We start from the raw sequence: 288,358 nt of genomic DNA on the forward strand, positions 1-288,358 counted from the left end.
ATCTCTTAGGGTCGATGGTCTTATTTAACTAGCCAGCACAGTGCCTGGTTTGCTGTTCCTGCTATTGTAAAATAAGTCTGATTACTATTGTGATCATTATCATTACTCAGTTATTATTACTAAAAATAACAGTAATTAACAGGCCTTTCCCATTGCCATAAGAATGATTCTTGTTCTTTTGTATCAAAGAGTACTGATTTTAATTGAACATCAGCTTAACCTTCTAGCCTGATATCAAGTACAATAACATAAATTAGAGAATTAGGGCTAATGAAAAAGCATTTTTACTGACCCATATATGATCTCTAAGTAGTAAAAGAAATTCAGGGGGTTAGCAAGATGGTTCAGCAGGTAAAGATGCTTGCTGCTAAGCCTGGACACCAAAGTTGATCTCAGAATGAATACACATGGTGGAAGAAGTGACTAGGTTCCAGCAAGTTGTCCTCTGACCTCTACATGTGTGCTGTGGCACATTAATGCACATAGCACATGCACAACACAATAAATAAACATGTACTGAACATTTTTCAGGAGATCCAGCTCTCAAACAGTTCATTTTTGGAGGTAGCCACAGATACATAGAATATTTAAGTGCTTTCATAAGAGTCCAGCACAAGAAGCCAATGAGGAAAATTAACATAGATATGATTTCCTACTCCTGTCTGCACTTGGCCCAACGTGAAAAGCATTTAGTGTTAATCAACTGAGTTGTGAGAATTATGGACTTTGGAAAGCAAATGTTTTCATTTTAATTCAATTGTTCACAAAGAGATTAGGCTTTCATCCTCCTAAGGACAAGATTGATTTCCCACTGTCCTGGATAGAAACATAAGTGACGCAGAGTAAGATGATTTTAAATTTTCAGAAATAGTCTCATCGAAGCTCTTCATACACAAGAGAATTTGTGTTCTAATCTAAGGGAACTGTTCTTTGCTGTGGAGTAATCCTTCTGTACACTGTGAAGATGTGTTGCTCTCATTGTTGGTAAAAGCTGATTGACTGATAGGTAGGCAGGATTTTTAGGGCAGAGAGAATTCTGGGAAGAAGAAAGGGTAGAGTCAGGGAGTCACAAGAGTCAAGTCAGACAAGGAAGAAGCGACATGGGAAGTTCATAGACAAGGTAAATGAGCCTCAGGGCAGCACATAGATTAATAGAAATGGTTTCATTTAAGTTGTAAGAGCTGGCTGGAGACAAGCCTAAGCTATTGACCAAGCATTTATAATTACTAATAAGTTTCTGTATGGTTATTTGGGGAGCAGTTGGCGGGACAGAGTTGATAGGTGGTCTAGACGAAAAACTCCACCTGCAGTTCTTCTAACTGTTCCCTCACAGAGATCCACCTGCCCCTGCCTCTTGAATGCTGGGGTTAAACATGTGCGCCACCACCACCACCACCAGGCTTTCCCAAGGGCTTCCAAAGATTTGGAATTTCACTCAGCAGTGTTGTTCTTTCCTTTGACATCAGAAAGTGAGAGCTGTTTCCCAGAAAAGTGGTTACTTTTTGTTACCAGAATGATTCTTACAACTACCTGTAGGAAGTTCTTACCCAACAACAGTGAAATGCTTTGTGTGTCTCAGATCCTCTCAGCACAGGTCACTTCCATGGTCCTTAGTGAGAACAGCTCAAGGTTCACCATGCTTCTTTGTTAATTTTGCCACTCCCTGTCCAGCAGAAGACGTTCCCACTTTCACTATTCCTTATCCCTTTGACTTCAGACGTTCACCAATGGGGCCTGGGGGATGAAGAAACACTTTCTGAGAATTCTTGGGAATTCCTGAATTTGTCTGTTATTCTATGGTCTTTCTTTGTAATACATGTTTTTGAAAAGGAATAAATGATCAAAACAATAGGCAAGGAATCCTGTAAGAGGATTATATGAAAAGTCCTGGTGTTTTTGTTGTTATTTTAAAAATTGTTAAAAAAAGATGTAATAACAAATGTATAATTTACTATGTTGTTATCATATTGAATACATCAAAAAATTTATAAAATCCAATAACCTGTAAAAATATCTATGTCATCCAAACATAAGACAATACAAAACATTGAAAGAGAAATGAAACATTTGCACAATGAAAGTGTTAAATGAACATTAAAGCATGTCAGGGGCCTAGAAAAATGACTCAGTGGTTAAGAGCACCGGCTGCTTTTCCAGAGGACCTGGGTTTGATTCCCAGCACCCACATAGCAGCTCACAAGCATCTGTAACCATGGTTCCAGGGAATCTGGGACCTTTTTGTGGTCTCTGCTGGCACCGGGCATGCAAGTGGTACACAGACACATGTGGAGGCAAAGCACCCATAATATATATGTTTAAATATTTCTGTGTACTTCTGAACTTCTTGGAAATCAATGGATGAATCCTGCTATGATGGCAAATACAGCTCCTATTGATAAGACGTAGTGGAAGTGGGCTACAACATAGTATGTGTCATGAAGTACGATATCAAGAGAAGAGTTTGATAATACAATTCCAATTAGACCTCTTACTGTGAATAGGAAAATGAAGCCTAGGGCTCATAGTATAGCTGGGGATCATTTAATATTTCCTCCATGAAGCGTAGCTAGTCAGCTGAATACTTTTACCCCTGTTGGAATAGCAATAATTATAGTAGCGGATGTGAAATAAGCTTGTGTATCTACGTCTAGTCCTACTGTGAATATATGGTGAGCTCATACAATGAATCCTAGAAATATGATAGATATTATAGCTCAGACTATTCCTATATAACCAAATGGTTCTTTTTTGCCTGAGTAGTATGATACAATATGGGAAATAATTCCAAATCCTAGTAAAATAAGAATATAAACTTCAGAGTGGCCAAAAAATCAAAATAGGTGTTGATATAGGATTGGGTCTTCTTTGACCTAAGTTTCTCTTAGCAGCCAACAGGGCTATGGACACACAGCCACAGCTATCACCTAGGAGTGAACCCCTGCCTCCTGATCCTCCTGCCTCTGTCCACGATTACAAGCATGCAGAACCATAGCTACATTCTGTTTTTCACCTGGCAGGTTTTTTTTTTTCCAGAGCTGAGGACCAAACCCAGGGCCTTGTGCTTGCTAGGCAAGTGCTCTACCATTGAGCTAAATCCCCAATCCCTCACCTGGCAGTTTTACATGCTGCCTTTCCTATATTCTGACAAGTTCCTAATTGGAATACAGATAAAAATTAATGTCACCGGGTGGTGGTGCACGCCTTTAATCCCAGCACTCGGGAGGCAGAGCCAGGCAGATCTCTGTAGGTTCAAGGCCAGCCTGGTCTGCAAAGCGAGATCCAGATCTAGGACAGGCACCAAAACACCACAGAGAAACCCTGTCTCGAAAAACAAAAAAACAAACAAACAAACAAAAATTAATGTCTTAATGCTTCAGAAAAGAAAAAGGAAAGAAAGAAAGAAATCAGAATGATGTAATTGGGAGAGATCTGGAGGTGTAAAGTGTCTTGTGAAACACTCTTGTCTTTGATCTGTTCATTGGTGTTTTAGAAAAGGACATCATGGTTAAATAACAGTGGAAGTTAAAGCAGTCTCTTTTCTGCCGTTTCCCATGTCTTCAACACACTAACACGCTCTACAGACCTATGAGAATGGGATGAGGATGAAGGCTTTCAACATTTTCTTACCCCAGGTTCTTACTGGGGAAGTAAGTGCAGGTCTTGCTGAGTGAGTGTATGCTGTGTGTGAAGATGGTGGTCCGCGCTGTCTTGAGAGCAAGGAAATCCTGAGGAAGAAAGGTGACAGTAGGTACTCCAGTTTCACACCAAGTCTTTTGGGTGGTGCTACTCACTTGGGACTCAGAGAAGGCTGAGAGACATCTCTAGGCTGGGAGCCTCCAGTTCATTGTGGCTCACCTTGAGGAGAAGCTCTGAGCTCAGCGTAGAGGAGTACCAGCCCCCGGAAGTAGGATCAGGTTTTATCCCTGTCCACCTAGGACATGGGAGGAGCTGTCACCAGCTCTGGTCACAATGCTAGTCTGGCTTCTTTTCCCTCCTCTCCCACGTGGTGCAGTAGATCTTAGAAAAGACATTTGTCCCGTGTAGCTGAAGCTTTCTATGCTTCGACCTCTACCTCTCCACCCACTCTAGAACGGGCCCGTTCCTTTCTGCTTAAGAAGTGGAGAGCAGGTCTTTGCAGGTTTCAGTTGAAAGCTCCATGGGTTTCTCCATCACAGCTCAAGGATACTAATGAAAAGGAGAGGCAATAGGAGAATTTGAGCTGGCTGCTGAGGGGCGTCTTGGCTGTTTCTTGGACTTCACAAAAGATTCTCTTTTCCTCATCCATACGATGGGCCAGTATGAATGTCATCCCTATTCCTTTTGGTTGTTTTTAGCCTCGGGGGTGGGGTGGAGTAGATACAAAGCTTTTAGGTTGTGTGCAAATGACTACTTAGTTATGTCACTAAAATCCAACACTATGTACCCCCGGCAACAAGTCAACTGTACTCCCAGAAAGTGGCTAATATTTTGGAAAGGAGAGCGGTGGCTGAGGCTGGCCTTGGCTCTGTCGTCTCCACCGCCCATGTTCTGGGGTTACAGCTGTGCTGCCGAGCTCAGGCTTTTTCTCTCTTTTAATTCCCTCCTTCTTCACTCTTCTCTGTAGGAAGATTTTCCTGGTTTGGGGTTTGAGGTGGATTTTATGGAGAGAAGGCAAAAACCCCCTAGGCCCTGCAGAAGGCAAGAAGTCAGGCAGAAGTGCTTCGCAGAGTAGGTTGTAGCTCACTTCTGCTGCAGTTGGCGTTGCTCATCCGTTTCTGGTAGACATTACACACGCTTTAATCTCCCATTGAAGGCGCTCTATCCAGAGGCGAGTTCAACAGTGTGGACAGATGTGGTGTGAAGGGAGCACGTTTCCAAGCAGATGTGTAGGAAGGACAAACAAGACAAGAGTAAGAAAATCATGTGTTTGTTGCAATTACAACAATGGAAAAAGAAAAGAAAAAAAAAAGCTCCCATCCTGAGAAATGCTCCCAAAGTGGATGCCGGGGTAGGTCCCGGAGACTGAAGGGCCTGACAGGGTGTGATTCCTCACAACAAATGTTCCTGCTGAGTACACACACACACACACACACACACACACACACACACACACACACACACACACAGTGCCCAGCCTCTAGTTTCACCTCTGGCAGAGCCTAACAATTCTCGGCTCTCCTTTCCAGGGTTATTTTTGGCTAGGACTGTTCTCTGAAGGCAGAAGGTTTTAGCCCCCTCCCACCTCTCTCCCTGTCCTTACTAGGGAGAGAAACTTGTGCTGGAGCTAAGCTGACTCCCAGGGTGTGGGGAGAGAGGGCTGCCAGCAGGAGAGGACCCGGGCTAGCTCAGACTCCAGTCCTAGGCTCTCTTCTAGTGCAGCGGGGCGCTGGACGGAAGGTGTAGTTGGGGACGCAGTAGCTGGCCCTGGAGTCTGGCTTTTGGGACACTCGGAAAGTCAGGCCAGCTGGGGGAAAGAAACCGAGGACAGCTGAGCGACCATCTGGGAAGAAGCTGGGCCGCAGAAAACTTTATCTGAAGGTGGAGGCAGACTCCACTCCCGGGCGTTGAGGGGACCCGCAGGGAGCAGCGGCGGGAGGGCGGGGAGGGGCGGGGAGGGCCCGAGGCGGAGCCGGGAGCCGGGCCAGGCCGCGGGGGCCCGGGCGGGCGGCAGATCCCCGAGGCTCCCGCAGCCGCGGCAGGACCGGCCAGCGGCGCCATGGAGGGGAGCCCCATCCCGGTGCTGACGGTGCCCACGGCGCCCTACGAGGACCAGCGGCCGGCCGGCGGGGGCGGGCTGCGGCGGCCCACGGGGCTCTTCGAGGGTCAGCGCAACTACCTGCCCAACTTCATCCAGAGCGTGCTGTCGTCCATCGACCTGCGCGACCGCCAGGGTTGCACCATGGTGGTGGGCAGCGACGGCAGGTACTTCAGCAGGACGGCCACCGAGATCGTGGTGCAGATGGCTGCGGCCAACGGGGTGAGTGACTCTCACGCCCGGTATGCGGGTCCCGCGCCCCGGCCACCTCCCTAGTGTTCTCTTCAGGGTCCGACACCAGCGCACTGGCAGCCACTAGGCACACTTGAGACACTGGCCTTGAAGGGGGCTGTTCTTCTCAAAACCCTGGGTCTGGAACCTTAGATTTCTCCAGCACCTGTTCCACTTTCTTCTGTATTCGCTTCCACATCCATTTTCCAGTCCATCCCACCTCTGGGTTTCCCACATTCTCCAAACTGGTTTGTTGCCCACCTCCCCACACAGATTTTTTTTTTGAGTCTGCCGACATGATTTCCCACCCCGGTGTCCTTTTATTATTATTATTGTTATTGTTATTATTATTATTATTATTTTGCCACCATCCTCTCTCTTCCAAATCTTAGCTGTCAAACTTAACAATTACCTGCACGCACACACCAACATTGAGCCGGTGAGCTATTTGCCAAGAGCGGGCCCCTGCGAATCGCTTTAGCCCAGTAGTCCCTTAGTGACTACTTTGATTGGGACAAGGATGAGGTGGACGGCTTTAGGGGCATTGCAGCCTGGCCTCTCAGTTCCCAGGAGGCGTATCTCCAAAGGCTATAGCAATTCCCAACTTCCCTCCAAGATGCTTTGGGCATTTGACAAGCCAGGCCTCCTCCTCCTCATCCTACAACTTCGTTTCATCTCCCTCCTCCCAAGACCTCTGCAGTTTTCTACTGTAACTTGATTTCTCAGACTTTGAGTTCCTTGCCTTCTGAGCCCTCTTCCTTACCCTACAGACAGAAGCACGTTCTGGTAAACCCACCCCGCTCTCCCCACTTCACTCCCCTCACCCCCAGATCTAGCTGCCAAAACTCGTGACTACCAAACTTTAGGGGTCTCTGAATTATCTGTAGGAAACATGGTTTAAAAATGTTATCTGAGCCTGATTAAACAGGACCAGATTCACACCAACGAAACTTTCCCTGGAGTGAAATCTCTTGCACATCTACAGACGTAAACAACTTTAAAAGTGAAACTAGATTATTACCTGTCGTGTGGATTCTGGCCATCCCATACTTCTGTCTATGCTCTTGTTTCATAGTGTTTCTTCTTAAGGGATGCCTGTGCTTCACGTTGCCTACCATGATCTTTTCCTTCTCACCATTTTAGGAATGGAATAGGGAAGAAAAGATGTTTTGTGAGATTTTTGTTGTTGTTGCTTTTTTTTTTTTTTTAAATGTCCAAAAAATGTTTTTGGGGAAATGGGACCAGGGGTTTCAGAGTGGATTCCAGACTGGCATTTATCTTTGGCTCTTCAGCTAGGATTGATGAATGTTGGCCGGAGTCTGAGGTTGGTGAGAGGTTGACAAATGCTCATTCTCTCTTGTCTGACAAAGCTATTCCTGGGAATGATGGGAGGATAATGAGCCCCGGGAGAGCTGTGACAGCATCCACCCTCCTCCACGCTCTGGTTTGTCAGGGGGCAAGAGAAACGTAGCCTCTCCAGTATTTATTGTGGGTCAGAATATTGGTGGAAGATAGTTGTTGATTTGCATTTCAAGCAGTGACTTGGACCAGTCTCCTCTTCATTTTTCTTCATCTTCTGGGAGACTTGTTCTGAAGTGAAGAGTCAGAGGTTGGCTCTAGAAGAAATGTAGTTTGGCAGGACTGGAAAATAATGAGCCGTATAGGTCCTTGCGTGATTGAACACGGATGGGAACTCACTTGCCTTTTTTTTTTTATATTTTTATTTTATAATTAATTTAATTTTACATATCAGCCACGGATTCCCCTGTCCTCCTTCCTCCCACCCCCCAGCCTTCCCCCCCAATCCACCCCCCATTCCCACCTCCTCCAAGGCAACACTTGCCTTTTAATCTGCATGCTGTGTTAGGCTGAGGGGCGACCAACCTAGATTCCTAAAGCCTTTAAATAAATTTCTGACTGGACATTCATAAACAGGATACAAAAATAACAAAAATTAGAGTTTATTCTTTCTGAATGGGAAAATCTGATTGTCAAGTGGTCTGCCATTTCTCCATCTGAAAAAGTGTGGGTTTGATTGAAAAGTTAATGTGGTGGTTTGAATAAGAGTGGGCCCCCATAGGCTCATATATTTGAATGCTTAGTCACCAAGGAGTGGCACTATTTGAGAAGGATTAGAAGGTGTGGCCTTGTTGGAGTAGGTGTGGTCTTGTTGGAGGAAGTGAGTCACTGGGGATGGGTTTTGATTTCAGAAGTCTATGCCAGGTCCAGTCTCTTTCTCCCTGCTCCCTGTGGATTAGGATGTAGAACTCTCACTACTTTTCCAGGGCCATATTGCACATATTTTACTAGTTTGTCAAGCTTCAAACTGGCATCTTTCACACTAGTAAGTGTATAACTTGGGATTTGAACATTTCTTGGATAAAATTATGAGTATGGACCCAGAAAGATGGCTCAGAAGTAAAGGTTCTTGCCTCTAAACCTGATAATCTGAGTTTGATTTCTGGAACCTATGTGGTAGGAAAGAACTGACTCCTACAAATTGTCCTCTGACTTCCACATGTGCATTGTGATATATGTGTGCACATGTGCGCACACACACATATATAATAAATAAGGGTAAAAAGTTAAAAGTTATGGTTGGGATAGTGTATACCTACACTCTCACAATCCACACCACATACATATGCATATTTACACAAAAATAAAAAACTAAAAAAATTTTAAAATTATGAAAATTTCCAGTTTTCAGAAAAGTCAAGATAGGATTTATTGACAGCCATAGGGCCATTTTATGTTTGTGCCATTCTTTGTGGCTTAAATATTTTAAATTTTCTTAAGAAAAATAGCATTTGTTCATAAATTCTTCAGTATAGTGCTCTTAAAAAAATAAGGACCCTTCCCCACATAGTTATAATTCTACATTTTGGTTCACTCAGTTGTTTTGAAATTCTTTTATGGGTGATTTATTCAAGACAAGTTCTCCTAATCAAGAAATAAACATTGCATTTGGTAATTTAGGTCAATTTTTAATATAAAATACTCTCTCCTGTCTGTCTGTGTGTGCATCTGTCTATGAAACTGATTTGTCAAAGAATCAGACCAGTTGCCTTGTAGACTGTTTCTTCTGGGCTTTTCAAATGTATTTTTATGGCACAGTTTCACTTTTCATTCTACCCCTTGCTTTTCTTGTTGACTAGAAATTGGTTCTGAAGACCTGTCTCAGTCCATTTACATTGCTGTAACAAAATGCTACGAACTGTAGCTTACACAACAGAAACTCATTTCAAAGCAGTTCTAGAGACTGTAAGCCCAAGGTCAGGGCTCTGGTCATTTTGGAGTTATGAATTTTGGGGGATATAAGCATTCAGTTCTTTAACAAAGCCCAATCCATTCAGTTTTGACTTATTTTTTAGTAAGAGTATTTCAAAGCCTGGTGTGGTGGTACATGCCTCTGATGCCATCACTTGTGAGGTTGATAGGAGGATTATGAGTTTGATGTCCATTTGGGAAACAAAGAAGCAAGAAAAATCATAGTTAATTCAGAATATCCATTTTTCCAGACTTTAGATGTTTCTTCTGCTCCTTCTTCCCTGTCCTACAGGTAGGATCACCTTTTGGTGTATCTACTCAGTCTCCCCACTCTCAGCCCTCACCCCAATCCAGCAGCACATCAAGTGTACCAATCAACACTTTGGGGGGCTCTGAATTAGCTGCATTTTGTGAAGTGCAAGCTGTACAGTCTCTGCATCAGTGACAACAGAAGGGCTGCAGCGTCCTGGCGGTCACTGTTTCCATGCCCCACCATTCCTTCCTTGGTTCTAGTCAGCTGTGAGCTCAACTTCCTACTATGTGCATGTTCGGTCTCTGATCGACATTTACTCAGTGGCTTAAAATCCACCAATGATCATCTCTTAAACTAGTTCATTGGAGGTTTCAAAATAGTGTTAGCTGGCATGGTGTGTGTGTGTGTGTGTGTGTGTGTGTGTGTGTGTGTGTACGAGAGAGAGAGAGAGAGAGAGAGAGAGAGAGAGAGAGAGAGAGAGAGAGAGGGAGAGAGAGTCCTGGTGATGGAATTCAGCTTCTCAGCCTTGGCAGTGGATGCCTTTACCTGTTCAGCCGTTTCCTCAGCCCCGAACCTTGCTTCTTACACGGGGGTCCTGGGGGTTGAACTCAGGCATTCATGTTCGCAATGCAAGTGCTTTACTTGCGTCATTGTCCCAGCCTTTAGGGACATTCTTTTATGAACTGGACATTGTCCTTACAGCTGGGCTACTTAGTTATTCCTCCTGGAAAGAAGACACCCTGTTCTTTCTTTTCACACTGCCAACTTTGGAGTAGACATTTGAGAAAAAAGCCGTCTCCACAACTGAACTTTATGACAACGGAATCTGTTTCACTTTTGGCTTTTGGCAATGCTCCAGGAATACTTGGATTTTTATGCATTCAATTTCAGTGGACTAGTGAATAAATAAGAAGATACTTTTAGCTTTCCAACTTCTACTCAGCGCTGGGGGAACTCAGGCCTTTGGAAATGCTGGGCAAGTGTTCAACTGATCACCAATAACCGCAGCTCTCTCATTTTTTAAAAATAGTTTCTATGTTGTTATATAAACTTACCTAAAACCTCCTGAGAAAAATTTTAATTTTTTTTTAAAGACACAAACCATGCCAGGAGGTGGTGGCACACGCCTTTAATCCCAGCACTTGGGAGCCAGAGGCAGGCGGATCTCTGTGAGTTTGAGGCCAGCCTGGGCTACCAAGTGAGTTCCAGGAAAGGCGCAAAGCTACACAGAGAAACCCTGTCTCGAAAAACAAAACAAAACAAAACAAAACAAAAAGACACAAACCATGATATACCCTAGAGTGATATATATAAACAGTGGCTATGTATAAAAAGTCAATAGGACTGAACTGAAAAGCAAATAGCATTTAATCTTACGAACAAAATTAGTCTGGAACTAATTGATCTTTGCATCTATTTCTATTTTCATCTGGTTCAGAACCTCTTTAGTATTGACACAGACAGAGACACAGACAGACAGACACACACTTTAAAGAGTTTCAGAGCTAAATGCAGCACAGTTGCTGTAAAGATTTCCTTGTCTGTTTCTGAGTGAGTTCACCTGCAGTTAGGATCAATCACACAGTTTCTCTTCAGCAGGAATCTTCTTAGTTAGCTCTAACTGCCTTTAATATTGGGCACTGGGTTTTCCTCAAGATGTTTCTAGATTTTTCTAAAATTTTCTTTCTCTGCACTCGACCTTAGTAAGCAGACCAAGAAGTGACTGAAATCTTCCTTCTCTGGAGATGATGTTCTATAGCATGGTTCTCTGATGATGGAGATGTTTCAGAATCAGCACTGTCCTGGGCTCTATCTATGACAATTGAGCACGTGAAACGCTAGTGGAACTGGTGAACTATATATATATATTTTAAATTTTCTTTCATTTTAATTAAATAAAATAGAAATAGAAATAGAAATAGTCACAAGTAGTTAATGGGTAACCGGATATCAGTCATTTTCTTCTCTTGAACAACAACAACAAAAACCTGTGTGTTTAACAATTCTGGTTCCTCCAGTGCTTTTTAAAACTGGTTCCTCTAGTGCTTTCTCTAAGCCATGCCTCCTGCATCATCAAATATTACAAGCACACACTCGAAAAGTCCATACAAGATTTCTGAGTGTGATAACCTTGCCGGTAATGGGATGGTAGAATTAGCCTTGGGTCAGCAGCTGGAAGGCTGACTGCTTTTCCTTGCTCTGCCACTCAAGTTCACAGCAGACACACTAACTGGGTATGCCTAGAAGCCACTGTCCAGATTCAAATTTGGTATAATACCACTGAACTACCCTGGGAGTCTAGTCAAGCCTTGTTCTGGAATGCACTTTGTAACATTTAAGCTGAAGTTTTCTGTTCCACCAGCCAATTCCCAAATAACCACACAGAGACTTATTAATTATAAATGCTCAGCCGACAGCTTAGACTTATTTTTAACTACCTCTTATAACTTAAATTAACCCATTTCTATTAATCTATGTGCTGCCCTGAGGCTCATTTACCTCATCTATGAACTTCCCATGTTGTTTCTTCCATGTCTGGTCGCGACTCTTGTGACTCCCTGACTCTGCCCCTTCTTCTTCCCAGCATTCTCTCTGCCCCAAAATCCTGCCTAGCTACTGGCCAATCAGCTTTTTTTTTTTTTTTAACAATGAGTGCAACACATCTTCACAGTGTACAGAAGGATTATTCCACAGCATGTGTTAGTCATTTTTCATCGTTGTGACGAATGCCTACAGTCTTAGGGATAAAAGTTTAATTTATCCCACCATTTCTGGGGTGTCGATCTGTGGTCCATCTGCCATGAGGCCATGATGATGCAGAAGACCATGGTGACAGGAACATGTGGCTAAGCAAAGTTGCTCCCCACCATGGTGGTCAAAAAATGTAGTGATATAGGAGGAGGCCAGGGACAAGTTATGTGTTTCCAGGGCATGCTCCCAGTTACTCACTCCCCCCAAATAGGTTCGACCTACCAATATTGCCATTATATTGTGACCCCAATCAAGGGCTTAATCCTGAGTAGATGGGAACCCCCAGGACTCAATCATTTTTCTCAAAGTCCATCAACCCACTACTGATTTTCTCAGCACGTGAGCCTTTGGGAGACATCTCAGCTTCAAACTGGAACATGTTTTAGGAAAAAAGGAAGAAGTATTGTTGTGGTCAACTGAATGTAGGTAATTATAACTTATTAACCATATGCATTGAACAAAGCCTATCCTGGGTCCTTTGACAAAAACTTCACAGCTTTGTTGTACATTTTAGCCAAGAGAAATGCATTTGCTGCTGTTGTATGAACTGTACTGACAACATGATGACCAGCAGTGATAACCAAAGGGTACAGTACGTTCAAGAGATTGCAAGCGTTAGTCAATGTCGGTGAAATCGTTTGGAGGTGGACGCTGAACTGCAGTCACCTGAGACAAGGTGGGTCAGCTGGAGATTTGAGACTGTCCCTCAGATCCCAATTGTCCATGAAAAGCTGGTTGTTCCCCAAAATGAAAACATACTTGTTTCGGAGTTTGTTACAATTCTCTGGGGAGCAGATCTCAGCACAGTTCCAAACAGGAATAACACAGACCAGCAGTTGAAACAAAGTAGGCTGTACTGGTAGTGGGTGGGCATGCAGAGAAGGAAGCAAGTGCTCCAGCACCTAGGGCCTCTTTCCTGAATTAGATCTGAAGAGCCAGGCTTGGGTGGTCCCGGATCTTGCCTCTAGTGGAAGAGTGATTGCTTCATGTTTTTAACTGGTGTTCATTGCAGAACTGGTAGACAGAATAAGCTACTACAGTTCAGACAGTAGGGAAAACAGGCTCGTGGTGCACTCAGGAGGAACCTGAAGGGGCCTTCTATAACTTTGTCCCACTGCCCTTTCTGGATTTTCATACCTGAGTGTGGAACAGGCAAGTTTCCTGGGAGCAACTGCATACTTCAGGAGCCCTTGGCTGCCTCCATTACCCTGTATGACCAGTATTCGGCTGACATTTTTAGCCTCTGGTCCTCATTCACTCTTTTTATGGGGACGTTGAAGGAGTGGGAGAGTCTTGAGAACAGCTGGGTCCTCCCAGCTGCTGGGTGGTTATTTTAAGCTTTGGTTAATGTATCCAGAGACCCAGATGGCATTTTGAACTAAGCTGCTTTGTGAAATCTTGTGATAAAATACAATGATGTTTATTGAAAAGGCAGACACACATCCTCAACATTATGTGTGAAACTTGCCCTAAGAATCATTTTTGATAAAAAATCTGCTTTGATGGACCCTTTGCGAACTCTGGAAGGTTGTTAGTTTCTTCATAGACTTGAGGACTGGGTCTTAGGGTCCACTTCTGGAGCAGCCCAAACAGAAGTGTTAAATCCATCAACATTAATTTTCATTTTAGGCTCCTGCCCATTGTTAGAGAACAGTAATATAACTAAGCATTAAAATAGAATTTTAGCAAGATTACTTGAGACTACTACACAGGAGGAAAGGGGTCTGATTAGCCTAGGACTGTAACAATGAAGATAGAGAGGGTCAGGGCTTCAGTGTCGGGCATCGGCCACTGGCCTGTGAGTAGATCTAAAACACTCACTGCTTTCCCTGCTTATGCTCACACAGCCACAGGGGCATTTGAAATCCTCTCCTCTGATTTCACCCTGCTAGTTATGAGTAAAATCATATCTGTAAAATATGCAAGACTTTTAAAAGGGAAGACCCACGTTTTCTGAGTCCTTAGATGTCATGTGCCTTGTATGGTTTTAGTGACATCAACTTTTGGAGCAATGTCTGTATTTGTATGAAGAGAAAAGAATTCAGGGACACTCAACCATCAGGAAGATCTTTTTCTTGGCCTGGAGTCATGGGAGTTTTTGACTTTTCTTTTCCCATTCCAAGTCTTTACTGAGAAGCATTTTGTGTAAACATAATATTAAGTTATATACCTTTCTATTGTTTTCCTTTAATAAGATTTCTGGTTTCTAGCTAGTGCTATCTAGTTTTATATTTAGGATCCCCAAAGTGGGGGCATGGCTGAAATTGGAGGTTCAGAGTTTGGCTTATTCAATAAAACATCTCAAAAACTACTGAGAGGAGGGCTTCAAAACTAATGGTTCATATCTCCAACACAGAACACATTCTTCCAAGTCAAGAAGAAAACCCGAACAATTTAATACAAAAGTTGTCACCAACAAACACACACAAAAAGATAATCAACCTCATTGTAACCAGATACATCTAAATAAGAATAATCGGTATGTTAAAAAAATTGAAAATATGAAAGAGTTGGTGTGGCTGTTGGAAAGGCATCATATTTACATTACATATTGTTGATGATATAAGTTCTATGTCATATTGCATATATTATAATACATATTGGTAACAGACACACATTGGGGTCAGTCAGCTTGTCAGTTTATAGCTTAACTAATACAGTCTTTATAGAATAGGCCAGGAGTGTGTTAACCTAAGAATCAGTTCTATAGATGTTTATGTACAAGTGTGCAAGCCAAGCCTGTATTCAACAATGCTCGCTGTAGCACTTGACCAAAAGAACATTAGAAAGCAATCTATATACTCCACAGTGGAGAAGAGGCACATGGCTTCTGACACGGCTACACAGCGACACTATTAAAATCTGAAAATGGAGGGAGTGGGACTGTATGGTATGAGAAAGATATGAATGGTCACTCCCCAACTGGAAAAGCAATCACTGGGGACGCATGATCCCGTTTTTTTTGTATGTAAGGTCAGCAAATAGGGTTGGACTCCAAACAGTTATAGTGGGCATATCTGTGTGTGTCTGTGGTGGGATGGGAGGAGAACCCCTTTCCTTCTGTATTACACACTTTTCTAATTAAAACAGTTATACATACACATATTCATTGATTTCATAATTAAAGACATTAATAGCCAGGTGCAGAGGAGTTGGGTAGAGGATTATCTAAGCTTATAGGGCTGGTCTGGGCAACCCAAGCTGCCCTCCATCTCAATAACCAACCAGCCAAACACACAAACAACTAACACACCACCACCACCAAATAGATTTAAGAAACAAAGTAAAGGCAGAAAAAGGTCTGGAGTATTGTTGCTTGCAACCTGCATGATGGGGGACATCACATAGCCTTGGGGTTGGTTTATAAAAACGGAGAGAGCAGTGATACTTGCCTCCACATTTTGTAGGTTGCTCAGTGGCTTAATATAATGAATTATTAAGAATTATTTTTGTATACTCATATGACACAATTATTACAAAAATACTTTGCTTTGATGAAAAGGAGGCAGAGTGTGTTTGCCTTTTCTAACCAGAGGCTCCTGTTGGTCTGGGGACCACAGTTGCTTCCTATGGCTTCCTCTTGACTTTTGGCATTTCTCCACGCTGCCGGCAAGCTGGGTGGTGGCAGCTGCTGAAGATACCATCCATCCCCTTTCTTCCCAGCTGTGCCCGCACACACACACATGCACTCCTCTCAAGGGTCCTTGAGGTGGCGGCAGCTGCTTCCACAAAGACTGACTCAACCCAAAGGACTTTCCTGGGACAGTCTGTGTGTTGTCTCCTGAAGGGAGCTGGTTGGGTCAACACCATACTTTTCCATATTTACCCTTTCTGCTCCTCAGTGGAGACACCAATCCCGGCCTTCAGGCTTACCCCACTGCCCTTTCCCGAAGCCAGATCTTAATCGGCTTATTTCATGAAGCTTTTCTGACCTAATGGGCTGGGCCATGTGAGAGATCATCGAGAGGAACAGGCCCAGCAGAAGCTGAGAGACTCCGTGCTAATCTCACTAATCGGCTGAGGAGTCTGAAAACGCACAGCTGTGGGAGCTTGCCTTGCTTTCAAGCGCTTTGTTAGGATGTTTGTCAGGGGCTTGTGCCTGCAGCTCTGCTCAGTGTTTGGTTAGGAGGCGTGCTATTTTTTTGGGAGGATCTCTCAAATGTACAGTGACAGATGCAGACACGGAAGGCCTAGAATGGCTGTCATAAATAATAGTAAACTGTTTAATCTCACTGGGTTGTAAATCTGATGGCAGGGGTCTTTAGGTCACCAGTTCACATAGGATAAAGGGTGGGTCCACTTAGAAAATGAGCAGTTATTATTTCCCAGTCAGGCAGAAATTGGTCTGAGGAGATTCATTTGAAAAAACACACATAAATGAATTTTAATTGATTGTGATAACTACTCAGAGAAAATATGTAACTTTAAAGAGAGTTTAAAAATCTTATGTGCAATCTCTAATGTAGAAGCTACCCACATAGTGTGAGTTGATATATATGTGTGCATTCTGACTACTTTATCAAGTAGCATATGCCCAGGGCCCCATTCTCCTTACCCCCTACATGTGGGAGCCCACAGAGGCTCTCTAGTGAGACCTTACTCAGGGTCAGAGAATCAGGGTTTGCTTTACCAGGCAGGGCTGCATGAGGAGGTGATTTGGCCACAGGTGTGTTTACCAGGTGTTTGGAAGGGTTTACATTTGGCTGTAAGGTGGTGCTTTGATCTTGCAAGGGGGAGATCTTTTGCCTCTTCCCTTGGCATGTTATAAAAAGCCCTTTTCAATAAAGGATGAGGCTGTTGGGTATCAACCCAGGCCCTCCCAAAGCTATCCTGTGTTTCTGTCTTTCTTCTCATCGGCTAGCTCTCTTTCTACCTGATATTTTCTTATCCCTCTCTTCTCAACCTCAAAAGGTGGGAGCTGGACTCCCACACCCACAGAGCTGTATTTTTTCCTTGAATATGTCTAAGAGGAGTCTTTATTTCTTTTTCTGTTGCCATGACTAAAACAATCCAAAGGAGAAAGGGTTCATTGTGTCTCAGAGTTCAAGGTCCAGCCCATCATGCAGGGAAGTCACGGCAGGAGCTTGAAGTATTGGTCACATTGCATTTCACTCAGGCAACAGACAGGAATGAATGCAAACAAGGTAGTGCTTTGCATCTCTCTCCATTTTATACAGGTCAGGATTCCCTGCCCAAGGAATGGCCTGGTCCGCAATTAAGGTGGATCTTACTGTAAACAAGTCAATCTCCCTTCCCAAGCGAGCCCAGAGGCCCCTCTCCAAATGATTCTAGAGTCTGTCAACTTGACAAATAACACTATCACTGAGGACAGAAGATCCCAAATGTCAGAAATGTTTGATCATATCATAGAGCCAAAATAGATAGCCAAATCTTCCTACTCACCTGTGTTTCTAGAGTAGTCAGTAGATCTGGTGATGGAGTGAGAGAAGAATATAATGTGTATGAGTCTGATGGTTCTAGGCAGGCCCCTCTCTCTCTCTCTCTCTCTCTCTCTCTCTCTCTCTCTCTCTCTCTCTCTCTCTCTCTCTCAAGGATGGCTTTGTGAGCTGAGCTCAATGACATTGTTGAATCAGTAGCCAGTCTGGAACATGCAAGTGGACAGAGTCAGTGAGCTTAGACAGAACAGTATAAGAAGATGTGGTTGATGTGGGTTGTCATTCCCTCCCATAGACTTTGGCAGCTTCTTAGTGGGCAGATTTGGTGGCTAAAAAGACACTGTAGCTATGGACTGAAGTGCTTCTTAACTATTGGCAAATAATATCCAGTTTAAGTTACACCTTGAGATGGCTTCAGTCTTCAAACATGTAATCAATCGTCTTACAAATAGAAAGTTGAGCAGTCAATAATAGTCCATTTAAATAATGGAAGATTATATACCCATTAAAATCATGTTGAGAAAATTATTCAGTGCCATGAAAAGATAGACTTGCCCAGAAAGGACACATGCCACATGTCCTCTCCTATATATATATGCCCTCATTTGAGTCTTTAGATTTGAGAGGTTGACTTGGAGTACTTGTAGAAGTTGGGAAACTAAAAAGGCTAGGGGAATGGGAGAAAAATTTTTAAGGAAGCAGTGGTATGAAGTGGGAAAAGGGAATAATGGGTGGTGATTAAGTGAGGATGGGGAGGGGAGGACCAAAGAGCAGATGGGGGAGGGATGCTTAACACTAACGATGTTTGACAAAGTTGTATGGAAACCAACTTGTAAACTGTAAGCTTACACACAGACACAGACAGACACACACACACACACACACAAACACGAGAGAGAGAGAGAGAGAGAGAGAGAGAGAGAGAGAGAGAGAGAGAGAGACTAAGTGAATAATGTAGGCTACATAACAATCTCTTTTGTAACCATGTGTGAAGACAACCGAAACAGACAGAGGCCTGGGAATGTTGACAATGGTTGTTGTAGGTGGTGGGATTCCAGATGATTTTTATTTTGTTACTATGTACTTCATAGATGTTTGACAAAAATAAACATGGGAGAAAACCATTTCAAGTTAGTACCTGGTGACGATGACACATTCATTCATTCATTGTTAGGAAATGTCACCAGCTAGAGAAAGGCCTGGGCTGTGCTGAAGGCTGGCTGGGGGCGGGGCACCGTGACCTGGAGTGTTGCTGTTTTGCTCCCCTGGCTCCCATCATGTGATCTTTTAGATCCTTTAGATAACAAAACTGAGGTGCAGAGGGGCCAAGGGTCTTGTCCAGAGTCCCAGAGGCAGGGGAGCAAAGTCTGTTTTAGTAGAACTTTCTGCTGGGTACCAGCTTGTGTCAGCTTGACGACTCCCTTCCCTCCTTCACTCAGGGAGATGCAGTGGACACTGGCGATTTTTATCCTTGGTCTACTGGGGTGATTATACCTCACAGAATGTTAGCAGTTTACTGAGTCAGGCTCAAGGACAAGGCTGCAGAGCAAGGACAAGGCTGCAGAGCACTCTCCAAGCACTGAACTACCTGATTGCTAGAAGGGATGCAACTTCCAGGTTTTACTCTGTTTTGCAGCTGAAGGCAATTAGATTTCCCGATCTCAGTGAGATTTTTCATAATGGGCTGATTGAACAACGTAACTTGGCCCAAACTTCTATCTGCCTGTGAGCTTTCTTCACATGCTCAGACACTAGGAATTGCATGAGAAATCTGTGCTGCTTTGGTTCAAATGCACCCCCACTCCTCTCTCCAGCTCCAGAGCGTATAGAATGCTTTCCAAGGGTCCAGGAAGCTGAGGATGTATCCGGTTGTTCCCATCTGGTCCCCATGTAAGAGAGCACATAGCTGACAATTATCCATGTGCAAATGGAGAAGTCCCTTGATGTTTGGGTAACCACATCCATGCCTTGCCTCGAGTCTGTTATTTCTCTAAATTCCACTGAGCCATCCATCTCCTTACTCACGCAGCACTCCTTAAGGGTTGGCATCTCTCTCTGACAGCTGGGACTTAGAGACCGGAGGCTTAGTATTCATGTTCATGGCAGCCGGGCTTTGGGCTCCGTGTGTGTGTGTGTGTGTGTGTGTGTGTGTGTGTGTGTGTGTGAACAAAGAGGACAGGAAACAGGTCCTTTATATATTACTAGCCATAGCACTTCATAGGTGGACATGGTGGCATCTGTGTGGTCCTGTAGAATACTCGGTGAAGTATGAAGGAAGTGTCTGTTTAGTGTTCTCTTGACTGTTCTTGATTCACTCTGGGATGTGATCCCATTAAAGGGATGTGATTCCATTTTAGGGCCGTGACCCAGGTTGTGGGAGACACCGAGGAGTGTCATACTTACCTTTCTTTTCCCTTTTAATAAATGACTTGCTGAAAGCTAAAAGGGAGTTACAGCAGGGCATTTTTCTTGAGAGAGTTCACACATGAGACCAATCTGCTTTTATTAGTGTTATGTTACCGGAGAACTCACTCAGCACCGAGGTTTTGTATCTGCTTTGGGATTTCAGCCTTAGGGTTGCAATTGTACATCTCTGCTCTCAAGGACTTTAATTGGAACTAATGAGAAAGTGAACTCATACTAAATCTAATTTCGAAGAACAGTTGTTAGCATTCCGAAAGAAAAAAGAGAAAGCATGAATAAAATAATAGATTAGTTGTGTGCACATGATACAAAGAAATGGGAGTGATGAGAAGCCTCTGTGCCATACTGTTTCCATCTTAGACACTGGTCTGTGACCCATGGAGGGGCATTTTACTCCCTCAGCACTAGCCATGTCCCTGCTTGGGTGAAGACAATACAAGCATTAAGCAGGTGAAGTGTAAGAGTTGGTGGGAGGCCTTGGCATTGTTAGAACAAACAGGAAGCAGAGGAGTCGCTGCCATGTCGGTTTTTCTCCAAGCGTTTAAAAAGTTCCTGCTGAGTAGGGGCCTGCTGACCCATCTCTCTACTTAGCCCTGAATCTGGGAAGGCATGTGCCCCACTTGCATATCTGCAGAGTCCTGCGTGATAATGTCTCTCTCCCATGGGATTGTCTCTAGCTGGCTGCTTCCTGTGCTCAGAGAACTAGGGCTTGTCTCACTGTCTTTCCAAGCTGGAGCTGAAATGTTCTGTAGTGGCCATACGAACCCTCCAGGGGAGTCTGGTTGTGCATGGCTGGGTGGGGTCACTCTTAGATGCAGCCAAAGCCAGGCAGTGGGAGGTTGCGTAGGCACTTCAGAATACCATACTTGGCCCTCCCCAGCTGAGCCTGGGTTTTACTCAGAAACACAAGGCAGGTGCTGCCCTTCAGTGCTGTACTCAGAACCTAAGCCAGTTAGGTGAGTAGACCATGGTTTCTTCGCAAGGCAGCTGTCTGCTGCTTTGGTAGAGGTTGGCATTTTTAGGACTTTCCCAGAAAGTGAAACAATGGATTAAAGAAGAATCTGCTATCTAGAAAAAAAATAATTTTTAAGAAGTGCAGGGTTTGAGGAAGACATTAGTATTATATTGGGTCATATCTAATTTTAAAAGAGTTCTTTAGAGAACCTTAGGTAAACACTTTTGGCTTTGCAGATAAGGACATTAAGCTCAGAGGAGTTAAATGGTACAACCTGGATTTTTTTCTCACCCCCAACTTGACATAAATTAGAAGTATTTGGGAAGTGGGAACCTCAGTGGAGAAGATGCCTCCATCGTATTTACCCCTGGACACATCTGAGAGGGTCCACCCCACTGTGGGCGGGACCAGCTCCAGGCAGGTGGTCCTGGGAGATATAAGAAAGCAGGTTGAACAAGTCATGGGGAGAAAGACAGTAAGCAACATTCCTTCATGGCTTCTACTTCAGCTCCTGCATCTGCAGAGGCATTTCCCTGATTGCTAGTCGATGTAGGAGGGCCTAGCCTGCTCAGGACAGTGCCACCCCCTGGCAGGTGGGCCTGGGCTCTATAATAAAGTTAGCGGAGCAAATGAAGGGGAATAGCCCCAAAGCATCACTTCTCCAAGGCCTCTGCTTCAGCTCCTGCATCCAGGATCCTGCCTTGAGTCCCTGCCCTGACTTCCCTCAGTAATGGACTATGAATTATAAGCTGACGTAAATACACCTACCCCAAGTTGCTTTTGTTCACGGGTGTTTTATCATAGCAATAGAAACAGAATTAGGACATGGTACAAGACTCATATGTAACTTCAAATTGGGTGTCTTCCTTTATTCGTTAAGTCTCAAATGTGCATTTATCCTCACAATTGCTAGATGTTGGACACTGTGACTTTTCTGGTGACATTTGTCTTGGGTTAATTGGGAAAGGTTGACAGAAGAGGGAGCAATGTTGACATGCAGAGGAGAAGAAGATGGGGGGGACTGAGACCAGAGTAACGGGTACACACCAGAAACCAAATCTGTGCTGGAGGCCCCTCTCCTGGGACCATCTGAGGACGTGTGGTCTTGCTTGCAGTTCAGGTCTTCAGAACTACAAGAAGCCGACACGCTCTTGTTTTAGCCACTTGGTTGTTGACAGTTGGCTGTGGAAGCCCTAGGAAAGGGTACTTACTGGTTTTTATATTAGTTTGCAGATTTTGTATTAATTTGTTAAGTCTACCATAACAAATGACCCACTTAGCTTAAAACAACAGCAATTTATTTTCTCACAGATCTGGAGCCCAGAAGTTGAAATGAAGCATTGGCAGGGCCATGCTCCCTGGAGACTCTCTGGAAGGATCTGTTCCATGGCTCTTCTAGCTTCTGGTGGCATTCCCTGGCTTCCTGGGCTTGTGGCCACATTGCTCAGCCACAGCCATCTTGGCCTCGGTCTTCACCTTCTCTCTGGGTGTCTTCCCTTCTCTGTGTCCATGTTAGTATAAAGTGCTGACCTCTCATGATGGAACTGGATCAAATGAGTCAGCCTGCTATCTGTCTGACCACCACAGGGGAATGCAGCCATATTGGAGCTTGGGGTTGATCTCTACTATTGGCAAATGGAAGAGTCAGCAGAGGAGGAGGGCAGGTCAGCCTAGCTGAACAGAAATCCATGTTTGTAAGCTCTTCCATACATCTTCACCATGGTGGTCACTTTCCTCATGAGCTCTTGGATAATGACAGGAATGGGTAGGGAAAGAGGCTGATGGGAACTCATAGAATGGGCTCTCATATCTCGATCATTGTATTGGTTAGTTTTGGTCAACTTGACACAAACCAGGCTCACCTAGGAAGAGGAAATGTCAATAGAAGAATTGCCTCCATCAGACTGACCTGTGGGGCATCTGCGGAGGCATTTCCCTGATTGCTAATTGACATAGGAGGACCTCGCCCACTATGGGCAGTGCCAACCCCCTGGCAGGTGGGCCTGGGCTCTATAGTAAAGGTAGTGGAGCAGGAGAAGAGGAACAGACAGTAAGCAGCACTTCTCCAAGGCCTCTGCTTCAGCTCCTGCATCCAGGATCCTGCCTTGAGTCCCTGCCCTGACCTCCTTCAGTGAAGGAGAGTTCCTAGGCATTGAAAGCTGAAATAAACCCTTCTCCCCTTCGGTTGATTTTGGTCATGGTTTCATCCCAGCAACAGAAACCTACCTAGGTCAGAAGCCCATCACTTACTCTGCTTACTTCTGGTGCCCGTCATGCCCCTATGGCTCTACTGAATTTTTGTGGGCTGCTATATTTGCCTCACCTGGGCAGTTAAGAACTAATTACTTTTAAATGGCTAAGTAGTATTCCATAATTTGTTTTTTTGCATTACTTTGTCTAACTGGTTCTTAATTCCTGGATAAGATTGTTTTAAAATTTCCATTTTAGTAAGTGTAAATGTACCAGAAGACAAATCTCCATGTATACATCTTTTCCAGTTTTATTAACTTGTTCATTAACTAGTTAATTCCTTGTGCCGGGATGGAATCCATGGCTTCATGAAGTATACTAGGCAAATTCTCGCCACTGAGCTATGCTTCAGCCTTCTGTGTGCCAGTTACAAACTTATTTCTTTAAGGAGAAGCACAAATAATGGGGCGGAGAAACCATTGTGAATGGACGCCGTCAGCACTTCCCAGATACTTTCGAGGGCAGTGTTTGTGTGTGTTCCTGTTTGCACATGGCTTGTTTCATGGTAGGTGCTCACCATGAATTGAATGACAGGGGGAATTTCAATGGAAGTGTATGGGAGATGCTTTGTCGTGGCCCTGGATAATAATGGGATGTCTCTACCATCCTCTGTCTTCCCTGTCTTGGTCAGTAGTTACTACTGAGCACGGAGTTATTAAGGGTAGAAAACTGGCATTATTCCTGACTGCTTTCTCAGAGCTCCAGCCTTACCTACTGGTTAAAAACTGAGCGCAGCCTTACACAGTAGGGTGCACTCACTCTCTCTTGCTTTGTTTGGTCAGACTGGATGGGTCACTTCTGCCTGGGGATTCTCATGAGGTCACTGTCAGCTATTGGTAGAAGTTCTGTCATATGAAGAATCGATAGAGGCCCGAGGATCTGCTGCAGGTGACTTACTTACTCATGAGGCTGCCACGTGGTGTGGGCTGTTGGTGGGAGGCGGTGGTTCCTCCACACAGAGGCCTCTCCACGGGGGCCTTCGAAGGGCTTAGAACATATGCTGCCAGAGTCTTCATGAGTAAGCAGTCCAAGAGAGCTAGGCGAAGAGTGTCAGTGCCATTCTCAGCCCCTCTGTGGAAGTGGATGGCGGGATTGTGTTGATCACCTTGATTGGCACTGTTTGGGAACTGCACAGGGGCCCCACTGCCAGAAGGCAAGCCCCGCAGCGGGCTGTGTGGAGACTGGCTACCACAACACCTCCCTCCGTGCTTCATCCCAATGGCATGTTTTGTCTCTGTTTCTACAGCCTCTACCTAGTTTAGGAAGCTATTAGCTAACAGCCCCGATAGATTTTCACATGCTCTGTAGCCTCTGCTCTGCTCACTACTCAATGTATTTCCCCTCCTTTTTCTCTCCCTGCTTCCCTCCCCTCTCCCCTCCCTCCTGCACTGGCTCTTAGTCATTGTGCAGTCCTAGTTTTACAAAGACAGTTTCTTTCAAGTATATTGTGTACTTTGACCTTATTGCCCCCACATCTCCCCTCCCCCATCTTGTCAGTCTCCTTCTTTCATACACACACACACACACACACACACAAACACACATTCACACACTTACACACAGTCACACTTTTCTCTCTCTCACACACATACACACACACACACAGTCATACATACATGTACACATATCCTCACACACACACACACACACTCATTCACACTCACACACAGACTCTCACACTCACCAAACACACAAATGGTTTTATGTATTGTGGGAGACCCACTCCCACACTCCCCCCCCAGGGTACTCTTGAGGGTGGTGAAATGAGAAATATTTAGATAGAAGGATAGAGGGGAGAGAAACAGAAATACAAGATAGCCTCGGGAAGGCCTGGATCATTATCCACCAGCCCCTCCTGTTCCTTCTAAAGGGCTATTTATTGGAATGCCAGGAGGTGGAACAAAGTCTCCCCGTAGCTCAGCCAAGTGCAGACCCTTTCAATCACTTAGTAACCATGCACACGGTCAAGCAATCCTCTAATGCAGCCCTGCTGGGTAAAGCAAGCTCAGATATCACTAGGAAACCTTTGTGGGCCCCCACAATGTATCTCTTTAAGATCTAGCATCCACAAATGCAAATAAAGTGTGATACTATTTTACAGAATTTGGCTTATTTTGCTTAACAATTATCTCCAGTTGCATCTATTTTTCAGCAAATAACATAATTTTTCATTCTCCATTATGTTAACCCCCAGGGTGACCCCATACTTGATTAATCATTTCCTTTGCTGTGAAGAAGTTTTTACTTCCATACAACCCATTTGTGAGTTCTTGAGATTGTTTCCTGAACTATTGGAGTCCTGTGCATGAAGTTCTCCCCTTGCCTTGGTCCTGACATGTTTTCTCTATGCTTTCCTTTAACAGTTTTGGAGTTTCAGGTCTCACATTAAGGCTGTGATCCATTTTGAGTGGATTTCTGTACAGGGTTAGAGGTAGGGATCTAGTTTCTTGTTTCTGCACACATTGATATCCAGTGATATTCCCCAGCACTATTTATTGAAACTTTTCTCAGAACTCCGGTGGCTGTAGTTGTGTGGAGGTGTATGTCTGGGTCTCGCGTGTGCTCCATTGAGCACATGGCTCTTTTTGTACCAGTGCCGTTTCTGTGACTATGGTTCTGTGGTGTAACTGAAGTTAAGTGTGGTGATACCTCCAACATTGTTCTTTTTCTCAGGCTGTTCGAGGCTCTCTGTGCTTCCACAGGAATTTTAGGATTGTTTTTCTATTTCTGTGAAGAATGTCATTGGAACTTTAGTGGGGATTGCACCAAATAGCTTTTAATAACAGAGCCATTGTCAATTATCAATGCTAATTCATTTTATCTTCTAATGTCTTCCTCAAAATATTTCTTCAGTGTTTTAAAATTTTCATCATAGCAATCTTTTTTCCTTAGTTAGGTTTATTCCTATCCTTTTAACTCAGGTTTTTGAAGCTCTTGCATTGGATGGATTACGGATTTCTTTCTCAGCATACATGTTTCTGAGATTAAAAAAAAATGCTGCTGGTTTATTTGTGTCCTGCAGCTTTGCTGAAATTGTCTACCAGTCCTGAGAGTTTTCCTGTGGCATCTTTAGAATTTCCCATGTGCAGAATTATGTCATCTACAAATAGGGATTAGGATCACTTACTTCTTTTCCTACCTGCATACATTCTCTTCTCTCATCTTATTGCGCTGGTGAAGACTTCGAGGACTGTATTGAGTAAGAGGGGAGAAAGTGGACACCTTTGGCTCCTTTCTGACTTTATAAAAGACAATATCAGCCCTTACCGCAAGTTCAGAATAAATGCGGGGTGAACGTCACATACATCCTTCCCTATGCTGAGGTGTGCTCCCTCTGTTTTTAGTTTCTTCAGGACTTCATCATGAAAGGGTGTTGGACACTGTCCAAGGCCTTTTCTGCATCTGTTGAGATGATCATATAATTTCAATCCTTGAGTCTGTTGATGTAATTTAAATGCATTCTATTTATTGATTTGCATGCTTTAAAACCTTCCTGTAACCTGGAATGACTCCAACTCAGTTGTGGTGAATAATGTGTAGTTGAATTCAGTTTGTAAGTATTTTACCGAGAATTTTTTACATGTGTATTCATCAGGGAGGTTGGCTTGTAATTTTATATTTTTTTGTGTGTGTGTACTTAATTGGTTCAGTAGTAGAGTGATTCTGACTTTGGAAAATGGGTAACAGTGTTCCTTCCTTTTTATTTTATGAACTAGTTTGAGGAGCACTTGTATTAATTCTTTAAAGGTGTGGGTGACTAAGCCTGGGCTTTTAGAGTTGACAGACATTTTGTTATTGCTTCAATCTCATTTTTTTTTTTTTTGCTATAGATCTAGTTAAGTTGTTTATATCCTCTTGTTTTAATTTGGGTAGATCATATATGTCTGGAAATGTATCAGGTTCTTTTAGATCTTCCAATTTACTATAATATGTTGCAGACATATTCTCAAATGATCTGGATTTTGTTGGTGTTTGCTGTAATGTCCCCTTAACACCAATAATTTTATTAATTTGACTTTTTGCCTCTGTCTCTGTTGGTCTGTTTATCTGTCTCTCTCAGTTTATCTAGGTGTTTGACAATCACATTTATCTCATCAGAGAACCAAATCTTTGTTTCATTGATTCTTTGTATATTCTGTTAGTCATTTATTTTTTACTGTTATCTTATAATTTCTTTTCATCTACTGATTTTGTCTTGTTTTTGTTTTTCTAGGACTTTGGAGTTCATCATTACGTTACTTTTCTGTTATTTTGCTGATCACTTTACTGATTTTTTTTAAAAGTAGATATTTATAGCTATCAACTTTCATCTTAAAAGATCTTTTATCATATTCTATAGACTCTGGTATGTTGTGTTCTTTTGGTCTTAGGAATTTAAAAAAATCTCATAATTTCCTTGATGACCTATTCATCATTCAGCACCCTGTTGTTGGGTCTCCATGGGTTTGTACATTCTATAATCTCTTATTTTTGAGACCTAGTATATTTCATTGTGATCAGGTAGAGGAAATTACTTCAGATTTCTTGTGTTTGTTAAGACTTTCTTTGTGTCCTAAAATATGGTCTTCTCTGAAGAAGTTTCCATGGCCTGCTGAGAGGAATGTGAATTCTGCTGTATTTGGGTGGAATCATCTATAGATGTCTATTAAGTTCTTCTGACCTCTGTTACTTAACTGATTTTTTTTTTGGAGGTCTGGGAGACCTGTCAATTGGTGAGAGTGACATATTAAGATCACTCAGCATAATTGTATTTAGGTCAGTTTGTGCTATTACATCAAGTATTATTTGTCTTTGTGTTATAAAATTGGGTATGCCAATGTTTTGTGCATATCGTTTTTTATAATGGTAATTTGTTCTTGATTGATGGTTCCATTCATCATTATGCAGTAAATACAAGTTTGTTGTTTCTGCAGTCTTTTGTATGTTCCTGGTCCTCGTTCACTTACTGCTTTACTGTGGTTTATTCTCTCCTGGGGCCTCCTGGATATGTTTATCTGTCTCTTTAGTGTGTAAGGTTCCTTCACGTGTCCTGTGCTTCCCTGAATTCCCAGAGAGAGCACCAGGAATGGACCTTTGCCTGCAGAACTGCTTGGCTCTTGACTCAGTGAGGGTCTTTGAATTTTCATTTTAAAGTTGATTAGTATATATTAATTACCTATTATGTATTTAATTACATTCATGCATATAATATATTTTTTATTATACACACCCCTATTACCCTCATCATGACTTCTCGCCACTGCTCTGGTCCAGTGTGGGGAAGAGAAGATTTCCCAACACCACCCCATCCTCGGCCAGTGCAGCTGCCTTGGGTGTGGTTTTTGTCATCCTTCCTCAATGCTCCTAAATGCTCTGTTGCTGAAAATACAGTGTGAGCTTTATGAGATTCTCTTCTTCTCCTAGACTATGATTTAAACACTGCTGTGCCCTCACTGGCACTGGGAAGAGGAGAGCACACACAGTTGGGGCTGAGCCCTTGAGAGTGCACTCTGGACTTTTTCACCTGTTCTGCTTTCCAAAGTTTTCTTTCTTTCTTTACTACTTAGATTAGCAGTTTTCTTCTTTCACCCTTCTGTTAGGATAGCTGATGTCCAAGTCCCTGCCCCTCTGCTCCCACGGGGACAGTCTAGGAGTTAATGTCTTCTGGTTTCATTTCTGTTGCTGTGATAAAATACCCCAACAAAAGCAGCGTACCATTCCTGGCTATGGTCCTTCATTGTGAGGAAGTCAAGCCAGAAACTTCAAACAGATAGTCATATCATACCCACAGTCAAGAACAGAGAGAAGTGAATGCAAACATGCTTGCTTGCTTCTGCTCACCTTGGCTTCTCCACTCTTATGCAGTTCAGGATCTTACCTAGGGAATGGTGCTGCCCATAGTGGGCTGAGCCTTCCTATATCAGTTCATTAAGACAGTCCCCCATAAGCATGCCCACAGCTCAGTTCAATGAAGATAATATCCTGTTGAGACTTTCTAGGTGCTTCTAGATTGTGTCAAGTTGACAAAGGTAACTATCACAGCATCATGGGTATCATCTGCCATCTTCCCCTTTCCCAATGTATTTTTCATACAGAACTTGTTCATTAATTTTAATATTACCAAATTCACAGATATTGTCTTACACACTTGCTGATTGGCAGGTTTGTGCTAGGTTATTTAGAAACAGTGAAATAAATAGTTCTTGAGGGTTATACACAGTGGGTAAATAGATAATATGGGAAGTATTAGGTGATAATATACAACACAGGAAATGTTATCAGGATAAATAGAAAACCATTCAAGGTAGGGATTGTGAGTACTGCATTTCATAGGGCTGTCATGGTTTCTATCTCTCACACTGGAGTAGAAACCCAAAGGCGTGACATCAAGAGTGGGATGTGACTGGTCACATCGAATGTGCAGTCAGGAGGCAGACAGCTATGCATTATTCTGCTCGGTTGGCTTTCTTCTTTTTATCTGGCTAAAGACCATGACCCATAGAATAGTACAGACATTTAAGGCAGGTCTTCCTCCCTCAGCTCACCTAATTTAGATCATCCCTCAAGACATGCCTGGAGATTTGTTTCCATGGTGATTCTAAATCCCATCAATGTGGCAATCAAGGTTAAGGTACCACACAGAAGAAGCAGAAGTAGGAAGGAGTCCCTTTCTTCTTCCTTGTCATTTCTAACACCTTCGTCATTACAGTTTCTGAGTCAGAACCAAACTAAGAATTAATGTGAGCTCAGCAAACCTGTTGGTCATCAAAAGTAGATATTTCAAACACCAGAGATCAGTACTCCTTAGGAACTTAACAATTACTGGTGGAAAACAAGATATGAGCAGCCCGAATGGGCTTGGAGACTTTGGGTAGGGAACACAATGCTAGAATTCCTTTTATTTGGCTTTCCTAACATAAAACCTGCTCAGTTTCTTTGGATAGAAGATGGGGTACCTCTTAGCAAAGCATGGCGTACTTTCCTGCTGGAATGCCTTCAGTTCTGTGTAGCTTGCATTGATTTTTTTTTTTTTTCTGGACGGTTTAGATCGGACGACTGATTATCGGGCAGAATGGCATCTTGTCGACACCTGCAGTCTCCTGCATTATCAGGAAGATCAAGGCAGCTGGTGGAATCATCCTCACGGCCAGCCACTGTCCTGGAGGGCCAGGGGGAGAGTTTGGAGTGAAGTTTAATGTTGCTAATGGAGGTATGTGGTTCCAAATACGCCTTACCTGATTTTTTTCCTCATGCATTATTGTACTCTATGATGATAAGTGGGCAAAGTGGAGAGGAATCAGCTCAGAAAATTTGGTGAGGAGCCCAAGGTGATGTGATCCCAAGGAAGTAACAGATGGTCCCTCAGATGCTCAGGACTGGTCTATTGATCTCCTGCATGCTTCAGCCAAGTGAAAGACTGGATAGTTGATACTTAACTGATACAAGAGGACTCTGGATTTTAAAGTTAGAACTTACCCCAAAGGCCATTTAAAATCTCTCTCTTATTTTGTGAAGAAACAAATGGAAGCTCCAGGAGACTGAGTTACTCTGGAAGTAACTTCCAAAAGTGACCTTCCAAAAGTAACTTAGAGACAGACAAATGTAGCCTAAGTCTGATCTCAGTGTAGAATTTCTCTCGCTACATATATATTTACTTTGTTCTTAAATGTATAGAAATGTACAGTCTGGAGTCCTAGTGAACAGTGAGATGAATTTCTTTAAAAAACAGAATGTACAGAAAAGTAGGGAGATAATAAATACACTCCAGGTATCCATTACTGTGTTTTCCCCATTTTGGTAATCATTTTAACCCCTGGGGTATTTTAAGGCACAATTCAGCATGAAGACATTCCATACCTAGATATTTTTGTGCTCATTTTTAAAGAAAGACATATTCCCACACAACTAGAGTAACATGCCACCGGGCTACTTGCTTTTCTTCTGGTGATGAACTCCTGATGTGAAGCAACTTGAGGGAGGGTGGGCTTGTGTTGGCTCACAGTTTGAGGGGACACAGTCCACCATGGAAGGGAAGGTGTGCAGGGGAGAGAAAAAGCAGGGGAAGGGAGGAAAAGCTGGTGCCTAGTTGGCTTCAATCTCCGTTTTTATGCAGCCCACAGAATGGTGCCACCCACACTCGGGGTGAGCCTTCCCTCCTCAACTAAACCTCTGTAGAAACAACCTCAAGAGGTGTGTCTCCGCCGGGCGGTGGTGGCGCACGCCTTTAATCCCAGCACTCGGGAGGCAGAGCCAGGCGGATCTCTGTGAGTTCGAGGCCAGCCTGGGCTACCAAGTGAGTTCCAGGAAAGGCACAAAGCTACACAGAGAAACCCTGTCTCGAAAAACCAAAAAAAAAAAAAAAAAAAAAGGTGTGTCTCCTAGGTCAAGCTGACAATAGTGATTAATCATCACACAGATCTAACGAAAATAACACTAATCCTCTAACACCATTTGAAACTTAATCTCTAGTCACCTTTCTTCCCAATGATTGTCAAAGTGTTATTTACAGCTATTTCATTAAGAAAAAAAGATGCATCTCAGAACTGTACATTTGTTTGCTAAGACCCTTCAGTATCTTTTAATCTAGAATATCAAATATGTTTGCTTATGAGATCACAAGCTGAATTTTAGTAAAAGCCAGTTATTATTGTGAGTTATTCCTGACCCCAGGCAAAACAGTATAACAGAACATTATGAAGAAGACTTTATTATTGTTCTTTTTCTGTAGCCATTCTGCACATTATTTAAAAAATAAACCATTCATAAACAATTCATGTTGAATGTTAAACACACACACACACACACACACACACACACACACATACACACACACACTAATTACAAGGAAAAGCTAGAGCATGTCTACACCTGAAGAAGTAATCAAAGCTTAATAGTACAGGAAATAACCAAGCCACAAAAGTAGACCCAAAAAGTGAAAGACAGTAACAAAGAGCCTAGCAAACAACAGAGGACAGTCAGCTAAGTGGCAGGGGTGAGTAATTATGAGTAATGCCCCAGAATGTAAATGGACTGATATCTTTAATTAAACTATGTAGAGTGGCTGAATGGGTACAGACAGATAAGAGCCATCTCCTTGCTGCCTGTAATTGACTCTGAAGCTTTATGAGAACACATAAGTGGAACGGGAAGGGGCAGGAGAAGATATTTCTGGAAGATAGACACTAAAGGAGATCAGGGCTGGCACACTTAGGTAAAATGGAACTCCAGTTAAATAAGTATTATAAGGTCAAAAGAAGGTCGTTGTGTAATGATAAAGGGATCAGTTCACTCAGAGGCCATAGAGTTATATATCTATGTACTCAGTGCTGAGGCTCCTGAATCTGTAAAGCAAATCTTAATGGATAGGAAGGAAGAAATGGACATCAGGAGAACAATAGCAGGGAACTCCAATGTCCCATTTTCAACCATGGGTAGATCAACAAGACAGAAAGTTTTCAAGGAAATCTGGGATTTGAACTGCACTTTGCACCAAATGGACTTTGCAGGCATGGGTAGAACTTGTTCTCTCACGGCAGCAGGGTGTATGTCCTTCCCCAGGACATGTGGAACATTCTTTAGGGAGAACACATTAGACAATACAATAACAAATTCAAGAAATATATGGGCTATCACCTGATACTTGATAGGATGGCGACTATGAAATAGCAAGAGATGAATGTTTGAGAGGATACGGAGAAAGAGAAGCCTAGCACAGTCGACTAGGACATAGACTGGTACAACCACTAAGGAAAAACGTTATGGAGGAAAAACGGAAATTCATATGAGCAAGCCATGCCTCTTCTGCCTCTAAACACCACAATGTTGGGTCACTATATTGTGAAGAAATCTGCACTTCCATTTTCTTTGTAGCATTGTCCACAGTAGCTAAGATGTAGAAACAACCCGGCTATCTGTTAATAGATGAACAGATGAAGAAAGTGATACTCACATGATGGGATATCACTTAGCCTTAGAAAAGGATGTCATTTGTCGCAACATGGGTGGACCTAGAGGACATTCTGCTAAGTGAAATAAGTGTGAGTTTACTTACAGGTGGAATCAACGATCATCAGCTATACAGAGAAGGAGAGTAAAACGACACTTGTCATTGTTGGTGAGGCCAAGGGGAGGGAAATGGGGAAATAGAGGTCAGAGGATACAACGAAGCAGACATGTTGGATGAACAACTCTAGGGATACAATGTACAGGATGAGTGTTATGGATGATTGAATTGCAGTATATTCATGACTTCGTTCAGTTTTACCTTACTTGCTTTGCTACAAAAAACTGCTTGTGTTATGATAAATAAGTTAATTTGTTCTATCATAGTAACCATTTTATTCTGTATGTGTGTGTGCATGTGTGTGCATGTAGAGGCCAGAGGTCAACCTTTAGGGTCATTTCTTTTTTAAAAGACAGGGTTGTTTTACTGACTTGAAATTTGCCATGTAGGCTAGACTGGCTGACCAGTGAGCCCCAGGGATCCCCCTGTCTCTGTCTGCTGGGATTACAAATTCATGTCACAACATCCCATCCCTCCCTCCCTCCCTCCCTCCCTCCCTCCTTTCCTTCCTTCATTTCTTTTTTTTTTTTTTGCTCTGGGGTCCTTATGCTTAGATGGTGAGCCCTTTACCAGCTGAGCTATCTACCCAGACCTTACTTTATTTCTCTATATATTCCACAAAATTATGTTGTAAACTTCAAATATACATAATGAAATTTATTTAAAAAAAAAACAAAGCAAAAACTAAATTACCTAAGTTCCCCATCTCGCCACCCCCTCCATTATGAGACAGGATCTCACTATGTACTCTGGCTGGCCTGGAACTCACTGTGTAGACCAGGTTGACCTCTGCCGCCTAAGTGCTGAGATTAAACATGTGTGTTACCACATCCAACAAATGCCCTGTCTCTGAAAGCTAGCTTAAAGCTGTGCTGTCTCACTCAGAAAAGCTCCCCCACAGCCTACGTCCAGTTCTGCAGCAGCTTTGGAAGATTTCAGATGAAATATGAAGTTTCTGAGATTTTTGTACACTGATAACACCAGAAATCAGAGTTTTCTATTTTGTAAAGAAATAGGATATATAAGCTGTCAAGTGAATAATGAATTTCAAACAGGCATTCTAAATCAGCATCTAATTTCATATCTTAAAAATGTATTTACATTGATTTGTTTATTTTATGTATGTGTGTGTGTGTATGTATTTGTGTGTGTGTATTTGTGGTGTGTGTGTAAGTATATTTGTGGTGTGTGTATGTGTATTTGTGGTGTGTGTATATGTGTATTTGTGGTGTGTGTGTATGTATATTTGTGGTGTGGGTGTATGTGTATTTGTGGTGTGTGTGTATTTGTGGTGTGTGTGTATTTGTGGTGTGTGTGAGTGTATTTGTGGTGTCTATGTGTATTTGTGATGTGTGTGTATTTGTGTATTTGTGGTGTGTGTGTATGTATATTTGTGGTGTGTGTGTATGTGTATTTGTGGTGTGTGTGTATTTGTGGGGTGTGTGTGTGTGTATTTGTGGTGTGTGTGTATGTGTATTTGTGGTGTGTTTGTGTGTAGTGGGGGCATCGTGTTTGGAAGTCAGAGAACAATGTGTGGAAGTCAGTTTTTTCATTCTATCATGTGGGTTCCAGGAATCAAACAGATTGTCTGGCTTGGCAGCAAGCACTTTACCTGCTGAACCACCACACCAACCCTACTTCATATCTTATGAGTGTCTCAGTTGCCTTTGTGATGTTCTGTGAGGCATGAGGGGAGAAAAATATGATTTTTGTAATCGTTTAATTATGTTACCATTACAGAACACCTAAGACCGAGTGGTATATAAAGAGAGGAGTTTCATTTAACTCACAGATTTGAAGGCTAAAAGTTTAGATCAGTTAGCCCCATATATTTAATCTCTGGTGGGACATTTCTGGCATATCACAAGATGATGGGTGACATCATTGTGGAAGTACATATAAGAGGAAGGGAACTGTTGTTTGTTTTTTGGCTTGTTTTTCTTTGGGGGGGCTCACCACCTAGCTCCCAAATAAATCATACATGGAGGCTTATTCTTAATTATACATGTCCAGCCTTAGCTTGGCTTGTTGCTTGCCAGCTTTTCTTAACTTAAATTATCCTGTCTACCTTTTGCTTCTGGGCTTTTTCCTTTTTTTTTTTTTTTTTTTAACATTTCACTCTTACTCCATGGCTTGCTGTGTAGCTGGGTGGCTGGCCCCTGATGTCCTCCTCCTTCTCTGGCTCTTTTCTTCCTCTTCCCAGATTTCTCCTTCTCTTTATTTTCTCTGCCTGCCAGCCCCACCTGTTTTTCTCTCCTGCCTCGCTATTGGCCGTTCAACTCTTTTTAGACCATCAGGTGTTTTAGACAGGCACAGTAACACAGCTTCACAGAGTTAAACAAATGCAACATAAACGAAAGTAACACACCTACAACAGAGAACAGTCACATGATGAGACAGGAAGCCAAAAGGTCTCAGGGGCCAGAATTACTCTTTTAATAACAACATGCCTCTCCGAGGAACTCACCAGAGTCCCATAAGAACTACATTAATCTTATCTGAGGATGGTACTTCCATCGGCTTAACCACTTTTCTCTAGGCGAAAGGTCCTGCCACATCAGCACCAACACAGAGGGGACCAATGTGAACCATTGGTGTACATTAGCTATAGCCAAGCCAAAGCAATTTATGTACTCACTCTGTAGATGAAAATGCAGGGGGTTGTGCTTTACTGAGAGGGTTTGGGGTGACCCTATCACTGAGCCTTCACTACATTGAAAATCCTTCTATCATTCTAACTAACTCCTAGCTTCTAACATGCTTGCATGTCTTGGCTGCACTTGTGAAATGAACATTCCTAATGGCCTGGGGGAGATTCAGCTTCTTCATCCTCAGAGTGTATTTTATCATGGCATCCATCTTCCAAAGTTACGGCATCTGCCTCTTCTGACTGTGCATTAAACTTATGTGTCTTGTGGTTAGAACTTGTCTCTAGACTTAGTAGGCTCAGGGAAGTGGGGGAATATTTGGAATCAAGTTGCCTTTTAAGTATGTTTTGAGTACAATAAAAGTGCTGGTGTTCAGTCCTCACTTTAGGCTGGTAACCTGCTCAGCCCCCTCCGGGACATTATCTGTTGAATTCTTATAGCTAAGTGGCCAAATAACAGAGGCGTGAGATGAGAAGAGCTTGACTGTGTCACAGGATTAGTCTGCTGTGGAGCGAATATTCTGCCTAGAGTCCAGGAAGTGGGAAGACTTCTGAAGAAGGCAGAAGTGGCTGTGGAGGAAGCTTTGTAGGGTGCAGAATGGAAATGGTAGGAGATAGTTTCCCTTGTGTGTTTGTTAATTTATTTAAGGTACGATGAAAAGTTTCTTGCTAAGACAGTGGGGGGTAGAAATAGAGAGGGAACTTGAGATAAATGAAATTATTTTGTGGAAGGTATTCTGGGTAAATTGTTGAGTGATCTTGAGAAACTGTGAAGATCAAAGTGAGCACTTTTGTTCTTTGGGAACCCAGGTTACAATTTCATGCTGTCTCCCATCGGTGCATGGGAGTCTGGGCGTGGCGGTAGGGAGAGCAGGTGTTGCTGATGCTCTGAGATGGGAAATGGCCGTGTGAGAGAGGCAGGGCATCACAAACATAGGGTGGTGTGAGGTGTTGGCAAGCTGGCATAGACTGTGGCATCTTTGAGATGCTGCCTTGGTTAAGACATGCTATCCTGCCCCTGGAAAGAGGGCTGACTTCTCTGTCCTAGGACTAGGGTTTGATTCCCAGAACCCACATGGCAGCTAACAATGGTCTGGGCTCTAACCTAGTTCCAGGGGGATCTGATGCCCTCTTCTGGCCTCTGTGGGCACTGCACTTAGGTGGTGCATAGATATACATGAAGGTAAAATATCCACACACATAAAATAAAAAAATCTTAAAACAAACAAACAGACAGACAAACAAAGACACATCATGCTTTCTGACTTCAGCTTCTCCATTTGAGGAGGGTGATAATACTTTATTTGTCTCTTTGAGTATAAAGCTCCATGTAACATATCTAATGTGTTATATATAAGTTTTCATATACATTGGCTCACATGAAGACCCCAGAGTTCTGTCTGTGACAAGAAACCAATACAGCTAGAATTGGGCTGATATTCTGGGATTAATCAGGTGATGAAAGGTGCCAAGTAAGAGCACAGGGTGGGTTCAGATCAGGCAGATGGATGATAAGGACTTCGTGAACTGCAGGAGCTCGAGTGTAACATTTTCCAAAGGATTTAAAGGAGCAGTAACAGTGGTGACACTGCTAGGCAGTGATGATAATAATGAAGAGGTGAGTCATGGGGATGGAGCGTTTGTAAACATTGGGATGGTTTCAGCTAGTCTGTGAAATAAGGGGTTTTATGTTTTTGGGTTTTTTTTTTTCCCCAGACAGGGTTTCTCTGTGTAGCTTTGGAGCCTTTCCAGGAACTCTCTCTGTAACCCAGGCTGGCCTCAAACTCACAGAGATCTGCCTGGCTCTGCCTCCCGAGAGCTGGGATTAAAGGCGTGCGCCACCACCGCCTGGCGAAATGAGGAGGTTTAGTATGACATCTCTCTACATATGTGTTGTTGTACTTGGCTAAGTTCTGCCCGATTCTGAGGGTATCAGCATGGGTGCTATTATGTAACCTGCTACTTTACTTTAGTTTTAGAAACCAGTGTGCTTTGGTGTTAGACTTCAGACTTCATAAAAGCGATAGACACTGTAATGATTGTCTAAATTATTCTATTATTAATTAAAACTCGGGAGTCAGATAGTAGGCTATGAACGTGGTAGATCCAAAAAGAGATGGAGAAAAGCCTAGTAGACCCTCCTCTCTGCTTTCTCAAGATCCAAAAAGGTCTACGAAACTCCTAAGCCCCACCTCCTTCCTTCCTGTGTCCCTCTCTCCCCATCTGAGTCCCCCAAAAAACTCCATGGTTTATTATGGTCAGCTGAGCATGGACTCGGTCCTCTAACTCAAAGTTCAGTTTATCGGCAGTTTCAGGGGACAGAGTGAACAAATCTCCCACAACAATACATAACCAAATAATGTAATATGGCACCTAAATGTGCGTGTACGCATGTGTGCGTGCGTGCATGCGTGTGTGTGTGTGTGTGTGTGTGTGTGTGTGTGTGTAAAACTCTCTTTAATCTGGCAAACCTAAAATGCAAATACAAAACAAGATTCTTTATTTTTTTAAGTTTTGTGAAGGGCAAAAAATGGTAAGGAGGGCTAGGAAGATGGTTCAATGGTTAAGGACGTCATGCATTGCCCTTCTACAGGAGCCAAGTTTGATTCCCAGCACCCACATCACATGATTTACAATTGCCTGTAACTCCAGCTCCAGTGTATCTAATCCCCCTGGCCTCTGTGGACACCTGCACTCATATGCTTATACACACACACACACACACACACACACACACACACACACACACACTTAAAAATAACAATAAAAATAAATAATTTAAAAATATTTTAAAATGTCAAGGAGTAAAGGAAAAAGGCTCTATGCATTTCTGTGTGTGTGTGTGTGTGTGTGTGTGTGTGTGTGTGTGTGTACATAGTTACATATGTATGTACGTGTAGTTATGTGCATGCATGAAGGCCAGAGATGGACATCAGGTGGCTTCCTCTGTCACTGCCCACCTTTTCTTTTGAGACAAGGTCTCTCTCACTCCTTGGCTAGACTAGCTGGCCAGTGAACTGCCAGAATTCTATTTTCCTGCCCATGTCATCTAGCACCAGGGTTATAGGCATGAATTGCCATGTCTGGCTTTTTATATTATGTGAGTGCTGAGGATCCAAGCGCAGGTCCTCATGGTTGTATGGCAAAGCACATTACTGACTAACCTATCACCCAGGCCCTTCTGTGTGTTGATGTAACCAGTCAGGCTGTCTTCTGCCCTACTGCTGGAGTGGGGCTATTGCCATTCCTTCTTATAAACATTGCTTCTTATTCTAAGAAGGTAGCTTTGTTCAATACAAATGTGTTATGACCCATATATATAATGTAAAATTTTTCTAATAGCGGTATTAAAAATGTAAAAGAGAATGTCTAGGTAATATAATTTATTTAGCATACTATATTCAAATATTTCAATATATAAATATAAAGTGTTAATATAACTTGTTACATGGTTGTTTGTACCATGTACATTAAATTTGTACTATGTACATTAAAATTTTGGTATGCATTTTATAATTGTAGCAATTCATAATTTCAGTTTGACTAGTGACATTTCAGGTACTCAGTAGCTAAATATGGTGGATGGTCATTGTATTGGATAGTGCATCTCTATGGAGTGGGGGATGAGACAAATCTAGAAACAATTTCTGTTCAGTAGGAAGTTATAATATAGTCAGCCACTGGGATTCTCACTCAGAACTATCTAGCTGTTTTTTATATTTAAGGCCATGAAGTATACTTATTCAATTCCTACCTTCTCCAAGACCAAACAAAAACCACCTAAGCCTTGTGTGAAGATACATGTGTTTAAAAAGAGGAGGAAACCAAGTACTGATTTCATACTCAACTCATTTAAAATCTCTTTCTCCATCACTGTTGCCAATTTGATCTTCTGAGGAAATGTATCGAGCATTTTTAGTTATCCGTCATTTTAAAACTTAGCTGTGCTAGAGAGTGTAAACTGGAAAAAATAATTTACCTGGAAAAGCTCACATATCAATGAGGCAATAGTGAGAAGGAGAAATCATTTTTTTTAAGGTGCACTTGGGGAACTGTGGTTTAAATCTGGAAGCCCTCACTTCTGTCAAATGCATATCCTGTTTGTGTGTCATATCCCGAATAAAGCTAATTGCATAACCGGGTCTCCCCAGCAGGTGTAAAACTATTTTTAGAGTATATGTATCATTACTTAGAAGTAGATTAAAACAAACATGTGGGTTGTTAGTCTACACAGAGCAGGCAGGGCTGATCAAATATCCTCTGCAGTGAGTGACTCCAAGCTGGGAATGTCTGGTCCGTGGGACTGTGCATCTTTGTTCATTGTGTAGAGACCTGATGAATCCTCCTCTCTAGTACAGGAGGTCAGTCCTGTTTCTCTGATTGACATTCAGAGAACATTGGCTTTAAAATAAACACATTTTGGCTGTCACATTTTAGGTCCTGCACCAGATGCTGTCTCAGATAAAATCTACCAGATCAGCAAAACAATTGAGGAGTATGCCATATGTCCTGATCTTCGAATCGACCTATCTCGACTAGGAAGACAAGAATTTGACCTGGAGAACAAGTTCAAACCATTCAGAGGTAACGGATGATGAAGAAGTGTCCCATGAGTGGGACAGCTTTCCAAGAGGGGTGTGTATGGTGGAGTGTAGGATGCATGAGGCTGCAGCAGTCCTTGTTGGTGATCAGTGGTTTCTGTAGGGAAGGATTGTCATGGGAAATCCTCAATTAGTCAGATCTGAGGAGTGGCTCTGGATGAATGGTTAGAAAGTATACGCAGTGCAGGAAGAAACCGAAGAAATCTCTGTATTTAGATCTTGACATTTTCAAACGCCGCTATCCAAACTATTGTTTTTCACATAGAAAGAGGTTGACTCCATCATAGCATACATGGAATAAACTGTGGGTCGCCAAAACTTGTCACTGAATAATTTCTAAGTAATTAAAGTGAAGATGTGGGAAAATGTAAGAGATCTAAAAAGCCAATGGGTTGTTAAACTTCTTGTGGGACGGAAGAGTTTCTTGGCCAGGCCTGAGCCATGCAGTTCTGCTTAACTTGACACACCATGGTTGACCGCCTGCTCTACACCAAGCACTGTGTTCAGAGATTTTACAAAGGAATTTGGTAATTACTGAGTGTATTTAGGCAAGTGGTTCAAGAATTAAACAGCCAAGCCTGGCACAGTGGCATCCAATATATATATATATATATATATATATAGGAAAGAAAGAAAGAAAGAAAAGAAGAAAGAAAAACAACCAGAATGAGTTTGACAAGTATTATCTTACATGGTTAAGTAAATAAACTTTGGAAGAACTAAGAACACAATTTGTTGTTTTACCATTTTCTTATGAGTACTCTAGCAACGTTCATGCCATGAATATTCACCTTACCATTTTATACAACTAAAATTGTATAGAAGGCATAGAGGGAGCAATAGAACCAACCTGTTTTATTCTTCTAGTGCCTCTACAAGCTTGGGTACAGTTTGCATCAATGGTGTCCTGATGTTACAAGTAATTCAACTAGACTAAAAAGATGAACTATCATGGGCATGTGATTTTTAAAAACATAATACTATTAATTCTTTAAGAATTTTATAATCATACAATGCACTTGGGTCATATTCATCCCCCACTCCTCCTCATAAGTTCTTCTAGATTCACCCTCCCAACTGAGGCACATGATTTTTAAAGTCAGAGAAAGCTTAAAATAGACTGTGTGATGGGCTACTGATAGCAGGTCTTTCTTGAAAAGTTTTGAGTTGATCATTTGCTCAGGTAGTGAGAATTTATGGAAAGCTGCATGATATTCACTAGAAGCAACAGTGCCCACTTTAAAAAAATGCAGTATCATTTATTTACTCTTCAGTATCTTCATACATGTAAACAATGGATCTTGATCATATCACCCCTGACTACTCCCACACACTCCATTCTTTACCCCATCATACCAGCCCTCTCTCATCTTTATGTTCTCTTCTGTTTTGATTTTGTTTTGTTGGCCTTGTTTGTTTTTGACCCACTGAGTCTAATTGGTGCTCCCCCATTGGAACACTGGTGGATCTTCTTTGTTTAATCTTGAGTGGGTACCCATAGTTGCAATGAGTTCCTAAGCACCATGGCCGTGCTACATATAGAAGACGGTATTTAACAATGCTCCCCCCATCCTCTAGCTCTTCTATCCTTATATCTCCTCTTCTGTGATGATCTCTGTACCTTGAGAGGGGAGAAGATTGATAAAGATGTCCTACTTAGGGCTGAGCACTCAATAATCACCTGTCAGCACTTGGACCAATTATGAGTTCTATATTAGCATTAACTATTTTCCATGGCAGAAGAAGCTACTGGGGACAACACTGAAAGCAGCACTAATCTGTGCGCATAAATATAAACATAAACAGAAATATTTATTTGGCAGCTTGGTAACATTTCAATTTAGCAAGGTAATGGTAGAAGATTTCCCCCTAGAGCCTCTGACCTCTTGGATTATGGGGTTTTGACCAATTTATAGTAGCAGATATTAATTCCCTCCTGCAGAGCAGGCCTCAAATCCAATGCAAAAGCAACTGGTTACCCATATAACCTTCATACCACTATTGCATCAGTGAAAAGTGTCTACTTGTTTTTTCAAGACAGGGTTTCTCTGTGTAACAGTCCTGGCCATCCTGGAACCCACTCTGTAGATCAGGATGGCCTTGAACTCACAGAGATCCACCTGCCTCTGCCTCCTGAGTGCTGGGATTAAAGGTGTCCACTACTACTGCCTGGCTGAAAAGTGTCAATTGTTGTTGATCTAGTTAGAGGTGCACACATGCAAAAATGTACTCATGTGGATTATCTAGACAACTGCAATTGTGTTATAGCTAACAAAGTAATTAAAATATGTCTGATTATATATGATTAGAAAGACTTGGGCTATAAGAGGGATGAGAACCATCAGGCATTACTATCTGGAAGAAGTCATATTTATTTTAATTGTTTTGGGCACATTTATGATTTTATAGTTTCTGAGAGACTTGAGTCTTTGGGGAACTCATTGCTGTAGCCACATTGTTCCTTGGGTGACTTCCCTAAAGTGCTGTGATAGTCTGGATGTAGGTGAAGGTTTTTCTGGTTCCTGAAAATAATTTGGAGATAATCCTTTGAAGTAATTTATGTGCTATATTCCTACTGTTTTAAGTGATGAGCAATGCTTGAATTAATTGAAAGCAAATAGTCCGTGGTGTCTCATCTTAAGGTGTCGAGAGCATGTATTAGACAATGGGAGTGTTCGATTTTCCTGAATGCCTTACTTCCTTGAACTGTCCCTTGTGAATATTAAATATTTTTAGGCAAATGATTCAAGACTTGAAGAACCAGAATGAACTTTCCAAAATTATCCTATGTTAGAGAGTAAGTAAAATGTCTAAAGCATTCGAGGCTTAAAATCAAGCATTTTCAGATGTATAGTTCACAGATAGTGGTTTTTAATTATTTTCTGAATTAATAGTCTCCTCATTTCAGAGGATGATTAAATATAGGATGTGCTCCTTAAAATGTAATTAAATTGGAGTGGATACTCATATGCCAATTTAAATGTAAGGGAAATATTTGGAGAAATGTATTTGACCAGATGAAGGGGTAATTTATATTCCATATTAAATATTGGACCTGGATGTACTGAAAAAATTATTGATTGATAACATCTTTAATGAGGCCTAAGTATTTCAGCTCCAAAGTAGTAGGACATTGAAAAGTAATAGATGTATAACTTTAAAAATGTAATTATAGGGGGCTGGAAAAATGGCTTACTAGTTATGAGCACTTACTCCTCTTCCAGTGTACCAAGTTTGGTTTCCAGCACCCAGGCAGCTCATAACTACCCACAACTCCAGCTTCAGGGGATCCAATACCTATGGCATCTGCAAGCACTTGCACTCATGTGCATATACCCACACACGTGTACACACACACACACACACACACACACACACACATGCACGCACACAATTAAAGAGATAAATAGATGTAATTATAAATTTAAAAAAGCAACACTTTTTTTCCTAGAAAAAATTTTAACTTCTCCCAAACTCAAGCATTTACTTCTCCTAGGAAAAATACCTTCTGAGCACTAATTACATGCTGCTAGATGTTTGGAAATGGTGCCACATTCTGCGTGCTGGTTTTCATGAGTTAACTAGGAAGGTTTGCTTGGGATTCTCAGTGACACACTGGAGAGCTCTTGTGTTTACTGAGGAGCTGCAGATGTTTGGCGTTCCCCTGGAAATTGGGTAGTAGGTTGAGTGTGAAAGAGGGTTTATGTCAAATCAGAATCCAGCCCCACATCACCAGTTCTGTGCTTGGATCCAGTGTGTATAATAGCATTTGGAAAGTAAGGGCCACAGCTGAGGTCACTCCTTTCTGTGTTTGCCACCAGCTGAGTCATCCTTTGGCTCACCCCCAGGAGAGACCACTGCATATGTGGGATGCTTGTTCATGTGTGTGCAGCTGGGGGAGGGAGGTGTTGGGGAGGTGTGGGCAGAGATGACAGAGCATTTGTATCCTGAATTCTGCTAGTGGCTAATTTTCCCTTGCAAAAGGAGTGTAGAAGATTATTTGTACCACTGCTCATCTGAAGAGTTTGTTGAATTTTGGTTGTACTGTGATTTAAGTTTTCGTTTGCAAATGGACCCTTCCTTGCCCATGTAGCATGCAGGTTAGATGGGATTTAATCAGAATTTTGCGTCATTAGGGTAGTAATTTTTTTGTGTGCCTCTAAAGATGATTTCCAGGTATGCTCATTGATATTCCTCCCCCTCTCTGTCTTCCCATCATCAGTGGAGATTGTGGACCCCGTTGACATCTATCTCAACCTTCTTCGGACCATCTTTGACTTCAATGCCATCAAGAGTTTGCTGACTGGGCCTAGCCAGCTGAAGATCCGAGTTGATGCCATGCATGGAGGTGAGCTTGTGTCTTTCTAAAAGCAGTGGCTGAGAACAGTTAAAGAGACCTCTACATTTTCAGGTCTATGGAATGTTCTAGAAAATTTCAGGACTCCACTTGCTTTCTTTTGATGTAAATGAAAACAAAAATTGAACAAGTAAATTTGGGACTGTACCATGTGAGTGTGAGGCAGATCAAGACTACCTGTTTATTGACTTCTTTAAAAAAAAATCATGCTACATTCTATAATTTAAACAGCTGAATTAAATGATCATGGAAAACATGAATGCCCAATTCTTTTCTGCAGTCAGTGTCCTACTTTCCAGCGTCAACATTCTTCTAGTGATTTTTTAAAGTATTTATTTGCCTTGTTATGAATATCACAAATACACAACTCTTCATTAACTCTTCATGTTTGAGGACTATGGGCTTCTTGCCGGACTTTGTAGTCAACTCTCCACCTCTCTCCGCAGCCCCTGGCAGCCATTTATCTTTCTTTTGTTTTCGTTGTTTTGCCTTTTCTAGAAAGTCATATAAATAGAAGAATGAACTCAGTAGTCTTTTGCTTCACATTTCATGCAGCCAACTGTTTTTTTTAAAATGATGTTCAGGGTACATGTGTCCCTTTTTGTTCTTTGTTACTGTTGCGTAGTATTCCACTTTACTGATGTACCACAGTTTATCTATTTGCTAGTTGATAAAAATTAGCCTTCCCCACCCCTGGTGTTTAGCTACTACAATTAGAGGTGTTATGAATATTCACAAACAAGTTTTTATGGAAATGTATGTTGCCATTTGTTTTGGGTAAATTTCTAGAAGCAGGATTGTGGAGTCTGATGGTAAATATCTGCTGAACTATATAAGAACTCAGCTGTTGGCCTAGAGAGTGGGTTGAGATCACTTGCTCTTCTAAAAAACCTGGGTTCAATTCCCAGCACCCACATGGCAGCTCACAACTGTCTGTAACTTCAGTTCTAGAAGACCTGACGCCCTCACATAAACATACATGCAGATAAAACACCAATGCATACAAAATAAATAAATTATTTTAAAAAGAACTCAGCTGTTGTGAAAAGTAGCCATTCCCTTTACATACACACCCGCAATACCGAGGGCTTTGGCGTGTGCATTCCTACCAACACTCAGTAGCATCTTCTCCATTTCAGCCATCTTGCTCTATCTTGTTCATCTCTCTTAAAGCATTCTCCTTGTGTGAATAGGCTCCTCTTTGCTGTTTGTTTCAGTCATGTTTAGAGTATACCTCAAGATTTTGGTGACCCCTGTATTATTGTTTTTGGTGTTCTACTCTTTTTGGGGGACATGCCACCCAGCTCCCAAATAAATTACCTATAGAGGCATATTTTTAATTATGAATACCCGGCCTTAGCTTGGCTTATTTCTTGCCTGCTTTTCTTAAATTATCCCATCTACCTTTTGCCTCTGGGATTTTCCTGTTCTCTTACTTCTGTAAATTTTACTCTTACTCTGTGGCTTGCTGTGTAGCTGGGTGGCTGGCCCCTGTGGTCCTCCTCCTTCTCTGGCTGCTAGATCTCTGTCTCCCAGATTTCTCCTTCTTTATAGTCTCTCTGCCTGCCAGCCCCATCTATTCTTTCTCCTGCCTTGGTATTGGTCGTTCAGTTCTTTATTAGATCATCAGGTGTTTTAGTCAGGCACAGTAACACAGCTTCACAAAGTTAAACAAATGCAACATAAACAAAAGTAACACACCCTAAAATAATATTCTACTGCACCCTTGGCTGCCTGGTGTGTTGACTATCTGTTGGGACCTCTGAGCACACTCAGGTCTCACCTTCCTGGGGCTTTGCTCTGAGGGTATGTGGTTGGGATGCTTTGTTCCTTCTTCCTGGGCTGATGCTATTCTCCAGGAAAAGCTCTCTCAAGTTCTTGCCCTGATCTGGCCCATAGAAAAGACAGCTCCCTCTTCTTCAAGTTCTGTGTTTGCAGCTCATTGCTTGGCTTGTACTTTATGTCCATTGTAGCTAGAGTTTTCCTGCCTGGCCCACAGTCAGGACAAATCTCTCTCACCTGACAGTCCCACAGCTGCTCAGACCCAACCAAGTAAACACAGAGACTTATATTGCTTACAAACTGTATGACTGTGGCAGGCTTCTTGCTAACTGTTCTTATATCTTAAATTAATCCATTTCTATAAATCTATACCTTGCCACGTGGCTTGTGGCTTACGGGCATCTTCACATGCTGCTTGTCATGGAGGCGGCTGGCAGTGTCTCCCCCTGTCTTCCTGTTCCCTCAATTCTCCTCTCTGTTAGTCCCGCCTATACTTCCTGCCTGGCCACTGGCCAATCAGTGTTTTATTTGTTGACCAATCAGAGCAATTTAACATACAGACCATCTCACAGCAGTCCATCCTCAAATTAGGCACTTGGGTTGATGACTGGGGATCAGAGTGGTCAGATGTAGGTCACTTCCCTACCCGAGGAGACAGTGTGATTTAGCAATACCCTAGTTGTGTGAGTGGATTTGGAGAAAGATGTGGTTTTCCAAAGGAAACCTGATGCTTCCTCTAGAGGAAGGGACAAGGGGATTGGGTCATAAGAGATGTTCGTGGTGTGAGAACTGTATCGTGTTGGGAGGAAACAAAAGAAAGTGATCTCAGCCACATTTCAGCTGTCAGGAGTGCATGGTGGCCCTCTCACAGGCTCTCCTTTCTTGCTTTAATGGCTTCCACTTGTGTGGTCCCCCTACTATCACCCTTCTCAAACTTTTATTCTTCCTTCAAGTCCTACTCAAAACACTGCTCTCTCTGGGAAGTCTCACCTATGGGTATCGTTTTTTCACAAGTCATGGAGTCCCACTAGGTATCTCCCTTTCGTCTCCCCTCTCCACTCATCTGTAGATTTGACTTGTCTCACTATTAGATAAGAGCCCAGGAATGTAGAGTCATGCACCTCACCCTCTGTAATCTGATCCTTTCGGTTCTTAACACAGGGGTTCAACGTTAGGTTTCCCGGTCCACACAACAGCTATCATTGCACAGCATCCATTGTTTTACAAGAGGTGCTTTGTTTTATATGAAGCTTCTGGGATTTGGATGCTTAACTTGGCAATGTTACAACAATTATGAAAGGAGAATTACCAGTGCCCTTTAATGCTTTTGATATACTCAGTTGAAGTACTTAATACATGAAAAACAGAAGGTAATAAATCATTATTATAGAGTTGATTTCCTAAAGGCAGTGTTTTAGGAAACCACAAGGAAAAAAAATTTCATCTCACTGGATGATTGACATCTGTTTTATCTGCTTAACGGAGTCCCTGACACATGGTAGATGCTCAATAAGTAGTAATTGATATGATTATTGCTTTATATTATAGCCTAAAAATAAAATTATGTGATTTTATATTATAGCCTAAAAAATGATGGTAGAATTTCTATTAAGTGAGTTGTTTTTGTCTTTTTCTAACCAGAAGAAAGTACCTAGGGAAGAATATTCTTCAAGTGTTTTTACATTCTCATCCATCTTTTTTTAGTTATGGGACCCTATGTGAGAAAAGTTCTGTGTGATGAGCTGGGGGCCCCAGCCAACTCTGCTATAAACTGTGTCCCACTAGAAGACTTCGGAGGGCAGCACCCAGACCCAAACCTGACCTATGCAACCACCCTTCTGGAAGCCATGAAAGGGGGAGAATATGGATTTGGAGCTGCATTTGATGCTGATGGGGTAAGCTGGAGGGCTCCCAGTCGGTGACCCGCTCACCACGTGATGGAAGGAGCATCAGAAGCCAGAGAATCTGGAGTGCACATGCGTGGGGCATGCCTCTACTCTGCTGTTCAGTGCCAGATAGCACCACGAGACAGCTACAGCTTCTCTAGTTTCAGGACTGATGTATGTTCTTGAGAAATTATTTCTTTAAAAAACAGTCAGGCAATCAGTTTTCATTTATCGCTGGCTCTGTTGAAAGCCCAACATTAAAAAACCCAGCTATTTCCCAGTTACTACAGCTCTCCGGTCTGTGCGGGGGAGGAAGGCCATGGATGCATGAAGTAGCTGGGCACACATCTCAGCAGGTGGAGCACATTCCAGCTGTGTCAAGATTCTGGGCCCCCGAGGAATTTATATGGTTTCCCATGCTTCCTTTGGCCTAGTCAAATGGTTTTAGGTTGTGTAAAGGGCAGGAAAGTGGCTTGTGCTGATGGTGGGAACTGGGTATGAAGACCAGATGCTTCTCCCTGATAATTTTCACACATTCCTTCCCACAGGACCGTTATATGATCCTTGGCCAAAATGGCTTCTTTGTGAGTCCCTCGGACTCCCTGGCCATCATCGCCGCCAACCTCTCTTGCATTCCGTATTTCCGTCAGATGGGGGTTCGAGGGTTCGGGAGGAGTATGCCAACCAGCATGGCTCTGGACAGGTAAGGATGTTACTGTGACTCACCATGTGGTAGACCTCTGATACCAAGGCCCCTTTGTTGGTAGCTGGCACTCATTCTCCCTGTCCCACTGCAAGCGGGGTGACAGCCTGGGGACTTAGAGATCTGCTGTGGTGTAGCCTGTCAGAATCAGGTGGCCTGAGCTGGAGTCTTCTTTCTTATTTGATCTCTAAGTCTTACTTCTCTTGTCTGTAATATGGGGGTGCTAATATGTCAGTATCATCCTTACATAGACTGTGGTGAGGTATGGATGAGGTCCTGCTTTCTATCGCCTCAGGTGCTTGCTTGTTCCAAAAGTCACATACGTAGAATCCTCTACTCTGGGCTTCTTTGTTGTTGGCTTGTTACATTTAATTTTTTTTTTTGTTCATCCATATGCATTTCATTGAAACATAGTAATATCTCATGTGTGTAGTCCTCCCGAATCTGAAGGTTATATATAAGTAAAATGAACAGAACATGGAGTTTGAGGTCAGATTCTGTTATACACAGGGCTCGGCTTTCATTTTCATCAAGTGAGTAAAAGCAGGGATGCTGCACCACAGGTTGCTGTAAGAATGAAATGATGGTGTGCGGAGAGCTCCAGGAGGCTCGCTCTGGAGGCCCTTGACAGTGGCACCTGGATTTGATCAAACCCAGAGCCCCGGACATGCTAGGGATGCACTCTGCTGCCCAGCTACGCTCCTGTCCCTGCATCTGATGTTTTCAAACAGTGTTCATTACTATAGGAGCGGAACATGTGCCCTGCAGAAAGTTAGAAAACACAGGCAAATGAGAAGACAGAAGTTATCCACACCATCCCCAGAGTTCCCCGTGGTCATAGGTAAATTTATACCTGTGCTGAGTCTTGTTCTGTGTATGTATTGTATAGATATAATAAAAATATGTAAAACTGTATACACAATATCTATGCATGATGCATAGTACTAAAAGACCAGAAAGTTCAGACTGCTGTAACCTGCTTTTTTTAAAAAAATCAATTTATAATCTTCAATTTTCTATTAGTAAGTTTTTTTTTTTACTGTCTGAAACCAACATGACATTTAGATCACCCCTGAACATCCCCAAAACACTCTGAAGGTTTGTTTTCCTGAAGTAAGATACTGTCCAAGACCACACATTGGGTCTGGTTATGTCCTGTGGCCTTTCTTTACCTAGCACAATCCTTGCCCTTTGGCAGTGATTTTGGAGAGATCTGGTCAGTTGTCCTATAGAATTCCACCTCCTAGATTGTGTGGCTATTTTCTTGTAGTGTTATTTGCTCAATCATTCATAAAGTAAAAGTTACATACTGTGAAATGTATTAGCTCGAGAGTTCTACTCAATGAGTTTGGAAAGTGTAAGCATGCATTTAACCACCAGTCATATGAAGGTGTGGGTTATTCCCATAGCTTCCTCAACTCCCCCACCTCTTCCGGTACCTGCAGCCATCACTGTAATTTATATCAGTTGAAGCCTGCCTGGTTCAGACTAGACACAGGTGGGATCCTTTGCCGCGTCATCCTCCCTTGTTTTGATTTATCCTTATTACTGTATATGTCAGAAGTACGTCTCCCCTTGTTATGCGGTGTATTATTAATATATGAGAATATCACCATTTTTTCCAGTTTCTCATTGATAGACATCTGGGCTCTCTGCAGCTGGTAGTTATTTAAAGGTTTTGTTGTTGGCACATTTCAATTACTCCTGGGCAAATATCTAAGAATAAATGTTGATTTTAGGGTAGGTGTACATCCAAGAAGCTGACAAATGATTTTCCATATTATACTTTTCTCAGCAATGTGGGGGCTTGTGTTTGCTTCATATCCTCACCAATATTTGGAGGTTGGGACAGACTCTTAACTTAAGCCATGTGTGCTTAAGTTATTGTGTGCTAGATATCATTTTATCATAGTTTAAATTTCACCATCCAATAACTGATGACTTTGAATTATTTCATATGCGTATCAGCTACTTGTTACCTTCTTTCATTATATATTCATCCAAAAAGTATTTGCATGTACTTAAAGTTGGGTTATGTGGTTTTTTGTTATTGATTTGTGGAGGATTTTTGTATTTGTTGGATCAATCTTTTGTCATATATAGTATTGCCTGTATTTTCCCTGCCTGTAGCTTGCTTCTACCCCCTCTGTGTGTGTGTGTGTGCATATGGAGGTCAGAAGTCAACCTCATGTATCATTCCTCAGGTGTTGGTCACATTTCAGTTTTGAGACAGGGTCTCTCACTGACCTGGGAATTGTCACATGGTCTAGGGATCCACATGTCTCTGCCTTCCTAGGGCTGGGATCACCAGTCTGCCACCGTACCCAGCTTTCTAACATGGATTTGGGGCATTAAATTCAAGGCAAGCACTTTTCTGGTGGAATTACCTCCACTTTTCATTTTCTAATTAGTGTCTTTTGATGGGCAGATTTTCTAAATTTTTTTATCAAATCCAGTTTACTAATTTTTTTCGGATGCTTCACTAATTACATTGTTACTACAACTGCTTTTGACCAGTGTGAGAAATGTTTGTTTGCTCCTGTTGTGTGTGTGATACTATTCCTGGGAGACATGAGCAAGCATCTACTCACCCCAGATAATGACTGAAGACAGCTCCCAGTAAGGATACCACCAAAGTCCACCTTAGGGAGGCGGGTTTTATTGAGGTTGCTTCCAGGAATTTGGGGGAGGGGTTACGTACAGGAGCGGAAGTGACTCAAAGACAGCTGCATCACCAAAGCTCACCTCAGCATGAGTGACAGCTCATGAAAGTTGGAACTCTGGAGCGCACTGCACAGCCTGCAGGCAGCCCAATAGGTTGGGGAGTGCCCTTTTCAGCAGCCCCAGGGGGTCTGAGCCTCTGTGGATATTACTTGGCTGGTCTGAGCTTCACCTAAGGAGCCCAGCTTATCTGAGAGTCTCTTGACAGTCCTTACAGCTTATGTGTGGGAAAGGAGGGACCTAGTGTGCCTGGCCAGTTTCAGGGACTTCCTGAAGCCATTCAGTTGTTTACTTCCTGAATCTTAATGAGATTCCCCCCAAGATGGATGGTTCTCAGAGGAAATTGCTACTCAGCACTCTAGGGTAGAAAGATATTTCCCCGGTTCTTTTCTTGTGAATAATTGCAGTCATAACATTTACATTTGTGCTTTCAATTTTCAGTTCATTTTAATGTGTGGCGTGAGGTAACAGTTGAGAATTATTTTTCCCCCCATGTTCAGTTACTCCAACTCTATTAATTGGAGGAATTTTTCTTTCCACTGACTAGTATTGACTGATCATGTGTATGTGGATCTATCTGGACTCTTCATCCCATTCTGTTTATTTTGCTGGCCTTTACAAAGACACTGCACTGAAATCAGGTCAATCATCCAGTCATTTTCATTCTTTCTCTAGTTCGTACATATGTATTTACTAGGCTTTCTCCATTACTACATACATTTTAGAATTGATGTGTCAGTTCACACCAGAGCTGTTGGGACCTTGACTGAGATTCTGTTGAATCCACGAAGCCATTTGAGGAGGATTACATTAGAATAATATTGGATCTTCCAATCCACGGATGTATTTATAAATAGGTTTTCTTCAATTTCACTTACATATAAGCTTCCAAGTTTTTAATGCAGATGTCTCACAGTTTTTGTTAAATTTATTCCTGTTTCCACATTTTGATCATGTTGTAAGTGGAGTTTTTTTTTTAAAGAATTTTTTATTATTTTTAATTTTTATTTATGTGTATGTGTGTGTCTTTGTGAGTGAATGGCATATGGTGCAGGTGCCCAAGGAAAGGATCCTGGGCACTTTGCAGCTTATTTGATATTCCAGGATTCTACTTAAGCCCAATTTTATAATTTAGAGAGAATTTGCATCTCTTCCTTAAGTTGACAATCGTTTTGTGAGGACATTGTGTCAGCATCCCTCTCTTCATATTAATGAACCAGTCTTCAGGAAAGTTAAGAGCCTTGTGCTGGGTCCCACAGCTACCTGGGAACTGGCAGGATCCGATCCTGTGTCTTTTGATACAGGTTACTATCACAGCTTCTCAGATCCAGAGAGTCTCAGCCGAAACCATTGAAAACATTGCCTAGCTCTCCTGTGAGGTAGCCAACAGCTTTCCAAGCCATGGCCAGGAAAGATTCATTCTGACAACAGAGACCGTTTGTCCTCTTTTCTTGTGGAAATGGCCCCAGTCGCTCTTGATTTCGCTTCATCCACTTTCCCAAGAAAACCTCCGTTCAGTCAGAAGCCAGAGGCCTTGCCTAGAGATTCACAAAGGGCCTGTTCTGATACGTGAGCGACCGTTTAAAAGGATTATTCATGCTTGCTGGTTGGGATTCAGAATTCTGTGGGGCTCTGACGTGCTGATTTGTTTTGGGTATTTGATCTGCTGGGTAGCTCCCTTGTGGATTCTCATGATGGACACTTTATAAGCCTCTTTCTTCCTGGTGAACAAATACAGCTTCAAAAGTCTGTCTTCATTTGGTTTCCCAAATTACTTATTATTATTATTATTTTAAGTGAACGGAATCATAGAATCGTATCCATAAATGCCAGGGTAACAGTTGAATGCTTGAGATATATCCAAAGGCCCACTAACTCCTGGTATTTCAGAATGGGTGGGCACCTTTGAAACTGATGAGCTATCTAAACTTTCATTATTCACAGATTAAAACTGGTGTTTCCCAAGAAGAGACTTTCATTGTCTTTAATTTCTATTCTTACAGTGTCACTAAAACAGATTGCATTTACCCCTGCATAATAATATTTCAGCTTTGAAAATGGCATTCTTTGGGGACTCTGTCATTGAATGTGTCTGATTTGTGGCACAGTCGTTGATGAAAACACTCTGGTACAGATGATTGGAGAAGTATATTTGTGGCCCACGGTCCATCTCCACCCACATGGAGGTATTAAATAATCCTTGGTGTCATCGTCGTTCAGTAATATTTATGAAGCTCCCATCTGTGCTTGGGGCTGTGCCGAAGGCTGTGAAAAGCAAGTCAAACATGCAGCCTCAAACTTTACTCACTAGGGAGAGTTCCGCTCCTTTGAGACATCACTCCTTGAAGACATCCAAAGGACCCAGCTATGAGAAGTATGTTTTGACTACAAACAAGGCCACAAAAGTCCATATGTGTAAACAGGATAGTGACACATTAGTAGCCTTCAATCTTTTCTTTACCTTTGGTGCCACTTGTATATTTAGTATTTATTCACTACAGAATATTTTATAAGCACTTTTCTATGCCCTAGATGTGGTCCCAGCTGTGACAGAACTCACTATCTAAAGGGAAAGGCAGAAAATAACATGCAAAGGAACAATACAGACACACAAATTGTAATATAAGGTGTGAGGATGTGAACTTGGTACATTAAAACTTGGTGAGGAGGGTGCATCTTGCTGAGAAAGGGCAGTTACAGAAAGACTCTCTGAGGAGGTCACAGATAGGTCGTGGGCCATCAGAAACATGCAGCTGGGCCTGGCCGTGAGGCTGGGATGAGAAGTCCCATCTAACACATATGCAAGCGCTTACCCCGAGTCTGTGGTTTGCTGTGGTCTGCTGCCAATCCTCAGTTTAAAATACGGACTGTTGCTTATCTTGATCATGCTCAGCTGGTTCCTGGAATTCAGACAGTGTTAATCCTGCAAGTATGCAAGTCTCTACTGATGTATGGCGACCTTGACCCTTGCCACATCCACAGCTCTGTGCTGTTTCATCTCCTGCTTCAGCCATGATGTACATGGCAATGAGAAACATAGTGATAGGAGTTAGTGCCTGATCACTCAGCTTTCACAGGTTGCTTTTGCAAAAGAATGATGGAAGCATTTTGCCTCAGCAGATAAATATGGCCGTGTCTCCTATACTGAGACAGCAGAGAGAAAAATTGGGAAAGCCTTTATCATAGGTTGCCACGAAACTCTTCTCACCCGTTAGGATGTGGGCAGGAGAGAGACCGTGCTCTCAAAAGAGCTGCTCTTGCGGAGGACCCTGAGTTCGGTTCCTAGCAACTGCATTGCTCAGTTCACAACTGCCTAGAACTCCAGCTCCAGGGAATCTGATGCCTCCTTCTGCTCTCCACTCATGTGAGCATACCTCCTCATAGACACACTTGCATACACATCATCAAAAATTCACCTTAAAAAAAAAAAAAAGAGGCTTACCTAAGAGAATCTAATCATCTGTGGAGGCATGCATTGTAGGGCATTTACTCAACCACCCCCACAGTTCCCCAGAGTTTTCTTGAGTGCGAGCAGCAGGAAATATTAGATAGAAGGATTTATTGCGGAGAATCTTGCGGAGATAAACAGATAGAAAATAAAGGATAGCCTCGAGAGGACCTGGAACCTTTTCCAACGGGGCCCCGACTGTCTCTGCCCCAGGGTTTTTATAGAGACGCCAAGGGGTGGAGCAAAAGACCTCCTCCCCCAGCACAGCCAAGTGCAGACCATCTCAGACACCTGCACTCAGGCCTGTGGTCCTAATCATCCTCTATGCGGACCTGCTGGGTAAAGCCACGAGGAACCCGAGAACGGGCTCCCACAATGCATGAAGTTAAGGAAACCCCTTAAGGTCAGAAAAGAATAGGGAGGCCAATGTGACTAGCAGTAACAGATGAGCATCCCTTAGGACTGGAGGGTCAAGGGCAAGGGTCAGTGAAGTCCAACACCATGGGCTCTGGAGCTGTGAAGCCAGCTGCTGGAGGAGAACTGAACTTGTAGGAAGGGAGAAATAAGGACCTCTGTCTCTTCACCCTCAGTCTCCTGCTGGTGCCTCCTACTGACCAACCCAGAAGGGGCCTTTAGAAAGAAGAGCAGGACACTGAGGGAAATGGGGATCAAGGAATGGAAGGGGGCAACCAAAATATCATCGGGGCAACTGACACATTAGCCGTTCTGGACCTCTCAACTTGCTCACTGTACTTCCAGTCTCTCTCCTTTAGGGGACCTCAGACTCAGATAAGTTTGTCATACCCATCATTTCATAATTGGCCCAATGAGAAAACCCTTCCCTTTTTAAAATTGGCTTCTTACATAAACTAGGTTTCTGGTACTGGTGATCAAACTCAGGGCCTTGCACATGCTAGGCAAAGTGTTGTTCTAGCCTGGAAGGCTTATTTCTTATCACTTAAAAAAATCCAATATTTGTGCCTTCTCTAATTGGCTGCTCCACCACAGACCACAGTGGTATGCTTGAGTGTCCCGTTGCGTTTCTGACTCAGTCTCTCCTTTCCAGTCTTGCGTTTACTGCTTCTGGTCCCCATCGCTTTCTTCTTGGGTTATTGCAATAATCGATAAACTGGACTCCTGATCTTCATCTCATATTCTGGATTCTCCCAAGCACTTTATCCTAAAGCATAAAAATCACACCTCTGTACTTCCTGAAAATTGGCTGGCGGCCTCTGGTCCTGTACAAGGAGATCCCACCCACCCGCTGTTACGACATCTTCAGCCTTCTAGATATGTGCTGGGTTTAAGACTAAAGCAGGGTTTCAGAGATTTCCAGTAAATTGGGGGTATGCCGTTGTTTGTAGCTTTATCTTGGCTTGTGGAGGGTGTGTTTGCTTTAATAACCTCCTGTCATTCTTCGTGACTTAAAATATTTATCTATTGTAGAAAGTGATCTCAGGGCTGGAGAGATGGGTTAGTGATTTATAAAGCCATCCTGTGGGTGACTGTGAGTACAGAGGTAACTGGACAGATAACAGTGCTCGGCATCTTGATGATGGCGGCAGTTATACAGTTGTATAGACTTGCTAAGATCCATGGAGCTATACAATTAAAATGAAGGGGGGGGGAGGAATCTTATATTTTGTAAGTGACACTTTAATAAGAGCAACAACACAATCAAACTCATTTGTGTAGAAGTGAAGAGTGTATTTCTTTTGAGCCTTCCTCTATGGCCAGCAGCAGGAACCATCACTTACTACTGTGGGTGACTCCCCTTATCATCATGGAGGTTTTCACACATGGATTCTGAAAATGCTGATTGGAGTCAGGAGATGGGAGAGACCTCTGGATTTGTTTTTCCTCTTTGTGCCACACCAGGACATATATGTGTTACCAGCAATCTGGTCTCCTTTGACAAAGACTTACCTTTCAGTTAGAGCTAGAAGTTTTTAAGATTTGAAGATCAGTAGTCACATTTATTGACCACACCCTAAAAAAAAAAAGATAGAGGGAAGCCAGCCAGTGCTGTGTAACTCTGATGCATGTGCTTGGCATGTAGCACCGCCTTTCCATGACAGAGAGCGAAGAATCCACCTTAGGCCCACCGCATTTTCCAGGACGTGAGAATGTTGTCACTTTTGTATATGCTTCTGTTTTGAAATGCTTTTTTTTTGTAACTCTTACTAACAACAAAAAACTAGATGGCTTTTAAGTTCTAACCTCCCAGGGTCATGGTAAGCTGGGTTTGTCACAGGGCTCAAATGCTTGCTAACTATTGGTTTTACTTGAGGAAGGAAGGAATGAGATGTGAGGGAGGCACACAGGGGAAATTGAGGCGCTGCTGGAATTGCTGCCTGCCCAACTGAGGGGAGAGGACAGTGTGACTGCATTTTTATCTCCAGTGAGCTCTGATGTAAGCATGGGATTTGTCACACAAAGCCACGGAAATATTTGGGGCAGGTCGTAGTGTGGACATGGCATTTGTAGAAAATAGATGAGGCTAAGAGGTTACATAACTTGTCCAGGGTCACATGACAAAGACGCCATCAAGGCTGTGACCCTCAGATTGTCTGCCTCCAATCTTGCTTCCTTACTCTTCCTGCTGCTTGGAACAACAAAAGTTCTGCCTGTACCATGAATGGGTGTCGCTTGTGTTGGTTGGCTTGGAGACCACTGTGCAGGAGAGACATATTGCCCAAATGGTGGTGGGTGACACCGGATACACATAAATACTTTGAACACAAAATGCCTTGTAATTTTGATCCTGGTTTTTGTTTGTTTGTTTGTTTGAGCATGCCCCTCTCATTAGTCAAGCTTAGGAGGAAGCTGTTCCTGGCTTTAATTGAGACTTCCAGGAAAATACTGACAGGAGTTCAAGGTAAAGTTTGAGTTTACACCGTCTTCCCAGCTGTAATATCAGCGTGAACGGCTGCCCCGAGGGTGTTGATCTGGTTTCAGCAGCTTGGCCAGGCTGCCTTCTGTGCAAGTGGGGTAAGCGGATAAGATTTCTTCTCTCTGAGAGTTTTAAATCCAAGACAGACAACACCGGTGACCCAAAACATAAGTGGTATTGATTAAGTGCAATGAGTTTCTTCAGAAAGGAATGTGCTAGTGGTTGCATTTCAGATACCCACACCTTAAAAAAAAAAGACCCAGGCAGTCTCTGCCCGTGTGCTCTGCACAGGTGAGGGTAGAGGCCAGACCTGAGCATCCTTCATTGCATCTCAGAACTGGTGTCTACCTGAGGTGTGACTGTGTCATTTGGATTTACAGACTCTTCCAGAGTCCCCTGTCAGTAAATCTGATTGTATCAGTGGTTTCTATCCCAGCATTGAGGACAACTCTTTGGTGAGTTCAGGCCTGCATTTGAGACAGCAAGATCTCTATCCAGGACTCAGATCGTATCTGTCGGGGTCTTTGTAGAGAACAGGAGAGAAACTAGATGAAGTGGGACCTAAATAGTTAAGCAGTGTTTGGCCCACACAAAGCATAGGCTGGCCTCAGGTGAACCTTGACCCAGCAGCTCATTTGACCTGGTTAGTCCCCTTTCCACTCTCTTGGAAGGTGTTGCTCGCTCACATTGCCAGGCTCCTTGCTCTCTCTCTCCAGGGCAGAGTTGATAAAGCAAATGTCTGCAGGATTTCGAAACCTCATACCCTGCGGCACTCTGCTTGTGAGTCCGAGAGACAAAGACACTAAACACATTGCCTTAAGTCTCGACCCTGGTTGGAGTTTCCACCAGGGCCCTAGACAGCAGGATGGGTGGACAGCCTTAAGCCTCTCCCTCCGTAAGCAGAGCCGGGATGAAGGTCATTCCTTCTCAGACCAAATGATGACTAGTGGATGCATTTGTTCTTTTTGCCCACTCAAAGTGGCAATTGCAGCACCTTTGGGCTGTGAAGTCCTGAGGATATTAGGGCATAGTTTCAGAAGGGAGTTCAGGGTCCCCTTCTTTTTACCTCCTTATGCCCCTGCAAATCCTCTACTATGCTATTTACTGATAATGGTAGTGCTTGCCAGTAACCTTTTTTTTTTTTTCTTTTTTTGGTCTTTGGTTTTTGGTTTTGTCAAGGCGGGGTCCATCTGTGCAGCCATCCATGACCTTTACATATTCACGGTCACACAGTCCTTGTCCTCTCCTATCCACACCACCTGGACCCTGTTCTTCCTCCCTCCCTCCTTCCTTCCTCCATCTCCCCATTATCTCCTCTCCTCTCTTACCGTCTTCTTTCCTTACCTACCTTCAGTTTTTCACTTCTCAAAACAAACCAACGAACACAACCGTTTTCAGTCTTCCTTGCGTTCTTGGCCCACTGTTTGGTTCAGCACATTACTTCTGGCATTGATCTCCATCCACCTCTACATTCGGTCTTCGTCAAGCAAACTTCACACTACAACAAAATTAATGGATATTTTAGAAGGCATTTAACCAGATTCTGAGAGGGCTACCTATCCGAAGTTCAAGGACAGACAAGGGAAGTGTTCTGAAATCATGAAGGCACAGCTTCCTAAAGATCTTTTATCTTTAAAGATCTTTCCTAGGGGTCGGAGGGGGAAGACAATACCATTTGAGAAGAACAAGCATTTAGAGCTGTCAGGGTATTTAGGCTTTCACAGAAACTGGGACGTGGTCTTCTCTGAGCAACTCTGAAATCTGTGTGTGGGTTTGAACTCTGACTCTGATGTTTCCTGGCTTGGCAACCTGATTCTTCTGGTCTTCTTTTCTAAATGAGGATGATGGGAGCACCCTACTTCCTGAGTAGAAGATGGGGAAACACATGACTTGCTTAGTTAGAGCAGTGTTGTCCATGGTAGGAGCTCAGGGAAGACGGGCAGTTACTGTCAGACTGTGTTCTACAGACACCAGACCGAGGCATGCTGGATTAGTCTCACGACGGGTCTTCGGCTCTATACTGTGTTAGTTACTTTTTTCATTGCTATGAGCAAGTACCTGACAAGAAGCAATTGAAGACAAGAAGGGTCTGTCCTGGCTTACAGTTCAAGGGGATCATTCCATCACAGCGGGGAAGTCATGGTAAGAAGAGCAGGATGCAGGAGGTCACAAGGTATCTGTAGTCAGGCAGCAGAGTGAGAACAGGAAGCGTGACTGGTCAGTAGAACCTCCACACTCACTTCAGTGACCCACTTCCTCTGGGGAGGCCCCACCTTCTAGGTACCACAACCTGCCCAAACAGTTCCAGCAGCTGGAGGCCAAGTGTTCAAACACATGAACCTATGGGAAACATTTCACATGCTGTGGTGGCTCACACCTTTAATCCCAGCATCTATGAGCCTGGTCTACAGAGTGAGTTCCAGGACAGCCAGAGCTACAAAGAAAAAACCCTGTCTTGAGAAAGATTTAAAAAAACAAAAATACAGTTCGCATTTAGGACTTAGCCTTTAAAGGCCAGTGGCTTGAGTATCTGTCGTGTAGCTTGTGAGGCCCCTTGCTGTGGGTTCTGTACCTGTCACAACACAGTGAGGCTTTAGGACGACTGTCGTGTGGCTTCACATATCCACAGATGTTCTGCTTACCTGGTAGTTAATGGTTGTTGATTCTCTTTAGCTCTTCTTCGTATGGACATCAGGCTTTTAGTTAGTGACCCAGGACTAGGTCTATTGCCCTTTGACCCATCTCCTAATTAACATCTTATGAAGTTGTGACGAATGAGAAATTCTGTGTTCTTTGTCCCCTCTGTCAGGCACTTTCATAGACACATGTTGGACGCCACAAGACTATCTCTTTGGAAAATTTGGTTGGTGGGAGGATTTTTGTTGTTGTTTTGTTTTTCTTTTAAAACACATCTGTGTCTGTCTGTATGCCGGCCAAAATCCATTAAATCCCCTGAACATTTATCTCCCCCATTAATTGTGATGATAGGGTTTTGACTGTATCTCATAGACATCCCACTAAAACATATGCGAACTGTGTACATACTCTAAGCATTTGCCCATTTCCTAATCTGGTCAGCAGTTCAGCCAAAAGCTACAAAAGTAAAATACGAGACACACCATCATACACTGTTTTGTGATAAACTTGTTCACAGAGTGATTTGTGAGAATGAATTTCTTTGTTACTCTGTAACAAACCTCAATTTATTTCTCTAGTAGTGTTTGTTTTCCGATTTTATATTAACTTTGCCCTTTCTCTGCTAAGCCACTAGTCAAGTCTTTTGATGCATTACAGACAGACTCAGGAGACTGAAGACAAAGTATTCAACCTCTCAAATAGGATTTCTTTACAGGCATCTTATCAAATCAGGAGGGGCCAGGAGCACCAGAAACGTGAAAGCAATGAGTGATTCAGTCAAGGTCTCAGAGATTTCTAGGGAAAACTTTCACATTTTGGGGGCCATAGGCTGGGTTGTAGTTCTGATTGGACATAACTAAGTTGAGATCACTGCATTATTACTATGACAAAATGCCTGAGGCATCTAATGTTATAAAGAGAAAAGGTTTGTTTAAATCAGTTTTGGAGGTTCAAGGGCAAGGCATGGCCTCAATTCTGGTGAATTGATCCTCCCAGCTACAGTCACATCATGGCAGAAACATGTGTGAAAGTGCTAATGTTGGCAGACAGGATGTTAGAGACAGAGAGCTACTGGGGGCCCTATACCACTTTATGAGTATACCCTGAATAGCCCAAATACCTGCTACTAGGCCCCACATCCCAATGGTTCTACCACCTTGGAGTCCAAGCTTTTAACCACATGGGCCCTCAAGGGACACAGTTTGGTAATGAAACTACACTCACGCTCCAACAGGAGAGTTAACTACTGCCGCCACCTCTGCTGCCTCCCCCACCCCGTCTTCATTCTCAGGGCTCGAGACGGTAAGAACTCCAACTACCATATTCATGTCCTAGTTAGGAACAGGGGAGAGTAAAGAAGGGCCAAGGATACATAGCTTTTAAGATGGCTCACAGACATGGACAGACACATATGATCAAGGCCCAGTGTTGAGAACTTTTGGGATTGAGAAATGTACACATCATACTGAGTGTTCACATGCACACAACCAAAGTTGGGTGTTCTTGTGAAGAAAGCAGGGGAGCATGGTCAGAGGGGGCACAGGGCAGTCTCTGTTGTAGTTTTCAACAGTGCCTTCAACACTCTCTATAGAAAAGTGTGCTTGGTGGAGATATAAAATATCTGGGATTTGCTCAAAAGTTTCTTTTACAGAACTCCAGAGGATGACATAAACTATGATGTTGGCAGTACTAATAAAGATAATGATGAGAAGAAGAGGGAGGAAGGGAGGAGGAATACCTTCCAGAGAAAAGATTTCAGGTTATTAGGATGTAGTAAGTAACTCAGAGCCCAATGAATAAAGGAATAAATTCCTTCTTTCAGAAATAAGTAAGTTGATCCAAATGGGAAAAGTGCACCAAGAGAAAACCAGTCTGGCAGCGAGTGTCATAGCCTCAGGAAGCTAAAGGCTTTCAGTTCCAACTAACAGAGACTGCCATCTGTTGTCTGATAGTTTGTGTTCTGACAAATAAAGCTTGCCTGCAGATCAGATGGCAGAGCTAGCCACTAGTTAACCATAGAGGTCAGGCAGTGGTGGTGCACACCTTTAATCCCAGCACTTGGGAGGCTCATGCCTTTAATCCCAGCACAATCAGAATGTGGAGACAGGAATATAAGGCAGGTGGAGACAGGATCTCAGACCCCTTTTTGGTCTGAGGATCTGGAGAGGTAAGAAGTCTCTGGTGGCTGCTCCTTTGCTTCTCTGATCTTTCAGGTTATTACCCTGATATTTAACTCCTGTTGTTTATTGATAAGGCTAGTTAGGATCACACTTCAGCTATCCAGTGTCCTAGCCATGAGGGGAAGTCACATTCTGCCTATTAAAACGTCTAGAAGGGGCAGCCCCTGATGGGCAGTTGATGCTCTGCCAATACAATGTCCTGGTGGAGGCTGCTCTGTCATGCTCAGGTGTGATCTTTCACCAGGGGAGTTGTTCTTACAATAAAGTACTCAAGGCACCAATGTTAGAAAGAGAAAAGGCTGGTTTAACTCATAGTTTTGGAGATTCAAAGGCATGGCAGAGGCCCCAGCAGTGCTGGCTATTACCCTGACATAGGACCTAGTCTTAGGAAAAGAAGGGGGACTGCTTTTTACTTACATCACACCCAACCCCAACTGATACATCTCCCGTGAACCCCTACACCTAAGGCTCAGGGGAAATCACAGAAGAGAGGGTGGAAAGATTGTAAGAGTCAGAGGACCAGGATGACTTCGGTGAGATAGTGTCCTCTATATACCACAGGGCAGTGGTTCTCATGAAATCTCAACAACGTGGATACCTGAATAAAGATTAGCATAACCAGTTGACATGCCAATATATGGACAGGGAAAATTCTATATTGTCCCACCCTTAGATAAGAGCTACTGGCGGTCAGTGCCTGGGAGAGAGGGAGGAACAGTCTTCTTCAGGAAGAAGCTACTACATAGGTTGTCCAACCCCAAGTGGTCAGCCTTGGACACATGTACATACAAGCTAAATGGACTCCGTAGGTTATATATACATGTGTGCATATATACACACATGTGCATATGTGTGTACATGTAACAATAATTTAAAAAAAGAGACCATGAACTTGGGAGGGGGAGTTGGGGAGGAGTGGCAGGAAAGAGGAAGATGCAATACTTATGTATCGTGTTCTAAAAATATATTAAACAAACAAGCAAAAAGAATAAAAGCAGAAATCACAGAGATACATTCTGTGAAATTCTCAAAAATTAATACAAATATTATATTAAAGAAAAAAATCCAGGAAAATAAAAAACATCTCTGAAGTCCCCCTCTGAGGAGATGACCCTGCTCTTCCCCAGGAAGTGACATCTTGTTAAAGTCCCAGATCTGCCGATAAGAAAATCCATTTTAAATTGTTTGCCTATCATTAAAGAACATTCCAGAATTATGAATGCTTCACTCCAAATGCCATCACTTTTGGTATCTCTTGCTTGCTGTGACTAATTCACTTGCTCATCAACAAACGTTTATTGAATTCCTTTCTCTGTGTGCCCTTGTTTGCTCTGCGTTGCTGTGGTAAACACCAACCTGGTGAGGAAAGGGTTGATTTCATCTTACCATTTCTACTTCATGGTCCATCACTGAGGGAAGTCAGGACAGGAAGCAGGAAGCAGGAACTGGAGCAGGGGCCATGGAGGAACGCTGCTTGCTGGCTCGCTCAGCTACCGTTCTTAGCACAGCCCAGGCACGCCTGCTGAGGGATGTCACTGCCTGTGATGGGCTGTGCTGGGCCCTCCCACACCAATTATCAGTTAAGAAAATGCCCTGCAGACCAGTTTTATGGAGGCAATTCTCTTCCCAGGTGTGTCAAGTTGACAAGAGTAGCCATTACACTCGGTCTGGTGGTATAGCCAACAGGCTCATATTTGTGATTTAGTGAGAGGGCCAGGTATTAGTGGCGACCAATAGGATATGATACAAGGAATTCCTTCTAGACAGGCCATTAAGAAGTGGATAAAAGTCCTGCTGTTGGGCCAAAATGATCCGGATTTGATGTAACGGTTCTTTCTTCTTCTACATGATGAATGCTGTTCACGGGAACCCTTGAATAAGCACCTTAAGAATGAACCACGTCTTCTTTGCTTTTTATTTCAATTTGAGTAGAGTGCTGAGTGCAGCAGTGACCCATGTGGTGAGGGGTGGGCTGAACCAGATCAGGAAGAGAGTGTACATTCCGGAACAAGCCACCCATTGGAGTCACAAACAGTGGCAAAACCCAGACTTGAGCCTCACAATATCCAAGGTTGAGCCTGAGACCCACATTACTAGCCATCATGTAGGTGTACCACTAGCTAATCTTTCACCTTTACATAACCTGTCACCTTTACCTAACCTTTCACCCCTACCTAACCTTTCACCTGTACCTAACCTTTCATCCCTACTTAACCTATCACCTTTACCTAACCTTTCACCCCTACCTAAGCTTTCACGCGTACCTGACCTTTGACCACTATCTAACTTTCTGTGTTTATTTTCTCATTTGTCAAATGAAAGTCAGCTTTGTTGGGTTGTCATGAACTCAAACGGGATTATTAATGTAGGTACTTCCCTGCCATACAGGAGGCCCTGGATTCATCCCCATCGCTTGGAGAGGGGAGTAGTGAAGTAATGAGGTCCATATGGATTAAGAACTCAGTGAATAGTATCTGTTTTTTTAAATCATTAATAATATCCTCTGCCTTGTGATTTTCTCCCTCAGTAAGAATTTTGTATTATTGAATTGTTTATTGAAGACAATCCTGTCTCTAAATCATATCATAACGTTATGACAACTGGAAGCTAACCTAAATGTGATATGCTGCATGGCTCCTGAGCTGAGAGCCATGCTGTTTACATTTCTGGTCTGATTCTGATGACTGTCATGTACTAAATTTCCTACCTTCTCCTTCCTCTGTTAGCTACTTCCTGAAAGATGAAAGGGTCAAGGGTCAAGCATTGTTAAATTCCCTCCTCTTGGGCTTGATGAACCCGCCCTTTGTCAACAGATAAATTTCCACCAGAATTTGTAGATCTTGGGGACCATGCTCAAATCTCACCCCTCCTCCACCAAAACTGTTCAGTATTTTTGAGCCACTGTGCACAGCTGTCCTTGGCAGCCCCTCCCCTGAGACTGTAGAGCACTTTTTTTTTTTTTTTTCGAGACAGGGTTTCTCTGTGTAGCTTTGTGCCTTTCCTGGAACTCACTTGGTAGTCCAGGCTGGCCTCGAACTCATAGAGATCCGCCTGGCTCTGCCTCCCGAGTGCTGGGATTAAAGGCGTGCGCCACCACCGCCCGGCTTAGAGCACTTTTCTTAATAGAGTTCTCCTTTGTTGAACTATGACCCATCTTCCATTTTAGAAAGAGGATTCCAGAGTGTGGAGCTGCTGGATATGGAGTGAGGGGATGGGGTGGGGAATGGTATGACGTGATTTACATTTAGGATAGTGAAGGCAGGGGGAAATCCAGTGGCATGAGGCTCTTGCCGAGGCAGAGGATGCTGCTGTGCTCTTTGGGAGGAGAGTCACAGTCCGACAGGAAACATCTGCTTTAATCCGCTCCAACATCAACAGAATCGATGTGGTAGGAACCTGTTGTTACTGTGCGGGTTCCATGTCTCCAGCCAGGGCTTGGCTGAGATCAGCCCTGTTTGGACAGGCAGCACCAGGTGGTCTCCTTTGTCAAAATGTGGATGTAACAAGCAGCGGTATTTGGGAATATCCTGTGGCTATTTTTCTATTTAAAGGGGCTGTTTTCTTCTAAACCTGGCCAGCTATCTTTGTTTCCATCATTTTCCTCTTATGTTTTCTTTTTTCCCCCCTCTCAGCATATTTCCATCCTGGGTTTCAAATAAGTCTAGGCTTCGCATCCTGGGCTCTGCCGCCACAGGAGTGGCAAAGGCTCCCTGTGGTGCAGCGGGTTTGTGCCCAAGGGTGTCAAAACATCTGGAATCACTGTGTGGACTCACAGGCACACTCACTCAACCACAGAACCGTAGATGTTGTCAACTGCACCTAGGGTCTATCTGCCTCCTTTTGCCCTAAGAGTCAACTGTTGTGCCGGGGATATGACTCATAGGATAACCGTGCCTGCCCACAAGCCTGGAGACCTGCGTTTGATCCACACAACGGAATGAGTAAACCAACTCCTGCAAGTTGTCCTTTGACTTCTGCATGTACGTTGTGGCACGTACACCCCACCCATACACACATGTTCCCAAAAGAAATCAAAAGTAATTAAAGAAATGTAAACGTTCTGGTGAGATGGCTGAGTAGGTGAAGGCGCTCGGCATGTAACCTAGTTGCATGAACGGAATTGTAAAACTGATGTAAAGGTCAAAGGAGAGACTGAACTCCACAAAGTTGTTCTCTGGCTGCCCCTAAACACATGCACACACACACACACACACACACACACACACACAGACACACACACACACACACACACAGAGAGAGAGAGAGAGAGAGAGAGAGAGAGAGAGAGAGAGAGAGAGAGAGAGGTACACTCATTCATGCATATCATGTATACACAAACACTTATACAAAAACAGTTGGGAAAAAACAATAGTTATCTGGAATTAACTAATGATGTTACTTTGGGGAAAACTACCTTATTTCTCACTATTTGAAAAAGCGGTGTTGGTGCCTGATGCTTACTTTTTGCCCTTGTAAAGAATTCTAAGCATTCTTTTGTGTATATTATATATGTATTTGTGTGTGCATATGTCTGTATGTCTGTGTCTGTGGGGACCAGAGGTTGGTGGCAAGTGTCTTCCTCAGTCACTTTCTACTTTTTGTTGTTGTTGTTGTTGAGATTTTCACTGAACTTGTTCTCACTGATTTCCTAGGCTGGCTGGCCAGCAAGTCCTAAGGATCCCCCTGCTTCTGCTTTTCTAGACTTAGGATTACAGACAGTGCTGCTGTACGCAGCTTTCTACGTGATTACTAGGGATCTGGACTCAGGTTTGCATGCATGTGTGTCAAACACTCTACTGCCTGATCCAGCCTCCCCACCCCAGACCTCTAAACATTTTAGATCAGCAATCTGTGATACAACTCTGACATTGTTGTGGAATGATCTTTTTGTATACCGTGAAGATGTGTCTTTGCCAAGGTGCCTTCTGGTTGGTTTAATAAAGAGCTGAATGGCCAATAGCTAGGCAGGAAGAAGTTAGGTGGGACTTCTGGGCAGAGAGAAAAGAAGAGGAATTGGATCTAGGCATGGAGGAGATGCCAGAGGAGACAGAGAGGAAGCAGGACATGCAGGAGGAGAGGTAAAAGCCACGAACCACGTGGCAGCATGTAGATGAATAGAAATGGGTTAATTTAAGTTATAAGAGCTTGTTAGAAACAAGCCTAAGCTAAGGCCAAGTTTTCATAATTAGTAATAAGTCTTCGTGTCATTTTTTTGTGAGCTGGTGGCCCAAAGAAAAATCCATCTACATGACATGGCTGACAAAATGAGACGTGTGGACTCACAGCCCTGACCTCACCTTACCACTTCTGTCATTTATTTCTGAAATATTATTGCCCATCATGTCCTAGACATCACAAACAACTAACAGACACAGGAGCTGATATCCCAGACAAAAAGACCCAAGCATAATCAGATTAAATCAAGGTCCTTTTTCAGATGGTGCCTACCGAGGGCTAGTGTCTAGTTGCTCCTCACATGTGGATGGAAAACCTGGCTAGATCAAAATCTGAAGACCTGGAGATCAGGACTGAGCCCCGTGCCCATAAGGAGGGGAAGCAAGAGGCATGTTCCCAGAGGCAGGGTGCTGGGAGACCCTGAAGCCAAAGCCTGAGAGGAGGGCATCCCACAGGGCAAACGTTAACACCAACGTGAGAACTAAGTAAGAGGTTAAGGTTTGGAACTGGGGACACCTGACCATAGTCAGGGGATTCAAAATACAACCTGGAGCCTGGGTGGGGTGGTGGTGGTGGTGGTGGTGGTGGTGGTGGTGGTGGTGGTGATGGTGGTGGTGGTCTCTGTGTCACAGAAGATGGGACAGCCGAACTGATGGCTTTGAGCATGGACAGAGGAACTTATGGTCCAGAACAGGGATTGACTTGGCTTAGGCACAGCCCTAATTCATTTTATTGCATAATATTTCCTTCATTTTTACCTCATAGCATTATTATACAGCCACACTTCAAGTCTTTTGTGTGTATATGTGTATGCACATGTGTGTGTTATGTATGTGTATGTGAGGGCAGGTACATGTAGGTCACAAGACAGTTTCCAGAAGGTTCTTGTCTTCTGTCTTGTGTAAGGCAGGGTCTTTCTCATTTCTGCTGTTGTGTTGTGGACTCTGGACTATCTGGCCTACAGGCTTCTGGGTAATTCTCCAGCCTCTGCTTCCTGCCTCACCTAGGCATGCTGGGACTACAGATGCCACAGAGCCTTGCTTCTCACACAGCTGCTGGGGATCTCAGCTCAGGTCATCAGGCTTGCATAGCAAATGCTTTTACCAACTGCCCTGGCCATATTACTTCAATCCTTAAGGCAAAAGATACCTTAATATTATGTACTATACTTTACTGTTACATATTGATTTGAATGGCTTCTAGACATAGCATTTATATCTAGATATGCATATGTTTTTGTTGAATTAAGTTCATTCTCTTTCAGAAAAATTCCATTTCTAGGGCCTAGAAATGATCGCAGAAGAGACCAATATTGTTGAGATTTTAGCAATATCAGTTCCAGCATGGCTGGTATGTATTGAATGATGCCCAAGACCTGAGAGATAAATTAGCCATGCACAGGAAGATGGAGGAGTAGAGAGGCTCCTCCCATAAGTGTTTGGCCTGGTTATTGGGTAATCAATGACTTTATGCCATTTATAAGAAACTGGAGAAAAGTAAGAAAAAAGCAGATACTGGATGAAGTACTTTTAGTCCAAAGGAGTCCATCCGGGAAGTCACGTGTGGTTCTGAGGGCACCCCCTACACCAGCACGTGATGGGAGTGCTGTGCAAACATCCCAACTCCCTTGCCCCTTGTGAGGGATCTTGTGATGGGCCTTTTTTAAAATCCCAGTTCCCATGTATGATTAAGTTCTTGTCACCCATGGAGACAACTGGCCTGAGATCCTAATTTGTATTAGTTTTCTTCCTTTAGTTTTTATCTGTGTTCTCACACTTTCCTCTCCATCACAATAAGCTACGTGTAGTTGAATCTCCGCGGGCTTCAAGGCTCTCCCCAGAGAGTGCAAACAAAGGTTCAAGTATGCTCCTTCTCTTTTTCTCTTTTGGTGTTGAGACGTTTTAAAGCCCTGCCAATTTTTGCTCTGCACACAGACTCAAACTTGGCTTTTGAAGAGTAGGCAATGAAAAAGTTCATGCCTGCAGACAAACATTCCACAATTAGAATAGGTGACTTAGAAAGTACCCAGCTCTGGGGAATTATCTTGGGCCCCTTTGAATAGGTAATCCCAAAGGAGCACTTCTACCTTTGATGATTATATGTAATTTTATTATTTTATGAGATTAGCTGCTGTGGAACTCTTTTATGGAAAGAGATTGAAGAAAGCCAACTAGATATACATCTGGCACACAGGAAGTCTTATCTTTAAAGTGGGATTTCCCCTTCAGCTCAGAATGCTGACAGATTTTTTTTTCTTCTTTCTTCTCGAATGGGGTTCAGCGGGTTGACAAGAAGGCCAGGATGAATGACAGATGGAAGTGCAAAGACTGGCGAGCTCAGGTCCCAGGAGTCTCCATCCTTTGCTGAGCTCTCCTCCTGCTAAAATCACCTCCTTCCAGGCAGACACAGGCCTGTCACTCCCGGGCTGTCATCAGCACAGCTAGGAGAAGCCAGGATGCCTTCTCAGCCAAGTCAGCAGACTTTCTCATAGAATGGGTTTTCTTATCAAAACACCCGGAGGGTCAATGTATCTGTAGAGAATGTACGTGGAGGACCCGGTTTTCACAGTGGGTTATACTTGGCTAATACAGCAGAAGCACTTCAGTCCCATCCAGGTCCCTGCCCATCCCAGGAGGCCTCAGGAAGGAAGCAGCCTGTCAGAAGGGGAAGTGCCATCCTGGTTCTGGGCTCCCTTGAACTTGTGTCTCTGTTAGTGGGAAATGTTGATGTTACCCTGGATGATTCATTCACGCAGCACTGTTCTCTTATTCCCCCATTCAGGTCAATATTCAAGATACAGGAAAGGCATTTTTTAGCTTCAAAATTGGCCTGAGATGGAAAATTAGTGCGAGAAATTAGCTCGTTACATGCCTAAGTCAAGAAAGGCTAGGGAAGTGTAAATGATGCTAGGTTCTGGACCAACATCTGCCTTGTAACCTGTCCTGACCAAGTTCTCAACCTACGGGTCATGACCCCTTTAGGGGTTGACCAACCCTTTCACAGGGGTCACCTAAGACCATTGGAAAATGATTTATAATAGTAGCAACGTTACAGTTATGAAGTAGCAATGAAATGAATTTTATGGTTGGTGTTCACCACAAGAGGAACCGTGTTAAAGTGTCGCAGTGTTGGGAAGGATAAGAACCACGGCTGCCCATGCTCTTTTCCATCACTTGTCATGGAAGATTACTATTCTATATTGCAACCTAGATTTCCTGGAATTTGATGGTATGAACCAGAACTTAGGGAGAGCCAGAGGAGACCTGTTAGCTCTGCCTCATTTGGACTGTATCTGCCCTGCCGCTGGCTTCTTGAGTGGTTTTAATTGCACCTTCTGTGGTATTGGAGCCTCTGATAGTATCTGTTCTTAGCTTGGCTTCACTTCTCAGGAGACAAAAAGTTGCCAAAGTCCTCCCTAATACCTCCAGGAGCAGGGAACTTAACTCTCCGCCTTTGGCCTCTCTCTTTTGCTCTGTTCCAGTCCTGACAAAAGCCAGAGTTGTTTTTGAAGGCTCACCTAATGCCTTTCTCAGTTTTACAATGAGCTGCTGGCCTGGCTCCATTTGTGTTTGCTGAGTTTGAGCAAAGGGTCTCGAGTTTATTTATTTGAACTACAGGGGCACACCTGCTTGCCAACCCAGCACACTCCCATCTCCCTGGGCAGGTCAGCACAGGCTTTTTCATTTACAGGAGGAAGGGATCGGTGGGGAACTTACCCTTTGAACTTTCTGACATCGTCCACTCTGTTTTGGCTTAAGCGAAGACACCCCTGTGTTGCGGAATATTTGTACAGTGTGTGAAGATGTGTTGCTGTGCTTGGTGTAATAAAAAGCTGAACGACCAATAGCTAGGCAGGAGAAATAGGCAGGACTTCCTGGCAGAGAGAGGAAGAGGAGATAATTGAGGCACTCAGGATATGCCAATGGAACAAATTGGACATATGGGACAGAGGAAAGGTAACCGAGTCATGTGATAGAATGTAGATTAATAGAAATAGGTTAATTAAGTTATAAGAGCTAGTTAGACAAAAGCCTAAGCTAAGGCACGCTTTCATAATTAATGTCTCCGTGTCATTATTTGGGAGCTGGTGGTCCAAAGGAAAGTCCACTATACCCTTTGGCTCAGACTGTCTTGTGCTCCTCAGCTTTACACACAAGTGGAGTTATTTTCAGCTCAGACTTTAGAGCTGACATCTTCGCAGTGTTGAGGGTGTGAGAGAGAGGTGCCTGGGGAATGACACCCTGTCACTGATAGCTTGCCCTGCACTGGACAGGATGGGAGGAAGGATGACTTGTGTTCAAGAGTGAAGACCCAGGCTCTGGTTTCGAAGGCAGCCCGCCCCTCTGCCTCTCTTGCCTTGCTCTGCCTGCTGCCTGGCAGGATGGCTCCCTGCTCTTGGCTGGTCTGCTGTGTGCGGCCTCCAGGCCCACAGCCCTGCATGACCTGCAGTGGCATCTCACTGGAGCCTGGTAGGGGAGAGGTAGGTCTTATTGGCTGGTCGAGATGGCACTGTAGTTGGGTCTTTCTTTCCCTCAGGACTCCTTCTGTCTGCTTGCCAAAACTACGCCACTAGCCCATTCCCAATTTCTAGTTTTGGGTGTCAGAGCTGGAGCGGAGGAGGAGGAGGAGGAGGCAGTGTTGGGAAATGAAAATCTGAGGGTAAAATGATACCCTGTGAGGAACCTGGCAGGATCAGGAAGCCTGTTTCACAGCGATAGTCACTTCACCAAGTGTCCTGCCCCGTGCCAGCGTAAATAGAGAAGTAAACTACCACCTTAGGTCTGTTTAGTTAAACATGGGCAGATTCCTTTGCTTCAGCCTAACACAATTGACTGCAATTCCTCAGCTTCCTGTTTGGGGTTAATTAGGAGTTAGGTATAAGCTTTGGTGTAGACACTGAGTTGCCTGTGGTAGAACAGAAGGTTAAATGTCTTTAGATATGGTACTACAAGTCTAAAAATCACCTTATAAGGCGTGCCTATGTGGAATCCTTACCGCTGGGCACCTTACTGGCACAATAGCAAAGCAAATGGTTTTATATAATAGTTTAACAAATGGTTAGCATCCAGCCCAGCTTGCTCCACCTCCATTTCTACATTCAGGCATGTAGGACTGGAGGGGCAGCCTACCCAGGAAGACATGCTTGTGTGGGAAGGTGTGATTAGAGTAGGCAGCATGTCGGATACATTGGGGCATTTTGAAGCTGCAGCGGAAGAAGCCCTCCTGGGTGGGAGCAGGAGCAGAGAGTGGGACTGGACTGTGGAGAGCGGGCCCCACAGCATCTCTGAAGATCAGCCCAGATAATTGGTCTTGCACAGAAGCTTCTTACAGACCTAGTGTTGCTCGCTCTTCTTACATAGCATGTACATCTTAGCCCGGCAGGCAGTCAACTGTATGAAACCCCGCCCAGCTCTCTGTGTTCTCAGTCTCAGACAGAACATCTCCCGTGGAAACAAAGGATGTTGGCCAGGTTCAAGTCTCCTGTTTATTTAAGTTGTGTGTGTTTATGCCTCTCTCTCTCTCTCCCTCTCTCTCTCTCTCTCTCTCTCTCTCTCTCTTTCTGTGTGTGTGTGTGTGTGTGTGTGTGTGTGTGTGTGTGTTACCAGAGTGTTAAGTTTCAAACCTGGAGCAATGGCTGAGTTAAGTTTCAAACCTGGAACAAATGGCTGAGGTGCCTATTTAACATATCGAAGTGGACTTGGCCACCAGGTCCTCCTGGCATCCCTCAGTTCCTACTTGTTCCAGAGTATGCTAGCATACCCTGCCCTCTACCCTTTGCTCTCTCCTGCTTGCCCAGCAGTTCTTCCTAAATCCCACCTGCCACCAGTTTCTGCTCACGGGTGGCATCTCTCCTGTCCTGACATTGTGATAGGGTCTTAACGTTGCTAACGCCTCTCATTCTCTTCTGTTTAGCTTCTTTGTTCTTCCATCTCCCAGTAACAGATTTTCCATATTAAACTCCTTCTGTTTAAAATACCTAGAGTTGATGCTGCTTTCCTGCTGGACTCTGAATGATAAGGAGCTTTCTTCATAGATGAATGTTAGATTAAGACACAGTATCACCCATTTGTGCAGGATTTAGATTCATCCTGTTTATAAAAGATGTATCAAAAGCAAAATAATTAAAAAACGATTAAAAACAAAAAGTTAGGGGATATATATATATATATATATATATACATATATGAGCATATAAATATATAAAATCATGAGCAAATAATGCAAGAATCAAGGTAATAAAATATTAATAAAGCAAAGGTGATCCTCTATTCGTGTTAAATAGTGATCATGAAATTTTAAAGTTAAACAACATCAAAATATATAAAGAAATGATTCTTTAATGTTAAAAAATCAGAACTCTGTTCGAGTAAGAAATCTCACTGCAATTCTAACTTTTGATAGGTCAAGAGAGTGGCGGGGTGGGAGTGATATCCCAGCAACAATAAAATAATGACGTGGCCTGAAAAAAATATTTGCTAGAGTTAGTTGACTCTAGAATGTGTCTGTAGGGGATTTTGAGCTCCTCCATCTTTGAGGAAGTGAGTGGTATGGCTTGGCTGCAAGCTGCCTGTTCTTAAAAGGCTGTTTTTCATTCAGAGAGGGGATGACTTTTGGGGCAGGGCTGAAATCCTAGCCTCAGGATTCCCCAGCATAGATCTGCACCCCCCTTCCCCCCAGTCCATTTAGAAAGTGAAAGGGTAAACACTGCGATGAGATAAAGGAAATAAATTAGCACACCAATAGGAAAATAAGTCATGTGAGAACAGTGGTCTGCAGGGACAGATCTGAATTTGAAAGGACCGCTGGGAGTGGGAGTCCTGGGTTGTGGTGGATGAGGGGATGCGTAGAAGCTGGACAGAAAGGTTTTGTTCAGTCAAGGTTTCTATCCAGGGTAGCAGCTTTTTTTTTTTTTTTTTTGAGGGGTGGGTAGTTGTTCAGAAAGGTCATTTCTTTTCCCACGTGTAGGAAATCCTTGTGAAATAACAGAAAGAATACTCTCCCTCTCTCTCTCCCTTCTCCCTCTCCCCCCTTTTCTCTCTCTTTTCAGCTTTTAAGGGCTAAGCACCTTGAAAGCTCTTGACCATTCCACAAATAATGAGAGATATCCCTTAAGTATTAGACCGCATTATCCCACGTGGGACACTGTGGCTTACCATGTCCAACTCCACTGCCTCCTCCCGGTCCCTCCTTGCCACAGGAAGAGAAAAGAGTCGGCAGGACAACAATTGGGAGGCAGGACCTACCTAGATGAGGAAGCCTGGGCTGAGTTTTGAAGTCTTCTGAATCCATTCTGAAGTCACTACGGCTGTGTCCCTTAGGAAATTAAGATGCAGACATCCCTGTGACCATGCCTCTTCTATAGCACTTCAGAACTCCCTTTCCTTCTTCCAACCCACACCTGCCCTGCAGATACCTCAGACCTCAAGTTAACAAGGTTGGAGTGTCTGGAATGTTCTCCTAGGACAAGCTAAGGATAAAACCTGAGACGTTTAATGTAGACGAGACCCCATGTGCTACTTGTCTTAGTCCCTTTGGGCTGCTGTAAACACAGACCAATAAACAACAGAAATGTATTTCTTAGGCTGTGGAGGTAGCTCAGTGGGCAAGAGGGCTTGCCATGCAAGTGTAAGGACCCGAGTTCAAATCCCCAGAACCCATGCAAGTGCCAGATGTGTTGCTGAAATCTCTGTAATCCCAGCATTCTTTTTTTTCTTTTTTAAAGATTTATTTTATTTATTATGTATACAGCATTCTGTCTGCTTGCAGGCCAGAAGAGGGCACCAAATCTCTTTCTAGATGGTTGTGAGCCACCATGTGGTGCTGGGAATTGAACTCGGGTCCTCTGGAAGAATAGTCAATGCTCTTAACCTCTGAGCCATCTCTCCAGCCCCAGCATTCTTAAGGGGGTGGGAGTGGGCAGGAGATGGAGACAGGAGATCCCCAGAAACCTCATGAGCTATCTTGGTGTATGCAGTGGAAAAATGACTAAGGGAGACTGTCTCAAACTGCACGCGAAGACCACGCCCTGCGGCTGTTCCCTGGCTTCCACACACCTACTCACATTCACATACATGAACACATGTGGAGCCAGAAGTTTTCTCTGGTCCTGCCTGGGCCCTGCTGTCGGGACAAATCTCTCCCACCCGAGTCCTGCAGCCGCTTGGTATTTTCAAACTATATGGCCTAATGGCTCAGGCTTCTCGCTAGCTAGCTCTTACATCTTAAATTAACCCATTTCTATAAATCTATACTTTGCCACGTGGCTTGTGGCTCACCAGTACTTTTACATCTTGCTTCTCTGCTTCTCCTGGCGTCAGCTAGCAGTGTCTGCTCTCTCTCCTTTCTCCTCCTATTACTTCTCTTGGATTTTTCCGCCTGGCTTCATCCTGCCCTGCCATAGGTCAATGCAGCTTTATTTATCAACTAATCAGAGCAATGCATATTTGAAGCATACAGAAAGGCATCCCACAGCACACATGGGTACATATACATACTGGGCCGCCCCCCACCCCCCATAATCTTTTAAAAAAGAAATGTATTTTTCCACAGTTCTGGAGGGTAGGAGGTCTGTGATCAAGGAACTGGCAAACCCGCAGACCTACTTCCTGGTTCAAATATGGCTCTGTCTTGCTGGATCCTTACATGAAAGAGCTTCAGGCAGTTTTCTGCAGCATCCTTTGTGAGGACACTAATCCCATTCAGAAGTGCCTGCATCATAAAGCCTTCTCATATTGATTTGGCTTCAATGTGTAGATGGCGGGGGTTACAAGCATTCAGATCATGTCACTGTTCCTGGGCACTGTCAGTGGCTGTTCTAAAACAGCGCAGAGGACTTCCCTAGACAGAGCAAGTCTGGAAAACGATGAAACAAAGACAGTGTGTGTCTTGGTCCCTTCACTTTCGACAGCTGTCAAGACCTCTTGTGATTTTCCAGCAGAGGAAAACAGAATACACTACTCCCCATGCTTATTTGAGCAAAGAACCCCCATCCCAGGCACAGCCATTGTGAGCTGCAGAGGCACAGGTTCATTGGAACCCACTCAGAGACTTCTACCTAAGTCAGCAACAGAAAAGCTTTGGATCCTGTGCTGGCTGGTGTTAGGTCAACTTGACCCAAGCTAGAGTCATCTGAGAGGAGGGGGCCTCAATTGAGAAAATGCCCCCCATAAGATCAGGCTGCAGGCAGGCCTGTAGGCATTTTCTTAATTAGTGATTGATGTGGGAGGGACCAGCCCATTGTGGGCGGAGCCACCAGTGGGCTGGTGATTCTGGGTTCTGTAACAAAGCAGGCAGAGCAGGTCATGAAGAGTAAGCCAGTAAGCAGCTCTCCTCTATGGTCTCTGCATCAACTCCTGCCTTCAGCTGCCTGCCCAGCTTGAATTCCTGCCTTGGCTTCCCTCAATGAACTGTGATAAGCCAAATAAACCCTTTCCTCCCCAGGTTGCTTCTGGCCATGGTGTTTTATCACAGCAGCAGTAATCCTGACTAGGACAGATTTATTCTGTCTTTACTTAGACGGCACATGCTGGTGGCAGTTTGAAGGAGGGAAAATATTCAACAGTGTAAAAGAAGTGTTGTTAATTCTCCCATGTGAGGGCGGTAAATGGACATCGTCCAGTAGCAGGCTCTGAGACAGCAAAGAGGTTTGTGTGGTGATATATTGTGTACCCTAATAAACTTGCCTGAGGATCAGAGGACAGAGCCAGCCACTAGATTAGACATAGAGGTCAGGCAGTGGTGGTACACACCTTAAATCTCAGCACTTGAGATCTCATGCCTTTGCTTGGGAAGCACACATGCCTTGAATCCCAGGAAGTAATATGGCAGGGCAGAGAAAGGTGTATAAGGTGTGAGGAAACAGGAACTCACTCTCTTGAGGTTGAGGATTTCGTAGAGGTAAGAAGTAGTGGCTGGCTGTTCTGTTTCTCTGATCTTTCAGCTTTCACCCTGATATCTGGCTCTGGTTTTTTTTTTTTTTTTTAATTAAAAGACCATCTAAGATTCAAACAACAGGTTTGTTACTCCATGATCATTTATTTTAAAGGGGGAGATTTTATATAAGGAGAAAAGCCAAACCATTTAAAAGAGTCTTTGAAAGATATGGTACTATGCTTTCAGGTTGACTTTTTGATGTCTAAAATTGACTTTTTCTCATTCTTTCTTCCTTATGAATAATGTAATCATGTGATTAAACAAAATTTCAATTAAGATAAATTTGGTGTAACCCTCTAGAGTCATTAAAAATAATAGGTGTTCTGAATATTTGGTGTATATGATTTTTTTTATATTTTCAACCTTTTTAGCATGGCATATGGGAGGAAAAACAAGCTATGTTATTGTGTTTGTTGGTCAAATGGCATAACACCTATTTATTCCAAATAAATAATTCAATAGAAAATACAATGGGAACTCTGTTAGTCAGGATTTATCTATATGACCTTTCTAATTTAGGTTACTTCTTTCTTAATTTCTGCCCCTTAGAAAGTCCAAGGACAAGTTTAAGAATACATATTTGAAATTTAATCTACTGTTAAGAACATTTTGAATAGATAAAAATGAACCAATGATTAAAAATCCACAGAAGTTGCACAGGAACCACTTTCCTCCCAAAGTAGAAAGTATGGCACAAAGAAATCCTTTAGGATTTGATGTCTTTCTTCTATATAAGTTGTCAATGACCTTGGACAAGTCATGTGTCTACCCAGCATGTGGATTCCTCATGCATTAAAAAGGTCGTGGTTATCCTACTTATTTCTCAGGGTGTCGTGAGTGGCTTGTGAAAATCCATAACTGAAACTTAGCTTCAGCCTCCTTCTGCATGCATGTGCTGGCCTCTCTCTGTGTCGTTCATATGTATGTGGGTCCAGCTGTGACACCCTTGCACGTTATACTTCATATATCCACCTTTATGATGATACTGTAGTTTTATATCTTTTGCTGTGATAGACTTTTAGACAGTTTATGTCCAATTATACAAGTGCAGGGATGCAAATCTTTGCACACTTAGGCGTCTCTCCCTCTGTGTGTATTACTATTCATTTATTTTGGGGACTAGTTGCTCTGGGATGGGGTTATGGAGCCAGTGTGAACGAGCATTTTTAAAAATCTGTTCTGCCTTTTGAGCTTTTCTTCATCCAAATCCCCTTCCCTTTGGTAGTTTTCCTAGAATGTCACTAAGTGTTTCAATGCCTGTTTGAAGACAGCCAAGAGAGATGTGGAATCGACATTTGGTGACCATATTTCTGTCTTTAGGCTCTCAGACCCACACAGCTGTGAGGCCTCCTACGGGAGTGTAAGTTTCTCTGGGCAAGATTGTAGCTTAATCATCTTTGTACCCTAACCTGGCCAGGCTGCCCGTAAGAGTTCAGTGACTGATGATTAAATGGTAATAAATTCAGCAGACAGCTAGCATGGGATAGGTTCCTTACTGTCACCCAACTTGCCAAGCCGTTCATTCATTCAAGAGTTATTGAAGATGCCACACTGGGCACAGGTGCTAGGAACTGACTGGGACAAATGTGACACATGAGGCCTCATCACCCAGCCAGTCCAGCCCCCACTCCCTCAACCCTGCAGCAGAAGGGGTCAAAGTCTCAGCTCTGTGAATGCCTTGGGAAGGGGTTTCGGAAAAGCTGACCTGACCTATGCACTGTAATTACAGGGAAGGCCCTTGCTTCACTCAGATATTTTAATCACCACCTGCCTCACTGATGTCTGTCATTCTGCCGCGCAGATCTTGTTTCTGAGTCGGAGATGACAGATCAGGCCCCTGCCATGTTGTTAGATAACCGTATCCCGTGTCAAAGAATCCCAAGCTGTGTTGTGAAAGCCTGGATGTGAGAACAGAATTCTTTGACGCAACAGGATGGGGAGGGTTTCCAAATCCCCCCTGGAGCAGAAAATCCCTATGTGATCCTATTGAGAATCATAAAGCCACCTGCTGGGGGCATGGATGCTAGGGGCAGAGTGTCTGGCCAATTCAGGCAAGGTCTAATTCTGAGCTTTCAACTTGTGTCTGAGAAAATGTTTCTAAACTTCCTATGTTTCTCACTTGGCTGTTGCTGGAAAATTTGATAAAGGGAATAGAAATTGGGCAAATAGTTCTGAAAGGGGTGTAGAAGGTTTTGGGTTTGTTTTGGCCTCAGACTCTGGATTATTTTGCAACCAGTTCCTTGGGAATCTGTGTAATTTATTGAAGGCTGGCTGAAAACCAATGGTAGGTCTACCATGAAGCCTCCCGTAGTGCTGACTTAGTTTGTATTCCTCTAAGGGCAAAGACTATTAAGCGTAGCCCTGTTGTAGACTTCCAAAGACTGTTTTGTGTGAAAACCCTCAGAACACACTCAGGTTTCTGAGGCTCCACACTGAACGCCTGAGCCATTAATGACTCAGGGTTCTTTGTGAGTAAGAATGCTGTGGCTTTCCTTTCTCAATGCTGCTATGAGCTCTCCAAATTGGGTTCAACAATTAGACACTTCTTTTATTGTGTATCCTGGTACAGTCATACGTCCAGTTCAGTTAAAACAAATGCACTTGAATTTGTGAACAGATGGCACTCTGGAAATATTTATTACAGGGCTTGTTTTGGTTTGGCCAGAAAGATGTTATCTGCCTCAAACTCTCAACCAATGATCATACCTAGGTTTGAGGACTCTTTCTGTGTTCCAGAGAATGCTAATTATCTGTAATTAAGCATCACTTGGGAGATGGGTCGACAACAGCTGTGGTACATGGGATGTTGACTATTATTTCACATGTACACATATATTAGTCTGGGACATGTTTCTTTTCAGCCACTCATAGATGGCTTCATTATCTTCATTTTACACCAATGAGCAAATTGTTTCAAACATTTACATTTCCCCTTCTATTTCAAACCTGGCTGTATCTTTTCCTGTGCCTCTGTTGACCGGCTTTCAGGCAGACACACCAGTGTTTTCCCCTGAGCCAAGGTCACATATCGCGTTTCAGCTGCAAGCTAACAGCCTGTCAGGAGGAGTATGGAAATCTGTGTCTGGGGTTTGTGATTCCGCATGGAATCAGGATGGCGAGGGGGCCCTGCTAGAGGGAACTCTGCTTTGCTTGTCTCCTGCCTTACTGTTAATTCAGAGCAGCTGCAGGAGGCTGGGTTGTTCTGGAAGCTTCTGTCTCCCTCTTTCAGATCCTGCGATTTCATCTGCACATACATTCAACGATACTCAGGGAATTTCTATGAGGATTTATGTTTTATCGAATGTTCCCCATAACTCGGGTTTCATGCATCGAATCATTCCATGCACAACTGGGGATGCACAACTGGGGATGCACAACTGGGGATGCCTTCCTTCTGCGTTGTCTTCCACTTTCATGCTTCAAAACACAGCCATGTATGACCTTGACATGGGGCGGAGTTACAGCTAGTGTGATGCTGTGTTGGGTGCTGTTTTCGCCTGTAACTTACTAGTTAGGACAAAATCATTGGTCTTTCTGTCCTTTGCTCTCCTCACCTGCAAAATTGAGGGGGAACACCCCAGCCTTGACATCTTCCAGTCAGAGGCGTGTCAGCAGAATACCCAGTATCTGCTCCATCAAATGCACCACGTTAGAAGGATTACAGCAGCGTTGCTGTGAGACTAGATGAAGTGATACTTGAAAACATTCAGAGCAGCCCCCAACACAGAGTGAGCTATTAGTCAGCACTAACCACCACTGCTACAGAGACCGAAAAAGGATTATTTATTTTATACCATGTGATGTGGGTTTGGCTTGCATGTATGTATGTGCAACATGTGTGTCTGGTGCCCGTGGAGGCCAGAAGAGACCATCAGATCCCCTGGGACTGGAGTTACAGATGATTGTAAGTCACCATGTGGGTGCTGGGAATTGAACTCAGGTCCTCTGGAAGAATGGTCACTGCTCTTAATCTCTGAGCCTTTCAGCCCCTACTCCAGAGATCTTGGGAAAAGATTGATTACCCATTTCCGATGTGGGTCAGAGTTCAAGTTAAACCAGAGAGACGCCTAATATGGAAGGTGAAGTTTTTTGGGTACAGCTTCTGAACTGTAAGCATAATCATTACTGTGCTTTTTAGAATGTGTACATTAGCTCTAAATACGATTGTCTTTTATAATCAAAAGTGAAGCCCAACAGAAGGTTAGAAAACTTTCACGTGACTACTCCTGTCTAGTTTGAAGGTTCTTTTCCTTGACTCGAAGTTGTCCTTTGAGATTGGAGTAATCTCATAATATGTATTGATTATTTACAGTTTTCAGGAAAGAGCCCTCAGCAACCAGCAACCAGCAACCACGCCTCTTTCAAAGGCACCAGCCCAGACTTGCTCCCTTGATGACAGCTTAACCAGAGGGAATCCTGGCCCTGTGTGACCAAGTCTCAGGGCAGGGTGATATTCAAACAAAGCACCTAAGGCAGATGAGAGGGCTGCTAAGTTTTCCTTGCAGTTCCCAGAGTGTACTTAAAGGAACCCCATTCACAGATCCCAGCCATACTGTCCAAGATCCACCTTACCCCTCCATTTCTTTGCACCTCGGGGCCCTGCACAGCCTGTGCCTTCCACCTTCTTCTTCCTTCCTTCCTTTTCTTTTCTCTTTCTTTTTTTTTTTCTGAGACGGGGTTTCTCTGTAGTTTTGGTGCCTGTCCTGGAACTCACTTTCTAGACCAGGCTGGCCTTGAACTCACAGAGATCCACCTGCCTCTGCCTCCCGAGTGCTGGAATTAAAGGCGTGCACCACCACTGCCCGGCTCCTCTTCCTTTCTAATACATCATTTCCTATTTTATTTTATTGGTTTCTACTTTTACCTTGTCTCCTGGTTCTGAAGCCCAGGAACCAACCTATCAGGCACCCCAGGGATCAGATTAGTAAAGTGTGGTCTCCTGAGAGGGGAGACAAAGGGGGGAAGCTGAACAGGCAAAGAGAAAGAAAGCATCTGTGTTAGGAGTAGAGGCTTTAAGGACTTCAGAGTGAGGCTAGGAATGTTCAAATAATAATAAATTTTGTCTCTGTCACACAAGCATTTTTACAAAGAGCACAGGATTGATGCAGCTATTAAAGTTCTTACATTACTTAGCAGGGGCCAAACTTCCCACAAGAGGCCACCTGTCCCCAGTTCTCAAGCCACTAACAATGGAGTGTGGTGTGTGTTCAGAGAAAGCTCAAAATAATACATTTAGAATTGTCTAGAACCACGTTCTGACAAAGTCTACCCTTATGGATCTGTGTCTGTCCCATTATAAGATGATGGCCGGTTTGCCTGGACCCTAGGCTACAGTTTTTCAGAATTCCCTTCCGCCAGTGGCTAATGAGGCAGCTGGCAAGAAGCGCATTGGTCGGGGGGAGGGGGGAGCGCAGCTTGGGTTGGATGAGTGCTAGATGTAGAGTAAAGCCTGCCCTGTGTGGGGCTTGGTGCTGCCAGGGCTTCCGTGAGTTGCTTGCAGGTCACAACCCTTTCTTACATGTCGTATGACTCGGGAAAATTACCTTATCTTATTGTCTGTGGAGTTTTTGACTGTGTCACCCTTTGCTTTAAAAAGTTCCTGTTTCTCTGGGTGATGGTGGCACATGCCTTTAATCCCAGCACTTGGGAGGCAGAGGCAGGTGGATCTCTGTGAGTTCGAGGCCAGCCTGGGCTACAGAGTGAGTTCCAGGAAAGACTCCAAAGCTACACAGAGAAACCCTGTCTTGAGAAACCAAAAAAAAAAAAAAGAAAAAAGAAAAAAAGAAGTCCCTGTCTTTGTACTGAACCCCTGTTGACCGTGAAATGTAGCTTTTCGGACATTGCATATACACATCTGTGTGAACATGTGTCTATACACTCAGGCACATGCATGGAGTCTTAATTTGTTTCCTAAACAAACAAGAGTGAGGTCATATCCACTCTTTGATCTGAAGCGCGCCGTTGACACTTTGCAGCCTGTCATGGAGATATGTGTCAGAACATGCAAATATGCAGCAACCTTTTGAACAGCTGTTTGGTTGCGCTGCACGGGGATGGCATCCCGTACTCAACAACTCCTTTCTCCCTGGACACGGAGGCAGCCCCCAGTGTTTGGGTGTCTATATGCTGTTTTTATACGTGTACTATTTGATTTCTAAGATTGCAATTTCTGGATCAAAGAGTGTGCTTTTGAATTTTAACTGCCGCTGTTACATCTGGTATTCTAAAAACAAAAGCACAAAAGCTAAGGGTCCCAATCAAATTTAGCTGCCAACCCCCTTCGCTCTTCAAACAAGTTACTTTATTGGTGTAAATTCTCAACTCCAACATCCCCTGAATCTTACCACATACAAATAGATGCTACCCGGTTTCTGAGACTTATTTAGGGCTGTTCCGAACAAGATTGCTGGGAGCAGAGCTAATTTAGGCTCCCCCCAGTGTCGCTTTGATTAGTAAACAGATCCATTAACCTCCCTGGAAGGTTCTTTTGAGACATTCAAGCTGTGAATTTTTCTTTCAGAGCCTTTTCAAAGCTGAGAACCGCTGCTGAGCAAAGCCCCATTTAGGCCAGAGTGTGTTTATTTTGTCCGATTCAAATCAGTTTGATGGCTGTGTGTTTATGCATACTCTTAAGTGCTCTGCGGTGCTTGGATGGGGCACGTTTGACCTGTTGGCTGGTGAACAGATTTGGGTTTAATCAAGTTCCAAGTCAGATGGAACATCCTCACGTGGTTGTGATCTCCCAGCTGAAGGCCATGTTTTGTTCACTGATCCCTGTAAAAATCAGATCCATAAATAAAACGAAGAGTCTGGAAAAGATGCTGGGTTGGTTTATTTCAATCTTCTGCTTACTGAGGGATCAGGGCCCAAAGGAGGAGGATGTAGGGGCAATAGGTGACTTGTTACTGTACTCAACAGGGCAAGGCTGCAGAATGCTTGGACCTCCCTCTGTACAATACAACAGTCTGTCCTCATTCTTTGAGGCAAAGAGTCAAGACCTTAAGTGGATGCTTGAAACTGTAGCTAGTACTGACCCCTAAATCGACTGTTTTTTTTTTTTCTATATACATACACCTATGATAAAGTTTAGCTTATACATTTAGCACAGTGAGAGATTCACAATCCACCACAATAATGGAATACAATAATGAAAGCAAACAGCGCCACCCCAGCACTTGGGGGTCATTATTAAACAAGTATCAAGCACTTGCTCTGAGGTACTGCAGCAGTCAGGCTGAACCAGCAGGGTTCTACAGTAGTGATGAGTCGGTAGTGGGTACAGTGTGGCTACGCTAGGCAAAAGGGATGGTTCACATGGTGGTCGGGGTGTAAGTGAACAGCCCAAGATTCCATGCTACTCAAAGTGTCATACGATTTAAGATGTCTAAATTACTTCATGAGTTTTATGCGTCTTATTTGTGGATGGTGGTTGACTCTGGGTAACTAAAGCTGTGAGTAAGAGTTGAGGGCAACTATATACTGCTCAGGAGTCCCTAAGACAGTGGTTCTCAACCTGTGGGTCATGACCCCTTTGGCAAACCTCTAGCTCCAAAAATATTCACATTATGATTCAGAACAGTAGCAAAATTGTAGTTATGAAGTAGCAAAAAAAATAATTTTATGGTTGGAAGGGGTCACCACAACATGAGGAACTGAATTAAAGGGTTGCAACATTAGGAAGGTTGAAAACCACTGTCCAAGGAGATCCTTAAGGAAACATTCCTCCTTTGGCTCAGCTGCCAAAGAGCACATCTGAAATTTACTTACGCCAACACACGTAAGTGTTCAGATTTTACACTGATAGGTTATTTCCAGACCCAGGATAAGAGATCCAGTAAATAGTCCCTGTGTACAAATTCAACCAAAAGTGTGATGTCTGGTTTTAGAATTTGTATATCCCAGACAAGGTGACTATAACTTACACATGAATTATTTTAGTACTTACAGTTAAGGTGCCAGAGGGTGGTATTAATATGGTTTTAAAAACAAACTGGAACTAATTGATTATGGCATGCATCAGTATTTGATGGCGTTCCATTTTGTGTGTGTGTGTGTGTGTGTGTGTGTGTGTGTGTGTGTGTGTGTGTGACATTTGCTTCTCCTTCTCTCCACTGATGAATGTTTGGGTGGTTATTGTGAACATTAATGGCAAGTTTGTGCATAAAAATATGTTTTTTCCTCTCTTGATTATATATCTGAGTTGACTCTCTGGGTTCCTTGTAAATTTCGTGGCTCGTGTAATGCCTCTTCCATTAGATGATAAACTTGATAAAGGTGAAAACCACATCTGACTTGTCACTGTCATAGTTTCTGTGCCTATATACAGTGGGTTCTCAGGTAGTGCTTGATGACTTTGCTGTTTAGCTAATATACCTTGGGTCTGCCAGGCATCAGACATGTGTCTGACATGCTCTGAAGAGGACTGTGTCAGAAATGCCAACCCCAGTGCCAGCATCTACACATTCTTGAAGGCTTTAGTCCTGCCACATGCCTGTCAATTTCATCCGAAGTGACTTACTTCCCTCACAGCAAGACTCTAGCTTTGATCATAATGATTAGTCTGGAGTGTGTATCTAGACCTACAGTGTCTTTTGAGACCGAGAAAAAAAAATTCTGCTGAAACAGAGAGTTTGAACCCTGTAAGAGTCTTATTTTTAATTACCTTGAATTTGGTAATCTGATTGTTTTTGTTACTGTTCTATTGCTGTGATGAAACACCAAGACCAAGACAACTTACAGAAGGAAGCATTTAATTGGAGGTTTGCTTACAGTTTCAGAGAGCGAGTCCATATCATCATGGTGGAGAGTGTGGTGGCAGGCAAGAAGGCATGGGGCTGGGTGCTCACATCTGATCTGTATGTTGCAAGCAGAGAGAGAGAGAGAGAGAGAGAGAGAGAGAGAGAGAGAGAGAGAGAGAGAGAGAGAGAGAGAGGAAACACTAACTGGGAATGGCTGGGTGTTTCAAAGTCCACTGAAAGGATAAATAAAAATGAAAATAAAGGCAAAGTGGGTACTTTTTGGTGGGCCCTGCCAAGGCATGCCACTAAGCAAATATGCCACTCGCAACAGAGTTAGTGGAAGAGGTTTATTGGGGATGGGGCAGGGGAAGGCCGTGTTGGAGTGGGGATTTGAGAAAGGCAGACAGACAAGAGGGAGAAGAGAAGCAAGAGAGGAAAGAAGAGACAAAGAGAAGCAAGAGAGACAGAGACAAGAGAGGTAAAGAGGCAAAGAGAGACCTGGCGACCTGTAGCTGAAGGTGGAAAGGCACCGGCGACAGGTGATGACATAACTGCTTTGGCAGCAGAAACTAACACCCACCCCCAGTGACACACCTCCTCCAACCACACAGCGCTTCCTAATTCTTCCTAAATAGTTCACCAACTGGGAACCAAACATTCAAATATATGAGCCTATGGGAGCCATGCTCATTCAAACTACCACACAATGTAAGAAAAAGCTAGAGCATTTTAAAGGTCATGATGTAAAGGGAAACTCATGGAGTGATGATCATTATGAGTGAAGTTGCAGGAAACAGGGTATTGAGGAAGCAGAACCTGGAGGATAAAAACATGCCCATTTATAAAGGAAGATGCCAAGCCCAGGGGAAGGAATGTCTGGGTCAAGGTGGTGGTGACAAGCCCAAAGAAGAGTTGCATATACCCCTGAGATCCTGAACAGCATACAGTGTTCTTGAGGCATGGTGGTGCAGCATTTGCTAGGTGTCTGTGATGGTGTGCTTTTATGATTGAATTGTCATTGTCCTGGTTCCTCCGTGTATTCCTGAGAACCACATCCTCCACCTTATCACGTGAGGCCACTGGGGCTGAGACTTTATTCCATGAATCTAGAAAAGATGATTTAAACCCTTTGATTATTAACATATTTGATAGAAAATGAAATCAAGGCTCAAGATCATGGTACAGCAAGTAGAGGTGCTGGAATGTAGGGTTTTTTTTGCCCTATCCCATGTTCTCAGATATTTTAGTTATGGTAGGAACACACACAGGTCAGCTAAGTGAGCCACCTTGGAGCTATGCAAACATTCATCTGTATCAATGAATTTCTTCACAAAAATAAGAAAATCACTTGCGTTTATGTAGAACCAGCTCCTGCTTTTGTTACTGACAGTCAAGCTCTGCATTGTAGATGAAGCATTTGCAGGACACACCCAGCCTCATCGTCCCCTCTCTTCTGTGACTTGCAAATCAAAATCGCTCTACAGCATAGCTTAATTGAGATTCATTTTTCTACACTTACCAATTTTCTCCTCTTGTTTCATTTCCTCCGGGTTCATCCTGAAGGAAGAGGCTCTGATAAAGGGCATTGTTAGTGGAGAAAAGGAAGCCCTGTAACTTCCATGAGAAGATAATGCCTTAAAGAGAAAGGGTTTCACAGCAATGCTCAGGGACTTCGGGGCGAGGGCAGCAGTCTGCGGGCTGCTGAGTGTCTTTGTGAATGTGTATTCTTGACACACGTTACTTCATCACTAAATTTCTAAAGAGTGGCGTTGCTCTTTATATGAGAGATCTCCAGGCATCTCTATGCCAGAGATAATTTTTTTTTAAAGGAACACACATACATTATGTACACACACACATACTACATATGCATACTAAAATTATTTTACAGAAATTCTAAGTTTCTTTCAAGATCCAAAACAGCAAAACTTATGGCCTTGAAAATTTGCTTGTGAATTATGTTACTAACGTTTAAAAACTTGGGAATTTCATATGAAAGTCCCAATTAGTGTATTATTGAAAAATTGCAGTCTTGATGCTGCTGGGATTTCAGTCTCCCATAATTCAGCAATATTTGTCTGAACCCTTTAGACTTTGGAAAAATAAAAAAGAGAGTACTACAAATAATTCTTCAGGAAAAAAAATCCAACAACTTAGATGAAATGGGCCAATTTCTTGGAGACCGCACACTACCAACACTAACTCAAGGTTAGACTGATAATTGGGATAGTTCTATGACTCTTAAAGACTGTCTCGATTGAGAAAGGATAGGCTTGAGGAAAGAGCTCCATGTTAGTGTGCTGGGTTAGTACATATGAGGAGGGCCTGAGTTTGATCCTCAGCATCATTAAGAAAAAGGTCACAGAAAATGAAGAACAAGAAGGAGAGAAGGGAGAGAAAGAGAAGGAAGAGGAAGCGGGAGGAAGAAGAGTGTCTTCCTTAATGGAGGAGAGGAGAGAATGAAGAGGAAGCAGGAGGAAGAAGAGGATCCCTTAATAGAGGAGAGGAGAGAAAGAAGAGGGAGGCTGTTAGAAGAACCATGTCTTTTGATGGATTAAAAAGCAATATCTGGACAGTGAAAGGATAGCTCAACAAAGCAGGACAGAGACCCAGAAATAAACCTAATAATCACGACTAGCTGATTTCTGACAATGATGCTAAAGTAATTCATAGGACAAAGCACAATGTTTTCAGGATAACAGAAGAGTCAATACAGCTACTCAAATAAAAACTATATGGACAATTTGCACAGACACTTCACCAGAGAGGATACACGGATCTCAAATGCAGGAAGATATTCAACTCTGTTAGCCTGGACGGGACACAAATTAAAACTACGACAGAACAATTAGAATATCAAAAATAAAAGTTAGTGCTGATGCCAAGCCAAGGACTGATGGATGAATCTACACATCATTGGGACTTGTGTACAGTGTGGCTTTTGTGGGAGTGCAGATAGAACAGAAAGCCGCTCGGGGAAATAGTGTGCCAAATGTATATGAAGTTAAACAGATGCTTACCATATGACCCTGTAATCTCACTCCCATGTATACACCCCAGAGAATTAAGTCTTATATCCACATAAAACCTGTGTACAAATATTTATAGCAGCTCATTCATAATAGCTCTGAACTGGAAAGAGCCAGAGCCATTTAATAGGTGAACAAGTAAACAAACTGATATGTCCATGCAACGTTCAACAATAGAACTACACTAATGGTTTGCCCAAGTTTGGGTGAATCTTAGGGGATTTTGCTCAGTGAAAAGGACCTGACTCAAACGCCACATACCGTATGAGTTCATTTATTTTGTGTTCAAACGGACAAAACTCTGAGGGCATACATGGAGCAGTGCTGGAGATGGGACAGCTGTGACATGGCAAAGGCCTTCCTTCCTTGGGTGGTGGAAATGTTCTGTGCCCTGAGTGTGGTGCTGGATGGGTGAATCTAACTCATGTCTAAAACTGATAAGAACAGAACACACCAGAAAGGCAATTTCACTGTAGAGAGTTTAAGAAAAGCAAGCAACTAACCCAAACACAGGGCTGGCGAAATGACTCAGTAGAGAAAGGGACTTGCTGCCAAGCCCGAAGACCTGAGTTGGATCCCTACCTAGAAGGAGAGAACTGAGTCTTGTGAGTTGTCCTCTGACCTCTATGTGTGCCATGGCATGTGCATGTGCATGTACACACACACACACACACACACACACACACACACACACTAAATAAATGTAAAAAATACATTAAAAAGGGCTGTGTATTTTAAAATCTTTGCTCAGAGTGCTAGCATGCTGTCCAGGTTGCGTCCCCACTTCTCTGGGCAGATATCAAGGATGGCCGTCTTTAACAGCAGAGCGTCAGAAAATCTCTTGGAAGTCGAACCTCTTCTGAGAACCACAGTCAATAGCAAGGGAGCTGCAGCACGAGCCAGGCGGTTGTTTCAAAGCAAGAGCAGTAGGGAATCTGAACGTGCACCATGCTGCCAAGTTCAACAGAAAACACAAATATTTGTATAGCTTTGTAACAAAAGAGAAATATGGCTTTTGGCAGAAGGGCCTTAATGGTACTTGTGGCTTTAAAATAACTGAGCCTTGCTCCCATTATGTGGAAATCACATGCAGATGGACCGTATGTCAGCGACCGTGGTGCTGTCCCAGGGAGAGAAGCCCAGACTGACAAACAGGGCAATCCATCTCTTTGTGAAGATGTGGCAAAGCCCAATGGCTTCTTGGCATTGGCCGGTGAAGGGCTGTGTGAACTTCTTAAAAGGGTTTGGAGGATCACTTTGCTGAGTGGGTTCCTGATTATTTCTATTTGCAGCTGCAGAGATAGACTCTTAAGATTTTAGTTCGGGGATGGTGTGTTTGGGTATCAAAGGCAAAAATTCTGGGCAATTTAGGGTGACTGGGTATATCGAAGGGACGGTGGTTTCCAGCACCCCTCTCATCGAAATGCGAAGTCCTAGCCATCCTCTCTACTTCCCTTTGCAGTGGATGGGATTAAATACTTCAGCATTTATGGCGATGGGGTCAGGAAGAAGAGGTCAGGTAGGGTTCTTTGGATGAAGTAATAAGACCAATTTTAGGTGACTTAAAAAGAGTGTGGTAAAAGAAGAGAGAGTCATTGCCAGTGAAACGAGCTAAAAAGAGTAGCAGGAGCCCAGACTGACAGCCTTCTTGACCAGGAAAGGGAGATTATACACTGCCCCCATTTTCACCTCAATCCAGCATCTTCTCAGAGTAAGTCAAGTCACACACCCACTCTTTTTGCATGGGAAAGGAGATTGTGTTGAGTGACAGGTTTTGATCAAGGGAAATTCTACAGAGGTAACCTAGGTGTCTTCGTTTCTCAGACAGAAGTTGGGATTGTTCAGGGAGAAGCAACAGCTTCCAGACATCATTGTGGGTTTTAGACATTCCTATGGAGTGTTTGGATAGGTACGGGTTGGGAACAGAGGTTTAATGACAGTGTCAGGTGTCATGGAAGAAAAAAAAAACATTGGCCTAGGAGCTACATGCAAATGAGATCTCCCTGCTAGAAGCTGATGAGAAGATTTCAAGGGAAGTTGCTCTTTCCTGGTCTTTCTGTTTTTCTCACTAATGATAGAAGGTCCTTAAGACCCTTGCTCTGCTTTTGGTATGGCTTGTTTGTCTCTCAGAGTTTCATGTGTTGGAAGCTTGGTCCCCAGTGTGGCAGTATTGAGGTAGTCCAGCCTCTAGGAGCTGAGGCCTGGTGGAATATAATTAATCTACTAGGTCACCATCCTTGGAAGGGATTATTAAAGATCTTGTGGACAGGAACAATTCCTATGAGAGTGAGTCACTGTAGGGAGCGTACCATTTCCTTCAAACCTCTCTTCTGCATGTTCTACCACACTTGCACAAGAATTTGATCATTTGGCCCAGAGTGTACATCAATCAGATCAGTTCAGAGTCTTAAGAGTGAATGGTCACAATGGTAAGATAGGTTAAATGAGAATATAATTTATGCTTGATTTCATTCAAGCAGCCCATTGTGAGGATGACAAGTCGAAGTATTCCCATACCTTTGCATTGTATCTGCACTCCCTATCTTTACTAGTTCCAATTTTAGGACAGAGTTTGGATATAAAATTTTGGTTCCTAACTTCTGACACAGCTAGGGCCTTTCAGACATGAAGAACTCTTTGTTGTGTCATGGTCTCTTGTCCCATTTCTGTATTCTGTTTAAGATGAAATTGTCCCTTTGTCAGGTGCTTAATTGACTCTGTCTATACTGACATGTCTACATTCGTGTGTCTGTGTGTCTGCATGTCTCTGTGTGTGTCTGTGTGTGTGAATGCATTTCTCTGTGTGTGTTTAACAGAGAAACAGAACATGGGTAGGGAAAAGCTGTCTTATGAAGGCCGACGCCTAGACATGTTTGTTCTTGCTTTACTTTTCACTTTCCAGTGTGTGGGAGGAGCCGTGCATAGTCTTTGGCTTCATGACATGTTGACATTCAAGAGAAGAAAGGAAGTGTTTATTCTTCAGAGTTAAAAGAAAACAACCGAGGCAAACGCATTCTGTCCCTCTTGGTCTTGCGAGTCCTTTGCCAGCAGGATGAACTTTCTATCTTCCCTGGTGAAACATCCCTGCAGTTCCTGATCAACAGCCCTCTATTCCTTTGCTTCATCAGTTAGAAGGGAGAATGTCATTGTGATACTTGACCATATAAGGGGGGGAGAGAGAGGCCCAGCTATGATTCAGTTCTTGCCTGGTGTCAGAACTGTACATACACTGGAGACCTTTTAAGGAAACGTGGTGTGTGCAGAGAAATCATCTCAAGGCAGTCCATCCATTTGCTATGCTGCTGCAGAGTTGGTGCCTGCACGCTCTGTGTGACTCTGAAGTATGAATCACAGGGGCCTGTTGCCGTCAGGCTTTGGGAGGACAATTTAGAGATCATGCTCTCTGCTGAATGCAGTCAGTATCGGACTTTCTATTAATGGCCCAACTCACACTTGAATTTCTGACTTTTAGTGAAAACTTTACCAGTGCCACATCCCAGCCTTCACTGGGGTGCTCCCCTGTCTGTTATGGATGGTTATGATGGACACAATGACACATCCCCTCCTTCCTACCTCTTTTAGTTGTGATTGGTTGTGTCTGTACTGTTGTGTGTTCACTTCTGGAGAAGGATAGAGAGACAGACAGACAGACAGACAGATAGATGGATAGAACTGCTTTAAGCCACAGACAGTTCCCTTAGTGCCTCCAAGATCTTAGATAAGTCGTGTAACTCTCAGAGACTCAATGTTCTCAACTAAAAATAGAGAAAACGAATGTGATAAAATGCATTCAAAGTGTTCAGCATAGAGCTGGAAACGTTATGAAAGCTTGGTGAGTGGTAGCCATTGTTGCTGTTATTGTTGGCGTTACTGTCTTCACTGAAGAGTGCTGTAGGTTTGGTGTCTGTGGGTAGTATTTCCTGGAACCCTGCTCTTCTGATCTAGCACCATTTTGACAAAGTGATTTGCTTTAAGGGCCAAACACATTCATGCATAGTCTTAGAATCCCTGAAGAATGTCTTGGCAGGGCTCTGCATAGCAAATGAGGTGAGGTGGGCCAGGGCCTGGCTCTCCACTCGGCCACCCCTCAGTTTATGGAGTTGGACAAACTATCTAATCTCCTGGCACCTTAGTTTTGTAGCCTGTGGTCTGGTGATGAGAGTTGTTTAAATCCAGGCATTTTGGTTGCCAGGGGCAGAAACAAATCAGATCAGAGCAAGGGCAAAAAGAAATGATTCATTACAAAATGACAGAGATTTCTCTGAAATAAACTATGTCTTAATTCAAAAGCTGGGGAAGGTGGAAGAGAAAGAGGCATCTCAGAAGGTGGAGCTCCATCTTGTGGGCAAATACATGACCTACCCCATCCCACCGACCCAGGTTGCATTCAATTCTGGGCTTATTTCTATCTTGAAATCCACCTTGTTGAGTTCTACTTTGCAGCAAACAAAAGGTCAGGTTGATAGAATGAGCCCCAAGGACTGAGTCTTAGGGTTTCTATTGCTATAAAGAGACACCATGACCATGGCAATTCTTTTTTTTTTTTTTTTCCTGTTTTTTGAGACAGGGTTTCTTTGTGTAGCCCTGGCCGTCCTGGAACTCACTCTGTAGACCAGGCTGGCCTCAAACTCACAGAGATCTGCCTGCCTCTGCCTACCAAGTGCTGGGATTAAAGGCGGGTGCCACCACCACCCGGGTTCATGGCAACTCTTATAAAGGAAAGAATTTGGTTGTGGTGGCTCACTTATAGTTCAGAGGTTTAGTTCATCATCGTCATGGCAGCATACAAGCAGACATGGCTCTAGAGCAGGAGCTAAGAGGCCTAATATCTTGACTCACAGGCAACTTCCAGGAAGTTGTCTGAAATGCTGGGCATGGCTTGAGCATATATGAGACCTCAAAGCCTGCTTCCACAGTGACACACTTCCTCCAACAAGGCCACACCTACTCTGACAAAACCACACCTCCTAATAGTGCCACTTCTTTTGGGGGTCATTTTCTTTCAAACCACCACAGACAGAAAGGATATAGTGTATGTTTTTAAATGTCCATGTTCCCCTATTCTGGGATAAGCACAGTGGTCACGATGTTGCCCTCAGAGCAACCAGTATCAAAGTTATCCAGGTCCAAGGATCCATGTAGAGGCCTGTCCCACCAGAGGCTTTCACCCAGCACCCGAGAACGCCATGCCAACTTCGTTGGCAATGGCACTACTCAGCTGAGACCTTTTTCTGCCTGAAGCTTCTAGAGATGCACAGAACCATCTAGAATAAGAAAGCTTATAACAGTGCTTTGAGAGAGCTAAAAGGGTAACTGTGGCAGGGTGATTTTCCATTCTGGATGCCTTAGTCTACTTGGGGTATGGTAACAAAGTTTCATAGACTGGGCATCCTGTAGACAACAGTAATTCATTCCTTACCTTCTTTAAAGGCTGTAGAGTCCAAGATTAAGGCACCAGCAGATTCACTGTATAGTGAGGGCCTTCTTCCTGCCTCTCAGGTACCATGGCTGGTGAGGATAGGGTAGAGGCCAGTCCTGAGCCCACTCAGTCATTTCTTACATGCCCTCCTGCCAGATCCATATCTTAGCAGGTTGTCACCAAAGTGTGGACACTTTCATTTGATGTTCTCAAGAGTACCCCTTTTCCCACCACAGTGCAAGTTCCCCTATAAAAGTCTTACTTGCATCTGTGGAACAGTGACTGCTCATTATAACCAGGCCCATCCTGAATTCAGCACACAGAGGCGTATTGGAGTCCTCAGAGGCATGAGATGTGGGGTCAGAATTTGTGAGCAGGCTTTGGTAACTAAGAAGCATGAGGTCTTTTCACTGTGCTGACAGCTTCCCTCAGTCAGCATGTGGGAAGTCAGCAAGGAAGGAAAACCAACCCCTTTCACCAGCAGAGATGTTGAATCCAACTCTTATTTACATGCATAGCCCCGATTATCACATGGTGGGCTTTCCAGGTAGTGCCTGTGTCTGAACCCCTAAGCAGCTAATATTATCTGATGACTTATTGCACAGTTTGTAATGTGCATTGGACTTGTTACTGTGAATAGATGCGTTCTTTCCCATAGGTTACTCAGTCACTGTCATTTGCATGTAGGGCAGTCTCCCTTTATCTGTAATTTCAGTTACCCACGGTCAACCATGTTCTGAAAACATTAAATGGAAAATGTCACAGAAAGACTGTTCATAGGTTTTCAACTGTATGTTTGTTGGAGTAATGAGATTAAAATCTCACGCTGGCACGGGACTCATCTCTTTGTCTAGTGTGTCCACACTGTATATGCTGCCTGCCCATTGCTCACTTGGTGGTTATCTCGGTTATCAGATGCATGAGGGTATCTCAGTGTGTTAAGTAACCCTTCTTTTATTTAATTGGCCTCAAAGCACATGAGCAGTGGTGGCTGCCTGCTGGGATTGTTCTACTTTATTCTTATAGTTGAATTCTTCAGATTGATTGTTTAATATTAGTTGTTATTTTTGTTATTAGTTATTGTTGCCCATCTCTTATTGTGTCTAGTTTAGACATTAAACTACCACAGGTGTATATTTATAAGAAAACCATAATACCACGTTTATATAGGGTTTGACAATCTCTGAAATTTCCCACAACCTCTGGACATCTAGGAATGTAGATCAGTGAAAGACAACAATTTCCCTCAACTCAGTGTTGTATATCTTTCCTTGAAGAAGCTCCAAGAATGAGAAATGCTACTTTATAGAAGTACAGACTCCTGGGATCTAACAAAGCTATGTAATTCAGAATTAATCAGTAGAGGGGCCCTGAAATTTGCTATTTTAATGAACTTCTTGGGTGACTCCAGAAAGTGTATGAAGCATCAGCTTTCAAGAAGCCAGGTGGTTAAACACACTGCCCGCTCCCCCAACAATGTTTTCCAGCTTGGCAATGGTGAGGGAAACCTTGTCTTTGTTGGTGCTCTGGGTTGGGACACTGTACATGCAGTTTGCCTTAAAGTTTAACACAGTTTACATTATGTAATGTCAGCTCCCTCTCTTGTTTGGTTGGATATACACATTTGGCTTCATGAACGGAACTAAAAGCCAACTGTCCTTTTTCATTCCTCTGGAAAATCTGTTACAAATCAATTAGTTGCCTTTGTTACTGTGTCAAAAGTACTGGGCAAAAGCAACTGCAAGAATCAAGGGTTTCTTTTGGCTCACAGTTTGAAGGTCCAGTCCATCACGGTGGGGAAGTGTTGGCGGCAGGAGCGGGAGGCAGCTGGTCACATTGCATCTACAATCAGGAAGCAGAGAGATGGATGCTGGTGCTCAGCTTGTCTTCTCCTTTTCATTCAGCCTGGTTCCCTAGCCCAGGGAATGGTGCTGCTCACAATGAGTGTGAGTCTTCCAACCTCTATTAACCCAATCTAGAAAAGCCCTTACAGACATGCCAGAACTGTGTCCCCAGGTGATTCTATCAAGTTAACTGTCCTTATGAACCATCGTAAGGGATTGACGATGTTTTTCATTCTATTTGTTTAGCTTTATTTGTTTATTTTGGAGGTGTGCTTGTATATGATGTGAGTGTGTGTGTGTGTGTGTGTGTGTGTGTGTGTGTGTGTGCCTGTGCACGCACGCACACCGTGCATACACATGTAGAGGTCAGAGGAGAATGTTGGTGGTCCTGCCTTATCACTCCCTGCCTTATTTCTTTGAGACAGGATTTCTCACTAAGCCTGGAGCTGTCCTGGCAGCCATCAAGCTGGCTGGTGGGTACCAGGGACCTGAATTTGGTCCTTCTTGTACAGAAAGCATTTGTACTCACTGGAAAATCTTCCTACCTCTTGAGACTGGCCACCTTTTGTTCTGACTGTTTTGAACTTTTCAAGAAGTTTAGTTAATATTTCAGCAGTAGGCTGAAGTTCTGGGAATGCTTGCATATAGATCTATTATTCCTAATGGGCATTTTTAATTGCACTGGATATTGACAGAGGCCAAGATGACTGTGGAATGCAATGCTCAGAAATAAGTTTTCAGGACCCTCTGAAAACAAGTATAGTGTATAGTATTGCAGAACGTGGTGGGGACAGCGGTGGACAGGAAGCAGGCTTGTCTTTCAAGCTTTGCTACAGAGGAGATAGCCCATGGTTCTGATGAGAGTTGCACCCTTCTGTGCCCCACATATGCACCTAGCCACCTGTACACATGCTGAAACACACCAGGGCCATTTATTTTTCCTCATGACCATATTTAGCCTCTTGCCTCAGGCTTTTTGCTATCCATAAGCCTTTAAGTGATCTAAATCCCACTGTGAGCTCCAAAATGAAAAAAACTCTCCCATGATTAGCTGCCTAACTGAATATGTGAAAAATGCAACATGTCATTTTATTATTAAATTTAGTACTCAAGAACTCATTAGAACACTTGAAAATAATTTATAGGCTGGATTTTCTCATTCTGAAAGGATTCTTAAGTGTGCACAAGGGATGAGAGATCGTTGCCAATAGTTAATTAAATGAGTGACTTGGAGGTTCATCCTTTTAAATGCAAAATTACAGAAATCCTTTCAAGATGCGTTTGGAGCAAAAAGTAAAGATTTGTATGTGAAATGTGGATTTGTTTTAATATGTTTGACATGAAATGGGGTGGGGCCACACACACACACACACACACACACACACACACACACGCATACACACACACACACACACACACACATTCACACTTAAAGACGTACTCACGAGTTTCCCATAATGCAATGCTATTGAACAGGCCACAGGGTTGCAGGAAAATGAAATGCTTTGTCCTTAATGGTTTTGAAGACAGTGTAAGACCTTTGGGGATACCTTTAGTGATGTGACCATCTTGGAAGGGTATAATCCCCTCTTTCTACTTCAAATATGTCCTAAAGGGACTTGGAAGGTCATATCTACTCTGCCTGAGCTCAGGGGAAGCAGTGAAGAGCTGCTGCATATAGTTGTGTTGGATGTACCCTTTATAAGGTACGACATAGCAAGAGGCAGTCACATGGAGAGGCCCCCCCCCATTAGAGTGCTATTATGATGTTTTAGCAGATGATTTTCATGTGTTCTGGTCTAAAGAACTCAGTGCACTACCCTTGGATAGCTGGAAATGAGGTTTGGGAGAAAGACGTGTTATTTATCTTTCACCGTAACGCATGCCTGAGATGTGGGGAGGATCACGTTATCTCTGTCTCTGAGGTTTCAGTACACGGTCAGCTGGCCTCCTTGCTTTGGGCCTGTGGTCGCACAGCACATCATGGTTACAGTGCCTAGTGGAGGTGATCTGTTCACTTCATGGTAGGTGGAAGGCAAGAATGGGGGACTAGCGGGGAGGGGGAGAAGGAGGAAGAGGAGAGTCCAAGGTCTCAATACTCCCTTAAGGACGTGACCCTAGTGCCCTAACTTCCTTCTATGAGGCCCATCTCTTGAAGACTCCACCACTTCCCAGTAGGGTGTGGGCTGCAGACCAAGCCTTCCCCGCATAGGCCTGTTGGGGCACCAGTGTTGAAGCTGTACCAGGAGTCTGAAGGCACTGTCTAGGCTCTGGCCTGCCGGAGTACTGCCCCCCTGTCCTGTCATTTCAATCTGTCCTCTAAGGGTGGGATCTTGACGGGAAGGGAGCTATTTGTCCCTGTACGTAATTGTTCTCAAAGCCGGGGGCCCTGATATTTCTACACGCGTTTCCACCTGCCTCTGGCTGTCCTCCACCGGCAGCCTGGCTGGCTTCCTGTTCTGGTGGTTTCCCTAAGCTCCCGATGGGCTCCATCGGCAATCAGACCTCACCAATACAAACTCTCCCACCAGGTCCCCAGAGAAGAATGATGGGACAGTGGATGGCCTTCTTATTTTCCTGGGAGTGTCTGCTTCTCCATTCATATCAGGAACTCTGTATTCTTGCCAACCTATTTTGGTTCCTGTCCCTTAGCGACAGCTAAGCCCACCGAGAGGATCTGTCTCAGCTGTAGCTGGCACAGTCACCCTGTCCACGAGCAGCTGCTTTTCCAGCCTTCTCCCTCACCCTACCCCCACCTCCCTAGGGATGTCAGCTCGGGGCTAGACGGCTTAGGTCCCTCAGATACCAGCGAGCCTTGCCGTCACATGTGTTGGCCATGGGTGTCCCCACTGGCTAGGCTGAGGGTGGACGTTCCAATTGTCTGTTTTCTCTGCTGAGCTCAGAGTTTCTTGCAGTTCAGGATTAGAGGGTGGGCTTTCTGCTTCCTGGAATTCTCTTCGACTTTTTCTCCTGAGCCTCTTTGGAAGAAGCAAATTGCTCACGATCTGATCCCTGAGGTGGATGAACAGAGTTTGACATGTTCTTTCTTCTTGGTCCTCACGAGTGTTCAGTGGGAGTAAAATCCTTTGAACCACACCGGTGTCGTAGCCATGTAATAGGAAGCTGCTGCGTTCATTTGAGCCAGAGTTTTCCAACATGTGCTGACTGAAGCTGTCTGCCCCAGAGGGTGCTCTGTGAGAAGTGTGTGCTGTTCCTCGAAGCGTCCCAGGGAGAGGTGCTTGGTTCTTACTCTGTACAGGGATAGAGGCTTCTGGGCTGTTTCACACAGAACTGCAGCAGCACTGACTTTGGTAAAACTGAGAGACACGGTACATAATAGCAGTGACATTGTTAACACTTTCAGCCAAATCTTGTGCTCTTTCGGAGTGTCATCCACTATCGCTTAGATTTACTCTCAGCTTCTAGTCTCATTCTGTGGAGCTGTTCATGCTTGTCTTTTAAGGGGTTCGGGAATGTAAACCATGTTTTCTACCTATGGCTGTGTTCTGATGGCTCCTGTGACGCCTGTGGGTGCCCAGCCAGGGCAGTTGCCCTGCAAGGCCTCCCAGAGGTGGGAGGGGATCAGATTCGGGACACCCAGTGCACTACTCCGCTGAGTTCCTAGCTGAGCTGGCAGGGCAGCAAGAGAGACTGGCTAGATCGAGCTGGAAAGTGAAGAAATAGCCTGCCAGCAGTGGGGAGAACTTGTCACCAGTGGTCGTTGGGGGCCTGGTAGGGTGTTTCCAAGTTCTTGGCCTCTTATTCAAGAAATTGAAATAAGGACTCAAACAGATTTACCAAGTAGCAAGAAAACTGTTTAATATTACAGATCAGAAAGAAATATGCTGTTAAGAACAATAGTAGGCCACAGGAGGGGCAGTAATGGAGGGGCCTGGTTATTGTTGGGGGCTTTTGTAGACTTCAAGAGAAGTAGGGACATAGCACAGGCTCTTCTTTTTTTCCCCTCAAAACTCTATTTATTTATTTATTTGTTTGTTTGTTTATTTATTGTGTGTGTATGTGTGTGTGTGTGTGTGTGTGTGTGTGTGTGTGTAGCTCAGAGGAGAACTTGTAGGAGCCAATTCTCTCCTTCCACTGTGTGGGATCTGGAGACTGAACCTGGGTCTTTAGGGTTGGTGACATGCTCCTTTACCCACTAAGCCATCTGGCTGGCTCATTCTCTGTTTTGATAGTCAAGCTTAAATTATAGAAGCCTTTGTTCACTGTGCGTTTTTTATCCCATGATACATCTGATTCTTTTTCTCTTTCTTTTTATTTATTCTATGTGTCTTTTACATCATTTATCTTGATCTCATTCATTTCCCCATCCCTTCACATCAGCCCTCTGCCCTGTACCCCACCCCTAACCCCCAATAAAATAAAACAAAATTTAAGAGAATAAAGGAAAGAAAAAAAAAGGGAAAATATTAAAAATCTTGTCATGGAAGCTGCAATGTGACACAGTGAGTTCCACAGTAAACCCCTTTGTCCATGTGTTTTTATTTGCAATAGTTCACTGCAAGAGTCATTGGTCTGGTTCGAGGCCTCTGGTTTCTACTACACTATCGATGCTGGGCCCTCACTGGGACTCTCCTTGGATATCCTGTTGTTGCCCTGTGTTGTGGAGATCCTGCTGTTTTGGGTTTGTGGGTCAGCTTCCTTCATGTGTTCCCGCAGATCATAGTTGGGGTGCATGTTGGGGTAGGCCAAGTCATAACCCTGGTTCTGGGCCTGGGCTGCTGTAGGGTTGGTCCACCTGCCAGTTCTCCCCTGTCCTCACCACCAGGGGGAGCTCTCCAGCATTGCCCTCCTGCTAATTCACCTCTTGCAGCAATGAGTGATGGGTGGAGCCAGTTCTTCTGCCTTCACGCCCTCAGGGATGGCTCTCCCACAGCCAGCTCTATTGTGTTGCCCTGTCAAGGTACAGGGACCACCACTGCAGCTGGTAAGGGGCTGGGACAGCCCTCCCACTCCTATGGCCCCATGGCCAGCTCCTCCCCTTGTCTCAGGCATTGATGGGTGGGAGGTGAGGGGAGGGCATCTCTCCTCCCACCATGTTGCCACATGTCAGATGAGTAGTGGGGACAGCTCTCCCTTGCTCACAACATCAGAGCTGGGTCACCCTCACCTCAGACCCCCAGACCAACTCTGCTGTGCTGTCTAGGTGAGGAGCAGAGCCCGCTTTCCTGAGGGCTGCAGCTGGTAAGGGGGAGAGTCAGCTCTCTTGTCTGCTGCAGGCAATAAGGGATGTGGAGTAAGGGGGGACAACTCTCCCCCACCAACACCAATGCTTGACAGATGAGTAGTGAGGACTGCTCTCCCATGCTTACAACTTTGGGACTGGCCCACCTCCACCTCCACCAACAGGGTTGACTCTATTGTACTGTCCTGGTGAGGTGCAGGGCCTGCTCTCCCAAGTGTTGTAGCTGGTGTGGGATGGGGACAGCTCTCCTGCTCTTGTGATCTCAGGACCAGTTCTCCCACCTGCCTCAGGTGTTGATGGTGGTAGGGGGGAGATAAATCTGTTATTAATCACATTCATGAAAAGTTACGTATAGGCATAAGATGGTAAATAGGGATTTTTTTTTAACAATAAAAAATCACTCAGAGGATAACGTTTGTCTTACTGAGCATGCACCCCAAATCAGTCTAGGCTGGATTGACCCCTTACATTTATGGACATGTTCTGAAGTATATTTGAATAGAAACTGTCCATGAAAAAGGAGTTTTGGGTAGTTATTAAGGGGAAGAGAAGCTTATTCCACTCTTCAGAGAGCAGTGCATGCAGCTCAATGCATGTGGGGTTCTAGGTTGCTAACAGGTTGCTAGGTGCATTGTTCAGAGAGGGTATATGAATAGACCCTTACATACAGTAAGGGTCTCAGGCTGCCAAGCACGTTATTAAATGAGGGGTATGTGCACAGCTCAAACCAAGTGGAGTCCTAGGTTCTTAAATTATTCCCTATGCTTTCCTGTCTCAAGCTGGTATCTTCCATTTCTTCCAGGCCTCTGGCCTGAAGGCTGACCCCTATATACTTTTTACAGACTCCTCTTTTCTTCAGACTTATTTTGAAGTTGGATAGTTGCAAATACTGCAAATGTATGGCAGAAGAGAATGTAGTCAGGCATTTATTTCTCTCCTGACAGGTTTCTATCAGTTGGCAGCATGCCTTTCCAAAGGTTCTGGCCGGTGCCAGGCAGAACCTTTGGATTCCAGTAAAGATATTTGGGTGAGAGAATATAGCTTATCTGGTACCTGCTGGGGTGGATAATGGGCTTTCCATTGTACTTTTCTTTACCTTGCATGCCTGTGTAGACAGTACCCGTACAAAACTCTCTTAAGATTACTCAAATGGAGTGGATCATCTCTTCCTGATGGGACCTCCACCAAGAGAAAGCATAAATGACACGTACAAGAATCTGAAGCTGCAGGATTGAAGGAGGCCCCATCAGAAGAGCAGTTTTCTGCATCAGAGGAGCGAGTCTGAGGTTGGAAGTGGTGGAGGAGGGGGCTCTTCACTGTTGCTGATGGTTCCAGAATCAGGGCTTCCCAGGAACCATTCCAACCAGTCCCCTCTGAGTAAGGGGATGGCTTGTTATTCTATTTCACAGGTAGAAAAGCTGAGTTTACTGAGTACAAATGTCTTAGCCAAGTTCATAAAACCAGGAAGGGGTGGAGTTGGAAGAGGACTAGGGGTCCTGCCTATCCTTGCCAAGGCATTTGGACATGACTGAGCACGAGGTGTTTACGTGCTCTTTTGCCCACGCAACAGTACTTTTTAGTGTCCAGCTCTATTTTCCACAAAAAAGTCATTGGCCTTTCCATCAGTTGCTTTCCTCACAATGCTGACTCATTAAACACAACCTTTTTTAAAGATAATATTAGAGCAGAACTAATGAGGGCTGACCTCTCCTGATACTTACTGGCGAAATTGAACCCAGTCCCAAGGGACAGAAGAAACCATGAAAGGTAGGCCCAGTCTCTTGATGGGCATTTATTTTCCCAGATGGAGATGGTTGCCTGGTAACTTGGTCTGCCTTCAAGAGAAACAGCAGCTTGAGTCACTTGATAAGACATAGGTCAGAGTCACATGATGGAACGGGGGTTCAGGTAGGAAGTATTGTTCCATCCATGGACTTCCAAACTTAGTATGGCAGCTGCGTCTCACTCCCAGAGGGACCTCCTGGAACCCTGAAGGTTTGGGGTCCTGAACGTCTACATATTGCCCTGCTCAGGGAATCAACTCATAGAAATTGGTGAGTTTGGGCCTTTAGGGATATTTGGTCTTCATGTCTAAGGAGCAGCACCCTCTGACAGAGAGCTGAACATGAGCCTCAGTTAGGGACCGGATACAGACATGGTGCATTTCTTTCATGAGGTCATTGGGCTGATCAGCGGGATGAAAGGAGGGAACTGCTTGCTTCTAGTACAAGTACACAGAATAAACAAAAAAGCAACAATAACAAAATAATCTTTTGATTTAATGTAGGAAGGGGCTTGTGTTCCATCCATGCAAGTGAAAGGCACGAGAACCCTCAGGAAACACCCAGACTAATTAGCTACAGCTGTCCCCATCTAGCACACTTGGTCTTGCCTTCTGGCCAGAGAGGCACAGCTATGGGGCAGGTAAATCTTCCAAGTGCCTGTGTGGCTATGGTGGCACCGGGAGGTCCTGGCTGCTTCACTGAGCCAGAGGATGTTCAGCCAGACGATGACATTGGATCTCTTTCTGTGGAATAATTCTTTTCAAAAAAATAGTTCTTCAGAGTTGCAAATATCTAAAAGCTGTTACTAGAGAGCTGGGATGCTATCCCACTAGGCTCTCTGCTGGGACTGTTGAGGGGAGGCAGGAATTGGTAGATGAAAGCGCACGATGATGCTAAGGAACAGACTATACAATTTCTTCCCTGAACTCTTTTGCTCTGTGAACTTCAGTGCCCTTGAGTCACACTGTCTATGAGCTGTGTTATGAATAAAATATAGTTTGTTGAGTTCCCGTTTGATGGATAATAAGGTTGCTTCTGATTTGGCTTTATTTCTCTCCCAGGATAGCACTGGAATAGACACCTTTGAACGTGCATTCAAGTTTCTCTAGAGAGTTCCCCAGGGGTGGGCTTGCTGGATGATAGAACATGATCGATTCTATTAAAAACTCTCAGATAACTGTATAATCCTGCTGACAGTGTTTGAGATTCTGTTTTCCCACAAACTCCAACACTCTCTCCTCCCTCCCCACTCTCTCTACACTATTTCTCTCCACTCCCCTCTTTCTCTCCTCTCTCTCTCTCTCTCTCTCTCTCTCTCTCTCTCTCTCTCTCTCCACCCTCCACCCTCTCCCCAACCCCTTTATTTTGCTATTTATTTCATGGATGTGGAATATTATCTGACCGCTATCCTCCGATTTACTGTATGTTTTCAGACTGACCAATCAGTCTGTTTCCTGTGCACTGCATGGGTCATTTCGGAAGTTCTTACTGCTTTATAGTATTTTATTGAGGTTGATGAATCCTTCAGCACACATTGCAAATATCCTTTCGAAATCTACAGCTTGCCCTCTTTTTATGGACTTTTGGCAGGAATGGAAATATTTGTAATTTTTAATGATCTAAATTGATCACATTTCCTTTGCGTTTAAGTCGACACATATTCTTCCCATGTTCTCTCTTAGTCTCACTGTGGTCATCCATGGGAGTAAATCACGGATGCTGTTCTGTCAAATTCGGCCTTGAATGAACGCGTTTGGGTAGGAAGTGGGTTCACAGCACACGGGGGACAGACACTGAGGTCTCTGTGGCTCTACTGAAGCTGAGTCCACTATGAAACACGAGAACCAGGAGCAGATGTTTGCTTTGGGAACACTGAACAGTCAGGACAGTTCAGGGAAGACTGCTGTCTCCCTGGATCCTTCTGTCCTCACAGAGTGGTGGCGCAGCCTTATACAGATGCTAATTTTCTCTGGTCTCTGTTCTTCCTTCACAGTGAGCACCTGTGCACAGTCGTTGTGTTCATTTTAGGGCCCAGGTGTCTCTTCTCTCTTGCTTACAATGTAGACTCCATAGATTTCTAGGGTACCTTTTAGAGAAAAATGCTAATAGAACCCAGAAGAGAAGAAAAGCAACTCTTCCACAAATTCAGGAGCCTTTGTTGTCCTGAAATGTTTTCTCTGCCAGGTGGGAGCTGCCTTGTCAGTTCTCCATACTTTTGGACTCTAGAAGCAAATGAGTCTGTTCTAGGTCTCCTGAAGGCATTTAATATGCTTTTTAATAGCTTCATTCACAAGTCCCCGTAAGTCAGAAAATAAAGCAAAATGAAATCAAATAAGATGAGTTATCTTCCTCTGTTCTTAGCACACTCTTACAGAAGTCTGAAGGACATAGGACAACTGTTTCTTGGCCACCCCTTGCTCAGCTGGAGAACTCAGAGCTTAAGGTTTTGTTTTTTGTTTTTTTTTTTTAGTTTCAGCTCCTAGGCAATTTTTAAAAATCATTATTTGAAGACAATCAGAACCAGGCAGTTCCATCAAAGCACTCAAGCACCAGGGCTGTGAACTTGAACTTGGTTTCCCACACAGAGGCATCTTGATCTCTTACTATTCAAAGAGAACAAACCTTGCTTGTTTCAGTTCTGCATATTTATTTTCTTGGATCTTTGGTCAGTTTTCTGAAGCCAAGATTATTTTTCTCTTTCAAGTTAAGTCAGGATCTTTAGAAATCTGTGTGCCTTATGTTGCTGGACACTTGGAAATGTGACAGGGAAGGGTCCTCTACTTTCTCCCATAGCAGACGCATAAAATGAATATGCAGAAGTGTCAAGATGAGGCATCAAAGGTTCAATTCTCCATTGCTTTATAGTTGGCCAGCACCTACAAGGCGAGAGGGATAAGGGACACACCGTTATCTTGATCTTTGCCTTTTAAATATTCTCAGGCGATAAGTCCGCTTCCTTTGGGTTGACTAAAGATCCCACACCGAGAAAAGAGATAATGCTGTAACTGAGGAGGCCTTTCTATAGTTGTGAGAGGATTTTCTTTCCATTTGCAGGGTGCTGGCTCATCTGATCCTTACAGCCTGTCTGATAAGCCAGGCAGAAAGGCGTTATTTCACATGTGGGTTTTGAGGTTTACACAATGCTGAGATGGATGGACCCCAGGTCATCCACCACTGCTCATGTTTGTAAATGCTTGAAAAAAAATGTTCGCAGTCATTTTAGTGTGAAAGCGCAATGTTTTGTGTCTATTTTACCTGAAAGTGTGAGTCGTTCCATCGAAACAAAAAATGGTTTCAGAATAGATTTAAGATTACCATTAGAAGGCTCGGGAGAATAGCTCAGTACCAGAGTTCTTGCCCTCTGTGTGCAAGGTCCTGAGTTCAAGTTTTATCACTGGAAGAAAAAAAAGAAAAAGGGTCAGAGGAGACTGCTGTTAGAAAACCAGGTTTAGATGAACTCTGCCTCATTCATATTCATGATCTGGACAGGCTTCCCTTAGAAAGGATTTTAAAGTACAAGTTCATATAAGCCTTTTTTTAGAGAGCATTCCCAGACAGCAGAGCCGGACATCAAAGGGCTCTGTGAGTGAACACAAACATGTAAAGATGCCAGAGAACTAACCTGAAGACTGCTATGTGCCTGCTGGACATTAACAACATATGGGAGGCTAGCTTGTTTCCTAGGAGTATGAAAATGCTGCTAATTCAAACATGCATTTATCCTAAATACTCCAGAGGGATTTTTCATACAAATGAACTTTTAAAAATAGTTAAGTAGTTGTGGTTCCCCCACTCCACAGCCCATAGGATCTTACTCTTTGAGGTCAGGCTGGCTAGCTCCAAATTCCTGGTCTTCCCTCTTCAGCGTCCTGAGCACTAGACCACCATGCCTAGCTCTAAAATAAACTTTTAATTGAAGTATAACGTGCATGTAAAAAGACTCAGTACATAAGTATACATAGTCTGATTTTCACATAATAAATACACACATGCAACAGCCCCTGCTATGAAGAAACAGGCTTCCTCATGCCTGCCTCATCCTGTTCTCCAACCATCCCAGGATCAGCAGCAGCACCCTGATGTCCGTCACCAGTGATTTCTGTCACCAGGTTTGCACCATGTCTAAGTGGAATACTGGAGTATCCCTTTGTCTGGCTGCTTTACTCCATGTTACCAGTCACTCCTTATGTTGTTCTACAGTGTAGAGGTTTACTCATTCTTGTTGTCCTATGGTTCAGCACTGTGCTGTGTTGAACAAATATACTGTCATCAGTATGACTCTGCATTCCTCCATGATGAGATGCCGTATCTTCTCCAACACTGGCAATTCCATTCTTTTCCGGTAGGATTGTGGGTAGTGATGCTATACCGTGGTTTTAGCGTGCAATTCCAAGTATTTTTCATATGCTAACTGGTCTTTTGGGTATCATCTTGTATAAAGTGTGTACCTTTTACATTTTGTTTTTCTTTTCTTTGTGGGCTTTTAATTTTTAGAAATGATTCATAGCAATTTAAAAAGTGCACAAAAATTTTTTTGGATATGTGCGATGCAAGTATCTTCTCCCAGACTGTGAAGGTAAAGGCTTTTAAAGGAGGGCCGAGAATTCAGAACACAGAATATGGTCCTGTGGACCACTCTTGGTTCTTAAGAAAGGTGATATTTGGGATCTAGGCAAAGTGACCCAGATCTTGTCACCTTTAAATCTGTTACAACTTTCTTGTAGTGGGATTATACAATCAACTGGATGTGCCCAAGAAACTTTGATCCCTTCCGTAATTCATGTTGAAAGTTCATCCCCTCCAGGGCCCAGGTGTTGAACTGGTGAAAGGATTGAAAGAAGCGGGGGAGTGGGATTTGCAGAGAGGATGAGGCCAGCAGGGCTCCCTCCTTGTTAATGAATTTACAGCTCCATGAAAGACGCTTCATGGAGCAGGTGGCAAGCTGCTTTTCCATAGTTTTCTTTGTGAGGACATAACAAATTCCTCACCAGGCCAAATATGGGCACTGTGCTCTTGGGCATCCCTCCAGAACTATAAACTATAAGAAGTAACTTTCTGTTCTCTATAAATCACTCAGTCTCGGGCATTTTGTTTTTAGCATGACAAAATGTACCCAGGCAGACTTTCAGATGGCAGATCATTTAAGATAGATTTTGACAGAGATTGGAAACGGAGGGTTACTCTGAGTTACATGAATGGCATAGAAGGACTAGCACTCTACAGCAATAGCAGAAAGCAGGCAGGGGCATCTTTGGGAAACAGAGAAGAGCTTTAGGAGCACGGAGTACAGGGGAATAGAGGGGAAGCTGTTGTAAAGGGAGGCTAAGACTGTGTCTATCTGGAAGCCACTTCTGTGGAGGTCTGCAAACCTTGGCTGAGGAGATGACTTAATGCGGCATGTCCTGTTAGCCACAAGGGCTCCTTCTCCCTGGTAGGAGTGTTGCGGCTTCCACAGGCTTCCTACTCTCCTTCCTTGGTAGAGCTTTCCATTTGCTCCTGGCATATGGTGCCAGCGCTCGGGTGCCAGCTCACACAACCACTCCATTTTCAGCCTTTGTAATAGGGGGTTGTGGACAGCAGGGGCTTCCAACCAACAGGAGGTCTAAACCAGAGTGTCTGCCTGAATGCTGTGCTTGGGATGAGTCCCAAGTTCAGGGCAGGGACGGGAATTCCTTTCTGACCTTGGGGCACAATCAGTTTAAACGTTCAGGGTCCTGGAATTTAATTACCCATCTTATCTCAGCTTGCAAAGCTGTAACCATGGCTCATAATTACAAAAGTGTCTGGTTCTTTCCAATCCAGCCAGCGGCCACAGCCTGGTGCCCTCCTGACAGTGATTAATTGGGAAGGGTGGGACCTGGGGAAATCCTTTCCCTTCCGTTCAGTTCTGCCAACTTGGCTTTGAACCCACAAGAGTACTTTTAGACAAAGATTATGCTGGCTCCCCGTCTCTCTCACCCCCACCGTCTCCGTGTGTTGTACATTCTATTTGGCACTCTTGTGAGTTTACATTTGTTAGGTTAACTATGATCCACATTTCCCTATGTGCTCCATTGGCCTTCTGTGTGATTTATTCTCCCTTCTTTGAGCTCTTGATGATGAACTTAGCAGCTCTGAACATTCTCCTTTGTTCTAAAGTTTGTGGAGAGGCTCTTCCTTTGTTCCTCCCAGGATATAAGTGCAATTATATGTTTTTCTTAAAATGTCGAAAAGGAGATAAGCTAGACCCTTTGAGCTTAATGAGCTCTAAGTATCCAAGTATTGCAGAACAATATTGCACACATTCCTTTGTTTGGGGATTCATTCATTCAGGGTGGAGCCTAACACAATCGTTTGTTTAATGGCGTCTATATATCCATGTTAGTACACTTCCTATTTCCATGACAAAATACCAGAGAAAGTGCTTTGAAATAAGGAATGATTTATTTTAGGTCAAAGTTTCAAAAGTTTTGGTTCAAGTTAGCTAGAGCCATTGTTTTGGGTCTGAGGTAAGGAAGAATATCATGGTTGTGGGAATATAGGACAGTGATTGTTCACCTTATGTGGTCTGGAAGCAGACTAACGATATGGTCACCAAGGGCATAGCCTAAGTGACTTATTTCCTCCAGCTAGGATTCCACAGTTCTGTTCTCTCTGAACAGTCTACTCAAAATGCGAATCCATCAGTTCATTGAACCATTAGGTAACAGCTCTTATGACACCATCATCTTTGGAAACACCCCTACAACCTACCCAAAGGCATGCTTCATTAATCTTCTAGGTGTCTCTTAATTCAATCAAGTAGATAGTTAAGATTAACCATCTCAACATTGTAAGTTATTTGTCCATTCTCTTAGCACATTTATTTATATTGTTTCAGTTATTATAAATAGTGATTGATCAGCCTTGTTAAATCTCTTGTAACATCACACACTGGGCTCTCCAGGAAATAGCTCTTTAAAAAATTGCCTGTAGGGAGTTTATTCCTTTCTAACTTAGAGATCAAAGTTGCCTCCATGATCAACACTATGTCAGTCAGGTTTCCGTTACTGTAACAAAATACCTGTGGCAGTCAACATAGAAAGAGGAGATGTTGGTTCTGGTTTTAGAGGTTTTATTCCATAGTCACTGGACCATGTTGCCTTAGGGCCTACGGTGATGCAGCCCACATCAGTGGGAACACATGGTTCAGGAAACTGATCACCTCATGAGAAGTAAAAAAAGAAAAAAATATAAGACCTGTAGTCCTGTAGTCCTTTTGAGGGCATGCCCCCAATGACCCTAAACCTCCCACTGAGTATTACTTAAGGGTTTTCATAATCTTTAATAGTGCTGAGCTGAGGACCAAGCCCTAACATGTGGGCATTTAGGGAACATGTCACATCCAAATTATAGGAAAGGGACAGTGAAGACGATCAGACAGACACCTGACTACTGAAGACACATGAAAGGGCTCAGCCAACACATAAGGAGCCTGGGAACTGAAATAGCTTCACAGAGCTGTACCAACATGAGGAAGGACAGACCTTTGACTCTTCCACAGGGATCAGTCACTAACTGGGCTCACCTAACAGTGTGGCTGTCTGACTTGGAGTGAGACATCTCTTTTTAAAAAAATTTTACTTATGTATGTATTTTTTCAGGTATGAGTGCTCTGTCTGCACACATGCCTGCATTCCAGGAGAGGGCATCAGATTCCATTATAGATGGCCATGAGCCACTATGTGGTTGCTGGGAATTGAACTCAGGACCTCTGGAAGAGCAGCCAGTGCTCTTAACCACTGAGCCATCTCTCCAGTCTGAGCAAGACATCTCTTATTGAAAGAGAGCCATGTTTATGAGCTGGAAGCCATCAGCATTCCTAGATGCTGCCAAATGAAGATTCCCGCCATAAAATATCTAACATGCCTCTCTCTCTCTCTCTCTCTCTCTCTCTCTCTCTCTCTCTCTCTCTGTGGTGTGTTGTGTATTCAGATTCATGTGACCAGAAGCAGTGAACCATAGTGTCCACTACATATCATTTCTAGAGTTGAATTCCTGTCTCATAGGGTATAGGCAGATTCATACTGTAGATATTGTCTACAGTAGATATTGTCAAACAATACTCCTAAATGCTTGTGCTCAAATGCCATCTTAATTTAGAGTCTCTTGTCTTAAGTAGACTCTTAGCAACATGACAAAGAAAATTTATAGGGTCACTGATCTTAGAATCATTCATACATTGACTTTAGTATATATTATAGAGAAAGCCAAGTTGAGAGCATTGAAGTATGCTAATTATTCTGTAACTTACAGCTTCAAACTGTCTACAGCCATTCAGGTTGTTCTGAAATGTACTATGGAATGAATAGAGCCTATGGCTTCCTACTGAGCTGAGAAAAGAAAGGAAATTGGACATGTGGATTGATGGTTGCCTCCCGTCTCATTTTCCAGAGTGGCTAAGTCAATGAAGGTCCCTGTGTATGAGACCCCGGCTGGATGGAGATTCTTCTCAAATCTGATGGACTCCGGACGATGCTCTCTGTGTGGAGAAGAGAGCTTTGGCACTGGTAGGCTGGATTGGGCTGATGTTCCTGGTGAGGGTGGCTGCACTTCTGCAAACCCAGTGGAGACTTGTAAATCTTTCTGTGCATCAAAGGCTGGAGGAAGAATTACTTAGTGGCCAAAACAAACAAACAAGTAAACAACAGAGAAACCCAGTAGGATGTGTACAATGACACATCTACTTCTTTTTTTATTTTTATTTATTTTACTTTTATTTATTTATTTTTTTGAGACAGGGTTTCTCTGTGTAGTTTTGGTGCCTTTCCTAAACCTTGCTCTGTAGACCAGGCTGTCCTTGAATTCACAGAGATCTGCCTGGCTTGCTCTGCCTCCTGAGTGCTGGGATTAAAGGCATGTGCCACTACCGCCTGGCTGACACATTTACTTCTTTTGGATATTTATTAAAAAAAATCCTTTTCATTAAAAAAGAAGTTCTGTTATGGTAAGTGTAAACAGAATATCATATTAATCATACCACTCAATTTCTAGTGTTATCAACTTGTAGTGTCTCTCTCTCTCTCTCTCTCTCTCTCTCTCTCTCTCTCTCTCTCTCTCTCTCTCGGTATATAGCCTTGGCTGTCTAAGAACTAGCTCTGTAGACCAGGCTGGCTCACAGAGATCTGCCTGCTTCTGCTGAGTGCTGGGATTAAAGGCATGTGCCACCACTTCTAGGCCGTGGTTAGTCTTTTGATCATTATTTGATAATGATTTTGTAGTACTGAAGACTGAACGTTGGGATGTTCATATGCTAGACAAGTGCTCTGCCACTAAACTACCTCTTCAAACCTTTTAAATTTTGAGTTAGGGTCTCACTCACAAGCTAGCTTTGAACATGTGACCTTGGCCTCCAGAGTAGATTATGGGTGTGCTTCACTATGGTTTTTTTTTTTTTTTAAAGACAAGGTCTTTCTATGTAGATGAGGCTAGTATAGAATTCACTAGATAGCTCAGGCTGGCCTCAAACTTGAACTTTTCATCTGCCTGTCTTTACCTCCTGAATGACTGGCAGGTGCTACCATGCCTCTCCCTCTCTCTCTCTTTCTCTCTTTTTTTTAAAATTAATCATCAACACGGCTTTCTCTACTCTCTCCACAAAGAAAGGTACCTTTCCTGATTGTTATGAAGCAACCTCCCACCCCAAAGCTCACCTTGTTATTCCTGAATATTTTAGTGGGAATCTTTAAATATAAAACCGCCCTTGTAAAAAGTATATAACCATGGCACCATTGTCACAGTTAAAATGTTTAAAATTACTTCTTTAATAACTTAAAGATGTCACTCCATTGATTTGCATATTTCCATGAAAACTGTTATAATTTGTATTTTGACTCTTCTATATAAAGTGCCTTCTCCAAGTCCCTCTAGCTGCCTTCATTTTTTTTTTTTTTAAATTTTTGATTTTCAGTGGCTAAAATTTAATGTCTAGGTGTGTGCATGTGTGTGCATGCATGCATGTGTATGTGTGTGTGTGTGTGTGTGTGTGTGTGTGTGTGTGTGTACTTAGTCCTCCTTTTAACTCTCCTGTTTCTGGGTCTACATTTTTTTGTTAATTTTGGAAAATAGTTATTACCATTTCAAACATTTATCCTTTATTTCCTCTTTTTCTTATGAGACTCCAGTTACACCATATGTTAGATCACCTGTGACCAAAGATGACTTGAAGCTTTTGCATGCATTTATCTAATTTGGCTTATTCTTTCCTTTTTCTTTTTGTGTTTAAGTTTTGATGATCCTCATTGACATATGTCTTAGGTTTCTGTCACTTGGTTAAAGACCATGACAAAAAGCAACTTGGGGAGAAAAGTTTACTTCATCTTACAGCTTATAGTCTGTCATGAAGGAGGTCAAGGCAGGAACTTGAGGCAGGAAGCTGGAGGCAGGAGCCACAATAGAAGCTGTGGAGGAATGCTGCTAATGTACTTACTTGCTTGCTCCCCATGGCTTGCCCAGCCTTCTTTCTTAACACTCCAGGACTACCTTTCTAGGAGTGACACCACCCCTTGTTGGCTGGACCCTCTTATGTCAATCATTACATCAAGAAAATGCCCACATGCTTGCCTACAGTCAACCCATTAGAGACATTTCTCAATTGAAGTTCCTCTTCCCAAATAACTCTAGCTTGTGTCAGGCTGACAAAAGGACAACTTACCTTTAAATTTTCTGATTCTTTCCTTAGTTTCCAGTGTATGATAGGCCTATGGAACGAACTCTGACGCTTTGTTCAGCTAGATGCTTTGTTCAGCTAGAGTCTCACTATGTAACTTGAGTTGGACTTGAACTCTCAATCTTTCTGATTCTACCTCCCAAATATTGGGATGGTTAGTGTGTGCCAGCATACTTTAGTTTGCTTTCTATTTCTACCCTTTACCTTTGCTTTTAAAATAGTTCTCCAGGAGAATTGCCTGTCTCTATAAGTTGTCGATCATCTCCATTACGTTTGGCTAATAGCTGGGTCATCTGAGATTCTAGCTGTACTGATTACAATTGATTATTAACATACACTTACTAGCTTTTTCTTGCCTTTTGTGGATCTCATCATTTTTAATCTATCTCTTCCTTCAGGCCAACTAATATGAAATATTAAGTTTATGTAGGCAGTAGTTGAGTTGGGTTGAGGCTTTATTGTTTCCATTCTAAACTTTAGTGTATCACAGGCCTAAAATGGTTCTAGAAGTGGGATACTTTACTGTGGACTAAACCAGAGGTGAGAATCTGCAGGGAGGTTGCTTTTGTTTTGTTTTGTTTTGTTTTGTTTTTGCTTGCTTGCTTGCTTATTTATTTTGCATACTTCTGTTTCATACTCAGCAATCAGATATTGCATGCCTGAAACACAAATAGCGATCTCTCATCAGGTGGTGCTTTTTGCCTAGCATTGATGTAGAAATCTTGAGCCCAAGAAGGTTTATTGATCTCTCCATAGAAGCAGAGGTATTTTTACCCTTGTCTTTCATACAGCAGTGGTAAATCTTCTTCTGGACCCTTAGGGTGAGGGGTGAAGTTTTCAACCTGTTTCATATGAGAGAAGGGACCAGGGAAGTCAATGGGCTTTGAGGTTTTAGATGCTCAAGCCAGGTCCAGTGTTGCATACAGCAATTCTGCTCAGTTGCTAGTAATATAGCACAAACAGGGCAACTGGAGTAGAAACTGTGAAGTTCCCATAATCCCTTCTCCTCTATCGTCATAAGCATTTACAGAATGCTTGCAATGTACCATGTGCTTTATAATTTCTTTATAATTAAGAGGATAAAAATGTTACATGTACAAGCCATGTTGTACCTTTTTGTGCTGATTAGTTCATGTCAACTTGACACAAACCTAGAGTCACCTGGGAAGAAGAAACCTTAACTGAAGAATTGCCTTGATCCTGTTGGCCTGTGGACACACTTGTGGATCATTTTGTTGATTGCTAATTGATGTAGGAGGTCTCAGTCCTCTGTGGGTGGTGCCATTCCTGCACATGTGGGCCTGGGCTGTATAAGAAAGGTAGTTGAACAAATCACTCAGTAGCATTTCTCTATGGTCTCTGCTTCAGTTCCTGCCTCCAGGTTCCTGTCTTGAGTCCCTGCTTGGCTATCCTTGATGATGGACTAGAACCTGTAAGCCAAACAAACCCCTTCCTCCCTTTGTTTGTTGTTAACTTGATACCAGGCAGAGTCATCTGGGAAGAGGGCACCTTGGTTGAGAAAATTCTTCCATCAGATGGCCTGTAGGCAAGTGTGGGGGAGCATTTCCTTAACTAATGATTGATGTTGCAGGGCCCAGACCACTCTAGGTAGTGTTCCCTGGACAAGTGGTCCTCAGAACACAGGCTGAGCAGGTCATGAAGACAGACTAAACCAGTAATCAGCTTTCCTCTATGGCCCCCATTTCATTCCTGCCTCCAGGTTCCATTTCATTCCTGCCCTGACTTCCCTTAGTGATGGACTATGACCTGGAGGTTGTAAGGTGAATAAATCCTTCTCCTCTTACATTGATTTTTGGTCAGTGTTTTATCGCCGCAGCAGATAGCAGACTAGGACAACTTACTAATACACATTTCTACTTAATAAATATTTATTAATTGCTTTGTGATTATAGAGCATTGTATTGGGTGATATATCGACTACAAAGTGATGAAGACCATATTCCTAAGGATAAGAAGATGGCTACAAAACAAAAACTTTCAAGGACCACAAAGAGGCCTAGAAAATGTAGTTTAGAAGATGAGATAAGGAAAAAGACACAGGGGCTGGAAGTTTAACGTGTGTGCTTTTTGAAAGAGATGGAAGCTGAGCTTGTACTTGAAGAGTGGGGAGGATTTTCAGACCTAGACATGAAAGAGTAAGGCCCTGCCAGATATGGTATAATGTCAGAAAGCCAGTGGAGGTGGAAGGGCAGGGATGTATGTGTCTTTTAGGTAGTCAATTGCTCAATCGCTCACTTTTCCTGGAGTGGTATTTTTTAAATATGGATCATGAGATTAATATGGTAACATCAATTGATTTAAGGAATAGAAGCTGTGAGAGTGCATGGCAATTCAGATGTTGCTTGCCAAAATTTCTGCATACATGTAAGTATACACATGCACACACATGTGTACAATAGTTCTCTTGGTAAAATGCACTTACTAATGGATCATGGTAAAAATATCTGTAAGCATCTTTGGCAAGAGTCATAAAACTTTTTATAAAAGGCAAGATAGTAAATATTTTAGGCTTTGCTGGCCATAAGGCTTTATTTATGGGGTCTCTATCGAAACTGCTCAGCTCTATGACTGTAGCCCAAAGGAGTCACAGATGATGACTAGACAAACCAGCATGACTATCCTCCAATAAAGTGTTAGTCCTGGACGGAAGCACGAGTTCAGAGTTTACCCAAGGGCTGTCATTTGCTACCTCTGAACACGGGGCCAGGTAAAGGGGAGGGAGGGTTTCAAGAGACAGAGCTGGAAATATCACGAGAAGGGAGTTTCTGAAGCCATAGCCTTAGATATTGAGCTTCAACAAGACACAGCTTCGGCTCTCAGCTCACTGGCGGTGGGAAAGCCACATTCCACATGGACAGGGAGGTCAGCTGCAGGCGCGTCCAGTGAGTTTTGCTTTGAGATAGTGATGCTGACCGCAGCATGGAGGCTGGACTGGATGGGGATTTGAACAACTTTCACTTCCAGAGGTATCTATCATTTTCCTTTCAAGGAACACAGAAGATTTTTTTCATTCATGTCAAGGGCTTTGAAATTGTTGCATCCTCTGCCATTTTGGCAGGTTAAAAATGTTAGCCTACTTTGATAGATGAAGCCTCCGAGCCCAAGGTATAGTGAAATGGCTCTCCCAGGGTGCCGGAGCCTGGAAGAAGTCTGCATTTGTGTTAAATCGAGCAGAACTAAAAGATGGTTCTCTGTCTCTTTGGTGTGCACTGCTTCTAGCATGCTTGTCAATCTTTCCATGAAAATGACTCCTTCTGCCTGCGAAACAGTTGAAAGTATGTGAGCGCTCCAGTGCCTGCAGGAACATGGCCCTGCATCTAGAGAAGAGAAACGGCTTCATTCAGCTCTTGCATCAGGCTTCCTTAATACTAGGGCTTAGAAGGGCTCTGGGCTGGCTGTGTCAGAATCACAGGGAAGCTTGTGTGTGTGTGTGTGTGTGTGTGTGTGTGTGTGTGTGTGTGTGTGTGTGTGTTTCTATTGTACACAAACTTTGAATCCCTGAGAGTGATTCAAAATGGTGCCATGGGTCTTTGTATTTTAAAGAAAATATGATTAAGTCGTTCTGGTGTATATCCAGGGACAGGGATGAGATATTTGTCTTTGCTTTGCATCAGGGCTGGGAGAAAGACTGTGTCTGAGATTCCACACTGAGTTGAACTAAGCAGTACAAGGACACAGGGACAGAAGGCTTGTGGCTCACATCCAGGACTCTTGTTTGACACTGAAGGCCAACCAAGTGGCTTCTGTGTCCCTCGTTTCCAACTTGTAAAAATTGGTCCATCATAAGAGCTATCTCTCCATGTTAGGACATGGCTTTCAGAATCCATAGCTGAGCATAGGAAGAGAACTGGAGAGATAGAAAGACTCAGAGGAGCTTCTGAAGTATACTTCAGCCTTCCAAAGCAGAGGCCTTTGCCAGTGTCCCTGGGGCATGGAACTGTGCACCAACCAAGAATGTTCAACGCAGTGCCAAGAAAGCTTGGAAATAAGACTCAACCTCGGCACAGGGATGCCAAGACATTGCCCAGGGTTAGGTCCCCAGGGAGCAAGATATATCCTGAATAGAAATGTTCCTGCTGGCATCTCTGGTTCTCAGGGTGTGCCAAAGTAGCAGACTGGTGAACAGATCTATGTTCAGGCTTCTCTTGTGTGAGAAGGTCCAGGTGCCAGGCAGTAGGAACCTGCATTCATTGCTCTATCAAAGACACTGGATAATAGAAGTGAAATCATCTTTTGTGCTAGTACCAGGTGTCCACCCATGTCCCAGGAAGGATCTGGAAAGCTGCTTTCCTGGGGGTGGGGACATTTTGTACATACTCAAACAGAAGATTATTCATCTGAATGGCATTTGGGCTTCGTCTTCCAATTTTAAAGGAATCTGGGCTTATTCCAAACATGAAGAGAATTTACTAATATACTAAAATTAGGAATTTTTTAAAAAGCCAAAAGTTGAGGAAAATTTTTTTTGCATTGTTGAAAATGTTCCTCCATTTTTCGTCATTAACATCAGTTTTCTAAGAGGCCTTGTTGTTTTCAGAGCATATGCATTGTCCTAGCCCAGAGTTGGTGAGTTTGTCCTGTGGCAGGCAATGCTGAAGAACTGCCCTCTAGGTCAAGATCTCCAAGCTTGACTGAAGCGTGATCCTGATTAGTCTTATCAATAAAGACCAGGAGTCAGATATCAGGGTAAAAGCTGAAAGATCAGAGAAGCAGAGCAGCAGCCGCCAGAGAGTTCTTACCTCTCTCAATACTTGAACCAAAAGGGGCTGAGATCTTGTCTCCATCCACCTTATATTCCTGTCTCCACCTCCTGATTGTGCTGGGATCAAAGGCGTGAGCCTCCCAAGTGCTGGGATCAAAGACACGAGCCTCCCAAGTACTGGGATTAAAGGTGTGTGCCATCACTACCTGGCCTCTATGGTTAACTAGTGGCTAGCTCTGCCCTCTGATCTCCAGGCAAGCTTTATTTGTCAGAACACAAACAAAATATCACACAACACTTGACCATCAGCTTTAGTACTGTCACCTGCATAGTGGCAAAGGCTCTCATACCTGCCAAAGAAAACGATGCAGTACAACTGTATCGATTGTTTCTAAGCAAGTATGCTATATTGAATTTTCTAGAGTAATAGCTTTGTTTGTTTATTTAAATGAGTCAAGGCATTCCTAAGTTATGTATGCATCCATTTTTTTATGGAAATTTGGAATTACATACAGAACTCCTGACAGTAACACACTTATCCAAATTGTCCCATCGGATTTTTGCCCTGTGAATTTTTGAGTACAGCATCATGTTCTTGAACCAGCAGTTTTTACATCTTGGATTTTAGTATAACAGAAAGAGGCTTGTGGCTTGCCTTGCCACACAGAATCTTCAGTACCCTTCCGATTTTCTGAGGTCTGCGGGATTTCTCTGCTTGTCATGCAGGTTCTGTAAATGTGCCAAGGATAGGGGCCATGTCTGTCTTCTTCAGACCTCATTCTTTGATATAAGGTATGTTTCCAATAAGTGCTTACAAGACCCATAGAAAAGCAGAAAGATAGGTGGAGGGAAAGAGGGAAGGCAAAGAGGGGGGATTTCAACTTTGCTATTTCTTCCTCTCATCCGTAATTATATTTTTATCATTCTCAAGTGGTTGTATTTGTTAAAATCTGGAAATACGGGTATCTCAACATTTTGGAGAACTCACAGGAACAATTCAAACACACACAAACCATACAAGTGTAGCCCAGTTGCAAGAGGATGTAACAAAGAAGATTAAAAAGAAAATTATATAAAACTATAAAACTAAGTTTTGATGCTTTTTGCTGTCTTATCATCACCAGCACAAATTCATAGCTAATAAAACGGTTCTAGAAAGATCTCCCCTTCCAAAACCCATACTCATGGTTGGATTTTAAAGTGTGGTAGTTTGTACCATTAACTTCTCCATTTCCATGTGGGTGCTGACACTAACTGGGATATGGCTATGCTTGACTGTGGGCTGCTTCCAGCTTTTGTGATTCAGTCCTCAATGTTACTAAAGCTTAGTGTCTTTAACACAGTCATCCTGGGATCTGCTGTCTTGTGCTTCGCCTTATTGACTTATTCTCCAGTTCCTTTGCATAAGGAACTTTTATCGCCCCCAGTAGTTGTACAGTTTACAACAGTCTCAGGCCATTCTCCTTCATTTCTACTCTCACTACATATGAGCTACAAACATCTGAAGTTGTACAGTTTACAACAGTCTCAGGCCATTCTCCTTCATTTCTACTCTCGATGCCTAAGACTGGGTTCACAACAGGGCTGTGCCACAGATACGGAGTAGGCTTAAGTCTCCCATGTTGTCCAACTGTTTTATGCTTCTCCAAGTCAAATGAAGGAAAGCTTATGTCTGCTCCCTTCCAAGGGGACTTAATTTCACATTTGTCTGTTTTCAATTCTGCCCAGTCAGCAGGAGAAAGAAAGAGGCCAACGTGCCTCCAAGTTTCAGATGATCAAGTCCAGTGATTTTTCTTCTCTGTGGCCAGTGCTTCTAAATTTGGCTAGACTGCACAAGGGGTGAACCATTGTGATGACAGTATTATCAGGGCTGGGAGAGCAGTTTCTCTGCAGGACTGTTAGAAATGGGCTGTGTGCAATTCAGTCTAGGTTAGGCAGAGTGTGGAGGCACCGTGATTGACATCCCCAAGAGCCTCCTTGTAAAGTTGGAAAATTGAAACTACTTTTTGGATTCTCTGCAAGCCATCACCCGCTGTGTTGGAAACAAAACTCCCATTGGAGTGGGAAGAGTGTGTCCATCCCATGACCCCTCTCCATGAGATTTTCATGGGACATGTTCCATGGACCATGAGTGCACCCTGCATGTTGATGATGAACAGTGATGAGAGCTGTCGTTTAAATGGATTGGTGCCTTTGAGCTCCAGCTGCACTTTCCAGTGCATTCTGGGACCTAGAGCCTGGGAGACCATGGCCATTGATTAGTCACAGGCTTAGGACTTCCAAATAGAATGAGCATTACTTTGCACAGTGTCTATTAAGGGGATTTTAAAGAAGGTGTCTTATCCTTTGGGATTTAGATGCAATCCCTAAAATTGTGCTTTGAGCCTTCCTAATGGGTTTTGGGAGATTGCTAGTCACTAAGAGGCCTTATTGAGGAGGGAGTGCAGTGACTGAGTGAAAGGCCTTTAGCCTGAAAGCCACTGGGGATCTTCCTGGTTTGCATATGACTTGTTGGAAACAATTCAGAGAGAGTTACGTTTTTCCTATGAGTCTTGGCAACACAGGAATAATGTGGGATATATAGATTAAGAGCTCTCTGTTCTCGGGCTAATGTGTTCCTGTGACGGAGGTGCATCCACTGGCTGGCCATGAAACTGCTAATGTGCTCCATTCTCTGACCTGGAGAGTCAATTGACTAGGAATGAGTAAATAAAGTAGTGCTAATATATGTTACTTATGGATACCTCCTAAGCAATAGACACAATGCCTAGCACCCCTCTCTGCTTTATTCTCTACCACGAAATGAAGAAGGGACCATAAACGGCCCCTGTTTTACAGATGAAGTCACCGTGGCTTAGGGAGGCTCAGGCCACTGGCTAAAGTCACCTTGACCAAGCAAGGATTCGAACTCACTCTTGCTGGTTCTCCAACACCTGCTGCTGACGTTTCAGTGATGCCAGCAATCCATCATTATCCTTTTGTATGGAGATGGAATCAATTCCACGTACCCTGTAGGATGGTGTCCTGCAAACGCCATGGTACCAGGAGCTGACAGAACTAGCTCTAGTCTTGACACCCCTGCTCTGCAGTTCTGTTGACTTGGATGGACAGCTTTGCTTTTCTGCACCTCCATCTTCTTACCGGTGAGATGGATCCTCGCGGGCAGGTGACTGGTGGAGTTTCCGCCATTGTAATAGGTAATTACAGTTTCCGCCACTGTAATAGGTAATTACAGTTTCCGCCACTGTAATAGGTAATTACAGTTTCCACCACTGTAATAGGAGCTTGCTCTCACTAGCCTCACTTTTAGGGAGGAGCCAGAAGTTCATACTGTCATTCATTTATTCACCCAGCAAAGGTTTCCTTCATACCTTTCAGGAGGCAGGCCAGGAATACAGTGAAGAGAAGTTCTAGATGTAAGCCGTTTCCCTGTAGAGTTTGCAAGGCAGTGCTAAAAGGATGATTAGCCCGATCACGTTGTATGAGATATCAGTACTGCACTGTATCTTTCATATGGTTCATCTGTTACCACAACTCGACTTATCAAGACCCGTGGAGCCTACAGTGCAGAGGCATGAGGGCAGTGGTTGTCGCTGCATGGCCTTTCTGAACTCACAGCAGGCTCTGACCCTATTCCAGGCAGGTGAGCTTTGTTCACCCACTGATGAGCATCTGTATATTTCCAAACATTTATTTTTTTTAGCATAGAAAGACGAGTGTTTCTTAGTGAGCCTTCCTTTCTACCAAATGTGAAAGAGCTGAATAGCATTAGTTTGAGAAACTGACACAACAAATTGCGTCACGATTCTTTAGCACATTCTGGAGTCTATCCAGAAGGATGGAGATCCCCTGGTTTTACTTCATGGTCCTGCTATGTAAAGAAGATAAATCCTTGTCTTGGGCAGATGACGTGAAGATGGAGAGAATGCCACAACAGAATGAGAATTACGAGTGAGCAGATAGGAGCTCCTGAGATGCGGAGTGTGAGAAGACAGGATTGCACATCCGTGCCCCAGGTCCTAGGATGGATGGCCTCAGTGATCCCCTCACCACACGGTTCCTTTGCCTGCTTCCTTCTGGGACTGCTGTTGTCACTGTACTCTTCCAGTAGGCAGGAAGGCCGGAGGCTGTTGGAGCCAAGCTGCTCAGATTCAAACCTTCTTTTTGTTACTTAACAGCTGTGTGACCTCAAATGGGTGACTTCACTGCATCCCTTGTCTGTAAGAAAGGATTGTCAAATTGTAGAACTTAGGAAAGAGATGTATAAACTAGCAGAGAACAGTGCCTGGTTCTCCTGTTATCACAGAAGGGAGTTTACTCTGCTTGTAACGTCTGCTCTCATGGTCAGTGTGATGTTTACATATATACCTGTGTGGGTGTATATGCCATGTGCCATTTTGGGGTCCAGGGAGTGTATGTGCAAAGGCACATGCTAAATGTGCATGTTTCCTAAAAATGACCCAGAACCTCTTTGGACAAGTGGTCCTTTCTATTGGATGGCCACTATTCTGCTTTGCCAAGGACTTAGAAGCTTCTTAGGAGATGGGACTTCTCACATCCAAGTAACTGGGAAAGTCCTAGAATCAATCAGTCACTCCAAAACTGGCCAAGCCCTCACTTTTACAGATGCAAAGGACAGAAAGAAACCATAAGACTGGAGTGAGTATCACCCACATGACAAGGCCAGTGTTTCTCTTGAACTGGAAGGCAGTAGCTATTATCTTTGTCCCAACTTAAAGCAGAGGAGGCAGACTTGAACCCCTAAGCCAGCACGAGACTGCACTTCCTCCCCAAGCAGCCTCTCCCAGCCCTGGCTGCCTATGACACTCACTCAGGGGGCTATTTGAAAGGATTCCCAACGCCTGGTGTGACTGGTCCTATGGGGAAATGAACATGGGCGATTTTTAAAGTTCTCCAGTGACTGTAACTTGCCACCCAGGGTTGTGCTAGAGTTTAGTCCCAGTCTTGACAGCTCTGCTGGGCCAGATGCAAGTGCAGGATGCCCTGGATTGCCTAGCTGTATCAGGCATGAGTGCAGGATGCCCTGGATTGCCTAGCTGTATCAGGCATGAGTGCAGGACACTTTAGATCTCCTAGATATGCCAGGTAGGAGTGCAGGATGCACCTTGCTATGCCAGATGTGAGTGCAGGATGCTCTGGATCTCCTATCTGTGCCAGATGTGAGTGCAGGATGCCCTGGATCTCCTGTCTGTGTCAGGGGTGAATGCAGGATGCCCTGGATCCCCAAGCTGTGTCAGGGGTGAGTGCAGTATGTCCTGGATTTCCTAACTGACAGATCCAAGATTCCCGAGGTTTAGTTGTGCTGATTGGACCTGGTAGCAACATCTGTGTGTGATGCTTTATTGATTTGCTCATTTAAGGAAATTCCTTCTACTTTTCCTTTATTGCCTTCATTTATTTTTTTCCCTATCTCTTCTCCCCTCTGGTGAGTATAGTATGTGCATTGGTGACTGCTGACCCTGAGGAAATGATGATGATGATGATGTTGATGATGATGATGATGATGGTGTGTGCATGTATAATGTGGGGGGCATGTGTGTGGAGGTCAAAGACCAATTTTTGGACATTGCTTCTCCCCTTCCACTGTGGGTTCTAGGGATCACATTCAGGTCATCAGGCTTGTGTGGTAGATACTTTTACCCACTGAGACATCACACAGACCCAAGGAATGTGATTTTAAAGCTTGAAAATACTCCAGGTCTGATGTGAGTGGAGAAGGATCAGTGATATTTGTGACAAGAAAATAGATCCTGTTTGTGCCACCTTTTGCTGGAGTTTGGCAGCGAAGAACTGTGGCCCATTCAGGCATGATGGCTGTGGTGCAGGCTGGGCAGATGAAGGTGAGGTGCGCTTGGGTCAGGCTGGCTTGGATAGAGGAAGGAAAGCTGAGTGGTACTTTTAGACTTTTGAAATTGGGCCTAAATTCTCCTCACTTTGTCCCAACCGAATGGTAGGCTTTGGCTGTACGGCTAGCCAGCAGTTAGAGGAACCAAGCTTCAAAAACTGTACTGGTGTTACTCAGGACCCCAAAGGTGACGCCCGCCCCCAGCCACAAAAAGACAGGAAGGACATGGATAAGCATATTGCAGAGTGAAAGAAGCCTACCTCAAAAGGCTGCATACTGGCTGAATCCAACCACGTGACATTCTGAAACACACGTGTTTCACATCTGAATCTCTATGCATCACTGACAAATTTAAAAATTCAAGTTTTCTTTTCAAAGTAATGTGTACATGTTTATTTTAGAAATAAAGCAAGAGAAGAAAATCAACCAGAGTTCTGACATTTCAGAGCTGTATAAGCATTGTTAGTAGTTCTGTTATCCACCTGTGCCCACATGCGTTCATGTACTTCCCACAAGAATACACACAATATTATTTTTGTTAAACTAATGTTTCCATTTATTAAAATTGCATGAGCATCACTCTGTGTTACTGAAGAGTCTTGTTTAAGATCTTATCTATGCAAGAGGTTTGCCTTCGGCTTTTTCACAATTACTCTGTTGGTCAACAATTAATATTTATTCTTCCAAGTTTTCCCTCTAAGTTATCTCCATTAGTGAATGTCTGTTAAGAGTAAAGGCTAAGGAAGAGAACAGCAGAGTCCAGAGGCCACCAGCGTGTAGAGGCTTTTGGTCATTATTATCAACTACTGGACCAAACAGCCCTCATCTACGTTGGTGCTTTACTCTTGCTGGGAAAGTTCCTTTTTAAGGCAGGCTTTGCTAGTGTGGCAGTCTCCAAATGCTGTCCTACCCCATTGGCTTTTCCCTGACTACAGTAAGACTGAACATTGTTCAGATGTTTGCTGGCCATTGTTACTTTCCTCTAGTTTGGGATGTGGCTTATGGTGCTGTGTCCTCAAAAGAAAAGAGCGTGCCTTGCCTTTCCCACAGCTGTCTATTGGGGTTCCTCTCTTATTGAATCCTGGAAACATTTTACAATATTCAGTTCATTATTTATGTCCTATATCTCTATCTATCTATCTATCTATCTATCTATCTATCTATCTATCTATCTATCTATCTACCTTATAGTGTGTGTGTGTGTGTGTGTGTGTGTGTGTGTGTGTGTGTGTACATTTCCCCCTGTTTGTAGTAGGCTTTTGGGAAACTCCTTGCTTCTTTGTGCATTCATATTTCTATATAATGTACCTGACACTGATAGAGCATTGGGGTTCACTTGTCTTAAAGATATGTTAAAGGACTCCACCCCTGCTGAGCACTGTGATCATCCAAAGGCAACATCGAAATAATTGCAGCATCATTTCTTGTCTCTCTCACTTCTTCAATGAACTAGAGAGCCCAGCTAACTTCACTTGATCACTGGTCCCTTATGGTTCTTGGCAAATGTTACCTCTGTTGGCAAAGACGTTCAGGACAGCTCACAATTTACTGCGTGTTATTTGCAGATGACTGGGGTGGGTTTTATCCCTCTGAAAGAACTCTGTGTCTCCATGCCACTAAATTCTGACATCTTTCTTAAGGACTTCACAGCATCTAATGGTTCTATCTCTGGTAATGGGATCCAGCTGGAGATCTAAGGTATGCAAAGCTCTTGTTTTAGACAAAGGGGTATTTTTCTCCAGCCAGTAAGTAAAAGTGACTTTTTTTTCAGCTATAAAAGGACAAGAAGGATTGAGATGATTGCATTGGGCAGGGTGTCCTAGGCTTGTTGTTTGGGCAGCTGGCCATATTGCTATGCTCGAGTCTTCCAAATTTCTTCCATTTCTTGTAGCAGCATGAAGAGCTCACTGGCTGGGACAAGTCTCTTTATGGTGTGATGATTAATGCCCAGGGTCTTCTTAACCTGGAGCCAGCCACGGTGGGACATCCAACAGTGTGTTGGCAGACCATCGATCAGCATGTGTTAAGAACTGGAGATTAAAGATGTGACTCTTTTTCCTATTGGTTTAAGTTACTTTGCTGTCCTCTCTGGTTACATGTTTTTCTCCCCTAGAGAAAATATTTAACATTTAGTAATGTAGGTAGAAAACAATGGTAAATAGTCTGTAGTTTCAGTTTTAGTCCTTACAGATGTTTGACTTAACTGAGAAAACACTTTGTCTCATTTTCAAGGTTTTAAGAGCTCCGTGACATGAGTCTGCTTTGTTGATTTTTCAACACTTTAAAACCAAGAATGAGCTTGTCCATTCTCACTGCCGGATTGCCATAGGAAGTGGTCCACTTCTGACCCCAGTCTCATTTCCTAAGATGTTGCTATTGCTAGGTTGAGAAGAAGGAGAAAGAGAATTGTGTTAATAACAGAATGACTTGTTTTAAAACAAGTGTTGAGGATCAGCATTGTAGGCATCTTATGAGAATTACCTTCAGCCACCAGCCTCTGTGACATCTCAGTCACTTCTAAGTATGGAGATTTAGTTGATTAATCCCAGAAGAAGCCATAGGGTAGAAGCTGTTAACTGTTCTTGTAGTATAACCAAGTATAGCATACAGAAGTAGGTGGCTAAGATAGGATCTGAACACGCAAAATTGGTCTCTAGAATGTGCTTCCCTTCACTGCCTTTTAAAAGACATGGCCTTACTATGTTACCTGGGCTGACTTCGAACTCACAATGCTGCCCCACCTTATTGAGTAGCTGGGGATACAGGCAAGCACCACCATCCTAGTGCCTGCCCTTTGAACTTGATTAAATTGTTACAGGGTCACAAGATTGGTGATAGTACCATTATATTACAGATAAGAAATTGAGGCTTGGAAGGGTTAGCAACTTTTTTTTTTTTTGAGACAGGGTTTCTCTGTGCAGCCCTGGCCATCCTGGAACTCACTCTGTAGACCAGGCTGGCCTTGAACTCAAGAGATCCGCTTGCCTCTGCCTCCCAAGTGCTGAGATTAAAGGCATGCGCCACCACCACCTGACATGGGCTAGTAACTTTTAAATGCCGTTTCACACCTGGCAAGCAGCAAAGGTTTGCTGTGCTCCACATTTCAAAGCCTTCCTCATGCTTGTTCCACACTACAGCACATTCCTTCCAAGTCAGCACTTTGTCTACTCCAGAGAAAGCTGCCCAAGAGACAGATGTTAAGTGTATCTGCAACACACACTCCTGGACCTGCGTGGCACAGCAAACTCCCCATTCAGCCTGTATGAGTTATTTGTATTAGGGTCACAGTTAGAAATGGTTCTCTTTTCTGTATAAATAGCTGCAGGATTCAGCTTTTCAGTCATCCCTGCCTCTGGGACTTTGAGTTCGCTGTCCTTTGGATGGGATGCCTTCTCTAGATGTCTGTGTCCATTTCATCATCCTGCTCTCTCAGTCTCAGGTGTGATTAACTCACTGAACCTGACCTCACAGCTACATTAGTGTCCAGAGTTGCTGTAATGGTTCAACATGAGCTCAATGAAGAAAATGCCTTCTTAAGATCGGGCTGTAGGCAGGCCTGTGGGGCAATTTCTTAATTAGTGATTGATGGGAGAGGGCCCAGCCCATTGTGGGCGGGACCATCCCTGGGCTGGTGGCCCTGGGTTCTATAAGAAAGCAGGCTGGGCAAACCATGAGGAGCAAGCCAGTAAGCAGCACCCCTCCATGGCCTCTGCATCAGCTCCTGCCTCCAGGTTCCTGCCTTGCTTGAGTTCCTGTCCTGGCTCCTTTGATGAACTACAGTGAGGGTGGTTTGAGTGGTATAAATGGACTCTCATTAGTTCCAGAGCACTAAAGGCATCCAGCATGAAGGGGCTGCCAGGGCCTGCTTCCACTGAGACTATGGTGCAGCATCCCTTCTGGCTTCTTCAGGTTCAGGTGCCTCTGTGTATGTCTTAGGTCACAGCAGTATAATTCCAGGCTCTATTTCCCCTTTTCCATGTCTTTGGTTGTAAGAACACTGTCATTGGATTTAGGACCCAACTGGATATTCCAGGATGACTTTATTTCAAGATCCCTAACTTAATTATACCTGCAAAGACCATTTCCCCAAATAAATCCATATCCATAGGTTACAGAAGAATGTGTCTTTTGTACTAACCACAGCTTTTATTGCTGCCCTCTGGTGCCAGGGTCTACTCTAATTTCTTCAAAGCATTTGTCCATATTTGATGCATCATTATGTCATTTGGGTCTTCAATTTCTTCAACAATCTTGAGGATTTTATTATAGTTTTGTTATTTTACATTATTTGAATTTCATTTACATATTTTTAAAGAAAAAAACAAGTATATGATAATATGCCAATTCTGCACAGTGGGTAAAAATATACAGCCTTGTCGATAAAACTCCAAGTTGCTAAATGGTCTTGTTACATTTGCTTTTCCCCAGGAGAGAACCCTCACCAGAGTCTCTCTTTTTGCCTTAGGATCTGATCACCTCCGAGAGAAAGATGGCCTCTGGGCTGTCTTGGTCTGGCTGTCCATTATTGCTGCCCGGAAGCAGAGTGTGGAGGAAATTGTTAGAGATCATTGGGCCAAATATGGCCGCCACTACTACTGCAGGTGAGAATGAGCAGGGTCTCTGCATGTGTCTTGAGAACCACTCTTAGAGATGTTTTCTAAACCTTATGGGCTAGAATTTAAGAAGAAAGCATCTTTTAGAAACATCTGAGGGACTGGAAGGCTGGGGTTGATTGTTTGGGATTAGTATCAAAGGCTACTAAAATGAAAGGACAGATTTTACTTGCCCTGGTGACATCCTGCCCTAATCTTTTCATTGAAACTATAAGGTAAGTGGGTGGTCATGCTAAGAGGGTATCAAAATGCCAAGCTTTGAGAAATTCCTTGTGTTCCTGGGGAGCCGTGGGTCCCGCAGTCAAAGCAGACACATTACTTGTTTGTTCTATATGGATCTCTTAAAGAAGTGGGCAGACACAAAAGCTCACAATTTGATGCTTTTGAAATCTTCTCCCATCCTGGGTCTAATGTCCATACTAATGGTCAGAAGGATTCTGACGTGGCTGAGCCAGGACTCTGCATTTTCCACATGGCTCAGCAGCCCCAGATTTTTTACTAGAGGCTTACCCTGATGAAAAGAGACACAGTGGAGGGAAATATTATCTCTGAAGGAGGCAGATGAAAGAATGATTGGCCAGGACTCAGGGTAGTTGGTCTATCCCTTTCCTCTTGATGAAGTAAGAAAGTATAAGAACATTCCAAGGTTATGCCACCTAGGTGTGTGCCAGGTATGTGTACCTACTACCAAGCCATGCTTAGGGAAAGGGTGCTAGAAAAAAGAGTTGACCATGAGCAACTATGTGGGGAAAGGAGCCTCAGACTCTGCTAAAGGCAGAGGTTGTGACTCATTTTGCTTCGCTTGTGTGCAGTTATCAGCTTTGGGTATTCAGTTGAGTTTCAAGAGCTTGAGGGGCAAAGAGTTCTAGACTTTTCCCTTATATGGTGATTGTTTCTTCTTTTAAGAAGCATCTTAGATAAATATCAGAGAATAAGGGAGACCATGAGAGTGCTTATTAAACTCTAAGGGACTGCAATGTTCTGGGAAATATAGACAACAGCCATAATAGCTTTGATCCCTGGTTAGTTAAGAAGACTGGGAATGTGAAAATAAATAAACCAGCATATTATGCATTGAGCCATAAAACAGAAATTCTCAAGGTAGATAGGACCTTGTTTTGCTCATCAATATTTCTAACATGGGCCACATACCCCTGATTCTTGGGGAGTTTTATTTATGTATTTGCTTAAATTACATCCAAAGACTAATAGGCACATGAATTTCTTCTGTTGCATGAATATTTTATAAAGATTCCAACCTGACAAAAATATTTTGTGCCTGCTAGCTAGCTGAGTGATTACTCTGAGTCAGAGATACATTCCTTATAATTTGTGGAATGACTGTTTAGGTTCCTGCCTGTGTTTTGAAGAAATGGTGTGATGATAAGTGTATTTATAATATACTTCATGTTTTGTGGCCAAGAGCTTGTAATGTTAGTTGTCTTTTTCATAACAATACCATATTAGAGAATACTATGCAATGGAGACTTAATTTCTTGCAGGACATTCAACTGTATTACCAATTGCTGTCCAGAAAACTCACAGAGATTAAGAAGCGGGGGCACGGGGGCAGGCACAGTGAAGGACAGTCTCCTGTAATCCTAGCAAACAGCACATGGGGGAGGAGGGGAGGAGTTTTTGAAATAAGTGATTTCTAGCTGACAAGATTTCTTGGTAGGGAGGGAGGAGATGATAAAACAATTTCAGTGTCACTAATACTGAGACTGAAGTTGCAGTGAAGAAAGGTCTTCAAATTTTTTATTTTTTTGGTCTGGGTAAACTCCGGGAGCAATTCTCCACTTCCCATGAAAATGTGGTGCTGGCGGAGGCAGCTGGAGGAGCCCTTGGGCTGTAGAGGGAGGGAGGAGAAGAGAGGGTGTCAGGAGTCGCTTGTGCGAGCAGATGAACCCACTAGGTCTGGTGCTTGTACAAGATCTCAGCTTTAAACTCAGTGTGGGCTTCTTCTTTAGTAAACCTTCTCAAGTTTTGAATTTTTGCCTCCGATGTTCTCCTGTCTTGTCCATCTTCCTGCCCCTGTCTGCTGTGTCTTGGTCTAACTATTTATTTATAGACTTTTACTATGTATTGATTGATTGATAGAATCTTACTGTGGAGCTAGGCTGGCCTTGAACTTGTTTTTAATTCTCTTGCCTGAGCCTTCTGAGTGCTGGGATTACAAGTAAGAGCCATGCCTGGCTCCTAGATGGGTCCCCCACCCACCCCCAGAGTGTCTATCTCTAATAAGAACCCCACATCTGAACACATTTACCAAGTGTTCTAAGGACTTTCCTGTTACCTTGTTTCTGAAGCTGAGGAAGAAATGCCTGGTGTGGGAGGAAGAAGAGGATGTGCTTAGATGTGGTGTCGTTCCATGACCCCAACTTTGGCAAGTGTTCTGATATTTACTGACCGTCTTTAAACCTTTCAAGGTGATAAAAGTAGTAGCAACTACTCAGGGCTTCCATCCTTTGGCTCACCCTGAGCATTCTCTGTTCTGCAGAAGCCCGGATGTGAAGTCCTTCTGAAGCCATTGGGGCCCAGGGCTCCTCCCCTGGCTCCCTTTGTAGATAGTCAACCCCTCCATGGGATGCCAGTTGAATTTGGAGCCTATTAACTGATGTTTGGAGAGACACTTTCTTTATGTCAGTGACTAAGCAAAAAAAGCAAGCAACCAACCAACCAATGAACAGATTTTTTTTAAAGCTCTGATGCCTGGCATGTGCCAGCTGTGTGGTATGCATCATCTTATTTCAAACTCGAAAATAAACAGGGCAGGGATAATTTTTAGTCTTTCTTTTTTTCCTCCTGATCACCCCAAAGCTACTATTACATTTGATGCTTGTGGATAGGGAGACTTTTGGAATGGAGCACTTGTGACATTTCTTTCAAGTTCTCCAGGGATTTTTATAGTACATTCATTCACTTTCTTCCTCTCTCTTTGCTCCTGCTCCCCACCCCACCCCCACCCCATTGCTTCCTTATCCCAGATTACTTACATAGCATGCACTGTGCTCCAGAGACATCAGGGAATAAGAGAACTGAGGTCTGTGGCCTTTTGGACTCACATTCTGAAGGGCAAAGTCAGACTTGAAGTAAGCAAATAAGCCAGAGGGAATTCTCAAGACAATGCGGTAGAAAATGTGCAGGGAGTGACGGGCGAGGGGAGAAAGGGAAGCACCTTGAATGGATGGATGGCTGCTCAAGAGTGTCACTTTCAGAGATCTGAAGACGGAAAGAAAAGGATGAGCTAGTGCTTTGAGGGTACCAGGTGCAAAGAAATCTGAGAATGTACGAGATGGAGGGGCAAACAGCAAGAGCAGAGTGGCCAGGAGTGTCTGAGGTGTCACCGGGGACTGGAGTGGAGGCCGTGGTGGCTGGAGCAAGTGAACTAAATAGAGTGCAAAGTGGGACAAAGTCAGTTCAGATCATGCTAAGTAGGGCAGGGTTGGATCCCACAGTCTGTGCTTGGGTTTTTTTTTTTTTTCCCCTTAACATGACAGGAGTTTGGGGAGGGGCTTATAAGAAAGGAGCGACATAAGTTGAATTTCCAAGGCCACTGGCCACCATGTGGAGACTGCATTGTAAAGGCTGTGAGGAGAAAGTGAAACCTGTTCAAGATGCTTTTCTTTATCTCCTTTCCAGGGATCAGTCCACCCAGCTGCTGGTTCTCTGATTGGGTTTTTCTGTCCTCCCCACAACAGGTTTGACTATGAGGGACTGGAGCCCAAGGCGACCTATTACATCATGAGGGACCTGGAGGCTCTGGTTACAGACAAGTCCTTCATTGGCCAGCAGTTTGCTGTGGGGAGCCACATTTACAGTGTTGCAAAGACAGACAGCTTTGAATATGTGGACCCCGTGGATGGCACCGTGACCAAGAAACAGGTACTTGCTAGGGAATCACAGAAACAGGTGGATCAGGCAAAGCTGGTGGGCAGAGGGTGCAGAGCTGGAAAAATCTCGAGGGGTCGGCTTCTCCGTGCTCTTCGCTTTGAACAACAGAGTTCTCCATACAGGAAGAGGAAGCCCTCCATCAAGGTTACCTCCTTACTGGTGGAGGGTGGATTAGAACCTGGGCCTGTTAGTCCCATATTGTTTACACCTGGTAACTGATGAACCAAGACCTCAAACAGGAATAGGTCTCTCATTTCCTTCTTAAATGGTAGCAGCCTAACAGGTGCTTTTGTGTGGTGGCTATTCTTGGTGATAAATTCAGAGGAGTTCCTAGAGCAAAATATCCCTGTCGTCGGGATCTCCCAGTGTATGGGTACTTTATCTTCTATTACCTTATGTCATCAAGGAAACACAAGGGCTTAGATAAGTTCAGTGTCCCTGGGAGGGAAAGAAGAGTTGGAAAGTTTGCCCAGGAAGCCAAGTGGAAGATTCATGGCTGAATGCTAATCTCAGGCAAGTAGCAAAGCCAGCTGCAGCCAACTCCATTATTCTCCTGTCTTTGTGAACTGTGTGAGAAAAGTTGATGTCTCTACACTGATTTTTTTTTCCCTCTCGGTCTTGTGTATTTATTGGTTATGGCAAGTACTGACCCTTCTGGGAGCACATCATAGACGTTAACATTTACAGAGTACGTAATACAACCCAAGTAATGTTAAGAGTGGTTCAGTTTGTAAATCCCCGAGTTCTTGTCTTCTTACATATTGTTCATAAGTGAAGACCGTAACATGAGGCAGGTGCTGCAGGTGTTTGGGACTAGATAAGATGTGTTCCTGCTAGCCTAATTTAACTAGTATTTTCCCTGTCATCTTTGATGTGAAAGCGCCAGTACTGGGGTACTCCAAATCCTGGTACATTCTTTTTTATTCTCTTGGTATTACCTCCAGTTGGCTTAGTTTTATAGCTATTTTTTAAATCGCCATCAAAATATCAGTCCTTTGAGCTGGAGAGATGGCTCAGCAGTTAAGAGCATTTGCCATTACAGAGGACCGGGTTCAGTTATTAGCATCCACATGGCAGCTCACAACCATCTGAAACTCTAGTTCCAGTGGCTCTGATGCCCGCTTCTGGTTTCTGTGGGCACCAGACATACACGTGATACACAGACATACATGTAGGCAAAAACACTCACATACATTAAAAATGAAAACATGCACCAGGTGATGGTGGCACATGCCTTTAACTCCAGCACTTGGGAGAGAGAGGCAGGTGGATCTCTTTGAGTTCAAGGCCAGCCTGGTCTACAGAGTGAGTTCTAGCACAGCCAGGGCTACACAGAGAAACCCTGTCTCGAAAAACCAACCAACCAACCAACCAACAGATAAATAAATAAAAAATGAAAATAAGCAGTGCTTTATTCTAGAAGTCCTTAAGGTCAGCTGAGAAAGGCAAAAGTCAAGAAAGCAGTCAAGTTCTGGAAGACAGAGTAGAATCATGCCATTTGCTAGGTGGAACTCAGGGAAGTTCCTTGTTTTCTTAGCCCCACACTTTCTTCTCCATCCATAGAATACTCACTGCACACAGTTGTTTCAGAAATGGAACGAAATCAGATAGAAAGACGTATAAGTTTCCTTTCTAAGATAGACAAACGCACTAGTTTCCCCTTCGGTAGGGAGCACCCCACACAGTCTGTGGCTCATCGTCTCACCAAGGACAGTTCTTGCCAACCGGCCTCTCAGGAAATGACAACAGTGATCTGGCCGTCGGTGGTGACGGGAGTCGGGTGCTCACTTGACGGCTCTGCCTCCTTCTGTCCTGAATCCACATTTCCGGTTTTGTTTCACTTTCCCTCTGGACCAGCCTTCCCCATCCTCAAGGCTCACTTGCGTTTTGTTGCCATAAGATTCGAGAGGCTTGAAATATATACTTTCTAAAGTATGTTTCTGGGTCTACAGCTCTACCACCCTGGATTCCCCCCATCTTGTCTAAAGTATCCTTGTGAGGTTTGTGGTCTCTGGAGAAAGCTTGGGACCGTCTTTTCGGGGGACTGGTCTAGATACAGCTACATTAACGATGTTGTCTAGTCATGGGCAGCTTAGCTGTTGAGCTAATTCATTAGTTGTTTGATTCAACATTTCTCTACCTTATTTCTTTTCTGGGGCATTCAGTATTTGGATGCCATATTCTTTTTTTTTTTTTTTTTTTTGGTTTTTCAAGACAGGGTTTCTCTGTGTAGCTTTGCGCCTTTCCTGGAACTCACTCTGTAGACCAGGCTGGCCTTGAACTCACAGAGATCCGCCTGCCTCTGCCTCCCGAGTGCTGGGACTAAAGGCGTGCGCCACCACCGCCCGGCAGATGCCATATTCTTATATTCTTTATATTCTTTAGTCAGTTATATCAGGCCATTCTTCCCCTGGATCTCAGATTCTGATGTGGGGTTATTCCACTCTCCATTCCCTCCATAACCACAAATAGTAGTTCTCTTGAATATATTAATGCTTTCCTCCCTCCACTGTTCCACCTGAGCACAAATGTAGTTATAAATAGATCAGTGTCTCTATGACCTGCTCTTGGGAATTTCCTCGTAGAGAAGAAAAGAGACCGTCTCCTTTCCTTACATATCAGGGCCCTGTGAGTGACATCCCCATTTAAGGGCGGCTCTGAGCCCCACTGGAGCTTTTCTGCAGGCCTGGTTTTGCTTTAGTGAGGGTGATGAGGGACCAGTTAACACTGAGCTCGTGTATTGTCAGCTAATCAAAAGTGACTTCTTTGACACAGTTTGTTCAGTTGAGTGGGACTCAGCATAGAGGGACTGTATAGGTGGACTCAGCATAGAGGGACTGTATAGGTGTTATATAGGTGGACTCAGCATAGAGGGACTGTATAGGTACTGTATAGGTGGGACTCAGTGTCGTAGGGCTGTGCAACCTTTTGGTTTATCAGCAGAAACCAACATTTAACTCAAGGATCATTGAGTCTGAGGCATACATCAGATAATATTGTGCAAAATCAGCATACTTTCTGAGTTACAGACACCTAAAAGACATACTTAAGTTTAAATTAACTAGTATGTTTTCAAAATAGTCATAAAGTATTTTTGGGGTACTCACTAAGTAGATATTTATTGAAAGTCTACAAAATACATAATTTTGGTCTTTTGTGCATTTATTCATTGTGCAGTTTTCTAAACATAAATATATAATGGCTTTGTGGTCCTATAACCTACACACTGTACAATTTGTTTATTTTCAATGGTTTTTACATTGGCAAAGTAATGCAGTCACCACCTCACTAACTTTTAGAACCTTTTTATCACACTGCAGTGCGACCTTGCTCATTTTAGCTGCCATCTCCCTTCCAACACCCCTCCAGCCTCCAGGTCCTGGCAGCCAGTGACCTACTTCTGTGTCTTTGGATTTGTCTATTCTGGACATGGCCTCTAGATGGAATCACGTGCGGTCTTTGTGGTTTGACCATTCTCACTTGGTGGACCATTTCCGTGGCCTAACGTATTGTGCTGCACACTAGCACTTCCTTCCTTTGTTGACGGAGGTCTCCTCCATTGTCGATGCCACACTTTGTTGTTTTCCGTTTGTCCATTGATGGTTTCCACTTCTCAGTGCAGTTTCCATTGTTGACTCTTGGAATGAACCGGGGGTGGATGTTTACATGCAGTGGTTGTGCAGACATTGGTTGTAGCACTCTTGATCTTCAACTAGAGTGGAGTTGTTGGGCTAAACCTCAAAGGTACTGTCATTCAGTCATCAAACCCAGTTCTACCACTTTACATTCTTGCCAGCAGTATGTGACGGGTCCAGCTTCCCACACCTTTGCTAACATTTATTACTATATCTTTTTGATATTCAAATACTGTTGTTTTTAAACAGCCAAGCACAGCTCCCCCCCCCCCGTCTCTCTGTTCCCCCCCCCACACACACACACACAAATTCTGGCACTCAGGAAGCTGAGGATCATGATTCTGAGGTCATGCAAGCTAAACCATATAATGAGACCTTGCCCCCCACCCCCCACAAAAACAAAACAAAACAAAACCCGGAAATGTTATAACCATAAGGGAAAACAAAACAGCAGTATTCCAAACACACAGATACTCCTGCAGTTGTGCATGTGCTACAGAAGGCAGCTCACGGTCCTCTTCAGCATCTTGTTCTTCCTCAGCATCATGTGGTCCTCTTTGGCACCCCATTCCTCTTCAGCACTCTGTTGTTTGAAATTAGACAGACACAGATTTGAAGACTGTTGTTGTCACTGTCCATCTTTGACTTTGGGCTGAACTTCAACTTAATCAGCATGTGTGGTAATAGAGGATGCTTGAGGAAAATAAAAATTCTATAGAGCTCCCCGTGCAGGGGGTGGTAGCTAATCCACACTCAAGAAATATTAGTTTCTTCTCTTTCTCCAAAATCCTTAACTTGACCATCAGAGTGAGCAGAGGATACATCATTTCCCCTTTTTCTGTCTTTCCGTCCCCATTACTCCCGGAGGTATGTGTGTTCCTACAGACATGCATGCATATGCATGAACAGGTATGTGGTTTGAAAATGATGGATGGTGTGTACTAGCATTAGAAAACATTATGCTAAGTCTGTGTTTTATCCTAGCCTTCAGATATTTCGCAGTGAAATTTGAGGCTCAGATGAGTGACCCCATGGTAGTGGGCAGTTCCTAGTTACCTCTTATTTGGTCTAAATTCCACTTAACTAGAGGAGAGAAGTAGATAATGAACATGGCTCCCAGCAATACCTTTTATACAAAAGTTTTACTGTTTATTTGATGCAAAAATTGTCTGTTTTTTCTTTCTTTCTCTTTCTATCTTTCTTTCTCTATCTTTCTTTCTTTCCTTCCTTCTTTCCTTTCTTTCTTCCTTCCTTCCTCCCTCCCTCTCTCCTTTCTTTTCTTTCTTTCTTTCCTTTCTTTCTTTCTTTCTTTCTTTCTTTCTTTCTTTCTTTCTTTCTTTCTTTCTTTCTTTCTTTCTTTCAAGACATTGCTTCTCTGTAACAGCCCTGGCTGTCCTGGAACTCACTTTGTAGACCAGGCTAGCCTCGAACTCACAGAGAGCTGCCTGTCTCTGCCTCCTGAGTGCTGGGATTAAAGGTGTGTGCCATGACGCCCAGCTGCAGAAATTGTGTGTAAGCACAGCAGTCTGCTTTGAAGTAGCCTATGCCTCATGGCATGGCTAGGAAGTCCATGGGCAACTTTGAAGTGTGCGGTAAGGAAGTCTAAAGATTAACATATTTCTTCCATCTTTACAAGAGTCAAAAATTTAAGTTCTCATTTCTGACTTGATTTCCCTTCCAGTTGCTGTGACAAAATACCCTAACAATGAGAACTTAGGGGACAAAGGATTTGTTTGGTTCACAGTTCCAGGTTATAGCAGAGATGTCACAGCATAGAAGCTTGAGGGAGCTGATCTCATCACACCAGTAGTCAGCAGGGGAGAGCCAGGAATACATGCATGCCAGTGCTCTGCCTGCTTTCTCCCCCGCCTAGCAAGTACCATCACCTGCAATGGGTGGGTCTTCCCATCTCCATGTATATCATTAAGATAACCTCCCCAGACTTGCCCGTAGACTGGCAATCTAGACAGCCCCTCATGGGGACTCTCTTCTGGGTGATTCTAGGTTGCATGAAGTTGATAATTAAAACTATTACAACATACAAAGTCAAATGTCTCACAGTGGCATTTTTATGCATATATATCACATATTTTGTTCTCACTCGTCCTCTGCTTCTGCCTCTCCAGCTTCTCTGTGTGTCCTTCCTGTTCTTTTCCCAAATGGTCCTTTCTTCTGTTTTCATGTTACATACATTCCATTATCCTCTCTTGTTCCCCCTCTCCAAAACCGCTTCAGACGTCTTCCTCCTCTCTCAGAGACCTCTTTCAAATCCTCTCTCTCACACAAATTTAAATCTAGACTTCACATGTCAGAGGAAACATGGGAAACTTGTCTACATCTGGCTTATTCCACTCAGCAGAGTGACCTCCAGTTCTAGCCATTCTCCTGCAGATGTAATAACTTCATTTTTATTTACAGTTGAAAGAAATTTCATTGTGTACATATACCACATTTTATTTAGCCATTTATCTGTTAATGGACATCTAGGCTAGTTCCATATCTGGCCTGATATATATATATCAATAAATATAGGTATAAAAGTATCTCTGGGGTATGATGGTTTAGGATCCTGCAGGTACATATACCTAGGATTTCTAAACTGACCAAATGGTAGTTCTGATTTTGGTTCTTTGGGGGAAATTTTCATGCTATTTCCATAGTGGATGTTCCAGTTTACACTCTTACCAGCAATGAATAAGGCATTCTCTTCCTTCACATTCTCACCAAAATCAATCAATATTTTTTTTTTGAAACTGGGTCTCACACTGTAGCTCAGGCTGTCCTGGAACTCACTATATATCCTAGGCTGGTTTTGAACTTGCTGACTGAGTCAACCGCCTAGCTTTCTGCTTCCTTTTTTTTTAAAGAGTTTTTTTTTTTTTAGAATTTCATACTTATATACTGTATTTATATCTTTTCCCCAGTCTTTCCCCTCTCCAGCTCCTCCCATGTCTCATGTCTCCCCAAATTCATGACCTCCTCTTCTTTAAGTGTTGTTGTTACATATATCTGTATGTGTGTAATATAATAAATGTGATGAGTCTATTTAGTGTTGCTCATATGTACATCGTTTAGGGCTGACCACTTGGGATTGGATAACCTATCGGGGTCTGGTCCCTGGGCAAAGAGTGATTATTCTCTTCATAGCCATTAATTGTCTGTAGCTCTCCATCCAAAGATGGGACCTTGTAGGATTTCTCCATCTACTTTGGGAAGTTGGCTGGTGTTATCATTGTACAGGTGTTGTCAAGGTGACCACATTGTCAAGATTTCACAGGGTATGACTCTCTGTGATATACAGAAGACACATGTTGATCCTACATGTTGATCTCACGTCTTTCTGCCCCCTCTTAATGATATTCCCTGAGCCTTAGGTATGAGGACTCTGCTATAGATGTATCAGTTGGGGATGGGTCCCCACAGTCAGTTCTTCTCTTCATTTCAACCAGTTGTGGATTTTTCTAATGGTCTCTGTCCACAGGAAAAAAAAGTGTCTTTGATGAGTGGGGAGGGGTCAGCTGCACTTGTGGATATGAGGATAAGCATTTGGAATGCAGCTGGGAATGATACTGGTGTAGGAAAGTGGCAGTAGTATGTTCTCCTCTAAGATCCATGACTTCACCAGTTACAGTTAGTTGGCTAGGTTTACACTACCAGGCATGAATTCCTTCATATTGAGTGGACCTTCAATCCAATGAGGTGATCTTCTGCCTTCTTGATGAGTTATCTTATTTGTGCTCCCTATGATATCCTATCTGAGAAAATAAGAATAATTAATAAATGGCTACATCATATAGTCACTGGGAAAATTAAATACTACCTGTGAATTCCTGCCACAAAAGGACCATTAGTAAATGATTAACTAAGCTGACTTAAGCAACCTTGAGAGCACCAGGGATGTCCCAGTCATTGAGCATTTTACTGCCTTGACCCCCAACACTCTAACAACTGAAACAAAAATACCATCCTGGGCCGGGCGGTGGTGGCGCACGCCTTTAATCCCAGCACTCGGGAGGCAGAGCCAGGCGGATCTCTGTGAGTTCGAGGCCAGCCTGGACTACCAAGTGAGTTCCAGGAAAGGCGCAAAGCTACACAGAGAAACCCTGTCTCGAAAAACCAAAAAAAAAAAAAAAAAAAAAAAAAAAAAAAAAAAAAAAGACCATCCTGGGATGGAGAGATCTGGGCATTTGGTGAGCCACATCGAGTAAGAAAAGCAAAGGAAAAGTAGACTTGTCGGGGTGTGTTGAGTCATCGCTTAGTGATTCGACTCACATACTCCCTCCCCACTGCCCCCCCAACACATACGATCTGAATGAGAAGAGGAATGGTTCTTTATGGCAGCTTAGTCCTCCCTTTTTGTCCTTAATTTGAGGTCAGAGTCAGGAAACAGATAACCGGGAAAAAGCCATCCCACATGCATCTCTAGAGATAAAGTAGAAATGCTTTTCCAACCAAATTGAAGCTAAAATCCTGTTGTGATGATAAGTCCCTGGCCAGCCCCATGGCCGAGGAAACATCTAGGGAAGTCTGTCCTGCCTGAAACCCTGCAAGGGTCATGCCAGAGGCAAGAAGGAAGCCCTGAAGCATTCCACCCCAACTTGAATTCCAAGGGCCTCCTCAATCCTGTGTGGCTTTCCAGACTTCATGGGATTTGCTAGGACCTCTTTTAAGGTGCTGGCTATTTATTCTATTTGGAACCAAGCGTCTATTGGATTTAGAAATCACAATTTAATAAGGCATGGTGCCACTGAAGTTCTTCCATGTTCTTTTAGGGGATCTGTCCCTGTTTATTCTCAGGTAAAACTGAGTCACAGGAGTGACTAATGCTGCTTTCTTCAAGTATGAGTGAGAAAAATGAGCAATAGTTACAATGTGAGTAGGGGAGTCATTTGATCAAATCACTGAGTAGTTTAAGATGTTCCCCGTGCATGCCCTGTAATAAGGTAAGGGGAAGTTTGGCAAGCCCCGAGTTTATTGTGCAGGCATCCAGAATGCTGTTGACATCCAGGATGCCATTGGTGCTAGGCCTCTCTTCCTTTTACCAAACATCCCAAGGAAGGTTTTAGTACCAAGTGTCCTGCTGTGACCTCATTTTGTCTACCTGGAGCCTCAGTCCTGTGCACTCGTAGTGTCTACAGCTATGAGACTCTTCCAGTGCTAACAGTAGAAAATTTTAGTCTTGCTCCTGTGAATGAAGGACAGTGGGGAAAGGTGACCACACACACTGAGAGCTGGCATATTGCCACCATGGTGGCCTCAACCCAGAGCTGTAACCTGTAACATGAAAATTTGTTTTTAAATGAGAAAACCTGATACTTCAGGAACACAATTTAAGCAACTGAGACTTCCTTTTTCTACTTACCTACCCAAATCTTCTGTATTTCCATTTAGCAGGCTCAAAAGTCAGAAAATCCTACCAGTGAGGAAATAATTTGCAAGTAGCAGTTCAGCTGATATTTAAAGCTTTGTGTAAATTTGCACCAGCGAGCTAATAAGGAAAGCCAAATCCAATCTGCTTATGTGTAACTCTGAGCATGTTAATGCTTCAAGGTATGCAGGCTGCACAGAAACAGTTGGATGTTCTCCTCAACCTGGGAGAAAGAAATTCATTCAGAGGAAAGCCTACTGTGAAGATCACTCATTTTTAGACTTGTTATTTTAACACACAGGGACCAGGTCTGTCCTTTTTTAATTTCAGTATTTAGAAACAATAAAGAATGTAAATTGGCAGTCTGGAAATCACATTTCAGTTCTGGGATGTGGTGCTGGACTTTGTCCCTAGATGCCACCCTCTCCACCCCACACCCAGAGTTTCCTGAGCCCCCAGCATCTATTACATGATACAAAGGCCACTGGATGGTGTTAGCTGAGGACACTGGAGCTCCAAAGCCCAGGGCTTCTCTATCCAGGGATAACTGGTCAACCTTCAGCTTCACCTGTCAACTTCAATCACATCATTATCAGTGAACCACCTGAGAGACTAGAACAGTGACAGCGACCATTGCTCTATCATGTGCCATTTACTAGAGTGTGGTTTGTGCAACTGGAAGCAGAATGTTGGAAATGATTCAGTTGGACTGGTGAGCCACCAATAAAGTTTATTTAAGTCTGAAAGTTGGCACTCAGATGTAGTAATCCTTCTGTGTGGAGTAACAGAAGTGTGTAGTTACCATAATAGGTATTGAGTGGTATTGAAAAACAATCCCAGTGATAAATATGAATTCCTGTCCTAACTTAGGAAACTATGGAGAAGGTAGTTTGAATTGATTATTTCATGTTCTTACCCATTGGATGAGTATTTACCACACAGTTGCTATATGCCACTCAGTCCTCTGGTCCTGAGAACCCAGCAGTGTACAGGGCAGCTGTGATTCCTGCCCTCTGCTTAATGACAGTTTAGCTGGAGAGGTAACTTGATGTTAAATTTGAAATTATTGTAGAATTTATTGAACAGTATTATGGAGAAAGAACTCAGTTGGGCATGCATATCAGAGGAACTAATGTAGACCAGGATTCTAGAAAGCTCTTCAGAGGGAGGTGACAGTTAAGCCATGCTCAGGAGAGTAAGCAGGAGCTGGCCCAGGTAAGATCATTGCATCACACTCTGTAACTTTCTTCAACTGAATGTAATTATATGAATGTTTAGTTTTCTTGCTAATGAGATTGATTCTCGACAATCTCATGGGGTATTATGATGCCTACAGTTATATTTCTGGACTTCAACACTTCTGACACACTTGTAGTCATGGCAAATGAAAACAACTTAGCTATCTGCTTTGCTAAACATGCCTCTTAGTGGAACATTCTTGAAAGCTATTGGAAAAAAAATATTTTCTAGTATCCAGTTTCCCTGAAGTTTTCCTATTTGTTTTTCAAGGACCAAACACATATTCAGTTCTTTATAATTATCTACTTGTTACTGCTATGAAAATAGAGTGATGAGAACATGGTTTCTTGCTAGTTGGGAGACCCTATTCTGCTTCTAGAGAGTTCAGTTACAATGAATTAACCTCTCCTGGAAAAAGTTGTTAGGTTTAGGGCTGTCTTCCAAACTGTGAGGAGACACATCTAAGTGTTCTTCAGTCATAGGCACTTCTTACTGAAATGCTAATGTCTCTGTACAGTCAAGAGGGTCACCCAAACCAGGAAATGTTAGTGCAAAAGGCAAGGCCGCACACTCTCACAGGAACTAAGGGAGGAAGTGCTACTATGGCTGGGGAGGTGTTTCTGAATCCAAAGTCTTCCAGACTCGGCCAGTGTGGTGCTGGGTGAACAGGGATGAGCAATAACTCTAACCAAGAAATGGATAAATGTGTGTGATCTGTTTCCACTGGCCCACATTTGATGGTTAAGATTTTGATGAGGAAAACACAAGCAGCTTCTCATCGCTTGAGGTAGTATTTGCTAGATTGGTGCTTTGAGAGAGCATCTAAGGAGCCATTTGGCTTTGATTTTCCCCAGGTAATTCTTTCACTCTTTCTAATTGTTGGACCCAACAGTGCTTGTTTGTTATTTTTAAAAAATCCTCAATGAGAATAGTCCCCATAGGCTTATTATTTGAATACTTTGTCTGTAGTGGTGAAACTGTTTGGGAAGGACTAGAAGGTGTGGCTTTGTTGGAGGTATGTCACTGGAGATGGGCTTTGAGACTTCATAGGTCCATAAGCTCGCTCTCTCTCTCTCTCTCTCTCTCTCTCTCTCTCTCTCTCTCTCTCTCTCTCTCTCATGCTTGTGGATCAGATATAAGCAGGTACTGCTCCAGTTCCATGCCTTCTTGCCTATTGCCATAATGCTCATGTACTCTAACCTTCTAGAACCTTGAGGCCCCTACCTAAATGCTTTCTTTTATAAGTTACCTTGGTCATGATGTTTTGTCACAGCAGCAGAAAAATCCCTAAGACCGAATCTAAATGAGAATGTGTCCTTGGGTGTAGGTGTGCAGTCAGTACACTGTACAAAGGCCGCTAGCCTAATGGGAAAGGTGAAAGTCCAAAGCTAGCCAAGAGGAAAGATGCTTTTGTGTCCCTCTCCCACCCAGAAGGGGTCCCATTTTATAATTCAAACAAAGGCCCTGTATGGAGGAGCTGCTGCCTTACTTGATTTTTTTTTTTTGAGCTCGTGTTTCCAATTAATTCTATGACTTAAATAAAGGAAAACAGGCAACTCCATGTAGTTTAGTGTGTGTGTTCCATCCAAATCCCCTGCTTGATGGGCTGCGTGCTTTCTTCTACAAAATATGGTTCAGATGTTACATGGCGATGTTTGCACCTTGACGCTTTCCAGATAAATGGCCAGGATTTCCTGTGGGAGATAATATCCACATTAGACTCAGAGTGTCTTCCAAAGTTGTTCTCCCTCCAGGGTCACATGCCTCATGTGGCCAACTGACTGTCCATGCGACGCTGTACCAGATTTCAGGGCCATATGCTGTTTCCCCTGGAATTCATCCTACATCAGTGTTTGAGTAAGTCTACTGCTGCCAATAGTTGTTGGTAATGTACAGTTCCTCCTGCTGCCTGGCTGCAACATGTCCTACAGTCTCCAAGCTAACATCTGGCGGCTCTGCATGGATTTAGCAACTAGCAGATCTCTCTGTCTTGATTTACATGTGGGTTTAAAAAAAAAAACAACCCAAATAACAACCCCTCCAACATTCATTTATCAAACATTTATCAGATACTTGCTCTGCATAAGGCTCTCAGCCAGCTTTGAGGATCGTACAAAACAGGAGAAACTGGTCGGACATTTTGCGTGAGAAGCGATGGATACATGAACATGAGCTCTTTCATGTAGGGTAGCATCCATATTTGCCTGGAGTCACGAGACCTAGAGGCTCTTACCATGTTCCAACACTGGGCCAGTTTTGACAATTTCCTTTCTTCTCCATAAGCAGAGGAAAGGCCAGGATCACATCTGAGGGTTTTCAGGTCCTTAAGTGTCTAATGACTATTAACAAAGGAGTCTTTTATTGCTGAAGAAGCCATTTCAGGGGAAGATAATTGGCAGGAGACTGAAAAAATCAGCTGTGATTTCAGAGGGAAGGCAACATTCTGATTAAGTTAAATGAAGACTAATCTTAATTCTGTCTACTTTTTAAAAAGGGCCAGTGAGACGGCTCAGCAGGTAAAGGTGCTTGCCAACAAGCCTGATGACCTAAATTCAATCCCCAGAACCCACATGGTAGAAGGAGGAAACCAACACCCACAAGTTGTCCTCTGCCCTCCACAAATGCACTGTGGCACGTGCATGTGCTACCCCACCACCCCACATACAACAATAATAAAATATAATAAAAAATAAATAAGGATGCACTTTACATTGTACGGTACCAGCCTGAAGGCTTTACTTGGCAATCGTATTCAGAATCATTCAACTTTAACATAGGAAGAATCATAAGTCTATTATGGTGACTGATACTTTCCAAAGCACTTTTCACACAGTTTCTGATATGATGCTCCCAGCCGCCCTGTAAGCCAGGCTGTACTATTTTTCATCCAAGATAGGAAACTAAGGCTTGGAGAGCTTAAATGACTTACTCAAGACCACCAGCCAGCGAGTGGCCAAGCCGGAATTCTAGCCTGGGTGTATCTGGTCGCTATTCCTGAACTGTCTCCAAACTGCTTGTGCACAGTAAATCAAAGAGGGGTAAATCTGAGATTAAAAAAAAGAAAGAAAGAAAGAAATGCTACTGAGGTGTCTAGACACTGACGGGGTATTTGTGTAGAGAACTGTATGCAGTAGGTGATATTGCAACAGATCTAGAGTGGGCCCAACTCTGCTCTCAGCAGCGAGGTGTGCACTGCAGGCAAATTTAAGGCAGGAACTTTTAGACCACCCAGCCCCATAATTTACCCCATCTGCTAAAGGAGACAAACACCCTCTCCTATGCATGTTTGTTTTTATCATGGCTGTGTGTCATTCTGATATTCTAGCTGCCATAGCTACAGAGAAGTCATAGATTCCTTCATGGCTATTCTGGGAATTCCTTAGAATATTATGCTAAAATCTAAAAACTGACATGTAGCACAAAGATATTATTGCAGTGGCCCTGATTGACTGCAGCATCCAATTCACCAAGAGAGCCACTATATCCCAGTGCCTAAGGGATTTCCCATACAAATTCAATGACCATGTCTGGGCCAAGGGCCTAGCACTATTGTCCTATAAGGACAATTCCCCTGCTAGCTAATTCCAGTGTGCAGCAAAGTTTGCAATCTGTCCACAGTTGCATAGCCAGGAACCCACACTGGTTCAACTTTTATTGCTTTAGACAAACTTGCTTGGTTTTAGCGCATGGTGCCAATAAAGGACGGGCTAGTAAGTGTAGGATGCTGACTTCTGTGTAATGTGCTGGTGACTTTTATCTCTAATTGTTGTCTTCTACAACTCCCTGCTCAGGTGGGGCCATCGGTCCCAGTTCACCACAAAGAATGTGTATTTGTTTTCATGTAGCTAAAGGTCCAAGATCCTTCAGGACTGCCTGGTGAGGTCCCTAAAACTGCTCACTCCAGGTGTTGAACATGTAGTGACATTAATTCTCAAGTGGTTATAGTGGATCTACACTATGTCTGGCATTGTCCTGACTCTGCAGCTAAAGTGGAAGTGAGCAAGGTGTGCAAGGCTCTTCCTCTCAAAGCTGATGAGTGATTTGAAGACAAAGCACAGTAGGTCAAACACTTTAGTGTCAAGTTGCCATGGGAACTTATTTTATCCATTTGCTCTGGGCCTTGTCTGTTCAAGAGGGTTTATGGCAACCGAAACACATAATGAAGCTGTTAGAATATAAATAAGAAACAGAAATCAAAACTGGGGAATGTGTAAATTGAAACACCAAGGGCAGAAGAAGAAAAACTCATAGCTTCAGAGTCACGGAGGTCCACTTGGACACAACTTCAAGTTTAGTGTTAAGTGTCCTGACAGCCATATTGAGAAGGGAAATATGGTTAGTTACAAAGTGTTTATTGTCAGAAAGCAAAAGACGACCAGTTCCTCGAGGGAAGGAAAGGCTTTCAAAACACTTGGCTGTGAGACAATGTCTCATATCTAGTTTCATACTGTCTCTGACAATATTTCTACAGGACTGGGAAAGTGGACATTGTAAGACAGTGGTATAGCAGTATGCACCAAGAGAAAGAATGGCAAACTAAAGTTCCATTCATTAAATCTACTTACAGCAGGAGCAGGTGGTCAGAAGTCAGTTGATTTGGGTCAAACGTAGTTCAGATGTAGCTATCTATACCTGGAAGTGGAACACCTGGGAAGTGAAGGGGTTGAATCTCCTGATGATAATCTCCATCACTGTCATTTTTGCCTCCTAAAATTCTGATATGGCAGCTGGCCACATTTTCTGTTTTCTACTATAAGGTTAAAGGGTAAATATTCCAGGCTGTGCATGATGTAATTGTTTATACCCGAGGCCAGCAAACACTTCTGTAGAAAACTATATAATAAATATTTTAGGTCTGATGCACTACATGATCTCTGCCACAATTATGAGTTTCTAAAACTACAGGGCAGAAATAGCTATAGGCAATCCCTAACTGAAGAGGCATAGTTGTGTCCCAATAAAACTTGATTAAGATTAAAAAACAAAGCAAACACAGAGGGCCTGACAGATCTCACCTATAGGCAGTCTGTTGCCCACCTCTGAAAAAACCTAAAAAACAACAACGAAAACAGAGGAAAAGCATATTATTGGGTTGTTTTTTTTTCCTTTGGTGAAATAAAGGAATGACAAGAAGCTTGGCAAGTCTTATTTAATAGTGACTTTGGCCTTACTGGTTTTATTCATAGTAATAATGATTCATGCCGAAAAGAACATGGCTCATGTATGAACTGCAAAGTCGTTATGCCCATGGAAGGAACATGCAGATCTCAAAGACATCCAATCTAACTCTTCACACATAGAAATAGTACTCCCCAAACATGGTGTATTAGTTCTGTTTCTGGTCCCCAAGACCAAAGACCTGCGAAGAAGTGACTGAAGAGGAGGAGGGTTAATTTTGTGTCACAGTTGCTATAGCGACAGTCTGCCATGGCAGAGAAAGCATGGCAGTAGGCATGCAAAGCCACTTGCTGGGGAATGCTGGTGCGCTGATGTCTTTCTCCTTTTCCCCATTTTAATTAGTTGTGATCCAAGTCATAGGATGGTGCCCCCCACATGTAGAGCGGGTCTTTCCTCCTTGGAGAATCATCTCTGGAAACACTCTTCCAGATGCACACTCAGAACTGTGTCTCTTAGATAACTCTAACTGAAGTCAAATCAACAATGAATATTAACCTTACCCATGGACATGACATTGTAATGTGTGTGTGGGGGGCTCTGTCTGAAAAGTCATGCATTCCATGAAGAGAATTGCGATGTTGTTTGCCTGTAATGGCTTCTCAAACAACCTTGGTTCTCAATTAAGATCTCCTGGTTGGGGTTCTAGGAAAGAGAGATGATGATAATCTATTCTCAGTAGGCAGGTGTGTGTCATTCACTCGGATATCACCTCTTCAAGTTCAAACTCTCTTCCTTCCTACTAATTACTAATGCTCTTCTATGTGGGTAGCATGCAGTATTACCAATGGGGAAGTGTGATTTCATTTGTAAAGGCTTAGTTATGAACTTATTAGAAATTGATGATTCAATATGACCTGAAGTCTTATATACCTCCCACTGGCCATAAACAAACCCAGGAGGTTCATTGTGTGATGGAATCTGTCTCAAAGACTTGAGTCTGTGAAAGGACCAGAAAAAGTATCTCCCAAGTTATTTGACACTTGCAAAGAGAGATGTGTTAAGTACCTTAGCCTTAGAATTGCTTTAATCAACCTATAGACAAGCCATACATAGTCCTGGGAGTGATGAGGTATGTACTGGTGTCTCATATGGTGACAATGAGAACGTAGGCTTCAACATCAATAACAATCTTGAAAGCACCTGTGAAAACGTAACTGTGAGCATATCTGTGGGACTTTCAGGGCTCGGGATTGGTTTGAACAGCATTTTGCAGCAGGTATTTTCTGGATAGTAGGAAATGTATTCCTTTGTTCCATGTTCACTGTTCAGTTCTTTCACTCCATTTGGGATTTGTTGACTGCTTAGCTCTCTGGTGGCAAAGGGTAGCTAGCTAAGAAATGAGGTTTTGATGATTGTAACAGATAACCCCAGGTTTATGAAGGGCAAACATTGTGTCTTTACCTTCACATACCTAGGACATAGCCTAGCGCTTATTCCATAGGACCACTTTCATATGTTAACCCAAGGAGTGAAAACTAGTACTTGGTTGCCAATAAGGGAGCTGATTTCCATTGGTCTGTGTTGAACAACTCTAAAAGAAACAAAAGCGTTGTGTTTGAGGATTGAGACAAAACTTTAAAAAGTAGAAAACCATGCATATGGGATCAGATGCCCTCCTGTATCAGCCGTGGTCAGGTCTGGGATGGGGTGAGGAACTTGCAGTCAGATGTACATAGCAGGTAAGGTGTGAGTTTGGTAATGCCAGTTCATAGCCAGCAGGACTGGAGGCCGGGGGCCATTGCCATGATAAATTACTTAGGGAAAATGTCTGGCATCGAGGTCACCTAAGACATCTACTTTTTACGAAGTGGGACTGGCCGACACTCTGTTCATTCCTTTTTATTCCTCTGGTCTCGCTAATGCTGTACTGATCAGACTTTTTTAGCTGCCTTAGAACATATTTCCATCGGTGGTCTGAATATGATCTCATGGTCATAAAAGTGTGGTCATATTTTGACTATCCCTGTCACTAATGAGAAAAAAAATACATAGAATAGAGGTTTTCTAAGCTAAAAACAAATTTAATATTGGGTAGCCTTTCATTCACATGGCCACAGCTCTGTCCTGACCCCAAGCTGGTGCCCAGCATTTCTAGGTAAGAAAGAAATGGTCACCTAAGACAATGAGGTTGTTCTCAGCAACACTCCCAGCCTGGATGAAGAGGCAGCCCTGAGCACTTCACTGTGGGGTTCTACCACTATGATAATGGGGAAGGGGTAAAGCTAAGCCTAACAGTGTACAGGGTAACCTTAAAATGAGAAGCAGTTACTTAGCATGTTGGTACACACATGTAATACCAGCTCTTGTAAGGTGGGGACAGGGTCTTGAGTTCAGGGCCAACTTGGGTGACATGGCAAGACTCAGTCTAAAAAATAGGAGCAGGGTGGGGAGGGAGGAAACAGAGTCTTTATTATTGCAATAATTTGCTTCATGCCTATTAAGTTCAGATTTATAAGGGTTCCACCATGGATTTGAGATCATTTATTAAATGGTATTCTATTCCTGCTGTCTCCACTGTTTTTCCAAATCCCATATCACTAGACCAAGACAATCTGAGCATGTGGTCATAGTTTGGCTCTTCAACATCTGCCCACTTTAGCCACAAAGCAACAGAAATAGAATCGAGAAACAAATGGATAACCTCAAGTAGCCTTTGGGTTTACCGCAGTGTTGAGTGAGGACACAGGACCAACTATAAATTGGCACGGCCCTGATGGGCTTTGGTGTATAGAGCTATTCTGATTGCTGTGGTATGTATTGGTTATCGTGGCCTGTGTATTCACTTGTTCAGTGAGCTGTTTGGGATGTTCTTGGTCTCAGGGCCTGAGGATCATTTTCTCGGACGCATCACGGCTCATATTCCGGCTCAGTTCCTCTAGCGGTGTGCGGGCTACCATCAGACTGTATGCGGAGAGCTACGAGAGGGATCCCAGCGGGCACGACCAGGAACCACAGGTACACCATCAGAGCTCTGCCCTTGGCACTGTGTGTCTTGCCTTTTAGAGCTCCCATGGGCCTTTCACGACAAGACATATCGATAGCTTCCGTGGGAGGCAAGTTGTGTGTGACCTCAAGCAAATTTACTTCATTCATGGAAGTGTTTGAAGCAGAAAAACTTCTCTCCAAGATCCAGGATGATTTCAGGCTAGGATTTCCCAAATAACTCACCTCTCTTCGGTGTCCTGTGGCTGAGCGTGGGTTCTAAGAAGAACAGGCATATTGTATACATAAGAAAGTTAAAGTCAAAATTTTCAAACCCTTGATTGTGCTAATGTAAATTATTAACCTTTAGGTGTTAGGAAAACCCTGGATTGGAGCATGATATTGAGGTAACCATACAAATACCACCCTGGGCTTCCTCTCTAAGACTGAGGAAGCACTCACAAATGCTCTGGCCATAAACCGCTGCACTTCTGCATTTCCTGACATGGCAGACAGGCTGACCAATCAGAAAAGACCCATTCCATCATTGAGCGCATCATGCCACACTGCCAGGTGCTCTTGCCTCCTTGGTCTTTCCTTTGATCTGGTGTTTTGAGTGCCTCCCTGGGCTAAAACATTAGCTATGCTTCTTTTTGGAAAAGTGGAGGGGCAGAAATCCAGGCTATTTCTCATTGTACAGTTATTTAGAACTTCTGGCTCTAATTTGTCACCCGGGGCAATCCCTTTCTCTATAGGTAGTTTAGTTTGTTCATGCTGTCTTTTTTTTTTTTTTTTTTTTTTTGAGAATCCCAAAGAACTTGGTCATCACATATTGTGGATTCTTCTACCTGCTCCCGAAAGTCAAAGATCTGTCAGAACAAAATCATGCCGCATGGGGAAGTAGAGGCCCGAGAACCATTCTCAGGGTCACCAGGGCATGAGCAGACCGTGTCCGTGACCAGCTTGCAGTCTTAGCCTTTGCTCCCAGGATTATGAGCTCTCCGCGCAGGGATGGACCAGGATCTGCCAAAATAACTTGTTAGTGAGCACATTGCACCCGAGATAGTACCAAGCCACGCAAGAACTTACATTCTCTTTCCGAATAAAACTGTCTTCTGTGTCTCACGTTGAGGCCCGAGATGAAAGGCAGGAGCTCCGCACTGGGTGAGGGATGATATTCCTGGCCTCCCCAGCTCTGAGTCACTCTGACTTGAGACTGTTTTTTTCTTAGCATTCTCTCTTCCCTATTTGCACAGGAAAAGTGGTTAAGATACTTGCTTATTTGTATTTACCTCCCTGGCTGGACTTCATCCAGGCCATTAGGCCTTCTGTACACAAATGTGTCTCCGAGGTGGTCCATGAAAGCAAGTGGCACTTTTGATAAAGGTTTTCTTTGAGGCCAAAAATTCTCCACAGGCCTGCTTTTAGATGGTTGTGTGGGTAAATAAAGCATAAATAGTGCTTGTTTTAGCCCCCATTACTGCACATTTTCCACCTTGTGGGTGGACTAGTTCGCCAGTTTGAATGGCTGAGGAATCCCTTCTTTACAGTTTCTCTCTTAGGATCTCAGTCATTTTTCTCCTTCTCTAACCCGAGTAAGTGTCTTTCCCTAGACCCAGCTGGACAGGGCTCAGTACATTTATTTTAGCACATGATCTAGTTAAAAGTTCTGTATTAAAATAGAATTCCTGATTAAAATAGCACATATCATCAGCTCACTAACTGGAGCCCTATTGCATAAAACATTGGGATCATAATATAATAGTCAAAATGTAAAATAATTCTAACCCCATAAGAAAGGGAAGGAGATGGGGGAGGAAGAAGAGAAGAGAGGAAGGGAGGAGAGGGGAGGGAGGATCACCTAGCTTACCCGCATTAATCACTGCTGAGCTCCATCTAGGTCCTTCCATTGGTGGCTCTAAGTCTTTTAAGAAATGTTGCTTTCTGACACAAACTGTTTTTTCCTTCTAAGAACCATGAGACAAAGCTTTGGTTAGCCACTAACAGAGATAAAGAGGGACCCTGGAGCTGCCCGGTCCCTACTGACAAGAGGCCAACAGGCGAAGACTGGCTTGTACTTCCTTAGATTCTATTTCAGTTTCATCACCTAGATTGCAGAGAACATACATACACACACCATACACACACACAAACACACACACACACCATACCACACACACACACCACACACACCCCCCCCCACACACACAACACACACAACACACACACAACACACACACACACACCACACACACACACACACACACACACACACACACACACACACACACACCACATACACACCACACACACACACACACACACACCGGCCCAATGCTGTAGTCATCTACATACTAGTTTTTTTTTTTTGCGTGAGGACAGAGTTCCCTTCAAATACCATACTGGTTTCTGGCTATTTCATTTTGCATGTGGATTGTTTCTTTCTCAGACATCTAAAGCACACGAGGAAGCATTAGACATTTAGACTCGTTACTTTGAGGAGGAAGTGTTCCAATTAGCCTAGTGATTCTACCAGGAAACCCCATGACCTACACCCATGCTACTCTTGACCCCTACAGCTAGAGTGTCAGCTGGGTCATTTTGTAGAGGTGATCATGTCATTTGTTTTAAGTTGATGTCAAGTCATCACTTTACTGACACAAACTGTTTTCAAGTATTCTCTCCATACTCCCCTGTGAGTTGGTGGTGAGTGGAGGAAGGACATAGGGAAGGCCCCAGGAGAGAAGGTATTTGCACAGCTTTGGTCCTTGGTATATAAGGAAAGAAAGCCTCCCCAAAGGCAGATGCTGAAAATTCACATGGTTTTCAAACACAGTTACTTCAGTCTTACTGGCGAGCAGGACCCCAGTGAGCTCTCAAGCCAGCTGGTGGGAATTTGTAGAAAGGGTCAAGCCAAAATGGATTAAATTCACAGGTAACTAGAAATGGCAGGTCGTTTCCATAGTCTTTCCATCCCGTTTCTCGGCAGGATTGCTCAATTAACATTGTGTTCGCTTTAGTCCCCTGTCCAGAGGAGCCTATGGGTGGAGTGGCTAATGTACAAAAGACAGCTGAAGGGAAAAGGAAGAAAGTTTTATTAAGGGCTAGGTTATCAGAGAATGAAGGTCAGCTTGGGACTAATCAAGATGTAACCACACCCCAGCCTGCTCCAATCTTGGGAAGGAGCCAATACTCTTGAACCTTCCTTGAAACTGATGAAGTGATGTCTTTTTGATAAGCTGCATCTAGCAGATGAATGCCTAAAGCACCAGGAGTCTTTTTATATTTAATTCACATGTCAGACAAACCCAGGCCCACGGCCATTTTGTTCCAACAGTTCTTATAATAATTTATAATTCAGAAAGAGACAATATAGAGCCATTTTGTTGTCTATAGAGAGAATGTATAGGTCAGGGCATTTTTGAGAGTGAAGGTATCTACTAATACATTATGATTGGCCCCTATCAGCTGGCCGTGTGGTTACTCCAGCTACTTGCTTCCATCCTGGTGTAGAACTGTATGGCTCCTTAGATGGAGACTTCTGAGGAAGAGGAAAGGAGTGAAGAGTCAGATCATCAACGTTCAGTCCAGACTATCATCAGAACCACTTGGCGAGATCTATAGAAACATCCACAGCAGGCTCACGTTCAGAGATTCAGTTGGCCTGATGTAGAACTTGTGATTTGTTGAGATGCTTCTAATGCTGGTTTTTAATGTAGCTGTAATGTGCCAGGCTCAATTCTACATACTCCATATACACTGTTATCCCTCATTTCACTGCCCCCCAGGCTGAGATTATCATTAGTTTTACAAAAGAGAAAACTGAGATAGGGAGTTGTTCTGATCCATGGAACAGGTCATTTCTGCATTGGTATTGTTTTAAGAAAGACTTCCAGTTAGACTAATGTGTGGGTGAAGTTTCTCTGTGTCTTGGCAGCCACTCCCAAATAACCATTCAGAGACTTATTATTAATTAGAAATTCTCAGCCAATAGCTCAAGCTGGTTACTAGCTAACTCTTACATTTTACATTAACCCACGTTTCTTATCTACCCTCTGCCACGTGGCTGTCCCTTCTTTCAACATGGCATGTTCGTCTTGTTTCTCTCTGCATCTCCCCAAAATTCTGAGAGAATCCTCCTCTTCTTCCTTGTGCTCTCTTTCTCTGCAAATCCCACCTAACCTCTACCTGTGCAGCTATTGGCCAGTCAGCTTCTTTATTAATCCAATCACAGTGACACATATTTACACAGTGTAAAGGAATATTCCACACTAATGGTTGAATCCAAAGGGGCAGGTATTTCTCACCTGAGCTTGAGTTCAATGCTGTGTCTGGAAGTTTAGTTCAATTTTGTTATTAAAAGACTTGCCTTTGAGGGCTAGAGGGATGGCTCAGCAGTTACGAGGTTTATCTTTCCACGTTTATTTATTCTTTGAGCTTCCAAATCAACTGGGTCCCAAGAACTCAGTAAAAAATTCAACTCCATTTTGCCTGACCTCAGGAAAGGGCTCCGCTTGACTTTACCAGTTTGTTCCAGAAGATTCAGCTCATGATGGCCAAGGAAGAAATATGCAAGGCCAACTATGAGGGATGAGTGAGGAGTTTCTGTACCCCTCCAACACCCCTCAACCCCCACGCAATACTTCTATGTATGCACCTTCCCATGAGTTCTCCCAGCCCTCTTCAGGGGTTTTTATGGAGGCTTCATTACTCACATTTGATTGATAAAGCCATTGTCCTTAGTTGTGGAACTCACCTTGGGGTCAGGGAGTCACCACAAGTTCAAACTGCCTAACCACATGGGTGTGTCCTTGTCAGACATCATCCAGCCTGAAGACACCTTGGGAGTATGAAGTTGGGTATGGTTGGAATATAATCAGCACAGACACTCATCACCCAGGAAGTCCCAAAAGAGTTAGATCTAGTCAGGAAACAGGAACAAAACCAAATATGGTTTTTACCATATCAGACATATAAACATAGGTAAATGGTAAGTTTTCTCCCCTTTATTTTTTATTAGCAATGAGTAGCTTTTTACAACATTATTGAAAGCATAATGTTCTCAATACATGCTGGTTGTGTTTTATAGCTAATAAAGAGCCTGAAATTATTAGTCAAAACCTTGAAGAATAGAATTAGAAATTGAGGTATTTATGATGTGAGAGTTGGAAACATACCAGACTTCAACATGACACAAATAAGTATTACTGAGCCAGTCCACTTTCATGATACAATGAAAACATGTGTGGATATGAACGTGTATGCATGTGTATTTATATGCCTCTCTCTCTCTCTCTCTCTCTCTCTGTGTGTGTGTGTGTGTGTGTGTGTGTGTGAGAGAGAGAGAGAGAGAGAGAGAGAGAGAATGATTTTCAAGTCATATGATAAACATATAGTAAAACACTATTTTGTTATCTAGACAGAAAATCCACATAGGAATGTTTTAAGGGGCACATGTTTGAAGAAACTATGAGGAAATACTTCATTTTCCTTTTCTCCTCAGAATTTAGTATGTGTTGCTGTCCTGTGGCACAGAGCAGGAGGGAGAAGTCAGGCAGAGTGAGTTAGAGAAGAAACACGTGGTGAAAGAGCTGGGTTATAAACTCCATGGCTGAGTTAAGGAGTTGGCTCATTTCCTTGGAAGAGATGGATGACCCAGACATCTTCAGAAATGTAAAAATAATATGAGGTGGTGAAAGATGACCAGCTGTTCACCATAGCTAATGAATATGTAATTCGAGGAAATGGAAATAAGCTCAAGCTGAAGGAGGAGAGATTCAGATCTGCCGTCAGGACCATTTCCCAACAGTGATGTTTCCACTAGCCCTGCTGGGATGGCTGGTTTGTGCTTTTCCAGAAGTCTCTATAATCATGTAGATTCAAAAAGTAATTTTAAAATATAGGCAAGAATGCAGAGGATTGAATAAGATAGTGTCTCAAAGTATTTTTCAGCCTTAAAATGCCAATTCTGTTTAGGGGGAGGGAGGGAGGGAAGGAGAGAGAGAGAGAGAGAGAGAGAGAGAGAGAGAGAGAGAGAGAGAGAGAGAGAGAGAGAGAGAGAGAGGTCATGTTCTAGTGGGTGGGTTAGATTTCCCTCTAGTGGTGCAGAAAGAAACTGACTGTCTTTCTCAAGTCTGCCACTTGGAGCAGAATTAATCTTTAAACAAATAAAAAGTTATATAGGTTTTCTTGTTACTGTCTTGTTTCTCCCTCTCTTTCTCCCTCCCATTCCCTTCACCCTTCCCCTCCCTCCCACTCTGTACTTGCTCCCATGCATGTGTGTGGTCAATGTGGGAGGTGGGTACTGGAGATCTGAACTTAGGTTCTTGCATTTGCCCAGCAAGTTCTTAACCCACAGCGCCATCTCTGGCCCTGTTGGACAGGTTTTCTTATATTTCTACTGGCTTAGTTGAATTACTTGATGAGGAAAACCAAAACAAAATCAAAAGAACCACCAGTCCCACAGTCCTCCCTTTTCTGGCCTTGATATTGAAATCTGGACCCTAAGTCAGCCATTTCTGTTATTTCCCTGGAGCTGAGAAGCCTCTTGGATGGCTGGGAATCCGATGACAGGTGAAAACCTCCTTTGGGCTGGGAGTTTGGCAGACATTTTGAACGGTGTCACACACCAGCACTGTTTAGAGTTTTGATGACAACAGACCTTTTCCTCAACCAGCCTTTGTGATCAAAACTGTCTTCAAGGTACTGAGTGTGTGATGGCCCTGTCTACCCATACTGTCCTCTGTCTAGAACTTGTGAGAAATAGACAACTGCCTATGCATATCCCTCATGTCAATCCTCCAGGCAGAGTCCATGTCACATCTCCTTTAGAGCAGTATAAACAGAAGAGACTCTCTTTCCAAGTCTTATGACAGATTCTCAAGTTGACAACCTGTCCAAAAAAACCGAGTGGCCTTAAGAACAGAACATGGAGGAGCAGAATGTTGTACCTTGACCTTGGCTTCAGGCTGGGTTTAGCTTAAGGTTTAGAAACCCCAAAGGTTAACAAAATGAGATGTGCCCTTCTCATGTAACACCCACAGTTCAAAACAAGAACAATTAAACGAGTGTAAGGAAACATCACTTTCAAGTTCTGTTCCTTCTGATGCTCTACTGACTCTCTAAAATTAAAGACAGTTTCAGTTCTTACCAGGTTTCTGTTGAACCTCAGCATTGCTGTGTGCAAAGCACCTGTTTAAATAGCCATTGGTTAACCCTGCACTGTTTATGTCTACACATCATCCAGTCTTGCTGGATCCTGTTTACTCGGCCTCAGAAGAAAGTATGAATGAATTTGTGCTGGTCATCCAAGTACAGAAGGTCACTAGTCCAACTCCCCTTGCCAGATGAATGGGTTTGACAAGCAGTGACCAGTGCCATCTGGCTTTTCTAGTGTCATGTCTGTTCTAGCCCCGCTACACAACACAACACAACACAATACAACACTTTAGTGCCTTTTCATAGAAAGCTACACAAGTCTCATGGCTGGTGGGGATTCAGGGTTTCTTTGAAGTAGAAGCCTTTTGGTGTGGCTAGTAAATCATTGCCTTTGCTCAGCAGCAGGAGTGCGTCACAGCACATGAATGCTAGCAGGGAACTTGGGCAGAGGCTGAGACCTTTGGCGGAAAGCTCCAGACTCAGTGTATTCAGCTGGCACCTGGAGAGGGCACTGCCAGGCTTCACTAGAGCCATGCACCAGCATGGGAGATGGCATCCACTGTCAGAGAGGAGGTCAGCTGGCTCAGCTCTCCTTAGACTCTTGGCTGGGTTTAAGTTTGCCATCCTGGTGCCATATTGAGAAATCCTATGCAAGATGCTCAACAGGGGAGTCCCCTGTCCTTGACTTTGATTTTCAGTAATGCTGGGGTCTAAGGGGAGCTTGGGGTGGGGGCAGGGGTATTTTGATGGCAGAATACTAGGTCTTGGGAAGGAGGAAAGGAAAAGGGGGGTAAAGAAGTTCTGGTTTTAAGTAGTGTGAGAGGAGGGGCTCATTTCAGAACATATCTGCTGTAGAAATTGTCATGTGAGGCCCTGTTTGGCTAACTGGGTCCTGTATAATCCCTATAAGTTAGATGAGACCGTGAGATTGGCTTAAAGTAATGGTTCCATTATTGTCAGATATGAAAGGCCCAGCAAATCAGGAGATAACTGCCAGTGACAAAATGATTTATTACTCACAGTCTTGAAGAAGAGGGGGTACACACACAACCCACCAGATCATGCAGAATGTATAAGGGGGCAGCTGGGAGGCAGAAGAGGCAAGGGGAAACCTTGGGCTGAAGCCTCCTTTAGTTTTCTGTGATACAAGTAGGCCGGGCCAGGCAAGCAAGTTTAGGGCTGGTCAGTTTGGATAATTCCAGGAGGCTCCATTCCAGAGCACAGGGCCTGGCCCTAACTGCCTTGTGTATGGCTTTGCCTATATATGCAGGGCAGGAAAATAGTGGCCTAAGAATGAACCTAATGAAGGGAGCCACTGGCCTGCAGGTGGTAGATACCTCTAAGACTTCTGGGAGGGCCATCTCTCCCATATTAGTGAGACCCTGGGATGTCAAAGGATCAAAATACACAGATGGGCTGAATACAGAGATAAAATAGTAAAGCCAACCAATTCTTCAGGTGGCTAAAATTTGGGAAGATGCTCCAATAAGGGCCTATTTTTGTTTGTTTGTCTTTTACATATAGTTAGTGTCAGATTGATAGTCTCTGGGTCAGAGGTCAAGCTTCAGAGTCAGGAGTGTGGTTTTCAGCCCTGTTACTTCCCTTGCCCAGTTCCATGAGACTGCATAGCTGAGCTTGTTAGAATATCAGTCATTTACTGGAGCACTCTAACTGGAACATTCAGATGCCTTTCATTTTATGGGATTTTTAGAATAACCCGTAAATCAGATTATTCACGTAAAAAGTTTGCCCCTTGCATGGCTCATGAATTTGTTTAATAAATGCCAGTTTTCATCATTGTTCCCCCTTTTTAATTAATAATAGTGTGGACAAGATTCTGCTCACATGAGGATAAAAGATTCTCTGGATAATTAGTAACTTTTTAAAAAATGGAATTAACCTGTCATTGGTGTCTAACTGGGTCTAGGGAAGCTTCCCTTGGAGCTGGCAATGTCTAAAAACCTGGTTCTTATGAGAAGCTGCCAGGCCCTGAGCCATGGCATTCTTCTGTGGGGAAAGGTTTGAAATGAACGTAAGAGTTTCTGCTAGCTCTTTGCCACCATCTTTTAGGAGCCCCACATCCATAGAGAGTGTGGAGCAAATTCAATGTCTTTCTGGCTCAGAGCAAGGCGTACGGAGTTGGGCTTGCTCAGTGATCCAATTTATCCAAGAAAATGTGCCATTTTCTTGTGGGCCATTTCTAATACATGAACATAATAAACACTCGAGTGGGTGTGAGATAGAGGGTGGGTTCATCAAAGGAAGAATTTTTGAAGTATTTATTGCTGGCCAGTAGGCATGTACTTGTTAAGTTTACAGAGTTGAACAGAAAAATGAGTCTCCTAGAGCAGATGCCGGTAAGCTTCCTCCAGAAACGTCTGTTAGTAAATTGGAGGGGGGGGGGGGTGCTGTGCTAGCAGCATTAGTTTGTAAGAGCTGGCATAACAGAGCACTGTAGATTGGTGGCTTGAACAGGAGAAATTCACCATGTCTTGACTCTGGATAGAAGTTCAAGGTCCAGGTATCAAAAGGCTTGTTTCCTTCAAGGGTGGTGGTTCTCAACCTGTACATCACAACCCCCTTTGGGTCCAACAGGGGTTGAATATCAGATATCCAGCATATCAGATATTTGCATTACAATTTATAACAACAGCAAAATTACAGTTATGAAATAGTGATGAAACAGTCTTATGGTTGGGGGTCACCACACATGAAGAACTGTATTAAAGGGTCACAGCATTAGGAAGCTTGAGAACCTCTGCCCTAGTGGCTCTGAGGAACAGTTCTAGACCTCCCTTCTTGGTGTGAACACGGCTGTCTTCTCTGTCTCTGACGTTATCTCCCCTCCGTGTTTCTCTGTCCAAATTCCCTCTTTGTATAAGAACAGGCGTCATGTCTGCTTTCCATCACTGTGACAAAATGCCCGAGGCCATCAACTCAGAAGGAAGAAAGACTTACATACGCCTCATGGTTCCGGAGGCTTTAGTCCATGCTTGGTTGACTCTACTGCCTTCAGTAGGGGGCAGCACATCAGGGTGGGATGTGTGTGGCAGAGCAAAATGGCTTCCCTAACTACTTTGAGTTAGTATTGTCATGATGGTCAGGAAGCTATTGTCACAATATTCCTTTTAATGGCAAGTGCCTGGTGTCCTAACTTTCCTTTACTAGAGACTGAGATTTTACTGAGACTGAGATTTTAACAAAAGGACCTTTGGCAGACATTTAAAATTCAATTAATAGCATACATCATGATGGAATTAGTGACCTTGTTTTAACTTAATGCTATCTGTCTCCAAATAAGGTAGCATCCTGTGGTACCAGCAGCTGGGACTACAATGTAGGGATGTTGGGGGTAGGTGGGTGGGTGGGCACAATTCAACCCAAGACACTACTCACCTGGTCTGTGTGCAACTCCTTGACTACAAAAGCAGTTACAAGTCTTCATGAATAAATCAGTGAGGCTGGCATCCCAAGAGAACTACATTTATGGGTACCAAAACTTGAATTTCAAATTTTAACAAGTCACGATGTCTTTGGATAAATTTTAAAAGATCAGTTAATAGTATAAAACCCGTTTTTAGTTCATAGGCTGTACCAGAAATGAGTGGAGGTCAGGTTCAGACCAAGGACTGTATCATCTGTGCCTTTGTCTTATAGCTTCTGAACATGACAGCTGCACACAGTTTCAGGTTACATTAGTGATGCATGTATCCAAATGTCTTTGTCTAAAGATTTTATTTTATAGAAGGTAAAAATTACAGGTCTGGAAAGATGGTCCAGTGGTTAGGAACATTGGCTGCTCTTTCAGGGGACCTGTGTTCAATTCTCAGCATCTACATGACAATTCTAGTTCCAGGGGACCCCATCCCTCTTCTGGCCTCTTTGGGCACTGCATGTGTGTGGTACATGGACACACATTCAGGCAAATATTAATACTATAAAATAAAAGTAAATCAACTATTTTAAAAAGCAAAATTACACTAGCATATATGTGTACTTGTGACTCCAGATGAATTTCAAGATTTTATAAAAATCTGTAAAATTAGCCTAATGAGGTTGAATTTCTTAGCTTTTGATTATAACCAAACATGAAAATGTTTTAAAGTATGTTTGGTTTCTGAAGTCTAATTTTTTTCAAGTGTTTTGTTTCCCATTGGAAAGTTTCTTCTTCTTCCTCCTCCACCTCCTCCTCCTCCTCTTCCTCCTCCTCTTTCTCCTGCTCCTCTTCCTCCTCCTCCTCTTCCACCTCCTCCTCTTCCTCCTCTCCCACCTCCTCCTCTTCCTCCTCCTCCTTCTCTTCCTCCTCCTCATCTTCCTTCTCCTCCTCCTCCTCCTCCTCTTCCTCCTCTTCTCCTCCTCTTCCACCTCTTCTTCTTTTCACTTTAAGCAGCTTCTTCCACATGATTTGCAGATGAATAATAGTTTACTTATGCCGGATGAAAAGGGTTAAATAGGACGGAGAAAGAAAAGTCTGGATGCTAACTGTGCCAAACTGTTAGGACACAGGCTTCTTCAGCAGCTGCCCAAGCTACACTAGTGTGAACGAGCTTCCCTTGAGGGGTCACCGGGGACAGATGCCTTAATGGGAACTCCCAGACTCACTTCCAAAGTCAACACCCCCCCAAAGCCATGAGCCTGTCCTCGTTTTCTGTTCTTGGCTTTTAGGCACATCTTCAGGAGCTACAGTCAGGATGGCTAGTGTGGTGTTCCCAAAATGCTGAGACACTTTGATGATGTAGTCCTGAGAGTCTACAGCTGTACATGTCACACTGTCCCTGACTCTGTGGGTGTTCGTCTATCCGTGAATCAAGCTGGTCACTCCCACTTGAGTTAGTATTGTCTAATTTGTATTAAAAGGCTCAGAATTGGCAGTTATTACAAATTCACTTTTAACAAGTAAAAATTGATAAGGAATTACAAAATAAGCATATTTTTATGGTTATTAAACTTTGTGGAACCTTCGCTACTCAGTAGGTCCTTGATCCATGGCAACAGGCTGCTGCTTAGAATTGCAGGCTTAGGCCCCTTTTCAGACGTACTTAGCAGATTCTGCACTGTCACAAGCTCGCAGGTGACGCACGTGTACTTTAAAGTTGGAAAAGTCTTCTGTTGATGACCTTTGAGATCCTTATTTCTGCCTCTGCCTCGCAGATAAATCTTCAAATGCCATGTAGTTACGAGTCTCTGCCACTCCTTCCTACACCTGGAAAATTACCAAGAGTGTGGAAAACAATCCAAGAAGCAACAATTCTGAGCATCTGGGAAGATTTCTTCCTGCTTTTAGGTCAATTCACAAAAAGGGAAACAAGATCAGTTTCATTTTGTGTCTCCATGGAAACCTTACCTCAGTGTCAATCCACAAGTGAGCTTGTTTTCTTTGCACGGTTATCTTAGCTAAGCTGAGAGATTCAAAATACGCCCTGGATGAAGTGAAGAAACTTCTAATTTGATATTTTTCCAAGACACGGATGTCTTGCTAAATTTGTTGGTAGACAGTCTAGCACAACTCAAATTACTCAGAAAAAAAAAAGGCAATTATTTAAAACACTTAGAGTTTGTATGACAGCTGAATCTTAAAGGCACAGAATATTAAAAAAAAAAAAAAAAAAAAGCCAAGCTCCTATGACTAAGCACACTCATAAAATGTAGAGTGGCCATCCAGGAACCCCTCCAATGGCTGTGCAAGGAAGACTCCTTCGCTGTGATGGGTTCTTTTCCATCCTTGGTCTGTGGCATGAATGAGTGCCCTGCTGAGCTGCCCGCGTCATGAGACTCAAGCAGCCTCCGTGGTAGACCTCCTCCTTTCTCTATGCTTCTGCCGCTCGACCAGTGTTGAGCTATCCAATAGTTGACATAGCTATCCTTGATGTTGCTCTAAGAAGATGCTCTAAGCTATCCTTGAGATGCTCATAAGGAACATGTTGCCAATGGCTGTTACCGTCCGTTCCCACTGTTTTCATCACTGTCTGGTCCAGCTGCAAACTGATGGTGTTCCCTCTGGCTGGCTGGCTGGCTACAGGGATCAGTGCAAGGAACAGAGAGCAGGCTGGGCCCCTTACTGGCCCAGGGATGCAGCAGAGCTAAGTGGCTTTCATTCAAAGAACTGAGAACTCTCTCACATTCTTGATCTCTTCTTTAATCTTATCTTTCACACGAAAAGATAAATGAACTTCATTGTGTTGATAAAGGGAGATGAAAGAGGAGGTTTGCTGTCTCCCTTCTAAAGGTCAGCCCGTGGGGTAGACGAAAAGTGTTCTTGGTTCTGCCTACTGTTACGGCACATATGCTTCCCTCTTCAAGAAAAACAAGAATAGTGTTCATCAGCATGAGCATGTGTTTGCTATGTCGAGTGTTATGGGTTTCTGCATGCCATATCTTAATCCTACCGCATGCCAATGTCACTGGTAGCCATAGGAGCTTATGTGAACCATCCGTGTTTTACATATGAGAAAACTTTGGCTGTGAAAATCTAAATTACCTATATGGTTTAAAAATAGCACAACTGGTATTTGAATCTAGATTCTGGCCCCAAAGTCCATGGTCTTAACTATGGTGTTGTACTACATGCCACTCAAGAATATGGGGATGCTTCCCCACCTCTGAAAAACGCCCTGGAGTACCCAGAGCACCCTTCAGTCTGGAATAGAATTACTGAACAGCAGCCCATCCTCCAGGAGAGTTCCCAGGTCTCATCTTCCAGGAGCACAATCCCAGACTAGCAGAAGTCAGATCTAAGTCTGACACCCTTTTTCTTCCAGAAGACCAGCCCTCTTAGAAAGCAATGTCCTCTAGGTGCTGGGGACAAGTGTATCAGCTCTGTAAAGCAGGCTGTGGGAGAGCAGCTGGACAGAGAGTCTATTAACTCTTCCCCAGAGAAGCAATATTACCAGTCCAGCATGGCCTTACCAAGGGTTGGCCTGAAAGGACATGGTGGTGCTGGGCCTCTAACCTGGAAGCAGTGAAGGTCCTTGCCTAGGCCTTGGCAGTTCCTAGGGTGTGAGGAGAGAAGAGCAGGCATTCTCAGGGCTCCACTTGGTGGAAACCCTCCTTGCTAACATAGACACAGGGCTTGGGGATCTCTGTTCAGCCCGTTCTTCTCAGAGTAGTTTGTCTGTCTGTCTGTCTTCCTTCCTTCCTTCCTTTTTTTTTTTTTTTTACAAACATTTATTTAGCAAAATAATGCATACTGTTTTCTGTTTGGGTTGTCTTTGTCTTCTAATTCAAGTATCAGTAATAAATTTATATATATATATATATATATATATATATATATATATATATATATTCCAGAGGAAATGATTGACCTACCCAGGAACATCCAAATATTACTTTGTGGTCTAATCACTCTTTATTTTGACATATCCCTATATTTCTGCACTTACCTCCTGCCATTTCTTCTTTCCTAGACTATGTCTACCCATACTAAATATCTGTCTCCTAATATTACTATGCGTAAATGTTCAGGACCTTGATATTGTGGTGTTTTGATTTACCTGGAACTTTTCTATTACCTTGTAACTTTTGAGTTATCTACCCATGGAAATGGGGCGTTTGACAGGAAAGTAAATATTTTTTTCTTTTTTACAAATTCTCAAAGAATAAATAAGAATGCTTCTAAGAGAAGAATCAAAAACTGTCTCACTGTGCTTTTTCAGGCTGTCATGTATCCTGAGGGAAGACCAGGTACATAGGGACAGTTGTAGATTACAGTTCTGTGCCTGAGTCACAGTTAGTTCCAAGTAGTCCATGCTGAGAGTTTACACCATTGGGAACAGTGCCAGCGAGGGGGATCTCAGTTCCTTCCTCCCTCTAAAGGTTTCTGGGCTCCACATATAATGTGTCAGCCTTCCCTAGTGGTCTTTAAGTTCATAGTGAGAATTTATATAGGAAAAAGAAAAAAAATTAAATTAGAATGTCCTAGATCTTTGGGTGTGTAATTATCCAAGTATAATCCATGCTTGCTCACTCACTCATACTGGCATTATTTTATTGCCTCTGCTCCATTATTGCTTTCCATGGTAACAAACTCAGAATCCCACCAACACAGGCCCTGAGTGTAGACTGGAGTGTTTGAGACAAAAGAGTGGGATGGGAATTTGGAGGGACAGTTATATGACTAGATGGCATCGAGGTTGCTAGATTTTCTGGTTTTAAAAGAATTTCAAAGTATTTGATTTTCATATATATTTTTTTAATTGGCAGTAATATAATTATAAAATAGAAAAACCTTGTTTGAAAGGTTGCTAGTTTCTGGTGGCAATCGTCTGCATAATTCAAACTATCTGAAAATCAGACAGTGAAAACAAACTGAAAGACATCTGTAAAAGCATCTTTTTGGAGACATCTATCACCACTGGTCCCATAAGGCAGTAACAGAAACAAGAAGATGGAGTTTGGGAGATGAGCCAAGGCCTCTTCTGTCTAGGACATTTGCTCATCTGCACAGGGTCTAGGTGACAGCGACGGGTCCAGGTGGACAGCCTACTCCATTATAAACTCTGCTATGAAAAGGATTAGCCAAAGAGGCATCAGTAAGACAGACCTGTGGCAGCTTCATGTGGCTGAAGGAGAACTAAGTAGAGTTCCCACCAAAGGCAGGAGATCCTCATGGTGACCCCTGTTCTGGGTGATAACACAAAGGGAGCCATGATAAAGGTGGGAATCAAAGAGTCATAAGTTCAAGAACTGCTGGATCCCCCAGATGTCGCACAGAAGGAAATGAAAGAGGCTGACATTATCTGATGCCTCATGATATGTTTATAACCTCTTTTCAAACAAGATGGACAGCACCCAGTGAAAGTTTGCAGGTCACCTAAAGAGACAAAGCATTGTGTATCAGAATCAACAGACCTTATATACAGCCAGAAGAGACCCGCAGGTGTGGGAGTTTATCTGGCCAGACTATAAAGCAATTGTTTCCACTGTACTCATGGAATTCAAACACCGGACAAAAAGTCATCAGCAAATAACTAGAAATTATTATTTTTTAAAGCAAGATGTTGGGAGCTAGAGAGACAGTCCTGCAGTTAAAAGTACTTGCTGCTTTTGCAGGGGACCCAGATTCAGTTTCCAGAAAACACAAAGTGGCTCATAACTATTACTCCAGTTCCAAGGTGTCTAACACCCTCTTTTGGGCTCTTCCAGTACCAGGAACACCTGTGGTGCACACACAGAAACCCATAGACAAAACACTCATACACATAAAGAAAAATACACAAATCTTTAGAATAAAAAAGCAAGATGTTAAAATTAAAGAACTAAACATGATAGTTGAAATTAGAACATAATCGTTTCATCCGCAATGGAAGAGATTGTTAGTGAACTTAAGCTATGTCAGAAGAAACTAGATATAACAGCTGGAGAGCAGAGGGGCGAACAGGAGAGAGCATGTGAGACATGAGAGTTACATTAGCAGTTCTAACATGATCAATTAGTCTCAAAAGGAGAAGAGAACCTGGAAAGATATCAGTCAGAGGGAACTAGATGGCAAAACAGAAGATATAATTAATGATTAATTCATATCTAGATACACCAGACTGAAATCACAGAAAGTGAAAGTCTTAAAAGTAATTGTTTTATTGACAACTAGCTTTAGCAACAGCATTGAAGATCAAAGGGCTGAAGTCAAACCACCTAAAGTCTAGAGTTCCCGATGTAGTGGAACCTGCCTTGTAAAATGAAAGCAAAATGGAGGAGCTGCTCCAACAACTGACACAGGAAAGTAGTGCCCCACATTATCAGCACATGAAGAAGTCCCCCAGCATAGTGTCAGGGCAAGGGGACATTATCCTAGATGGATTCTGGAATAAAAATGAAGAGTACGGTGTCCCGCATGGTTTGCTCCTGGAAACCTGACTGAAGCTAGGACAGACACACAGACAGAAAAGCTGGAATTGGGTGGACTGTGCTCACTGTGACAGCAGCACCAACTGCAGGAGCAGTCCAGAACCTCAGTGTGTTTTTATACATCTGAATCAAGAAAGCAGGTTTACTGTATACACATGAATAGGAGTGGGTTTACAGTACACAGCCGAACAAGGGGGCCGCTTTAGCTAATCTGGGTAGGAGGTCTCTGTAGGGAGCAGTCTCAGGCTGCAGTCATCCCTGAGAAGGAAACCATGGTGGATAGTTTCTGCATACACCATCAACATTCACACTTGGACCAGAGGAGGGCTTTGCCATCCCTCTGAGCCTGACCATGGAAAGGTTTGGCCATTCACGTGGATCTGAGGTGTTGAGGTCCTTGACATGGCTGTGTCCTTATGTTCTCCACAAAAGAGGTTTTAAAGGGATGAAATAGGAAAGCCATGTGAGACAAAAATCAGAATTTGAGGGTTTTAAAACTGAGAAGTAAGTGTGTGTGTGTGTGTGTGTGTGTGTGTGTGTGTGTGTGTGTACATGCACACAACTTATAACACAAACAGCAATAGTTATTTCATAAAAGGTAGACTTTAAGGTCAAACTCTTGCTAAAGATAAAGAGGGATTCTTCAAAATGAAAACTAGGTTTGATTTCTCCCCCCCACCAAAAAATGTAAATCTCTAAACCAAAAAGACTGGAGAAAGTATAAGGGAAAAAAAAAAAAAAACCCTAAAGGAATCCTAGGATATTCTTAACCATGCTTTAGTAATTATCAGAACAAGTAAACATACTATCAGTGCTAATGTAGATTAGTTAACACACCCAACTTAATGGGCATATATAGATACCTCACCAAGTGACATAAACATAAAAGTCTTTTCATGACACAGAGACACATGTAATAATTAACTATGGGTACAGTGAAAGGGTTCTGTCTCTATCACGAAGACAATTAACTTAGCAGAGCAAAAAAAAAAACAAAAACAAAAAAAACCACAGACTGCGTTTGATAAAATGTGGCACTCATGTATGGTCCAAATTCTTCTGAAAGGAACCAGGGAATCCTTTAGACTCAGAGAATAGTGCTGCTGGGACCTCTTGGGTGCAGGCAGTATGTGCTGTTAACTGTACTGCTAAGGAGAGCCAGTGGACAGGCTTGCACACAATTCAGGCTATTCTCAAGAGTCCAAACATCAACTTTACATATAATTCAAGTAGATTAAATTCAATAAACTTCTCTGTGGTTATAACCGTTTACAATTCTTTTAGTTTACGTGTGTGGGTGTTTTGCCTGCGTGTACGTCTGTGCACCATGTGTGTGCAGTGCCCTCCGAGGACATAAGGGGACGTTGGATTCCCCTGGAACTGGAGTTACAGCTGTTTACATTTTCTAAAGGGCAGATTTCAAATGCCATACCTGAGACAGAACCCTTTTACAGTATAGGCGTTCAGACAACTCTAAAAATAGTAACAACAGCAAACAAACAAACAAGCAAAACCTACACACACTCACCCCCCACACACACACACTCTTTCAGAAAAGGGAAACTTCCCTATGGATGAGGGGTCATTTCTGCTAAAAATAGCCCAACTTAGAGGCTCAGATCAGAGCACCAGCAAGTCCAGTGACTTTCAGCATGTTGACACAATGCCTCATACCTCGGTTTCCTTAACTACACAGTGACGTAACATCATCCCCTCAGAGACCATTATCAAGATCAGTTTCGTACACGGATTGAGAATAGTGTTGGAGTCATAGTTAGTACTTGGTGTCCACTACTAAGAACTGTTGAAGAAGAAAACAAAGCCAATATTTCAGTCCCCTGCCTTGCTAGAGACTGTTGTCTTGCGTGTGAGCTAAGCCCCAGTCAGGAGCTATTTTCTGGTGTCTAGTTCTGCCTAGGCAAGAATGAGAAGGTTCTGTGTGTGTAGAGTCCCTACTCTTAATCTTACATGTGTACTTAGTGAGGCCCTCGGCCACCTATTAACAGCCCTGACTACAGGGTAGGATGCTGCTGAGGACGCAGCTGTGCATACATCTGCCTGCCTGGTAACCACTGTGCCAGCCTGTTTTGTAGTGCTGTTGTTGGCTGTGGAGCGTGTTGATCCAGAGGACCCTACCACGTGAGAAAGATCCCTTCATCCATGCTCATTAGCATTAATTTGCAAGAACAGCTCTGAAATGTGGCTTGGTGTCAGTTTAAAGGCAGATAGGGTATGGCTTTCAGATGTGGATTTTAAAAATTGCTGGTCCATAGAGAAGAGAGCCAGCCAAAGATTCTGTATCTGAGAGTCACTTGATGCTTGCAGAAGTATCACGACTTAAAACTGCCCGGGAGCACCTGATAATGATATTATTAATGCATGAATATGCACGATTAATTGAATGTTTACTACATGACAGGCCTTTGCTAAGCACTGTCATACATCATCCCGTTCTGTGCTTACATCTCTGTGTGGTGGGAACTATTATTAGACTCCAATTTGGAAAGTAAGGCACAAGAGATTAAATGCCTTGACTAGTTTGTACTAGAGGTGGAAATAAAGCCAGCCCCCTCCCCATACAGACAGTCAGCCATTCACTATAGAGTCTCCTGTATCGGTCAGCCCTTACCTCTTCCCTCACCTAACGAAGCACTGTGACCTTGGCCTCCATCTTCAGCTGGTGTTATTTAACAAGCTTCCTCACAACTTAGCAGCACACTGCAACGGCACGTTCTGTGTGTCCGTGGATCCCACCAGCCAGGTATTTGAACATGGCTCTGGAATAGTTTGCCCTACCCACCTCTATGATGTCAGTGTCTCGTGGGAAAACTGATTGACTCAAATGGCCGGAGCTGGGATGCTCTGGAGGAACCTTTTTATTCATGCTTTAGGCCTGTGTCAGATTTCTTGACTCAACGGCTAAGGGCTGGGTGGGATGTTTCAGGACCTCCTGGAAACCAGCCTGTGAAGTCACATCACATAATTTCTGAACTCTATGGGTACAGTTCAAAAGCTTGCTAAATTTCAAGGCTAGGTGAAGAAAATCTGCCTCTTTCTTTTTTATTTTATGTGTATGAGTGTTTTTCCTGTATGTACGGATGTGCAGCCTTGAATACTAGGTGCCTATGGGAGTCAGAAGAGGCCATTAAATGCCCAGGAACTGGAGTTAAGGATGGTTGTAAACCACCATGTGGGTGCTGGAAACAAACTCCAGTCCTTTGTAAGGGCAGCAAGGCCCTTAACTGCTAAGCCATCTCTCCAGCTCCAAACCCATGGTTTAGTGTGAGAAGTGCCAATGATTTTGTAGCCACATAAAGTCCTCGACTATTTGTAGCCTTTATTTAGTGTATTAGTCCACTTTGCATCATCATGATGAAATTTCCCAGATAATTTTCCTATAAGAATACATGCTTTCTTTTGGCTCACAGTTTTAGAGGGGCCCACCATCTCCCAGCATCACCACCAAAGGTTAAGCTTTTAACACATGACTCCTGGGGCAGGGCAAACCCAAACCATATCTAAACCATAACATGGGTTGTGCAAGCCCTAAAGCCCAGCCAGGGAGGGTATTTCTGGCCAGCAGCTTTCAAGGACATGTTTACTGTGAAGCTATATTCGGGAAGAGCACAGTACGTGTACACACCACACTCCTGACACACCCACCGTATCACAGCAGGGGGCGGCTTCTCAGAAAGAGCCATGGTAAATGCAAGTCATGGTCCTCTTGGCAATCTCTGGGGTCAGAGGTCCAAATGGCAGGCTGATAACTCACAAGAGTAAAACGTGCAGTAAGACCTGACCAAACAAAGTTACTGTTTTGAACTGGGTGCGTACCAGAGGCATTCATTGGACATTTGAGGAAGTGTGAGTTGACTTTGTGGTAAAAGATCACAGATTGTGCCACGCAGCCATTTGCCTGCCAGTTGGCATGCTACAGTTCCTTTCCCAGTTTTCAATAGTGATCACTTATGTGTCTGCCCTGTGTGCCTGGGACTGTCCTGTTTCCTACTCACCGGCTTGCCTAGCCTCTCACCTCTGTGAAATGAAATAAAAATTGATGTCCAATGAGGTTAAGTGACTTACCCAGATCACACAGCTCATAAGGGATAGAGCCAGTTGATCCAGAGTCATTTCACCACTGTCTTGTTCTGCCTGTCCTAGGATAAGGAACACAATGCTGCAAGACCTGAGTATGCACTGGGATCATTCTGGAAGCTTGTCATAGCTACACACTCCAGGATTCATAGGAACACAAATACTCCATCTTTCTGACTAGGACCCACAGCAGTATCCTTGGGTGATGCTTGGCTGTTCCTTGGGTAGCAGGCTGCTGGCAAACCTCAGATAGACCTGTGGGGGCTTCGACTTTGTTCCTAAGGAACGTCTGTAAGCAGAGCACCAAACTGAAGCATGCCAGTGTTGCAACCACAGGAACTCAGGCTGCTATAAACGACAGAGTCACCTTAGTCTCAGCTTCTGCAGCCTTAGAGCGGAGAGAAAGAGAAGGCCCAGAGTGACAGACTCTATAGACTACCGTCCCTTTTTTAAAAGTTCTGGTTTCAGTCTCTTAGATCTATTTCTGCTCCAAATTTTTATGAGAGGTAAGAGGTCATCTTCCATTAAACTAGCAAGTGTATTCTGCACAAAGGAAAAATTTGAAGTGTGCTGTGGACATGCCCAGTGAATAGAAACATGAGGACATAGTGGGACCTTTGGGAGGGCATGCAGGGATCTAAACCAGCTGGCAGTTCCCCATCCCTTTGCAATGCTCTTGGCAGCATGGAAAATGAAGTGGGTACAGGCAGAGAAGAGAGGAAAGGGGGAAGTTGTGAGCAGGGGACTTCTATGAGGCTTAAGATGGAACTTTGGTGGGCTAGTTTGTATCTACACAGGAGGATTCCAAGGGCGGATGCCCAGTGTCCTCCAGCCACTAGCAGAATCTATAGAAATGACCAGCCTATTCACTTCCTCCTCACCCTGTGTCCTCCAGAGGCCTCCATGTGTGGAACCACATAGAGCTCACAACTGAATTAATGGGACAGTTGTCGTCACGATTCTCGTACTTTTGTTAGGGTGGAATATAAATGCCACCTCTTAGCGAATGGCCCCAATCAATGATAAAAGTGGGAAGGGTGGCAGAGAAGAAGGCTGATCTCACCTGCCTGTGTGGCTTTTGTGGGTGGCACTTTGAACTCCCAGACACTGGCTTGGTTTTGCTTTGATGAATCTCTTTGGGAGTACTTTCTCTGCTTCAATCTGGAGAGGGATTTTTCCCCTCAGAAGTATTTTTATTGAGGCCTGTTTTGTCATTTAGAGAAGATAAATTCTCTCAGAGTTGAGCTCTGCATTCTGACTTATCTGTAGGCATTTTTTTCCTTGTCTACTTTGATTAGTTTTAGGTACATTAAAATAAAGGTAGATTATGTGGCATGCAGTGGGAAGAGGTACAAAGGATTATCAACACATCAGGAACCCAGCAGCCATACTGAGTGAGAATGGCTGACCACAGAGCTTGAGAAGCCTCCTGAGACTTGGACGTCAGATGATTACTTCCAGAAAGAAGTTTGGTGTGACAAGGTTGGAAGCAGCTGACTGTCACCTATGAGCCAAGGATACTAGGAAACCATGTTAGGGAAAATCAAGGGGAGAGGAGAATATGTGTGAGGAGCTACTGTGGGAATAAGGCCAAAGGGTTGGGAAGGAAAAAAGACTCAACAAAAAGTGCTCTAGCTGCACTAATGGAGAGCGTGGAGAGGTGTAGCACACCAAACCCCAAATTCCAAGGCCTAAAGTGCTCCCAATTTTGACACTGTTAGGCCCGATGTGTTAGAAGTGGAAAATTCTAGGCCTTGACTCATGTGATATGGTCACAGTCAAAATGAAGATATATTAAGAATATTGTATGAAATGACCTGGGGTTATGTGTAAAAGAACATGTATGAGAGATAAAAATGAATTTTGTCTTTAGACTTGAGTTCCACCCCAAGATATTTCTTTATTTATGCATATATTCCCAAACACATAGAAAAGAGAAAAGTCAGAAACATGACTCCAAGTACTTTGAGTAAGGGCTGCCCAGTTACTGGATGAAGGGTAAAGGGGCACCCTGATCTGACTTCCATGAGCTGCCCTAATTGTCACTGATGGCCTCATGCCTGATGTAATCAAAACAAGAGACAAGTTTGAGTCTTTAAAACAAAGACTTCAGAGAAGTTACTAGATGCATACATATCTTGATCACTGTGTCTTTCCAATCACATATTGATCATTTCCCAGTCATTCAGTTTTGGATCAGACATTTTTCTTTGAATATGAGTACATTGTTGAGGATTGTGGTTCTGTTTCATCCTGTATAATGTCCAGTTTTCATCCTTATTTAGTTAATGCCATTGGAACCTAAGTGTGATAGTGAAGCGAGCTGAGAATTCTTTTATATTTTTTTTTGTTTCTCACTAATATGTTACGGTATCTCATGCATATCTAATTTGACAGATAAACTAAACATCATTTTCTATTGTCTCTAAAGTACTAAATTTTATTTTTTTAAAAGAAAAACTCCTCTATATGTGTATTGACATCTTACTATTTATTTGAGTATTGTATTGAAGAAATTTCAATATAATTATTTGAATGAAGTGAAATTATTTTGTGGCTGTTCATTATTGAGGTTGTGCAATTTAACTATATGAAGTAGCCCCTGAAGTAATGCCTCACCAAACATGCCCCTAGATCACTACTTCCACTGCTCTGATTATGGTAGCCTTTGGCTCCAAGGATGGTAGCATCTCCCATTGCATAGTGAATTAAATCAGTGCATCCCACCCTGGCACTTGGGTCCCCTCACCTCAGACTGGCTTTCCTATCTTTTAGGAGTCCCCCTATACTCAAGACATACCAGAATGCTTGTGCTGTCTGTGCCCTGTGCATGCTCTTCTGTCTGACTGCAGTACTTGAACATGCTTCATGCTTTCATCCACTAGGAACAGGTTGGGTTGCCAGGAACAGAATGCTCCCTCCCTCAGCCCAGGCTTCACTTTCCAGAATTATGGAATCTTTACTTATTCCTTTACTCCACTGCTGCCCAACACTTCTCTATCAATATCTTTGTTTGGGATTTTGTCTTTAAATGGACTCATTTTATACTTACATATAAGTTTATATTAGTCCTCCACATATAAGAGCAATATTGCTTGATAAATATGAGTGTAATGTACACATAAATTTAGTAAAAACATGCATGAGAATGCCTTCAGGTGAAGTCATTCTTCAGCAAGAATTGTTTTCTTTAAAGGGCTGCAGGTCTGGGACCGGGTCCTGTGCTCATTGCATGAGTCGGCTGTTTGAAACCTGGGGCCTATGCAGGATCGCTTGGCTCGGCCTGGGAGGAGGGGACTGGACCTACCTGGACTGAGTCTACCAGGTTGATCTCAGTCTGCGGGGAAGGCTTTGCCCTGGAGGAGATGGGAATGGAGGGCGGGCTGGGGGGAAGGTGAGGGAGGCGGGAGAGGGGAGAACAAGGGAATCCATGGCTGATATGTAGAACTGAATTGTATTGCAAAATAATAATAATAAAAAAAAGGGCTGCAGGTCAGCAGAAAACAGCCTTTCTTGTTTGTGGCAGCATCTGGATTGAGGAATGCAGACAGACCAGCTCCCCCACTGTTTTATAATTCATGTCTTACAAGTATGTTTAGGGAAGTGCTCCACTCTTCAGAAACTGGACAAGCAATTGAAGTTCAAGAAGTGATTCATAGTCCTTTGCTGAACTGTGTTCCAAAGCTTGCTAATCACCCCCACCTCCCTGGGAGCACTGAAAAAGTTCAGTAGCCAGGATGGTACAGGATAGGAAGTGGGTCGGCTGGTTCTATAGCGTTAGTGTGGTCATCTTCTCTGAAATGTCAGAATGGTGGCTTCTTTAGGCCTATGGCCTCGGGATGAGCTTTGCCCTCACGCTGAATGTGGGGAGGTATTTGACGGGGCTCTAACTTGGAAGGGATTAATGTATCAGAGAAAGAATGGAAGTTTCCAGCCTTTCCGAAATTCACAGTCTTGTTTAACAGTGGGCTTATACTTGTTCCTATCATGAATTAATTTCTCTGGGGTGAAATAAAACCTCACAGAGCAATTTTCTGCCCTGCTTCTGGGTCCTGCCCATTCCAGTCACTGTCTGTAGGCTATAAAATGCAATCTAAGTCCTCACCTCTGAGGTGGAAATCCATCCCAAAGCCTGGACTGTGGCTGATTTCAAACTGAGGATTATCTCCCTCTTTGTTTTCCAGGCGGTGCTGAGCCCTCTCATAGCCATAGCACTGAAAATATCCCAGATTCACGAGAGAACTGGCCGGAGGGGTCCCACTGTCATCACCTGAGCACAGGGCAGATGAACACCAAGAGAGACGACGATGCTTCACTGGGCCTTCTTGCTTCCTGTTTGTGCCTCTTAGGACTTTGGAAAAACAAAAGCTATTTTGCTGTTGGGGGGGTGGGTTGGGTAAAAGATGAAATGAGGGTGGGAAGGGGGGTGAGCACCCCTTTTGTTTGGATTTGTTCAGTCCCTCCAAATGCAGCAGGGTCTTTAGCTATCTGTCAACGCTTCACTGTTGTTTAATATCTATATTTCATCACACCAACAAGCTTCCCCTTTGGAGAGAGACAGGTGCGCTAGGAAACTATTAATCAGAGCCCCTGTGTATTTCTGGGGTCTTGAGATAGAGAGAGAGAGATCCGGAATTGGACTGACTCTACATTCTAAGGGCTTTGGGCAGGCAGAAGACCTCACCAACATGGAGGAGGTCTCAGCTTTGAACCCCTCATCAGATCTACAACGGAAAGGTTTAAAACTTCTAGGACACACCCCTCTCCCACCAACCATCCAACAGTTCATTCTCCCCAGCCTCCCACCATCTCTACACTGCCTCTCTCACATCTTCTGGAGTTTTCTGTAAACCACAATGGCACACCTCCAACAAGACTTATAAAAGGGCGTTTTCCTCTCTTATTTTGCATATAGTATTAATTGAGCTACCAAGCTGGCTGCACCCTTCTGAATGTTCTGAATGTAGCCATTTCCTGTGCAGGTGGAGGAGGATTTTCTGGAAAAGACTGAGAAATGAGGGGGAAGCTTTCTTGATTATGTCACAGACATCCATACATAAGTTTGTGTAAATCCTCCCAGGGAGAATACCACCGTGGGTTCTGATCTCGTTCACAGTGGCTGGATAAAGGAGACCAGAAGGGGCTGCAATAATTAGTGGGAGAGTCCTGGGCCCTATGAGACCGAGAGGTGGGTTGTCACAACTAGCTTTCTTTGCTTGGAAGGAAAAGGGACCTGGCAGCTTTGGCCGCACGTGGACTGGGGCAGAGTCCTCCTCCGTCGGGCACAGGATGTGTTTGCTTTTGTTTGGCTTCCTTGGGAACTGCAGGTTCACTTATCGCGTCATTTGTGAAGACGACCTAGTGCCCTTTGGCTGTTGCTGCCAAAGCAAGGCGAGGTTGCTGCCGTCAAGGTCAGTGCCGCAAGGAAACCTTCCCAGAAAGGGGTTTGTTTCCATTTTCTCTCTGTGCATCTGTCAGAAACTTGCTAGGATATTTAGTGGCCAATAAAACGGAACTTCCTTATTTCACCCTCCACACAAGACTGTGTGGGCTTCAGCTCCTCTGTGTCTCTTGCCACTTGGCAGCTCCGATAGCGGTCACGTGTACTGATAAATCAGCCTTTCAGAACAATGGCAAAGACCGTGGTTCATTCTAATGACTGGAGGGGGGGAGGGGGGGAAGGAGGTGGATTTTAAAAATAGGACAGAAAAAGAAATGAGTTGCTCAAAATTGGTTTGGGGAATCAGCAAAAATTAAAATGGCATCTAGTCTTTCACCATAACAGTCTTTATTTCAGAATTATAGGAAGGTGGCTTTGAGCTGAGATTATAATATATATAATATATGATACATCACGAATGGAAAACTTTTGCCTTGTAGCGTTCACTCTCATTATCTCTGGAGTAAAGGTCCCTGATAACACGCATCCATTCATTCACTGTGGACGTTAGGGCACTCTGACAAATCCTTTAGCACATCAGCTCTAACCAGAGAAGCAAATAGTTTTGCCTCCAGTTCCTGAACTTAAATCATCTCTAACTTTTAAGTTCAAGTTCTTCTACTTGAAGATTGTTTCCCTTTGTTTATGTGTGTGTAGTAGCCCAGTTTATAGTTACCCATCAATTCATTTGTTCATTCATTCATTCATTCATTCATTCATCCATTCAGCAAACCCTGGGTGAGTAGCTACTCCAGGCACATTCCTCTTTTAGATGTAACAGGAAGATGGGAGGAGTTATCCCGCTTTTGGGAACTTACAGTTTGGAAAGAGTTGGCTGTGACAAACAAGTAACTGGGGAGGCATACATATCACAGCAGAAGTGCAAGCATGAGCCTTGGGAACACATGGAGAGTGATTGACTCAGAAATGGTGGGACACTGGGAACAGGAGGCTTCCTAAAGAATAGGGTTTCTTGGGGTTCATTAGCGTTTGTATAATTTACCAGAGGTGAATGGAAGCAGCAAGGCAGAATAGTCATTGTTAGCTAGGACTTATAGAAGAGGCTGACCTTGGGGGCCAGAGGTTGGCGTGATGATTGGCATTCAGGCAGACATAGGACATAACATCGTGGGGAGCAGATCTGCGTGGCCATCATTTTCTCTCGGCTGTGTTAGCAAAGAGCAGGTCTCTCAGTGATTCTAGGACATGGCCTGTCTGTGAGCCCTCTCAGCTTTACATTGCTGAGGTATTATTTCTGCCTGAACCCAAGATTGCATGTATGAACTCTTGTGTTACTCTGATGAGGGATGAAAGCTAGCAAACCACTCTCCCCTATATGATGCTCCTCTTGTTAAAGATGGAGAGCCAACAACCAGCCTTTAAGAGCAAATGACCCAAGGGTCAGTGAGATGCCCGGGGGTAGGCAAAGGTGCTTACTGTGCAAGCCTACTGAGTGACTTGATTTGAATCCCCAGTATCTACAGAAAGGTAGGAAGAGAGACTTGGCTCCATACAGTTGTCTGCTGACCTCCATATGTGTCCTGGCATGTGCACCACCCTCCCCCACACACAGATAATATTTTTTAAAAAAATAAGAGTGAGTGACATGAGATATACAAGAATTTCACGTGAACTAGCACAATGAACCACAGAAGAGGCTATTTTATAGTGAGGTCACTATTAGGGCCACTCTGGTGATCTTCTAACACTCAGGGGTTCCTTAGCTGCAACATATATCTCTGGAAGGTGGCAAGCCACCACATATATATAGTGGTTCTTAACCAAAGCAGTGCCCAGTTCATCTAGGGGATTTGGAAATGTATGTGCATATGTGTCAGGGAGGCATTTACCCTGCCTACTAGATGTCAGACAAAACAAAACAAAAGGTTGCTTTGTTTCACCCAGGATTCTTGAACTTCTTCATCACCCTTTTAAAAAATGGAAGGGGGCTAGGAAGATGGGTTTAGGTGATAAATTGTCTCAAAAGACTAAAGTGGGGAGCACCCAACATTGACCTCTGACTTCCACATATATGTGCACACAAGCACATACACATACACAGAAGGGTAGCCTTCTTTAAAGAGAGAACATTTATCAGATCTTTCTGTTCCAGATTGCAGAATGCATCCGTCATATTTACAGGTCATGAATGCTTTCACACAAGAAGCCCTTAGATTGATAGCCATCATTGATGGAGCCCTGCACTAGATTTGGCCACACTAAATCATGGCACACAAACAAAGACATGATACTCTCATGACTTGAGATTTCTGGTGGCCAGATCCATGAGCTACAGCTGCTGTAAAGGATGAGAAAGCCTTTGTGGGAACTAATAATGACAGTAAGATGACTCCATGCCCACGGCTGGTAAATCAGTGTTTGGATCAACAGTTACAGACGGCAAGAGATTATCTGAGGCAACAGAGCTTAGCAGAATGCCTGCTCAACTTCAACCAGCTGGGGACTTTACCCGCAGAAATAGCCCATGCAATTGGCAGCTCACTGTTGTGAGTCCCCTGGGTTGTCATGGAACTTTTGAGAGCAGGGTGGAGTAACAAATCCATGAATCTCTCCTCTTTCCATTTCTTTCAGCACTTAGCATGTGCCATGCCATGTAGGTGAGCTAGAATGACGCTTCACCAAAAACAGTATACTAAGGTGAAATCTTGAGTGATAAACAGATGTGTCAATAAGAAACACCTGGGAGTTTTTGCATGGAGGGGTCAAGACAGAGCCAGCACCTCTCAGATATGTGAAGATCCAGCATCGTGTACTGTATACTGGCCTTGCTGTCCTGATCGTCTAGGTGCTGATGGCAATTATTTAAACTTGATCATCAAGGGAACAACATGAAACTATAAATTGGGGGCCCGGGGCACTATAATTCACCCTAGGGGTGAAGAAGAACGAGTGAGGATCCTCTGCCATGGAGACTTTACTCTCTCCATTGTGTCATTGTCCAAATGTCCTCCTCAATATCCATGGAACCACGGCTCCCAACCCAGCATCATTTCATTTGATTGCACACCTGAGAAAGAAGCTACTTTCCCTGAGTGCATCCTGTAGGGGATAATAATGTATCATTCACTACAGCAGGATACACTTGTTTGACTTGCCCAGTGGATTTTAGTTGCTGTGACTCGAAAATGCAAGATTGCTTTGCATGATACCCAGGTTCTCAACTCATGAATCAGAGTACATGTGTTTTAGAAACATGGCAAGGAGTATGTTTTAGTGCTAATTTGTTTTTTCTTTGTCTTTTTTCTCTCTCTTCCTTCCTCCCTCTCTTCCTTTCTTCCTTCTTTCCTTCCTTCCTTCTTTCTAAGGCTGACCTTGAACTCCTGATTCTCCAGCTTCTGCCTCACATGTACTTGGCTTACAAGTGTGTGCCGCCATGCCCAACTTCAGTGTTCTTTTTAAAAAGGAAGCACCAGGTTGTTTTCTGAGGCAACATCTGTTGTCAATCACATTTGGGTTTGCAGAAATATGAACTCATCTTGATACTGTGGAGAATGCTACCATGACTTAGGATCCTCTACTGATTTTTTTTTCTGATACAAAAAATGACAAAAAAAAAAAAAAGAAGAAGGAAGTAAAGTCTGAGGTAATGGAGAGGTGACTCAGGGGTTAGCATGCTTGCTGTGAAAGCATGAGGAACTAGCATAAATCCTCACTCATACCAGGAACCTAGAAAGATCCCTGGCAATTCACTTGCCAGCCAGCTTACCTGAAACAACAGCCCCCAACTACTCCATGTGTGTACACATACATGCACTTATGCACATACACATGCATGTACAACACACACCCACAAAATAAATTTCAAAAAGACTCTGAATACAAAATTTATTGCCTTAAGGAAACTAATACAATGTATGCAAACCAAATTGAACGTTTGGTTCATCTGTCCCCCGGTGGTAGAAAAAACATCTATTCTGTGTGCAAATCTGGGTAGAAGTCGGATAATGCTGGTCATTCAGACCAGTGGGGTAAACTGCTCAGGAGGGGGATGAAAAGAGATGACAGGAAAGAAATGACAAATTGCACTGTTAATAAATGGTCACCGTCCTGCTGAACAGTCATCAGTGGCCTTCCTATCTAGTCATTCCTTCATTGTCCAGGATTCAAAGCAGAGATTCATGGACTAGGGTTTTGTTCATTTGGCATCTTGTGTATTTACCAGTCCGTTCGCAAACTGTGTACTCCGCACCAATGGAGAAGCTGAGACCATGGATACCCGGTCCCACCTTGATGACTCTCTTCTTGAAAGATTTCATTCTTCCCTGTGAGTTTTCAAAGGCTCTTCTCCTGTGGCCATCATCGTGGCTGCCCTCTGTAGGATTCAGGAAAATTGCACTATGAGGGCCCATTTCACAGACGGGAAACAGGCTGGCACATTTTAACCAAAAAGCCCAATAATCCTAAAGCCACCTCAGCTGCTTCTTCAAGCGTGGACGGTGTGGCAGTGACCTGGAACATTACTTTCTGTTAGGGGTCACTTTTGACATGGAACGAGAAATCTAAGCTGTGTCCAGGAAAGAGGAAAGACATAACTAGCCTAACTCAAAAGCGTGAGGTGAGTGACTCCCATCATGTGCCTTTTGATTCTTCACCTTCCTTGAGGCTGCTGTTTTATTGAACACATTTCCTGAATCCTCGAAACCTCAGTTGACACATCCCTAAAACAGGAATGCTCATAGCACCTACCTCTTAAAGATGGGGCAGGGGGCTAAATAACACACATGGAGGACTAGTTGAACCCAACACGTGAAAGGCATGCCATAACTGTTAGATATCAACCTGAGCATAGATGCCTCACTTGGGAGAGAGAGAACTTGAGGCGGGAAGATGGATACCCTCATCCACGTCCAAAGTCTCAGCCTGTGTGTCCTGCGACTATCCTCCCGACAACCTGTTCTCTGATTTTAAGAAACCCCACCAAGAAAATAAAACCACGGAGGGACCATTGGGTTTTTAAGTCGAGAACTAGACTTCTAGATGTTGAGACACAAAAAACATCCCGGTAATGGAAACATGACCTTACAGTTTTTGATACCTTACATTCTGAATTTGAGTTGGGGGAACATCCTGGAAAACTGCATATAAACATTTTTAAATTTCACAAGATTTGTAATATATTGTATATTAGCATCACTCTTGACTCCCTGGATCATGAATTAAGTATTCTATTTAGTCAACTTGAATCAGTAAGAACCCCTATGTGCCTGTATCAGGACCTCTTGAAGAGGTAACTCAGTGTTTTGTGTTTGTACCATTTAAAAGCAAATATTGCAGTCTCTTCCCTTTCATACAGAAAAAAACATACATAATTAAAATAAAATGATACAAAATAATGTCCCTAGGTTCCTAGAACACTTCCCATGATGTGTATGAGCTATGAAGTCACTCAGGTAGCATGGTCAGTGGGGTGACTCCAAGGCTGCCTCCCAGGCAGTCTTCCCTTGAGATTCTTTGGACATAGTATGTGAAGGGCCGTGGCAGTCCCACCAACAGTAAGTGCACCTCCAGGCTTGAGTTGAGGTCATGGGGTTAGCAGGGAGGCAGAAGGCCTGGCCATATACCTTCTCTTCAGTCTAAAGTTCACTTGGGTTGGGCTTCATGGGATTTCTCTGCACCAACTTCCTGCTGGTGGCTATGAACTTCAATGGCTCCATGCTGCCCTTGAACCCATGGTGGCCTTGCTCCAGTGCAGAGTGGCAGAGCAGCTTCCCAGTCCCTGGCCAGCCTGTCTCCTCAGCAGCTGGTGAGTTCTGAGTACAGGAGAGCAGGTCCTGCCTTTAGTGCCAGGCTTGGTCCCTGGGCATCAGCATCCGGTGCCTCTGCTGTAACCACTGCATCCGCTGTTCTCTCCTGGTAGGGGGGTGGGGCCTCTGGCTGCGGGTCATTTTCATCTTCAAGTTCAAGGCTTGTTGCTGTATATGGAGGAGGAGGGACTCCCAGAAGCCCTCTGCCTGCAGCGCAGGCCTGTTTCTCAGCATCCAGGCTTTCTTCATAAGTTGGGGGGTAAAAGTCAGGCCTGTGAGATGAAATGCCGCAAAGATGCATGTGTTATTTAGATCTTGGTGGTGAAGAAGCATATGTCTGCCTCTCTCAACTCACACTGTGTGAAGCTAAACTGCTAAGAAACACTGAGTTTGAAACAGATGTACTTTTCTGACATCACCAGTTTCTAAAAACTGCGTACCCTTCTTGTAGAATCAATCCCCTTCCAGCCAGAGCAGCCTGCCTGTTCCAGACAGGTATTCCAAGCTATTCACCCTTGTTTGCTCTTTCGGTCCAGAAAACAGCCTTTCAGTGCACTGTCCTTATCAGCCCTAGGTGACACAGAGACTTTGACCGTGACCCTCTCTTTAGCCAGTACTCAATCCTTGTACACACATCATCTTCCACTCCATTGCTCTCAAGGCCTCAGAGCTTCACAAGCAACGAAATAATGAATGGAAACCAATTCCCTGCAGGTCCCTGACCTGAGGGATGCCACCACTCTCTCCTGACACATTGTCAAGTCCTGGGCAGCTGGTTCCAGAGAAAATACAGGAAACAGGCTCAGGTCCCACAAGGCACCAGCTGATAGCTTTGTGAGGTATTCGGCTGCAGCATTGCTATGCTGGCCTGCCCATAGTTAAGGTCATTCACTCCAGTTGATGGACTTGTTCATCATCTTGTAATTGCTCACCCTGGCTCCTCTGCCATGAATGAAGGTGAGGGTGGGGCGAGTGGAAGGGAGCCAGGGTGAGTTTGCATGAGTTGTGTATTTATAGAGGTAATCTATCCAGCGCCAAAGGGAGTGTTTATGGTGAGTAACCACAACAGAACAGGGTCTGCCGTTTGTAGCCACTGCTCCACTCCAAATGTCACAAGGCCTAGGGCCAAATAGCTGAAGGAGCTGTCTACTGTAAGTCTCGACCTTTCCCAGGAATAGCTAAGGCTGAGTCATGGGGACAGAAAGGTAAGCTCTTCCCTGGAACCACTTGAGAGACTCCAAGAGGACTGCTGCCATGAATTCTGTCACTGGAGGAACATTCGCTTGGAGAGCTCTGCCTGGTTGCCCATTTTGAGTGCAAAGCTTTTGAGATACGCAATTTTTCTGGTTTAACTCTGCAGGGTGAGCATCTCAGGATGATGCAGCAGGCAGGGGCAGTGAGGTAGGGGTGTCAAGATAGGAATTATTCACTTTCGAATACTCCAGACGAGGGAATATATATGAATATGTTAGCAAATTTCAGATGCATCCTAAAGGCACTCAGTTACTATTAGCGGGATTTCACAGTGTAGAGGTAGATACACACACACACACACACACATTCATACACACACACACAAGAATACCACATATGTACATACACACATACACATACACACACACACATACACACACACACACACACACACATACACACACACACACACACACACACACACACGATCACTCTACAAGCACCTTCTAAATCACTCCTGCTATCTTAATTTTTGGTCAAACCCAAGGAACTTCTTCCTGGTTAGTCTAAATAACCCTGGAAATGGGCTCTGATTGTTGTCACTGGTGTGATGGATAGCAACAATGTGTAGTCACTGGTGAGAGGACTCTTGTTCAGTGTGCATGGGATAACCAAGACATCTTATGGACTTCCTACTCTTGCATGAAGAGCACAAAAGATCTTACAAATTCTTACATCCTTTACCTTAAGAACGACGTCCTTGTATTAGGACAAGAATCAGGAGATTGATGCTAGTCATCACCCACATTTTACTAAAATCACCCCCGAAATATAAGAAGAACCTAGGACTTGGGCTCCTTAATTTGCTGTGTGTGAGTTTTTACCAGGGGTGTGAGGCTCTTACCCTGAGAGAATTCCCCCTTGCTCCATTATTTTCCCTACTATCAGCCTTGCTCTTCCACACTAAGACCCCAGAGCAAACTGTCCAATAGTGGAACTTCAGGCCTAGATGCAAAGCCTCATGTAAGTGGATCCACTGTGGAGTTATACATCACTCCACTTCCCACACTGTGGCTCATCTCAGCTCTTCTCATGCCCTCTGGCACTCAGCACGTACCTGTCTACTGTGGCCAGGGGCAGGTCCGGGGAAGCAAGGTGCTGTCTGAGCGCATGGTTGAACATCTCTTTGTTTTCGCTTGCTTGGCAGTAAGTAGCCCAGAAAATTCCACTCAGCAGGATCATAAACCCCATAGGCAGAAGCACGTAGGACACGACCAGATTCCTCTGAGAGTGAAATTTGGAGTTGGAGATGAAGAAGCCCCCCAGGCAGATCATCAGGAAGCCTGTGAGGAGGGAGAGGGCACAGAGAATTAGAACAGTCCTGTTCTGCATCCCTGCTTCTCTGGAGCCCGTCTGACCCTGCCACTCCTGTGCTTCCAGGCCTGCTCAGGGAAGTGCACTCATTAGCCAAGTCGCAGCCTTATACACAGGAGCAAACGGCCTTTGAACAATTAAGTGAAGCAGGCACCAGGAAGCTATTCATTAACCACTGAAAGTTACTGTAATATCCTCCAGGGGAAACCTAGAAACATAACACTGTGTCCTCCAGGAAGGAAAGGGTGCACGTAGCCAGTTGGCTCCTGTTTAGTGGTTAGGACCTTAGCTGCTCCCAGGTCCTAAACCTTTTGATTATGAAGGCACTGGTCTCTCAGCCCTCACTGTAGGGAATTCTCCTCTAAAAGCTACAGAAGTTAACATCTCCCCATAAACGATTGCTTCTGTTGTTGGCAAGGAATCTTTTCCTGATTTCATTTTCTCTCTCAGCACTAAGAAGACATTTCTCCAAGACTCCTAGCGTCTTTGTCTTGCTATCTCAGAGACTCTGCCCTTCATTGTCCCGATATCCTGATATTGGGGAAATTCCCCCAGGAGCAGGCCAAGGAGTAATCCTTCTGTTGATAGGAGAGCATTCCAGGAGGAGACGGAAGGAGCATACTGGAGAAGGGACTATGTGTGGGCATGTGGGCATGGCTGTGAAAGAGGATGATGTGATGACTGCTGTTTGAGTTCTGTTTTGGGATCCTTCCCGTCATTGGGGTGCAGATGGTGCCATCCCGTCATCACCTCTGGCTAACAGGTTCTCATGAGTGTTTTTATTCTCTATGACTGTAGCGCAGGCCACCATTCCTGGTTCATTATAAATGTTTCACCCAACCCTCTTCCCGCTCTCAAAAAAGATCCACAGGCATTGGATCTAAGAGCGTTCCCCACAAGGTCGCAGCACGTTGTAGCTACTGTGTATACCAAGAAAGTACATGTCAGGAATGCCTTTTATTATATTCTCCACTCTCTGTCCCCTACATAGCATCACACGGCACACTGGCAGATCAAAGGCTCTGAAAAATCTGCAACCTTCCCCCTAAGATATGTCAAGTAGAATTTATCTTAGCAGATGCTGCAAACAATGTTCCTCACCCTCTCCTCTACACCTTTGCTCTGTGTAACATTGCAAGGCTGGAGAGACAGCTCAGAGGTTAAGAGCACTGGCTGCTCTTCCAGGGATCCTGAGTTCAGTTCTCAGCAACCAAATGGTGGCTCACAACCATCTATAATAAGACATGGTGCCCTCTTCTGGCATGTGGGCATACACATTGCAGAACACTGTATGCATAATAAATAAAACTTAAAAAAAAGAAAGAAAGGAAATCTTTTTGGAGCTGCCCCCTATGTACTCTGCCTGAAGTTTGTTTCCTTCATCTTGACAGTCTGTGGTTGCAAACACCTTACTCCAGATCTGCTTCCTGCCTTACTTCCTGCCTTTTCTATTTGATACCTTGGCACATCCATGGCAAAAGCCGTCTTCCCACAAGGGCTTCTGAGTCATTTTTGCCCAGATGCTTTTTACACTTCTCCATTGTCATCGCTGGTCGTTTGCTTTTCCAATGGGCAAGTGTTTGTTTGTGCAGTGTCATGGTGTTTCTACTCACACCCTTTAGCCTTGTGCCCACCACCTCCTTAGTCCACCTTTGTGTTAGGACTAGGAGAGACAGGAAGAGACTGCAGGTCAAATACAATAGCGGGCCCTTCCTCCTTCTACATATAGTAGCTTCAACTCTCACCTTGGACTGCTTCCCTCTTCTGTGCTTGGGTTATCTTCGCAGTCTAGCCTTTATCTCCCTCCTTCTGCAAAGGTTCCGATGATGGTCACTGATGACTCCTGTCTCCTATGTAAGTAATCCCCTCCATTCGAGTGTGAGCTGGACCTAGTGACTTGATTCTAGAGAGAAGAATATGGCAGAGATGATAACTGTTTCCATGACCAGGTGGCAAAAGAAGGAAATCGTCCATCCTGCTAGAAGATTACTATCTCTGAAGCATGAGGCTGCCATATTAGCAAGACTCATCTGGCAAAGGACTAGGAGCATGTTCTTAGTCAACAGCCATTGATGACCCCCTTCGCTAAGGGCCCTGAGTTTATCAGCCATGTAGAAGCACACTCTGTCCATGAGTGTATAGAGTAAGGAGCAATGCCTTTCACAATTGATTCTGGAGAAGGCAGTCAGGCAGCACTCTAAGTGACCCTGGCAGACAGGAATCATCCATACCTGAGTCACACAAGCTGTGGGACTATAAATACGCATTGATTTAAGTCGCTACATTTTGGGGACTTTTTTTTTAAGGTAGCAAGAGAGAACTAAACCAGTTCCATTAGGACTTGAGAAACCGGAGTAGTGAGTGTTAAGTGTTTATCACAGGACCTGGTACACAGCACCCTGTTACAGTCAGCTGTGCTCTTCCTCCCCACCATTATCATTATCACAGTCCCCAAAGCCTCAAGAAAGCCCAGGGTTCCCAACTGAGTTGTCACCGAAGGTTAGGTCCCACGTTCAGGTTGATGGTAGGGTCCTGGAGCTAATGCTAAGGATCAGATAGGGAAGGGATCGCACTGTCCATCACGGAATTAGGCTTGTTTGGTTTATATAAATGTGAGCTGGACTGGGAATGATGACAGATCAGACCCAGTTCCTGTGACGACAGGAACACAGGAGCAAATAAGCACCTTCCTGCCTGTCTCCTTCAGCACCAATGAAAGACAGCTTTTTCCAGACAGGTTTCTCCCTCTCTGGATCCCAGAGATGACTCTTGCCACTCCAGAGCTGTGTCTGGTTGTATTGTGATGGAAGAAGCAGTGGTGGTGTCTTCCCAAGAATTTCAGTGAAACAAAGCGAAATCTAGAAAGCACCGGGGAAGGAAGGACCAGTTCCTTCATATAAAATGTATATAAAAGAAAACGTAAGTTTCTGGGTCCAGGGTGTTTTAGGAGTTTGAGGAGAGATGTGGCATTAAGGCCCTCTTCCCTCTCCCTTGCTAAACCATTAGATTACATTCCTAAAGCTAGCCACCTAGGTCTATTCCCTTATTTGGCCACTTCCTTATGCCTGACTAAAACTCCAAGATCCAGCTACCAAAACACCAAAGTCCTGAAATCAAAATTCATTATTTGGCTACACTGGCTAACATGTTCAATCAGAGTTTACCAACTTAAGCTAGCATAGGCTTCCCCTTTCCTCCTTAAAAACCACTCCCTCAGAGACACCTTCTGCTGTCTTTGCCTGACCCAGGGGCAGCCCCCTGACCCAGAGGCAGCCCACACACACACCCAGGGTAATAAAAATCTCCTTTGTGCTGAGAATTTGGTGTTCAAGTGTGTTCAGTACCACTCCACGGTATGGTTAAAGGGAAAGTTTTTATTGTAGATATGAGAGAGAGTACAGCCAGAGGCATCTGGAAGAGTCCAGAGCAGGGAGAGAAAGTATACTGGACCTGGCCATGAGAGAAGCAGGAGCAGAAGCGGGGGGGGGGGGGGGGACATATCTAAAATAGCAGGGTTATAAGGAGAATGGGGGGAGTTTAGTGTAGCTAGAGTTTTCCTGCCTGGCCCACAGCCAACACAAATCTCTGTCACCCACCAGTCCCACAGCCTCTCAGACCCAACCAAGTAAACACAGAGACTTACATTGCTTACAAACTGTATGGCCGTAGCAGGCTTCTTGCTAACTGTTCTTATATCTTAAATTAATCCATTTCTATAAATCTATACCTTGCCACGTGGCTCGTGGCCTACTGGCATCTTCACATGCTGCTTGTCATGGTGGCTGGCAGTGTCTCTGACTCAGCCTTCCACTTCCCAGAATTCTTCTCCTCCTTGTCCTGCCTATACTTCCTCCTGCCTGACTACTGGCCAATCAGTGTTTTATTTACTAACCAATCAGAGCAAAACATTTGCCATACAGAACATCCTACAGCAGTTTAGGGTAGAGGACATAAGGCTAGCAGAGACTCTGAAATGTGTAACAGGTACTTGTAATACTGAGGGGGCATAGAGGACAGCACACACTTTGGTATGCTAATAGGCACCACAGGTAGCCATTTGTCCCTTCTGCCAGTGATAAGGGAAATGGCTCCTTTGGTAGAGAGGAACCTGCTTCACCAGTTCCAGAAGAATGCCGGCTTTTATCTAACTGCCAGAAATCTTCCTATGGTCTGGGTTGAGCTCATTTCTGGATATCTGGACTGCCTTTGGGGGTTTGGAGAATTGGTGTTTCATTTGGACCTGACAACAGTAACATGTTATTTGACCATGGGCCAAACATCTTAAGAAGTAAACGTCTTTCAACACTGTTCCCTTGAGCATGACAGACCCATGAGCACTCTTCTGAACATTGTGTGCAGCATGACAGACCCATGAGCACTCTTCTGAACATTGTGTGCAGCATGACAGACCCATGAGCACTCTTCTGAACATTGTGTGCTGCTGAGTTCCAGGCACTGTCCTGCCTCTGGGTTCACATTAGAATACCCTGGGAATTGGCTTCCCCCGCCCCCACACACACTCTGCAGCACACACAGTCAGGGCCTTGGGAGAAGGCACAGTCCTCTATACCCAGGTTTCTGTCTCAAGGGTGCATAGACCAGTGTCTTGAAAACAGCCTGGTGGTAACTCAGAAGCAGCTGGTGGCCTGCTGGAGGCTGTGGCAGAGGAAGGGCCTGATGCCCCGAGCACAGAGGCAGAGGTGCAGATTTCAGAAGGTCACCTGGCTTCAGGAAGCAAGGCTCTGCAGGAGGTGGAGGAGACAGCATGTGCGTAACAGGAGATGCCACCTGGTCTGACCTCACCTGGGTGATTACTAAGTGGTTTTTGGATTAGCCTTTCACACTTGAGGGTTCACTGAGCACTGCTCACTTCCTCCTCCTTGTTTTCTTTGCTTTTAAACCTTTTCCTCTGCCTCCCCCTACTCCCTCCCCCACTCAGGAGATGATTGAAATGGAGGGAGTTTTTGAGATTAGCAAAGGACAAAGAGCAAGTCAAGAAATTCCTAGCATGGGAAGGAGACAGCCACTCACTCTCCCACTGTGGCTGCAGGTCGCCAAGACAGAGACCCTAAGCAGGTCCGGGCCTGCATAGGGCCCCTGAGATGTGTACCCACAGCACTGACTTTTGGGGGTTGCAAGTCAAACCCCTTGCTAATCAGTATAGATTCTATTTTCAAGCAATTTTTGAAAACGCAAGTGGGCATCTTTTCTGATTCTGTCAAGTCTGGTCACATTTGGATCTTGTTACGTCTATGGACCAATCAAGAAGAGAAATTTGTTTTACGAAGAGCTTAACTTCCAGCATCATCTACATAAACCACAGATGTGATTTCTTCAGAGCCCTGGAAAACTAAAAGGAGTCCACCCTCCATGGCTACTCCAGAACAAGACAGGACCCTCATGCCATGGCACAATCTCACAAGTTTATATCAAACGGCATCATGGCTGGTGACCTGTAAATATGACACGTGTCTTTGTCCCATTCCATGAAGCTTCCTTTAATATTGAGATTCTGTTTCCCCTCCTCTTATCTCTTAGTTGTCCATATCCATTTTCTTCTTCTTGAGTGACTTAAGCAAACATTTTCATGTCCCTCAAAGATGTTATAGAATTCACACATAAAACCACTTGGTCCAAGATCTTTTTATTTTCTTCTTTCTTGTAAAAAAAAAAAATCTTGCCATTTATCATTAAATGCCAAATAGTGTGCAAAAGACAGTAGAGACTGGGATAAATGCTATGCACACCCTCGCTGGACACATTCATCCCACTGCCCATTCATTGCCTCTTAGGCTCCTCAGTGCTTGAGTAAGGAATGGCTTGCTTGGGGTAAATGTGTGTGATGGGGTTCTCAGTGTTCCTCTCTTATCCTGACTTCAGGTCTTCACCATACATGTGCACCTCATGGGGGAGCCTTGTCATCCTGGCCTGCTCTTCCAGCAATAAGTTGCTGCTTGCCTGAGTTAGGGTTTCTATTGCTGTGAAGAGACACCACAACCATGTCACCTCTTATAAAGGAAAACATTTCATTGGGGCTGGCTTACAGGTTCAGAGGCTTAGTCCATTACTGTCATGGTGGGAAGCATGGCAGTGCACAGGCAGACATGGTGCTGGAGAGGTTCTCATGGTGTATGAGAGTTCTACATCTGGATTGACAGGAAAAGAGAGAGAGAGAGAGAGAGAGTGAGTCAATGTGGTGGTATTGTGTTCCCCAAAATATTGTACACCCTAATAAACTTATCTGGGGTCAGAGACAGAACAGCCACTAGATACAAAGGCTAGAAAATGGTGGCACTCACACCTTTAATCCTAGCATTCCAGTAGGCCACACCTACTCCAACAAGGCCACACCTACTCCAACAAGTCCACACCTACTCCAACAAAGCCACATCTCCTAATCCTTTCCTATAATGCCACTCCCTATGAGCCTATGGGGCCGTTTTCACTCAAACCACCCCACTGCCATTTGCTGCTTCCTAGCGAAGTATAGGATTAAGGACCTCTCTGTCATCCAGGTGTACCTCAGGGTTTGGATGGGTTGGGGGTTGTCTTGGGGACCCACCCTCTCCCCATTGCTAGCTTCAGCTAGTGTTCTGGCCAAGGAACAGTTTGCTAAGCCTCCTCCGGATGCAAGGTTTCTTTCTCTGCCCTTTCTCCAGCCACGTGGAATTTCATTGTGTCATGGTGGGAAGAGTCCCTCCCTTCCCACGCAGCCCAGCCCAGCAGCTCACTAGAGTTCCAGTGGTGCTTCATCACTTCCCTGTAACAGCATGACCAAGACGGCTGGAGCCGAGTCCCTAAGCCCGTAAGTGTCTGTGGTGCCCAGAGGTTTTGTGCGTTCATGGTAGCCCACACTTGGAACCTATCAAGCCTTTAGAGGTTTTAGCTCAGGGACTAGAGAGAGGACTTAGTGGTTAGGAACCCAGGCTGCTCTTCCAGTGGACCTAGGTTTGATTCCCAGCACCCACATGGCAGTTCACAGCTCTCTGCAACTCTAGTCCCAGGTTCTTCTGACCTCCACAGGCACTGCACACACGTGATGCATAGACATGGACCAGATAACGACTGACCAAGCCCCTCCATGCCCTGACCCTGATAACCCTGAGCTTGAAGCCCCTCCAGGACATACGTGTTTAAAGCTGATTTTTGCTGCAGGCTGCCTTTCGTTTTTCTTTATTGTTCTGTCAAACTCTATCTACACAAATCTTCAAAAAAAAAAAAAAAAAAAGCTGTGGTTGTGGATTTTCTTTTTGTTATTTCGGTGTAATTGGAAGGCAGATGGGGGGCAGACAAGTGTGCTCAGGCTGCCAATTAGATGCCCCATTTTCCCCCTGAGGGCACCAGGATGTGAGTGGAATTGTTTACAGAGCTAAGACTGTGTCATATTGTCTGTGTGGTTTTCTATTTTGTTTAGTTACTTTTATCACAGAACAATGTGGTTTTTGAAAACATTATTTCCAGTGATTTTATATTTTGGGTGAACCTTAGTAATGCATCATCCTGGGGTACATACACTTAGTCATTTTATCTCTTCCACACCAAAGAATGAGATGTTGGAGAAAAGAGGATGTAACACGAATTCTAAAAGGTCTTGTAATAAAAAACCTGGTACCAGATATTGGTATAAATGCTGAAAGATCAGAGGGACAAAGGAACAAGCCACCTCTTACCTCTAGGACTCCTCAGCCTGAAAAGCTTTCCTCAGCTGGAAGACTTTAGTTCCTGTGTCCTCACGTCTTATATGCCTTTCTCTGCCCACCCATATCATTTCCTGTCTCAACCTTCCTAGTGCTGGGATTAAAGGCGTGTAACTCCCAAGTATTGAAATTAAAGGTGTGTGACACCACTGCCTGGCTCTTTCTCTCCTAGACTGAGTCAATCTCATGTAGTCAAGGGTGGCTTTGAACTCACAGAGATCCAGATGGATCTCTGCCTCCCGAATGCTAGGATTAAAGGTGTGTGCCACCACTGCCTGGCATCTATGTTTAATCTCATGGCTTGTTTTGTTCTCTGATCTTCAGGCAAATTTATTAGGGTACATAATATATCACCACAAGAGAAAATGTCAGCTTTAGAGAACCTTGAGATCTGGGCTATTGTAGCTTCATAAATGTTTCTCATACAATCCAATTATGCTGGCTAGTCTTATGTCAACTTGACACACAAATGAGTTATCTGAAAGGAGGGAATCTCAACTGAGAAAATGCCTCCATAAGATCCACTGTAAGACATCTTCTTAATTAGTTATTGATGGAGGGAGGGCCCAGCCCATGGTGGATGGTGCCACCCCTGGGCTGGTGGTCCTGGGTTCTATAAGAAAGCAGGCTGAGCAAGCCGTGGGAAGCAAGCCAGCAAGCAGCACCCCTCTATGGTCTCTGCATCAGCTCCTGCCTTAGGTTCCAGCCCTGTTTGCGCCCCTATCCTGGCTTCCTCCAATGATGAACAGTGTGGTAGATGTGTAAGCTTTAATAAAATCTTTCCTCCCCAAGTTGCTTTTTGGTCATGACATTTCATCACAGCAACAGAAACTCTAACAAAGACACCAATTCTTCTTTCCATTGAATAAGTGAGGATTGAGGACAGACTAAAGCAGGAAATGGAGTAGCTGATTGGTTGAGAAGGAGATGGTCATGTGTGTATCCCAACCTTTTTAATTTGATTTCTCCTCCCTACGTTTTGGCTGCTTTCATGGCAGTATTATCCTTAGCTGAAATAGGACCGTTGAGATTTTCCTTTTTGTTATTAACGTCCTAGAAACAAACACTAATCTTCAGAACACAATGTTTCTTCTCGAAAATATCACTGGATATATGAAGTGTTTCTGAGGGATGTGTTGCTCAGTTACAGGTGTATAAAGATGTGGAGAGATGATGGCTCGGTCTGTATTTATCCTGAGAGACAATTTCTCACAGCCAGGAGCTTAATCAAGCTGTGAGCCTGCCTTGACAGTAACTATAAACTCTGCCAGGATTGATCCTAGATTTTTAGAGACCTTCATTTAGGTGTATTGGGATGAATAGCTCACTGCACGTGAATGGAGGTTGGAAACCGTGAAGCCCAGAACTACTTGTTTTGTCTTATAAGTATGAGAGCAGTAGAAGCAGAGGATCGCCACTTCCTGTCTAAAATCACCAAGAGGCAAAATGCTGGCTCTTTTTTTCTGTCCTTTACTCAATCCATCTGTTTATTTAATGTGAGTCACTGGTGTCTCGCACAAGAGAAGACTCAACAATTCTTACAAATATTCCTTTTTTTAAGATGAGAAAATGGGATTGAAACATAAATTATCATCTCTACATTTAGTAATTCTTTTTTTAATGACTCAGATTGATGTGTTTTGAAAGATGGATAAAAGAAAAACAGAGACATCAAACCATTACTGGTCTATAGGAAAGAAGAGCAGTGAATACTTTGGTCTAAATAGTTTTTGGATTTCTTAGTTCCACGTGATCCAACATGAAAAATGCCCTTAACACAGCCCCTCTAGTTTACTGAGTAGACCACTTGCTGTTTCAGATTCACACAACCCTTTTGTAAGTAGGCATTTTAAGCTCCCATCAAGCCTGGAGGACGTTGAGTCCTGAGAGGACCGATGACTACCTCTCATGAGACACTCTCCATCTTCCACCATGGTTTACAGTTGGCCATTTCCCTTAGCAAATGTACAATTGACGGTAAAATTGTTCACTGCTGTTTATGGATTTCTAAAATACAGGCTCACAGTATATATGGAGAACATCCCTTTCTGAGTTATCAACCAGAACACAACAAGCCTAGCTTTGTAGCCAACAATTCTAGGTATCAGGAAGTTAGTTTCTTGTTACAGTACTCACACAGTTCTACTGGGGCTCTGTTGGCAGCTGACATTATTGTCACTTTAGGACTCAGCTAATTAGTGGCTAAACAGTGGCAGCCACTGGAGAAAACATAAACCTCAGGGGTCCTGGACTGGTGATTAACATTTGGCCCAGAGAAGTCACAAGTCATTTTGTTGTATCTCATTGACAATAATTGGCGATATGTCCCCAACCAACCCTAAGGAGCCATGAAGAGTAAATCTAATAAGGGCCAAGACCACCTGAGTAGCCAGAAATATTTGGTGAGCAGCCTAATTCTTCTCACCAGGCCTGTAAACAGGTACCGAGTGGAGCACAGAGGAAGGAGCTTTGTCTTTTGATGAGGCATACAAACAACCTTCCTGAACAAAAAGATGGTGTGCTCATTAATCCACAGTGTAAGCATCACGTTGGAGTAGCGGTTGTGGGTCATGACCCCTTTGGCAAACTTCTATCTCCACAAAATGTTTACATTACAATTCATAACAGTAACAAAATTACAGTTCTGAAGTAGCAACAAAAACAATTTTGTGGTTGGAGGGGTCACCACAACATGAGGAATTGTATTAAAGGGTCACAGCATTAGGAAGGTTGAGAACCGCTGCATTCGAGGTAAAGGTGGTTAATGTTAAGTGGCCAGCTGTGGAGTCTTACAGAGTTTAAATTCTTGAGGCATTTCACATCAACGAAGGGCATGTGTGAGAGATGGGAACCTGCTTAAGGGAGCTTTGTGAATGGTTTGACACATTTAAGGCAAACGTAATCAGGACTGCAGGACAGAGGCAGGCAAGCAGGGGAGGGATGGGATGCATTCTGAGGACGGAGCACTGAGGTCCTGGGCCATGAAGAGAAAGAGTATCTCATTGAGATGGTTACAGTCTCAACAAAATTATGTCAAATGTAGTGTCTCCAACAAAGTGATATTTCCATCTTGAGACATTTATGTTTCTTAGAAGTTTATGTTCTCATGCCCATTAAGGTAAAATAATAAGGCTGTCAGCAGGGATTGCTTGATGCTTGTCAGTAAAAAATGAATGAATAAAATAAATGAGGGGACAGGGAGAAAGCCAAGGAAGACACAGCATCAATCCTTTGCTCTTTATCGGGTTCTGAGTGCTTTCTTCCCCAGGGAGAGATGCTTGGATGAAGCACTGATGGAATATCATCCGGGTCTGCATGGCAGTGACTTTTTATTCTCCCTTTCTTCGGCCTCAGCATGTGAATTCTTTCAATGCTTTCTCTTAGGTTTGGCTCCACAATTCTTTAATCAAATTTGTTATTTCTTAAAAAAAAAAAAAAGTCTAGGTCCTTTCTGTGTTTTTTAAAGTCCTGAAGTCTCAAACACTAGACAGAACTCACTAAAGGACACCCTGTCCCACTAAGCAATATTTGTTGAGACATGGGGAAGAGGGACTCCAGACCTCAGTGTAGATTAGAATCTATGATCCCATGGATTCAGTAAAGGGCACTATACATAAATAAATAAATAAATAAATAAATAAATAAATAAATAAATAAATAAATAAATAAATAAATAAGGAAGGAAGGAAAGAAGGAAGGGAGAGAGAGAGAGAGAGGGGAAAAATTAAAATTAAAACATAGAACAACTAAACAAGCACTCCAGATGCTCCCTAGGGCTCTAAAGAACACAAATACTTCCAGCAGCCAACTAGCAGTGTCAACCCAGGCTGACACATATTGCAGGAGAGGGTAGACGAGAAAGACCAATAGTAACAGCTTCATCTGGTTTGAAGTGGGAGATAGTTGAGCTTGTACTAAAGCAAATCCTTCATTGCTTTCAATGTTGGTGCTCTAGGTTTTTGTGACAGGTGAACAAGTGAAGGAAGAAATAAGGAACTAGACAATGTGAGTAACACGGCAGACACTATGGACACCACTGCCATCTAGGCTGGTGTTTCTCAGGCTCTGTGTAGCTTTGTGCCTTTCCTGGAACTCACAATGTAACCCAGGCTGGCCTCGAACTCACAGAGATCCTCCTGGCTCTGCCTCCTCAGTGCTGGGATTAAAGGCATGTGCCACCACCGCCCGATTTCACCTGGGGAATCTTAAGAGCATGCAGACTGATTTAGCAGGACTTGGGTAGAAGGACTTGAGGTTCTTCATCACTAACAAGCTGCTAAGTGATAATGGTGGTGATGGAGATGATGATGATACTGATGATGACGATGATGGTGGTGGTGGTTGTGGTGTTGGTAATGGGAGTAACCCTATTCCAGTCTCAGTGGGGTGAGGATGTTTACCAGTATAAGTCAGTCATGATCATTATTCCTTCTGCCCATGATTGGTTTGAGCTTAGTAATGTGAACAATCTTGATCAATTCAAAAAAGTGAATGTTGGTGGGGCGGATAAGGCCCTTGCTTCTTCCTATCATTGGAGGTTAGAGATAGGATATGATCTTCAGAGCTGCTGTGTTTATGTCACAAGTAAGTAGAGACCTTCCTTGTCCTTGAGCTAATAATAATAATACTCATCATATTATTGAACACTTCCTGTCAAATGAATATGCATTATATCTCCCGAATATTGTATTTCTACATTCACGTCTATCTCAACCTATGCATCATCTATAGCAATCTGTATCTATTTCTATGTCTATATCAGTTTCAATGTCAAATCTTCAACTGCTTACTCAATATGTCCACCCAGAAAGCCCACTACAGGTAAAATCAAAGATAGGACATGGAAAGCAGTCTCCATCCTAGGCCCCATGAATACATTGTTAAATTCTTCTTAAACACCCCACCAACCTCGCCTTTTGTTTCATTAAAGATGGTCAACCATGGGCTTAACCCACTGCTGGCAGAGAATAGAACAACTATGTTCAGCTTACCTGGTTAGCATCCTAACCAATGAGGCTGGGTGGGGTTACTCATTATGGTACCATTTGGGGTTTACCACACCCTCTCTCCACTGTTAGTCAAAACTTGCTCCTCCTCTTGGATTTCCTACATTAGGAAAAGAAATGATCAGCTTCCCAATTATGTAACCTGAAACCTGGGAAGTCCTTCTAGGCCCTGCTGGCTTCTTTTGCATATAACCTTCTCTGTCTATTTTTTTTATATATATAATTTACTCTTACATCCCCTTCGGATAGGTAATTTCTAAATATTTTCCTTCCTCTCTATTACACACTACCATCTTGGCCCAAATCACTGACATGTCACTTTTGGACGAGGACAGTCAATTCCTAGCTCACCTTCTCATCATCATCTCCACAAAGGGGTTCATTAACTTTGCCACTACCTTCCTTAAATCTAGAAGGTCAGACTAGAAGGTCAGACTAGAAGGTCAGTAACCTGTCATGGAAGGCTTTCTGGGATGGTCTCCGACCACCTCTCTGGCCTGTCCCAGTTGCCAATCTGGGCTGTTTATGGAATTTCAAATACCCTGGGCTGGCTCATCATGACTGAGCCCTTAGAGATGTCTTTTGCTCCAGAAACTTTGCTTGTCTCTTTTTGGCTTTTGTTTTTTTAATTAATTTATTTAGTACTTTTTGAGAATTTTAGACACAAGTACTGTATTTATTACTATTTCCACTCCTTCTCCACCCTCCAACTCCTCCTGTGGTACCCTAACTCCATCTCAATTCATGACCTCTCCTTTATTATTCACACACACACACACACACACACACACACACACTTGCACTGGTTAGTGTTTTGTTGGAATGACACAATTACAATCCTATGGGAAGAAGAAACCTTAAGTGAAGAATTGCCTATGTCATATTGGGCTGTGCTGGTGATTCTGTCGGGGCATTTTCTTTATTACTGGTTGGTATGGGAGGGCCAAGCTCACTCGACAGTGCTGCTCCTGGCCAGGTGATCCTGGGTTGCATAAGAAAGCAGGTTGAGTAAGACAGAGAACAAGCCAGCAGTCAGTGTTCTTCCATGGCTTCTCCACCGGTTCTGGTCTCCCTGTTATTGCCTTGAGTTCCTGCCCCGACTTCCCTCAATGGTAGACTGTGACATAGAAATGTAAGCCAAATAAATTCTTTCCTCCAGGGTTGGTTTTGGTAGGGATTTTTATCATATACATACACATATACATGCATACACACATGCATGCACACACACAACCTGTTGAGTCCATTTGGTGTTGCCTATATGTATATGTATTTAGGGCTGACTACTTCAGATTGGATAACCCATCAAGGCACTGGGCCCCGGATTAGTCGTTCTCCCCTCTCCCTCTCTCTGTATCTCTGCAGCCATTAATTACCTGTAGCTTCATCTAGGGGTGGAACTTTCTGAGTTTTCCTCCATCCATATTGGCATGTCAACTGCTGTTGTTATTGTGTGGGTCTTGTTTAGGGGTCCATATTGTTGAGATTTCCTGGGTATAGCTGCCCTGTCATTTAAAAAGGCACTATGTCACGGCAGGCGTCCTGGTCCTTAGGCACTCACAATGTTTCTACCCCCTCTTCCATGATTTTTCCCGAGCCTTAGGTGTGTGGGTTGTACTATAGATGTCCCCTTTGGGGCTGGTCATCCTGGAGTCAGTTGTTCTCTGCATTTTGACCAGTTGTGTCTTTCTGTAACAGTCTCCATCTGCTGTAAAGAGAAGCTTCTTTGATGAGGGCTGAGAGTTCCACGTGTCTCTGAGTACAAAGATGAGTTTTGACGATGCAGTTAGAGATGACACGAGTTTAGGAAAGTGGCAGTGGTAGCTTCTCCTCTAGAATCCATGACCTCGCAAGCCACAGGTAGTGGACTAGGTTGATGGTAACCAGGCATGAATTCCTTTGTATTGAGTAGGCCTTCGGTCCAATGGAAAGAGCTGTTTCCTTTTTTAAATGGTTGCTGCCTTTTAAGCCACAGCTGTCCGAATCAGCAACTGCAACTCCACCGCTACCAGCAGCGGTTAGGCCGCAAGGGCCGTAGCTGGAGGGAATTCTGTTCCTTCTGGCTCCAACTCGCACAAAGCTACCAAGGGAACTTAACTAAACCTCTGTCCCTCTAAAGAACTCAAGAGTCAAAGGTTAAGGTGGAATTCTGCTCCTCACAGTGGCTGAATAGCAAGTACCTCACCTCCTCTCCTTGCTCTCATCCTCCAAAAAGTCCTTGTGCTTCTCCTCGCCCCTCCTTAAAAACTCTTCTCCACCTGGCTCCTCCCTACCACTTCCTGTCAGCTAGTTGCTGACTCAGCCTCCTGACCGCAGGTGAATTATACTTAATCAAACACATCTTTGCATCATTAGACAAATGTCCCAGAGCATAAACAAAAGTAACACACCTTGAAATAATATTCTACAACATATCCCCAGTATACAAATGCCACTGTTGCAGGTTTGAAAATGCCTCGTCATGCTGGTTGTTGTAGGTCACAAGCTTTACAGTTCAGTGGGACTGTTGATTGCTCTCCCTGCTTAGTAGCTTGCCTAGCACCTTCAAGTACTACGAGAGCTAGCCATTAGGGAAGCTGTCAGCTTCCAGGTCAGTTCCAGCTGGGTTCCTCCAAGTTCTGTGTCCAAATTGTGTGTTATCTTCAGCATTGGGGTCTTACCTTCAAGTTCTTGGAGGCATCAAGGGCAACAACAGTAGCCTATAGTGTTTTGGAGTCTCTTGGACTCCCCTGACCAGAAACTCAAAGGGAGATTTTTCCATAACTGGCACAGAGAGTTCTGTTGGATAGACCATGAGTAGCATTATCACCTCAAGTGGCATAACTTCACTTAAACTCTCTTTATTTAAATGTATACATATATATTATATGCTTGCCTTATTTGCTTTTTATTGCTGTGATAACACCATGAGCAAAAGAAACTTGGGAAAGAAAGAATTTGTTTGGCTGATACATTCCAGGTCCATCACTCAAGGCAGAACCTGGAAACAGGAGCTGAAGCAGAGGCCGTGGAGGGTGCTGCTTACTGCCTTGACCCTCCAGCCTTGCTCAGTCTGCTTTTTTACACAACCCAGGACCAAACACTAACCCAGAGATGGCACTGCTTACAGTGGGGGACCCCACCCCCCAATATCAATCATTAATCAAGAAAATGTCCCACAGATTTGCCTATGGGTCAATCTGATGGAAGCAGTTTTCTTAATTAATGTTTTGCCTTTCCAGATGACTCTAGCTTGTGCCAAGTTGACAAAAAAAAAAAAACCCAGCACGTATGTATTTTTAAGTAAACATAAAATAATGTTTCCCTATGGCTTTTCTAGACATCCACAGTGTTATTTATTCCTCCTGCGCCCTCTCCTTCTATATAGCCCTCCATCGCTCCTCCCCAGTTAAAATCCCCACCGAGTTTCCTCATCTCCCCTTCTATAGCACCTGTGTCCTGCGATTCTCTCTCTCGAGCTCCTCCTCTTGACCCTACCACCAGTCCTTTTATAATTTCCTAGTTCCTGCACATACTCCACGCTGTCTCATCATCTCTGAAGATCTGGAGTTGGAAACCACAGACGAGGGAGAACACGTGGTGTTTATCTTTCTGGTCTGGGTTACCTCATTCACTACAGTCTTTTCAAGTTCCATCCACTTTCCTGCAAATTTCATTTTTCTTTGCTGCAGAAAAAAAATTCCATCGTGCATGTGTACCAAATTTTCATTCTTCCGTTCATCGTTTAAAAGACACTTAGGCTGTTTCGTTCCCTAGCTATTGTGAGGAGAGCAGCACTGAACATGGCTGAGAAAATATCTCGGTAGTAGGATATCGCATCCTTTGAGCATACGCCAAAGAATGGTATACGAGGGTCAAATGGTAAATCTGCTTTTAGGTTTGCGAAAATTCTCCACGCTGATTTCCACAATGGCTGCACCAGTTTACACTCCCACCAACTGTGAGTGAGGGTTCCCCTTTCCCCACATTCCTTCCATCATTAGTTATCTGTAGTGTAATATTGTTTTAAGGTGTGTTACTTTTGTGTATGTTGCATTTGTTTAACTCTGTGAAGCTGTGTTTCTGTGTCTGTCTAAAATGACTGACTGATTGGTCTAATAAAGAGCTGAACGGCCAATAGCAAGGCAGGAGAAAGGATAGGTGGGGCTGGCAGGCAGAGAGAAGATATATAAGGAAAGATCTGGGAAGAAAAAAAGGAGCAAGAGAACAAGGAGAGAAGGATGCCAGGGGCCAGCTACTCAGCCACCCAACCAGTCACAGAATAAGAGTGAAAGTAAGATTATAGAAGAAGAAGTAAGAAGAGGGAAAAGGCCCAGAGGCAAAAGATAAATGGGATAATTTAAGAAAAGCTGGCTAGCAACAAGCTAAGCTAAGGATGGTCATTTAGAATGAAGAACAAGCCTCCATGTGATTTATTTGGGAGCTGGGTGGTGGGCCCCCCAAAAAACAGTAAAAAAACAAACAACAACAGTTATCAGTCATTTTCTTGATCTTAGTCATTCTGACTGTGGTAAATAAAAACCTCAAAGTCATCTTAATTTGCATTTCTCTAGCTAAGAATGTTGAATGCTTTTTTGCCTTTTTTTATTGTGTGTATGTGTTTGTGTGTGTATGCACATGTGTGCACATGCATGTGGAATACAGACCAAATGGTGTCCTTCTCCATCACTCTTCACCTTGTCTTTTGAGACAGGGTCTCTTACTGAATCCGGAGTTCACTGATTGGCTGGGCTGGCTGGCCAATGAGCTCCAGGAATCTTCCTGTCTCCACTTCCCCACTTCTTGGCTTCAGGGTTTTTACATGGCTGCTGTGGAACCAATCTCGGGTTTTTATTTAGTCACTGTACCATCTGCCCAGCTCTTCCCTCAACTCTTACTTACTGAAGCCGCAGAGGCTGTGACCTCAGGAGACTTCTTAGGCTTGAATAAGATTAGATCTTCCAGAACAAAGCACAACCCAACTGTAGCTCTTCATTCGTCCTCTGGTCTCTATTCCCGATGAGATGACAAACACTTGCGAGGCAGAGGCCATGCCTGTCTCAGCCCTTTGCCATGGTACTCGTAGCCCCAGGTCCAGGGTCTGGTACTCAGCAGTGGGATCATCATTGCTTTTTCGCTAGACATGTGTGATGGTTTGAATGAGAATGGCCCCCATGGGCTCATCTACTTGAGTACCTAGTCCCCAGCTGGTGGAAGGATTAGGCAGTGTGACCTTGTGTCAGTGGGAGTGAGCTTTGAGATTTCAAGAGGCTCATTCCATTCCCTGGTAGCTCTCTCTGCCTCATGCTTGTAGATTAAGATGTAAGCTCTCAGCTACTGCCCCAGAGCCATGCCTGCTTGCCTGCTGCCCTGCTCCCCACGATAATGGTCAATGCCTCTCACCCTTTGCAACTGTGAGCCCCAAATTAAATGTTCTCTTTTGTAAGTTGCCTTGGTCATGGTGTTTCATCACAGCAATCGAAAAGTAACTAAGATACCATGTGGTATAAACTGTGACCAGCACATTTCTTTAACTTACTTTCACAAACAACTATCATTGTATTTCTTTAGATAGACACCTGACTTCCTGAAGGTGGACTGTTACCATTTGAAATATTCTAGGATGTCTAGAGCTGTTTGACAGTCCAAGTAAAGAACTTCAAGTGGGGCTGAAGTTCACATGTCATCCTCACAAACCCTCTGCCTTTGCCATTCATTTCGCAGTAAGATCCCAGCAAATCAGATCCTGAGAAAGACTTGTCCCAGTCTAGTTTCTCTGTTCCTCTTCAAGGATGCTCAGAATACATCCACAGTGTGGTCCTCTTCTACACTCCTGCTGCCGTTCATTATTGGCCTGTCTCTGCTGGTCCCAGGTCAATGTCAGGCCTGTAACTGACAGGGACCAGCAAAGCCACTGGCTTGGATAATGGAGGCCTTGTTTCTTTTACACTGAATGCCCTTCAACCTGGTATTCCCTGATGTGTCCCAGAGAGATGCTATAGTAATCCCTTGGCCTAGGCCTCTCTTTGAAGTTGAAAATTAAAATGAGTTTTCTCCAGTTGCTTTAGGTAATATAGTTAAATATTACAGCGTGGTTGACCCCTGCCTCCCAACTGCTACTCTTATGACGTGACTGTCTTGTGCTGACCAGCTGCTGATTAGACAAACATGGATAAGCTGCTGAGGAGGTAGCAGGAAAGGGGATGCATTGGGCTTTAATAAAGAGCAACTGAACATTCCCCAGTTACCCTGGTAGAGGTTCTGGAGGGTCATTGACCAAACTGCATCATCTTTTTTTTCTTTTCTAGCCAGTCACATAGGCAGTGGAAGAACAGAAGAACAGACTCATGCCTGCAGCAGCCAGACCTCCTATCTAGCTTGGGAAAGTGTCAGGAATGAAAGGTTCGAGTCCAGCCTGAGATATGGGCAGGGGCAGGGAAGGATAAAGCTCTCCTGGAGGTGGGACTTTAGCAACATCTTTGCTCTCTGTTACTTGTCACCCCCACGCTGCTCAACACAGAGAAAACACAGGCCACTTTGCTGTAATCCTTGGCCACTGACAGATGCAGAGCAAAACACGCACTCAATCCCTCCCGAGGCCGCAGGAGGAGCAGATTCAAATCCTATTCTAATCAAGGCCCTGGCCGTGTTTCCTCTTATCTGTTTGGGGGGAACAGAGAAGACTGAATGGTTGCTGTGTCTTGCTGGCTTTAGGGACTGCTATGCATGAGGCTTGTGGAAAAACTCCAGGGAAGGCATTTTGCTCTTGGCCATTTCTCTTGGGGCACTCTTCACTTCATCTTCACTAATGTCTCGTAGAGATTCTCTCAAGTATTCCCCCTCTTTTACTTCATTCTTACTCGCCAACCCCTCAGGCCATGCGTCCCTCTTCCCAGTGGAATATTTTTGAAGAAGCTGTTTCTGTTTCTTTCCACGCATCGTATGTGATGGTGATGAACTTCATGGTGAACTTCAGCATCCTTGGCTTCCTCTGCACTTCTAGAAACACTGAGAGGGAAAAGAGCAGCAGCAGGGAAGGAGGAACTGGGGCCAGGGGAGGCTGACCCTCAACAGGGCTACAACCCTAAGGCTTTCGTCAATGCAGTAGGGAGCTTTGGATAGGATGTCCTTCTAGAGCAGTGGTTCTCAACCTTCCTAACGCTGTGACCCTTCAACACAATTCTTCAATGTTGGGGTGAACCCCAACCATACAATTATTTCGTTGCTACCTCATAACTGTAACGTTGCTATTTTGTGGATCATAATATAAATATCTGATCTGAAGTATATCTAATACGTGGCCCCAGAGGCGGTCACAACCCACAGGTTGAGAACCACTGCTCCAGAGTCATCCCACATTGAAGCAAGGGACCAGGATTTTGTCTTCCTCATCAGCTAGCCACTGGCCAGAGGCTCTTCCCGGGAAGGGGCTGGCACTTGAGGAAGATCGTTGCCTCCATTGGAAAGAAGGCTCTGATGCATCCAGGACACAGGCCTCAGACCTCTGAAGGAAGTGGGGAGTAGCCTTGCAGCTGCTGGTACTTTGAAGGGGACAAGTCTGGAGTGGGAATATGAGGGAAAGCAGGAAATGGATCAGCTGTCACTACCTGTGTTACCAGGGAAGTTATTATTCCCTTCTGTGGGTTCTTAGATTTGAAAATGAGTTTAGAAACAGACTCAGGAAGGAAGCCTGAGGACAATTTTATTAGCATTTAAGAAAAAAAAAAAAGGCTAGACAAGCTGTAAATCCTGGCAGCTGCCAGAAGGAAGAAAATAAGAAAGAGATGAGAATGAGAAAAGGCTGAGTTAAGGTCTCAGAAAGAAGGTTTGTTCCGCAGTGGAGACCAGCAACTGCTGCGTAGAGGAAGGGGAAGGGGGAGTCAGACACAGGATGGAAAAGCCCAGAGTGTTAAGGAAACCATGCTTGGGCTATCACCAGTGTCTGAAAGAAATAGAAGAAAAAGAAAAAGTTAGGCAGGCTTAACAGAGCCACATGTGGAGTCTCCATTATGGTTGAGGGGCTTCCGGGATGTAGAAGTACATTATCTCATTAAAAGAATAATTAGCTGGGCGGTGGTGGCGCACGCCTGTAATCCCAGCACTCGGGAGGCAGAGCCAGGCGGATCTCTGTGAGTTCGAGGCCAGCCTGGGCTACCAAGTGAGTTCCAGGAAAGGCGCAAAGCTACACAGAGAAACCCTGTCTCGAAAAACAAAAACAAAAAAAAAAAAAAAAAAAAAAAAAAGAATAATTATTCCTCTCATTGCTTTAGCTTGTCTTCAGGTGAATCAGATTTTCTGTGGGGTGGCCTCCTGACCGGTGATTGACAGGCCCAGCTAGATTACTTTCAAGGGAGAAGACAATAGTATATAATGTTTGAATTTTTGGCGATCAGAATGCCATGCCTCCACTTAGGGCCAGAGTTAGGTTCCATTGTTTTGAGCAGGAGACTTAAAGAGTGTCAGCTATAATGTTTTTCTTTCTAGTGTTACCAAGAAAATAAGAGGTGGGGCCCAAAGTCAACTATGAGGAGAGAGGGACGGCTTTGTGACCATCCGCCACCTAGTCTTCCAGTTAACACTAGATCTTCAAGTGACTCGAAGTCTTCAAATTACCCTAAATCTTCAAGTTAAGTTTACCAAGCACTATGAAAGGATCCATTGCTTTCAAAAATCCGCATCAGCCTCTCCTGGGGACCAGTGACTTCTTCTCTGTTGTTCAGACTGTGGCCCACATCCCACCCCACCCTTCACAGAGGGTTCTAGGCTTCCTGTTCCTGATCTGCATGTTACTTGTACAGCTTGGCATTGGACTTGTAATTTGTCACTCAAGATTCTGCTTTGACTTTTCCAAATTATCCTTCCTTGAGGAGGGGCTGCCAGTCAAGGCTGGGTCACTCAGAAGAAAGTCCCTCAAGACAGTCCAAAACTCCAAATGAAACTAACGAAATTACTCTTTCTTCGTCTGGATTTGTCTTTTTTTTTTTTTTTTTTTTTTAATATTGTTGTAATTTGGGTTTGGCAAGGAAGCCACGTTTTTCTGTTTTTCTATAAATACTTTATTAAAGGACATTATTAGAAGTAGTTATTAAGTCAGTAACAATTTTGTACACTAAAGTCTTGTGGCGCAGATTGTGGAGATATGGCCTATAAGTCTCCAAAGCCTGTAACTTTCTGAGTCTAGGGTGGCTGGGGCAGGAGGAGGCTAACAAGGAAACCCAGAGAGAAGATCCTAGAAGCCTGGCTGCCACTGCCTGTCCTTTCTCTAGTCAGCCAAGAAGGTACAGGTCCTGCAGCCCATCAGGTCCTCCAACTGTGACCTAGAGCTAGAGGCCTGGTTTTTCTGCACTTTAAAGACGCTTGTGTCTCCTGACCACCCATCAAAGATGCCCAGCATATTCCTTCCACCTGCAGCCACTAAGGTCACTAAGGAATGTGTCACTCAGCCCCTCCTTCCTGTCCCTGTAGCCCTGATATTCTCAAACGAGAGTCCTCAACATCTCTGGCAAGAGACCTTGGCTAAGGTATGTGGCATTCCTTTCCCTGCCCATATTACATGACCACTGATCATAATTATCGTATCATAGTTCTGATCTCAGGCTCTGTAGACGGCTTGTCTAAGCCTCAGACACTATTCTCACTCCAGACAGAAAACCGAAGCTCAGGACAGTGAGGTGCTACAAGCCAAGGCAGAGAACTTCAAGATTTGTGCATCACACCCCCATGACAAGAAAATCACTGTTTGAAAACCTTTGACTTGCTATGACTAGGTTAAGGAGAATATGTTATGAATGCATCTTCTTCTTTGTTCCTTGGCTGTGCTCTGTCATCGGCGCATACTTTTGTATTAAAGTCTCCTGCACACTCCTGTAACACTTGCTCTTCTCCATTATCCCCCTACCTCATAAGGAGGACACAGCACAGCTCAGACTGGTAGACAAGAAACCCACACAAGATTTTTTTTTTCATTTTTCTTTATTAAGAAATTTTCTACTCACTTCACATACCACCCACAGGTCTCCCCTCCTTCCTCCTCCCACCCCCCAGCCTTCTCTCCCAAGCCACCCCGCATCCCCACATCCCCCAAATTGAGGTCTCCCATGGGGAGTCAGCAGAGCCCAGCACACTGAGCCTAGGCAGGTCCAAGCCCCTTCCCACTGAACCAAGGCTGTGCAAGGTGTCACACCACAGGCACCGGGTTCCAGAAGCCTGCCCATAGACCAGGGACAGATCCCGATCCCCCTGCCTGGGTGCCCCCCAAACAGTTCGAGCCAAACAACCATCTTCCATATCCAGAGGGCCTAGTCCAGTCCCATGGGGACTCCACAGCCAACAGTCCACAGTTCATGTGCTTCCACTAGTGTGGACGATCATCTCTGCACGTCCTCCCATCACGATCTCGACGTCCCTCGCCTGCAGTATCTCTCCTCTCTCTCATCAATTGGATTTCTGGAGCTCAGCCTGGTGCCTGGCCATGGATCTCAGCATCTGACTCCATCAGTCACTGGACAAAGGCTCTATGATGACAGCTAGATTATTTGCTAGACCAGTCACCAGAGTAGACCAGTCCAGGCACCCTCTGGACCACTGACAGCAGACCAAGGTGGGGTCATCCTTGTGGATTACTGAGAGCCTTCCCAGCACCCTGCCTCTTTCTTTTCCCATGATGTCCTCATCTATCATGATATCTCCCTCCCTGCCCTCCCACTCTGTCCCTGATCCAGCTTGACCCTCCCACTTCCCTATGTTCTCATTCCCCACTCCTCGCCCTCTGCCACCACTACCCCCACATCCAGTCCGCTCATGTAGATCTCATCCACTTCTCCTTCGCAGGGTCATCCATGTGTCCTTCCTAGGGTCTTTCCCTGTTAGCTAGCCTCTCTGGAGTCCCACACAAGAATTTAATCTCATTGTATTCCCACTCATTATATCCATTTTCATAGTCACTTCCTATTTATTACTAGTCGTACTGAGATATAAAACTTCTTTTTTACAATAAGCTTTAGGGCTAGGGCTGTAGTTCAGTGGGAGAACACTTGCTTAGCATATGTGAGGCTTTGGGTTCAACCCAGAGTACCACAGAACCAACCAACCAAAGAAATTTTAAAAAGCAGAATCAAATAAATAAAAGACCATATCTAATAGCCAAAGTAATAATTGGCTGTGCTAAACAGTCCAAAGAATGACCTTGCATTCCATGTTGAAGCATTTCTATGTCATGGATTCTCCAGGATAAGGACAGTACCTCCCTATGGGGTTATTGTGCAGTTTAAGTGTGTTAATCTAAGTTAAGAGCATGAAGCTGTACTTGAGACACCCTAGATGGTGGTGCTGTATTGCATGACATTTAGGAAAGATTATCATTTAGTTATTATGTGGAAAGGCATGCTGGGAATGCAAAGACAACCAGGGGCACCTAGCATTTAAAGACAGATTTACTTGTGAAAGCTATACTTAAGTTCATACAGTTCTATAATACTGCAGAGTTTAGGGGAAATTTTTACTGTGATGTATATTTATTAACGTTCACTTTAAAAATGTTCAAACCGTGTTTATTTCCTTTATAAGGAACATAAAGTCTCTGAAGTATCCTGTGTTTCCCCAGTCGCCCTCTTCCACAGGAAATGAAGAATAGTAGTCAACCTGTGGGGAGTGCTTCTAAACTTGTTTACTAAGTACAAAATTTTATTCTGAGAAGAATAATTATGAGGAGGTAGAACTTACGTAGCAAGTGATAAAGCACCCAAATGTGAGAAGTACAGAATGGAAGCCATGTGTGCAAGCTAGCCTCTACAGAGTGGAAGCCCTGTGTCCAGGCTAGCCTCTAGAGTGGAAACCATGTGTCCAGGCTAGCCTCTACAGAGTGGAAGCCCTGTGTCCAGGCTAGCCTCTAGAGTGGAAGCCATGTGTCTAGGCTAACCTCTACAGAGTGGAAACAGTGTGTCCAGGCAAGCATCTAAAGAGATTGAGAGATATCTTGTGGTGTGGTCATGGAAACTTAATACTTTCAACAGCTTACTGTTAAATTTCAGAGGCCAAGATTCTCCAGTATGGGACATTGATCATCAGAGGCAGAATGTCACTCACCAGAAAGGACCAAGCAAGCTACCAAAGGAAGGAAGTGACCAGTGCTCCTACACAGCTATGATGACTTTGAATCACAACACCAATGTGGCTGGTTAATCTAAGAGTACAATAGGGCCTCACATACTTTAGCTTTCACCAACAGCTCTCTCACTGAACTTACAGCCCACTCAACAAGAAGGACACTGTGCCTGGTAACGGAAACCTAGCCCAGAGCTAGTGAAATCATAGATCTTGGAGGAGAACCTACAAACGCCACTTTACAACACCAGGACAACCCCTAACTACATTCTAACTGTCCTTATCCCCACAGATAAATGCAGTTCTCACCACTTATCAAAGAAACTTCTCTTTGCAACAGATGGAGACCATTACAGAAAACCACCACTGACCGAAATGCAGAGCTGTAGAGCCCAGTCCCAACTGATACATCTACAACACAACTCCTGCTTCTAAGGCTCAAGGATCATCATGGAAGAAGGGGAGGGAAGACCTTAAGAGCCAGAGGAACAAGAAGTTTGCTGTGACATTGTGTGTCCTAGAAATGTCAGAGAAGCAATACCCCAAAACTCTTCATTAACATTGCTCCCTACACGAGACCTGAACAAGGAAGACACTAATAGACAGGCTAATGTGGAAAGGGGAAAGCTCAGGAGGAAAAAAAAAACACATAAAAACAAGACAAAAAAATCTATAGACAAAAAAACTATAGGCAAGTAAGGAATGCCGAGAGTGGGATGAGTAGTCTTCCCCAGGGAAGAGCATGCCAATTGGTTCTCCAACACCACATGGAAACATAGACATACAGGTAACATGTGAACTGAGTGGGTAATGACAACAAAAGAAAGAGAGGTGATTAATGTGAGAGAAAGTGGAAGGGATAATGTGGGAGGGGTTGGAGTGAGGAAAGGGAAGGGGTGGAATGGTGTAATTATGCTGTAATCTCAAGAAGAAGGAGGAGGAGAAGAAAAAGAAGAAACGAGAAAACTCAACTTTATTTTCTCAGACTTTCAGCTAAGGCCAAAGGGAAATTCTCAACTTTACAAAGGGATTTTCACTGTTTATCTCCTCTACACATAGAGCTTGCTATGTTAAGGAAAACCGTACTTTGCTAACTTCATTTGTCTCTTAGATAACACCTTGCTGTGCATGTCTGCGGCTGTTACTGGTAAGTGCTTCGATATGAAAGACAATGGAGTCTTTGGATAAGCTCCCAGCAGCAGGAGGCAAGCTGTGTAAGGTCAGTCTCCGGCTCTGTCACCCATCAGATGTCTAATATAGAGCACATTATTTAGCAGTTTTCTGCTTCATTTTCCCCACATACAAAATGGGATGCCAACAGCGCATCATAAGTGTGGGACTTGAAGGTGTCCAGAAAGTGCTTAGAATAGTTCTGTAAGGGTGTGGTCCTGACATCTTCTACAGATCTACCTTCCTTGTGTCATCAGCTGGCCCTAGTCTGCTCCTCCTGTGATGCAGATCCCCTCCTGCACCCCCAGATTACCCTCATCTGCACTGCTACAGATGTCTCCCCTCTATGGATTTCTAATGCTGAGAAGGGCCAGCTACACATTAAGACCTTTAGACCACAAAGATAACCCAGATCATCCTTTCTCCCTGGTGGGTATCCTTACCTACCGTGGGGATGGCTCTGAGCCACCTCATGACTTGATCCAAGACTATTCCAGGTTCCAGAGCTCTCCTGCCCAATCTCTTCCTTAAGCATTATCCATTGTTTTAGACTCTGCTTACAGATGAAAGGATCATGTCCTCCTTTCCCTGGCCAAGGGAAAAGTCTCCACTGAAGCACTCACTTCCTGCCCTGATCCAACCTCTCCTGAGAGAGCTGAGAAGAGAATGTCCCCAAGCCCCCACAGCAGTGGAGGGAATTTTCCTGTGTTCTCTTCAGGGAACTTGGAATAACTGATAAGTGTATAGGAGGAAAAAAGAATGCAAATTTGTTAAAGTGCAAAGGGGGAAGGTCATAGCTTAGGATGGGGACAGTCATAGATGTGGCCATTCACTTGCTGAATATGATTTTTAAATGTATACATTGTGGTAGTTTGAATGTAACTGGCCCCCATAAGCTCATAGAGAGTGGCACTATTAGGAGGTGTGACCTATGTGTTGGAGGAAGTGTGTCACTGTGGAGGTAGGCTTTGTTGTCTCCTATGTTCAAGCTATTCTCAGAGTGACTCAGTTCACTTCCTGTTGCCTGCAGATCAAGATGTAGAACTCTCAGCTCCTTCTCCAACACTGTGTCTGCCTGCATGCTGCCATGATCCACCATGATGATAATGGACTAAACCTCTGAACTGTAAGCAAGCCACCCCAATTAAATGTCTTTCTTTGTAAAAGTTGCCTTGGTCATGGTGTCTCCTCACAGCAATAGAATCCTAACTAAGACATACATTATAGGAGGAAGGGAAGTATGAGTGTGAATAGTTGTGAGGGGTATTAGTAGGGAGTGGAGTGGTCTGGACAGACTCTGGAGTTTGAATGAGTGCAAGGGACAGACATTATTTAGTAAGGGAAACCCCTGCAGGTGTGGTTAATATCCTGTCCTTTCCAGCTAGATCATGGGGTTTTCCTGATGAAAGGCAATTGTGCTCCTCTTGTAGTCAGTCTGGTCTTGATGAAGATAAAGAAACTTGTAGGCAAGGTCTTGCTCTTGACTTTGGGTAAAAGAAGCCAGGAGGTCTTTCAAATCTTTTCATTTTCTGTAGATCAAATGAGTCAGCATGCTAAAAAAGAAAAAAAAATCCATGTTTAGGGGTTATCATTCTCTAGGCCCCAGAATCAAATACCATCTACCAGGGTATGGGGTAACTTAACCATGACAAGACAATCTTATTCCCACTGGGGTCTGATCTAGGGGCTGTCAGAAAGAGCAGGCATCACTGTCCATGAGCATCATCAAGTGGGTTCTTAAACTGACCAGCCCTGGCTGATCAACATTTCCAAATATCTTAAGGTTCAGTCTTATCCAGAGTTGCTGGGAGCCAGAGAAGCTTGGCACGCTGAGAGGCCCAGGTGGTGATGTAGGAGTCAGTGTTCCTGGCTCCATCAATGACTGTTTTAGCTATCTGACGGTTTTGAAGAATGTGACAGTCCCTCTGGGAACTGATTCTATTTATAGCATCGTTTCTATGGGAAAGTGTTCCAAGCGACAATCAGTCTGAGATGATGGCTAGAGGGAGCTGATAATTGTTTCTTCACATGTGGGGATTGTGCTGAGGCTTTTAAAAAAAATCTAGTAAAACCAGAGTGAGGATAAATCGGATGTTGCATCTTGCATTTTTAGAAGCATTTCAATAGTTGTTTTCTTAAATAAACAAAACTTATTTTAAATGATAATATTTATTGAGCACTTGCTGCTCACCAGCAACTGAGTTATAGGCTGTATATGTGTTATCTAATTCAGACATCACAACAACTTCCAAAAGATAATGAGTAAAAATCTGACCTCATTTATTGCACTTACTAGTTTATATTATTTATTTATTTTCCGAGTCTTATAGCCCGAGCTGATCTTGAACTCATGACCCTCCTTCCAAAGTGCTGAGACAGGTGTCAGCTGCCTGGTGTTCTGATCCATTTTTGATCTTTCACCACTTATGGTTTTCAGTCTGGGCAAACTATTCTGCTTGGCCCTGGTGGAAATTCAAACCATCTAACCATCACCTGCAAAGAGGAATCCTTGTCCCCTCATCTGCCACCATGAAACACTTATCCTTCTGCCACCATGAAACGCTTCTATCACTATGACAAAACACAGGAGAGAAGTGACTTTAAAACAGCAAAGGTTTATGTCAGCTCTTGATTTCCTTATCCTATTGGTTCAGTTGCCTTGAACTGTGGTAAGCTGGAAAACTGTGGGAGACCATGGTGCAGCAAGCTGCTTACATCATGGTGTCTGGGCAGGCTTGGCCTTGGGTCCAGGGGTTCACTTTACTCACTTACCACTGCAGCTCACTAGGGAAATCAGAGGGGATGTAGTGCTCTACCAAGCATAGGCTTTGAGGACTGGGTATATATACAGTGTCTTCCTAGCATGTACCAGCCCTTGTGTTTCCAGCAGGGGTTCACAGAGCAGAACAGCAATAACAACACTCCGGCCTTCTCTACCTCGGGTCAGGGCTATCTTTTGAACATTAGTAAAGAAAGCTACGTTGAGGGCTTTTATCTTTGCCAATTGTTAATAGATATTGAACACATACCCTGTTTCAAGTTCTTTCCAAACTGGATTTGTTGTTGGTTGTTTTGGCTTGGTTGTGGTTGTGGTTACCTTGGGAGGCACTGGGAATTGAACACAAGGATGGCCATGAGTATGAGCTCCTCTTGTCTTAGCCTCCTAAGCAGCTGGGATCTCAGGCCTGAGCCACCAGGCCAGACTTGAGCGTGTGTTGTCATACTGCCCTCTTAACAGCCCTGTGAGCTAAATGCCTTTATTACTGCCATTATTATAGATGAGGAAACTAAGAAAAGGTGAAGTCAGGTAGCTTATTTGGTCACCCCACTAAAATAACTGGTAGTATTGGGTTTTAAGCAGAGGCAGTCTGGCTCAGAACCCATACTCTTAGCACAGAGCTCTGATGCCTTTTATATGGTATACAGATAAAGAGGTCAATAACTAACTCAGCTTCTGAGGATTTAATTTTGCTACTGCTTAACTAGATGGCTACTGCTTAAGGCAAAAAGCTATACTAATGACATATCTGTGGGTCTCACTGAAGTCCCTGTATTATCCACATATTCACTCAACATTCTTAGGAAGGAAATACCACGTTAGCTATCTTTGACATCTCTGCCTCTTTCCCCAATAAGCAGGAGCTTGCCTTTGTGACCACAGGGCTCCAGAGAAGACATTTGATTGGCTTGCAATCAGTAGGAGCTGCTGAGTTACCAAGAGTCCCTCCGATATCACCTTTGACCTAACTACAGCACCAGCCATCATTGCAAAGAAGCCCAGGTTTTCCAGCAATTGCCATGGAAACCAAGAATTCTTGTTCTCTGTCTTGTGCCATCTGTCTGAGTAAAGGTACAACAAGGAAAATAACGATCTATAATTCCTCATAGGAAAGTCCCTTGGATTCACAGAAATATATATATATATATATATATATATATATATATATATATATATATATATCCATCTGCTTTCTCTCCAAGCTTTCCAGCAACTTCTCTGTAGCTAATAAATGAAATTGTGTTGAAGATTTGACAGCTGCTTCAATGTACATGATTCTTAGAAACACAATTATACACAAAGTTAGGAATAAGCCACCTTAAAACAAAAAAAAAAAAAACAACCAAAAAACCAACAACAGCAAAAACAAAAACAAAAAACTGTGCATCAGATAAGATGAGCATGAGCTACGGTGCTCTCTGTTGGAGAAATGTTGAAAGCTGTCTTTGATTTCAGTGTGGGTACCAGAGGCAAGATGCTTCTTTTAATTTGGACCCTGATCCTGCCTCCCTCAAAAGCCTTGGGCAAATAATTTGCCCTTGCCCATGAACAAAGTGAGTTTAATAATAGCTTCCATGCAGAGCTGTTAGAAGATAAAAGAGTCTGGGAAGGATTTGGAGGGCATAGGATTTTGTGGAATTTAGTGTTGAACATGGTCATCCCTTTGAGGAACTAGATCAAAGCCAGAGGGTAACGTTTTGGAGCTGGAAGGCAGTGTTCAGCTCAATGGTTTGCAGTCAGCCTGTGGAGTCCTGGGTTTCTTCTGGTTTCCCTCAGGAGCCACAGAGGGAAGAGACAAACTGAATGAACTTCCCGCCCTGTCGTCAGTAGGATACCTCTCATTTGTTGGATATTGAACTGAGTGTTTCCATGAAGCCAATTTTAGAAAAGGACTCTAAGATGTGCACATTGAGAAGACCCTGATGTTACCCAGCCATCTCATTTTATGTATGAGGACATAGATGATTGGGCTAAAGCCTGGGAGAGACTCAGAACTGTGGCTGGAACTCAGAAGGCTCCTGCTTCCCCAGTCCACCATGCCGTTGGTGGTATTTTGTGCCTTTGAAAAAATTGAATACTAGCATCCACGTGCTACTCAGATGGGGTTCATAGCAACACCCCCACGCTCCCAGACTGAACCTGATTCTCCTATCTATTTGCTCCTTACTTCTCTAGCTGTATATCCACCTGGCTCATTGGATTTGCTGCCTAGTGTAGCTTTCCTAACATAAATCTGTTGCTCCCCGGGGAGATAATTATTATGGATAAACGTTTAGTTCCTCAAGGTTCCCGGTATTCTGTATCGGGCAATGAAGCATGCAGACACCTATCAGCAAGGTCTGGACCTTGTTAATCACAAATTGTCCCTCATGCGGCTCCCTTCAAAGATGTGAGTTTCCTTTGTGGTGTGCAGCACTAATTAAAGAAATCCTGCACCTCCAACCAGCCAGGCCATCATGGCTCTGGAGCTGAAGGGGACTGGAGAGATCATTTACCTTCAAAAGATCCCACGGTTGCCAGTACTGAACTTACAACTCTCAATCCTGGCAGCATTTCTTGAGCGTGTACTTGAAACTAGGAAACTGTAGACCTATACATCTCTAGGTACGGTTATTCTCCCTACTCCACAGACAGGGAAATGGGAGTTTAGTGAGGTTCAATCAGAGCCATGGTCTTGTAGAACTACCAGGAACATCAGTCACTTTGTTCTCTTTGAAAATGGAACCACCTGGAGCACAGTGCAGCAGCCCTGGGTTAAATGAATCCCAGCCTTGCAGAGCTGGTAAATGGCCACAGCTGGAATCCATCAAAGACTACGCAAGGCCCATGACCTAAGCATCCGTTCCAGAAGTCCAAGTCTGTGTGCAGATGCTGTGAGCCTTGTAGTAGTGACTAGCCAAGGAAGGATGCAGGGGGCCATCAAGTACCAGGCTCAATTCAAACCCAAGACTCAGGGAGACTTCATTCATATGGACGTCCCTTCCTCCTCCTGAACTTCCTCACTTCTGGATGTGAATGTTAGTTGGGATAACTTTAACTTTTATTCTTAAATGATTTGAAACAAAAAAAGTTCCATCAAGAATAAAGAATTTCTGTGAGACATTGAGATGGCTTACTAACTAAAAGCAAACATACACACATACACACACATACACACCAATAAAGAACATTAAAATAAAAAACTCTGACCCCAGCTTAGACTACTAGCAATAGTGGAGAGGGTGCCTGAGCTGGCCTACCCCAATAATCAGATTGGTGAGTACCCTAACTGTCATCATAGAGCCTTCATCCAGTAACTGATGGAAGCAGATGCAGAGACCCACAGCCAAGCACCAGGCTGAGCTCCAGAAGTCCAGCTGAAGAGAGGGAGGAGGGATTATATGAGCAAGGGGGAGGGGGGGTCAAGACCATGATGGGGAAATCTACAGAGACAACTGAACCAAGCTCAAAGGAACTCACGAACTTTAGACCAACAACTGTGGAAACTTCACGGAACTGGACTAGACCCTCTGCCTACAGGAAACAGTTATGTAGCTGGGTCTGTTGGAGGGGCTCCTGTAAGTGGGATCAGGATCTATCCCTTGTGCATGAGATGGCTTTTTGGAGCCCACTACCTATGGTTGGAGACCTTGCTCAGCCTTGATGCAGGGGGCAAGGGCTTAGTCCTGCCTCAACTGAATGTACCAGGTTCTGCTGACTCCCCATGGGAGGCCTTACCATTTTGGAGATGGGGAGGGCAGGAGGAGGGATTAGAGGGGGATCTATGGTTGGTATATAAAATGAATAAAAAAATTTTAATTAAAAATAAATAAATAAATAAAAACAAATAAAAAACAAGAAACTCCCCCAATCCTATCTTGACTCACCACTTATTTTTTTTTAGCATTTTTTAAATTAAATTTTTTTTTTTTTTTTTTTTTTTTTTGGTTTTTGGAGACAGGGTTTCTCTGTGTAGCTTTGTGCCTTTCCTGGATCTCACTCTGTAGACCAGGCTGGCCTCAAACTCACAAAAATCCACCTGCCTCTGCCTCCCGAGTGCTGGGATTAAAGGCATGCGCCACCACTGCCCGGCTAAATTAAATTTTTAAATTTATTTTACATCCCAACCATTTCCCCTCCCTCCTTTCTCCCATTCCCTCCCTAACATTTCGCTGCATTCATATATGCCCCTCCATCCTTCTGCTCTCCCTCCCTCCTCCTCTCTCTTCTGGTATCATATTTAAACACACACACACACACACACACACACACACACACACACACACACACACACGAATACACTTTCAAGTTTGAAGCAGCTCCACCCCAGATCCACTGAAGCTTGGAGCTGAGAGCGCACCCAACAAGCTCCAACAAGCTGTATTTTGACAGTACACCAGGCGATTCAGATGCTTGCCTTTTTGCAAGCCACAATCCTATGGAGCACACATCGGGTAGTAGGGAAATTGCTCCATGAACTAGCTACTTCTTCCTCACAAAAGAGACATTGGGAAAGATTGGGAAGTGTAGCTTAGTGTCTCTGATTGATAATAACATAAATCAACCATTGCTGGGTTTCATTCCACTGAGCTGATTTAGATAAAGGGATGCTGTAGGCTCAGGTACATGGTAGCACTCAGTGTGATAATTAAAGATTAAATGTGACTTTCCAAGTTCATGTACTTAATACCTCTGAAAAAAAATTTTTTTATTTTGGTTTTTCAAGACAGGGTTTCTCTGTGTAGCCCTCGATGTCCTGGAACTTACTCTGTAGACCAGGCTGGCCTTGAACTTGGAGATGAAGGCAACATTTGCTGCCATCACCACCACCTGGCCTCTGAAAATTCTTAAAGCTTACAGCTCATACTCAGGCCAGAAAACTCAGAAATACCACCATGACAGAGAAGCTGGGTAATATAATTACTGGGTGCAACAAAAACAGCATATGAGTGTAGGCAAAAGTTTTCCTGTCCTGACCTCCTGCTCCCAAATAACCACTCTGAAGCTTATATTAATTGTAAATGATCGGCCAATAGCTCAGGCTTGTTACTAGCTGACTCTCACATTTAAATTAACCCATATTTCTTATCTACACTTTGCCACATGGCTTGGTGCCTTTTATCAGTATGGCATGCCCATCTCCTTTCTCTCTGTGTCTGCTGGGGACTCCTCTGACTTCACCATTCTTCTCCTAGCATTCTCTCTGTGTCAGGCTGTCTCACCCAATCTCTTCTTGCCCAGCTATCGACCAATCAGCTTTTGATTAACAATGAGAGCAATACATATTTACACTATAAAAAGATTGTTCCACGGCATATGACACATTCCCAAGGATGAAAGCTTGAAGAAAATCTCTCCATTCTAGAAAACAGCTTCATAAGGTCATTGACAAAAGTCATCATCACACAAAACTCCATTAGTCCTCACAATCACAAAACTGCATCTCTCCCTTTCAATAAACCATTTGGGATTTTACAACCCAAGGAGTTAAGATTCCCTGAGGAGTGGGGTGAGGTGTGGGGGTGAAGTGGAGCCTGAATTTTTCTAATAGATTGATGACATGGCTTCTAATAGTTGTTTATTTCTGCAGCCTGTGTTGGTATGAGCCATCCTAAAACAGGCTGTCCCTGGTTGTGTATACAGAGCAGGCAGGCATAAGCTTCTAAAGAAAGAACACAGGAAAGACTTCTCTGGATTGTGAAAGTGTGAGCACATTGCCATGAAGCAATCCTTTTAGGGAGGTTTCTTGGTAAAATGGCGAGTCCAGTGACCAGGAACAGAATTTCAACACCTAGATGGTACTCTGTGTTTTCCTAACTCAAGCCTCAAGTCGATGGGAAAAGAAGAGGGAAGAGATTAAAGGAAATCATTTCTTGGGGCCAGTAAACTTTAGAAAGTTGAAAGTTTTTATGCTTATTTAAAACAAAGAATTCCATAAAGGCAGCAGTGGTGGCACACACCTTTAATTCCGGCTCTTAGGAGGTAGAGGCTGGCGAATCTCTGTGAGTTCAAGGCCAGCCTGGTCTACAGAGTGAGTTTCAGAATACTAAAACCCTTCTCAAAGAAAATTAAAAAAAAAAAAAAGGAATTCCATCTCACAATATTCCAGACAACAAAAACGAGAGAGAGAGAGAGAGAGAGAGAGAGAGAGAGAGAGAGAGAGAGAGAGAGAGAGAGAGAGAGGGAGAGAGAGAGAGAAGGCTCTAATAAGTCTGAAGTTTTCCCCTCTATTGGCAAATTGTTTTTTGGAAACTCACTATATTCAGTAACATTCTGCTGCGTGTGTGTGTGTGTGTGTGTGTGTGTGTGTGTGTGTGTGTATTTGGGTATGCATACATATATATTCACAGGCCAGATATTAGCAGCAGATGCCTTCTTCTTCTTTGTTTGTTTGTTTTTCCAGACAGAGTTTCTCTGTGCAGCCCTGGCTGTCCTGGAACTCACTCTGTAGACTAGGCTGACCTCAAACTCACGGATCCACCTTTAATCCCAGCACTCAGGGAGGCAGAGACAGGTTGATCTCTGTGAGTTTGAGGCCAACCTGGTCTACAAAGTGAGTTCCAGGACAGTCAGGGCTGTTATCCAGGACAACCAGGACTGTTATACAGAGAAATCCTGTCTTGAAAAACAAACAAACAAACAAACAAACAAAAACAGTTCAAGGCCAGCCTGGTCTACAAAGTGAGTTCCAGGACAGCCCAGAGCTGTAACACAGAGAAACCCTGTCTTGAAGAACAAAACAAACAGAAAGAAAGAAAGAAAGAAAGAAAGAAAGAAAGAAAGAAAGAAAGAAAGAAAGAAAGAAAGAAAGAAAGAAAGAGAAAGAAAGAAAGAAAGGAAGGAAGGAAGAGAGAAAGAAAGAGAGAGAGAAAGAAAGAAAGAGAGAGAAAGAAAGAGAGAAAGAAAAGACAGTGCTGAGGGGGATGCCTTGATGCCTGACGGAGGCAGGCCAGCAATAAAACTTACTCCCCTTTCCTTCTACTGGATTCTGTGCCCCATAGCTGGGGTAGCCAGAGTTAGATGAAGAGGCAAGTTCATGCTACTGAGTGAGTATTGATAACCACAGGAGAGAAGTCGTATGGGTACTTTCAGTATCTGACTTTTGAATTATTACTGTTTGCAGAGATTTCAAGTTTTAGGCCTCTGAGGTAAACCTCAGAGATTTAGGGGCATTTGGACGGCCATTTTCAACTGTTCACATTAGCATGGTGTGCTGGTTAGGTTTTGTCAACTTAATATAAACCAGAGTCATCTGGAAAGGGAATCTCAGCTGAGAGAATGCCTCCATCAATGTGGCCTGCAGGCAAGTCTGTGGGGCATTTTCTTGATTAATGATTGATGTGGGAGGACCCAGCCCATTGCAGGTAGTACCACGACTGGGCAAGCCGAGCAAGGCACAGAATAAGTCAGTAAGCAGTGTTCTTCCATGGCCTGGGCTTCAGTTCTTCCCTCTGGGTTCCTGCCTTGAGTTCCCGAGCTGTATGTCAAGTGTAAGATGAAATCAACCCTTCCTTCCTCACGTCGCTTTCGGTCATGATGTTTGTCACAGTCACAGAAAGCAAACTAAGACAGATGGACTCTGATTTCATCCTTTCCCCCTCCCAGCATTTTAGAGGCTTCCTAAATTAACTCACCCAGTACCCAGTCAACACAGCTTCAAAATCACTCTTAATTTTAGATTCCTCAAGTCCTCGCTTTTGCCACAAGCAACAGGAAGAACCTTGAGTTGAGAATGCTTCCTTTGCAATTCACTTTTATAGACACGGTGGGACAAGTCTGTTCCTCCGTGAGAAAAACATCAGTGTAAACGAAGATGGGAAAAAGCTTTTTTCATTTTCCTTACTTGTTACTTATTCATTTAGTCCACAAAACAGTGGCCACGTGGATACAGGAAGTACAGGATGACACAGATGGGTTTGTTCCCAAGAGTGCAAAGCTGACTGGAAAAAAAAATAGAAAAGTAAATAACTGTTAGAACTGCACACTTTATGTGACAGGGGAAATTATTTGAGGAAAACATAATCTGAGAAAAATGAGGTCTTGCCCCCAGGGAGGGCGGCGGCGGCGAGGGGATGGAGGAAGTATGTGAGGAGGCCTGCTGTGGGAGGGGCTGGGTCCTCAGCCCCTCCTGTTTCATGTGGACCAGAAAAGAAGCCACTGGGGAAAGGAGGTCAGAGTAGTGGCCCAGCTGAAGAGTGGGACCCGAGGAACCCCAAATCCCCAGTCAGCTCATAAAAGGGTAGGAATGTGCTTCCAGAAACTTCTCCTCCCCTGCTCCCTCCTCTCAGAATTGAACCCAGGACCTTCCGCATGATGAGCGTGCACTCTATCACTGAACTATGAGCTGTTTCCCGAGTGTCTCTTGATTTCTGCAGTGCAAACGGCAGGTTTTAATCACCTTCTCGCAGCAGCTCTCAATCCTTTTAGAGTCTCCACTGTGGTCCTTGGTACCACATCTGTCTTTGCTCTGAGCTAGTAGTATGATCTTAGGCCCCCTTGGAGCCCAGTTTCCTCATATCTAGGGGTGAACATTGGGTCATCATTTCAGCCTTGCGTTCAAATTCAAGACTCTGAGAGGACTTGTCTATCACAGATCAAGTTAGTACTGTGTAGTCCACCCAAAGGAACTGCAATGTATTATAGTTTCATAAGTAACTCACTTTCCATATTAGGGTGGTAACAAGCTCTATTTTGATTAAGTGACATTAATACACAGTTCCCTTTCACCATGTTTGACTCGAAGTGGGAACTTTTATAGTCTTGAGTTAAAACTGTGTTTGAGCCAGGCCTTTCCTTCCTACTTGGTTAGGTTTCTTATTCTTCTGTTGTTTCCTTATATGACCTTTCCTGCTCTTCTCTCTGCTCACCCTTCTTAACACCAGTTTTAAAACAAGATTCTCTGTAGTCATGAAGGGATGGGTTCTTGCCATGATGGCAGTCAGTTCAAAATTTCAACATTTGGGTCAGAAAGTAAATGGAATATTTAGAGGGTGGTGGTCGGAAGATGGAAACAGTAGTAGGGAAAGACATGTGTAGATAAAAGTTCTTGTAGTGGGTAGCCATTCCAGCTTTGGTCTGGAAGTTCCAACCCCCATTGAGGCTTCCGTAACTATCACGCCTACAAGACGGGGCCAAGGGAGGGCCCTGAAGACCCAAGATCTTTTTGTTTTTTAAGACGTGCCGCACTCTCTTGTTTCCGGAACCTGGACACTAGAGGTAGACCAAGGGGAGTTCTCCAGAGAACACCGCCGGACTGCGCTGCATCTTTTCCAGAACCTGCCACCTACCTATCCCTTCATTTGTAAGTTACCCACTAAATAAATCTTCCTTTTAACTACGTGGAGTGGCCTTAATAATTTCCCCAATAGTTCTCAATGTTGTGTCTAAAAGCTAGATACACCAGGTTTGGAGAAAACCCCATGTTTTTAAAAGTCTAGGAGCAATGCAAGACCCACTCACTAGTAACAGCTCTGGAGGCATCTCCTTCCAGTAGGCCTTTGCCTGAAGCAAGGTTGTGGCACTTCCTATTGGCTCTTTGCTATGCTGCTGCTTCTTCTAGAGATCTGGCAAATAGCATCAGGGCAGCCTGGAGATGGTGGTCCTGACTCAGGCTGCCCAATAGACTCATCAGAGAAGCTTTGGGAAGATGCTGTTGTCCAGGCCCTCCCCTCAGAGCGGCTGTGCTCATTGGCCTGGGAGAGATGGGTTATTCTCTGATATATTTCCTCGGTGACTCAAGTGCAGAGCTGAAACCTGAGAGTCCCTCCTCAAGGATGTCAGTACAATCTCCTTTAAAAGCTGGCTGGTGAAAGGAGAAGGACAGTCATGTCAGAAGTTACACAGAGGCGACTGTAACTAATGTGATTCCAGTAGATACTCAGTAACACAGCTCTTTGTCCACCATGCCTTCCTCTCATGAGACACACTGGCTGAGCAGTAGTCATAGAGGATGGTTAAGGGGGCATTAGATACCGTCAGATAATGTATCTAAAACTGTAACTCCTCCCTCCACGGAGTTCCTACTCCAATCATAGTATTTGGGCAGAGTACTGATAAGAGGGAGCTCAACCCACTAGGTGACAGCTCCTCCCAGGAGGAAGAGGAGGAGGAGGGTGGCTCCTTTCTGAAGACATTAATTAGACCATGGTGCTAGGGAATGATGGGTAGAGAGGAGCAAAGGTCTGAGCCTGCTCTAAGGAAGTCTGTCTTTGGATCTTCATGTTAAACACAGTGACTTGAACGTGGGCAAAGCTTCCAAGAGAGTTCTTGATAGTAGCATTGCTAACAATGAGAAACATTCCTCAAGGTCAAGGACAGGGACTTTACCCATAGACAGAGTTAAAGATGAAATAGACCAAATAAATGTTAGTGACTTTCTTCTTCGCTTTTTAATATTCCTGAATATGTACAGAATTTCTTTCTATAAAGTTACTAGCATCTTTATCTCAAATTTTCAACAGGGAATGGTTCTAATTCACTACTGGGCCATTTCTATGGCCTGAATGCTTGTGTCTTTCCTAATGCATTCACTGAAATTCCACTTACAAATGTGATGGTGTTAGCAGGTGGAGCCACTGGGAGGTGTTTATAGCAGGAGCCCTTATAAAGCACTTAGTGCTTTTATAAGAGTCTGCAGAGCACTGCCTCCTTCCTCTCTCGGGAAGGAAGGACGCACCTAAGAGGCACTGTCTATGAACAGGGAAGCAGGTCCTCACTAAATACCAAATCTGCTGCTGCCTTGATTCATAACTCCCCAACCCCAGAGTATATCAGTTCTGATGTTTATAGGCTAGTCATTTGATGTGTTGTGATATGGCCTGAGTGGACTAACACACCTATTGTTTCTGCAATAGACATTCTCAGGCCAAAGATACAACCAACATGTCTTTATCCCCTCACCCCTGTCTCCATAGTACAATCCCTAATGCAGATCAAGGTATAACATAGGCTAATGGGCTAGATTTGTCTGTTTATTTTCGGTTTACACTTTACAGTAAAATTGGAAATTTCCCTTAGTGCCAGCATATTACCGTTACTGGTTAGAGCTCAGAAGTACTGACAGTCTGGATTAGCTGTACATTCTCAACTGAAAACACATGCAAGTTTGTTGTCACAGCTTCCATTCTTGCTTCCTTTAGAGGGTGAGTCAAGGCTCTGACCACTGTCTTAATCCTTTAAATCAATGTGCACCTGTCCACAGTGAAAAGGACATTGGAACCTTCCAGATTCAAATATGGTAGGCAAAAGTATCCTGGGTTTCCTTCTGATACATCATGTGCTGAGATTCAGCATGCCAGAGCCCATTGATTTTGTATCCTCAACTACTAGGAAGATAGCTGAGGCTCGCTCGCTCGGGACCTACTAATTTGTTGTTGTTGTTGTTGTTACTCATTTCTAAGGTGGTTTGAAGACACACAAGATTTTGGTAACAAACTCTATAAACCAGGACCTTTAAAAAATATATATAACAATCAGGTTTTATAAAACAAACAAACAAACAAACAAACAACAACAACAGCGAAAACATACTCCCAGGGGAACTAACCAGGTTTCCACAAGAAATAGTCCGTCTTGAGGCACACTCTCCCACCCCCGAGGACCTCCTATTGAGCCCTGTATCTTGTTTTTTGTTGTTTTGTTTTGTTTTTGTTTTTTAAGACAGGGTTTCTCTGTGTAGCACTGTCTGTCCTGGAACTCACTCTGTAGACCAGACTAGCCTTGAACTCACAGAGATCCATCCACCTGCCTCTGCCTCCAGAGTGCTGGGTTAAAGGCATACTCCACCACAACTGGATAAACAAGTATGATTTTCTTGGGGGTTTTAGAGACAGGGTTTCTCACCACCCAGCAAGAGCCAGAGTTTTGTTTGTTTGTTTGTTTGTTTGTTTGTTTTGTTTGACAATATTATTATTGTTATTAATATTATTATTGTTATTATTATTATTATTTTACATCCCAACTGCAGTTTCCCCTTCCTCTCTCCTCCCAGTCGCCCCACCTCTCCTCTGCCCCCTCATCCACTCCTCCCCAGTTTCTATTCAGAAAAGGGCAGGCATCCCATGACTATCAACCAAACATGGCACATCAGGTTGCATAAGACTAGGCACACACCCTCATATTAAGGATGAACAAGGCAACCAACCCATTATAAGGAAAAAGGCCCCAAAGGGCAGCAAAAGAGTCAGAGACAGCCTGTGCTCCCACTGTTAGGAGTCCCACAAGAAGAGCAAACCATACAACTGTAACATATAAACAGAGTCTAGATCAGTCTATATCTAGACTGATCATCTAGCTATTCTAGACACCAGTCCCCAGGCTATACAGTCACATAATTTTATGACACTATTCACTAAAGTACAGCATCATCACCAGGCATCTGTGGGTACCTGGGCTATGGTTCCAGGCAAAGGAAAGGTCATTATCAAGATGTATATCAGGCTCCCTGGTTGTCAGTTCAGTCTCTGTGAGCCCCTACGAGCCTTGGTTAGTTGGTTCTGTGGGGTTTTCTTTGTGGTGTCCTTGACCCCTCTGACTTCTATAATCCTTCCTCCCCCTCTTCTGTGGAGTTCCGCTGGCTCCACCTAATGTTTGTGGGTCTGTGGGTCTCTGCATCTGCTCCCATTAGTTGCTGGATGAAGCCTCTCTGATGATGATGATTGGGCTAGGAACCAATCCTTGAGTATAGCAGAATAGCATTAGGAATTGTTTCACTGCCTTTTTTTTTTTTTTCTTTTTTGCCAGACATGCTCGGTTCTATCCTAGGTCTCTCTATCCAGTGTCAGGATGTGAGGAGCCAGTTTTTAAAGTCTGAGTTTTGGAAAAAAAAAATGGTTAATCTCAGCCATTGTACTCTTGTTGAAGAAAGAAAGGGAAAATGATTTTTTTAAAGTGTCCATCTTGCCTAATGGAGCAGACCTGTTAGCCGAGCATTAATGTACGCCTGCTCACAAGCACATGGCCGACCTGTGTGCCACAGGGAGACCCTGTCTCAAACAACAACAACAAAACCACAAAGACTAAGTTTTTCTTCCTCGCGGATGACGGTTAACATTTGGGGAGCACCAGAATCGAGGTACCACGCTAACCACCGTACACACTCACCATCCCTCCTCATGACAGTCTTTTAGTGAAGCAAACAGGATTATCTTCATTTTACAGTTAGAGAAACAGATGAGGGACCATCTGCTGCACGGTCAGTACGCCGCAGACCCTAAGTCAGAAGCAGACAGTCTGATCTTTGATATTTATCTCCTTTCTGCAAAATTTGACCCACGTGGAAGGGATGCTTCAATAAAACCCAGACCCAGGGTATGAGACCCTCCCTAAGGTACAGGGAGACTGAAGAAAGGGGCAGATTCCAGGATCTCATAGATGGTAATTTATCAAGGACCTTACTGACAAAAAACAAAAACAAAAACAAAAACCATGGGACAAAAGTGACCTCACCTTAGCTGGAATGCACCTGGCCTCACTTAAGATAATATCAAAAAGCCAGGCATATTCCTGGCACCAGGGTCTGGCTATAAAATCCACATTCTGCCCCTATGGTTAGTTTGGTTGCTTGGGTTTTGCTGTTGATGTTTTGTTTGTTTATTTTTTGCTTACAGTTCTCTGGAAAACTACATGGGAAAAACTGACCAGTGTTATTTTGGGTAATCATGATGGAAAGATGGCTCCTGTCATGTCAATCTGAATCTATGGGAGTGGTCCAAGGACCATAATATCTGCTCTCTGTAGATGTCTTTTTATCCACAGGCATTTTCTGAGAAATGAGACACCATACTTCTGAAACTAGCTAATTATGAGCATGCCCAGTGTCACAGGATAATTAAATGAGAAAATGTATTTATTTTTAAAAGATACAGGAGCTGGACATAGTACTGTGGGTTTATAATTCCAGCACTCAAAAAGCAGATACAAAGGGATCATGGACTTGAGGCCAGCCTGGAATACAGAGCAACTTCCAGGCTAGCCTGAGCTATCGTGAGATCTTGTCTCAAAATCAAAACTCAAACAAAGATACAGAATTCAGCTATCTTGAAAGAACAAACAAAAATTGGATTTATTCTGCTTTTAGATGTCTTTGAAGGAGAAAAATATTTGCAAACGGTCACAGAGGTAATTTGGTGTTTAGTAATGGCTCTCACAGGCCCAGTTTGTCTGGGCTTTGCAGTCAGCAGGCTTCCTTGCCAGCTCAGAAATGCAGAAGCCTTCTCCTGCCCTCCAGAAGAGGGCTCCAGAGTCCCCAGCCCAAGACTCAATCCTATGAAACATAGCTCGACCACCAGAGGGAGACAGTGAGGTCCTCAAGCTTCAGTGAGAGTTCATATTTGTATTTGTTTATAAAGTCGTCATTTTAAAGATGCTTTCACTTAAGAGTCGGGCTTTATACCGAGTGCACGGTGCCCATGAAAATGTATCCTCCAAACCCACCCTTCAGCTTGGCAGCTCCATCTCACTAGGGTCTATGTGACGTCTGCTTACCTAATACAAAACTCATTTTCTCCTCTTCAGTCTATTCATAACATTTTTTAAAAAATATATTGTCTGTTAAAGTCAGCCACGTCTCAAGAATATTTCAGGCCATACCAAGTATCTGCTTCTCATTACTCTTGATGTAGTGGCAGTCAATACAGAATGTACAGATGGCAGGAAGGCTCACACTGGGCCACAAGGAAGTAGCCACTCAGTCCCCATGCAAGCCACTCTATACTTATGGTGATATTTTATTTGCTGAAATGTGACTTTATTTGTATGTTAATAAATAAAGTTGCCTGGGGGTCAGAGCTAATAGCAAGCCATAGCAGAAGCTGGGCAGTGGTGACGCACACCTTTAATCCCGATCACATGACAGGCAGATCCCTGTGTGTTCAAGGATACAGCCAGCATGGAGACACACGCCTTTAATCTCAATACAAACCATAGAGACCTAGAGGTCTGTATAGACAAGCAGTGACGAGGAGGTCATGTGGTTGGGTTTACAACCAATGAGAAGGCAGAACAGAAAGTCAATAAAAAGACAGACACACAGGAAGTAGGTCTCTTTCTCAGGGGAAGGATGGCAGCGGCAGTGATTAGTAAGAAGGCAGTCTTGGTCTTAGCTCTCGGCTGCTGCTCTGACCTCTTGGGCTTTTAACTCTGCATTTGGCTCTGTGTTTCTTATTTAATAAGACCGTTACATCTACACTATACTCATTTAATAAAGCCGCCTATGGACCTTTTTGGAAGACTTCGGCATGACTGTAAAGGGCTCTGATGCTAAACATAATGACAATAATGATGCCAGAGCAATTTGTTTTTAAGTACCTTTTAAGTACCTTTTGCACGTATAGCTAAGAACGCATCTCTTGAATGGGTTCACTAGTTTTTTAACATGGGCAGTAGTGAGGGGTTGGAGTAGATTTAAAGATAATCCACACTATTGAATAATTATCTTGGCAGAAGTGTTACTCACACAGCCCAGAAATGCTGCTGTATACCTTGATAGGTGCTCTCCCTTCATCAGGAGCCACAGCCCAGGTACCCACAGATGCCTGGCAATCATGCTGTACTTCAGGGAATAGTGTCATACGATCATGTGACTGTATCGCCTGGTGACTGGTATCTAGTATATCTAGAATGATAACTAGTTGGGTAGTGCAAATATGGGCCATGGCTTCGTTCATAGGCCTGGTTGGAATAGGACTGTCTTTGTGGTTTGCTATTGGGCCTTTGAATGGAATGCAGCAGACTCCTCCACAGCAACAGACCCCCCACCTTTATAACTGTTCAAGCCAGACTCATAAACAGTAGGCACTCATTTGAGTAACTATTATAAAACATGGAAGAGCCGGGCGGTGGTGGTGCACGCCTTTAATCCCAGTACTCGGGAGGCAGAGGCAGGTGGATCTCTTGTGAGTTTGAGGCCAGCCTGGTCTACAGAGCGAGATCTAGGAAAGGCACAAAGCTACACATAGAAACTCTGTCTTGAAAAACCAAAAAAAAAAAAAAAAAACAAAAACAGAAACAAAAACAAAAATGAAACAAACAAACAAACAAAAAAACATGGAGGAAAGGATTCTAGTCTGACTTTGCAAGCAGACCTTCTCTTTCCAGCCTGCCAACATCCTTCCCATTGTTCAAGCCTCATTCAAATGCTTCTTTATCAGATGTTTTTCCTGGTGCCCAGTAGGATGTGACCTCCTCAGGGTTTCAAGGAAGGGTAATGAAGTCAAATATCCCACATTTCCCAGGATATAAATGCTGGGCAATGCCCTGCCTCCCCTGTAGGTATAGAGGGCATCTATAATGCCAAGTTGTATAGTTTAGCCCTAAGTACATAGAACCAACAGGAGTTCCCTCCTGACCCATGGTAATTCAGACTCCTCCCTGAGGTCCTGGCCAATGGATGTGGAATTTCCATGGCACCGTTGGAAAACAGCTCCACCAAGTTCCTATCCTCTCCCTGTGAAGGTTGATTTTAATGTCCACTTGCTACAAATCCGAATCACCTAAGTAAAGAGCCTCAAGACCCCCGAATGTGGGCAGTGACTTTTGCTAGCAGCGCAGATACAAGGGCACAGCAGAAGGAAGGTTGTTCGCCTTTTCCCTGTTGGCCTTCCCTCTCCTTGCAAATCAATGTTCCCATCACTGCTGTGAATTCCTTGGCTGACATTAGAACCGGGATTTCTGGACTTCCACTGTGGACTGAGGACCAGCGGATGTCGAGGAAGCTTCCGGGTTTTCGGTGCTAGATTGAGACACCAAGGCACCCAGCCACGGGCACTGAGAAGCTGCTAGGTTGAAGGCCTCCCTCGTGACAGACAGCTACTGTGGGACCACTCCAACTGCGGAGGCAGCCAGCCTCAGGGACCAAGTCACCGGGTTCTCAGCCTCTCAAGTGTGATGCAGCTGTACAAGTGTGATAAACTAAAGTTATATGTGTATGTATTCGTGCCCTTGGTTCTGTTCCTCTAGAAAACCCAGACTAATACAAACTGTGGCGCCAAGAACAGTTCTGGAGAAACAGAATTGTAAGAATGAATTTCTCTAGTGGGCTTGGTGGTGTCTAGACCGGCTCTCCTACTCAAACTACGGTCACTAAAGAGTACTCCAGCAGCACAGAGGACACTGGAAATCCATGGTGTAAGCTCATTAAAGAACTCTTCAAGAGAAATGCATTCGATACTCCCGATTCTCCTCTTTTAAGGAGCAAGGCGTTTAGTGACTCTGTATAAAACCTTTGAAGGGTTGTGGCAGGGGTGGGGGGGGTGGTTAATGATTCTGGCTGGTTCTTATTATCATCTTTTGACAAGGTATCAAAGAGAGAAAGTGAGCTGAGTGGGTGAGAACACTGGCCTGCCCCAGATGCACATAAACAATCTAAAGATTTCTAAATGTGCCTGGAAGAGAATCTTCTCTCCAGCAACCACAGAGCTGAGTTTCAGAAAACCCAACCCAACCCCTCATTACTCGATTAACTGACTTACAGAACCAATTTAATCCCCTGCCTCCCAGGGTGTCGGCAGTTAAAGTGAAGGCACTGATTGGACTCCGGTGGCTTGGGATGGAGATGTGTAAAAGGACCCCAAGCTTCCATCAAACTGAAAACCAAGGCACAATGTGATTCTCAAAGGCTTCCAACCTCAGGGAGAATTTGAGGGCAGCAATAACCTCCTTCAAACATGGTTGCCTAGGAACAGTGACCATTAGTCCTCAGTTCCCAACACCAACTCATCTAAGGACCACCCAGTGAGTTGACTGGGGAGTCATCTGTTGGTCTTCAGCATCTAATTGGATGGTTAGCCGGGATGAAAGGCTCAAGATGGCTTCACTCATGTCTGGCACTTGGTTCTGGTAGTAATGGGAACTCTTGCTTCTTCACATGGCTGCTCATCTCCAACAGGATGTGCTGGACTTCTTCACATCACAGCGAGTAGTTTCTGTATCTGTTTTATTCACACATACTCTGTTGTACTGCAAAGAAGACAGTTGTGAACATCTAGCACATCTCTCCTTGTGAAGTTTCTGGAGTCATGGCACGCGCATCCTTAACTTACTAGGCAAGGCTTTACTACCGTCATGACACTAACGGTCTAGGCTCTGGAACTACCACTTTGTCAACTTTACCATATTCTATTGATTAAAGCAAATCTTGAGTCCAGCCCCAGATTCCAGGGCAGAGAAACAGATAGCATAACTTGATAATAAGAGTGGCAGAGCCGCACCGCAAACAAAATGTAAAGCCCTGACCCACCGTGGCCAGTATAATAACCACCTACCCTGTGGGAGCCCATTCTCGGGTTCCTCGTGGCTTTACCCAGCATGTCCACATAGAGGATGATTAGGACCACAGGCCTGAGTGCAGGTGTCTGAGATGGTCTGCACTTGGCTGTGCTGGGGGAGGAGGTCTTTTGCTCCACCCCTTGGTGTATAAAAGCCCTGGGGCAGAGACAGTCGGGGTCTGTTGGAAAAGGTTCCAGGCCCTCTCGAGGCTATCCTTTATTTTCTATCTGTTTATCTCCACAAGATTCTCCGCAATAAATCCTTCTATCTAATATTTCCTGCTGCTCGCACTCAAGAAAACTCTGGGGAACTGTGGGGGTGGTTGGGTAAACGCCCCACACTACCCCACATACCTGGGCTTGCTTAGTTATTTATTTCATTTCATTCATTTATTTATTTACTTACTTACTTAGTGGTTTTTTAAGATAGGGTTTCTCTGTGTAGCCCTGGCTGTCCTGGAACTAGCTCTGTAGACCAGGCTGGCCTCAAACTCGTAGAGATCTGCCTGCCTCTGCCTCCTGAGTGCTGGGATCAAAGATGTGTGCCACCACCGCCCAGCTATGCTTACTTAGTTCTTGAGATGGCACTCTCAGTGACCTTTCTGTGTGGTGCACTACGGTTTAACAAAGATGGTCACAAAGCATTCCTCTGCGGCAGGGCTTACTATCTTGGAAGTAGAAGAGAAAGCAGAATTGCACCAGTTCCTCAGAGTCACATGGCCAGTTCGTGCTGGTTCACTGCAGACTTGTACCTATGCACTCATGTGACAGTATCCTTTTCATATTGAGAGAAATTTGTCACTAAAAGTATAAAAACTAACTCAAGTACTTGCCCGTGCATCTACCACTAAGCTGAAGGAAGAGAGGGTAACAGTTCACTTAGAGCTCCACCACACGTCAGCTCCCCGTCACACACGTCCATCTCCACACAACCATTCACTTGCTGTTTGTCACATCAGTGTGCACAAGTACACATTTTCCATGTTTTTTTTTCCCCTTATGCTGGGTATCAGCTCCCCGGCCTTGAGCTCATACTACGCAAATGTTCTACCATTGAGCTGCACCCCCAGCCCTCTACAGGTTATTAATCCGTGAATGACAATGACTGTGTGTCATTATCAGGTACATAAGTTCTTAACGGTTTCTTACCACTGAAGTCCAGATGTTCTCATAACTGATAACATTTGGTAACAGCTGTCAGCCAGGTGGCTGTGTGCCATGATGTCACTGCCTACACATGTTCCAATACCACAAGAACCAGGGAAGCTGGGTCTCAGGAGCATGGGGAACATTGTGGCAATGACAGAGGACTCATTTTATACTCAGGAGTCAAATGTCTGTGTGATGAGTGTCAAGAGGCAAATAAAAAGTAGTAATGATCCAGAAGGAGGGACCAAAGTGGGTCATCTGTAGCTGCCTGCAAAATAGGTTAAAAGTCCAGTGACTAGGACGTTTTCTTTGCTTGTGGATTCCTTTGAAGGTGAGATAACCTGAGGAATAGTGTATTGGATGCAGGGTCTGTTCTATGGGAAACACAGACATCAGAAAAGGTCTCTGAGAAGTCAGACTTTAAACATGGAAGACTTTGGAACATTCTCTGATTTATATATTCCTATTTTATACATGTATACTGTATGGTTTTAAAAATACTTCTAGTATAGTGCACAATTATAAATGACAAAAACCACTTTTGTCAGATTTTAATTCTTACTATTTTCTACCTCAATATTATACAATGTAATGGTATGTCTTGTGAACTTTAGGTAAAGGGTGTCAAATTATATCTGTATTTCCAGAAACTATGCTTATTTGCTCAACAGTGTGTTTTGGGGAGTCTCCAGTAGTTAGCATATGAGATTACACTGCATAAATATACCATGGCTCATACACTCAGGCGGGTGGGCATCATCCAGTCTATCGGGGTCTGAACAGAGCAAAAAAGCAAAGGATGTGAACTTGTTCTCTGCTGGAGCTAAGACTACCCTCTGTCTGCCCCTGCCCTTGGACAGCATGGCTTCCGGTTCAGACTGGAACTTACACCAAGGGCCACTCACAGCCACTGTTTGCAAGCCTTTACCCTCAGGCACGCTTATCTTATCGGTCTCTCTGGTTCTTCAGCTTGTAAAGACTTCTCCAGTCCCACAATTGTGAGAACCGGTACCTACTATTTATTAGACATGTGTGTATGTATGTATATGTGTGTGTGTTGTACACTGTGTATATGTGTATGTATGTATGACAGGAATCACATACACACTATTGATTGTTTCTTTCTCTGGAAAATCCTAACTAGTATACCATCAAGGAGTTCATTTTCTTTATCCATTTAAGCATTAACCTTAATTATCTATTGACTTGTCATCTCAGAAATCCAAGAGGAATTTTATGAGAACTGGGGTGTGAAAGTATGCATTTCGATGAGTGGGTATGAATGAACAGTGGGAATACTGGTGTCCGGTGTGCGGACATATGAATGTTTCTGACAGGCTGACTCCTCAAGGGAGAGTCTGAGTTCACTGGGAAACAAGTAGATCCCGAGTTATTTGATAAGGCCATGGGAGCTTCTTAGATAATAGGATTTGATAAGACGTGAATGGGGTGGGGGCAGCAAAGGAAGAAACCTAACAACCTTAATTAGACTCCTGAGCAGTTTATCAAACTGAGTGATTCTCAACAGGCGGCACATCAGAATCACCTGGGGTCATTTAACAGCGTCCCTTTTGCTGGGGGACTGAGAAACAAGTGATGATACAGCTCTGCAATGGGTTAGCACTCAGCAATAAAAATGAAGGCCGGACAGTTGATTCAGCTGATTCATATCGGCCAGTTGGTTCATCGGAGGTGCATTAGCCTAAGTGAGAGCAGCTATAAAAGTGCTGGAAATGTAAGTCCACTCGCCTGACTGACATTCTGGAACAGGCAGTCTTGGAGGAAGAGTAGTTTTACCTGGATCAAGGACTGGGGCAGGGCAGGCTGACTGCAAAGGGACCTGGGGGAATCCGGGAAGACCGTGGAACTGCAGATAAGATAGTTCCATGACTGCATGCACTGGACAAAGTTCACAACACTGTATCCAAACAATATGGATTTCATCCCATATAAATGAAACGTTAGTGAAAATAACGATAAATACAATTCCGAGGATCTTTCCCCCCAACATTGCAATTTGTTTTGTCTTAATCTAGAGATTATATTTTAAAGACTCGTAGGGTGGGAAATATCTGCTTCTGTTCCAAACATGGAGTAAGAGCAGATTTTCTCCTCTTACCCGAGGCAACCAAATGATAGAAAATGTAGAAGACAGGAGATTTCAAGACACTGACATCAGGCAACCGAGGATGGTGAGCCCTGCGGTTTGGAGGTGAGAGATACATGAGCTGGCTGTAGAAATGGTTTCATGGGTGTAGTTGTGTAACAAACCTCCTGTTCTCTTTTCAGATGAGCAGGTTACGGCATATCAACTGAGTCTTGATATAAGTTTGTTTTCTAAAGTTCTCCACGTGGTTATAAGCCAGAGCTGAGAGCCACCAGCTCTTACAAGACTTTACTTGAACCTAGGATCTAAAATCAGAAAAGTCTAATCATTCGACTCAGTGTAATTCAATTGAGAATCACCATCAAGTGTAAAGTCTATTGCAAGGCATACAAAGAACTCATTTTGGAAAATACGTTTACACTTGCAGGGCTAATTCCTTCTGGGCAGGTACTGGGCCTCTCACATGACATTGGATATAACCCCAGCCTGATGCTTTTTGCTGACTCTTTTAATAGTGATTAATTTAGCATTACAAAAACCGAAAAGCTAGGCTTCCATGAAGGGTTTGTTTTGTTTTGTTTTTGCTCTTTTTGGGGGGCTTGCCACCCAGCTCCCAAATAAATCACACACAGAGGCCCTAGTCTTAATTATAAATGCCTGGCCTTAACTTGGCTTGTTGCTACTCAGCTTTCCTTAACTTTAAATTATCCCTATCTACCTTTTGCCTCTGGGCTTTTACCTTTCTCTTACTTCTGTAAATCTTACTTTCACTCTTACTCTGTGACTGGCTGGGTGGCTGGCCCCTAGTGTCCTCCTCTCCTTGTCTTGCTCCTGCTCTTTCTTCTTTCTTTTCCAGATTTCTCCTTCTATTTATTCTCTCTGCCTGCCAGCCCCATCTATCCTTTCTCCTGGCATTTATAAGTAAGAATAAGCCTCCATGTGTGATTTATTTGGGAGTTGGGTGGCAGGCCTCCCCCCAAAAAAAAGCAAAAACAAAACAGCAACAGTCTTACTTATAAAATAAATCTTAATATTGTTCATAACATTTAACATGACATTTAACCCACAATTTAATTTAAGGACGTAAGAAATGAGTGCAAATTCAGACTGCTATAATAATAAGACATGGCAAGAACTGTGCCTGCTGGGCATGTTGTTCTTGTTAGTTGTAGTTCCATTTTTATGTTATTACACTTTATTTCTTCTGGACAATACTTGATAATCAATCTTACTGTATATAGTTTGCATTAGGTTTAGAACCTTCTTATTCAGACATAAAGGGAAAATGTAGTGGTATTGCTCTGCCCATGACCTTGGGCCATAGGGCCCATAGGGGGCAGTGCTCCTTCCTCTGGAAAGGGAGAGGGGTTACAAGCCCCTTCTCCCTGTTTCCTGCTTTCTGTTGGGATGGAGCTGCCAGGTGGATTTGCTCCCAGTCAGATAAGAGGACAACTTCAGCTGTCTACTTGGTTCTGTATTCGTGAGTGTATTTCCCAATTTGTATCTTAATAAATTCCCTAATACTCCTTAAGCAGACTCCCATTGATTTCTCACTTTATTAACATTTGCCAAGATGCCCAGCTTTCCTATGGCTACAAGGTCTGTGTTAGTTCATAAATTCAAGGAGCAGTCCTGGGTCTGACAGGCTTTTAGCTGCTCACCCCCCAGTTCAAGCTGTGTCCCCCATGCCTCAGCTCTGCAAAGTGACTGCCATAGTTTCAGACATGCCCACCTAATGTCCAAAGGAGATGTCAAAACTTCTTTTTGTAAATCTCAACTTCTTATCTCCCTCCCTCCCCTCTCTCCTTTTTCCTCTCTCCCCTGCCTCATCTTTATAAAGATAAGTGACTACAGACAGAGTCTGAAAGGGGAACTTTGGAAAATGCTTATCTCCAGTGGATGGAATTATGGGAAATATTTTTCTTATATTTTTGTATGTTTAAAGAACATATCCTCAACACTGTCTAATTTTCTTCCATGAATATATAACACATTCTAATTGCTTCAAATATATTCTAAAAATAATAAAAACAAGTAGGGGCTGGAGAGGAAGCTTAGTGGTCAAGAACACTGGCTGTTCCTTCAGGGAACCCACTTGACGGCTCACAAGTGTCTGTAACTCTAGTTCCAGGGGATCTGACACCCTCTTCTGACCCCCTCGGGCACTGCACACATGTGGCAGGAAAATACCCATACACACAAAAAACAAAACACTTGTAACTCACCCAGGCCTTTTTTTCTTTTCTTTTCTTTTTTTAGTTGTCTCTGTACAGAACACATATAGTCTTCTTAACATGTATTTTATTTAAGTATGTGGGTGTTTTGCCTGCATGTATGTATGAGCTCTATGTACTCACAGTGCCCAAGGAGGCCAGCAGAGGGCATTGTGAGCCACCATGTGCCCTCTGCAAGAGCAGCCAGTATTCTTAACCACTGAGCCATCTCCCCACCTCACCCCCTTTTAAGTGAATTTTTTTTTTAAAGACAGTCGTGCTGAAAGCAAGGAGATTGACCTGAGGTTGTGCCCTGTCTGCTGCAGCCTCCAAATCCACAGCGCTTTCTCTCCCAGCATGACCCACCGCATTCAGAGGTCCCAGACATTGCAGCAGAGCTGCCTAGGTGGCTACCCTTTCTGACCTGAAGTTTGTGCCCTGGCCCTCCTTCTCCCACGAGCAAAGGGTTGCCTGGTACAAACCCGATCTATGCCAGACCTCAGCACCTAGGGATAAGATAATAGCTTAGATTTGTCTCCGGAGCAAGGTGACCTGGAGCAAAGTGACCGAAGTTGCTTGGGCTTCCACAAGCAGGAAGATGCTGGGGATGAAGGAAAACAAGACAGCTGAAGAGCAGAGCAAACCAACTCTACCCTGGACCACAGGTCAGCCGCTGAGCATATGCGCCCATTCTATGGCCTCTTTGCTGTCATAATATACTCCTGTCACTCCCCAGCTAACCCTGGATGCAAAGAGCCAAGGGAGACACGGATAGAGAGGAAAGGAAAGGAAGATTGATTCTCAGTCCCTCAAACCTCGGCTTCACTAAACCCCAGCGGTACCGGCTCTTTGCACGGAGCTCCTATCTCCTCTCCCATCCTAGGGTCTGTACCACAGCGAGCAGTGCCCTTGAGACAGAGGACACTCCAGCAAAGAGACCCCAGCTTCAGAGTGACATGAGCGTCAGTTCCAGGTAGACTCCATCAGCTCCTGCGTGGGTGAAGTTGAGCAAGAGCAATCTGTGCCTTGGCACCTCTCCATTTCCTCACCGGTGAAATGCAAATGTGGCTGGTAGAGTCCCAGGTGAGCCACGTATGCAGACTGCAAATACTCAGGTGAGGAGGCCCACGAAAGCAGCTGCAACGATCAGGAAGCACGACACCTTCAACTTTGCAGACATTAATCAAGAGCTCCGGGCTGTAGGACTCACTTCCTGAAGTGACGTTTTCACAAGGGAGCTTGCTCTGGTCAGAAAACAACAGCAACAAAGCCGGTTCTTTGAAAATCAGACCCAGCTAACTTCACCTGCTCAGAGCCGGGAGCTGGGCAAGTGAGCTCTGACTCCAGGGAAGGACAAACTGTGCCTGAGGGGCCGGGGGAGAACGTTACAGATGAACCTCCGGAATGGCACAGTGACTGCCGCAGGCTGTGTGAGCTTGCAGCTAAGAGAACCTACAGGAAGAAAGAAAATAAAGCAAGAGGAAGACCCAACGTTTATCCTGTCTTGGGAGCAGCGCCTTTGATTTTCTTCCTTGTGGAAAAGACTCTTTGTTGCCTGCCCCTGGCTGGAGAGCACAGCTCCTGAAACCCAAATGAAGTAGGGAATGAATTATCTTCAAGGAAAACTGCCAATCCTTCCAGAGGGTCCATCAGTTCCACACAGGCAAAGGGGCATTCAGAGGGCTCCTCAGTGGAAGCATTTCCTAGCAGATTGTCTGGACATTGAATTTGATCTTAATAACTACTTAGGCTGTCCCAAGGAGAATATGGAGTGGGTGGAAATGAGAACACTCGCCATCATAGTTAAGCTCCCCAAGTTTCGTAGAAAGGAAAGTGTGTTTTGCACAAAGCTTGTCGGACCCTTGGAAAGGCGCTGTGACACAAGGTGCCTAGTTCACCAACGCCTTGGTACTCGGTTCTACATGCGTGTGTTTTGTTGTGAGTTGGGGCATTGTAATCTAAGAGGTTTTTGCTGAGTTTAACAGATTGTCTAGGGGAAAGAATGGGTCTGTAAAATTCAAGAGTGGTCTTTTTCAAGGTATTTTACAAGTTGGCATTTTGAGACTGGTGCAGTAGCTGGTGAGTTCAGAGCGTATCTTCCAAATGGAGAAGCTGAGACCCAAAGAGGTGAAAGGATCCACCCAGGCTCACAAAACTACTCCTGGCTGATCTGGGGCTGGAACCCAGGGCTGTGTGGAGATGTTGGCGAATTTATTAGATTTTAAGTAGTAGCCAGTGTTTTTGTCAAAGTCTTGTTTGAACATGTGCGCATGTGCACACACATACCTATCACATACACACACCCCCAACAGACAGACAGAGAGAGAGAGAGAGAGAGAGAGAGAGAGAGAGAGAGAGAGAGAGAGAGAGACTCAAATATCACTGCAGAATTTATAGCAAAACGGGTCTTGTTTCCTGAATACAGACCTTGTTAGACCTACTTCTAATTCTATTTCCTGTTTCCTCTGACATGTTCTCTTATATTTTCTAATCTACTGATATTTGACTCTTGTTTCATTGGTTTTAGGTGTGTTTATTCTGTTGGTTCTTCTGATGTTCAAAGTGAAGATTTAGCACTTCCCTGACTTTACCTTTCCTGTCCTATCTCTATTTGACAGTTAAAAAAAAAAAAAACTGGTTAAATCAGTAACAGCCAAGTCTTACAACATCACAAATGTACTTCTGGATAAGTCAAATGGTATGTCAGATAGGACTGAATTTCCTTTCCAGCTCCTCCTCCTCCTCCTGGAATTAACAACAGCCTTAGATTCCCCTTCTCTGTCCACACTTCAACAGAGATTCTTCTCAAGAGTGGACATTTTTCAGCACAACTCTCCACCCCCTCAGGTCTCGTAACGTGCCTGATTATGTGTCCCTTGGAGCACCGCTCTCTGCCCCAGGGGCTCCCTAGGCCGTGCCCCACATCAAGCTGGGAGAGCCCGTCCTTGGCATTTCCTCTACCTTGGGCAGGATTCATCTGTTTCTTAGACCCCACATATTTTTCTCCAATGAATTACTCAATTCATTTTACTGGAGTGCTGCCTAAGAAGTGATGCTGAGGATTAAAATGTTATGAAGCTAGTTGTGTTCTGCATGTACACCTAGTAGACAGTCTGGCTGGATGGAGACTTTTCTCTTTAACTGATGTGGAATATATACTTTCATTATGTAGTCATTGACTCTTAGTCATCTAGATTCCAAGGTCACTTTTCAGAAACCGGTGCCACTATGACTCCTGGTTCCTTTGCTTGTTTAAATGCAATGTTTCTAGGATGCCCTCTTTATCCCTTTGTGGTGAAAATGTTCCAAACCTCCACTACATATTTGATGGATTCAATGCTTTATATGCAATTATCTTGATGTTCTTTAAACCTGAAGTGGAAATTGCTTTTTCTCTTTTCAAAGAAGGAAAAGTAAGTGATCTAGCTCATGTGCGGGACCTGTCATTAGAGATCATGTATGAGACCTGTCGTTAGAGGTCGTGTGTAATAACAACTCCCAAACCGCACAAACGTTGCTCATACTTGTCACACATTTCTCCTGAGTACGTTGGCTCTGCTAATCACAGCCACTCAGGGCCCTGGCTCTGCAGAGTCTAACTCATTCTAACTCAGGGCTTCAGTGCTCAGCACAGAAGAAAGGGGAAATGTGGAGAACAAGACAGGAGACTGGCTGTTTTTAATTGGGAATATGAATGAAAATCTAGAAAGTTGGGGTGCAATTTGGGTTTAAATGTGACAGAGGGCTTCTGGGGTCACTCAGGAAAGAAAGTGAGGAGGAAGGATTGAAAAGGGGGAGATGAGCTTCGAAGAGGACAATTGTCAAGATGAGGCCCAAGGAGCAGAACTGTGAACTTTAGCTTCTGATAATCTTCATCCAAATGCTGAATTTGTGGTCTTGGTCAGGTTGCTTAAGTACCCAGACCTTAGCTTTCTCATTTGCAACATGGGAACAGTTACCTCGCAGATTATTTTATGAGTTAAAGGCCTTTACAGCTACTTAAAATAGAAACAAAACTTTTAGGAAATGTCTGGGACACTGTACATGCTGAAGATGAGATGTACGGTCCCTTCTAGAGACCTCCAATATCCTGGAGAACTTTCCGCCATGTATTGCCATACAGATTCTGAGAGGGGTGAAAGCAGGGACCAGTGTGGGAGTATGCTGTTGCTAAGTAGGGCCTGTAGCATGGTATGCAGCAGCCTGAGCTCATGCAGTCTCTGCCATGAACACACTGCCCAGCCACATGAACGTCCTGACTCTGAGCAGTGGCAGGGTGCCTGAGAGGAAGACAGTTCATTTTCTGGATTGGGCCCCCTCAAAAGACCTCCATGGTCCTTGCTGCTACCACAGGCCATGTTGATGGCCACAGTCCATGTTGCTTCCAAGGGCCGTGTTGGCATCTGTGGTCTGTGCTGCCACTGGGGGCCATGTTGGTGTCCATAGTCCATGTTGCCAGTGGAAGTCATGTTAATGTCCCTAGTAAGTGTTGCCATCAGGGACCATGTTGAGTTCCATGTTCTGTGCTACCTCCGGGGGCTGTGCGGATGTCCATGGTCTGTGGTTTGTGCTACCATCCTATTCCATGCGGAAGTCCATGATCTGTGCTGCCTCTGCCTGTTATGGGCAAGGAAGCTTCTTTTATAGTGGTATTGATGACTGCAGATTCATAGTTCAGAATGAGAGACATTTAAGAATTCTGTGACAACCCCTCCCCCCCCAAAAAGAAGCAGTCTAGATAGGAAGCCATTGAAGAGTCCTTAAAAATTGTCAGAGGGATGCTGAAGTATAGCTCTTCATAGTTAATGGCTTCTGGCCGGGAACGGAGGTGGGGAAGAACGCAGTTATCTTTAAGAGACTGGCCACTAGGAGTTTGGCCATGCTCCGGTGAGTGTGTGGGAAACATAACTTGGACTTGTTTTTTTTTTTTTTTCCTTATGGCAGGGAGGGAACAAGGATGTGAGGGTGAATCTGGGAGAATAGGAAGAAAGTGTCATAGAGTCATTGTGTGAAATTCTCAAATACTCAGTAAAAACACTATGTTGGGGGAAAAAAACCCAGAGAATTCTTGAATTAAGTCAAGACATATGGCAAGACTGTTTAAAATGTTGTTTGAGAGGCTGGTGAGATGGTTCCATTTGTAAAGTCCTTGCCGTGCAAGCATGAGGACCCAAGTTATTCACAGTACACACAGAAAAAGCCAAGTGCATGCCTGTAGTCCCAGTGACGGGGAGGTGGACACAGAGGACCTGGGGCTAGCTCGCCAGTCAGTGTAGCTAAATCGACACGTGGCCTCCATATTCATGTACACACATACAAACATGTGCATACAAATAAATAATTTAAAAATATTAAATGGAGTTTGAAGGAAAGAATAGTTGAAGTTTCATACTTGTTTTGCTTCACTCAATAAGAAAGGTTTTCTTAGTGTGCCTGTCCTGAAACCATGGATAAGGCAGAAAGTATAGGAAGATGGCTGTCCTGTATTCAGAAAGAATATACAAATAAGAGTTGGAGAGATCAGCAGTTAAGAGCACTGATGCTCTTCTGGAAGACTGGGGTTCAATTCCCAGCATGCACATGATGAAGACTCCCAACCTTCTGTAATTCCAGTTGCAGGGATCTGACACTTGTCTTGGCCTCTGTGAGCACCAGGCACAGACATGGTGCACAGACATTCATGCAAGCAAAACATTCACACGCATTAAAATAAAACAGTTTTTAAACAATAAACAAATATATCTAATATGATATATATACTATTTCTTCTTTCTTCTCCTCCTCCTCCTCTTTCTTCTTGAGAAGTAGCAAATGTGAACTCCCTGGTCCTCACGCCTGTTGCAGAGTGGTGGTGCGCCCTCTGGTGGTTTATTTTTTTTAAACGGCTCCACCTGCCCCAAGAGCACCTGTTTGGGTGGAAACCTATCTGAAGATAAGGAACCACAATGGCAAGTCAGGGTGATTTCCAGGAGTTTTTAAGGTATTGCTGCTTTGCGTGTGCATATGTCCTATTTTAAGGACGTATTCTGGACATGTGTGACTTGCCTTGATCTATCTGGCTTGAAATAAGGCCAACAAGAAGAGGCGGTATGAAGTGGACAGAAGAGTTTCTGGTACAGCAGCGCAGAAGTATCCACTGTCCTGTTGCTGAGCTAAAACACCAACCAAAAGCAACTAGTCACTCCTCAGAGGGTCAGAAAAAGAAGAAGTTGAGAATGCTTCTTGGACATTTTACCTCCGGCAGCAGCTGGGTACGCAGGGGTAGTGTTCACTAGTTTGAACTCTACTGGGAGCAAGGATTTGTGGGCATGATGAAGAGTCCAGTTTGTGACATGCTTGTTCTAGATGGGTCCTCTAAGTGGAGAAGCCAGGCTCTGAGCTCACTGACTCTCCATCGGAGGTTCTTCCTGCTGCAGTGTGGATGCGTGCTCTCCAGCTGGATCTTGAACTTGGGGATGGCAGAGAGCAGATGCTGGCAGGGTCTTTCAGTCATGGCTGCCATGTACATGTACTGGCCTAAATGGTCTGGCTCGGGCATGTCTTTTGATGTTAGATGAGGAATAATGCATGGAAGAAACCCAGTAATCCAGTATTCCCTTTCCAGAAAACGTCTCCACATCATGCTAATATTATCATTGATGGACACATGCAAGGGCCATCAATGCATACCGAGCCAGATTGTTTTAAATAAGCGGACTATCTATTTGTTAGGTGCTTTCCCCAGAATCACTTATCACAGCACAAATGGAGGTTGAGGAGTAGAGAAGACAAGATGGCACCAGCGGGGTTTCCTACTGACTGTTTCTCAGGGGAAAGATTCCCTCGAAGTAGAGAGCTCAGTTCACAATCAGTTAACATCCCCACTAATGGGGCACAGTGCATAGGTTGCTCCCTACGTGCTATACTTAGGGGGACACAGTTTGTACATATTAGAATCTCAGCAGACGGAAACACTGAAAAACATGCTAGCTCACATGCTTCAAACATAGCAACATCTTCAAAGGCTTGGGCACACACCAGAGGTAGATGGTGAAGCCCATTGCCAGAGACACTGTATGCTTTAGATGAGAACACAGAGAAATCCAGCTGGAGCTGAACTGGAAGTTCCTGGTTGGCAAGTGTCCATAGGGCTGGAAAGTACCATGTAGGCCGCTGGGAGGAAAGTCACCAACAGCCTTTCTCGGCTCTGGACCCTGTAGCTGCAATTCTGATCTGTCTGGCAAGGTAAGCCCACCAGTGGTTCACTAGTGAAAAGAATGTTCTGGGATTAAGTAACTGTGACTTAGTTGGGTTTGAAGTCTGCTCTGTGGGAGGGCTCCACTGCTGGGTCTGTAAACCTGGTCAAAGCCTGTGACTGGGAGGAAGGTACTACCCATGTATTGCTAAACGGGAATGTAGCCAAATTGCTTTCTAAACACATGGGTTTACACCCAGAGATAGTGCTGCTAGAGGCCTTGGCCCGAGAAGCTTCCTTTTTTTTTGTTTGTTTTTTTGTTTGTTTGTTTCTTTCTTTTTGCAGAAAGCAACGGTTAATGCAGAATCTCACAATTGGTCCAAGTGCTGAGAATAGGTGACATTGAGTGTTCAGCCCTAAACAAGACATCTGTGTCACCCCTCCAGTGTCAGGGAACATGACAGAAGAGGGGAGGAACGATGGCAAGAGCCAGAGCATGGAGAGCAGGGCTATGATGCGCTATCTTTCTGGGTGGGGCATGCTATCATAATCATGAACACACAGCAATGACAGCTAATGGCACAAGACCTGCATCCCACAAAATGACATGGGGTTGGGGGGAGGCCTGGTTGGAAGGAAGAAAGAAATCAGCAAGAATAGGAGGTGGGTGAGAGAGGACAAAGGGGTTGGATATGATCGTATGTGTGTGTTTTTGTCAAAAGTAAAAGACATGGGTGATGAGTTGTCCCGAAGTAGAAGAGGCTGAGGAAACAGGACAGCTAAGCAGAAATACAAGACTCCAGTACCCTTGTACAGCATTGGAAAGGACAGCATTTGGAAAGACTGGTACAACTTGGATAGGTCCAGTCATATCAGTGTTAGATCCCTGGATGTGGTCACTGTGCTGTGTCTTTGTTCTAAGGGGGGAACACTTGCTGTGCTTGGGTCCCGGGGTCTGCAGGTTCACCTCTAGTAGCTTCAAGCAGTAATGGAACTGCTAATACTCTACACATTTGTACATGGATAAGTATGTTAAAATATGTTAATTGATAAGTGTACACAAAAGTATACAGTCATTCATATGCTTTGTAACTTTCTGGGTTTTACACACACACACACACACACACACACACACACATAAAATTTTATGTACACACATTAAAAATAAAAAGGGAAGGCACAGCTATCCAGCCTATACACAAGCAGAGGAGTGTCTAAACACTGAAGACCTACCCATTGTTCCTTTCTTAAGGTCAGATATTGTAATAATATCTTTTCTAGTCTCTAAATCCCATCTTGATGAAATGTCAAAATAGGAAACAGGCGAAGCCCTAACCTCTGCTCTGATGGGCTCTTAGGAATGTACGGTATTTGCTGTAAATTGAAAACTTACAATGTTTGGAGAGGGATTCACTTCTTTTAAATCCAGGTACCCAAGTAGAAAGCTGCCTGCGGGCACTCCTGTCCCCTTGCCACGTCACAGTGGGCAGCTCCCAAGGCCAGCAGCTTTGCTGAGAGGAGCTGGAGTCACAGGCACCCTCGGGTACCACCTGCAGCCTTTGCGGGTCCCAGTTGTCCACGTGTCAGAAGCCAGGCTGCCAGAGCACCGCCATGGGGCAAGGAATCACCCATCTCAGCTCTACCTGCCATACCATGTGGAGCTTCACTGTCTACAGCTTCCTAACTGGCTGGTCCAGCAGCCTCTGCTTAAACACACTGTTGCTAACGCTAGTCAGCCAGCTGATCCAGCCCTGAGGAGTGGGAGCAATGTGAGCACCTCATCAGACCAGGCATTGGAAGGAAATATGTTTCCTTTTCTCCAGGCATCTAGCACATTTTTAATGGGAAAATGTCAAAGCAGGTCAAGGGCAGTGGCAATGTGTCTGTAGTTACAGATAACCAACTAAATTACCTTCCCTTTTTATTTTGAGTATATGTACATATAATTATTATATGTATAATCCAGAAACTCACAAAGAGATTAATACCTGAATACTTTCATGTAGACTTATCAACAGACGAGAGAGGGGATCACCAATGCACAGCAGTCTAGGCTAGCCTGGGCAACAAAGCAAGGTCTGTTTTACACACACACACACACACACACACACACACACACACACACACACACCCCAAAAAAAATTAACTTTAATTAAGTACAATGAGTAAAACATTCCAGGCCTTCAGCAGAGTGTCTCTATACAGCCTCATTTAGAAGTCTTATATACATTTGAAGGGCCTTGTGTTTATCACCTTCTGAGATGAACCTATTTATAGCTATATTTTTAAAATAAAGCTGTAAGGCATACCCATTGGACATCTGTGTGTGCACAGACTTTGTTTATGTGTACCTAGACAGTTTCAAAAGGTCAGTGTCAAGGGTGTTCCTACAGACTGGGCCTAGGTAAGGGGGCTAAGGAGGAATCTGCTTCTCACCTTAACTATTTTGTTAATGTTTGAGGGTTTTGTTTTTTTTTCTTTTTTTTTTAGAAAATACTAATGCTTAAAACATTTCTGTACTGGGCATGGTGGCCCATACCTGTAATCCCAGATGCCTAAGTTAAAAACTGCCCAGAGGCACTCCTTTCTCTTAGCCATGTCACAGCAGGGCAGCTTCCTGTGAATGCACCAGCTGTTCCTGATGTTAGAGGCAAGAGCCACATAGGTGTTCCTGGGCACTCAGAAGGCTGTGACAGGTGAATCTCTGAACTTGAGACCAGCCTGGTCTACATAGGGAGTTCCAAGCTAGTCACAGCTGTACAGTGAGACTCTGCCTCAAAATGATTGAACGAAAGAGAGAAGTCATATACACTGAGTTAAAATCTGAGTGATGGTACTCTGGGCAGCCTAGGATAAGCCTGTTCCTTGTCCACAACAAGAAGTCACTATGCCGTGGCAGCCTTTCAGTTCCCCGTATATTTCTCCCAGCTAAATATTTCCATTTCCTTCTACTGTGTCTTAGTTGGCAGGGTGTCAAGGAATCATACATAAAAATAAAAAGGGAAGGCACAGCTTTCCAGCCTACACACAAGCAGGGGAGTGTCTAAACACTGAAGACCTACCCATTGTTTCTTTCTTAAGGTCAGATATTGCAATATTATCTTTTCTAGTCTCTAAATCCCATCTTGATGAAATGTTAAAATAGGAAACAGGCGAAGCCCTAATCTGCCACTTGTGACACCCCGCCACTGTCCCCTGAGATGGAGTGGGTCTGAACCTGCCGCTTGTGACACCCCGCCACTGTCCCCTGAGATGGAGTGGGTCTGATCCTGCCGCTTGTGACACCCCAGCCACTCTCCCCTGAGATGGAGTGGGTCTGAGTCCAACAGAAAGCAACTGTGCCAACCTGTCACATGTTGAGTGGTCGTAACCCCACAGTTGCTTGGGTTCTTGCAGTGCCTTGCCCAGCGTTTGGGGGCGCCCTACTGAAGGGCTCTGTCAGGAATGGGCAAAGGCAGGCCAGCAGGCTGTTTACTCACTGGGTCCTTGTCAGAACTCTGGGTGGGCTCTCACAGCACTGGACGAATCTGGCTGACTAATCGGTGATCATGCAGGACAAGAATGACAAGGGTGTCCCATGATTCCCTAACTGAGAAAAGCCTGTGTGGTGGCTTGAAGAGTCTAGTTCTCTATTTATAGCTAAGGTGACTGCTTCTCCTCACTTACTCATCACACAGTTTGTCCTTGCATCCTTAATAATGTCTCCTTCTACTCTTAAGTGTCCCCCATTGAGGTGACACGGAATATCATTATCCTTAGTAGTTACATTCTCATTGCTGTCACAGAGACCTTACAGAAGTAGCATGAAGGAGGAAAGTTGATTTTGACCAGAGTTTAAAGGGGACAATCAGTCATGGTGGGGAAGGTGTGGTGGTTGGAACGGCTTGATCTGTGGCAGTGGGAACTTGTGGCTAGACTCCTTCATATCTTAGCAGATCAGAAAGTGGAGAGCTTGGGCCTGAAACACTGCTGGCCTATAACCCTCAAGATCCACTCCTCCTGGCTATGGCAGCCAGCTCTGCCCCATATCCCAAAGGATCTACACCTCCGAAAACAGCACTCCTGGCAGGGGCCTAAGGGTTTTAAACCCAGGAGCCTGTGGTGGACATTTACCATTCAAATCAAACATTATAAGCCCATGAGTAACAGCTTCTTCACAAAGAGATATGTTCTTAACACTCCAGAAAGAATTTACTCTCGCTCCGGCAGAATCTAAGGCACTTCTGAGCATTTCAGTACCATGGATGCCAAATTTCCAAAGATGAGGCTGCTACTAAAGTGGCCTTTCCTCTCTGAAATCACCTAGCCATCTTGGAGATGATCCCCAACTTCACTCTGGGAAGCCAGGTATTCGATTCCTCGAGACAGCAGCTGATTCCAACTGTTCCCCAAGGTTGAGAGAATAGCCATGGTATATTTTCTCTTTCCATCCTATCGATATGGATTCTCCTGAAACTCTGTCCCACCTCTCCCACTCAGGAAACTTTATTCTCCGGTGACTAGGAGAACTAACTTTCTTGTGATAACCAAAGTGATAACAAAGCGGTCAGGAGTACTAATTCTGCCACTTGCCTGCTCTAGGACTTGGAATGATTTCTCTACTCTGTGCCTTAGTTTCCCCATCTGGAAGATGGGGCTTGATAGTCGTCTTCCTCAGTGAAGCTAACAGCAGGTTTAAATGAGTTGATAAGTTAGCATCTTTGATATTTTAACAATTAAAAGGCCACTTGGCCCTAGTTCTGTGGCTCCTAACTGGAGAGAAGAGAGGAAAGAATATAAACAAGAGAGGCATGAATGGATGTTTGGCAGATTTGACCATTGAATGAGCTTCTGTTAGGAAACGTAATCAAAGAACAGAGTTCTACCATCTGAGGTATCCCACCCACTACCAACGACAGGCAACCATCCCTTCATAGATGTGTGCTCTGGGAACCTGCCTGCCCTGTTTCCTCCTTGTCAACAGAGGGTAAGATAGACCAGCTTCAGTAGCACCAGGAACCCAGGAGTGACTTCAGCGACTGCTACTCTCAATGCTGTTCAAAAGCACAGTGACCAAGGAGAACATAATGACACTCTTGACGGCTGCCACACTCTCATTCCCATGGGGGCCCAAAGTGTTTCTCTGGGCATGCTACTGAAGAACATTGCCTATGATTTCCTCTGCCAGTTGATCACCTATCTCCTTTTATTTTGATTTCTATGAAGCAGATTGAATGCCTTGAGGAGCCAGAGATCTTTACTAGACTGGATCTATTAACAAAAATACAAATTAGAATTGAACAGAGTCTTTTTTTAAATTCCAAGTTCTTCTCTCACTTTCTTTAGCTTTCCTCCTAGTCCAAATCAAGTCCCTGGGAGTATAATGACCTTCACCCAAGACTGCTCTGGATGTGAGGTAGTAGAATGACCTTCACCCATACTGTATAGAGCACACAGTCTGCTCTGGACGTGGTGTTGATTCTGCCAAAGGGAAAAGGACATCGACTCTCTAATTACCGGTGGGGGTTCTGAAAAAACACTTCAGCTCTGAGCATGTTTATCACTCTTCCCAGCACTGATTGACACCTGCCGTCCTGTCTTTGCACAGCCACCACGAGCATTAAATGGTGTTGATGCAAGGACCTCAAACGCTAAACTGGAATTTCGATCAAATGCTTGAGGCCGCCAAGCAGGTGACATCACTGTGTTATCTGAGTCGTGTGCCACACAATAGACAGTAATGGTGGCTATACAAAGACATTCAAAGTCAAATATTAAAAAAAGAAAAGTGATTCTGGCAGAGTGGAAGGAACTGCATTTTTGTGTCAAATTGATCTGTATTCGAATGGGCTGTGCAGCCTCACACATGTTACTAAATCTCTTTAAGACTTAACTTTATTCATCTGTAAAACAAAGGTGATAGTATGTGTCTCCAGTTGTGAAGAGTCTAGAACAATGAAAAGCCATTAGCAGCCATTAGTTGATCAGATTCAATCTCTCTGGATGCATAGCTTGCTCACTTTCTCCTCCAGAGAGCACTGTCTCCTGTTTATTCTTCCCTAAGGTGCTAGGTATCTAAGTGTGAACTGGAGCCAGGAAGGTAGGAAGAAGCATGGGGACCAGGTAGTCAGGGAAGTCTGCCAGGACTCTACTGTGTTGCCTATGTTTTCACACTACCCTGCATCGAAAGCTTGTCATAGAGGCCTAGTCCACTAGTGGACTTCCTTAGGACACTCAGAAATGGTAAGACATAGCAACACATGCTCACGCTGTTCAGAAGCCAATGACACATGAAGCAGAATGTTTCTTTCTTTCTTTCTTTCTTTCTTTCTTTCTTTCTTTCTTTCTTTCTTTCTTTCTATCTATCTATCTTTCTTTCTATCTGTCTATCTATCTATCTATCTATCTATCTATCTATCTATCTATCTATCTACCTACCTACCTACCTACCTATCTGCCTATCTGTGCATCTTCTCATTAAAGCTGACTACCAATTCCCAGGTGGAAGCATTGGACATCCCTAAACCAAGCCATTCCACACCTTCAATATTAGAATATCCAAGAATACTTTATTTGCCTTAAAATTTGAAGGAAAAAAGCAACCATACTTTCAAGAAGGAAAGGGATGAAAACAAGAAAAAAGAATTCCCTTTTCTCTAAATTTGGGGCCAAACTTGAATTCCTGTTTCTGTCATGACCACAGGGAATAAGGAATGTCCCTCGTATTACATAGTTCTTTTCATGATTTGTCTCATATATTCCAATAGTCTGAAGTTTTACACCTTTCTCTCTTCAGCCAGAACATGGTTCGTGTGTTTTCTCTATGCCTGAGGCTGGGATAGAGTCCAGGAAAGAAGTGACAGTGAGGATGTGTGCTGTTTTTCTCACACTGTGAGGACCAACTCATTCACACAGTCATTAGAGCTCACACTTTTGTCGCCCATCACAGTGGGGATGGCTGGGTGGCTGGGGCATGAGACAACTGCTTCTGACATTGGGGCTGACCAGAAGCAGAGTCAGAGCACAAGCCTCAAAATCCCACCCCAGTGACCCACTGCCACCTACCAGTCTCTGCAGCTCTAAAACAGGGTCGCCAGCGGGCAATCGGGTGTTCAAACACGTGGGTCTGTTGGGAGCATTTCAGAGTCAAACCGAGAAAGAATCCAAACCAAATACTGCTGCCAGATTCAGCAAGTGAAATCTGAGTTCAAGATAAAGTGAACACACTGTTAAGATACATTTGCTCCTTCCACATGGTCATGAATTTATGGGACTTAAGCAAATGACTTTATCTGAAACCTCGATTTCATTGAATATACAATATATTTTAGCCTGCAATGCTAAGTCCAACCAACAAGGTAAACACCCCCGGGAGTACATGAGACAAGACTCTTCACAGTGTCCAAAGCTGTGAGGCTGTGGAGGCATCTTTGTTCAGGGAAAGATCTCTGATCTGCAAGTGCCCAGCTCAGCATCCCCAGAGATGGGGAGCATCTGTTAGTTCTCTGATCTTCCAGCAACCATCACCTCAGCATCTTCCAAAGAGGCCTCAGGGAGAAGCAGAAGAAAAGCCTCTCTTCCCATACAACTGCAGGGAAACTGCAAGGCTTCTGGAGCTGGAATATAGTTCAATCCAAGAGGAGGTGTCAAACAAGATGTAGGAATACATTATCAAGAAAACCCAGAGCTGTGTGTAGCTTTTATTCATAAATGGAAGTTATTTGGGGGACAGTTTCTTCTCCTACCATCATTTAATCTAAACATTAAAACACGGAGACTTAGTTTCTTTCTGGAATGAGATGGAAGTGTATGTATCTCTGTGCATATGTGCATAGCATTTCTAGTGAGTGTGTCGACCCAGATGCTAATATGCCAATGCAAGGGTCAGGTCTTCTATCCACTCACATAGTATATGCAAGTGACAAAGGGGAGGTTCATTGACCAGCTAAAGGAGATTTGGAAACTAAAAATCCTGGAATACCCTTATGCTGAGATGGAACACTAATGAGTTCAGCCATTAGTTCCCTTTGGCGGGTCTGGTACTGAGGCTTATGGGGGAGTGTATGAAGTCTTGAATGAATGTGTTATGGACATGGGTGTAGCCATGCCAAAGACCACAATGCCTCAGACCCATGGAAATGACAAAACCCTTCCAGGTGAGATTCAGAGGGATGGCAAAGCCTTCATCTGGCCCAAGTGTGAATGTTGATGGTGTATGCAGAAACTATCAACCACAGCTTCCTCTTCAGGGATGACTGCAGCCTGAGACTGCTCCTTGTTCAGCTGTATACCATAAACCCACCCCATATTCATCTGTACACAACAAACCTGCCTCCTCCATTCAGATATTTAAAATAAACTTGTTGAGTTTCTCAGTTGCTATTGGTTGTGGTGTGTCTCCATGAGAGTGCATGGCCCACCCAATCCCGGTTTTTCTGTACATGTGTCTGTGTGTCTGTCATTTCTGCATTGCCTCATCACTCCAGTCAGGTTTCCAGGACCAAGCCATGCAGGACTTGCAGAGCTTTCTGAGGATCAATTCTCCACCTTTACTTTTAACTCTACCAAAGAATATCAATGCGGTGATGATCCTGTTAATGGCTTCTAATCTCATGCCATTTGTGAGAGGTAGAGTCCCACTAAGAGCTGATGCCTATTCTTCCCCTTTGCACTAGATACCTCCTGGCTTTCGTGGCCATTGGGTAGGTAGGGGTTAAGGTGGGGTTCGTGTATGATGTGCCAGCTTACAGCCTCGCCTTCAGGAAGCCTGAAGTTGCTTACAGTTGTCTCAGAACTTGACTACATCCTAAGAATAAGACAGGCTGAGGCTGCTGGAGGATGAGAACGCTTGGAAGAGAATGCTGAGGCTTCAGCCTCCCCTCAGCGGTAGGACCCCCCAGTGGACAGCAGGTGTCCTCGGACACAGGAAGACAAGCCTGCATTAGCTGAACTAATGAACTGACTTATTTTTAAAGTCCAAAGTCTGGAGTTGTCAGACTGACACTTCTGCAAACATCCACATCCTTTCAATAAATTCCTTTTCCTGGCCAGCAAGATGGCTCGGCAGGTAAAGGTGCTTAGTGCCAAAATAAGGACCCGAGTTTAATGCCTGGAACCCACAAGGTGGAAAAAGAGAACTGATTCGCATAAGTGGTCTTCTGGCCTCCACATAGACAAACAAACTCATACATAAACAAATGAATGCATAATAAAACAAATCCCTTTTCCTGTAAATTCTTAAGACTGCAAACAAAATACTCGAATCCACACGTTTCCTCCTCATCTCCCACTCGTTTACTAGAATGTGACCACACCATGTGTCATCTTTTGTGATCTATTTTCTTTTTCTCTGCAACCGAATTTGAGCATCTTCCCCTAACAATGAGTCAGACACAGGAAAGAAAGATCTCCCACAATGATCCTTGAGCCTCTGCCCAAATGAGGCTTCTCTATGATATCGTGGCCCCTGGCCAAATGTTATCCGCAAGTTGACCTTCCAAGATCGGCTCTGTTCAGCTGCAAGTGTCTTAGTACATTATTGGATGGCAAAGAGATTTTTCACAGGACAAAGCTGTGCCTCGGTGTGCATGCCACTGCTGACCTTTGTGGAGAAAGTAATGCTGTTATCCAGAATGTCCCTTGTCCAAGTGTTTAAAGACAAACAGATGAGAAAGAAAAAAGAAACTTATTTCTCATTATTGTTTTGTTTTCTGACCTAAATTGGAGTACTTTAAAAATCTACAGTTCTCCTCTTCCTTGGCCATCACATTTACCATTCCTACCATCTTTCTCCCAGCCACCAAATGGGAGCTGTGACCTGAGAGTGCACACATTTGCTGGATAGCCCCAAGCCTTACATGCTAGTGAAAATACACTGACGCTTTCCAAGAAAAATAACCCTATAGGTCTACAAATGTCTTATGGCAGAAATTTCAGACTTACTATCTACTTTGGTCCTTTTCAGAAAGACGTGCAAGTGACAATCCATTCTTATCATGAGTGCTTACCTTCGAGGCTTGTTTTTTTTTTTTTTTTTCTGATAACATTTGAAGTCCTCTCATTTAACCTATACAAGAATTTTGAATTAAGGTAGTGCTATTATACCTGGCTGTCTGAGAATCCTGAGGATTTTTCGTCAATAGCATCTTTCATTGCTGTGGATCTGGGCCATCCAATAGAGATGTGTGACTATTTACGTTTAAATTCATTAGAGTGAGATAGAAACTCAGTTCCTCCTCAGTTATACATTTTAATGTTCAATAACCACACATGGAGAATGCTGCAGTAGGAACAGGGCAGCTATAGTGCATGTCCATCATTCCAGAAAGTTCTACTCAGGAAGTTTCTGATAAGGAAAAGCTCACAGCCTAAGAGGAACCTCTGCCTGAAGCCTCCTGGAGTAGAAAATGTGGACGATTATTGTTACTAGATAATTTTGTGCCTGAATGAAATTTATACATGAAAGATACAAAATAAGGCCTAGAGATAGTGTCTTTATAACCCAAAGAAGTGGTGGGAAAGGAGCTGTTTATGGCGTGGAGTCCTCCAAGAAGAGAGAGGAGTTCAATGCAGATTCTCAGTTAAGTGAATACTGAGCTGTGGAAGCATTTGAGTTAAAATATCGTATGTGGAATTCCAATTCCCTGTCCTTCCGGAGCCATAACTATAGAGACGACGGTTTATGTGGGAACAAAGTGGGTGTTCTTATATTATATTACGGTGTTCTTTTATATTAAAAGAGGGTGGGGTTTCTTAATAAAGGAATCTTGTAGCTAGAGGCTTCCTGCCTGGCCACAGTCAGGACAAATCTCTGTCACCTGCCAGTCCCACAGCCTCTCAGACCCAACCAAGTAAACACAGAGACTTATATTGGTTATAAACTGTATGGCCATGGCAGGCTTCTTTTTTTTTTTTTTTTTTTTTTTTTTGAGACAGGGTTTCTCTGTGTAGCTTTGCGCCTTTCCTGGGACTCACTTGGTAGCCCAGGCTGGCCTCGAACTCACAGAGATCCGCCTGGCTCTGCCTCCCGAGTGCTGGGATTAAAGGCGTGCGCCACCACCGCCCGGCGGCAGGCTTCTTGCTAACTGTTCTTACAGCTTAAATTAATCCATTTCTATTAATCTATACCTTGCCATGTGGCTCGTGGCTTACCGGCATCTTCATATGCTGTTTCTCATCATGGCGGCTGGCAGTGCCTCTCTGATTCAGCCTTCCACTTCCCAGCTTTATTCTCCTCCTTGTCCCGCCTACACTTCCTGCCTAGCCAATGGCCAATCAGTGTTTTATTTATTGACTAATTAGCAACACATTTGCCATACAGAACATCCCACAGCAGAATCTCGTTAGGGGATAATAGGGCTTCTTGACGTGAACTCCCCCTCATCCCCCGTGTGAGCTATATTTTGTCTTTAACCGTTCTGAAGTAGCTGGGTGATTTGAAGACTAGGATTGGGGAGAAAAAGACATGGAAGCAGTAGGGGGGCTTGGGAGGATAAAAATAAGAGCGAATAATATAGGAATACGGTTGAAGTACATTATATATGCATGAATTATGAAAGAATGACTAATTTTTAAAGATCAGAAATGAACTGGTTAGACCACTGGAGTCCAGCTCCAGCATTGACTGTGGTGATGCTAAGCAAGGGACTGTGGATCAGCCTTGATCCCATCTGTGAAATGGGAGTATTGCTACCGCACTGCCCAAGTGGAAAGGGTTATGGATGAGGACATGTGTTATGTTCTGTGCACATTTAAAAAGGAAAAAGAAGCCACTGTACCCCCAATCCACTAGCAGCTGTTTTAAGAGCTGTTGCTTCCAACTCACCAAGACCCCGCTGTGCTTCCTAACAGCTCAGATAAAGATGTGTGGGATACAGGATGCTCTGGGCTTTAGTGTTGACACTCCCCAGTTCATGCTCTATGATACAAGAGCTGGAGACTTTGCATTTGCCCAGGATCACATCCCTTCAGTCTGCCAAAGGAAGAGTGAGGCTGTGCAGCTCAGAAACACAGCCACTTTTTTACTTAGGAGCTTGACTTGGGGTTTGGGTGTTTGTTTGTTTTTGTTTTTGTTTTGTTGTTCTAGAGGAATTTGCAACCAACTGGTAGGATTTGAAAGTATTTTCCCTGTAGGAGGCAGGTGTGGAAGTCTGACCTGCTAAGTTCTTTTGTTGTTGTTGTTGTTGTTGTTGTTAGAAGATAAAACTAAGGTATTTATTTTCGTGTCCCACCCCCACACATAGCTGTGGCACAGCCATGGAGGAGCACAGCATTTATTTTTATGGTGGTGTAATTATATGCACTAACCTGTGGTGTGCTGCAGTGGGCATCCTTCCCAAGGCCACAACACCTGCTCAAACACCTGCCCAGCCTGTGAGGACTTAGAGAACAGTGTTTAATGGCTTGGGTAAGGGCACTCAGGGTCAGCTACCCCTGCCTGAGAACAATAGAGCCTTGTTTAACCTCCGAGGAAGTACTTTCATTATTTTTTAATGAGATCTGTAGAACTGTCTGAAGAAGAAAGAGAAAAAGAGAAGGAGAAAGAGAGAAGCTGAAAAGCAATTGGCTGTTGGCGTTTGTGGCTTTGTTTGGTATCACAGAGATTGGGAAAGACAAAAGAACATGTAGCAATTCTTCCTGAGTACTTACAAAACCTTTGACAAAGTGTAATGCCCCAATATAAGAAAACCGAGTGTAAACATCTAGTGTTTTGGAATGGAGGAAACTAAAAGCGACATTGCTTCTGAACGCTCTCTACGTTCACGGAAAGACTAGCTAAATGCTTTGTTCAGGTGCTTGTGAAGAGTTCAGTGGCAATAACATTTGCCTAGCAGGTGCAAGGCCTTAGGTTCAATCCCCCACTAAGACCCCCTAAATCTAAATACATATTTTATGTTATCACATGGCTTCTCTTTAATCTCCATCATGAGATGGAGTGTAAATATTAATGAATACTTTTATTACACTTAATATTTGTTAAATATCCATGATCACAAATGAGGAAGATGGCTCTTCAAGAAGTTCAGTGGCTTGCAAAGTGGTGACAGGTGGACTAATGATGGCTCATACTTGGAAGTCACAGGGACACGGCTGGAGTCCCACAGTGATGCTGATGAGCAGTGTGACTTTAGGTAAAATGGATGGTTTTCCTAGACTCTAAAGAGGGTGGAAAAGGCTAATGAGCCACCTTCCTTGTGGAGGATGAGTCACACAATCCAAGTACATAATATCCAGCATACAAGGCATCCTAAATCAAGCTTTGCCACCTTTCCCCTTCAAAGTCTACACACAGCTAGGGAACGGCAGTCACGCTGCTAACTCTGGTTGGATTAGTCTACTCATGAAACCTAGACAGAAGATGGGAACTCGGCTCACCATGGGTCCTGGGTAGGTGTTGAGCATTGTTAAAGCACAATTTAGGTCAGTATTAGTGTTAACGATAAGTTCTAATTGAAAGTGTTCCTTCTGATGTTCATTTTATTGTAAGTATGCCAAGACGTTGGGGGGGGCATGGAACAACTTGACTGTCAAATTGGCCACCGTTAGACTCCCCCCTCTTTGCTACACTTGCTGCCTTGAGCAAAAGGACGGAGACCAAACACCAGCAGGCTTCCATAGGTCAACACTTGCTGTGTTGAGTACTCCACGGGAGCCTTGAGGAAACTACACAATGATGGAAGCTGCTTGATATCGCTTCTGAAGTTGCAGCGCCTAGACCAGACTGTTGCTAATAGTGTGTGCTGGACTTCTTGTCGTCACCAGTCTTGCTGAACTGCAGTTGCAACCGTTTCAGTGTGGGCCGCTTCCCCTGGTGGCCTGGGCGAGCAGCTGCTGCGGCTGGAATGAAAGGAATACTGTGATTGCTCCAGACACACACTTTGGTTTGTAGGAAGAGTTCGCCGTGATTGGTGTGAACATTGAACAGGCTGAATTAGTAATTAATACTGTCTGTGTCGCCGTGTCACAAACACCTAACAGAAGCAATTTTAAAGGGAGGGTTTCTTTTGACTCACAACTTGAGGGTACAGTGAACTACGACAAGGCAGCTGGTCACGGTGGACCCACAGTCTGGAAACCGTGGGTTTCCTGAATGAATTGAATGCCCTTGGCTTGTTTACTCCACTTTATCCAATCTGGAACCCCAGCCCATGGCATGTTGCTGCCGACATTTCAAGTGGGTCTTCTCCACTTGATTAGCCCAATGCAGAGACTCCTTCACGCACGCATGCCCGGAAGTTTGTCTCCTGCATGATTCTAGAGTGTGTCAAGTAGACAATCAATATTAACCACTGGCTATGACGCAGACAGGTCGGCTCACTTGGTGAACAAGAGCAGAGACATTCTTGGGCTGCCTCTCATACTGTTGTAACATTGGGTCCGGAAAAGGCTTCTCTCTGGAGGTCTTGTTGTTGTTGCTGCTGCTGCTGTGTCTATGATTCATAGAGCGTGTGGAGCTGGTAACAGGAGGAGAGAACAACCACAAACAAGCAGCAGGGCCGCCAGCGATGACCAGCTGTGGAACGCCCAGCCGCCCGCCCGATAGCTGGCAAAGAGGCAGAGCTGAGTGGTCTTCCCGGCCACTGCAATGCTGTGGGCTGCAGCCACAGCTTCAAAGGACGAGCAGAGCAGCTGCCTCCCAAAGGGTGGCAACTGTGACTGACAGTTACCACGGTAACAAGAGGGGGCCGGGCAGTTGGAGAGAGCAGAATGAGAGGGATGATGGGGGGGGGGGGATGAGAGGGAGGGTAGGGAGCTGAGGCTGAAGGAGGGCGGAAAGATAAGAAGAGCTAGGGTATTAGTCAGTTGTGCTGTGGCTATTACCACCGTACTCCACAAGCGGCACCTTCAGGGAGGAAAGGTCTCCTGGTGGCCAGAGTATGTGACCGGGATGCCTCGTCACATCTCAGTGGAACAGGAAGCAGACAGAGATGAACGGTGGTTTAGTTCATTTTCTTGCTTTTCTTCTTGTTCCTCACGGCGCCACCTGCATTCGTGGTGAATCTTTCCCACCTCGGTTAATTCTCTCTGAATGCCCTCACAGTTACAGAAGTGTGCCTCAATCTCCCAGCTGATTAATAACCCAGTTAAGTGGGTGATGAAGATTAATCATCTCAGGTAGAGAAGAAAACTCGCAGTCCCTGGTCACTGGAAGAGTTTCAGAGGGCTTTCAAGTCTTTAGGGCCAAGGGTTACAGACAGCGCAGGCTTAGGAGCTGTAGCATTGGCTAAAGTCAAGAGTCGAGGAATCCTAATGCCTAGGCCCTTCCAGAGGCTGCAACCCAGTCACTGCCAAAAGCTGAGGACCCCAATTTTATAGGCCTATATAAGAGCTGGACCATTTGTGAAGCTAGCGTCTCGCTACACGAGACCTGCGTGGGATCTGTAGCGCTAGGTAGTGGCACCTGCTGCCCCCACCTGCTGCTGACGCCACCTCCTTGGATGAAAGTCCAAGGACGTAAAGGTGCCAAAGGCCAGCTCTCTAAGAGCTGCTGCCTGTCTCCTACAATTTCTATCAAGATAGAGCAAAAGGCCCCAGCACGCTGACCAGGAGCAGGGCTTTCATGCACCAGGTTTCCAAAAGCTAAATTCAGAGAAAGAAACTGGGCCTGGAAAATGATAGATGAAGGACCATGTCAATTCTGCAGCAGGACAAGCCATTCTTTTCTGTCCCCAAACTTAGCCCATGAGAATCCTTTGCTTCCCTCTTGGATCCTGAAGAAAAAGCTGTGTGTTGAGTTAAGAAACATTGCTTTTTAATAAAGAGACTCCTCAAGGCTTCTAAGAGGTGGTGGAGAAGAGACAGTACAGTATTGTGTTACATTGTTACAGCTCTGCCCATTCTTTCCCTCACTATGACTTTTCTCACACCCCGCCCCTCTCCTCTCCCATTCCACTCTTATCATTGGCCTCATTCTTCGAAGGCCAACTCCTGTCTCATGAGCCTCTTCTGGTCTTCCCTATTTCTGGGTGTACGAGAATTTACTGTTTGGTGCTTCGATGTAATTGATTTCCATTTCATAAGGGCTTAATGTTCACTATCATGATCATGCTCTTTCTCTGCCACCAGGTTTGACATTGTCGTGAACCTAGAAGGCTCTGAATAGATAAGGGCCGTGTCTGAGTCCTTGCTGAGAACTGGACTGACTGTACTACTGTCTGTGAAACACCCATCTGGTAGTGAGGCCAAACTGAGAAGCTGGCAGAAAATAAGTTTTAATCTCCACTGTATTTTATAACGAGGAGGCGTGATGACAGGTTAGCAGCGTGAGTGTGGAGGGGCTTGACAGCAAAATGGATCAGAGTCAATAGACTTCACGAGCTGCTTGCCAGCCTTAAGAGGGACAATGAGAGGAAGCCTCAGGGCAGAGCCTGCCGTATACTAGGAGCTCAGAGTTATCTACAGGTAGTCTGAGGAAGAAGAAAAGCAATTGTTTAAATGGCAAGATGAAACAATATCTCAGACTCAAGAGCTCACATGGACATGTTCCAGGTAGTGGGGCTGCTGTCGAGTCATTTTAAGGTATTTGGTGATGGGAGTGCCTGGTTTATAGTAGACTGAGACTCTTCTGCCTGTGCAGGGAAGAGGGAGAGAACTGGCCCTGAAGCCAATGGAAGGAATCTGCTTCGGTGCCCGGGAAGAGACTCTGGTGTCAAGGCCTTTATTGCCATCACCTACCTGAGTCACAAGGGCTGACAGAGCTCCAGGTAGTGAACCTAAGGGGTTCCATTGCTGCAGACTCTGCTAAGAGGAGAGTACTGAGACCTCTGAGCCAGGATGGACTGTTTGATGGACCCCGTGCCAACATCAAGTGCCCCACATCTGAGGTGGCTCTGGGATGGGTAAACAGATGGGCATAGTTGATATCAGAGCAGCAGGACTGTTTGCCTCATAGCATCTAGTTAACTTTGGCATGGGAAGAGAGGGTCAGTTCTCCTGGAAATGACTTTGGTCCACATATGATTTACCAAGGGTGATCCAGGTGTCCTTTACTCGTGTCCTTATTGGTTTCAGGGGTGGTGGGTCTTGGTAGAAATCTCAAGCACTAAGTTACAGCTCCTGTCCTCTTTGCATTTAGGGGGTGTGTGTGTCACAAATGGCAACAAAGGGATCCATTTCAAAGGCTCCTGTTCCAAACTTAACCTATATTCTGTGTGAATGTGGTTGGAACGTGGAGCTGGCACTTGCCAAAGGCTCCTCAGATGGATTCTATTGTATGTTCCCTGTGGTTGAGGAAGTTCCAGTGCTGAGTCCCGCTTGGCTGGACTGTGACCTTGGATGTGATCGTCATCCGTGCCTGAGTGAAGATGAAAGAAAACCCCCTGGGATGACAGAGCCCACAGAAGCACAGAGGAAGCCGCGGGCTGGAGAGGACGGGCTGAACCTCGCTCAGGAAGGCGATAAGGTACATGTGCTAGTCACAATGAGAGCCAGTCAGGGAAGGTTCCATGCATGCCGATTTTGCCAGGAACTGTGCTTCGATGTATCTCAGTGTTCTCACCTAATTCCAGTGAGGTGGGTACGGTGACCTTCCTTTCATAGTGGAAGTGCCAGAGGCACAATGAAGTTGTACCTAGAATTACACAACCGGCAAGGTCAGTCAGAGCTGAGTGAAGATTGGCCTGATCCCAACATCTCTGCTCTTTCTACCAAGCTGTCGCTGTCAGCCAGTGTGAACACAGAGAACCGTCTGAGGCCAGGGCAGTTTAAAACTTCCAAGGGGAACAGCAAGGGGTCTAGTTCCAATCATGCTTCAGTATAGTCCCAGACAAAGCAATGAACTACCTATGTGGTTAATTATTGAATCAGAAGAAGGGTTGTCTCCCAAAGACAGTAATAGACCTCAAGGTGAAGACTGAGGTGGCTTCCCAATGCTTTGCTCAAAGGTCTATGCCAAGCCAGTGCTAGGCAAATTTATCTTGAGAGTGAAGGGAGGATTTGCCACATCTGGACTTCAGTGTGAGAGAACGAGAATCATTTATGTTCCAGCTGGGATCTCCCACTCCCCTAAGCTCTCTTTCCCTCGACTCTTGCCCTTCATCACCCCCCCCCCACGTCCAGTTTGCTTATGTAGATCTCATCCATTTCTCTGTCGTTGGGTGATCCCTGTGTCTTTCTTAGGGTCCTGTTTTCTAGGTAGCCTCCCTGGAGTTGTGAGTAGCAGTCTACTCATCTTTTGTTTTACATCTAGTATCCTCCTATGAGTGAGTACATACCATGTTTGTCTTTCTGAGTCTGGGTTACCTCACTCAGGATGATTTTTTCTAGATCCATTTGTTTGCCTGCAAACCTCATAATGTCATTGTTTTTCTCTGCTGAGTAGTACTCCATTGTGTATATGTACCACATTTTATTTATCCATTCTTCAGTTGAAGGGCATCTAGGTTGTTTCCAGCTTCTGGCTATTACAAATAATGCTGCTATGAACATAGCTGAGCATGTGCACTTGTGGTATGATTGAGCATTCCTTGGGAATATGACCAAGAGGAGATCCCAGCTGGATCAAGAACAGAGAGGGAGAACAAGGAAAAAGAGACCATGATAAATGAAGACCCCATGGGAATAGGAAGAAGCAAAGTGCTAGAGAGGTCCCCAGAAATCCACAAAGATACCTCCACAATAGACTACTGGCAATGGTTGAGAGAAAGCCCGAACTGATCTACTCTTGATGATTGGATTGCCAAACACCCTAACTGTCGTGCTAGAACTCTCATCCAGTGACTGATGGAAGCAGATGCAGAGATCCACGGCCACGCCCCAGGTGGAGCTCCAGGAGTCCAATCGGCGAGAAAGAGGAGGGTTTGTATGAGCGAGAATTGTTGAGACTATGATTGGAAAAAGCACAAGGGACAAATAGCCAAACTAGTGGAAACACATGAACTATGAACCAATAGCTAAGGAGCCCCTAACTGGATCAGACCCTCTGGATAAGTAAGACAGTTGATTAACTTGAATGATTTGAGAGGCCCCCAGGCAGTGGGACCAGGACCTGTCCTTAGTGCATGAGCTGGCTGTTTGGAGCCTGGGGCCTATGCAGGGACACTTTGCTCAGCCTGGGCGAAGGGAGGAAGGGACTGGACCTGCCTCGATTGAATCTACCAGGCCAAGCTGAATCCCCAGGGGAGTCCTTGCCCTGGAGGAGATGGGAATGGGGGGTGGGTTGGGGTGGGGGGGGCGGGAGGAGGGAGGACAGGGGAATCCGTGGCTGATATGTAAAATTAAATTAAATTATAAAATAAATTAAAAAAATCATTTATGTTCAAACTCATTGCAGTTGCACTTCTGGCTCTAGGCATTGAACTTAATTTCTAATGTATCTCTGAACGTTGGTCTGATCCCTACAGTGCACCGCACACAGCTTCTTGCCTCATGCTCGGCCTTGTGTTCTCAGTGTGGCCACTCGTGCCTGCTTACAGTGGTTCAAACACACCATGCTGCTTCCCCCACAGGACCCCTGTGCCCTCTTCCCTCAGTAGTGTTTCTTCCTCAGCCCCTCTTTACCCACCCCTCAGCTCACAGCTCGAGAACTTCCGTTCCCAAGGCTGTGGTCTTGAACTTACATCTTTCCCTTGTCACTCCCTCTCCCCAGTCTAGGAAAACTTCCTTTGCTGAGTGTGATCATGAAATTGGGCCCTTTTGCTTCAAGAATGCTTCTCTAGATTTAGGAGTTAGATGCTCATTTCTGCCAACAAAAATGTCTCTCCTCTACTTGCAATGAAGTTCATGAATGGATGGATGGATGGATGGATGGATGGATGGATGGATGGATGGATGAAGTCCTCCTGTCCTGATTCTTACGCTCTATATTTGCCTTTTCATTCTCTTTGGCCTCACTTGCCAAAATTTTCAACAATCATGCGAAGTGTTTCGTGGTTTCAGAGCACCTTCACACAAATAGTGATGTTTTCATTCTCTACCACAGCTCTCTATGGTACATAATATCAACCAATCTTCTCTCCAAAGAAGATGTTTCAACATAAAATCAGTCCCAACTACTTAGATAGCTACCAGAGCTTGTGATCGCATTTAAATTTGGGTCCTGAGCAGTTAATCGCTGTTTGGGAATTATCCTATCAACAATGTCATTATTATCGTTGTCATTAATTACTCTATCATCATTGTCATTAATTATCCTATCATCATTGTCAATACACACACACACACACACACACACACACACACACACACACACAAAACAAACAAACAACAAACAGGCCAGGGACAATGCCTCAATACTGCTTTTGCTCTCCCTTCCAAATATTGCTTTCTGAATCCAGTCTCCTGACCTTATTCTTATAGCAAATGGTTCTCAGGTTTGAGCAGGTATGAGAACCACCTGAAGGTTTGTTACAGCACAAATTGTTGGGCCCACTGCCTAAGTGCTGGATTCAGGAAGTCTTGTTTGTGATATCATACTGCATTAGTTAGGTTCTCTATCGCCGTGATTAAAAACAACATGAGCAAAAGCAACTTGGGGAGGAAAGGGTATATTTGGCTTATACTTCCATATTACAGTTCATCACTGAGGGAAGTCAAGGCAGGAACTCAAACTGGGCTGGAACATGGAGACAGGAGCTGATGCAGAAGTTATAGAGTAGTGATGCTTACTGGCTTGCTCCCCATGGCTTGCCCAGCCTCACCTCTTATAGTATGCAGGACCACCACCCCAGGGATGGCATCATCAGCATGAGCTGTGAGCACTCCCACATCAATCATCAATCAAGAAAATGCCCCACTGACTTGCCCGCAGGCCAATCTGGTGGGGTCATTTCTCAGTTGAGGCTCTCTCTTCCCAAATGTAGCTGTGACAGGCTGACGTAAAATTAGTCAGCGCACATACTCAATTGACAACAAATGCTGCAAAACTTTCTTTTGGGATATTTCTTGCATTTCTCATGGGTCAGAATGCTGGAAAATGGCAGTACCCTTTGCAGAATCTTAAGAAATAATGACATATCTAATTTCTTTCTGGAGTAACTTTAGGAATGAGTGGGGTTGGGTGGAGACTGATGGAATTCAAGAGCTTGACCATACCTTAAAGAAATTGGAATGCTCGGGATTATCTGAATATCAGGATTTTATTAGAAAATTTGGTGCAGTTCCTGCATTGTCAAGGAAAAGAGGACATGCAATATAATCAGACATGCTTACACATTTTTCAGTTACCAATGTTTCTTACTAATTGTCCATTTTCCTGCAGTCACGAGATAATACTCCTTAAAAGTCATCTCAACCGGGCATGATGGCACATGCCCTTAGGGGGCAGAGGCAGGTGGACCTACCTTGTCTACATAGAGAGTTTCATGTCAGCCAGGCCTACATAATGAGGCCCTATCTTAAAAAAATGTCTCAGAAAGACAAATTCTGCATACATTTCTCATATACAGAACCTACATTTAAAACTCTATGCATGTGTGTTGTGTTTATGTTTGTGTGTATTTGTAGCTATTGTAACTAGAATGGGATAGTGAGGGGGAGGGAGAGGAATGAAGGGTAATGGGGTAGATGTAACAAGAAAGCATAAGTGAGGACTTACTGGAGAAAGAAAAAGAACCAGCTGGAGGAGGTCCATTGGGAAGGGAAACAGAGTATAATGATACATACATATGAAGATGGCATGATGAAACCAATTACTTTGTATGCTAACATGTTGGGGAATATTATTTTAAAGTGTGTTGTATTTTTTCCTACTGCTTTTGTTAAAAATCCAAAGATGTGTTTGATTAAATAATATTAACCTGTGAGCAGGAGGCTGAGTCAGCAAGTAGCTGACAGGAAGTGGTAAGGAGGAACCACGTGTAGTAAGTTTTTTAAGTGGGGACTGAGAGAAGGACTCTGGTTTTTTGGTAGATGCCAGCAAAGGGAGAAGGTTAGCTACTTGCTATTCAGCCTCTCTGAGCAAGCAGAATTCCACCTAAAGCATTGAATTGTGAGTTCTTTAGATTTAGATAAAGTTTCCCTAAGTAGCTTTGAAAGAGTTGGTGCTTGAGGGAACAGAGTCCCCTCAGGCTACAGCCCTTGCTGGTAGTAGTGGTTGCAAAATTAACAGCAATTGGCACTCAACAGGTGGCAGAACCACACCAAAGAGGGGTCATGCCAGCTGGCTCTGCTGCATCTGCTGTCTGGACCTCTCCACACTAGCAGTTGGCTGCCCAGAGAAGTCAACAGAATTGGTAAGAGATTTGGGAAATCCTTTAGGAGAATAGGAGAGAGTTAAAAATTTTTTTTCTATATTAAGAATGGGAAACATGACAAGGCAGGGTGCTAGCATTCTCTATACTGCTACCTTAGAAGGCTTGAAGTTAGAAGCAGAATATGGGAAGATAAATGATTTAACTGACACTGATATAATACCAATAATAATTACTGTCAGTATGGCAATTAATATCTTATCAATAATAGCCTTGGTGGTATTTTGTGCTAAATATGACAAATGGATGAATAGGATGCAGGCCTTGGAAATGATAAAAAGAAAAATGCTCAGACACAGAAAGAAAAACTTAGAGCAGAATTCACCACACCATTGCATTGTGAAACTGGAGAGGAATGGCCTAAGGTTATTAGAACACCAACTTTAATATATCCAATTGCTGTTCAACAACAACCACCAGATGATATGTATCCCCAAGGCTATGCACAAGTTAATTGGAATCCTGTAGATATGTTAGACTTAAAGAGATTTAAGAAAGCAGTAATTTCAAATGATATGCATTCATCCTTTATAAGACAGATGTTAAATTCATGAGCAACTAGGAATAAAATTATTCCACAAGGCTAGAAGGATTTAGTTTCAGCAGTATTAGAAGCTGGTCCTCAATTACAATGGAGAAATTGGTGAAGAAAGGAAGCCAGGGCCCTGGAACAATGAGGAAAGGCTACAGGTCATGAGATTTCCCAAGAACAAATTTTTAGTGAGGGTCAGTATGATGATTTGCAAAGACAGTGTATGTTGGATGATAACACACTGATTCTATGTCATATAGCAGCTTTGAATGCTTGGGACAGGGTTGAAGAATCAGGAAAGAGGGATGAATAATTTGCTAAAATTTTACAAATCCCAAAAGAAGCTTTCACTGATATTTTATGCAGATTAACATCAGCTGTAAAAAGAATGATATCTGATCCAGATGGTAGACAAATAGTAATTGAAACTTTGGCTTTTGAAAATAGTAATGCAAAATGTAAAAGGGTGACTAGGTGTTTAAGGGCAAGATCAGCACCCGTAGAAGAATGGATCAGAAATACAGTTGATATTGGCTCCTATACTTCTAATGATGATACTTGGATAGTATCTGCTATCTAAGAATATGAAGAAAAATTAAAATGTTAGGCTTTTTTATTGCAGTAGATGAGGTCATCTGAAAAGGGAGTGTAGGCAAGGTGCTCCTAGAAATAATGTTTATTCTAGAAATAATTCAAACAGAAGGCCCTAGCCTTCTGGAGTATGCAGAAGGTGTGGCAAAGGCTGGTATTGGACTAATGAATGTAGATCAACAAGAGACAGGCAGGGTAACCAATTACCATCAGGAAACACCCTATGGAGCCTCTCCCAGGCCCCAATATCAAATGTAGTTCAATCATTTCCTGCCAGCATTGGGGAAAATCCTCCACAAATTGATTTAAAGCCTGTTGTTAAAAACCATACTGATCTGGATGCCAGAACAACTTTAGAAGGTAAAACAAAACTTTGAGGAGAAAACATAAAGCAAATATTTTTGGCAAATTTCTATAAATGATCACAGACCAAAGTTAAAAACACAAATAAATGGCATAGAAATTGAGAGTTTGATAGACACAGGTGCAGATGTAACAATAATTTCACCAAAATTATGGCATCTAGGTTGGACTCTTCAGGAAGTAAATGTTCAGCTTTTAGGAATTGGCAGTTTGTTTCAAGTAAAACAAAGTGCAAGAAGGATATATATATATATATATATATATATATATATATATATATATATATGGCCAGACATATATATAGGGCCAGAAGGACAAAGAGGAAAAATAAAGCCATATGTGGTTAATATAGCAATGAATTTATGGACATGATTTATTATAGAAATGGAATACTCAGATTAACATCTCCCTATCTCAGAAACAAACTATAAAATAAGGAATGCTTCTGAGAGAATTATCAAAAGATACTATCAAGAACAGTCACAGATCATTCAAGCTGTACATAAGTAGGGCACAACAGTTGTTGGTATTTCAAAGGTACCAACAGCCCTACCTTTGAATGACTGACTGACAAACCTGTTTGGGTGGAACAATGGCCTTTGACACCAAAAAAATTACAGGCCTTAGAATAGCTGGTACAGGAACAGCTAAATGCTCAACATATTGAAGAATCAACCAGTTCTTGGAATTATCCTGTATTTGTTATGAAAAAGAAACCTGGAAAATGGAGAATAGTAACAGATCTAAGAGCTATTAATAAGATGATTCAGCCAATGGGCTCTTTACAGTCTGTAATTCCTTTGTGTCTCTATTACCTAAAGGATTGCCTATTATAGTTATTAATTTAAAAGACTGTTTCTTCACTATACCTTTATAAGAAAAGGATAGAGAAAAATTTGCCTTCATGGTGCCTACTTATAATAATTATCATCCTGTTAAGAGACATCATTGGAAGGTTCCCCCACAAGAGATGTTAAACAGCCCCACCCTGTGCTAATATTTTGTATGACAACAGTTGGAAATAATTTGTGTACAATATCCTCAATCTATAATTTACCACTATATGGATATTTTACTAGCTGATTCAAATGTAGATATTTTAGAGAAAATATTTGAAGAAATAAAAATTTTTGCTTTGCTGGGGATTACAAATTGCTTCTGAAAAACACAAAGAGGAGATTCTATTAATTACTTAGGATATAAAATAGGTTTATAAAACATTCAACCCCAAACGGTACAAATCAGGAAAGATCAATTGCGGAATCTTAATGACTTTCAAAAATTGTTGGGAGACATTGCCCATCTATGGCCCACAATTGGAGTAAAAATCAAGAACTGAGTAATTTGTTTCAAAGCTTAAAAGGTGACAAGGACTTAAATAGTCCAAGATAATTGTCACCTGAAGTTGAGAGAGAATTGACTTTGACGGAAAAGAAATTACAGGATGCATATGTGGATTATTTGGATCTGGAGCTTGAATTCATTCTGGTTATTTTACCCTCTATGCATTCCCCTACAGGTATTTTAATGCAGAGGGAAAATACTATCTTAGAGTGGATTTTTGTTTTGTTTTGTTTTTCGAGACAGGGTTTCTCTGGATCTTGCTCTGTAGACCAGGCTGGCCTCGAACTCACAAAGATCCACCTGCCTCTGCCTCCCAAGTGCTGGGATTAAAGGTATGCAACACCATTGCCCAGCCAGAGTGGATATTTTTAACCACACAGCAGAGTAAAAAATTAAAGACATATGTGGAAAAAGTTTCTAAGTTGACTTTAAAAGGAAAATTAAGACTTTGTCAGTTGACAGGAATGGATCCAGCAGAAATTGTAGTACCTTTTACTAATACTGAAATTGCTTCATTATGGGCAAAAAAATGAAGTTCAGCAAAGAGCTTGCACTAAATTTTTGGGAGAGATAAGTGACAGTTATCCAAAAAAGCAAGAGATTTTAGTTTATTTTAAAAAACTAATTAAATTTTACCTCATATAGCAAAAGGTACCCCAATTTCTGGAGTCCTTACATTCTATACTGATGCAAATAAATCAGAACAGGTAGGTTGTAAGTCAGGAAAAATAAGTATGATTCAGTTCAGAAATCAGAATTATATGCTTTTCTCATGATATTACTAGATTTTTCAGAACCTCTTAACATAATTCCTGACTCTTAATATGCAGAAAGAGTTGTCTTACATATTGAAACCACTGAACTTAGTCCTGATAAGTCAGAATTAACTATTATTTATACAATTTATACAATTATAGGAATTTATACAACTTATACAATTATAGGAAATAGGAATATTTTCCCATTATATATGGGAGATATATATATATATATATATATATATATATATATATATATATATATATACATACATCAGATATATATATCACATATCAGATACCATACGGGTCTGCCAGGCCTTCTAGCACAAGGTAATGATGAAATTGATCAGTTATTAATAGGAAACATGCTGAAGGCCTCAGAGATTCATAAAAACATCATGTCAATAGCAAGGGTTTAAAAAAGGAATTTTTCATCATTTGGCAAGAAGCCAAGGAAATTATAAGAAAATGTCCTAATGGTGCCTTGTATAACCAAACTCCACTACCTGCAGGAAGTGACCAAAAGGGTACTTAAAGAAATGAAATCTGGCAAATGGATGTGTTTCATTTTGCAGAATTTGGAAAAATAAAATATATACACCATACCATAGATACCTATTCAGGATTTCAATGGGTAGCTGCTTTGAGTTTTGAAAATGCTGATTCTGTAATTACACATCTATTAGAAGTAATGGCAATTATGAGGATACCTGTACAAATTAAGACTGATAATGCTCCAGCATATGTGTCTAGTAAAATGAAACAGTTTTTTGAACATTATAACATAAAATGTATTACAGGTATACCACAAAACCCCACAGGACAAGCAGTTATAGAAAAGTCTAATCAAACTTTAAATGAAATGATTATTAAACAGAAGGGAGTAATAAAAACACCCAGAGAGAGATTACACAATGCTTTATTAACTTTAAATTTCTGAAATAGTAATAGAAAAGAAACAACAGCTGCTGAGAGACATTGGATAATAGAAAAACTGATTATTTAAATCAACCTATATACTTTAAAGATGTATTAAACTCAGAATGGAAACCAGGACATGTGTTATGTTGGGGGAGAGGTTTTGCTTTTGTTTCCACAGGAGAAGAAAAACTATGGGTACCATCAAGATTGATAAAGAATAGATTTGAACAAGAGAGCCTTCCTGATGAGAAGAGATAGCTAAGAGCTAAATTGGCCAAATTGTATAGTATATTTCCAACAGGATAAAATTTCATGTATTCCTAAATATTTGTTTTTGTTGTCCTTTATAATTATAAAAGGCAAATTGTCTTTTTGTAGCCACAATTTAATTAAAATTTAAACCTGGCTTTAGTATTGGAGGATGGCTTTCTCCTTCTCTAAACCTAAGTGTGTTTGTTAAAAGAAAATCCAAAATCTTTGTCTCATGTCAGAAGAGCCACCTGATATGGGACAGAAGAAAATCAAAATTTAGGGACTTTTCTATTACCAATAATTGCATAATCCTTTAGTTTTATCTTAACTATTTAAAGCTTTTCAGAGACATAAATATTAGCTCTAAATTTATAAGATTATTTTGTATATGACATTTAAAATTTTTGTTTTCAGCAGTTAACTGTAATCTGTCAGAACAGCAACCTTTGACATCTCTAACAGAAGATGGGGCCCCACGATGATGACTGTATATAGATTATGGTAATGCCATTAAGGGCACAGGCACCACCCAAAGATCAGTATCAGACTACAAACTCCTCAGGACAACTCTAAAGTTGCTTGCTGAGAGGGTCCAGCCTCAGGATACTTTAGCCAGGATTTCAGATAAGCTCTGCACTTTCCCATTACACAGAGACTGGACAATGAAATTTGCAGCTGGTTTTCTCAGGAACTGGCCAATATTTCAGTTTTTTCAGAGTATCATCATTCCCCAGAAAATAGGAAGTAATTTTGAGGACATGATACCCCCATTCCTAAGAGGTGGGGAGAATAGTATTTGGTCATTTGGTTGGTTATGGATGATTGTCATCATTTATGGGGGTTCTTTATTAGTTATTACTGGTATTGGCAAGGGAGGAAATTATACAACTGATATTACATTCAGGGATTTCTTTGAAAAAAAAAGAAGAGGAAAGAGAGGGGGATATAGGAATGATAAGATAGAAGGGTAGATTATTGAATCTACTTTAAATAATAGGGTTGATTATTGAATCTACTATAAACTAAGGGACAATGATGAATCTCAAATATTTTGTATTTGTAAGGACTTTTGTATATTGACACAAATTTAAGGTAATTTTTGTTGCAACACACTGTATGTATGTTTCTGTTCTTGCTAGGGGGATTTTTGCATATTGATAAAAATTTAAGGTTATTTTTGTTTCAACATATTGTATGTATGTTTCTATTTTTGTTTGAGGTATTGTGCCTATGTAGTTCATTTCAAAATGTAAGGTGAGGGTCTAGTTTTTTTTTTTTTTTTTTTTTTTTTTTTTTTTTTTTTTTGGTTTTTTGAGACAGGGTTTCTCTGTGTAGCTTTGCGCCTTTCCTGGAACTCGCTTTGGAGACCAGGCTGGCCTCGAACTCACAGAGATCTGCCTGGCTCTGCCTCCCGAGTGCTGGGATTAAAGGCGTGCGCCACCACCGCCCGGCTGAGGGTCTAGTTTTTGAAAGCTATTATTATAAACTATATAAGATAATCAGGAAACATAGGTTAGTGGTTAGTCATTTATATTAATCAAAATTATAGATATGTTAGGTATGCTTTCTAGATCATGTAGAAATATATTTTAGAGAGATGGTTTTCAAACCTATCAAAGACCTACAGAATGTGGCATTTAAAATGTTTTGTTAACACAAAGTTTTTCATGACAATGAAACACATCTGCTTCTGGCAACACCAATTTATTTCAGAGATGATGGGCATCAAAGAAACTCCTTATGGAGTTTGCTTTCAATGTGGCAAGGCTAGCCAAGAAACTGCTCTTGCTTGGACTGTTTGACAGTATCTTGTATAAGCTGAACATGCAGCACTCACAGGAAAGTGACTACTGAACTTTGCAAAAGCAAGGTGGTGTTGTAGAATATTATTTTAAGGTGTGTTACTTTTGTTTATATTGCATTTGGTTAACTCTGTGAAGCTGTGTTACTTTGCGTATCCAAAACACCTGATGATCTAATAAAGAACTGAATGGCCAATAGCTAGGCAGGAGAAGGGTAGGTAGGGCTGGCAGGTAGAGAGTATAAAGAGAAGGAAGAAAGGAAGAAGTAGCCAGAGAATGAGAGGAGGACTTTAGAAGTCATCCATCCAGTCACCTAGCTACACAGCAAGCCATGGAGTAAGAGTAAAATTTACAGAATTAAGAGAACAGGAAAAGCTTAGAGGCAAAAGGTTGATGGGGATAATTTAACTTTTAAAAAAAAGCTGGATAGCAACAAGCCAAGCTAAGTCCTGGCACTGATAGTTAAGAATAAGCCTCTGTATTATTGTTTGGGAGCTAGGTGGTGGGCCTCCCAAAAGAGTAAAAACAACCAACAACAAAGTAGGATGGTCCTTCAGGGTTCCTGCTTCACAGAAGAAACTGCCAGAGATTCTGCAGGACACAGAAGAAAGTGACTGACAAACTTTGCCAATATAGGCAGGACAGGCTTTCAAATTTCTGGCTTCATTGAAAAGTCTGCCAGATACTATGGGCCTGTAGGCTGAAGATGGATGCCCCAATGTTGCAGAGGAATTTTGGGTGACTGTCCAGGCAGTCAGATGTCTCTGTCATTGCTAGAGATTTTGGAAGTGGTTTGCAATGCACATTTTGTTTACTTAAATAATAAATCTGTCTGGGGCTTTTGATGGAATTGAAGACTAGATAGTTATAGTTGCAGTTTTCCTTAGATATGATAGAAAGTAAATTAGGTATAAAATTTTGGATTTACTAAGATAGGACAGATTATGGAGTATTTTCTTTAAATTTACCACATACAAATGAATTGAAATTTAGTACATTGTGAATGTAATCTTTACTTGATGATTATTCTTATTGTATATAGTCTTACTATGTTAAACTTAAAACTTTCCATTTTTGTTTAGAAAAAAGGGGGTATGTTGGGAAATATTATTTTAAAGTGTGTTGCATTTTTTCCTACTGCTTTTGTTAACAATTCAAAAATGTGTTTGATTAAATAATATTAACCTGTGAGCAGGAGGCTGAGTCAGCAAGTAGCTGAAGGAAGTAGTAAGGAGGAACCACGTGTAGTAAGTTTTTTAAGTGGGGACTGAGAGAAGGACACTGGGTTTTTGGTAGATGCCAGCAAAGGGAGAAAGTTAGCTACCTGCTACTCAGCCTCTCTGAGCAAGCAGAATTCCACCTAAAGCATTGAATTGTGAGTTCTTTAGATTTAGATAAAGTTTCCCTTATTAGCTTTGAAAGAGTTGGTGCCTGAGGGAACAGAATCCCCTCAGGCTGCAGCCCTTGTGTCTGAACTGCTGCTGGTAGCAGCTGAGTTGCAATCTCTGACTAGGACAGCTGTTGCTTAAGGGGCAGTCACTGTGGATAATAAAAAAACGTGTTTAATTGAGAAAATTCATGTTCCTGAAAACTGGGATGAAGCCACTATTGTTCAAGGGTCAGAATGCTGAGATGCATTTTGCTGAAAGTGTTCTGTGCCATAAACCCCAAGAGCCACTGTGGGAAAACAAGGTGTCAGTTGGAAGCTGTATCTGTGGGGGCAGGGAGCTGGTATGCCATAAACTGCATCAACATTTTGAGAATAGAAGCAAGTTTGTAAAAAGAACCACATTTCCATCCTGTATTTATTCCCTTGTAAAATGCAAAACATCCTTTTATAGGAATAGAGCATGCAAAAAAAATGAAAAACAAAACAAAAAAAACCCCACATATATTTGTATGAGGAAATATCAGTGGCCCAAAATAAAGAGAATATTGACAACTGGAGTGATACACAGTCCCCAAGGAAGCTTGATGGTCAAGAGGCTCTGACATTTAAAGTCTTGCTTTTAATGACCTTGGGTTCCTGCTAAGGGGGGACTTGAAATCTCTACACAAGGCCACAACACTCACCAAAGAGTCATCTTCCCACCAGTGTGGGACAACAAACCAGAAACTTTGGTTTCAATCTAACCATTGCCAGGAGAAAAAAAAAAATCTCTCCCAAGAATTTGTAACCACAGAAATACCTTCTCATAGGTTTCAAATTTACACAGCTTCCATGACTCAGGCAGTCTCAGGCTGAGAAATAAACCCTGAAATGAGTTTAGTAGTCAGACTTCACACTGAATGTCAGGTACACATCCAAGACGTACATTTACTGAAGTGCACACAGCAGGATGAGACATCTCATTATCTGTTAGAAGTTATGAACACATCTTCAAAATTATTAAGACGTGGAAGAATGAAAAGCTGGGATTGAGGGTAACCAATGATGAAAGGATCAGGCTGAATAGGAAATTAACCTAAAGAACAACAACAACAACGTCAAAGTTAATGAGGTCTGAAACAGGAACAGTGATAGGAATCAGATAACGCTGAAAGGGCAGTGAACAAACTGGAAGACAGACCTAAGGAAATTATTTAGAATGTAGTGCACAGAAAACAAGAGACTTACAGTATTAGAATGAAGATAAGGAACAGTGTTAAAGGATGAGAAGTTCCAACATGTCTAACAGAACAACAGGACAAGAAGTACAGAACACTCAGGACACTCAAGCATGTCATGGACACTCATGTAAAACAACAACTTGCATCAAGGTCAACCAGATCTATCTGGAGGCATGAATAATTCCAGATCTGCCCAGGAGAGACCCAAAGAGAACCTGGAGCAAAGAGCTAAGGTTAGCTCTTTGACAGCAAAGAGCTCTCAAAGACTACAAAGATGATATCAAGAAGACTCAGAAGCCAAACTCAGTAAGTTCCCATGGACAATCATGGGACAATCATTGTGAGAACTGTCATGTGTTTATTTAAAGAATAATAATTGAAGTGGGTTAAAAGAATTTAAATCTGTAAAACTTATGACTTTGCACCTGTGACTATGAAAACTCTCAGTTATGGCCTTGGAAGATGCCTCAGTATGATGGAAGGCACAGCCCCAACTACATACATTATTTTAAGATTGTGTGAACTGTTACTCAAGATAACCAAAAGCATTTATAAGAGTATTTATACAAATGTTGGGGCTGAGAACATAGCACAGTTGGTAGAGAGTTTGCCTGGAATGTATAAAGCCTGGTTCAATCCCCAGCATTGCATAAACCAGGTGTGGTGGTGTACACTTGTAATCCCAGCACTTGGGAGGTGAAGGTGGAAAGATAAAAAGTTCAAAGTCATCCTTAGCTATATTTTCAAGCTGTCCTGGGATATATGAGACTATTTTTTAAAAAATAAACGATACAAGTATTCAGTTAATAATTGAAAAGGAAAGCATAGAGCATTCCTGTTGCAGAATAGTGGTTTACACTGTGAAGATGTGGCTTTGCCAAGGTGCCTTCTAATTGGTTTAATAAAGAGCTGAATGTCCATTCGCTAGGCAGGAAGAGGTTAGGCAGGACTTCTGGGGACAGAGAGAACTCTGGGAAGAAGAAAGGGGGAATCATCACCCAGATGTGGGGAAACAGGATGGACAGTACAGAGATGAGGTAACAAGCCTCATGGAAGAATGTAGATTAAAAAACATGGGTTAATTTAAATGACAAGAGCTAGTTAGGACACAAGTCTATGGTAAGGCCTAGCTTTCATATTAATAAATCTCCTTGTTGTTGTTTGTGCATTGGAGACGCAAAGAAAAATCTGACTGCACATCCCCATTTTACATACCTTAAGGAAATAATAGATCTAGATGATGATTATCAGTAGCTACTAGTATCAAAGAGAGCAACAATAAAACATTAGACTCTTCCTCAGAGGAACACAACACAAGATATGAAGGAGTCTTGCAAAACACAAAACAAAAGCAAACAGAACTGAAAGCTCTGAATTAACTACAATTCACAGGAAACATACAGGCCTGTAAATATTTTGGATTTCCAACAAAATCTAGATTGCAGTAAATTCTACAGAATGAACTAGGTTCTTATCTGAAATTTTTTTGAAAAGAATTGCAAAGGGAATCTATAAACTAAAAAGAATAGTCCTTCTGGCCTATGGACTAATTGCAGTGAATAAATCATATTTGGTTCTTGATCCAAGATGTTAAAGACACATACACACACACACACACACACACACACACACACACACACACACACACACGTGTGTGTGTGTGTGTGGTTGTGTATATATATTTATATATATATATATATAATTATAATCAGAAAGCTATAAACAGGATATTTAATGATATCATGGTCTAGCTTCAGGCATGCTAATGGATCTGGTTTGTTAAATGTATACACACATGCACACATATAGAATGCTTAAATAAAATGACTTGGCTGAGTGTAATTGGTTATCTTGTTGATTAAGAAAGTGAAGATTTCTAGGAAGGCTAGGACAAAGCAATGGGAATTGATGTGCTGGTGTTAACTGGACAGAACACAGTAGGATGAACAGTGTGTGTCCTTCATGCTTATGCTCAGCAGCAACAACAAAGAGCTGGTTTTTACGCTGCTTGGAAGTGATATTGTTATAGGAAACTTTTACTGAGAACAGATCTCTGGAAGCTGTCAAAATGCACTTCAACAAAATGGCACTTCGTGGTAAGACGGGGACCACTTGACATGCAACTTTATACCCTCCCCTCATCACGATAGGGGAGGAGATAAGTGAATTACTGCCAGGGAAAATGGAACAAAATTTTATTTTCAGACAAGGGGCAAGGTATTCTCTTTAGGGCCATTTTGTTTCAATGTTCTATAAAACCCTAACTTTAAGAAACAAGAATGATTGCATGTAATACAAAACTGTCACATTAGAAATATCTCAAAAGACAAAGGGCATTTAAGAAGTAATCAAGTAAGTACGTACAAATTGCAGAAGTTATTTGATATAAAGGGAAAGTTAATGAAAGTCAGTGGGTCACCTGACACCTCTTTAACTCATGTTGGGTTCCTGTGCTAACAGCTGAGTCCAAGGTGTTTCCTTGATTCTTTCTGAAACACTCATCACTTTTGGTTGTTGTTGTTTGCTTGTTTGTTTTTGAGAAAGGGTCACACTATGTAGCCTTGGCTAGCCTTAAACTCTCAGAGTTCCACACGTCTCTGCCTCCCTAGTGTTGGTATTAAAAGTGTATGCCACCACACCCAGGTAGTTCTCATCTCATATAAAGATCTTTTCCCTTTGAGAATGGGGATTAAAGTCTTTGGATTGTTTTTATAGCCATCAAAAGGCACATCTTTATGATGTGTTATTGTACAAAAGTAAATTTTAATCTTCAAAAGTAGACCTATAATTCATTTATGAGACCAAGAATAAATTATAATGCAAAGTATAATTATTTCCAATTAAACAAAATCAATAAAATTTAAAACCCAAAAGGAACAGCATGGCAAGTTAATGCAGCTGAAAGGAACACGAAGTAACCTAAAGACAAACAGGAGGAAGCTGTAATAGAAGGGCACAAATTAATGGAATTAAGAAAAATGTTGGACTCCAACAGAGCCAAAAAAAAAAAAAAAGATTTATCTGATCTCCTTCGTACTCCGAGCTTATGAAAGATAAAGTCACAGATGTGAAGACAAAACTAGAGAGAGTGGAGCCAGAGCCCACAGTGATTCTCATGCTCATCCTCCATTTGGGGAACAGAGAACAACACGGTAGAGGAAGCAGAAACATACCTTCGAGAGGTATGCTTGGTCCGAGAAGTAGAAGAAGACCCAGTTCCCTGTGATGATCCACAGCAGTTCAGTCACTGATGAGGATCAAAGGCTGTTCTCCAATCATAGATCACCTGCTCATTTTCACGCAGGTGGACAGTGATAGACAGAAGTCAGGACAACCTAGGAAAATCTGCTCATGGATGAGTTTCATTTTTCATTAAAATGCAATAAAGAGAATCAAACCAAACCACATACATAATTCACATTTGATAAAAATAGACATATTTTTGGCAAAATTTTAAAAATTAAAAAGGAGAGAAATAGTGCACAATAAATAAAATATGAGCTAGGCAATAAACTAAGACAAAGCAGATATTAAAATAATAAAAGAAGAATGTGAGTTTTATATTAATAAATGAGTATTTAAATAAAAATGGTTACTTTCCCAGGAAAGTATAGTTTTGCTTAAGTGAGCCAAAAAGAAGCAGAAACCAGCTGCACCTATAATGACTGAAGAAACTGAACTTATAATTATATTGAAAAATCTATTCCAACACAAGCCTTTAATCTCAGCACTTGGGAGGCAGAGGAACGTGGATCTCTGAGTTTAAGGCCAGCCTGATCTACAGAGTGCTACAGGACAGCCAGGGTTACACAGAGAAATCCTGTCTCAAAAAAACAAAAAACAAACAAACAAACAAACAAATAAATATAAAAATCTATCATCTCCTCCCTTCTCTGCTCAAAAAAAAAACAAAAAAACAAAAAAAAAAAACAAAAAAAAAAAAAACGGAGAAAGAAGAGGAGGGGGGAAAGAGAAAAGGCTATGACCAGGTCCAAATGATTTCACTGGTGAGTTCTGCCTAATATAGGATGGGTCCATCCAATCTTACACAAATGTAAGTAAACAATGTGGACCATGAAGCTTTCTCCTAACAATGGAGTAAATTTATTTGCTGAAAGGGAAGATTGTTCTTGATTATCCTGTTGGTGTTTGTCGCTCTCTTCATACAACTTTGAAAAGGAAAATATTAGGCTGGAAAAAATGATTCCTCCACTTAATGGAAGAATGACCAATATAAAATCTAGTCTGTGGGGGGCAGGGGAGGGCGTTGTTTATAGTCAATATTGGTCCTTAAAAAGTAGAAACATTCTACCCCCTGATAGAACAGCCAAAAACCAAAACACTGACAGCATCAAATGCTAGCAGGATAAAGTAATAAGGAAGAAAATGATGGCAACTTTCATTCAATGCTTGTACACATGAAAAATGATGCAGCAACATTGAAAGACACACCGTTTCTCTATCTATCTATCTATCTATCTATCTATCTATCTATCTATCTATCTATCTATCTATCTTACTACTGGATGCCTCTGGTGTTTGCTCAAAGAAGCTGAAAACACATATTCACACAAAAACTTGCATAGGCAACTCTATTCAAAATCGACAAAATTTGGAAGCACCAAGAGGTGCTTCAGTAAACATGTAACTAAATTTGCATAGCAGAATTATTCATGACCAAGAAGAAGTGAGCCATCAAGCCATGAGACAACATGGAGGAAATGTAAACATATCTTACTAACTAACTGAAAGAAGGCAGCCAGAAGCCAGGCGGTGGTGGCACACGCCTTTAATCTCAGCACTCGGGAGGCAGAGGCAGGCGGATCTCTGTGAGTTCGAGGCCAGCCTGGGCTACCAAGTGAGTCCCAGGAAAGGCGCAAAGCTATACAGAGAAACCCTGTCTCAAAAAAACAAACAAACAAAAAAAAGGCAGCCAGAAAAGGTTGCATACTTTAGAATTGCTGAGGGACATTCTGTAAATGTGAGGGGAAGGGAGACTGGACAAATCACAAAGGAATTTTAGGGGACAGAAGCTATTCTGTAGAATTCTATAATGGGAGGGACGTGCAATATAAAATTTTTAAACTCATAGAATGAACAATACTGAGCTTTCTCTAACGGTGATAATAATGAATGGTGATGTGTGTGCTATAGGAAGGAACATAAATTGGGCAAAACGTCAGACTGCCACCTAGGCAAAATTCCCAGGAGTCTAGCCATACAGTTTGTGTCAAAATTCTTTTTTTAAAACAGGATAAAAAATAGGTTTCGGTATCCTGGCTCTCCTTATCACTAAGAAATAGGTCAAATGGCTTGTAGCATCTTGAATTCTAGAGGCTACATATACCATGTTGAGGAGTGCTATTGTACTCCACTTACCAAATAGCTCAAAGACTATCAGTCTTGTAAAGTGTCCAGTCTTCTATTCAATGTGCTGTGCTGCAGGATCTTGTGACCCAGCACATCCAATGATACCACCATATCTGGCAGATACAAGGAGCCTTGGAAAGTCCCCTTTGCATGAGCCACAGTGAATGTCTTTAGGATTCTGGAATATAACTATATAATCTTTTGTAGGTATCTGTTTTCCTTTTGAGACATGTTTTCTGGCTTCAAACTGAACTCTAGCACAGACAAAACACTTGACCATAGGTTACATGTTCATATACGCCAAGTTGCCTGCTATTAACAGGGTATTATTTGTCATATATGTCATAAAAATGTACACTCCTAATATCTTAGTTACCTTTTTATAACCACTGTGAGAAAACGCCGTGACCAAGGCAACTTAGAAAGAATTGCATTGAGCTCATGTTTCCACAGGCTTAGAGTCCGCGGTGGTGGAGAAAGCGTGGCAGTAGTGGGCAGGAGCAGTGGGTGAGAGTGTGCCAGTTCACCTGGCCTTTCTCTCGTTATATTATGGGCATCAGGACCAGAGGCGCTGGCACAGAAGTGGAGATGCTGTGTCTACCACTACTGCAGCGGAGAAGACTCCGTCACTTGTAAAGTTGCAGGATTTTTGTGTCTGGACCAGCACCTGCGGAAACACATGGCTCCATAGTTCACTTGGGAGTCGAGCAAAATCTCAGGCTTTTTATAGTTCTTGACCGTCAGGTTGGCTGCCAGGCAGTAGAGTTTGTGCTGTGATCGAGATATAATTTAGTCAAGTAGATATAAAGCAGTGGATATTCCAGCCGAGTGAATGCTACACACAAAGACACAGAGATGCGAGTCGGCTATGGTCTGTCTGGTGAGTAGTTTAACTTAACTACAACAGTGGGTTTGAGCTGGCAAATACCAGAAATATGGTTATAAAATTGATTTGGGACTAAATTACTCCATTAAAATGTTTGTTTTGTAAAAGTCCTAAACTGGTTATTGTGACATAGTCCTGTAATCTTGGCCCTTTGGAGATGGAGGCAGGAAGACCCCAGATTCCAAAGGCAGCTTTGTTGCAGAGTGAGTTTGAGGCTAGCCCAGGCTGCGTGAGATCTTGTCTCAAACACAAACCAAGGGTCGGTGAGATAATTCTGCTCCTGATAGCACTTGCCTCCAAGACTGATGACCTGTGTTAGATCCCTGAAATTCGTGTGACAAGAAACAGCCAACTCCTGCAAGTTGTCCTGGGTCTATTTGTTGATTTACTTGAGTTTCTGAGCAGGGTGGTGACATTGAATTGCATGTCATGAAAGAGTGAAATACGGTGTCAGAGAAGAAAACCATCGGGCTCCTTATCTCGACACTGACTGCCACTTCTTAGCTGTGTGGCCTTGGATAAACTCCTTCTCCGAGGCCAGTGTCCTCATCTGTCATGGGAAAAATAATAGTCATCTTGACTTAGAAAGGTGTTTCGAAGGTTCTAGATAATGTCTCTAAAATGCTTGGTGTGGTGCCCAGGACATCGGAGATCAATACGTTGTGAGGGTTTTTATGGCGCATTCATTTGTCTAGAGGAAACAAGGATATAGATCTCCTCTGCTCTGAGGCCATTACAATTATATAGGCATAAAATAATAAGGACCTAGGCTAAGCTAGTGATGTATCGACAAAAATATACTCAGCACATGCAAACCTTAGAGACTAGTCTGGCATAATGATAGCTAAGATTTATTGAGTACCTTACACTTGCCAAATGTTGTTATAATCCCTTCAAATATTGATCTGATCTTCTAGGAATGCTCTGCAGATGTTGCTGCCATCTCATGATTGAAAAAAGAGGGAAAACAAAGTTCAACGAGATGAAATAACTTAAGCCAAGTAACTAAGAACATGCCAGGAAGGACTCCAGCAGAAGCAGGAAGACCTGTGCTCACGTGCTAGAGTGCCCCCCCAGGGGAGGAAACTAAGGAGCAAACAGAGAGGATGCTGTGGCCAGGGAACTGAGTAGGCCGAACTGCCTACGCTGGCTTTGACAATGTCCATTCCTGCTGAGCTGGAGGTGAAGGGGGAGGAGCTTCTGAGGAAGCTTTTGAAGTTCAGGATGGCAGATTTACCTCTGCGTGAATCTAGGTTCCCTGACAGGAGTGTAAGAGTCACTTCGGAAGACAGTTCACCAGCATCATCATCTTTGACTGTTCAAAGCATGGTGATCCTGGGCAGATACTGACTGGCCTGACTGACCAGGAGTCCCTGTGGCACCTTGAGGACTTGGGTTCCAGGAGGTATGGCTATGCCAGGACACCCTGTTTTCTCAGAAGGAACTCAGGGGTCTGCTGCTACCAACAACTTCATTTCCCAAGAACAAGAAGACAAAACCCACAATCTTCCCCTTTTAACCCCCTAATTCCCGCAATTTCCCCCATTTGCTACAGTTGACTTTCTTTCTCTATGCAAACATCATGGTATCGTGGGCAAAGGTTAGGATTAGATGAACATTGCTGTGGCAGCTCCATAACGCACTAGCTCAGTCATCTTGTGTAATTTCATTAGAAGTCACTTAATCTTGAATAGATGTTCTGAGCTATAAAATGGGGGAAATGATGCTTTATATTAAGATTGTGGTGAAAGACTCATGGAAGCCTCTAGTCAGTAAATATCAGTTACCTGCCCTCAGCTCCTCGTCCTTTTACCTCCAGGGCTGGTTTAAAGCCATGGTCCCAAAGTCTTTGGTGCGTTCCTGTTGAGAGGCAGGCACTCGCTCCCATTCCCCTCCCTTGGAACCTGGGCAGACTCTAGAATGCTTCAGCCAACAAAAGAGGAAGGAGATTCATATGGCTTCGGTGACTAGGCCATCAAAGACAAGGACGTTCTTGTCTGGTTGCTGAGTGTTTGCTCTGGGAGCCGAGAGCTGCCCCCGGAAGTCTGACTTCCCTGTAGGTGGGCAGTTGCAGCAGAGTTCCATGTGTGGCCACTCCCACCAGGCACATACTGGACCTTCACAAGCACCACAGCTGCCAGCTGACTGCCACCAGATGATAGTCACTCACACTACACAGAACCAAAGGATTGCCCAGACAAGCCCCATTGCAGCACCCTACCCACATGAGCATGAGTGGAATGGAATGGCCGTTTCAAACCATGATGTTTAGGGGTGTTGTATGGCACTGTCCTCCAAGCAGAACAGCCATGCTTACAAGACTAGCCGTGTGTGTTTGTAAACCATCGTCTATCACAACTGGGCTTGCTGACTGTGGCCATTCCTTCAAAGAAGGGAAGGAAAAGTAGCCACTCCCCCTGGATATATATGCAGTTCCACTTTAATTGCCTTTGGCCTTGGGGTCTTAGGGAGGGGGCTTGAGTTTTTATACTGGAGTAGACTAGGGGAAGCCGTGTGTTAGATGAAGACTTTTCAAAATGGCTGCTTTGAGGTTAACCACACTCCCTCCGCTCTGCTCCTATAAGCTCAATAAAATCATTGGTTTCCCAGGATGAACTGGTAGAATCATGCTTTGGTTTATGGTTGGGATCTTAGTAGGGGAGAGTAGATATTGCTCATAACTCCCCCAGGGAGAGGATTTTAGCAAAAGGAGGTAATGTACTACCCTGTAATAGTTAACTAAAACATCTCTTTTTATCCCAGTTCTTGCCCACTCTTGTCTGTCTCTGTCTTAATCTTAACAGCCTATCTAGAGTGTGTTCAGGTTTTAACCTTCTCCTCCTCCTCCTTCATTATCATCATAGTCTTCATTGTCACCATCATCATCATCATCATCATCTCCCCCCCCACTGTGTGTGTGTGTGTGTGTGTGTGTGTGTGTGTGTGTGTGTGTGTGTTTTATGTGTGACGACCAAAGGCCAACACCAAGTTTCTCCCTTGATCAGCTCCATCCTACTTTTTGTGACGTAGTCCCTCACTGAACATGGGACTCATCAATTCGGCAGACTAGCTGGCTAATGAGTTTCCAAGGATTCATCTCTCTCTGCCACAAGCTGAGGTAGCCTCTACCCCTCTACCCCTCTTAGTGCTGGGGTCAGAGAGGCATGCTGCCACACCTGACCTTTTATATGGGTGCTGGGGATCCAAACTTAGACTCTCATATTTGTGTGGCAGACACTTCACCACCTGAATCATCTCCCCAAACCTGCCTCTCTGCATACTCATGCCTTCATGTGGAATAGTAACTGGGGGAAGTCGATTTACCTCCTGTGCCTCTTTCCTCCAGTAAGACTTTTTCTGAGTGTCTCCATTGTATAAGACACTATATTGAGCATGAGCACTCTCCTCTAGGTCAGGTTCAGAAAGTTCATCGCTTAGGTTTGTGTCATGAACCTCAGCTGCGTGAGAGCAGCCACAGATGTTAAAGAAAGGCAGCTGTGGTTGTACTCCAATAATTAATCCAGCTAAGTGAATTGTGTATTCTCTTACAGAAATGGGCAGCGAGTTGGATTTGGCACACAGGCTAGAGTTTGCGGACCTGTGCTCTACATTCTTAACGCCTGGATGGAAGCAGATTGTCTCCGTTGATGTGGTGCACCCTAGTACTAACCCCTGAAAGAGCTCACACCCACCAACGCAAAGGGGACCTGAGCTTTAAGCTCAGTCCTAACCAATGGATGAGTGGGCATTCAAGCTCAGAGATGCAGCTGTCAAGGCACGTAGCCCCGAAGCACAATGCCAGGGAGAGTAACAGAGCTGGAGATACGGATGGTTCTAACTGGCTTCTTCCACTCATTCA

The 288,358-nt window shown here is 43.5% G+C and overlaps 2 protein-coding genes across 2 annotated transcripts; one reads left to right on the top strand and one right to left on the bottom strand.

Annotated features, from left to right (window-relative positions):
* Window positions 1–5,680: 5,680 nt before the first annotated feature.
* Window positions 5,681–177,900, top strand: Pgm5 (phosphoglucomutase 5). Its single transcript, XM_059259492.1, has 11 exons — window positions 5,681–5,956; window positions 30,291–30,453; window positions 40,391–40,537; window positions 44,777–44,902; window positions 48,398–48,588; window positions 49,128–49,282; window positions 112,699–112,814; window positions 130,028–130,163; window positions 133,877–134,060; window positions 152,310–152,444; window positions 177,695–177,900. The coding sequence occupies exons 1-11, from the start codon at window positions 5,696–5,698 to the stop codon at window positions 177,782–177,784; spliced, it is 1,704 nt and encodes a 567-aa protein (XP_059115475.1). The 5' UTR covers window positions 5,681–5,695; the 3' UTR covers window positions 177,785–177,900.
* A 4,908-nt stretch (window positions 177,901–182,808) lies between these two features.
* Window positions 182,809–187,515, bottom strand: Tmem252 (transmembrane protein 252). Its single transcript, XM_059259503.1, has 2 exons — window positions 187,027–187,515; window positions 182,809–184,987 (listed from the first exon to the last, which is right to left on the bottom strand). The coding sequence occupies exons 1-2, from the start codon at window positions 187,299–187,301 to the stop codon at window positions 184,705–184,707; spliced, it is 558 nt and encodes a 185-aa protein (XP_059115486.1). The 5' UTR covers window positions 187,302–187,515; the 3' UTR covers window positions 182,809–184,704.
* Window positions 187,516–288,358: the final 100,843 nt, after the last annotated feature.

Source organism: Peromyscus eremicus, chromosome 1 (assembly GCF_949786415.1).
Source record: "Peromyscus eremicus chromosome 1, PerEre_H2_v1, whole genome shotgun sequence".
In the NCBI taxonomy this organism is placed as follows: Eukaryota; Metazoa; Chordata; class Mammalia; order Rodentia; family Cricetidae; genus Peromyscus; species Peromyscus eremicus.

What these genes read in the sequence shown, in the direction of transcription:
- Pgm5 (XM_059259492.1), top strand. Translation starts at nt 5,696, where the DNA reads ATGGAGGGGAGCCCCATCCCGGTGCTGACGGTGCCCACGGCGCCCTAC. An exon ending in CAAGTTCAAACCATTCAGAG is followed by an intron (nt 40,538 to 44,776) that starts GTAACGGATGAT and finishes TCCCATCATCAG; the next exon opens with TGGAGATTGTGGACCCCGTT. An exon ending in ACCAGCATGGCTCTGGACAG is followed by an intron (nt 49,283 to 112,698) that starts GTAAGGATGTTA and finishes CTCATTTTCCAG; the next exon opens with AGTGGCTAAGTCAATGAAGG.
- Tmem252 (XM_059259503.1), bottom strand. Translation starts at nt 187,301, where the DNA reads ATGCAGAACAGGACTGTTCTAATTCTCTGTGCCCTCTCCCTCCTCACA. An exon ending in CCCCTGGCCACAGTAGACAG is followed by an intron (nt 184,988 to 187,026) that starts GTACGTGCTGAG and finishes TTCATCTCACAG; the next exon opens with GCCTGACTTTTACCCCCCAA.